The sequence below is a fragment of the Epinephelus fuscoguttatus genome, linkage group LG20 (genome assembly GCF_011397635.1).
Source record: "Epinephelus fuscoguttatus linkage group LG20, E.fuscoguttatus.final_Chr_v1".
Taxonomy (NCBI): domain Eukaryota; kingdom Metazoa; phylum Chordata; class Actinopteri; order Perciformes; family Serranidae; genus Epinephelus; species Epinephelus fuscoguttatus.
In genome coordinates, this window is record NC_064771.1 from 19,336,876 (window position 1) to 19,568,364 (window position 231,489).

General features: G+C 40.7%; 8 protein-coding genes across 10 annotated transcripts; 5 read left to right on the forward strand and 3 right to left on the reverse strand.

Annotated features, from left to right (window-relative positions):
- Positions 1-26,340: 26,340 nt before the first annotated feature.
- Positions 26,341-67,513, reverse strand: ngfrb (nerve growth factor receptor b). Its single transcript, XM_049563708.1, has 6 exons — positions 67,141-67,513; positions 62,061-62,202; positions 53,073-53,429; positions 34,758-34,998; positions 33,594-33,754; positions 26,341-31,715 (listed from the first exon to the last, which is right to left on the reverse strand). Exons 1-6 carry the CDS (start codon positions 67,192-67,194, stop codon positions 31,372-31,374), a joined length of 1,299 nt encoding a protein of 432 aa, XP_049419665.1. The 5' UTR covers positions 67,195-67,513; the 3' UTR covers positions 26,341-31,371.
- A 17,115-nt stretch (positions 67,514-84,628) lies between these two features.
- slc4a1b (solute carrier family 4 member 1b (Diego blood group)) lies at positions 84,629-100,753 on the forward strand. Its single transcript, XM_049563121.1, has 18 exons — positions 84,629-84,670; positions 86,308-86,338; positions 88,405-88,585; positions 88,997-89,132; positions 90,652-90,724; positions 90,978-91,020; positions 91,149-91,333; positions 92,764-92,974; positions 93,105-93,308; positions 93,404-93,552; positions 93,720-93,914; positions 94,547-94,795; positions 96,588-96,677; positions 96,960-97,126; positions 97,236-97,477; positions 97,585-97,754; positions 99,622-99,795; positions 99,987-100,753. The coding sequence occupies exons 3-18, from the start codon at positions 88,429-88,431 to the stop codon at positions 100,065-100,067; spliced, it is 2,526 nt and encodes an 841-aa protein (XP_049419078.1). The 5' UTR covers positions 84,629-84,670; positions 86,308-86,338; positions 88,405-88,428; the 3' UTR covers positions 100,068-100,753.
- Positions 100,754-101,724: 971 nt separating this feature from the next.
- LOC125880826 (upstream-binding factor 1-like protein 1) lies at positions 101,725-113,206 on the forward strand. 2 transcript variants are annotated; one of them, XM_049563583.1, is made up of 16 exons: positions 101,725-102,082; positions 102,238-102,413; positions 103,941-104,018; positions 104,311-104,466; positions 104,552-104,616; positions 104,713-104,791; positions 104,959-105,011; positions 108,091-108,232; positions 108,345-108,386; positions 108,469-108,537; positions 108,757-108,809; positions 108,905-109,094; positions 109,189-109,236; positions 109,342-109,422; positions 110,867-110,941; positions 111,025-113,206. In XM_049563583.1, the coding sequence occupies exons 1-16, from the start codon at positions 102,049-102,051 to the stop codon at positions 111,076-111,078; spliced, it is 1,395 nt and encodes a 464-aa protein (XP_049419540.1). In that variant the 5' UTR covers positions 101,725-102,048; the 3' UTR covers positions 111,079-113,206. The 2 variants fall into 2 exon arrangements, with proteins under 2 accessions (XP_049419540.1, XP_049419541.1); XM_049563584.1 differs by having other exon boundaries at positions 104,962-105,011.
- A 148-nt stretch (positions 113,207-113,354) lies between these two features.
- Positions 113,355-118,830, forward strand: atxn7l3b (ataxin 7 like 3b). Its single transcript, XM_049563585.1, has 9 exons — positions 113,355-113,495; positions 113,978-114,026; positions 114,148-114,272; positions 114,348-114,480; positions 114,926-115,097; positions 115,562-115,662; positions 115,778-115,800; positions 115,978-116,023; positions 117,808-118,830. The coding sequence occupies exons 3-9, from the start codon at positions 114,222-114,224 to the stop codon at positions 117,885-117,887; spliced, it is 606 nt and encodes a 201-aa protein (XP_049419542.1). The 5' UTR covers positions 113,355-113,495; positions 113,978-114,026; positions 114,148-114,221; the 3' UTR covers positions 117,888-118,830.
- A 4,018-nt stretch (positions 118,831-122,848) lies between these two features.
- Positions 122,849-136,790, forward strand: smarcd2 (SWI/SNF related, matrix associated, actin dependent regulator of chromatin, subfamily d, member 2). Its single transcript, XM_049562702.1, has 13 exons — positions 122,849-123,458; positions 125,686-125,882; positions 127,798-127,840; positions 128,164-128,286; positions 129,544-129,663; positions 130,336-130,431; positions 133,176-133,277; positions 133,372-133,533; positions 133,848-133,945; positions 134,183-134,318; positions 134,406-134,528; positions 135,275-135,376; positions 135,492-136,790. The coding sequence occupies exons 1-13, from the start codon at positions 123,312-123,314 to the stop codon at positions 135,543-135,545; spliced, it is 1,503 nt and encodes a 500-aa protein (XP_049418659.1). The 5' UTR covers positions 122,849-123,311; the 3' UTR covers positions 135,546-136,790.
- Positions 136,791-138,535: 1,745 nt separating this feature from the next.
- On the forward strand, positions 138,536-144,232 carry psmc5 (proteasome 26S subunit, ATPase 5). Its single transcript, XM_049562703.1, has 12 exons — positions 138,536-138,633; positions 139,627-139,698; positions 139,807-139,876; positions 139,994-140,091; positions 140,179-140,235; positions 140,498-140,728; positions 141,762-141,888; positions 142,009-142,199; positions 142,352-142,450; positions 142,536-142,646; positions 142,729-142,815; positions 144,072-144,232. Exons 1-12 carry the CDS (start codon positions 138,610-138,612, stop codon positions 144,123-144,125), a joined length of 1,221 nt encoding a protein of 406 aa, XP_049418660.1. The 5' UTR covers positions 138,536-138,609; the 3' UTR covers positions 144,126-144,232.
- A 9-nt stretch (positions 144,233-144,241) lies between these two features.
- Positions 144,242-178,591, reverse strand: LOC125880352 (MAGUK p55 subfamily member 3-like). Of its 2 annotated transcripts, XM_049562700.1 has the most exons (20): positions 178,351-178,591; positions 165,166-165,328; positions 163,570-163,688; positions 162,623-162,700; positions 162,351-162,431; positions 161,755-161,892; positions 159,257-159,338; positions 158,739-158,824; positions 158,548-158,622; positions 156,148-156,344; positions 155,946-156,010; positions 152,539-152,556; positions 152,200-152,241; positions 150,774-150,839; positions 150,395-150,553; positions 150,080-150,160; positions 148,045-148,138; positions 147,841-147,949; positions 145,142-145,261; positions 144,242-144,962 (listed from the first exon to the last, which is right to left on the reverse strand). In XM_049562700.1, exons 2-20 carry the CDS (start codon positions 165,200-165,202, stop codon positions 144,783-144,785), a joined length of 1,827 nt encoding a protein of 608 aa, XP_049418657.1. In that variant the 5' UTR covers positions 165,203-165,328; positions 178,351-178,591; the 3' UTR covers positions 144,242-144,782. The 2 variants fall into 2 exon arrangements, with proteins under 2 accessions (XP_049418657.1, XP_049418658.1); XM_049562701.1 differs by lacking the exon at positions 150,774-150,839 and having other exon boundaries at positions 178,351-178,590.
- A 3,610-nt stretch (positions 178,592-182,201) lies between these two features.
- lrp2b (low density lipoprotein receptor-related protein 2b) lies at positions 182,202-230,033 on the reverse strand. The gene is made up of 77 exons (XM_049563839.1): positions 229,925-230,033; positions 228,980-229,096; positions 228,236-228,352; positions 227,775-227,918; positions 227,183-227,299; positions 225,921-226,049; positions 225,657-225,826; positions 225,206-225,429; positions 224,682-224,888; positions 224,364-224,566; positions 223,944-224,084; positions 223,372-223,581; positions 222,978-223,170; positions 222,170-222,295; positions 221,910-222,040; positions 220,894-221,031; positions 220,395-220,670; positions 220,048-220,287; positions 219,841-219,963; positions 219,555-219,671; positions 219,094-219,471; positions 218,617-218,865; positions 218,237-218,445; positions 217,881-218,065; positions 217,568-217,796; positions 217,013-217,190; positions 216,547-216,675; positions 216,054-216,220; positions 215,599-215,742; positions 215,027-215,136; positions 214,339-214,516; positions 213,366-213,579; positions 212,280-212,516; positions 211,963-212,154; positions 211,281-211,753; positions 210,193-210,640; positions 209,235-209,400; positions 208,966-209,124; positions 208,579-208,868; positions 206,903-207,106; positions 206,303-206,545; positions 204,038-204,163; positions 203,752-203,871; positions 203,356-203,487; positions 202,759-202,960; positions 202,391-202,686; positions 201,710-202,226; positions 201,387-201,542; positions 200,218-200,388; positions 199,875-200,098; positions 199,609-199,786; positions 198,915-199,111; positions 198,390-198,635; positions 197,761-197,889; positions 196,043-196,162; positions 195,663-195,779; positions 195,461-195,577; positions 195,053-195,190; positions 194,514-194,636; positions 193,449-193,577; positions 192,507-192,638; positions 192,013-192,138; positions 191,682-191,825; positions 191,394-191,559; positions 191,130-191,258; positions 190,604-190,824; positions 190,293-190,475; positions 189,845-189,964; positions 188,839-188,926; positions 188,624-188,691; positions 188,333-188,513; positions 186,908-186,971; positions 185,814-185,945; positions 184,940-185,029; positions 183,100-183,183; positions 182,876-182,932; positions 182,202-182,555 (listed from the first exon to the last, which is right to left on the reverse strand). The coding sequence occupies exons 2-77, from the start codon at positions 229,077-229,079 to the stop codon at positions 182,529-182,531; spliced, it is 13,338 nt and encodes a 4,445-aa protein (XP_049419796.1). The 5' UTR covers positions 229,080-229,096; positions 229,925-230,033; the 3' UTR covers positions 182,202-182,528.
- Between the last annotated feature and the right edge of the window lie 1,456 nt (positions 230,034-231,489).

Here is a 231,489-nt window from a genome sequence, read left to right on the forward strand (position 1 = left end):
ACAGAGTTTTTGTGAATCTGATAGTACGATTGCTTTATTGAAAGTACAGTAGTACCATTGCCAATAGTGGGATAGTTAGTGGGCTAAAACTGTACATTAGTAGTTGAGGTAGCACGCTGAAAGGCAGATAGTTAAAGTCATTGCCTTAGAGAAGCTCTGTTTTAGTGAGTTTTCCAACTTTTGCCAAGAGGGAACTTTAGATATTGGTCCCTAGATTATGTTCACTGAGTTTCATGCAGATCGGTCAAACTTCCTAGGAAGAGACTGATTTTAAGTTTTTTTCAAAAAAAATTCAAAATGGCGGAAAATCTATATAAGTGGAAGTTATGGGTTCTTGAGGCAAATTTGTTCCTCGTGAGGAGAGGCATCTCTGTGCAAAGTTTCATGTCTCTACGACATACGGGGCATGAGATATGCCCATTCAAAGTTTGCAATTTCAATCGGTTGCTATAGCGCCCCCCTTTGGCCAATTGATGTAATATTGCTTCATTTGCATCCTCCCATGACCCTCTACCACTGTGCCAAATTTCACATGGATTGACCAAGTCAGTGAGGAGAAAAACACACATACACACACACACACACACACACACACACACACACACACACAGAGTTTTTGTCCTTATATAGTAAGATAGGGGCTGTCCACATATGGTTTTCAGCTCATGCAAAGGTGGTAGTAGAGAACTTTCAGTAAAAGTAGTTATAACTTTGCATGGTCATCTGTTGATGAGCTGCAGCATGACGCGTCTAGTGTGTGCTAGGGGCGGCATGTGACATGCATCACATGATGTGTGTTTTCAGCTTAACTGGTATACAGATGGTCATTTGGGGGGTGAAGTATTCCTGTAAGAAGATACTGATGATGGCATCAAAGTAAAATTCAATAGTAAAAGCCCTGGGCTGGACCACTGTGCTGTGTACAAGTGAGACTGACAGTAAAGACAAGATGGTCAGTTGCTGTGATTTTGTGGTCACCTGCACGTCGACATGTACTCAGCATTGTTGGGGGAAATAAGGAGGATGCTACTGTGATGATAATGATAAAAGGCTTGTGGGCTAGTCAGCTACTGAAACCACTTCACTCAACATGGTAAACATTCAGCTGTCACCTCTCACACCTCCACAGCTCCACCCTCTTGACCATATTCCAAAAATCCAAGATGGCGGCGACCAAAATGTTAAAGTAGAGGCTATAAAATGGGAGTCCACAAACCAGTGGGTGACATCATGTTAGCTATGTCTAGTACTGAGGGGGAAACATGAGTTTGTGTATACAGTTATTGAAACATTCCACTCAAAACCAAAAATGCTAACCATGTGGTGGCTCTAGATAACATTCCTTCATATCACCAAAGTCATAGCTGTCAAAATATATTTTAGTCTGGACCAACATGATGGACTGATTGACCAACCCGCAGACTGACATTGCCCTACCTGCTGCTGCAGAGAATGGTAAACTGACACTAACCCTGATTAGTGTTGTGAAATCTCTCCCCTCAAAATCAAAGGTATAATGTGTCCTCCCAAAGTGCAGTCCCATTTATTCGGTCCTTTTCTTTAACTCTTCTATCCTGCATCTAATTAGATTAACTAAATGCAGTTCCTGAAGCTTCACAGATTTTGTCCCACCTTTTTTTAACCCACCCACATATGTCAAACTTAACAGCATCCATATGTGGCGAGTCATACCTTATCTTTCACTTGTACACTGCATAGACATTAGATGGCTTGAAGGGAAAAGAACAATCTGATAAATTGTGGCAAACTTTCATGAATTTCTTTGCAATGACTTAAATATAGTGTACATGTGTTTCTGAGTTTAAGTAGTGCTATTGATATATCTCAGAAGACATCATTAAAAGCTCATTGAATGTCTACAAGTGGACGCTGCTCTCTGAGATTTTGTTTGTCTTGGTCTGATTTTCTGTCAAAAAAATGTCTACCTAGCAGTTTCCAGCTCAGAGCCATGAAACCAAGTTGAATACTCATCCCTCCACTTTAGACCTGAGCTGTTTTTAGAAGCAGGCCTGGGAGTTGGTAGCCTCAGGAGGGCGGTAAGGAGAGAGGCAGAATGAAGAGGAAGATGGTGAAAGAGGAGGAGAAGGTGGCGGACGGGGAAAAGAGAGAAATATGAGTGATAGGTTGTTGACTTTTACAAGATGCTGAGGGCTTAGAGGGCCTAATTGGATTTGCTTGTGAAGTCCCTAGTGTGGTGTGTTGGAGGGGTCAGGAACGGTCCCATCTGATGTCTGACCTCTCCTCTTCCCCTCATGTCAACACCACTGACCACTCTGCAGCCCACAGCATGATCGCATCTGAACTTGAGTCTGTTTATGCCAGATTTTCTGGGATTCTTTATACAGATAGGATCTGTATTAAACAACTTTGTGGTTTTGAAAAAAAGGGCATATTAACCACTGATATAGTTCCCACCAAGATTTCTCCCAACATCCCAACTGCACTTCAGTGTGTCACATGCTGCCAGTTTGAGGATGAATGTGGGATTGGGCTGCTACTTCTAAAGTATTGCTGTTACAATACAACCCAAATTTTAGTATTGTATGTTTCTACAAACCACAACAAACCACAGACATGTTACATTTGCACATTGCACATGCGTACATTAAAACTTTACATTTCAACAAAGCTGTGGTTAATGTGTGGGGGATTTGGGCACAAAAAAGACTCATGATTTGGTTTAAAATACCCAGTTTTGGGGGCAGAATCCCAACAGGAACAGCAGCAATGTCTCGGTAAAAAACAATGGCTTTCTGTGGCACTATATCTGCCGATAACATCCACGACTGGAGCCTAAAGCTGATGAAAACACAGTAATAAGTTGCTAAAACACACCCCGTGTTGTTGTTTGTTGGACTCAAACAGTCGTCTGCAGCTTGGTCAACCATCCCCTCCATCCCACAATATTAAAGTAAGCTCACATACTGTATCGCTGAAAAATGTTGATATAATGCGTATGAAACATTACAAATGTAATGTATTCATAGTTTGCAGTAATTGTAAATGTATAATGCCAAATTGCAAGAAAGTTAAATATTTAATTAACACATTTTTATCCCTCACTGTATCTCTTTTCTAATTTAAAGGTGTGGTTTAAACCGCCATAAAAACAAGGTATCTAATGTTTTATGGGAAAATGAGTTTGAATGTATTGTATATATATGAGGCCAAAAAGTCGTCTACACTCTATGGGTTTGTGTTCTACAAATCTTACATCAATCAAGTTTTAATAGCACTGAAGTGATATATTATTATGGAAATGACACCTTTATTTACAGAGGTAATGGAGATCTATAGATTACATTTAGAGATATGGACACAAGGTGTTTTTTTTTTTTCTTCAAATTAAAAGGTTTGTATTTGGCTTGAATGAATTTCCTAACTTTTTTGTTGTTATCTCACTGTAGCAAGTGTTGCTATGTTACCTTTCATTAGCCTGTAACATTGAGCTGTTGCTAATTTTAATACTTTATTTTGCAGTTTCCAGGATACTTCAAACTTTAGATACAGTTCAATTTTTATCACTTTGTTCCATTTTGAGTGCAATTTTTTCATTACTGTTTTGTTTTGGGTGAAGCATAATTGGGAAATAGACATAATCTTGGTATTTGGATAGTTAAAGTGAACCCAAAGGAGCAGTGTGCAGGATTTAGTGGTATCTAGGGGTGAAGAATAGCAGATCCCAACCAAACCTCTCCCATGTGCCAAGCATGAACTCCCGAATTCCTTCAGTGTTCATTGTTCAGGAGGTTTATAGCTGGAGCTGAATTATCCACAGAGGTCTCTGCCTCTCCAAAACAAATGGACGAAGTGATTTAAACTGTTAAAAACAGTGTGTGTGTGTGTGTGTGTGTGTGTGTGTGTGTGTGTGTGCGAGTGTGTGTGTGTTTCTCCTATGCTGTTGCTAGCCCAGCACCTATTGTGTGCTCACCTTTTTCTCTGACAATTCAGGAGACTTCCATCAGGCTTCTTATACCAGTTTAAATCAATAAAAACACAAATGAGCTGCTAACTATGGTGACTGATGCGAAACACGAAAAACATGAATGGTTCTATCTTGAGCCAGTATTTGGTTTGTCGGTTCTGGACTACAGTAGAAACATGGCGCAACATGGTGGACACTGTGGATGAGGACACACTTCCTATGTAGATATAAATGGCTCATTCTAAGGTAATAAAACCATTACAATTATTTTTTTTCTGGTGATTATACACTAAAGAAAACATACTTATTACAATATATTCAGTTTCTTCCAGTGTACTCCCCTAAATCCTACACACTGGAGCTTTAAATCTTTAAATTACAGTTTTACAGAGAATGGGAACAAACATAAAAAGTTTATGGTGGTGAAATAAAAACACTAAAACAATTAAATCTAGTAATTTAATAGCCATTATAGAAAAAAAGAGGTTCTAATAGTGACTGCATTAAATTCCTGTGAGCTGTAGGTAACCTTTGCCACACCTGTCGACTCTATCCTGTATGAACAGAAAAGATTTTTCTTTTTCGTCGTTTGTTTTTCTCATTGTTCACAAGGCCTTTTGTTTTGATCAGCCCTCTCTTGATGAGGACATATCCGTCCATCTACTGTTTCTGTTGAGAGTAATTAGATTTCTCTGGTGAATTCTATACTCCTGAGAAGGCTGGACGGTCAGGGGAGTGTAGCTGCAATCCTAGAAGTCATGAAATTGACTTAGCAAACCATGTGTGAAAAATCAGCACTTTGTAAAGTGAAATATATGCACCGTGACTTTAATCCATGCTGTGTTCTTCATGGATTTACAGTGACATCTTTACTGTCCTGAAAATTACAGTTCACGAGAGCAAAGTACACGTTTTTTTCCTTTAAAAAAACAAAACCCCAAATGTTTATCTATAGTCTTAATGTGTTTCAACCAGTGAAATAAAAAAAATATGATTACATCTTATGTGCCCCCCTTCCCACTAACTATTATGTTGTGTGTGGTCATGCTTATTCATGAATTAATTCCACAAAAATCCATTATAATAAAAATGCCATAATTATGAATTATGTTGTCTGTGACATTTCCATCAGCTTTCCATCTGATATATTAGATCAGACTTTACCAGAGGGCTTCCTCTTGCCATCTGGTTCTACTGTCACCCCATGACTGCATCCTTTAGTCCTCAGACCTACAGTACAGTCTACAGTCTGGCTGCTTTAAAAGCATCTGGGCATTTTGCTTTTTTGGGTCTTTTATTTATTTCCACCAAATGGCAGTAAGTGATACATGAAATTTACTCCTCATCCTTTTAAAGCCCCCCGGCTGCTCCCACGTGTTCTATTTGTTCTACTTCATGCTTCATCGTGCAACTTCAAGATTAAATATCCCAAGCACATTTAAGATGCAGGCCTCAGTTGTATAGTGTGCCTCTGGCTGCAGGAACTTGTATGCTTACAAAATGTTGACTTCATTATTGTTGAAAACAACAAGTTCCAGGCTGTTAGTATGCATCCCTCTGAAAAGTGATACACTAAAATTCTATTATTGGGGCATAACTAGTTACATGTAATTAAATTACAAAATAAATGTAATTGTGATTGAGTTACAGTTACTGAGAATAAAAATGTAATTTAGTTACAGTTACTAATTAAAATGTTGGTGATTACAAACGGATTACATCTAAATCTATTATTTTTAGTAAAAAAAAAAAACTCAAAAAGTTATACAATTTAATATGTGATATTACTTTAATGAAGTAATCAAAATGGTTACATTACTTGTTATATTTTAAACAGGGTAACAACAAGTAATTTGTAACCTATGACATTTCAAAAGTGATAATACTTAATCCAGTTATTTGGACATAATCACCTATTTGGGAAGACTGCGATTACATGACCACTGTGCTGACCGGAATAAAGAAGAAAGTAGTACAAAGACCAAAACTCTGCGTAAGAAGGCAGGTTGAGGTGATGGATGTCAAACAAACACAGGACTTTCCCCCAGGAGACTGGTGATTGCAAAACCAAGTGAACTTTGAGCTATTTTAAGGTACCATGTTTGTTTTCCGAAACCTAATCTACATGTCTTTACTTTCCATACCTAGCCTATTTAACTTTACATGCCTAAACCTAACTTACATAACTTAACTTTCCAAACCTAACCACGTACCTTTACATTGCCTAAAGATAACCCACATAACTTTATATTGCCTAAATCTAACCTATGTAACTTAACGTTGCCTAAGAATAACCTATGTTACTTTACTTTCCAAACTTCCCCTACGTAACTTTAACTTTAGGTTGCCAAAGCCTAACTTACATGACTTTACGTTGCAGAAACCTAACTACGCAACTTTACTGTCGAAACCTACCTTACATAACTTTACGTTGCCTGAACCTTCCCTACTGAACTCTACGTGACCTAAACCTCACCTATGTAACTTTATGTTACCTAAACCTAAAATACGTAACTTTACTTTCCAAACCTAACCTACATAACTTTACATTGCCTAAACCTAACCTACATAACTTTACCTTGCCAAAACCTGTGCTACACAACTTAACTGTCCAAACCTAACCTACATAACTTTATGTTGCTTAAACCTAATCAACGTAACTTTACTTTCCAGACCTACCCTACATAACTCTACATTGCCTAAACTTAACCTACATGACTTTGTTGCCTAAACCTAACCTGTGTCACTTTACGTTGCCAAAACCTAACCTATTTGACTTTACGTTGCCTAAACCTAACCTATGGAACTTTACGTTGCCTCAACCTAACCTACATGACTTTGCATTAAATTTGTAACTTTATGTTCAGTACGAAATGGGACAACGCCAAACCTAAGCTACGTAACTCTACATTGCCTAAACCTAACCTAAATAACTTTATGTTGTCTAAACCTAACCTACATAACTTTGCATCAAGTTTGTAACTTTATTCAGTATGAAACATGACGACGCCATTTGTGAGGCGCTAATTCGTCAGCTATCATACACCTGTTGTATGTGCATTTCCATGACATATCATATGAGCCCTTCTATGAGGATAAGGGTCAAGTTTGTACTTCTTTGGGGTTCCTTTTAAAGTAATTGCTTGATATTTTTGGAATTATGCTTTTTTGTTTACTTGCAGAGAGCTAGGTGAGAAGATCAATGACACTCGTATCTGTTCGGTAAATATATAGCTACTGTCAGAAGCTAGTTAGCTTAGCTTGGTACAAAGACTAGAAACAGAGGGAAACAGCTCCAAATGCAGCGAAACTGGGAAACTATAAAACTCACAAATTAACATGTTGTATCTTATTTGTTTGATCTGTACAAAAATTAAAGTGTAAAAACAACAAATGTAAAAACATTTGGACAGAATTGGGCTAGCTGTTTCCAGTCTCTGAGCTAAGCTAAGCTAACATTCTGCTGTAGTTAACTCCATATTTTAGCAAGTTTACATGTGTAGTCTAGTGTGAAAAATTAAAATTTCATTCCCAGCTTTCAAGTCATTTGGTCTGACCAGATAACACAGTTTTCTGAGTCATTTCAATTTACTTAAAATGCTTTTAGCTAATTTGCCTACATACTCTAATTAAGTTTGTCCCAGGAATTAGAAGGCCAGAGGTTGATGGAGTGAGTGATGGACTGGACAGAAGATAATGACAACCCTCCTGCTTTCCTTTTCCACTGTGTCACCATATTCTCTTTCCTCCGCCCCAACACCACTTCACCCCCTCCAACTGTGACCATGGGCTGTTTATCGACTGGCTTCTTCTTCCTGTTTGTGGTACTAAGAGGCTGAAATTAGATCTGCATCGCCGAGGATTTGAGATAAATTGGGCAACGGATCAGTCCTAACTCGATTTTCTTTTGGTAGTGGAGGGGGGAGAAGAGGATAGTTTGGCATGATGCAGCAGACAGGATAACACCAGATTAACACGGACGAAGATGGGGTGAACATGGATCTGTTGAGTGTGGCGTGTGCTGCAGTTAGTGAGTTTTACAAACAACAGGATGTGAATTGTGCACAAGAGTGGAAATTGTGGACACACATAGGTCCGGGATTGTCTAGCTTTAGTCCATGCTATGCAGAGCCTCATCATTGGCTGCATGCTTTCCTCCGCTGTGGCTCCCTCGGGTTGGCCCAAATGGCTGTAGCACACAGGGGTAATCGGCCGCTCCCATTACAACTCCCAGGGGAGGGGGGTTTGCTCCTTCGCTTCTTTGTACGGTTAGGAGTTGGGGTGTTGATCTCACTCTTTTCACTATCCCACTTTGATCTGACTCCAGTCCCTGACAGCTGATACTGTAGCCGAACCTGACACTCGGCGCAGCCTCTGAACAAATCTGGAATGGGAAGAGGAGAATGGGATTGAGACGAGCAGGGCTGAATGCTAGAGTATCTGTTGTTTTGTGTGCCAGACAGACATGATGACCCTCTTGCTTAAACTCAGCCCAAGAGGTCACAGCCTGTACTGGAGAGGAGGGAATGCCCTGAGGGTAAACAAGTATCTCTTGATGTTGTTGTCACTTTCATCTGTTCATATGGATGAATAAAAAGTAACTTGGACATGATGTTAAGATGGGATTCTGTATCAGCATCTGTATAACCAAGGGATTCTGTTCTTTGAGGTGTGTCGATGTTGTGGATAATGTACAGACAAAATCTTGCCCTGGAGATTTTTCAAAATTCAATGGAGGACCATAGGCAGGATAAGGCTTTGGCTGAATCCAAATGTCCATCCTCTGGACTTAGGGACTGATCCCTCACAGACTTCAGTCATACGTACTGTGACAAGTTCACCATCACTACGTAAAGTCTGCAAGGGCAGAGACCACAATCCACTGATAGACAGCCCTTGAGACTGTTTCACTCGTTGCTATGGAAATGTTCGAGTGACGATGCGAACTGCTGTCATATTCTTTTTTCTCATCTGTGCCTGTAAATAATGATGTTTGTAAATAAGGACCGATCCTATGTTTCTATGTATTTCTGGATCACAATGTTTTTGATTATTTTTTTCTGGCCTTCAAAATTTAAGTGTTGTTTTAATAGGCTACAGTAATGGTTTTGCATACATATTAAGTTTTGTTTTTTAGTAATCTGTATTGCAATGAATTGTGGGAAATTAAATCAGTGAAGTCTGATAAAGTCTGCACCCCAAGTGGACTCTGTGGAAGTCTGCAGAAAGTCTGTTTTAGGCCCCTTGTTGACTGGAGAAATTGTAGATTGTATATTCAGCCCTAAGCACTCCCAGAGTAACACGGAACACACCTGTAAAGTCCACGAGTCTGCAAGTACGGTGAAGTCCAGACATTTGGATTCAGCCTTAGTCTTGAGATAACAAATCCAATCGATTGATCAGAAAATAGTAGGTAGGAGGTTGAGTGAGGCCCTGAGCTTGTAATGGTCTTCAAAATAAGTGAAACATTTTGCTCGCTACTTTTCTATTGCTGAGCGCTTCGTGTTTTATGCACTATGAGCCTCACATTTTTGCAGAACCACCTTGAGCGCCTCAAGTTCAAACCTTCAATTCAGAGCGGAAAAAGTGCTCAGCGTCATTGGCTTTTTTCCCTATTGTCCAATCAGATGACTTGAGAGGTGGGCCTTTGCTGGTGGCGACAACAACACATAGTAGGGTACATGGTTGGTGTCAAGCTAACCTTAGCTCACTTTCATCGTCGCCCTGCTATGCAATCTGCAAGACATGTCTGAACATTTTTTTAACATTATTATTTTTTGGCTTTTACCTTTATTTGACAGGACGGATTAAGTGTGAAAGGGGGAGCAAGAGAGGGGATGACATGTAGCAAAGGGTCGCAGGTTGGAATCTAATCTGCAGCCACTGTGGCAAGGATATTGCCTTTGTACATGGCACGCCCGCCCTACTCAGTTGTCACCTCAACTACTTTCTAACATTTTACCAACTATAATAAGACCCAACGATTGACAGCAGACTTTCAAACTATCCCTGACTCATCCTAAAATAAGCCTTGAACCGACCATCAAGCTCCTAGACCTGGTGGTGGTACTTCCTGTGATTTTTTCTCTTTCTGAGGGTCTCATGTACCCACATGGATCTTCTTTTCCTTGTGACCAAGACACTATTTGGGAACAGCCCTTCACCCTTAATCAAAGCCAGAGCAAGTTTCCTCCACCTGTTGATATGTTCTATAGATTTTAAGGTACAGATCTGTGACTTTACCTCACAGCAAAATGTTAATATAAGGACAACAGATTCAGTGGTCTTCTAGAAATAATTTTAAAACATTTTGGAGGATGCAAAATGCTAATTAGGGTCTAAGTCTAGTCTGGGTCTGGTGAAATCTTAGTCTCAGTCTATGCCAGGATGTACAGTATCAGCATGGGGAGAGTGTGGACCCAGTCTGGCAACAGAAAAAACAGCAGTAATAAAAAAAACTTGATTTATTCAGACATAAAAGTGTCACCATCATTAAGGTCAACACAAATCATGTCAACTCAAAGATGGCACAGAACTGCTTCCTAGTTCGGTGACTTTGTATTTTCAACATTCTTCTTGTAACACAATTTTATGAGTGTATCTGAGACAGAAAAATCCAAGTTCTGGGTGATGGGGAGCCAAGTATGTGATTGTCAACAACAGCCAAGAATTCACAATATAAAGGAGCCTTCAGTTTGCCCTTGGGTTAAGACTACCATATTTGCTGCTGAGTCTGTGAACCAAAAAAGTTCAGAACTTGTCACACAACATTTTAACAACAAAGAGAGCTTAACTTTCTCATAACTTTGTCTCTGATCTTATTTCTACAGTTCTGACAGTTGTATTTTTCCTGAAGGGACATTTCAGACTGAGACTGAAAGCTGTAAGGCCAACCCTCCACAGGTGCTACAGATGGGCCCCACCAGCATTAACTGCAAAGCTCTATTGGCTGAATGGTATAGAGCCATCAGCAATCTGAGCCTTCCTGAATTAAACTGAGAGAAAAGCCTTTTAAACAGTGGCTACCCAGAGATCCCTTGGGTTACGCGGGGGCGTTCAAAGACTTCCCTGTGTGATGACTCAGTTGTCTTTCAACCATGCACGCAACAAGGCGTGCGTTCCTCTGTATATATGCTTAACCAAGCTTAACAAGCGTCACTTAGGTGTTCTTGGTTTCACCGTTTAAGGCACGCCTCCTCCTCTTGATTCTAAAGATCACAAATGCAGTTTGCATACATCACAACCAGACAAGCTGCAACTCATTCTGCCTCAGGTCAGCACTAAAACTGATGTTGACCGATTGGGCCTCTTGTCTGTCATCACAGACCGTGAACATACCTGAACAATACAGTGGAAAGAAACGAGAAATGTTCATTAGTGGGATTCTCCACTATGTTAAGTCATGTTCAGGTAGTAGAGTATTTTCACATTTTTTTGGAAGTATTGTCAACTGAAGGGTTATATTTTCCTCAGAGAAGCCTATTCAAAGCCTGTTTGGTAACAACAAATCGCTTTATCATTTTTGCATAGTTAGCATATAAGCAGTAGGCCAGACGGGTCATTTTTAACCCTCCACAAGGGATTTTGGCATCTCAAGCACAATGGTTTCTTTATACACATGATGCTATTGGAAAAACTCTTGCTTAACACGGTATCAGTATCTTCGTTACATAGTAAACACAAGGATGAAGTACCAGAACCCACAGGCTCTTTCTCTTTCTTGTATGTCTAGATAGATGTGGGAAAGGTCCATGTCATACAAGAGAGCTGTATTATCTTTTGGAGTACAATAATCTGCTACCGTGTCCTCTTCCACATCCACAGTGCAACATTACATCACTCCTTTATTTAGAGGCCATATCAATGTGACATCATGAGCATCACTCTATACCTGCATTCACCACAGAGACGAGTGGCTGGGACTGAAACTCAAGCCTGTGTATTATATGAGATGCAGAACATCAACGCTTGTCCTTGGCTTTTCTGATGGCTAATCAGATTTCATGAGGCAGAATATGGGGACAGAGTTCCAGTTTCCCGTACGCTCTGTCCAGATAACAGAGTGGACGTCTCACAAATAACATATATCTTGAGGAGATCATCTTGTTGGTTAGCATATTTTGGCCAAGACTGGATTACCAACAGGGCCCAGAGCACACCAGTTTAAAGAAACAGCAACATTTTACAGTATGCACTGATTTGCTTGCATGCTGACAGTTTCAGAGAGAAGACTGATGCCACTCTTATAACTGCACGGCAAATATGAACTTATTGCCAGCACCTGATTACCTGAGCTTAGCACAAACACTGAAAAGAGGGGGAAACAGCTAGCATGAGAAGTGGTAGGAGGGATTTATACTTCTGTGCTGTACCCATGGCATACCGTATGTATAAGACATTTTTTTGTTGGTGAACCTTGTGAGCTATAATGGAGGCAAATTCTGTAACATTACCTTTGTTAAATGTTGCTGTTGTCCCTGGCTTCATATGAAAAGTCTGCTAGCTACTTGGCTAATTTATACAATGTAAAATGCCAAAAGACAAGTGCTTTGTCTGTGAATGCGACGAGTTATAATGAAGCTGATTTGTGTGCTTGTGTTTGAAATTGTCGCTATAAAGCCATGTTTAATGTGTGTTTAATGTGTTTTGAATGAACTGAACTTTACAACTCTTCACAGAAACCCCACTGCCAACTAGTGTTTTGGAAGTGTAACTGCAGAGTGCCACAGACACACCACCGCACAAGTATAAATTGTCACAGTGGTGTAGGTGAAGTGCGTAGGCTACCATGTTGGCTCTGCATAGAGTATAAAATGTAAATCCATTACTCGCCACGCCAAGCTCAGGGGGGAGAAAAATAGTTACTGCAAGGTCATGAGTGGTGTTTTGCTGCCACAGAAGAGAAATAAAAGTCCTCTTCAGGCAATGTTACACCCATATGTTTTTCCCATTTTTGACCCCAGAGGTGACACAGACTGTAAAAAAAACTGGTCACCAACTATGAGCCAGAACCAGAGGTCCCCCAACTACAGTTTGAAGCCATGGGACCCCCTAAAAACATTTCACCTGGATGCGTGTGGCTTTGCAGAACATAGCAGTGCATGCTTCAGCAAGCTCGGTGACCGTCTCAGCCCGTGCTCTCAGTGCACGTTCATGAGTTTTCCACTTTATACGATAATTATGTGCACCCTTGCAAAAATGCGGAACAAAAATGTATTGGTTTGATGGCAATGAGAAGCTGGGCTGAGTGGCAAAATGTGGGTTTGGAAAATTTGGCAAATTAGACTGAAATATTACACACATACAAAATAAGATCAGTTTATCTGATGCGTGTCAAGTTTGAAGGCAAGCAGAATACAGTATTCATGTGTTCCGATAATTTGCATATTCGATGGACTGGCTTGTAAGCCTGTTTAACATAACCTCTGAGCATCTAAATTTGTAAGATGATAATCCCAGAAGAGTAAAAAATCCTTTCTATTTGAAGTTACAGTTGGGTGTATGCTCTCCTGTAGGTTTAATCTTAATCTTAATAAACAACTTTTTAGGTTTTGGTTTTGCTAGCTTATCCAAAATTTGACGAGATGACCCAATGTGAGCCGGAAAGGCCATGCACCAGGCTCACAACACTGTGTGACGTGGGATGTAAGACACCGCCCTCTGGTGAAATACCAGGCTTTAAGGGAGTCCCTCAAAGCCACCGATCTGGAAAGATAATACATGCAAGAATGTAGTATAACAATAGCACCAGTAGAGATGAGTCATACAGTCAATAATTTTACTCAGCAATGTCAGTTACACACCAGTATCAACCTAATGTTTGCTAACATTTAGCCACACGAGCTACTGGTCATACTGGACCAAATACTGTAGGGCTACAGTGATGAAACTCCTAAGGGTCGTTAGAGAGTAAGGATGCATTTTATTGCTTATAAATTACTTCCTCTTTTATTTGCTAGAAAAAAAATGTTTTCACATACTCAAAAAAGTTGCATTTTTATTTGTTCTGTCAAAGTTATTATCACGTGATAAAGTAGTTCTCAGCAAGGGCTAATTTGCAAGCCCTTAGTCTTGGTGCCTTCACTAATTTAGACTCAGATGTTTTCATTCTAACGGACACATTTGGATACTGCTTTTACTTTCTAGTTGAGCCCTCACATGTGATTCATTTCTGCAGTACTTGTTGTTATTCTCAGCATGTGCTGAGAACTACCCCTCCGTGATATAAGGGGATTTTCTAATGACATCCCTGGAACAAAAACAATGCTCAGATATAAAGTGTTTCATATTAAGTGCTTACAAGGTTTCAAAGCTGCTTTGACAGGCATTTGAAATGTACAGCTGGCTCAGAGTATTAGTGTCATTCAAGCAGTGTGTTTATACTTCTAGGTGCGGATTGGGCTCTGGAGGTATCTTAGTCGTATCTTGTGGTTGTTATCATCTTATAGATCTTTTTCTGTTATGACACGAAGGCTCTGTTGGCTCAGTGACTCACCTGTCAGGACGGGCAAACAAAAGAATCAAAAGGAGGAAGCATGTACAAAATCTTCACTTGAATGCGCGATGAAGCAAGTCAACATTTTGAACAATGGCTTATGTCTGTGGTTGACATTTTGTTGTTGTAGAGATGACTAGATAGATATTCGCTTTCAAAACAGTTTCCTGGGTAACTTTCTCATATTAATTTCTGTTATAAACACAAGAAGCCATGTGCCTGTCCTTAACAGTGCCTGGATACTTTCTGATGGCACGTCTGATGTGTGTGTGCCAGACACCTGGTACGCAGACGGGACACATAAATAGAAACAGGCAACATGTGTGGTTTTACATAAAATGCAGTTAAACCAGTAATGTTTTAATGGCGTTCCCCCCTTGAATGAATCCATGACAAACAATTAAATCCTTTCCCGTCCGCCGCAAAGCCACTGGTTGGAATGCTTCACCAATTATTAAGGACGCTGCATGAATTGTGTCGAATGTTCCTTATTTTGTCACTTCCTACCAAACACATTAAAGTGCCATTGTCGCTGACAATGGAATGACTGTGGTCAATAAAAGTCGTGACTCTCCAAAGCTCGTTAAGCTTTAATCACCTGCTTTAGGGCTGCAGACATTTTATAACCCCTCAGCCAACAAGGATGTTGTTTCCTAGGAATGCGTTAACTGTTGGATCAATTTGATTCATCAAATAGTTAACTGGGTTTGAATGTACTTGAAATTTTATGACTCTTTACCTCATTTTCGAGGTCACAGTAAAGGCCTTTAAACAGCCGGGGCGTGACGAATAAACAACATGAATATTTACATGAATATTTTGCTTTAAACTACCAGAGGTTGTGTAGACTAAACTATGCAGTTGTTGGCCTGTGCATATCAATTAGCTAATGTCTATCTTGTCTTTGATCTCAGGTACATGACCTTGTTGTCTAGCTGGCTAAACTGAAACCAACCAGTAAAATATGATAAACTCAAATCCAAAATCCAAACAGAACACCAGGCAGGAAACAGAGCAGGGAATGACACCAGGGGCCTGTATCACAAAGCAGGATTAATGTCTTAGCGAGGTAACTTCAGGGTTAACTCTGGGTTTTCGGTCTCAGGAAGCCGGTTCAGTTCTTATCGGGGTAGATCACCATGGTAATTTACTCTGAACGGCTATCCTGCTCCGGAGCAGGGTAAGTTCAGGGTTGAATCTGATCCTATAAAAAGCACCACCCACTGGCCAATCAGCTGTTCGGAAAAATTCATTTGATTGATTTTGATTTGAAAGTTTATTTTGAACATTAAAAAAGAAAAGAAAGCAACAACAACAGACAATGAAAAGATTGTTCAAAAAGGAGTGGAAAGAAGTCGAAATTTCATCCCACCCTTCATAAGAAAGACACTGATCATTTGCGAACACTTAATAGCACCATTAATTAGTGCCAACATTTTGTTTTGTTGGAAGAAATGATCCCTGTTAAAGATAATGGGCCTAATTGACAGCTTTGCTGCTGGAAATGTGGAAAATAGCCTATCATGTCTACACTTCATGGTGTTTCAGGGATTTTTCTTTTTGTTTTTTAAAGAGGGAGACTAGGTATATTTTTGCACAGCTGTTAATTTCTAACACAGCTCAATATCAGGATGATTGTATTCAGACTATCAATTTGGTGTTGATATGATTTAATTGTGGTGTCAGCTTTAAGCTTTATTGTAGCATATATAACGTTATGACAAAGAAGACCAATTTATCAGACGCAATGATGTTAGACGATAATTGTAATACACACAATTCATCTGCGCAGCATTGATTTCATGGGATTCAAGGGTGTGATCAGCGTCAGATGTACAGGTACAGGTACTGTAGCTACTTGAACCAGTGATGAGTAATTTAACCTACACATCATTTTATTTGCTACCTTGTTTTGTCTTGATTTTTCCCTCTCTCCTCCTCTATTTCTTCTTTCCTCATCCATTTTTTTCCCTTCTCTATTATGTGATTTCATTGATGTTTTGACAGGGGAATTTCTTTGATAAGCTTTTAGTGGCTTCTAACCTCTCCGCCACTTTTCTTTTTTTAATCTTGTAAATTTTATACTGTCTGTTTATAACATTATGTGCAAATAAACTAATCTAAACTAAAACTAAACATTATTCATCCCGTTATGCGTTGCCACGCATGTTTCCTCCTCCTGCAGCTGCCAGTGTTGGCCTTTTCTGTAATGTTGCTTTTGTCCTCCTCATATTTTAGTAGAATTAATCTCTGATCCTCACGAAAAATACTTTTTTTTCCCTCACATACGGCGCTCTGTGAGGACGCTCATTGACGCTCAGTGACGCTGCGTTTCTCTCATGATTGTGATTGGTCCGCTGCGTGCATGTTCACAGCTCTTGATAAAGCAACCCTGGGTTGCGTTACCAAGTTGATATCCAGCGTCGTGATACCAATTATCCTGATTGCCATTGTTAGGGTTAGTCAACCCAGGATAGGTCTGGGTAACCCAGGAAAGGTTGATCTCGCATCGTGATACAGGCCCCAGGAACACAGGGATGAACACAGGAATCAATGCTGTGATGAATGCAGGGATGAACACAGTCAAACTGACAAAGAACAAAGGGAAACACACAGGTATACACAGAAAACTAATCACAAAAATGAGACACAGCTGGAGTAGGAAGACATGGACAAAAGGAGGGAAATGGAGATTGGCTGAATACAAGGGTGGAGCAAACAAGACTAATACAGAACAGGTGTGAAGGGAAGAATCTGGGAACAGGGAGGGACTACCGAGACAGGTGTGAGAGAAAACAGGCAGGAAAACACACAAAGACAGGAAGTAAACCAGACACGACACATTAGGAGAGAATCTACAAAATAAAACAGGAAGCAGATTAAACAAGGAACACAAACAGAAAACTCCAAGAACATAGGATAGCAGAGTATAAACAAACCAAGGATCAAGTCTGTAAAAAGACTAACCCTAACCCTACCCCTTATTTTTAAGTACAGTGAATTTCCTGCACAGAGCTTTTATTTTGAAGTGCTGTTGCCAGCTGTAGAGTAAATGACTGATGGACAGCTACTTGTCAGAGACAGCCAACTAGCTTAACGATATGGCCAAATGAAAGTATGACGCTGACTGTTTTAAACTGTTGGACCTCGAACTAATGGCTGGACCAGCTGGGAACCACTGCTTTAGGTAAAGTTAGCCGTGTGTTGCTAACAGTTAGCCCTGTCACCGCATGTGTGTGGGCAGACTCTCACAAACTGTTTGTGGTGCGGAGCTCACACACCTGCAGCAGCAGAGAGCGGGGCAAGAACGGGCTGAGCAAATCAATAAGCTGCACGCAGCTCTACAATAAAACAAGATTTAACCTAATTTAAATAGTAAAAAATTAGAGTCATCTCAGCAACACCTCCAAGGTCAAATCTTCAAACATTTGCTGTTGAATACTAACATTACCAAAGCTCCAGAGCCCAACGAATAGAAAAGAAAGGTATTGGTACGGTGAAGGATGAAGGACAAGCTGGTAGTATTGATAACATTAAGTAGCCTGCGGCAGCCAAAATTACAGTAAGTTGATGTATAATAACAGATTGTGATGGAATTTTATGAGCCTGTCTGTCAAAATGAAACAAAGTCTAAATCCAACCTCTGATTTCTATCAACATTGTGATGTGTGTTCCACATGGTGTGATAGCTTAATGCCTTTATTCATGGAGAATACAAATAAATAACACAAAGAAAAAATATCCATGGTGTGTAAGGCCTGAAGGCGTGTCCTGTTTTATTTACACCATATGGCAGTGGAATAAAGACGGAGGACTGTAACTGAGAGGAGACAGATATGGTACAATGAAGAAAAACAGGAGTTCAGAGAAAGGAGAAGGGTTTTCCGGAGAGAAATAAGAGAGAGGACTCTCAATCAGGATGCACCATCTTTAAAGAGGAGAGAGGAGGGAGGAAAGGACGGGAGGAGGAATTGTATAACAGGCTGATGTGGAAGGAGGTGAAAAATGGCTCTATTATAGGCCTAATAGAATTTCCCTTGGTCCCACAGGGACACAGAATGGACTCTCCCTCCTTCCCACTTTGCCTCTCTAGCCCCTCATCCCTCCATTTGCCCGGTCTGGAGATATAATTTCATCACTCTTCACTTAATTGTGTGTGTTGCTGGCAGAGACTCCCTCTCTGTTCCAGCAAACAGAGGCAGGTGGGTGAGGAGGAAGAAGAGCAGAATAATAGAACAGAGTGGGAAACCACATCACTTCATTTTTATAGATGGACAGCTTGTAAAAGCGATGGGTTACGTGGTCCCCTCTGAGTATCCAAGTGTAAACACAGACATAACAGAGTGGAATGTGTGTCATGCAGGATACAGTACAGGATGGATTTACAGCAACATAAACAATAACACAATCCAGACATTGGATAAGTATTGCCTTTTTTAACATGTGGTTGATTCATCCAGTCAAGAGAAAATATAAAAAAAGAGTATCTTTTACAGTGTATTGATAAAGTGTGGTTAAAAAGATGATCTGAAAGTTCATAAATCTATGTTTTGCATCATGTCAGGCTGTTCTCATACACAGTTCATACAAAAAGTCAGGCCACAATCTAACACACCTAATCATGAACCAGTAATTCATGTGTAACCCACATGTTTGTAAAGGCTGAGATCATGTGACTAATGCACTGAAGGGAGAATGAAGGAACTACTCCAGGTAAGGCTGCAGGTTAGGGCCATAGATGGGTCAAAAAATACAGGACTATCCCCCGAGAGAGGGGTTCAGAACTGTGTGAAACTGAGTGAACTTAAAGTCATTTTTAGGTATGTCGTCACTATGTTTTTTACCCTAAACCTAACCCAACTTTACCCTGCGAACTTTGCTACCTACAGTAAAGCTTCAGTTAAAAGCCTAGACCCAATTAATGGCCCAGTCTCTTTTACTAGCCTGGTGTAGCTACACATTTTGACAATTAAAGGCCTGTCTCAATTAGAAGCCTGGTCTGGTTGCCAAGCAGATCAGTTTTACAAAAGTTCTTTGGATGTATAAAACCAGATTGTTGACTACCCACTTGAGCTTATGTCACAATGAAGTGACACTTTAAAGTCAGATCCCCGGGGCACACCAACACAGATACAAGGAGGCAGTATTGATACAAAGGTAAGTGGTTTATTTACTGATATAATGAATATGGAGCAAATGGATTTATAGACTAAAATCAAGCAATGGATTAAAATGTAACAGATCAGTGGTCATTCATAATATACACAAAAAGAACAGCAGAAGTAAGATATGTCCAGTGTCTCTGAACCCCAAAACCCAGTTCCGGAAGTCAGCGCAAAAGCGCTGATATGGATACTCAGTCTGTCTCGAGGAAACGGTGGCGGCGTCCGCTTAGCATCTCCAACAGTCCTTGGTTGCAGCCTCTTCTCTGCGTAGCGCAGCCCCAGTCCACTGCCACTTGCCGGCTCCTCCTCCTCCAGGGAAACGCCGTCTCAGCTGGAAGAACGACACAAGAAATCACAGTCGATTCGGAGCCAACGATAGCCGCACCCACACACAAACCAGAGACACAGTTCTGTACATTCCTTTCACTTATCGTTATTTAGGCTCATCAAAAGACATCTTCCTCCCGACGCCATCTCACGGCCGAGGAGTCGATCGCCCACTCACGTCTGTCGCCGGAGCCTTCAGCTGCGTCCGCCGTCTCTGTCCGAGAGGCGCTCCAGCAGGGGAAGAAAGACAAAAAACCCCGCACCAGGTGTGCACCATCTTCTAAATGATCTCCTCAGCTGACCGTGGGCCAATGATTTGTTAATTGTGCAAAAGGGGAGGGGAACAGAGGGAAACAAGGACGCCATGTGCAAAAGTCCACAATACACCATGGCTTCTGCTCAGTCCGTGTGCCAATAAATCACAGCAAGTCACAATACACAGCAAACAATAATAAACAAGCACACCTTAAGGCATAACCATGAAGAATGTTATATTCAACGCCCCCTGTCATCCTGTGACACCTAGGTGAGTTAGCTGTTTTGATCACACATACAAATATAGTTTCAGCTTGTGTCATTATGGAGTTCCTACACGTCGTTCGCTTGGTTCGGTTCATTTTACTGAAACCATGGGCACCAGAGAAGACCACAAGTCATTCAGATTTACCAGCATGATGACAAAAAAAGGTGACTCCCTTCTTCTGTAGCTGCCATGAAGTCAGGATATGTGTCCATTCCTTGATTACCCTGTAAATTATTCGTCGGTAAGGGTCCACCAGTCAGATGAATCAAAGGCATTATCCTCTATGAATTTTCAGAATTACGCTAATAAACAAAAACATTTCAGGTACATGACACATGCCTTTGTTTGAAAAGGAAAGAGTCTGATTAATTGGTGATGGACATGTTGCCATAAAGCCTTGTTTTTGAAAGTTTTACAACCTTGTTAACGTAGACATGAAGCTGTGGGATACTTAAGATACGTAAGTGTTTAGTGAATGTTACTGTTTGGTTAGAGAATAGGAATAAAGTGGTATGAGGTAGATGCCATTTCAAACCCATTGGGTAAAACTTTCAATGTATGCACAAACAGGTTACAAGTTTAAACTGACCCACTAAGAAAGAAAAGAAAGCTGCTCCACCTGTATTACCTCGTCAGACACCGACCTCTGACTTCAGTGGAGATCAGTCACTTCTTCCCTACTGTCCTGCCCTCTAATACCATTTAGCTACCTTCAACAGTTGTACCATGTGTTTGATCTCCTGTTAAAGTCCTCCGTGACCAAAGAAAACACGTGTGACACCGTCTGGAGTGATGTACAGACTTGCTACAGTCAGTCATACATCATCATGAGCGTCTGCTGAGCTCCTCAGAGAAATGCTCTTCACTCAGTTGTAAAGATGAAGATGCTTCTGACCTTTCACCTCATCTCATGATTCTCTTCATAAAGAACATTGTGCTAACTTGTATGGTATGAAGCACAAAAAGGCATGGAGGTTAGAAAGCTTGGGTCAAATATTTTAATGTACCAGATATGACTTATAATAACTTATAGGAAGTTCTCAAGGGAGCTCTGTGCAACATCCAGAGCATTAATACAGCAGCAAACAACAACTTGCTTTGTAAAGGTACAGTGGAGTAAGAGCAGAGAATGAAGTCACTGTACCTCTGTGAGAGTCGTAGTCCGAGTTTCTCTGTTTTGTTATAGTAGCTGGTCTGGCTGTGTGTGCATGTTAGTGCATGTGACTCCCTGTGTGTTTATCCCATGGATGTATTAAGAGAACTGGATACAGTGTTACATTACTGGGATGATTGGCGCTGCTTCGGCATCATTGGGCCCATAGAGCAAGTACACTGGCTGAGCTGGCTACTTCAAGTTTAGCACTCCGAATAAAAGGATGTAATCTTGCGGCTCCTCATGACTTTCCAAATGATATCAGACCTTATGGATCAACTCTGAATTATGAAACAAGTCATTTCAGGGGGGCTGTGACACTCAAAAAATGTATCCGCTGATCTACAGACGTCTCTTTCACAATGTAAATCAATAGGAAAAAGTATTTTTGGCCCAAAGGCATAACGTGATGGGCTCGGGAGATGTAATTACACTATTTGTCCACTACGAAAATTGTCTTTAAAGCCCAGCGCACTTCCTGGGGGCCTGGTTTATTGTGCTGGCTAGCTAATCACTGCTACTCTGCTCTGCGATTATACAGTGGCTACCTCCTGGTTAACATCATTAGCTCTGTCAGCACTGTCGCTGCTGTTAGCACTGAATGTGCTTTTAGCACTGTAAGCTGCTAGCTGTCAGCTCAGCCACCTCCATGTTGAGAGCTGTTTGCAGACAATCCCAGCTAAGACTCTGAATCAAAGATATGTGCTGCATGTCGCATATAGCTTCTTTAAATCCACTTAATGGGTGAATGTGGTGCTTCTGAATCTTCAGGTTGGCTAGTTTTTTAAATTCAAATTAAGGAAAGAGGCAGCATTTCTAACCATTTTTGGATCTGCAGAAATACTTAGTTTAAAAGGTCTGCTGATGAAGGATACCAATAAGAGGGTTGTAGCATATCGATGATCTGTCCATTTGATTCCTGGTATCCAAATTAAATGAAAAAGTGGGTTTGTTTGTCTTTGTATGTGTTCTGGTTCAGGAGTAATGAAAATCACACTTTTTCACCATTAGCCTGGAATTCAAGATGGCCGCCAAACAAACCCCTTGGGCCATGAGTTGACCTTGGCAACAAGAAAAATTCGTAACTAGACATAATTATGGTCCTTAAAAAACAGGTTACAAAAAGATGTGATGTGAGTCCATGGGATCCTACTGATCCTCCTGCTAGACATTTTTGGGTAAATACTTTGGGTGGAGAGTTAGATGAGAAGATCAAAGCTGCTATCATATCTGTCTCTTAAATGATAGAAGCAGAAGCCAGGTAGATTTGCGTATAGCACAAAGATCTGAGACAGTCAAGGATTTGCTATAGATTAAACAACTGAAATAGACCTAGTTAATGTTTCTCCTGCTTCTAGTCTTTGTGATAAACTAAGCTAACTAGCTGCTGTCTGGTTTCATATTTACCATACAGCCAGGAGAGTTGTATCAATCTTTTCTTTTAACTTGTTTAAATAAGCATGTTTCCCAAAAATTCAAATGATTCAAACTATACCTGCTGTAAGGCTGAATCTCAATATTTTTACTTTTAGTTTCTTCTCAAACTACAGCTACAAGCAAACAAAAACCAGGGCTTTGAATTGTATTTAATCTCGATTTTATCTAAATTCCTCTGAAATGTGAAGGATGAACCCTCAGACATTATTATGCGCTGTTTGTCCAAGACCTGTGGAGAGGTCTTTTCATGGCAAAGGTTTCACAGCCTCAAATTTCTGGTCAGTCTTGAGGGAGTCGTCTTTCCATGTTCTCACTTTATCCCAGTGGTGATTTGTAGAGTAAATAAACTCTGCGTTATTCAGAAACCACACCGAGACTGAGTCATAAAACTGAGCATAACATGTTGTAAATTAGTCATATTAACTGTGCAGCAGGGAGGGATATTACATAGAAATCATCACCTACTGATTTTCCCACTCATATAATTCAATTGTATAATTGCGACCTCTTTCTGTTTTCGCAGCTTTGTCTGCATGAGCTATAAAAATCATGTATTTTTGTTTAGATTTTTTATTTTTTCTTGCTGTCAATGTCTTCTATGTGATGTTACATCCAAAATAAAACTTTCTTATGTTCTTTGATCAACCCAGTTCTTTAAGGTACTCTATGATAGTTTCCTTTTCTCCATTATTTTCCTGTTTTTCACATTGCTTTTCTCATTACTCTGTCCTCAGTCTCAACAGAATAAATGGCAACATTAAAGCTGTTTTCCTTAAATGGCAGCTAAATGCTTTTAACAGTAAATGTAAGCTCTTTGCAAAATCTAGATGGCCTTCATATCCATCTTTTCAGCGTGAGCCACATTAGGAAGTAATCACTTACAGTAAGAGGAACTTCAGCAGGGTTTCATCAAACTCTGATTATAAGACTTGGTGAAGACAACTTTTCCTCACCCAATCAACATGAAGCCAAAACTCAACCGGTCACCTAAACTCAACATGGCCTATCCTCTTTCACCACCACATGTCACTCCTGCACACATGGTTCCTTTCACACATTAAACATGCCTCACTAACGACTCACTGGAGGTTCGCAGCAGTTAGCTGGGGAATGTGTTTTCCATTTGAACCACGGTTCACTTGGAAACTGATCTTGGGTGCTGGGACTGAGTCAGAACCTGTTGATGCCATTTCTGATCTGAGTAAGCTGAAACAGGTCAGGGGAAAGTGAACGAGAACACAGGGGAAAGATTGCTGCTAACTCAAATCAAGTTTAATTGGATTGGGGAAATTGTGAAGCAGGAAGTTTGTCTTTCTCATTAGAGAGTGATTTCGGATGGTTTGGATGTTTTTTTTTAATGGCATATATGTGATGTTTAATATTACTGTTATTATTTTTGTTGTATTTTTTTAAACATTTTTTAAAATCTGTTTTCTACCTCTTCAGTTTCTTGTCCTGCCGTAACATGTCAGTTTCCCCTCTGCTGATCAGTAAACTCTTGTCTTATTTTATGTTCAAATTTGTAGACATCCATTCGTTTTTTTCCCAGCACACATGTGAATTCCAATACACACAAAATTTACATTTCAACCATAAAGCATACTAACCCTTCACAATATTTTACTTAAGCCCGCAGTGACATAAAAATATGAAACCAGTGGGAACCAGTGTGCCAGCATGTGTCATTTCATGGACCATTACCTTGCTGTATCACTCACCAGAGATCGTCCAATTGTGTTGACAGGCTGTTAGTTTCTATTATTATAGTATTGTGTTGCCGTTGTGACACTGACCACACGCAGTGCTATAATTCATGCAGTCAGTTTGATGAAGCTTGAGAGGAACTAGTCCATCCTACTTTGCCCCCCTTTTCAGTCGCCCCTTCCTCTTCCATCCCTCCTTGGGCTGCAACTGTTGGAGCTCCCAGTAATCAGTCTGTCCCATTTGGCTTGGGTTACATGTCAGAGGGACTTTGGTGGCTCTGGAGGAAAATGCACAGACCTTCTCCATCCTGAGGGCAAAATACAAAAAGAAACCAGGACATCTATAGAGCCCCAAAGTGTACAACATTGAATAAATAATCCAGTGAATAAACTGTGTGACATGAACCAATACATTATAAATAATTAAATAAATTATTAAAACTGAAATTTTATCTTATCCTTGTTATTTTCATATTAACAGTTTTATTGTAGGCTAGTTCTTTTTTTATTGCCACTTAAAATGTTTATATTTCATAAGAGCATCATAATGGCAAAGCTGTTCCACTGGTTAATGCAAACACATTACCTGGGTTATAGTTCATCTTCATTTTGAATATGTGCTGTAGAGGCTCTGTGAAGCATGGCCTTTAGAATCTGTCTTCACCTGTTCCTGTAAAGCCTTGAAGGAGGATTGTTTGTGAGTTCAACTAATCATTTCTACCAGGAAACAGTATTTATACATATTCACTGTCAAAAAAAAGTCTATACTTAGAAAAGCATGGTGTGTCAAGGCATGTAGGGCTAACTTTGCCTGACTCATTACTCAAGCCACTCAGGCATAATATTTAGCTGTCTGTCCGTGTGTGCACATCAGACACACATGCAGGGGATAGAGTAGGAACCTAAAATTGTTAGCTATTGAGTCTGCCAGTTCAAGAGAGGCAGTGAGCATGTGACTGGCTGACAAGTGACATCGCTATCATGCAAAACAATACATAAAACTGGAATAACCACTTCACTGGTTGTATGGCGCCGCAAACCAGTCAAGTTGCACTTACAGGTTACAACCATGTAAAAAACATGGATGCTTCACACACATCTTCCCCTCGGCAGCACAGTGCCCAAGATTGGAGTCATCAATTCAGTATCTGACCAAATGTCTCCTCTTCTGTTCCTGTGACATGATGTTGAGTAGTGGCTAGGAAAGTGTTTTTGCATAACATCATGATGTCACAGTGAAGTTGACCTTTGACCCTTTGGATATAGAATGTCATCACATCATCATCATATCCTGTTAGATATTTGTGTGAAATCTAGTCATAATTAGTGTATGAATTCCTGAGTTATGGCCAAAAAACATGTTTTGTGAGGTCACAGTGACCTTGACCTTTGACCTTCAACCACCAAATTCTAATCAGTTCATTGCTTAGTCCAAGTGGACATTTTTGCTAAATTTGAAAAAGGTCCCTCAAGGTATTCTTGAAATATGGCATTCACAACAATCAGACAGATGCAAGGTCACAGTGACCTTGACCTTTGACCACCAAATTCAAGTCCAAGTAGATGTTTGGATTGGATTTAAGAGCTTTATTATTGGTTTTACTGCTTGTCTGATGTAGGAATTTTGCAAATTCACATTAAGTATAGTACAGTATATGTATTAGTATACAAGGAACATTCAGTATTTCTCAGATCTGTACAATTCAGTCCTGGTGCACTGTCGGTCTTGTCACCATGAGCTACATTACCAGGGCTTTTTTAATACCATACCCACATTCAATTAGTTCCCCCCATCCACCCTCAAACCCCCATCTGCATGACTACTTTATTACTCTCAAGTGCAATATCATGACATGTTTACCTTCAGTTAGGTTTACTGTACACACAATTCAATGTCTGGTCATCTAAACAAATACTGTCCAAAGAAAAAAAGCCTCCATCTTCAGTCACAGTTCACAACTCTGAAGATAGTGTCGACTAAGGTATAGTACAATGAACAAAGGGCTTTTAGGGAAGGTCATTCTGTGGTGATGGCTAATATTGAACAGCCTCTCAAGTTTCCTGAATCCTGCTAACTGCTGATTTACCAGAGTCATATTTAATTTTGTGTGACAGCTGACCTGGCTCTGCCAAACAAAAATCTGCCTACCAGCACAGGACTATTCATGCTACTGGACAGAGCAAGTCTATCATTAATAGTCTGGTACAGAACTTCCTCATAACACCACAACTTGAACTTCCTTATAACACCACAACTTGGTGTTCTTAAACTTTTGGATTAAACAAGATGCTAATTATTTATCTGGCAAACTAAAGAAATACTAGTATGAAGATTTTGTTATCTTTCTACAGAGCCAGTCCTTCCTCTTTCCAGTCTTTTTGCTAAGCCAATGACTGCAGCCTATATAAAGATAGACAAGGCCTCCTCCTCCCACTGTACAAAAGTGAAGCCAAAATATCCCAGATACCGGCGCTGCCATCTTGCCCTAGTGACATCATTTGGAGCCAGGGTCTGCACATTAGCAATCTCTGCTCTATCAAGTTCCCGCCTTCCAACCTAATTGTCAGCAGCTCCATAGATTGGAATGACATCAACCCCCCATTTTAAGGCATCAAATAAATTATTAACACCAAACTTAGCATAAAGACACTTGAACATACAGCAGCATGATAAGAACTACCTAAAATTACAGAAACCATCATCCTTGGGAAAAATGTATTGGATGTTTATTATAATTTTTTAGTCTGGCCCATGTCCCATTTGCAAACATGACAGGGGGCGGGGTTTATGACCTATACTGCAGCCAGCCACCAGGGGGCGATCGAGATGTTTTGGCTTCACTTTCAGGGGGTTGTCATGTCATTATATAGTCTATGTACTAAGCTAAGACAACCAGCTGCTGACTGTAGCCTTATATTGAAGGTACATGAGAGTGTTATCTATCGTCTCATCTAACTCTCAGCAAGAAAGTTAATGGGCATATTATCCAAAACTTCATAGTTCAAAATGACTGACTTACTGTAGTTGGTGCTCAAATCTCAGTGTATTACAGTGTTGTACAGTTTGGTGGCAGGTTGTGCTTTCCAAGTGTGAGAGCCTTTTCAGTTCTGATTAGCCTTTAGCATATTTTAAATGTATGTTCGCTATCCATGTCCAGTCTAAGAGGGAAACGTGTTTTCAACCTGGTTTTCAGCAAAGGCCGCAATGTGATCTTCATGACAGTAGCATGCCATCAATTTATGTCCTCTGAAGTGCTTGTTTTTGCCACTGATATGCTCAGATTATTATATGTATCTCTGTATGTGTCTAACAGCATTATGTAGTATGTATAACTGTATAACTGCATGTATACAGTACAACCTATAGAAAAATGAAGCGTTTATCTTTACCATCCACTTGATCCACTCTGTCTGTATTGTCTTCCTGAAACAATTGAGCCAGCCTGAAATCAGTAGGAGAAAATGTTTAATCTATCGGAGGGTCTGGTCTATAATGTTATCATAGGCACATAGTAAAAATCTGAGTGTCAGTAACAAAAACAAGCACTTTTAATGGACGCACATTGATGGTGCACCGAAGATTACATTGCTGCCAGTTTTATGGCTACTGGTCGCAACAATCTCTCTCAATACTGAACCAATTTCAAAAACTGTTGCTTCCATTTGTCAGTTAGCCATAAAAACATGGGAAAATAGGGTCCAGGTTAAAAAAGTACGTAAGTGTCCCTTGAATGACACACTGCATGAATACTCCTGATGGTGAGTAATTTGTTGAAAGTACCTCACAATGGAATCGACCTTCCTTTTGCCCTTCTTACCCTTTTAAACTAGCATAGCATTGATATCGTAACAACACCCCATTCACATAGATATTGTACCATAGAGTCTTGGCTTTAACTAAAATAAAAACTAGAAAAAGACAAATTATTTACAGGCTAAAAAAGGACAACTAATGGAAATATACTTACAAAAAACAGCTAAAAACAACAAATGTACAACATCAGACACCTGAAATAGTTCCCAGGCACTTGTGATGCAAATCAGACATAATGACACATTTAAGAATATAGGACAATAACATAATACCATTTACAGTTGTTATGTGGGCATTAAAATACAACTTTTAGTGAGAATACCTTCATTTAAAGTAATACTACAGCATGAAGCTCAGTATGCTAGTGGTTAGTAACAATGTACAATCTGTACCTGAATGTAACAGATGAAGTTGGTGATATACATACGTTAGCACAGTAAACTTTTTGCTCCTTCAAATACTTTCTCCAGAAAGAAAGAAAACAAATCGGTGTTAGGGTTCCTCAGTTGGCAGCAGAGTACATAAAGTATGCTTTGACAAATTCAGACCAAATCGGTGCAGCACAGCACGATGTTCAATGAGCAGAGTAATGCATGCTTATACTTAAACAAGCTGATTAATGCAAACGCTGAATCCTGGGTTTCACCTTTACATTGAAGTAATCCGAAACTTTTCCGCTTTCCCTCTGTCTGATCATCCCACATCCTTTGACTTATGTCTCCACTGACTTGCCTTTTATCCAGGGGTCATTGTTGCAAACAATGAGGAAACAAGACACCCTTTTTCTTTCCTCTCTGGCAGGTTTCCCCTCGCTTATTCACCTGTTTGAAGGATTGTCAGTCGCAAGAATCACTGCCGTGGATAAACACAGTGTCTATCGAGGGTGCAAAAAGTGTAATATCGATGTAGTAACACAATCTTTGAAGATACCCTGAGAAATAAAGCAAACAAGATAGAAAACCCTGGGTTTTTGTTTTGCATCCTGATTGTTCTGTGTGTTTTTTTTGGGTTGGAATTTGTGCGCTGGCTGACAGTGAGTTGCTAGTTCCTGCATGCTTTTTACGGTTAAGGTAGCATTTCACCATCTATAGCACACACGGCAAATTATATAGATTTTAGACACAGTTTCTAAAGTCACAGAGTTACCTTAAATTGGCTACTAATAATGAGATTAAACAATACAGATGCAGCCACCTAGAATTTCCCATTACTCAGTGATACGGCCCAGGCAGGTCCGTCGTGGATCCCCGCTGGGACCTTTCCAGGTCCTTGGCTGGAATGAAATTCCCTTCAATGCTGTAGTGAACATGAGGCCAACTCGTAACACCCCTAAGCAAGACCAGTTGTATATTTACCAGACAGATTATGATAGTGATTATGGAAGCTGAAGCGATCTACTGTGCCTGAAATTAGCTGTTCTTATTATATTTGATGTATATGAGAGAGTTTTCCCCCCAGACAGAGTATGTATGATGATTATATGGCTGGGAGTTGACTGGTAACTGACTAGCAGCCGAAAGTCCATCGGATGTGAGAGGAAATTCTAGGTGGCTGCATCCGTACATGGTCCGCTCATGAGAGTGTTTCACACAGTATATGGCAGGATCTGAAGTTCTCCGTCCTCTACAATGAGTAAGAATGTAAATGTATACATGATCTGTGTGCGTGTGTGTTTGTATTGTACATGCATGCATGGTTACATACTGTATGACTGCGTGTGTGTATGTATGCATGGTATGTGCATGGTGTCTGCCTATGTACACACAGTATACACGTGGTGACTCAAGGTTTGAATTCCATGTCCTTCCCTTTTCTGGGTCAGTATGAAGGAGTCTGTGTGGGGGCTCCTGTGTTATGCAGATAGGCCCGAGGACATAGAGCAGTGTCTCATGTTGCCTCGGTCAACGACCTGCCCCGCAGACCACCTAGTTGACAAAGTTCAGCCAGTGGCTCTGATAGCACTTGTCGGAAAAAGGAAGAGTCTGCAAGAGCCGCTGATTACTTCCATGTGTGCTGCAGCGCAATGTCTTGAAAGTAATACAAGTATTTAAAATAAGAGTAAATAGCTGGACTTTTCTTTTTGCTGAAGGAGAACAGGTTCATTTGAAAAGCATCCAAGCATCCTTCCTCAGGTTGTCATATTTTGCAAAGGTCCGGATCCTCTGTGGTATGCAGGCCACATCAAGCCATTTGACAACTTAAATTCAAAAAATCTAGCATGGCATGTAAATAATGTTGCTTGTCAGGTATGGTCTCCAGACGTTTACTTCTCTTTGGTAGCGTAGATTTGTAAAGTAACATTTAAAGATACAACACTGGCTTTTGAATGTTAAAAGTAAGGGACAAACTGACAATGAGTGAAGACGCAGAGGATCGGAGTTGTAGGAATGAAAGAGCCAGGTATCCACACTGAATTAAGTCTAAAAAGCGCACTGCTGCTCCGTGGTGGTGTGGAAAAGCAGGGGGATATCCAGGCACACATATGGAATGTTTATAGACAATTTCCTTCCACATAGGCCTTATACTGTGTTGATTTTAAAATGCGAGAATGAACTATTATGAGGACATCCTGATGGCTATGTGAAGGATTTTGGCTTGATTAGGTATGGTGATAATTCAGTTTTTGTCTAATTACTGGAATCTCCCTGTCTCATCCTTTCACTGAACATAAAACAATTGTTGAGATTTGACTGCTGGCTTCATGAGGGAATAGCTTACAGCGGTTGTGGCATGAATTATGGTGAGAGGGAGGCCATGGAGGAATATTAAGATTAAGGTTCAGGTGGTTTGCTCACTGTTAAGCTTAAATCACACTACAGAAGTGGCGGTGGGCTTTACAGCACTCGGGCTCAGCACCAGACTCTGGGCGATGTCGTCACGGTTGATCTTGCGCAGTGCCGTGCACAGCGTGTCGATGCTGGCGCAGTCCTTGCTCGCCCAGTCAGACAGGAGCGCGCGGACAGGATGCTCTTCCTGTCGGAAGGTGGCGATTCGCTCCTCCTCGTATCCCAGAAGGCCCGCCAGGTTGCACCAGTCACTGTCTTCCATGTGGTTGCAGTCGTCTCCTTCGCTGCCCATGTACAGCAGCTTCTCTACTTTCTCTCTGGTGTGGAGAGGAAGGAGCAAACAAGGCTCTTCATCCATGGTGACGACTGTGGAGGGAAAGAACAAGTTCATTTGGTTATTTGAATATTCATTACTTAAGTTTATTCAGGTCCATGTGATTTTAAAAGAATGCTAATTTTTAGGAGCAACAGCTAAGAATGCTATACTGTTAAAATATTTTAAAAATGAATCATTCAAGTAAAGGAATATTCTGATAGTACCTAAAAGTTTAAAGTGTCTCTAAATACTCCCTAAAAAGGAAGTGATGGAGGGTTCATTTCCTGCAGCAGCAGCAGCAGCAGCAGCAGTGGTCTATACAAGCAGCTTATAACGACCAATATTTACCAGGCCAGATGTACCAGAAATGTGCTGACCTTTGATGCCAGTTTTAACATAGTGACCGTGTAACTACAACCTCTGGGTCTGTCATGTGATGCCACTGTAATTCAATTCACTTCAATACTATTTTATTTATTTAGCCCAGTATCACAAATCACAATTTGCCTCAAAGGACTTTACAGCATACAACATCCCTCTGTCCTTGGACCCTCACAGTGGATGAGAAAACACCAAAAGAAACCTTTAAAGGAGAAAAAACTGCAACCTCTGGGTCCCTCCCATGATGCCATTGGGCCCTTTCACTTGTGTTTGGAAAGAGATGACTTAAAATCAAGGCAAATCTTTTTTTTAAAGTGTCACAACACCTGTAAAATGACTCGTTTCTCTATCAGGGTTTAATCCATTTTGTCCAATAACACTGGAAAGTCTAGAAAAGATGCGCAATTAAATAACTTTTTCCATGATATTTACATTTATTGTTGGGCTGTGACCTCTAGTGGCTGTGTTATTTATGACGGTAGCAAAGGAGGAAGTCTGGTGACGTAAAAATAAAGAGCATCAAATCTGTGTAGGGATGTGGTAGTCAGGATGGTTGCTGGGTCAAACAAACACAGGACTTTCACCCACGAGACCACTGTTCATGTTCTGGGTGACACCAAACGATGGTGACAGCCGACATGCTAAACTCAAGGCTTCAAAATGGGAGTCAACAAACCAATAGGAAACATTAGGATAGCTATGTCCATTATTTTATACAGTCTATGGTTACAATGTTAAGCATGTGTTTAGACCTTAAACCATTCCTTTTGCTGGTACTCTCCAACAGTCAACGACTTTTTCTGTCATTGAGGTTGTGTTGAAAAAAGCTCTATGGGTAGCTGCATTGCATGAACAGGGATAGCCTCTCTGTCCGTGAAAACATTACAGAAAATCCATGTAAAAGATGCTTCTTCAGCCACACTGTCTGATTGTCAACAGGAGTGCTTGTTTAGCACCCAAAACGCCGCCACACATCCCACCTATTACCTGTTTATTACCACTATGCAAACCTAGACACACTGTTGCTGAATGTTAATTTCTCCTGCTTGCAACACTTTGTTTTCCTCCTACTACCATAACCTGGACAAGCATGTGCTTTTAAAGTCCTGACTTCTCTCAAACTGGTTTGTCAGGACAGGACTGGAAACTGCCAAGAGCACATGCTGCCAAAAGAACAAACACTGTAGCTCTGTCAGTGCTGTAATCCCTGTTTGCTGATTTGCTACAGTAAGTTTGAAAGGTCGTATTCCAGGTGGAGCTGATGAAGCCACCAAACGTTTCATTCCTGAGGGGAAATTCTTTTCTTTCGACTGACATGGTGGGACAGTTCACAGGGTGCAGTATGTATACACTCACATTAACACAACAGACTTATTTATGGATTCGAAGAAACTCATTATCAGGGGAATATGGCCCCAAATAAACACTGGCTTTTGTGTGTAAATGTGCTTACGCCCAATTTAAGTGCGATAGTTTGATAAATGAGGGCTATTGTATTTCTTGTTAAGAAGGGAGTGGCTTTTGTTTAGGTGCAGGTAGCGTGTTACCTGTCTGTGCCTGAGTCTGGCCCTGCTGCTCCTGCAGACTTTGGCTGTCCACAGAAATGCCGCTGTCACTGTGCAGCTTCTCGCCCTCAGGTGACGGCGTCTGGTTCTGGTTGGCTGTGCAGTTGTTGGCACCTTGCTTGTTCTGCTTGCAGCTGTTCCACCTGAGTGAAAGGGAGTCGGAAGAGAGGATAATCTCAACTCAACTAAAACATGATAAATAAACAATACTGCTGAAACAAGCTGTGAACACGAAATTGACATTCTGTCATCTAGTTGATGTGGCAAATCCGTCAGCAAACAGTTGACTACATCCAGCAGACACAGAGCAACATTAGTATTTATTTTAAGTCATGTTTCTGGCAACCTGACGAATGTAACTCCAATATTCACTCCCTTTATAGCTCTGTTTTTGGGCTCCACCAATTCCTGGGGGAAATATCTGGCTCTTATTTGTGATGACGGTCAACGTCCCCAACAACCTCTGTAGTCTCGTTTAGCAACTTGTTAGCAACCAGCCTTTTTTACAATGTTTTAATGTTTCAAAATTCATGAATGAGATAAACTAAGCACAAAAAGTAAGGAAATTTGTGTTTGGTAGATTATTTCTTTGTTGTAACATTCTTGGAGCAGACACCAACTGACCGCTGTAACAGGGCCCATGCTCGCAGGTGCTGTCAATGAGGTGCTAAGCAGGTACCTGATTGACAGCACCTGGGAGTACCAGAAGCTCAAAACAAGAGGCAATAGCAACAGCAAAAAAACTGTTGTTGGTGGCATTGGCAGAGAAGATTTGGCAAGTTTTGGGCGCAACCCACATACTCAGCTCTGCTGCTCATCCCACAAATGCATGTTCCTTCCAAATGTGGCACCATTTTAAAGGTAAATAAACAGGCTTTCCAACAGTATAAGATTTATTGCCAAGAAGAAAAACAAAGAAATAATCTACCAAACCTTTACCTACCTCTGTGATTGAACAATAAATCTGAAGGGTCACAAGATGATTAGGAAAATAATTTATATTCCATTTACTGAAATTTGTTAGGATACTTTAATCAAAAATCCTTCATATTTAACAATCTAAGATCTGTCATGCTTGTTCTTCTGGAAACTCCGTGCTCTGTGCTTTAAATTTATTTTTGTTGTTCACCTCTACTCTGTCCTCACCTCTTGAAGATGATGAAGGCCACTAGGCCGACCACAACAGCAGCCAGGATGGAGCAGTAAATGGGGATGAGTTTGTCATTCAGATGGTGGATCGGCTCTTTGGAATCACCATTAGTGACGGTGGTGGTGGTGTCTGGAGTACTTGGTGGGAGGTCGTCTGTTTCATCATATTCTCCATACACGGGCGTGAAGTTGCTTGTATAGTTTGTGGGAGACACTGAATCATCGTAAACTGTGGGAGCTGTGAGAATGAACCAAACAAAGTAGTTAATAGGTGTTAAAACATCTTTAATCAAATCAAAGCACTTATTTCTTTAGAGACTTTAAAATGGCAGCGCAAAGAAAACTCCACCATCAGTAGCAGCAGGTGGAGAAAACAGGCTGTAGACTCTTTGATACCCGCTGATCAGGATATTTTTAGCTTGAGGATCAAATTGAACAGTTGTATCCAAGATTTAAGTATGGTTAGAAGTTTATCTTCAAGCTAGTGTCACTTTTATATATCTCTATCCTCCATAACTGTTCTAACCATAAACGTCTCTCACATACAACACGTACAACCAGCACACCCACACATTACATCCCACATCACTTGGGTCATTTCCCCACCTCCCCAGGGAGCCATTAACATAGGGAAGAGCAAGTATGTCCATCCAGTCCTGCCCACTTTCCTCCGACCATTAACGCTAAGCAGACATGTTCGCTCCACACTGCGGATGTTGAAACCTATCCTCGCCTGTCACTTACTTACAGTTACTCACATCATCAACAGGAAATCATCCCGTTGCCTTCTAAGGGCTCTAAAAACCTCAGGAGAGCTGCTGGATGCAAGGCGGCCATTTTTTTCACTAATGAGGTGATAACATTTTTAATGAGAGCTAATTTAGATGGATGTACGAGCGGCTGTGGGGCTTTTAGCCAAAGGAATTTTAAGGATGTGATAAGTACTTTATGGCAACACCAATACACTGAACATCCCATTAACTTATTATGCTGGAGGTCCATCATTCTTAATCCTTAACCTTTTTAAGCCATTGATTTTTATTTCACTAAAAATAAAGTCTTATGATGATGTTGGTGTCATTTTACTCTGAGGCTTACCAAGAAAAGATGTAACCCTGCAGGAATATCCACTTCACTGTGCAAGTTTCATTTGACATGTGATACTTGGCGAGGACATTTGAGTGCTGTGTTTAAGAGTGTCAAGTATTCAAATGGTCATAAAGTTCAGTCAGGAAGACAATACTTTTCATGCTCAGGCTATAAGATTTCTTTCTCACCCTGCCATTCACTACTAGCACATATGCTCACTCACTATCTCTAGGTGTCATTGTGTGGGTCTGTCAATGGAGTCATCAGCCAATTCACAATCAACCAATAGCACGGTGACACACCTTCTCTGTCAGCCTATCATCTTACTGCTCCTCATTTGAGTAGTAGCAGCAGATCTTTCTTGCTGCAGTCGTGCAAGCCCTCCACCTCCCCATCACCACCCAGTCTTTACAAATTCATCAGCCTCAGCAGCCATCAGCCTCAGAGTCATCAGCCGCCACCACCACTAGTGTCTGGACTCCATGGGAGATTTATCCCGCTGCCGCCCAGATCAAAATAGTCACAAAATATCTCCCTCTGGTGTTAATCAGTACAAATCATCTGTTAATCTGGACACTCATATTCTGTATTAAATATTATCTTTACTTAATTTTTCTGTCTCTCCTGATTGAACTGCCTGTTTGTCTTGCTTGTTTGCATCAGTCTTGATCCATCTTTATACTTAGACCAATCAGTGAAGCCTCCTCCTGCTGGGCTCAATGAGCTGTGACTATCAGGTGCTTTCAGCTCACTCAGCACGTTACTTATAATGGGCTAGCTAAGGCCAGTGATGTCACATAAGCCAGTATGGTTTGTGCTTGATGACTACAAGTTTAAATCCCTAACTGCTCAAGGTGCCTGTCCAAGGCAGCCCCCTCACTCTGACATCTCTCAGTTTAATGCATGTATAGATCCTGTTTGCCAAATCAGGTATTTGAAGCCTAAACATGATGTTTTCCTAACCTTAACCAAGTGTTTTTTGTGCCTAAACATAACCACACACAACATAACACTACAGTGTTATCACAACCTAAAATTGAAAATTGAAATGTAAAGAAAAGTTTCAACACGTCTGTGGTTTGTAGAAATGTACAAGCCAACATTTATTCTGGCGACTGGCTTAACAGACCTCAGCAGCCCACTCCTCATCTCTTCTTGAGGCTAGCAGCTTGAAGCTACATTAGCTGCTACCAGCATAACACATCACGGTCTCCAATTGGATTGTTGCCAGTTGATTTGCACTGTAGGAAATGTAAGTGCCACGTTCTGCCACATCACTTTTGATCAGTTTTCCTAAACTGTCTGTTACAAATCTGACAATGTTATAGAAGCGCAATACTAAATGGGTCGAGTACTCTTCCTTAAATTACCAATATATTGGGCTGCACTTGAATACAGTGTCTCAGAAACACGAAACACATACAAACAGGCTTCTGATGATGCACTGCAGCAAATCAATTTTCTTCCCGTCTTCTTCAATATCCCCCAACAGAGAAGCACAGATACATACCTACACACCACACACCACCACCTACATACCATCGCCACCATGACTTGTCTTTCTCTACCCAACTGTTTTTGACCCCTATGAGCACACACACACACACACACACACACACACACATACACACACATGAAACCAGACACCATTCATTGACAGAAATCTTCTTTGTCCAGCACAAATGCCGCCTCCTCTTCTCTTCATCCTTCAATCATCTCTCTATTTTACCAAAGGCTACACTTCTGCTCACTCCAATCAGGCATTTCCTCTCCTGTCAATCAGCCATATGGTCATTTCGGCGCCACCTTTTTTTCATTGCATCTTTTTCACCTCCCCCTGAGCTCCTCCACTGATGGTAAAACACAACATCATTGTTGTCCAACCCTCCTGGTTATATCTTTTATTCCTTTTGTTCATTAACCATTCATCTCATCCATCATCCATCCTTTACTCTCTACATTACTGCGCTCTCCCTCCCTCTATCAACAGTTAAAACAGGGCCCTAAGTGCCTTTACAGAACCTCTCACATTGGATTGTCTGGCCTCAGAGGGGAGTGACCTTCTCCTGCTGAGCTCAGCTTGTTTCCACTATGCAGAGATCCCAGTGGTTACTGGACCGCTGCTCTGAGTCAGGGTTGAGACATGTTTTAATGATCGGTACAACAGCAACTCCCCTTTACTGTACCCTTAAGTCACCAGCTACTTGTATTTAGTCATCTGCATCCCCGTATCAGAAATTAAATAACTGTTAGAAATAAATATATGTGTTCATTTTCAGGAAACAGTGCTGAGAAATCAATGTTGAGAAAAAACTAGAGAGCTCATCACATAAAATTGCTGCTTGCATTATGTGCATGCAGGGTACAGACGCACTGTTTCATCATACTGATTTAGCAAACTCAAATAAATTCAAACCATGGAATGCACATTTAGGATATAATATATTATATATTATAATTAATTATGTCACAAATCAACATATTCAATGTTAAAATGTGGGTTAGAATGCATCTCTGTCCTGTGAAAACCATGTAAATCCATATTTGGTGATTTTTAAAAGAAATTCCAGATTAAAGGTTCTTCTTTGGGTTCAGACATTTCTCTCTGTCTTAGGCTAAAAAAAACTAATTGAATGAGTTTAGAAAAATCACCATCACTAAACTTAATGTAAGGACTTGACATTTTTTTTTAGATATGTGATTTTCACTGGACAGCAACAATATGGATATTCCCTGCCCAAGGATGAGATATTGCTCTGTGACATCACTGACTATGTTTACATGCATAAAATGTTCTGTTTTTTGCTCTCATTCAAAAAACAAACAAACAAAATCCTACTGAGCTGTTTACATGGCTAACAACAATGACTATTCCACTAATATTCCTGTTTACATACAGCCGTGTTTTGCTGTGTGATGGCTGTGTTTGGCAGGGGTCAGAGCTCTATCACAGGGGTATTCAACTAAAATTCAGAGAGGTCCAGTTAGAGGTCCAGAACACCATAATGTCTAACTTGCGATATGATTTATTGTGATAAACACTGAAGTATCCTAATAGTTGTATCAACGTTTGCATGGAATCACCATCTGACAAATCAAATAAAGAAAGTATCAAAATGTGTCAAAACTTTTGGTTTTCAAAATAGAAGTTTTCCATCCGTGCATGGTGGACTTGTTCAACGGTGCAAATACAGATTCCCTCTTTTATTCCTTCGACAAACTTCTTGAAAAGGTCGGCGTTGTGATCAGGGTGTAGGGCTATTTGTTTAAGGACTAGAGTGCACCTATGTACTATGTATGTAACCACTGTTCGTACAGTGTAAAGTTTACATACATCAGTCAAGTACAACAACCTACAAAGTATGTTTTGCTGCTTTTTCATCTTTACTTGTGAATAAATAGCTAGCTATAAGCTACGAAAGAATAATTAGTTCACTGTGCAACCACCAAAGTCAAAGGCAACCACCAGCAGCTACCGGCAACTTTTAAAGTGGATTATTTTCTTGCATGTTACTAGTCAATGAGTTGACGTTGTGTGTATCCTATTTCCTCATTTACAGAAAAAAATTGTCAGAGAGTCTCCAACCCTGATTGTGATATTTGCGCATATCTAAAATCCTGTTGATACCAAAGTCTTTCTTAATGTTTAAAAGTAGGTGTGTTTCTCCTTTAGATCTGAATGCATGCATCGAGGCATACATCTCCCTCCCACACACATCCCTCTGCAAACTGTTGGCAAGTTAGTTTGTGCACAACCATGGATGTGTGCAACCAACAGAGCTGCCGTACACAGGCAAGAGGTTGTGTGCTGCAAACTGCCATAAAAACACCAATTAAACACATATTCGGAATGCTCCTAAAACCTGAATAACCCTGGCAAATCTCAGATGTCTTAATTGGAAAATGCCTCATTCGGAATAAGGGAGCAATCACACCGAGATGAAACACTAGAAACGTGACGCCAGTAAAACCATTGTTTTCCTATGATACGGCGCGGTTGACCGGCATTCAAGCGTCTTTTTAGACGGCTGTTTTTCCAGCGTCTTTTTAGACAGTCATTTTTGTAGACAAAAGTTAAAATATTTTCGACTGTTTGAGTGTCAGATGCCAGCAGCTAGCATGCATTGAATACGTCTCTAGCATCTCATTTCTGTGTGATCACCCCCTAAGGCCTAATTCAGAATATCCAAATGGAATATGCTGTTTACATGACCTGTATAAACTAATATATAAAACGAAATATTAGTGTGTATGTAAACATAGTCAGGGTTTGTTTTATTTTCTCCTCCACTGTTAATTTATATTACTGTACTTTATGACATTACTGTTAACACTATATGTCATACAGTATATATTTTATCAAGATGACAATATTAGGCCTACATTATGTTCAAGTCTGGAAAAAGTCCTCTATGATACTCTTTCCCTGATCCTTACACCCAAATAGGACACACACTTATACCTCACAGTGCTTCCATATACTGTAAAGCAAAATGTACCAGTAACCTGTCATTACCATCATAAAAACTGAAAGATGTGGAGCTGTTACACTGACAGGTTCAGCCAGCTGTAACTCTTGTAAACAAACTGCTTTTTGTTGTTATCGTTAAGCATTATTCGGATGTTAGTGAAATTACTGGAATTTTCCTCCCGGCTTTGTCTGTTAATGACTAACATGTGACTGGAAATCCGGGCACAGACGTGCTTGCCAGCACTGAATGAGTAATTATATAGAGCAAACCTGCTGATCTCACATATGCATGCAGTGAGAGTGAGTGTGTAATTTGTCTTCAAAGTGAGGGTTTATGTGTACAGTATGTGTGGGGTATTCTACAGCAGCAGCCACGCCTGAGTTAAGCTCCTCATTCCCACCTCTTACAAACAGGTGTTGCTGCTGTTTCCACACCATATACTTTACAAGCCGACTTTGGAGTTAAGCAGAGAGGAAAAGGAGGGGCTTCCAACACGAGTCACTTGTTTTATTTTATTATATATCATTATGTCTGAGCACAGCCGCGTCTGCTGCCACGACCTGCCCAACAAAACCTGAAAGGTCTCACCAGTGCTGGACATTTTTTAAGTGATGGCTCCCCCCATAATTAAAATTACATATTTTTACTCTGACCTGTAGTGCTATGTATGAGTCTAGATTGTTTTGGTGTGAGTTGATAAGTAATGGAGATATCAACACTCAGAAAATGTGCATCTACTCATGGACGAGAGGCTCGTGCTTGTGATAGAGCAAGATATAAACGCTGTAACCTTAGTTAGCTCAGTGATGCTAGGTGAGCTAGCAGTAGATGCACACTTCCTCCAGCATGATGAGTTGTATGGCAGGCGGTAGAGAGATAATAGTTCCTACATGAAACTGCTCACAACAAGGTCTGTGGATTATCTTGAGTAACCAGGTCATGATTTCGGGAAAGAGACATTGCTGTTGAGTTTTTTTTATTTATTTTTTGGCACTTTGAGCACCACAAGCTGAGTGCTGTTTAGATCTGTCCCTTTAAAGTATCAAAGCACACAGCTATACAAGCACAAGTGAAGGGTTAAATAAAGATTATTGAAGAATGCTGTTGCTTTCCCTCTTTTCTCACACCTTTCGCTTTTCTCCTTGAGGCCTCCAGTTGGTTCCTACCTTACATGACCCATCTCATTTTTCTGCCCTCCTGCTCCAGATTGAACACACCCCTGAATGTGTATGCATGTTTGTGAATTTGTACAGGGCGCATGTCTGTACACGCCTGTGCCTTTATGTATGTGTGTGTGTGTGTGTGTGTGTGTGTGTGTGTGTGTGTGCGTGTGCGTGTGTGTGCCTGTTCTGCGGCAGAATGTGATCAGCACTCGTAGAGGTCAACCAGAGAAACCCGAGAGTGCAGAGGAGTAACTCCATCGCTTTTATCGACCGGGCCACATTCTCAGCATCTGTTCGCTCTCCCTGCTCTCTCAAGCTTTCTCCATCTCTTTCTTTCTCTACTCTCTACTCTCCGTCCTGTGTGCTGCTCACATCGTCATTTATGTTCTACAGTTATTCAGTTTAGCTATGGGTTTGTCATCTTTTTGTGTAAATTTTGGGCACCACGATACAATAAAGGACGCCTTTAACAAGACTTTTTGAAAGGCTTTATTATGCTTTATAGATCAACTATAAAGATCATATTTTGGATTGCCAGGTTGTGAAGAATTAGTTTGACTGGTGTTTACACTTTCTGTTAAGATAATAATGCAGTTAACTACATGTTTTCTGACTATTATGAGTAATTAGTAGTCATTGATAAATGAGTAATAAGTCATAATTAAGATCCTCTGGAGCCATTTTTATAAATATATGTGGTCATGTCCAATCATTCTAAGAGATTTTTTTCACAATATGGCAACCTCAAAGTCTTATTAATGACTTAAAACTGATCTACAAAGCACTGATAAATTATTTATTACCAATAAATGAACCCTTAATAATGAATGCCTGATTAGAAAGTGGTACCACACATTAACATTAACATTAATCTGAATTGTGCTGCTGCTGTGTGCAAATGGTTGTATTTTTTCTTCTTGTGTCTTTATTTTAAGACCTAGGACTCTAGTTTCCTGGTGCAGCGCAGGGTGGCGCAGGGTGGCGAACCCCACGCAGAGCTAGTTTCGAGGAGCGCAACCCGAGGCGCACTCAGTTTGGTAGTTTGGCAGAACGAGGTGCGCTAAGATGGGTGTGGCGGCGCAGCAGGGGGAGGTGTCGACAGATCCAGCTTGGCGCAGTGACAGTTTTATGCCAAAAGGCTTCGCCGAAGGTCGTTAAAAGCTCGCCAGCTGAAACCACGTCTACTGTCAGCGCAGGGGGAGCGCAGCCGGTGTAAGCCGAAGTTTGGCTGACCGGCTGACAGTGCGCACACGTCACCAAAACCTCACAGGCAGGTTTCCAGAATGTCAGGCACATTAACGATGCAATAAATAGCCAAAAAAACCACTATGCAATGCAACTATCTGCAATCAGTACATAAATGTATCTCTATATCGACTGTCCCGTCACATCTGATGTCAGATCAAAGGGGATTGGCAACGTTTGGCACGTTTGGCACATTTGGCACGCGTAATGGAAACCCAACCTGATTCGATTAACACAGCTGCAAACTAATGAGTTCACATCCCTCTCAGCCAACCACAAACAGCCACAGCATCAGACAGGGAGTATATATTCAGCATCTGTCATCTTAGAAAAGTCAAAAGAAAAGAAACAGTGAGACTGCGAGAGAGAAAGAGAGCACGCGTGCACGAGAGAAACGCAACATTGATTTACAGTTGTGGTGACCTCCTCCCAGGGTACCTTTGCATCATCAGCCCGTGGAGGTCTGCTCGCAGTTCTGTATATTCAGACACTGCGAGCTTGGATCTCCCGGACCAAAACATCAGTTTCCTCCTGGGAGAAGTTTGGCCGTCTGGTGCACTGCGCCCCCGCCTCGCCCGGTCTGCGAAACTAGAGCCCATAGAACTGCAGATAAACGTACAAACTACAGCAAATGAATAGAAATACTTCAGCCAGATAGCTAGTTTAAACCAAACAGTCTAATATTATCATCATGAATAAGCATAAAATATAGAAAAAGGCAGCTCTTTGTGATGTATTGCAAACTGTTTGCCAGCCATGGGTGGATTATGAGACAATGGACCCCTGGGCACAGACATGCAAAGCGCCCCACTATTGCTCCTACATATAAATAAAACACACAGACATTGGGGTTGTTTTGTGTCTCTTTGTGATTTTTTTGCCCCTTTTTGTTGTTATTTTGTGTCTCTTGGTTCGGTCTCTTTGCATTTCTTTGTTTTTTTCTTGTCATTTTATTTAAGTGACATTTTGCAGGTGAAGGCCGGGAGAGCCCCTGACATTTTGAGCCCTGGGCCTGTGTCCGATAGACCTCTTCAGTAACCCATAAATAATGCCAGCCATAACCTAATCACTGGAATTTCAGTACAGAATTTTGACACACATGTTGCAGAAAACTGCAAAACCAACTTTCACTGTCAAAGAAATGATGCATCAAATGAGCCAACAACATTTCATGCATGCCACATCGAATTAAATCAGCTCTAGACCGCTATGTCAGATAGAAAGATAAATATCACTGAGAGAAGTTCTTGGCTTAGCAGAGGCACAGTCCCCCAACACATACTGTAAATCCTCAAGAGGACGGAACCTTGACTCCCGAAGCAGAACTTTTGGCAAAGAATGAATGACACGAGCGAAAGCGCAAGTGTTGTGTTCACCCTTGGACCAGAGCGCTCCACTCATGCCAAATCACTACCAAAAATGTCTCCTGGAATGTGAAAGGGGCAAATTCCTGGGGGACGGCGGGCGACTCCAGGAGATTGAGTCATTGCCACAAGGGGTCGATTCTTGTTTCGCAGCGGAGAAGGAGACACGGTCGACTTTAAAACTTCCTTCATTGTTACAATGCTTGTACTGTGTGGTGCAGGGAGAAAAAGGGTTAAAGAGAGAAGGTCAGCTGTGGCCATCGAGCCCAAGTCAGCAGAGATATAAGTCAGTAGATGTGTGGAGACGAAGCTATAGCCACACAATGAGTGACTGTGCAATACAAAGACTGGGAATTGTCTAGTCAGACTGGGGTTGGTCGATTCTTCACAGCTATTGATGTGGTAATGCTTTGGACGCAGGAAATCAGAAATGTCGATGGCATTTTTCCCTTTATCATTTTCTCCCATTTGTCTTTCTCTCTTTATCCGTCTGTCATGTGCTGGAACTGACCATTCATTCAGCACCTCCTACGCACACTGATTGTCCAATCATAGATTAGCAACCTTTGGAAATATGCACAAGCTGAAGTGGTGCACACAGGGCTCAAGACAAAGCAGCACAATATTTAGAGAGTTAAGAGAGTGCTGTCTTTTCTTAACCTTTGCAAAACCAAAATACAAGAGCAAAAGTTTAAGAGATGGTTTTATGTGTGTGTGTTTGCCTCCGCATAGGCTGCAAATGTTAGCATGTTTGGAAACTAGCTTGCTACCTACAGCAGTAAGGCAACAGTAGACAACGTGAAGTTAAAGGTTTTACTCAAGCCTCTAAGAACGGCACCAGGTTTTGAAGCCATTTTTACATAGTGGTCAAACGTGGCAAGGTATGACCCACCCTCCTCTGCTTTACTCTGCCTCTGATTGGCTAACCCTGGTATTCTTACCCTATCCCAAACCAACAGACATTTTTCACAGCAGACACTTTGAATTGTCATGGTGTGAAACGCACAGGTGAAACTGATGACATGAACTAATTAGCTAACTAGCTACAGCTGACTGAATCTGCCACAGACGGCTGTCATTTCAGCAGGCTTTTGTCGACCTCTGTCTGAATCCAAGTGTTTTGAAATTTGCCATGAATTTTAACTAGTCATTGTGCCACTCCTATCCTTGTGAGCTGCAAATGTTCTTTGACAGAATAAAAAGCTTAACACGTGTAGCAACAGGGCAGGGTCAGCTGCACATGCACCCGTCTGTTGACATAAATCAACATGAGAAATCTCCTCCTCATTCATTCCCAGCTCCCGTTTCCCTCCTTTTCTCCTTCAATCCCTCCACGTTCTCCCTTCCTCTGTCTTTCTGTCTTGATTTAGTTGAACCGCTCTGGCCCTGAGTGCTTTGCATGGGGCTAGTTAGCAGATTCCGCTTTCTGATTTCTGGAGGGCAGCCTGTCGATCGTTAAGGTCAACCAAACTCAGGAAGGAAACAATTCACTCCTCCTACTCATCTATCAATTCAATTCAATAACCAAATGCACTTGGTCCAGGCACCCTCCCCTGCACCCTCTTGCTTCCTCTTAAACCACACCCACTCGACCTTCATCCTTCCATATGCTGTCTCACATCTGTAATGTTCAATAAGTCATCTTATTGATTTCAATCCGAGCTTAGGAGCAGGAGTATCGGTGCCCGTCTGTATACGACTCTATGTGTGTTTTGTGACTCACATTTGAGTAATCCTGTAAACATCCTTTCTGTGCATGCATGTGCTTGAATAAAATGACTGCATGTGTGCTGCAAACCTCAACCTGTTGCCCTTGGTGCCACAGGACCAAAAACCAAGACTTTGGGTGATAGGTCAGCCCACATATGCGCAGCCAATGCTGGGTACAATCTCAAACAAGAACAGGGTCGAGGAGTGAAAACCTCTGTTTCCCACTAGCCTTGAGGGCTTGTAGCCAAAACCTCAGGCTGATAAGAACAGGCTGCCTCTACTCTGTCAAACTCAAGCACTGCTCACTCACTTTAACCAGGATATGAAAGGCCCATGTCACAGTGTGTTAGCATTGGCTGATCATTCCTACTGATAGTGCATTTCCAAATAATCTCTTGTAACCAATCCCACTGTATCATTAGCCATGTAGCAAGCAAGTTTCATAGTCAGCCCTCTGCAAAGCTGCTCCCTCTCTTAATTCCTGTTGCCTAGGGATTGCATCTATAAACTACTCAATTGTTTTCCCACCTACGTAACAAACATAATTACTGCCTGAATTATGTTATGTTGTTTCCAGAGTTAATGAAATGCTACAGTGCTTTTTTGAACTGCAAAGAGTGTAATGTTCAGGACTGTGATAAAAGTTCTGAGTCCTGCATATGTTTTGGCAAACAAAAGTACTTTGGTTAAGGTTCGTAAAAGATTGCAGTTTTGGAAAAATGTTAAAGGTATGCTACCTAGGATTGTCAGTTAGATACTCGCTAGCAAAGTGGAACTAAAAGCCAACACCAGATTCACTTTCATTTGAAGTTTCACCTTCTATATTTGCATTATTTCGGCTTTGTGCCAGTTGCTTACGGTCTTGCACTGGTCACTAGCTTTTAATAAAGCCGTGACCTCACCTGAGGGCTGTGGGGGTACACGCCCATAAACGTCCCCAACACAGAAAATAACAACAAAAGAAAATACAGGCAAAGATGCTTTCCTAATCTTATTTAAGTGCCGCAAGTGTGTAAACATAACGACAAAAAAGTTTAACATTGCTGTAGTTGCTATGCGAAGATATTGTACTGACAGATCGGATAATTTGTAGGCATAAAGTACATTCTCAGAGAACATTTTACTGATAAATTTTGCAACTTGCAAGATTCTTTAAAGTGGAAATAGACAAAGTCTTTGCTTTAAATTGAAGTACGTCAACTATTGCGCAGCCAAGACAGGAACAGGATAGCACATTTATTTTCCCTGATAGCTATCAGTAGTGCTGCCCATTTATCAAACAGTATCATTGTAAGTTCTTACTATCCCCAGTAGCAGAAATGGCAGACAGTGGAACAAGCAAAGTAACTGTGGAAGCCGTGGTAAATGGTCTGTACTTGTATGGTGCCTTTCTAGTCTTCCAACCACTCAGAGCGCTCTTACACTAGTATCTTGCTCAAGGATACTTGGGGATCAAATCGTTGATCCCCCAATTAGTGGATGACCTGCTCTACCTTTAAACCACAGCCGCCCTGAGTAACTAGGCTCTTAGGAAAACGGAAAGGTGTCTTTGTGACGCAGCCGCAACAAACTTTTTTTATTTGAAACAAAAACAAAAGATCGCAGTAGTTGCTTATATCAATAATTCGAGCAGACGAAGGTGATCCACAGTGTTGGTTTGTCTTAGCTGATTTATTTCACTTCTAAGGGTGGATAATAACAGCACTGATTAACTTCATTTGTCTCAGTGTTGTTGTGACCCCTGTCAGGATTGTTGGGATTATGCCATGTTGTTCAGCGCACATCCCCAAGGGAAACTCACACTGCCTGATCTTCCCACAAAGACCCCTCCTGTGACCTTCAACCTCTGACCCCGGCCTGCAGAGGAGTGGAAGTCATATAACACTTCTTTAGATAAGCATCTTGCCTTCAATCTCTTAACTCTGGGGGTCTAGCGTGACAAAGTTTGGTCGGTATAAGAATTTTGTACCATCAGAGAGATGAGGAGAGTAAAGTTTTTTTCCCCGCAAGACTCAAAACAAACCACTAATCCCTTTGAAGTGTGGGAGGAAATTGGATTTTCACCCTACATAACAGCTGAGCTTGTATACACATGGCCTAAACTCAAATATAATCCCAACAATAACAGAAGTAAATCCATCTTTCTCTCTAAGAATAACCTACAGTATCATCAAAGTGATGTTCCGGTCCCCCCACCTTCAGTTAAACTATGTCTCCAATGTCTCAAGTTACGACTTGTCTTTTCAGGGGCAATGGCCTTCTCCTCTGGCTCCCTCCACCCTCCTGACTGCGTTTAGCCTTCAAGCCTGTGTCGCCTGACTCCAAAACGCTAATGGATATGGACGTCTGGCAGCATTACAGATTTGTAAGTGCTGATAAAGCTTGTGCTTCAGTAAAAAGATTACATTAGAAATAAAGAGCACATGATTGGGTTAGAGCGAGGAGTAACATATGACGATGAAGGCCATACACCGTGAGCTGTGTGCCTGGAATTACGGCTAATTCACATTCATCATGACGTGTACTGCGTTAGTTATCTAAAGGATGTTTTAGTGTTGGAGCTCTGGCTTCTTATATCTCGATCTTGGATGAATCATCTCTTCATCCACCACTCTTCTCTTTCAAACCACAAGTTGAATCAAGCTGCATTAAAGCATCATCCTCAATGGAAGATGGGTTTTACAGCAGAGGGGCACTTGGTAAAAAACATCAATACATGTTGTGTCCACTTCTGCTTATCAAATAACCTTATCTGTTTGTGGTATTTTCCTGGGTTCTCATAAATCTGAGCAGACACATGCAATTTATTAATCTTTTATGTAACATTAACTCACACAGTATGTTGTAATCAGAGCGTTAAAGCCCAGACACACCAAATGACATAAAAAGAGCTTGTGGCGATGAAGGCTGACTGTTGCGTCGCCTCATGTCACCTTTGTCTCAGCCAAAAAGTTGTACTTGAACAAAGACTACAGCCAACTGCCAACTAGCACGTACAGTACGTTCTGCACCTGCGTGAGAGGAAATAACTGTCCATACTAGCAGGTGGTGGTCTGTATCCATCATTAAAAAGGGTAACCAGAAGACCGACAGGACGATTCAAGACGCCACTTCGCCAGCTAGCACATTAACAACACAACCCCATGTTGAGAGAACAAATGATATTTACTGCGCATTAGCAAACAATAACACAATCATTAACCATTTCTGCTAAAGCATTCAATAGCTAAAACTTATAACCTCACTTATAATCTAATATAACAAGTTTCCTTTGATCTCACACCCTCTTGAATTAAGTTGTTGTTTACTTTCCTCACTTTCGTTTCACCAATCATGCACTGAGCTGAACTGCCAATCAAAGTGATTTCACACAATGATGGGCTCTGCTGGCTTCAACGGCGATTCAACATGCTTAATCGGCCAAAAGACAGGCAACAAGGGCCAAGTAGTGCCAACCGTGTGGGACACACCGCAAAAACTAGGGTGACAGACGCTCACTGATGGCCCAACATCAATCAATGACCAGTAATCAGATTGGTGGGTAAGGGCCCTTACATGTTCACACTGCAGTTTCGATGGACCAGGCACGATTTTAAATTAAACATTTAATCTATTACTCATTACAAAATGAACACTTTACCAATTAGGCCACTGAACAGCCTGAGAAATTACAAGAAAACTCCAAGTCACTCTCTTTTAAACAGTTAAAATGCCCTTAAAGTAATGGCATGGTCATTATAGACTTAAATGATTCAGACACACTACATTAGAGGCTTCTTTATTGTTTTAAAGAGAGTGCCTCAGAGTTTCTACATATGCTTTTTCAAAGAGCACTTCTATCAAACTCTTTTTGAGTCTAGGAAGTGCTCCTACTTAAACATTCTTCAAAGCCCAAGTAATTAATTCTGATTGTTATGGCTGTGTGTGTTCTGTGCTGCCATCCCTTTTCCCTTCATTGTAGATCTGCCCAAGTGTGCTGCATTACTTAACGAGGTGCAGTGCACCTGGCATGGAGGGGGGGCTGAAGAGCAGCAAAGGAGACAGACTTCTGGTGTGGGGACTGCTGCTCCTGCTGCCTCTCAGCGTGGGATTTTTGTTGTCTTGTTTGCTTATTTATTTGTGATTTAAGTGTTTTAAAGATGTCATATGTGGTTATTCTGGGTCAGTGATGGAGTTTTGTTCGCCCCATAGGGCCACCCAAGGGTGGGGCATAACACTGATTCTCATTAACATTATTTTCATTACTCTACGCCTGGCTCCATCATTATACAGCTTCCCAAACTTCCCACTCACATGTCAAATTTTCTGTTCTGAACATGTGTAGATATATGAAATGAAACACTGTGGTTTATCATACAGTCAAACAGTCTACTGTTTGGATGCATTTATTGACCACCACCAGCTAGCTTAGCCCCGTGACTGCATGCAGCACAACTTCAGAAGCCTTCACAATGAAGCTATTAAACTCAGCTCAACTTTGAATGTAGTGAAAAATATTCGACAATTTCAACAATCAGGCTTCCACCTCACCATCTGCATCGCCAGTTTCCCGTCTCAAAAATCTTCATAAGCATGAGATAACAACCTTTGTGTGGGAAGTGGCGTACGTCTCTTTCAGGACACGTTTTGTGTGTACGCAGTGTTTATAAATGAGACCCCAGGCCATGCGGTCTCAGAAACAGTGCAGAAAAAAAACAAATATAGTGTGGTGACAAGTAAAGCAAAGCTTGTTCGAAAACGCTAGTGAGTCATAAGATGGCTTTCACTTTCACTCTCACTTTTGCTGGCAAAAACCAAAAGACAGGATGGGGAGCGACACAGAGTTGGCCTGTTTTCTGAAAATAGAGAAATTAAGAGAAATGAGAAATTTTCACAGAAGCCACGAGAGAAATCAGGTCGGGGAACTCCTTAAACTGTAAAACAGCTGACCAAAACTTCTGACATGGATCCACTCCAAAAGCCGTATTGTTGATGATTTAAGCAATTAATCTGGTGTCATGCTCATCCTAAAAATGAATTAAGCCTTATTCCAAAATCACATTTAAGCTGTACTGTGTCTGCCCCGCTCAAGGAGCCAACTTTCATTGATTCACACAAGATTATGAACTTATGAGCCTTTAGATAAAACAAATCCTCTAGTGTGAGTACAGTAAAGCTTAAATCAAAGCATACAAATCCCCCAAACAGGAAGATATAGTCACAAAAATATATGGAGGACAAATCTACATTAGTTTCACAGTCTGTTTTACTCATTACTAGCTCCTTCAAGAAGCCCCATGGGCTGAACTGAAAGCCCTCTCAGGCCAAACGGGATCATGGGAGAGGCACAAAGGACTCCCTTTAGCCTGAGACTCGCTCTGTCTTCACCACTGTGATAACAACATCCTTCAAACTGCTGCTCCAGCGGACTGCAAGGCTGATCAACAGGCTCCTTTTATTGTCATTTCACAAAAGCGTTGATTTAATCTGTGAGGCATCAGGTCATTGGAATGAGCGGTGACTTTAGTCATAAGGAATTCGTGATTTGGAGTGTGATACCCACAGGGTGCAATGATATAAAAGAAATTCAGAGCTCCGTTCAGAGATATGACCTCCTTCTAAACCCTCCACATAAGAAGAGAGTGGCCTTTGTATCTTTGGACGGGATGGGTCCATGAAGACAATGAGACAAGCTTTGGCGTGGCATTTAGGTCGGTGGGCCAACAATGTCTATAGTGTCGCACTGAGACGATCTGATTATGGGGCTGACAATGTGGATGCCCAGTGCGGCGTACTGTCCGTACAGTGCCGGACAGCGAATGTGCGCAGATTCTATTCAGGCCATAAGGACCCCGGGCGATGCACTCCACCATTCAGCTTTACTGGCTCTGCGCAAAAGTTCATGGTAAACTTGCCCAGTGTTTTGATAGGGTCATCCCACAGCCATTTACTAAATAACAGAAAAATAAATAACAAATCTGAACAAGTGAATTAAGTGTCTTGTTAAGAGAATAAATCATTTTTGGGGAATTTCACTTTTCCTCCTCACTCAGAGTAAAACAGTCTCATGAATGCCTCATTCATCGCTCTGCAGGAAGTTTAGTGTTGTAAGTGTCGAACATGTTGAACTTAATGGCCTGTTATTAAAGGGTCGGTTTGTCTAATTTGCAAAAGACATGGAAGTATTTAGGAGAGTGGGGATCCTAGATTCTGGGGGGCCCCAGGAAACAAAGCCCATCGAGGCCCTAACTGTCGTATGGACAGTAACAGATAGCTATCCTAAATAACAGTATACAGCTGTATTACGGTACCTAAATGGGGCCCTACTTATGGAATTTTGGGGCAGCGTCGGTGCACTGCGTAGTGCAACGAGTGCCTTTATGGGCAATTTAAGGGGCTTCGTAGTTGTCAGTCAGAATCATGATCAGAAATACTTTTTTGATCCCCGAGGGGAAACTGTGATTCGTTACAGTTGCTCTGATGTAAAGAATAGAGAATTATAAGAAGTAAGAATAAGAGTATGATAAAGAGGTAGGTAAATATAAAGCAATGAAATAAAATAAAGTAAAACAAAACAAAACAAAATAAAATGAAATAAAATAAAATGAAAATGTACATTTAAATAAAAAATAAAAATATACAAAAATATAAAAAATATATATTGTTACTGTGCTGTGGCTGTAAGTGTGAAATTTAACTACAATATATACATCAATAGACTAAACAAGAATAGAATAAAAGTAAATACAAGAAATATGTGTAGTCATGTGCATGATAAAGTCATTGCAAAATGTTCCAATAGTGGCCATCAGGGCCTCTTCCCCAATTTTTTCAAGATGGCCCCAAACATTTGGGGAAATATTTTGAAACTTATTTTAAAAAGTTTGCTCGTGCACTTATGCCCTTTTCGTCCCCAAATAGTGCAGTGTTAGTTTTTTGGTTTTTGATGAATAACTCTGTATTGGTTTTGAATTTACGAGCATCCTTTTGCAGTAAAAGGAGCCCCACAGGAGTTTTTATCTCATATATTTATCTAATTTTTGGCCCAAATGTCACCTCTGTCCCTCTGGTTCTCACCCCTCGATATTGTAAAGATATTGTAACACATGCATAGTGTCCATGCATAAATGCCAACTACATAAGTGCGAACATGTCCGCAGAGCAGACACCCAAGTTAGTATAACCAGGACCATGTAGATGTGCATTTTGGAGTACACCAGGGCCTTAATTTGGTTACACTGTGACTTGATACACACTTCACTATGAACCACTGAGAGCTAACAGCCTTACCTTGACAAACTGTATCAGAGATAGGTGTGCAGGGTGTTAACATTTCCCCATCATCACAGGTGGTGCAGGGGATGCAGGGCTCCCGAGAACTTTCCTGGTCCGAGTACGTGTCCACGGTGCACTCCTCACACATCGTGTCATGGTCAAACTCGCAGCTCAGCAGCATGCCCTGGCCCAAAGGACATTTGGTGCAGGGTTCACACCGCTGAGAGAGTTCATCCATGTAGTAGTTATAGTTGCACACACAGGTGGCGTCGTTAGAGTCTGTGCAGGGCGCCTTCATGCGGAGTAGACCTGTGCAGACTGTGCAGGGCTGACATTTCTCTGTGTGACTGAAGTTTTCTGAGAAGGTTTCACCTGAAAGGAGAGGAAAGAAAACAGCCGATGAATTTTTTATCTCACTGATAAACTCTGTTTCTTCAGCTGTCTCTTTAAAAGCATTTACAGCATATGTACAATCTTATTCCACCTGCAGGCTGCTTATGTCATCTGTCCAAATACTTGAAGCAGAAGTTACACATTTCCAGTCAGAATCAAAGACTGATTGTGTCCTTTGCATTGTTCCCTTGAGGAATACTGTAATTACATGATATTTCTTGGAAAGAGCTTGTTTCTGTGAACAAAGTTGGATTCAGCTTTCCAGAGTCACACTAACATGGGAACTCAGTTTTAGAGTCATCTCGCCTGGGTAATATGTAACTGCACAGAGATCACGTTGGACATGTGCGAGCAGCAACATCTTTTTTTAAAGGACTTTTAAATGATGAACATACATGCATCACTTATGTTTCATAAATGCTCTGTATACCTGACAGATATATCTGCAGAGGACACAATCAATATTGCATGTTTTATGGAATTGTATTTCGGCGGGATAGGGAACTGGGCAACACACTAAATTATGCAACAGACCTATCTCTAAGAGCAGCTCGAGTGTGTGTGCGTGTAAAGAGAGACACAGAAAGAGAGGTGGGGTGATAGACTGAAAATATGACTTCAAAATCTCTACATACACCACATCTGAGCCATTGACAACCATATTCTGTGCAGTCTTCTTTTTTTTAAATTTTGAGTTGAGTTGATGTGAAGTAGAGCTGAAACAACTGGTCGATTAATCAATTAGTTGATCAACAGGAATATCATCTGCAACATCTGGAACATTTTTGCAGCAAAAATACCAAATATTGTTTAAGTTTTAGCTTCTCACGTGAGGATTTTCTGCTTTTCTTTTATGTTAAATGTTGTGTGCTCAATGGCAGAATACATCCACGCAAGGAAACACTTCAGTTTCTGTTAAAGGAAAAGCTGCTTTAACTAGAAACATTACTTGCTGTACCTTGTGAAAGCTCTTACTATAACTTACTATATTTCCAGGTCCTTCCTCAGTTTTCTTGTCTGTTTGCAAACTAAAACAGTGCTGCAACGATTTTCATTGTTCATTAATCCGATGGTTATTTTCTAAACTAACAGTTTTGATTATAAATTGTCGTAAAGTTGTGAAAAATGCTGAAGCAGTCCCAAAGTAATGTCTTCAAATTGCTTATTTTGTCCAACCAACAGCCTACAATCTAAACATTTTCAATGTATTAACACAGAGGACAGTACAATATTTATATTTTATAATTGGTACCAGAGAATTTGGAGGATTTTGAAGTTTTCATTTCAGCTCAGACTAAACTGTGTGTGGCAGGAGACAGGGGGTTGTGTATGTCTCATAGCATATCAAGTTTTCAGTCTGTGTCACTGGCCCACCAACCATGGCGAATGCTCCAATGATGCAGAGATTCAAACAAAGATGAGGAAAGACAGACACCGAGACGGAGAGATGGAGAGATGACAAGGAATTTGAGATAGATCCGTCTGAATCATGGCGGTGTCCGATGTGGGTCCTTTACATTTCTGTTTAATTATGTCGTTCAGGAAGTGGACATATCGTCCAGTCACCAGTCCAGTCATACACTGTTACCTCCCCCACCCCCACACCCAATTATCTCCTGCATCACCCGTCCTCTCTTCAAACAGACATACACACTCAGAATACCCTCACCCCCCTCCCCATGAGTGCTCTCAGAGCCATTATCATAATGCCATGCATCAATAATGCAAGTCAATACATTAATAACGCTAGCCTGCAGCATGGGGTTGAAGGAGGTGGGGGGTACAGACGGTCTTTTCCTGGCTCAGCATATCATATCATAACAGTACTTTCCCCTCTGGTCCAACATTCAATCCTTTGTTTTCAACTCCCTTAAAAGGACTCCTGGCTTTATGCGCTCTGGCTACTGCACAGTGTGAGGTGTGTGTGTGTGTGTTGGGTGAATGAGTGGGAGTTTTGTGTTTGTGTGTGGTTAAATGTGTGTTTTCTTGGACATGTTTGTATGTATGTGTGTGTGTGTGTGTGTGTGTGTGTGTGTGTGTGTGTGTGTGTGTGAGCCATTAGCTGCTGGCTGAGAGACTGTCTCCATTCCAGCTGTACAGCTGTACTTGCTCTGTTTCATCTCCGCCCATGTGTTCATTCATCTAAACTCCTCCGTGTGTTTCAGCTGGCTGTCCTTTTTCACACATCAGCCAGGCCCCTGTTAACCATTTGTACCAAATGAAGCCGGAACGCTGTCTGGAAACCACAGCCTGTCTCTTATAAATGGATGCTTGTGCATATTAGATGCTATCAGCTGTGAGTGACTAAATAGGGCACGAAAAGACATATGGTGGGTGGGAGTAAACGTCTAGAGAAAATAAGGAAGAAAGATTGCTGGATTTATGATGTGAAAAGTTATGTTACATGAGTTCCTGCTCTCACCTCAAAAAATGATTACTACATAGGCCAAAGATGCAAAAAAAATGTTTCTGTGTTCACAATTCAGGAAATAGATGCTAAACCAACAACTATTATAAGTTTATTTTATCTTATCTAACTGACTGTTCACTGAGGCCTAAGCTCCTTAGCTACTGCTATGCCTGTCAAGCAAACAGCATGCAGTTTACATACAAAATAAACATACACAGGCTTCTCATTTGTAACTAATAGCTGACACGAGAACCGTCTCTCGCTGTTGGTGAGTTCCATTTGCCTGGTTCCCAGTTGGAAATTTCAAGTGAAAAGTTGGATTTTTAGAAAGTTGGAGGAACCTCACCCAAACCGACCTCAAAATCAAAGGCTGCTCTGTGCATCAACTGCATTGAAACCTGTAGTGAGATAATGTTTCCCAGTCAACATTTGTACATGGGGCCCTTGTGGGTAGTAAATAGGCTGAAAAATGGACCCTATATTGGATTGTCCATGTATTCCGGCTTTTTCTATTAACTCCAGAAATAATATAGTAAATGCCCTTGGCAGTAACACTGGGTTATGTTACTGCTGATCTCTATAAACAGATATCTGCATATCATTTGCATTGCCTTTGTTGTCTGTTTGTAGTCTGAGTCGCATTGCCCAATTGTGTTTGAGCGATAGGTTAACAGTCCGTGTCAAGAGGTAGAATGCATTGGCAAATTGTGATTTGTGATATTGGGTTTTATAAATAAAATTGAATTGAATTGAATTGAGTATTAAAATGTAAAATGCATTTATCTGCATTCATATAAACATATCTGGGATTAGCTGAAATGTTTAGTGCACAGAAGGAAAAGTGTTGGCCCAGATATCCACTTGCTGCACTCAAGCCCCCAGGAGCATCACCAAGCTCTGAGGCCTCATTTTACATAGTAGCCAGACTTGGGATTAGAGCGTCCTGGTCCATCACACGATGCCACTGGGCCCAAAAAGAGCTTTTTTTTGGCTTCATGTGCTATTGAGCAACTTCTATAGGAATGAACAGGGCCAACTCTGTATCCAGTTCTCTGTAAACATCCATGGCTACACCGGATCTGCCGCAATATTAGCCGCTGGAGACTAATCGTCCAGGTTCCATAATTGTTTTACTACTGTAGGTAGTAACCTAGTTAGTCAAACATGCTACTTTTGCTATTGATTTTTGGTGGAGGGTCAAAAAAGAAAGCATTATCCAAACTCTTAATTTATGGAGTATCACAAAGCTCAACAGACCTGCCATGCCTAGTCACGACTGCTTAGCTATGGTTGTTAGCAATTGCTTTTTCGGGGCGGGGTTTACTGAATGGTCAGTCATCAGGAAACAAAACAATCCACTGATGGCTGAGACTTCAAAACAAGTTGTTGTTGTTTCGCTTCTTGCACACGCACACTTCGGCTCTATCAGGCTGCATTACTGATCTAATCAATATGTTTGATGTGTTCTTAAAATATCACTGTGATGTTATCTGATGGAGAGCCATCCGCTTTGCATCTCTCTTTTTCCATGAGTCAGTGCAGAGCCTGTTTGGCCTCATGACACTTCTGAGAGCCTGTCACTGTCTGTGTCTGTTTACGTCTGAGCTAAACAAGGACTGTGAGAGTAAAAGTTATCACCCTGAGAGCTTTCCTGTTGTGCAACAGAAAGCATGCAACCTTAAAGACACAGCTAATGGCAATAATCAATTTAACTCTAAAATATATAGTTTTTTTTATACAAATGGAACATGAGATCATTTATGATAAGCAGACCAGTGCTTGTTTCTTCGATAAAAAGACAATATGTTATAAAGATGTCGCTCTTGATCTGAGACACACTTATAAAAGCCTAAATCATTCCAGAGAAGCCCCACGAAAATGAAAATAAATCATTTTCACTGTGTCCACATTCTCTGTGACTTCTCTCATGACCTTGAATCTGAATCATTTTCTGACTGTGGGGCTCCTTGGCTCAGGGTCTGCCATCCTTCACTGACCCAGGGAGGTTTACAACTACTTCCTAGCCTGAGTACAGGATAGTCGGGGAATTCATAAAAGGGAAAACTCTGGGAACAGTGTAGGAACTGGCTGTGGACCAACCCTGGCCTCTGCAGGCTCAAGCTGACCTTTAACCTCACATGATAGAGTTCCAAAAAAAACTCTGAGGCCTTAATGTTGATTTGTTATCCCTTCACTCGAGCAGAATTGAACCTCTTCCACAAGATCCTTAGATATCCCTTTGAGCTCCTCAGTCACCAGGCACGTTTACAAAATCAAAATCTACAATGCTTACCGTCTTAATCGCTGTGACATAACAACTCGTCTGATGCTCTAAATATCTTCCACTGCAACAACATTTTGGAAATGGTCCCATTCTTATATCCTCTCAATATCACTGTCCTCATAAAGTCTTACAGTCCAGCACGGCTCCTCTCCCTACATGGTAGGGGCCATGAGGAGGGCAGTCATGCTCAAACACAGTTGGGTCTGGCGTCTAGTTTACTCCCTAACATACAGCTCAATAAGTCTAAGGATTTACAGACTACAATCTGCTTCATCCAACTGATGCTGAGGTCAATAATGTTGGGTAATCTAAAAAACTGTGGTCTGTTTTTAGCCACACCAGAGGCAATGTAAGTCAGTTAGTCAGTCCAAACTGAAATATCTACTCAGAGCTGAGATGGATTGCATTGAAATTTGGCGCAGATATCCATGGCCCCTGGAGGATGAATTGTAATAGCTTCAATGATCCTCTGATTTTCCATCAAGCGCCACCAACACACACAACCTTTCACTGAATCCTATGAAGGAGCTCAACATCTTCTGGATGGATTAGTGTAAATTGTGCTACCGACAAACTGTATCATTCAAAAACGATGCTGTCTTCAAATGAACCCTGTGAGCTCATAGTTACAACACAATATGCTTGGCATTCTAGTGGTTAAGTTGTAAGAGTATCACTGCTAGGCAACATGGACACTACTGTGGGCGTCTGGAAGCCAATAAGGCTAACGATTTAGCAAGCTAGAGGGCAGGTCACAGAGTGCACAAAATGCAAAGTCATGATGACAGAGGAAAAAGATGAGGCCGTTAGAAATTTCAACATTTTCTTCAGAAATATGATAAAATCATGAAGAACAACTCTATAAAACTAAACTATATTGACTTACAGTACTATCCACCTAAAAATTAACGTCCATGGCCTGAGCCATTTTTGAAAAAGTCAGCAAACTTGGACATGGACAACATGGACTCTTCTCCTGCACTATGTAAACCTGACCTCATTTTCATTTAGCACCATCATCAAGTCAAACTTTCAACGTGTTCAATAATTTGGTTTGTGATCAAACATTGTTTTGCTCTAATGCTAACATGCTAACATGTCTAAAATAAAACCGGGACCATGCTCAATGTGAACCCTGCTAAACGTCTGTATATTAGCACTGTCATTGTGACCATGTTAGCATGCTGATGTTAGCATTTAGCGCATCGCACCACTGTGTCTAAGTACAGCAACGCTAGCCTGGCTGTAGCTTAGTGTTGTTTATGGTCCTGAATTTGTCTGAGTTACTTCATTTAAAGGTATACTATGCAGGAGTTGTCGGCTACTGTTTGAAAACAGTAGTGCCGGTGAAAGTGAAAGTGAAAGCAACCCCAGCTTTGTCTGTTTGGCATTTCGACTTGCTATATTTGCATTTTTGCGCTGTCTCCAGGAATGTCCTGAGCTAGGCTGACCAAACATTCTCTTTTGCCCGGACATGTCCACTTTTCACGTCCCATCTGGGGCGTCCGGGGTTTTTTTATAAACTGATGATAATGTCCGGTTTTCCGTGTGTGTGTGTGTGTGTGTGTGTGTGTGTGTTGTGTGTTATGTTCAGGTGTTGTCACGTAAATAACAGTGCCCAAGCAATAAACAGGACAGACAATAGGATTTTATTTATTTTGACACTACATTTTCACTGAGAGCTGACCGAATCCGACTCGAGCCCAAATACAATTTATAGTTACATTTTTGACCAAACCCGGCCCGACCCGTCGGGTACCGTCGGCCTCGGATCGCCACACTCTAGTGTGTGTATGTGTCACCTATAGGGGCCTATCCGAATTTCTGTCTTTGAAAGATATTATTTTGTAATACAACTGAATTTTCTATCCATACATATAAATTTTAAATATATTAAAATTATAAGGCATCTTTGAGTAAACTGCGAGTATCATTTAAGTAGGCTATGTCATGTCTGGCCGAATATCCTCTTTTTTGGAAATCAAAATATGGTCACCCTGTCCCGAGCACTCTGACATAAGACATGAGAGACCCAGGCCCAGATCCTAGTACACTTGGGATGCTTTCACACTTGCCTTATTTGGTTTGGTTCAATTGAACTCAAGTTCGTTGCCCCCTAAGTGCAATTCATTTGGGCAGGAGCGATCACAGCAATCACACTCGGGGTGAGCACCATAACAACCGGACTTAAACCTTCTTGAAAAGGTGGTCTTGATCCAGTTACAAATGAACTCTGATACGGTTCGTTTGTGGTGAGAACGTGTTCTGACCTGGATCTGAACCAACTGCAGTCACATGACACATTGTTTGGGTTAAACATGAGCATGTTACAGTCCTGGAGGATTATTAATGTGCACCTCCTCCTGTACTGCCTTAATATGCACATTCAGCACATCCAATGCATCAAAACATTGTTTTCTAGTTGGAGCTGCGCCTCGTTTTCAAACTGTATGGTTTGACTAAAATAAACAATGACAGCAATATAGTCCACGATGACCAGCGCTAAAATTAACCTGTGTAGTTGTCCCTCCATTGTGACATTAGAAAGTGTCACATTTATCTTACAAGTGTACTCTTCTTCAACATTTGTTTACTTCCTGGATTTTTCCCTCATGGAAATTCTGACCAATCAAGAGCAGCTTTCCCGTGCTGGTCCGGTTGTAAATGCTGTCATGAGAACATGAACCAACTCTAGGCAGTTATGCAACTTTGTTGCAAATTTAGTCCCTGATTCAGACCAAAGCAAGACAACTCTAGGTCTGAAAGCACCCTTAACCTCAAACTTTAGTTTGTTTGATTAGTGTGAACACTGTGTAGTGTACCCAGGCACAGTACGCCGATTCATGCTGGAGTCCACTTGAAAAGGTGTTCTCAAGTACGGTTTATGTGGACTCTGGTTCAATACACATCAGGTGTGAACACCAACTGCACCAACACATGGAAATAGATTGCTATTTAATGCGACTACAAGCAGTTTTTAACCAGCTATAAAACAGTCTCAATTTAATACTGATGCCCCTCTATCAGACGGCAACCCAGCCCAGCACATTAAGACCCAGATCTGGCTTCCCTACCGCCTTCAACCTGCAGTTGGAGCTCTGGAAGGAGGCCGGAGGCAACCGTGTCCGTCTGTGGTGCCCTTTTCTACACTGTAGCACTACAAAAATGTCACGTAGATAATGACGCAAGCACTCAGGTATGGGACAACATTACTAATGTGAAATCTACAGTACAAATCAATCGTATCTAAATGTGAAAACACCCTAAAAAGAAAATAACAGGCAGCAGGCAGAGTCTCTGCAGATAAATGAGGCGCCGCACTGGTGGATCATAAGTGATGATTGAGAGGGATTACTTTTGTATGAGTCTATAAATATTTTTATGGGGAAAATCCTGCATAGTATATCTTTAATATTACATCCTGTCAAAAAGTGGGATCAATAAAATATCAACTACAACCAATATAAGTTCTACCACTGCACAAAAGAAAGATAAAACTACTGATGTCATAAAACAAGATCGTTTTGCCAAAAACTACAGAATCCATCATCGTCATGTCCAGATTTATTTACTGTTTTATGGGCCGGCAGCACAATTTTAGATCCCAATTCAAACTTTGCAGAAGCCTTTCTGAAATTTACGACCCTGCATACTTAAACCTGCTGTCTGAACTATGTGTCTTCTCCAGAGACAGTAAGTACAGTAGAGAGTTTTTATGAGGGGGACATAACTTACAGAGAGAATGTCACAGTGGCAGCCATTTAATGGCTTTTTTTGTGTCAGATGAAACACTAAATCACTGCCACTGTTCACTACATGACATGATGTATGTAAGTGTGTGGCACACTGAGGCATGTGACCGACACAGCCCCTCCATCAATGTGTGTGTGAGACAGCTGTTTTTTGTGTTACTCACTGTCAAGGCAGGGTGCACAGACAGTCTGTGTGTCTCCACATGGTTTGATGACGCCCTCACCGGGCTGGCACTGCTCGCAGCATTCACCACTGGTTGTATACTGGCCCGACAAACAATCCTCCTGATTGGCCAGAGCCCCAGCCTGTCAATCACCACAGAGATCAGTCAGAGTGGGACAAGCACATTCAGCCATGAGATTCATTGCACAAGATTAACAGTACATTAACACACAAAAAATGACTTAATGTATCGTCTACAAATAACTGAACCTTATTTACTGTCCTTATCAAAGCAATGTCTAGCATTGCGCAATGTGAGAACCATATTAATGTTTTTCCTATATTTTTTATTATTTCCAGAGGCCCGAAAGAGGTAATACATGCAGTATTTCACAAGAAAAAGCAACAGAAAGAAACACTTTGTCTTTAATCATCCCCTTAGATTTACTTTGGAACCACTAAACCAGCGGTTCTCACTGTGTAGGCGTCAAGACTAAGCAACAGGCTGCACATTAAATCTAAGGGGGTGTGAGATGATTAATGGCATAGAAAAGAAGGAAAAGCAGACTTCAGCAACACAAAATTGTCTATTGTTCTTGGTTCTTTCTCTATTGTCCGTGTTCTTGTGAAATACAAGAGAGCCTTTCCTCATTGAGCTATTAAATTAGTCAAAAGAAACAATTTAAGGTGGGAAATCATTCTTTGGTTCAGCTGCTGATAACTTGCAGACACATTTGAACCGTGGTGTAAGGTTAACAAAATTGCTTCATTTTAAAGCACACAGAAGGAAAAGTTTGGAAAATACCGATCTTATCCACAATTCTTATTTGACCCTACATGTATGTAAGGCTCACTTTAACCTGAAGCCATACTTTAAACTTACTTTCTGCCATATAAAGTGTCAGATGTTTATATTAAATGGAGCCAAAGTTTCAAATAATGAGGTAAATGTATGAAAAAGTGATCCCAGTGAGCAAAAACCTCAGGCTTCAGGCCGTTCTGAATACTCTGTTTCCAACATTTTTTTCTACTTTCAACATGGATTTCTTTATATTGTCTTTATATTGTCATGTCCAGGCATGCTACATATACTGCTACATGTAGCTACATGCTAACACCAGGGACACATGTAATCTTGGTTGGTGACGTTGTTAATTTCTACCTGATTTTAAATCATATTCCTGCTGGAACATGTCCAACATTTCAGTTTAGAAGCTTTTATTGGAGATTACAGTCATTCCCGGGCTGTGAAGACGGTGAAATGATGACAGGTCAGAGAAGATTGGGCTTTTTTGGGAGCGAGGATTGAAGAGACAGCCGTCAAAACCGAGCTCTCTCACAATATGAGGAAAATAAAGTGTTTTAATGTCTCTGCGCTGACGATAGCCGTGGCCAGAGGCATTATGTTTATGGGTTGTACGTCTGTTCGTCTGTTCATCCTTCCGTCCCATTCTTGTGAACGTGATATCTCAGAAACAACCATCATGGAAACGTTCACTTGTTAGACTCAGCAATGAACAGATTGGATTTTGGCGGTCAAAGGTCAAGGTCACTGTGACCTTGCATCCGTCTCATTCTTGTGTAGGCAATATCTCAAGAAGGCCTGAAAGAGTTGCCTCAAATTTGGCACAAAAAGTCCACATGGATTCCAGAATGAATTAGAATTTGGTGGTCAAAGGTCAAAGGTCAAGGTCATTGTGACCCCAAAAAACATATTTTTGACCATAACTCAAGAATGCATATGTTAACTATGACAAAATTTCACACAAATGTCTAATTGGATATAACAATAAAATGATGACATTTTGAATCCAAAAGGTCAAAGGTCAGCTTCAACTGACACTAATCTTGGTTGCCCACCTTGAAACTGAGTTTATTGTTTCGATCTTCCGTGCTGTCAGGGGAAAAATGTTTGTGAGGCATCCCTGTTTGCACAGACATGAATGTTAACTTTAAGTGCAGCTTCACTGATTTGTGGAGGCATAAAATCACAAGGCGGTAATTCTACTTTGAGCTTTAAAGCATGTAAACATGTTCTAATAGAAACCGAAAACGCAAGTATGAACCTGAAAACAGGCGTCATAGGTCCCCTTTCATTCTAATGCTGCATCAAATATGTGCATTTTAAAAGTCACACCACAAGTCTGAGATACAGTAATAAAAGTGAACATAGTAACACACTCTGACCAGGTAACGCTGGATTATGTCTCCTCTGCATTCTTCAGACAGTGACCTGTTGAGTGCTTTATGTCGGCCGTTGACAGGTGGAGAAGTCTGTGCGTGCCTCAACATTTGCAAATGCATGAGAGTGAGTGCACACTTGCGCACTCACACCCAGCCTGGATGTTTCCAGGAGTCTGTGTTTATGTGACCTTTTGCATTATATCATACTAAATCTTTACTTTCCCACACTGGGCCTTTTTTTTTATCTTCTGAACACCTTAATCTCCAAAGCAAACCTCGATCAAAGCAGGGGTTGCCCTCTGACACCAAGCCAGAGGAGATGTCTGTCTTTCATTCACTCCAGATACATGAGGAGGGATTGTTTTTAGACCATTATTTTTGAGGTTAAGATGTTCTGCTGTTGGGCAGTGTATCACTCTCTGGTTGACAGACAAGCTGCAGATCAGAGGGTGAAAGAAAGCTTTATCTCAAACTTGCTTTGATCCCGTATCTGATAATAAACAGTAGCCAGCATGGGATTTTAAAGTAGTTTCCTTGTGAGTAATTTCATTCTTCACAGATTTGATATTGCTCCAGACTCATGTTTGCTTGCTTAGTAAGATTGTGGCACGCACTTATTAACATAGTTTAAGTGTTAGTGTTCACGCATGTGTGTAAGGACGTCCACTCGTCATAAATCGTCAGGCGTCAGGGTTCAGGTGTGTGTGTGGAATGCTGCTGACAAGAAAGAAAGGAGCTCTAAAAAAACATCAAGTGAAGTGTCCCCTCAGGCGCTTCTGAGTCAGCTGGCAGATAATGAGTGTGTGTCTCTATGTACACACACACAGACACACACACACACACACACACACACACACACACACCTCTCCCTCCTGCCCTTGATGATGTCACAGCCCATTCACCTTCAAGTCTGTGGCAGTCAGTTAAGCACACTGTCCACGTTCAAGAATGCATCTTTGGCTTTGTGTGGAAACTGAGTTGAAATGTTTCACAAGACATGCCTGATGATATCTGAACTTTTCCCAAGGGTTTCCTGCTTTTATAACAGGAAGAATTTTGGTGACGATGTTTATGTTTTAATTTCTGTTGAATTAATGAATCCTCCAAATTAGGATTTTCCTCTAAATATGCACAGAAATGGTTTTCATGAATTCATTTTTCCTGAAAAGTTGTAACGTGACACTCGTAAAGTTCAGCAATTAAACATTTCATTTATCCGTCTCTAAAGCTCTGCTGACCTTATCCTCTTCATTTCACCTCAGCACCTCACACACACACCTTACGCAACAAGCATTCATTTAGACATGAATCAAATCTGTCATCACATACACTTCCCCAGATCTGCCTTCTTATATATTGTACACACCCATCTGCACACATACGTTTTGCGCCAACACACAAACTGCCTCACATGTGAACAAACCTGCTCCAAAATGTCTGACTGACACTTCTGAAACACCTCCAAGTCCCAGCACTTAGCTTCTGCTTCGTTTTTCTGTGACCCTGCTCTAGCTCCGGGTGTGGGTGCAACACCAAAGCGCCTCAAAGAGCAAAAAACTCAGATTAAAGTGCATCACTAATGACGGCTAAGTTGTGCATACAGAGGAATTAGAGAGTAATGTGATTTGAGGAAATAGCTGCTGGAATGAAAGAAAAGGGATGCACTTAGCAAGTTGCAGCTCGACTTCCTGTAATTGGTCTTCGGATGGAAGTTTGAGGGTTCAACTTTTGAGAGCCGTTCGCCCTGAAGCTGTAGCAAGAAGCAGGTCGATCACACACTCAACATCGACGAGCGCACGCAAATGCATGTGCAGAAGCATCTGGACGCAAAACTTGAGAGCAACCAGTCTTACTAATGCTGCAGTCAATTTTCAGTTGGAGGCACTTAACCTCTGAACCTCAGCTGTCAGCGCTTGTTAAGCCATTATAGAGCTCCACTATACAAGCTATCCAATGAGCTGGGCCCTAATTTAAATGCAAGCGCTGATCATCAACTGCTGTGGCAACACTGCTGGCAATGACATTACAGCTAATGCCTTCACAAACTGAATTGTCATCTCTTATGAAGCAAGAGGAAGAGACACATAGACAGCGAAGAAGAGAGGGATGTGAGTGTGAGGTGAAAGGAGGAGAGGAAGAGTGTGTGTGTATGGGGGTGGGGGGTGCAGCCTGTATCAATATTGCATGCGCTGAGCCAGCAGAGGATGCATACCCATCAGTGGGAGCAGCTGTCATGTATCAGTGATGCAGCCTGTTCCTTTAACCAGGACCTTGACAAGCTGTGCAGCCCTGGCTGACCATGTCCTGTCAGATAGCAGACTCTGGGAAATATACTTCCTTCCTGGGGCCTGCACGGCCTCGAGGGAATTAGAGATAAATCAGGGAGATTGCAGAATGTATCCTCTCAAGATTTCTGTTGTTGATTTCTGCTAATGGAGGGGGAAAGAATCACCTCATCAGTGAACACAGAGGCCACTGCGACATTGTTATTGTCCTGCTGTCTGTAGGGCCACATGTAACTGAGAAGGGTGGAACTACAGATCCAGCAACCGGAGCTATAGAGTGTCAACCTGAATGGCTGCTGCAAACATCCACTGTGCTTTACACTGAAGACAGGACAGGTGCAAGGACATGGACTCTTATAGTTTCCACCCACTGAAAACATCTTTACAAGTAGACATCAAACTTAAATTCAAACTGTCATAAAATAAGTTAATTGATGCAGGGAAAAGTGTCCTGTCAAAATGTGACGTGTGCTGAAGGCTGCAGAGGAGAGTTAAGTTTCTCATATACTCCTTTGTTAATAAGAACCCCTGTAAAGAGCTGTGTGGATGCGCAATTGCGCAGGTGTTACCCAAGTTAAGTTTACGCAACACACTTGGCAAGAAGCTGCTTACCACAACAAGCAACACTGCAATGACAGCGGGATTCATCCTGGATCTCCTTTGCATCCTCACACAAGGCTCAGTCAGTCAGATCGGATGCGGCGCAGCGAGATGCGGCTCTCAGTCACTTCGAAGAAAAGCAAACTCGGCTGTCATCGCTGCGCGTCTTCACTTCACTTCTAGAAAAAGAAAAAAAAAAACTCTCCAGGTGACTCTGCGTTACCAAGTGTGTATCGCAGCGGGGCAATCACTCAGTCCAGAAGCTGCTGCCACACACACACATACACAGGATCCAGTCAGTAAACTCGCTGAGATTGATCCATTAGATGTTCGGCTCTGGTGCGTTTCTTTGCTACTGGGCTCATATGACACACGCGCTCAGCTCAACGGCTTCAGGGAAGGAGCCATCTCCCTCTCCACGCCCACTACACACACACACACACACACACACACACACACACACTCTTTCTCTCTCTTTAACAGCCTCAATCATGCTCTTGGATATTCCTGCTGAGTCGGACAAACCAACCACCTTTATCACCCGACAAATTAAGTCCTGCATAAATCGTCTATTTAGCCTGTGGTTTACAGACTGCACTGTGCCAACTGGATTAAAGTCTGGCTGCCAACTAATAGACTTAATTACATTTTTTTTTCTAACTTTCACTCTCTTCAACAACTTTTTAAGAGGTCCAGCAGACAGTGGCGTCCCCAAGGGGGAGCAGAGAGGGCCATGGCCACCCCAATACCCTCGCTGGCCCCCCAGCAAAAATAATTAGAGGCTGGCATTACTGTTAGTAATGCAGGATTTATACTTTATACTACGTCAAATGGACGCCGTACCCTACGCCGTGACCTGACATACACCTCCCCAGAAATGTAACTACACATCACATTGATGCAGACCTCCTGTCTATTTTTGTAAGCTGAAACCATTTCCCTCTGTTGAAATGAAGGTTTTATTTAGCCCACTTTAATTTCACAGATAAGAAACAATAAATTGTGAAGACAGTAAAGCCTCCACTTGTGTGTGATTTATCCTGGCTTCATATTAGCAGATGAAATATGCCATAGGCTTGTGCTAAAAACATTAGCCTGTTGTATTTGTGGGGAAAATGTGTCCAGAAAAAGACAAATACTTTGTTTGTGAATGCTGCGAGTTATAGTGAAGCCAATTTGTGTACTTGTGTTTCATATTGTCTCTATTAAGACATGTTTTATGTGTGTTTTGGGTGTGTTTTGAATCAACTAAACTTCACAGCACTTCACAGAAACCCCACCACCAACTAGTGTTTTGGAGGTGTAACTGCAGAGTGACACAGACACACGACTATGGCTATGGAGCAGGCTCTGCATAGAGCTGACACACAAGTATAAATCCCGCTTAAGAAACTGTGCTAGCTTGTGAATAGACAAGCTAAGGTTTCCATTTATACCAACCATGTTGGCCTAGCTTTTTGGGAAGCACGCTAAATAATGCTCCAAAGTTAGGCTAAATTTTGGCGAGAAAACAGCTGGCATGGCTAATTTCAAAGGGGTCTCTTGAACTCTCACCTCAAGATATCTGAATAAAAATGGGTTCTATGGGTCCCCACAAGTCTCTCTTTAACTTGAGAGGGGTTGTTCCCAGTACATGTTTTGTTCTTTACAATCAATATACTCTAAAATAAAGCTGCATATATGTGTTTTTAAGGGAAGGGACAAACAGCCTATTTGAAGGACCAACCAAGTCTCACTCCAAAGATGTTGAAATCTGGCTCTTGGGCAGTGACTTGTGGCATCAGACACCAAAGAAAAAAGCCATCTTTTAACGTCGGCATGATACAGTGGTGGCCATTATAGTTTAAAGGAGCTCAGCAGTGTCAGGGGGGGAAACGTGGTAGGACAAGAACGAAATTTAAGGCGGTAAAAGTTCAAGATGGGCAGTCGGGAGATGTTCTGGATGGGTCCAACAAACATTGACTTTCACCCAGGAGAGTAGTGTTTGCGTCTTATAAGATTATAAAGCCAAACCCTGTTCTTTTCTCCTAAACCTAACCATGTGTTTTTGTTGTTGAAGGAAAAAAAATGTCAATTTGTGAGGTTATACCGACATAGTGCGTTTATTTTGAAAGAGACTGTATGTAAACAGTAAATTTCCTGTGAAAACGGAAGTGTATTTTGAAAGAAGACAATGCATGCAACATGCAGAACCTGACACAGCGTCCCAGAATGTCAACAACAAACACACCCAGGGTACCTTTCACGTTGTTTCGGGACGTGGAAGGTCCATGACCAAACATCAATATGTGACAAGGTCACAATGAGAATGTGAGGGTTCAACAATGAATCACTTAACATGTACAAACAGCCTACATAACAAATTAAAACAGAATTGTTGTGTAACTCAAAATGCTAACTGTACCTGTATTCATCTATGCACATCAGATAATTAGTAACATTAATTGTAAAATAAAAAACCAAAGTATATCAGTATGCAATTCCTTACCTCTCCATATTAACATATTTTCATCTAGCCTATCTACTTCTGCAGCATAATTCCTGACATTCAGTTATGGTTTTGGTGTCCCACCCTCAGATTTTCAGTGGTCCCATCTGGCCCCCCCCCATGAAGAAACTGTGGGAGCGCCACTGCTGGCAGATTGCTGTCTATTCCTGCTTGGTCACTTTGTCTCCCTGAAGCGTTGAGCTGGCCTTGTTTTACTGCCTATCAGTGCCTGAAGACAGCAGCCACATCAACAGACCTCCATCTCAGTCAGGACAGACTGTGAACACACCTTCAACGCATAAACATGAGGTTCATAGAGGTGTGTATCCACTGAAAACTACAGCAGCATTTATGCAAGTTAAATCAGAGTATGATGTTGTTAATGCCAGTCACAGTCTTAAGTTAGAAACCTAAAAACATTATTGCACTGCTTTTTTAAACGTTACACTAAAAGGAATCACAGGATGGCTCTTATCACAAACACTGCTGCCTTTATGCATAAGAAGAGGCAACTACTGTTGGAGTAGCTGACACCTGGGGCCAAGTGTTGGCCTGATATAAACCGGAGGAGCACGTCATGTTCTACTTTGGCTCAGATCATGACCAAACATGCCGCCCTGCTCAATGTGAAGATTGATAAAGTTGTTTGGGAGGTTGACACATGATTGTGTTACAGTTTCTCTTGTTTGTGCACAGTCCTCACAAACTAGATGTCCGTGCAGCAAAATTAATGATCACGTATCTCTGTCTTTTAAAGTTGTGGTGCAGCCCAAACACTTGATTTGCTAAAGGGCACTGGACTAGTTGGTGCTCATACAAAAACAATTCCTGGCATGATAATAAGCCCCACTATGTTGTGTTATTGGGTTTTTCCCTCTCCATAACTTTTTAGCAGGTTTATTGCAGTGCGCTTTGGCTGAGTAGATTTTTCTCTCAGATATTGCTAAAACAGATAGGAGACATACAGTGGGAAAATCTTTGTGAGCTATGCATGTATGTGCATTTAAGCCAAGGCCTTATGTCAGATTCCCTAAGGAAACTATTTTTCTTTATACTCGCTGACAGTATGTAATGACAACTCAAACATGACAGGTGTTGTTTTCTCACTGTGATTTTAAGATTAAAGAATGATGCTGGTGCCTTGCATGCTTCATCTTATAGAGACAGTGATGTATATAGACCATGTAAGGGCTGCAGGCAGTAGGGGACATGGGGGGCAGAGGATGAGGAGAAAGAGGAAGCTGGGTTGCTATGGGTGGATAAATAATGCATGGCAGAGAGAAACAGACAGACAGAATGAAAGAAAATCAGTTTCAGAGTCACACTGGTCTGTGTTTACTGGAAGAATGAAAATGGAGGTGAGAGCGTGCATATGTTTTTATACATGTACAGTCTGTATGTGGAAACTGTGTCAATTTTGTCACATGGACACAAAGACACAGATCTAGACTCACACTCAGGCGCTCACACAGATGTACACACACACAAACACACACAGACCATCTGTCACCAGTGAGTGGACAGAGGATGGGTGGTCCAGGAGACGTTCACTGTCCCATCTCAGGTTCCGAGAAAAGGATTGTGTTCCAGGTGGCCGGTCCAGTGGAAAGAAGTGTGTGTGTGTGTGTGTGTGTGTGTGTGTGTGTGTGTGTGTGTGTGTGTGTGTGCGTGTGTGTATATCTGCCTCAGTTCTGGGAAGCTGTCCATACTTGTGTTTGTCCCATGTTATAATATATAGTTGCATCTCGCATGGATGTGTTTCCATCCCATCCCAGCTGACGCAACAAACCCCAGATATGTTAAATTTGTACATTTCATATGTTTCATATCAACATTTCTACAGTACTATATGTGTATGAGCCGTGTGTGTCTGTGGTGACAAAACCAGATATTCTTAATGAGACACTAAGGCATTTCTAGCTGCGTTTATGGTGACCAAATCAAGTAGTTTTAACAAGACATCGGGACATTTTCAGCCATGTTTGTCATGACAAAACCAGGTATTTCTTGATGGGATGTCGGGATATTTTAGTTGCATTTGTGGCGAGAAAACTGTTGGGACATTTTAAGCCATGTCTGTGGCAACATAACTGAGTATTTTTACCATGATGTTGGGATATTTCTAGGTATGTTTGTTGTGACAAAACCAGGTATTTTAACATGACTTCCAGACATTTCATTATATGTTTGTTACAACAAAACTGGGTATTTGAACGTGACGTTGGGACATTTCCAGTCATGTTTATTGCAACAAAACTGGGTATTTTTAACTTAATGTTGGGACATCTCTAGCTATATTTGTCGCAAGAAAACCAAGTATTTTAAGGTGATATTGGGACATTTTGAGCCACGTTTGGTGCAACAGAACTGGGTATTTTTTATGTGATGTCGGGACATTTTCAGCTATGTTTGTTGCGACAAAAACAAGTATTTAAACATGACATCGGGACAATTCCAGCCGTGTGTTGCGACAAAACCAAGTATTCTTAAAGTAATGTCAGGATGTTTCAAACTATTTTTGTGACAAAAACAGGTATTTAAACATGGCGTCAGGACATTTCCAACCATGTTTGTTGCAACAAAACTAGGTATCTTATCATGACACTGGGATATTTCCAGCCATGTTTGTTGCAACAACACTGGGGATTTTTAACAAGGTGTTGGGACATTTCTAGGTATGTTTGTTGCCACAAAACAGGGTATTTTAACGTCACTTTGGGACATCTCTAGCCATGTTTGTCTTAACAAAACCGGGTATTTTGAATGTGACGTTGGGACATTTCCAGCCATGTCTGTAGTGACAAAACCAGGTATTTTTTATATCACTCCAGAACATTTCCAGCCATATTTGTTGCAACCAAACAGGGTATTTTTAACGTGATGTCAGGACATTTCTAGTTGTGTTTGTTGTGACAAAAGCAAGTATTTTCAATGTGATGTTAAGACATTTCTAGTCTCGCTCACCAGACCTTTCTCAAGAAAAGAAAGGTCTGGCTGGGCCGACTCTCACTTTAAGATTGGAGGAAAAAAAACCCTGGCTGCTTGTATTTCTTTCAACCAATCACAATCGTTCTGGGTGGTGCCACAGCAACGGTGCGCTTGCAAAAATATTGCAGGGGGGAAACAGATTTTGGTGTAACACGCCCACAAATATATCGCCTACAGGACGCGTACCATGGCAGAAAAATGGCTACATCCCTGCAAGAACACTTCAGCGGGTGGCTCGTTCCGCCCAATGAGAGGCTGATCTATGCAGCGAACTTCAGCCCACTCAGACTAGGACATTTCTAGCTAAGTTTGTCGCAACAAAACTGGGTATTTTTAACATGATGTCAGGACATTTCTAGCCATGTCTGTGGTGACAAAACCAGGTATTTTTAACAGGATATCGGAAAATTTTCAGCCATGTTTGTTGCAACAAAACTAGGTGTTTAAAGACAAAACATGATGTTTTCCTAACCCTTGCAAAGTATTTTTTGTTCCTAAATCGAACTGAAAACTGAATGAAAACTTAACGAAACATAACGTTTCAACATATTCACTACACATGAAATGTACACATTTAAGATATGAAACAGGGATGCACGATATTGGAATTTTTGCTGATATCCAATATGCTGATATATAACAGCTCATTTGGCCGATAACTGATACTGATATTGATAAATCCACTTGTCCCCACCTAATTTTAGTGACCATCAAGTGTCTTCTGTAGTGGAATTAGCATCATATTATGCATGCGTACTCTTATCGTGATGGCCCACCAGCAGATGGAGACATGAAATACAATGCTTTAAATGTATGTAATATTCATTCATTGTGCAAATAAGAAAAAGCATGTTGGCTGATTCTAATAGTTCATTTGGAAGCCAAATTGGCCGCTACAGATGAGGTACCGTGCATCCCTAATATGAAATATACAAATGAAACATATCCATGCTTTAAAGAAACATACCAGTGCCAACATTTATTCAGATCACTGGGTTCATCCATCCATCAACATGTGAAAACAGTTTTTCTTTTTACCAGCACTAACCACCTGTCACTCATCCAACAGCAGCAACAGAGGAGAGCACAAACAGCCCTGGCAATGCGATCCACAGCCTCCTCCTTGCGAGCTTTCCTTCTAATGCACTGTAATAGACGGAGAGGCATCATATGACGAGCCAAGGAAGCCCTTAAATTACTCTGAGAGCACTCACACCAATAACTGGCATGAGAGTGATATCATGTTGTGTTTCAGAGAGCACTGCAGTGTCGGCAGTGCTCTCCTGTTATGTAGTGTTTTTGGTAAACAACTTCAAGCTCTACAAACCAGCATCATTATACGCAATAAAGCCTCAGGCTGCTGAGTCGGTGCAGATATCCTTAATTTCGTTGTGTGCCTGCTGTGGGAATAAAATGATTCGGCTCATTTTGTGCCAGAGTGAACCTCGGACAGGCCAGATGGCAAAGAACCCTGCGTCTTCCCGTGGGACTCCCTCATCTGTGCTTTATTGATCTGATCTGTCTATCCCCTTTTTCTCTCTTTTTACTGTACACACTCCCCGCCATCCTTCGTTCACCGACTGGCACTCTAAGATGTTTGATTTAACATAGAATCTGGTCATTTTCTTTACCTATTCATCATGTTTAAATCACAGGGTTGTTTCACTGCTATTTTATCTTGTAAGATTAAATGTTAAAGGGACAGTTCACCCTTAAATCAAAATTACATATTTTTCCTCTTTAGTGCTATTTATCAGTCTAGATAGTTTTGGTGTGAGTTGCCAAGTGTTGGAGATATCGGCCATAAAGATGTCTGCCTTCTTTCACATGTAACAGAACTAGATGGAACTCTGCTTGTGGTGCTCAAAGCACAAAAAAATACATGTTAAAAACTCAACAGCAATGTCTCTTTCCAGAAACCATGACCTGGTTACTCAAGATAATCCACAGACCTTGTTGTGAGCAGTTTCATGTAGGAACTATTTCTTTCTACTGAACTACACTTGCCAATCGTATCACCATGCAAAAGGAAGCGTGCATCTTGTGTTAGCTCACCTAGCACCACTGAGCTAGCTAACATTGCAGCTCAGCCAAGGAGGATGTTCACATCTCCCACTGTCACAAGCACCAGCTTCTTATTCAGGAGTAGATGCACACTTCCTTCTGCGCGGTGTTACAGTTGGCAGGTGTAGTTTGGTCGAAGGAAAGTCCAGCTGCTCAACAAGAAGCATTTACAGACCAAACAGTTCTGGTGACTCCCTGAGAGGAACTGGGGAGCTCCCCCAAGAACTTCATACCTTCAAGGGCTATTTTTCTGTTTGCATTCACGCCACCAATAGGAATGCAGAATTGATATACTGTAGGCCAGCTGGCAGTTGGTAAAACAACCTTGCTTTTGTTTTAACAAGTCAAAATGGCGTTGTATTTCTCATTGTCACATATATGTTCAGTAGAACCTGGACTTCACTGTCGGCCCATTTTCTGTGTTTTCTTCCATTCTTTTCGTCTCAAGCTGTTGTTTGTGTTTTGTGTTGTCTGTTGTTTACACAGCTAACAGGTTTTTAAAAATGGCAGTTATCAGTGTTGCATTGGCTGTGTTCAACCAATCAGCGTATACTTGTGTCACTCCTTGTTCTCCTTGTGCTAGGTGAGTATCTACTCTGAAAAAGGAGCTAAACACGTCCCTTGAAACAGATCTACAGTCATACTCGGTGTTGCCATGTGGACACAACAAAAACAGAGGTACCTAGAACAATGAAAAAGTTGCCTTTGGTCCCAGGTCAGTGGATTATCTTGAGTAACCAGGTCATTATTTCTGGAAAGATTCATTAATGTTGAGTTTTTTAAATGCATTATTTGGCACTTTGATCACCACATGCTGAGTGCCATCTAGTTCCATTATACCAAAGAGAAGGCAGACATCTCTATAGCTAATATTCCCCATATTCGCCAACTCACATCACAACATCTAGGCTAATAAAAGGCACTACAAGTAAAATGACAAAATATGTATTTTTGATTTAAGGGTGAATTGTCTCTTCAAGCTTTTCTTTGACATATGCCTAAGTCCACATCTACACCAAAAATGAGCTACACAGAAAATTAAACACACAAAAACAAATGTAATTACTCAAAACAAATATGTGTTTCTATTGCAAATAAAGATGCTCTGAGGTTTCTTCTCTTAATGCTTTTATTTCAAAATTTGACTGTTACCATGAGCTTTATTCAATGAATGAACGAATGAATGAATGAATGAGTGAATGTCTCCTCTGTTGAAGAATTTCTAACCTTTCAACTATGATCTGACCCAAGAAAATGTGAGTCCCAGTGTATACGTCACATTTAAGGTATGTGTGTGTTGTTTGCCATACGTTGGAATTTTCCATGTATATACAGCCACGTCTGCACTTCCATTCCGTATGATGTCATAAAACATGTTTACTTGTCCCTACTGGATCAATGATTGAAGTATTGATTTCAAAGTTTTTAGTTTCTCTGTTGCTGAAGGGAGCTGAGATTGAAGGGACTTTTTTGGGGGGTGAACAGGCCTTTGTATTGATCACATTTTGGCACACACAGTTGGGTTTAACACACACTGGGGTAAAATTGAGCCTCAGGCTGTTGACAGTCAATGCAGCCCATTATTCATTCATAGACACACAGATCTGGCTGATATGAAGCAAACATGTGTGCTCACAGACACAGTAGTAACCTGCTGGACACAGAAATCACAGAGGGACAGGATGGTTTCAGTTGGACTGCATCACTGTATCATAATCTGTAGGATCATCATATGTTTGTAGCGTGGCTGTCCTGTGAGAACCACAGATCTCTAAAATGTAAACTTTTCATGGTGTTAGAAAAACAGCCCTGTTTTCAGATTTGTGATGATGCAGCTGATCCAAGAGGTTTTTAAAGACTTTATCTAGAATAAGATGAAGGAGAATTTTCTCAACACATAAAGGATACTTCATCCTTTAGTTTATGACAATCGTTCAACATCAAAACATCTAGAGATACATGGTTTTCACTAGACAGGAAGGGAATTAACTATTGTGAACTGAAAAGTAACTAAAGCTGTTACATAAATTAAGAGATGTTGTGTAGTAGAAATATTAAGAAGCATAAAATGGAAATACTCAGGTAAAATATAAGTATCTCTTTGCCTCAGGCTTTCCTCGTTTGCACGTGGAAGGGTAGACAGGTGTGCTCTCTCTGCCTAATGGCTTAACGTAGGTGCATGGAAGAGGCTTATGCATAGGCCTGATGAAAGGCAGAGGCCCCAGAACAGAGCCACGCCACCAAATACATTACTGCAAATGGAAATAAAGTTTTCTTGGCTAAAGTGGTCCTGAGTGAACTGTACTTTATAAGTACATTCATTCATACATTCATTCTGTAACCACTCATCCTGTTGGGGCTTGCAGGGGACAGGAGCCTATTCCAGCTGACATTGGGCGAGAGGCAGGGTACACCCTGGACAGGTCACCAGACTATCACAGGGCTGACACATAGAGACAAACAACCATTCACACTCACATTCACACCTATGGTAAATTTAGAGTCACCAGTTAACCTGCATGTCTTTGGACTGTGGGAGGAAGCCGGAGTACCTGGAGAAAACCCACGCTGGTCAAAATTTAATATTTTCAGTTTGTTGTTGTGGCTCTTCTTACTGAAAGTGGCTGTTTTCCTTCAACAAACTGGTTGAAGATGTTTAGTAAAACAGTTTGAGGTTTCTCTTTTTATTATTACTTGTATCATTTTCTCATGTTTTACTTTCAGAACAGATCTTTGGTGAAGAAGTCTGAAATATGATGCAGTAAATATACAGCACCATATTTCAGACTTCAAATGTCAGGTGTAGTTTCCTTCTGTGTCCAGGATAGACTCTCCTAAAAAATGTGGCGACTTCTGTGTTTGAGGATGATGCCAAAGGGAATAAGAACGAACACCAAAGGACAATCACATCTCACATCTTTTGAAGGTGTGACATCATGGGCACTAGTCAAGGACCTCAACATATTATACTGTACAGTTTCAAAAATGTCTGTCACATGATGTCAGTGATATTTCTGTCCTTTTAGGATATTAGTTTGTTTATCAGCAATACTTTACAGCCTGGAAAATTACCAAAGAATCAATTACTTGCTTATGTATTTCAGCCACAGCTCTTACTGATGCTGCTGCCACCATGAATAAAGCAATGCTGCCCCCTGCTGAGCTAAAGACCTTCATCCTTTCAGAGATCACAGCTGCTCAGAGATGACACGTAAGGTAAAGGGACACATCAAATTCTGCTGATAACTACAAATTCTGGTGTTTGAAAACATGTTCACATGTTCAACAAATCAACACGTTTTCCCCTCAAGATAATAAAGCTCATGTTATGTGTATGTTTTTTAAAGTAGATGTATGTAGATTCAAATCTTTTGGAATCAGCTTTTAATAAGGTGGTTATGCAGTAGTTTGTCATTGATGGTTGATTAATAATTTACCCATGCTTTATATATCAATTAATATATCAAAAAGCACTCTCAGTAGGCTTCTCTCCTCCATCAATCACCTGACATGTCATCAGCGTCCTGTCTGCACAGCTGCTGCTCCTCGGCTCCTCACTAGAGGGCAGATTTCCAGAAGCTTTTTGACAGATCTTAGCCATACTCCTGCCTCCTACCTGTTTCCTCCTCTGACGTGTTGCTGACGTTCTACCTTCCTGCTGCTTTTTGGAGTTGTCTGCCTGATCCTGCCTGTGACCATCTGTAAGCCTTTGTGTTACATCAAGTATCCAGTTATATGATGCCTGCTGCCGACAGCTGCTGCATGACAGATGAAAATATGAGAAGGACACAGTCATTCAAAGGTCAGCTCTCTGTCTTGTATTTTTCTGTCAGGGCAGAGATAAATGACGTGCACAAGGAGCGACATGTGGACCCCGCTGATACTGTCTGACCTCTCTCCATTGACTGTGATAGTAGAATATTTTTAGTAGAAACAACAATTGTGGCCAGTGACGTAGAGAAGTTCTGATGGGCCCCCAGTGCACACTATCATGTCAGGCCCTAGTGCATGCTATTACGCATGTACTGTCATGTACAAAACCAAGACTTAGATATCAAAGAAAGTAAGAAATTAATAATTTAATTGAATAGTTTTTATAGTATATTCATAGATTTTATATAGAAAAAACATTTAATTTATTTTCTTTTAGATAGCTACTGACTATTTAAAAAATTAAAAAGAAAACTATGACACTGATGGGTTTGCCTTTTTGGGGACATATATAGCAAATGGCACCATTTTAAAATTAATAGTATTCTTTTTTTTTGTCTTTGAACACAGGTTTATTTCCAAGGTGGCAATCTGAATCACTTGCAAGGGCCCGCTCTCTCTCTCTCTACAGGTTCTTCCACCCCAGGGGCCCCTGTCATGATTCTGGGTTATCCTATGGACTTTATTTTGGAGTTTGCTGTTAGTGTTCCTTGTTTCATGTTATTCATTCAATTTCCTTCCTGTTTCTCCTCATGTGTCGTATCTGGTTCTACTTCCCGCCTGTTTTCTGTCACAACTGTCTCATTAGTCCTTCCCTGTTCCAACAGTCTTCCCTTCACACCTGTTCTGTATTAGTCTTGTTTGCTCCACCCTAGTGTTCCCCAACCACGCCCTTTTTGTTAGCCAATCTCCATTTCCCTCCTATTGCCCATGTCTTCCTACTCCAGCTGTGTCTCGTTCTTGTGATTAGTTTTCTGTGTATATATACCTGTGTGTTTCCTTTTGTTCTTTGTCAGTTTGTCTGTGCTCGTCACTGTGTTCTTGATGGCGTCCATGCGTCGTATCCTGTCTGATATCTTGTGTTTGGATTTTTTTTTTACCTGAGTTCATCATATTTTTTTAGTTTGCAGATGGTACTAGGGCTCACTCCAAATAATGCCGCAACTTGGTTTTGCAGAACACCAACTTGAAGTTGCCCTATTGCACAGGCCCTGTCCAGATCAGTCAAAAGTGGCATGCTGATTCTTGGAGCAGACACTAACTGACCACTGTAGCAGGGCCCATGCTCACAGGTGCTGATTATTAGGTACCAATAAGGGGTTTTGGGGTTTCTGGGGGTACCAGAAGCTCAAAACAAGAGTCAGTAGCGGCAGCATAAAAAAGCTGTTTGGCATTGGCAGAGAAGATTTGGCAAATTTTTCATGGGTGCAACCCACATACTCAGCCCTGCTGCTCATCCCACAAATGCAAATCCTTACAAATGTGGCAACATTTAAAAGGGAAATAAACAGGCTTTCCAATGGTATAAGATTTATTGCCAAGAATCATTGTTACAACAAAGAAATAATCTAGCAAACACAAATTTCCTTACTTTTTGTGCGTAGTCTATATGTGAAAATTAGCATTTTCTATGTGAACTGACACATTTCCCGTTTTTATTTCAATGTCATTTTTTTTGTTTATTATCTTATATCTGTTTTTCTGTTTTGAAGCAGTAAAACATACGAATGAAACTTGAAAGCAGGAATACAATTTAAACATACAATTTGAACATCTCATACAGGCATATTTAAGTTAATACTGTATACTGTTGTAACAGCAAATCATACTTTCTAAACAGTTTTTGTTTGTTTTGTTATGTTTTGTTTTTATTATCTTTATGTATATAGAAAGGAACCAAAGTTAATATTCCTACAGATTTATTTATTTATTCTCATTAAGGAAATATGCCATCCCCTGTATTGATACAAAATGCCCCCTTTATATTTTATTTTCCACTTGTCTCAACAGTTTACTGTCTGTATCTTCTTTCCTATACTTGCAGCTAATTTTGCCCTGATTTATTTTATTTTGTTTTGTTTTTTTCTTTTGGTCTATTATTTACTTTTCATTGTAAACTGTAGACTGTAGCAACAGGTTGTTTGTGTCCAAAAAAAAAAAATAATCAAATTTTAATTACAGACAAAAATAATAAACTGATATGTTTTTTTGTTAAGTGGTGAACTTGTAACAACTGCAAAAAACCCACACATTTTTACCTTACAAAGTGCCATAAAATTGAAATAATTTAAGAACAATTACCCCAAAATTATACTGAAGTAAATAATTCAGGTATAGTGTGATTGCCTGCTGCAGGGCTTATTTAAAATGATAGCTGCGTTTGTTCTGCCCATTCTGGCTTGTTGCCACACACTCAGCAGATGAAGACTCTTCCTCTGCTGTGTCATCACTATCTTCTCAAAATAACCCAGAGAGTTGTCATATCAGTGCTGTGCACACACAGCAGCTACAACAGAGCCAGTTACAGCTGCTTCTCATCAAACCTCAGAGTCAAATCTCTTCCACTTGACTTAAATTGTAGAATTAGTATTCAATTTGATTTAATTTGCGACAGTATTGAAATTGATCTTTTTTTCCATTCTGCAATTAATTTTACATCAAACTGAAAATGAGTCTTAGTGATTGCTGTGGCAGGCGGTTAAAAGTTTTTGACAGCTCTGGTTAACTGACCACTATTGTGTTACTAAAAAGGAATTTATGAGTAACCCTAAATGAAGTCACAATAAAAGCCAGACTGTCTCTACATGTACATGCTTGGGTGGCCAACAATAGCTTTCAGAGCTGAGTAAGACCATCTACCTGCGGCCCCTGGCTGGGTGTGGTGTGGTGGTCAGGGAGGGGTCTCCTTCAGCAGGATAGCCCCTTGTGTGAGCCAGATGTTGATGGCTGATAGCATCCCTGTGCCCCTGGACAGCTGTTATCTTGCTCCTGTCCAAGTGAGGGAGGGGTGGGTTGCTGTTGTTGGAGCCTCTGAGTGTTGGCCCCTTTAAAACAGAGTCTGTGGTCTGAGGGTTCTGAGGTCAGTTTATACTGAACAGCAAATGATGGATGACTCCTTAACATGCTGACCGCTAATCAGTGAGCCATATTAAGTTTACCTTTGGGTGTAACTTCAATGCAAACAGCACCAGAATAATTAGAGTTTTTATTATTTATTTATTTATATGATTGATAGGTTACTGTAATCAGCCGCTGCGTGAGTCAGGTTTTTGTGTCTCATATCACATATTGATCTGAGCATTTACACTACACAGTACAAAGCTTTGCATTTTAAAGTCCAACCCAGGAGGCATGGAAGCTTGCAGATTTCATTCCTTTATACTGTGGGACAACTGAGGAGGAAGTTTAAAGGGACAGTCCACCCCAAAATCAAAACTACATATTTCTTCTTTTAGGTTTCATTTATGCTCACCGTTCGATACATATAAGGGCACAGATGGAGTCTTCTGTCCATACATTTCATCTGTATTTGTGCATGTTTTCTTGAAGCTTATGGATATGCATAAAACAGAAATGCACCTCCAGGGATTGTGGGGGCAGTGAAGCATAGTTCAAGTGAGATACGACTGTAAAGGACATATAAAATGGCGGAAATGAAAAGAGTTCTCTGTCCACATGGCATGATGTATTCACTGGCCTCACAGACCACAGCCATCTACAACGCTGCTTCCGTTCAAAGATACGTTACTATGACATTACTCTACTATTGCCTCGTTTGTGTTTTCTAAAACTTCTGACCCCCTCTACTGCCATATATTAGCTGTGTTTATGCCAACATAAAGGACACATGGAAGCATGAGGGCAGCAGTGTTAACGATGTTTGACACAGACACATCTATTTTCATAGATAAAGGGAGTATAAATACGCTCTTACCTGTAGTGCTATTTATCAGTCTAGATTGTTTTGGTGTGAGTTATAGAGTGTTGGAGATACCTGCCGTACAGATGTCTGCCTTCTCTTGAATATAATGGAACTAGAACTTTCATGAGGTGACACACCAGCCACTGAGCCTGAGAGGCAGAACATCTTCAAGACTACACATAAGTCAAGTTTTTATGTGTCATATCACACAGTGATCCGAACATTTGGTCACATAGGCTACGCATTAATGAGGATGATTGTACAGACTATCCAGACTATCTAAAATCAGTGCCTCCCATGTCCTTCGTCGCAACTTACAATCTTGAGACTCAATGAAACAATCGTTTCTTATATGATTCTTCTCATGGTAATAATATATAATGTTGCATCACAAGCTGCTGCTGGTGTCCTCTATTTACTGTCTGTACAGTTTCAATATATGTATACTAAACACCTTGGTGGAAAAGCACTCAGACTGTAGACTGCTGCATTTGTTGAAAAACATAGCCCACTGTACATGGGCCAGTAAAGACTACAATTAAGTTAATTAAGGAGTAAGTTTTATAGTATGCATTTATCGGACAGCTTTAGTTACTTTACAAACTAAGATGTCATACACAAAATACATAATGATGTCATTAAATATGACACTGTGCTACAGATCGAACAGCATACAATAGTTAAACCTAGCTCCACCATGCATCAGTAACACCCATCCAATCTACTGTAATACATAACAGTATAACACTTGCCATTTTCCTGTACTTAGGATACTAAAATTACATTTTGCTAATACTTACGTGCTTTTACTTACTTACTTTAAATTGGACTTAAAAGGACAGTTTACCCAAAATTAACAATACATATTTTTCTTGCTCAGGAGGAGCAACCATACCGCCATCTTGTTGGGGTCAGGACATGTGGAGAGTTATATCTTTTCACCACCAGAAACTATGGATGACTAGAACCATTTGGAAACAGGGACAGTTATAAAGCAGCAGCTGACAATGTAAGAAGTTACCTGTCACAACACATAAAGCCTGTTGCAAGAAATCTTTGCGTCATGTCTGATAGTAATTTATGTTTTGGACAACATGCCACTAAGGTTGTCCAACCACGCTTTTATCACCTCAGAAATATTGCTAGAATGATAAGATCTATTTTAACTTTTAGAGATACAGAAAATGTTATACATGCTTTGATCAAAAAATCTTGCAACGACTTTAGACTGCTCAGAAAGCAGCCGCAAGGCTTTTATCCAAAACCAAGAAGTACGACCACCTTTGCGTCGTTTGAGATCCTCAGGCAGAGGTCTTCTGCTTGTCCCAGAGTCCAGTCTGGAGACCAAAGGGGACAGAGCTTTTGCAATCAGGGCCCTGACGCTCTGGAATGACCTGCCCGAGGATATAAGGCTGTCTGAGTCACTGGCTTTGGTTAAGTCTCTCCTAAAAACATGCTTCTATCGGACTGCAAATGGGTTTAAATACACTGTGTATGTATGCACGTGTGCAGCCATGCATGTGTAAATGTATACAGTAAGTATGTATGATATCTCAGGTAAAATCTCTACCAGAGATACAATTACAGTATGAAGGTTACTTCATCTATGGAATAACTCTTTAACGAAAAGAACATCCGAATGTCACTAAAGAATTTAAAAGACAGAGTTTCAGTATTTTCTGTGGGGTTTTTTTTTCATTTGAACAGAGTAAAAATGAAGCAGATGGCTTCTCCTGCATCCCTTTTTAAAGGGTAACTCCGCTTAAGTTTTTTGCCACCAAGTTCAGTGTCACGCTCTCATGTACAGGTTACAAATAATGTGTTGAAAAACTGCCATGACTTAGGCCTGGTCAGAAGATGCTGACCCTTGTAAACGGAGAGGAAGAGGAGCAGATGAAAGGCACCTGCATCAGAAGTTTCACTTTCCTCCCCGATGGTGTTGAAGGTGAATGTGCAGGCCCGCCACTGTAATCCAAGCCTTTGTTGTTCTCACAAACACAGACATTAAATACGATAAGATGCTGGTTGGATAAAGACACAGTGCGACTGGTTCCCTGCTCATACCAAGTCACTGTATTTACTATCAATATTATGGGTGAGACAGGACACATTGCTCTGATGGACATGTGGTTCACAGAAAAGGAGAATGTGCATGTCCAAGTGTGTGTGTGTGTGTGTGTGTGTGTGTGTGTGTGTGTGTGTGTGTGTGTGTGTGTGTGTGTGTGTGTGTGTGTTAGTCCCACCCATTATCAGGCAGCATGCACACACACGTACACACACAGGCAGCTTTAAAGAGGTGGTGTTTATAAAGTCACGCTTTTTTGGCACTCCGGGGTCAGTCACTTGTCACTGCTGAGTGCCTGCAGGAGGTAAGTGTTACCTTTTCTGCTAGAGCTATAAATGGTATCTGTGCAATAATACATGAACAATATGGAAACTGTTGATTGTCTTATGGTCAGAGCTGCAGGAAGGTGATTTGCAAAGAGTTAAGTTCAGGACTTTATGTTTAGTCTTACTGAATTTATGAACTGCAGAGCTTTGCATACACTTTCTAAGAAAGACAGAGCCAGGAGGGATGGACGCTGACAGATTTCATTCATTGATAATTTAACAGTCATTACAACATGCATAGCAATACTATGGAAGCTCTCAGTGATCCGAGTCATGAGGTGACACACGAGTCATTGAGCCTGAGGAGTGAAACATCTTCAAGACTACACAGCAGGTCCAGTTAGATATGTTACAGTACTATAAGTACATAAGTGTGTAAGAGTGATGCTCAAATTTAATGTGTCAACTTAGCGAGATTTAAAAAGACAAACATGCAATGTGGGGGAATTTGTCTGAATTTGCAGAGGAAATTTTACACGTGCACTTAAATTTTGCTAAGTTGTTAAAATGAATAGTTATATTCTCACACACAGATGCATATTTGCATGCAAAACCATGTTTTGGCTTAAAATATCCAGTTTTTGGGGCACAATACTGGCAGGAAATGCAGCAATGTCTCGTTAAATAGCAATTGCTTTTTATATCGCTGTCATCACTGGAAAAACAGCAACACATTGCACCAAAGACAACCATATTTGGTGCCTAAAAAACTATTAGATATAATTAACAGTGAGAAATATTTTGTCATCTCAATGTCATTTGAGCAGTGGCGGATATAACTAGGGTGCCGCCACCCCCCACCTCCTCAATTAGAAATTGATTTTTAATAAAAAAGAAAATTAGATTAGCTAATTAGCTCTCGTTCTAGTAATTAATACAAAACATATAACAGAAAATAACACCTTTAATATTTATTTGGGGATGTGAAGGAGTTGCCAGGGTCAGCTTGCCTCGGACACAAAATGTGTCAGGTCTGGCACTGCATTTGAGACACACACAAGTATATATTATATTTGACACATCTGCACCTGCACCAATGTAATAATTTATACCGATTCATTGCACATATAAAAACATGCAAATGTGTACTTGATGATTCACATATGCACACACACATGCACTCACACAGACACACACATCCACATACACTTGCATGCATGCAGTGCAGACAGAGTCTCGTCGGTCTGATCTGAATCTTCCACCCCTTTGCTCAGCTGTGTTTTGGAAATAAATTTTTCTGTTGTCACAGACAACTTCGGCGCTCCAGTCTCATCTGAGATAAAATGGACACTCTGGAGATATCTTACATAAGACTGACCCACCCCTTGGATCCATATTTCCCCACACAATTTATGTCCTTACTGCAAATTTAAGCATTCAGTCGCTCATGCATTTAGTTTATTCTTTAACTCTTTGCAGCAAAGCTTTTGACAAGAACATTTAAGATGAACCACATCATTTCTGGATTGCCCAAACACACACATTTTATTCAAATTTTACAAAATTAAAATGGGGTCATATGGGGAACACACTCTCAGTTACATGTTGTTGGAAAAAAGTCTAAGTGTTGAAAACCAAAGTGATTTTTTAACTGGGGCCATTGTCTCTGTTCCAGCTGCCTGGAACACCAACGTGCAGAGTGACAGGTAACACACACTCACACACACACACACACACACACACACACACACAAAGTGTATCCCCACTCCAGGCACACGACTCATATTGACAGTCCAAACACGTCCAGGGCAAGCCATCATTCATGTCCCCACCGGAAACGAGCAGTGGCCCAGAGAGCCTGGAGCCTGCTGGCTGATGAGGCGGGACACAGCCAACATGTTTACCTTATAGACACACACACAGAGAAGTGTCACCTGAACATCACTTTTCCACATGAGCCTGATCCATACCCACACTGATGCTGCCAAGATGGAATTACATTAGTTTCATGTGACACTTCAGTGGAAAACAACACCCAAAATATCATCAGTGTTTTCATGATGTGGTGAAGCGTGAGCGTGGTTTTATCTGATCCTGTTCTGTGGCGAGAAGGTGTCTCTGTGAGGGGCCATAAGGAACGCACAGTTATATCTCTGCAGCTCTCTTCATAATTCATAATGCATCATCTGCATTACAGCTACCAATACATCAAAATATTTGTAGTGGTAGAAATAATCATCACCGTATTTATAGGTGAAAGATATGGTCACAGTTTTTCAAGTCACTCTGAAAACAACCCTCATATATACCCTGAAAATGTAAATAAATGACTTCTAGAGTTCAACTGAAGCAAGCAGGAGTTAATCAGATCAAGAGAGTATCTTCTAAAAATACAGGCTTTTTAGCACCAAACTCCATCTATGTGTTTTCCTGGATAGTGGTACTTTGTTAAGCTGCCTCAGAGGGACACTAAGAAAAAGACCAAAATAATTTGGTACTAAAAATACTGTAACTGTAAGACAGGAGGAGCAACTACAGCAACCAACAACCCTTTCAATAGACATATGGGCATGTGCGTGCTGCTTTAAAGGAATACTTCACCCACAAAATGATTATATGTCCGTCAATTACTCACCCTGTGCTACGTTGAATTCGTAGAGAAAAGTTTTGTTTTTGATTTTGCATGCCACCACAATGAACGGAGAATCCAAAAACAAAAAGAAAAATCTTGATGGTATCTCACACGAGTTGTGTGAGAGTTTGTAAACAGAAGTTTTGATATAGTTTTGCTGTTGTTAAATGCCCCCATTTACTTAAATACATTAAAGCCCCATTTCCACCAAACACTTTCAGTATGGTACCTTTGGAACCAAAAGTAACCCTTCAGACTTGGTGACTAGACCCTAGTGTTTCCACCGCAAACAGTACTCTTAATGTGGGCGGGGTTGTTGTCACTCACTGCTCCGTCCAGCACTCATTGTATTTCCTCCTTTATCAGTCTGCACCTCATTTATCGTCCACAGAACGAGGCTGCCCGGCCCCCTTTTCAGAATTAAGTGTAATAGGCTGCAGTGAGAGTCTCTCTCCATGGGATATTTAAAAATAGCTGGTTTGTGCATTTTGTCCTTCTCAGGCAAGCTCAGGGGTTTAGTGTTGCCGGAGCCCATAGGAACAACGCTCCACAGCACTTCTTTTTTCTCTGGGTGAGGATTGGGATATAGGCCTTTATCTACATATAACTTTTCACAGTGGAAACGGAAAAAAAGTGTACTGTACCAAACTGAACTGTACTGCTTCGTGGAAATGGGACTTGAGTTTTCTCCATTTTTCAATTTTTCATTCACAGTTGTTTTTGTTTTTTTTTTTTACAAATTCAACATAACATGGGGTGTGTAACAAAGATAAAAAATCAAATCAAAAAGATCATTTTGTGGGTGAAGTATTCCTTTAAGACAGACTTGAAATAATGTGCACTTATACTTTCATCTAAAAATAACCCACATTTATTGATATTTGTCTTTAGACTTTCCATTTTCAGGTTAAACAGAGACAAAATATTCACTCACAGTGACACAGACAAGTAGGAAGTGACCACTGAAACCACAGTTATGAGACCACATGTTTAGGCTGTAATTGTGGGAGGTGCGAGTTTAATTCATCCACCTGACCCGTCCAGATCTTCACTCCGTCTCATAAGGATGTTTTGTGCCTGTGTCCCACATTCATGTCCATATCAGCCTGTGTTTACATCTGCTTCTCTCTGGGCCTTCAGAGGTGCGTGGAGCTGAAGGAGGTAATGAAGGACCAGAAGCAGCAGACCTACTGGCAGGAAACGGGCCGATGGGCGGGCTACGAGGAGAGCTTCGACCCTCAGTCTGGGGTGTGGGCATCCTCCAGCATCTCCTACCTCACCTTCAAGAGCCTCATCCAGCTCCGACGCACCATGAACACAGGTCAGAGGACAATCAATCAAAACAGGAGTTTTTTAAAATATAAATCAATCCGTCTACATATAATTATTTTCAGTGGTGCCAAATAAAGTACATATAATTAACTAATTCCACTTTATACTTCTACTTAAGTACTTTAAGAGGGAAATATACTTTTTTACTCCAACATACATGTCCCTGACAGCTTCAGTTACATTGTCCCAAAATATAATTAAAAATGTATTATTATAAATAAAACTACCCAGCTATGTTTTCTCTGAGAGTGTGTTTTACTATGAGAGTGCCAAACCCTTCACACCCAGCAGGTTCTGGGACTCTCAGCACGTCTTTACTGCTCTCAACCTCCCCTCAAACCACAAACACACCACACTCCTCCTCTTTATGATTACCTCTGAATATGTTCCTTTGTCAAAGGGGTGACAATTTTCGACTGCGTGGAGCGAACACTGGCCAGCATCGCAGAGAAGATGGTCACCGAGATGGTAAACAAGAAGGAGATCAGACCTGGGGACCGGGAGGGAGTGCTCAAAGCTCTGCTTCAGAACCGCAGGTATCCCTCCAAGACATCACCCAACAGTGACTCAAACATAAATGACCTACATTTAGGCTTTTAGCTGATGCTGTTATCTAAAGCCGCAGGTAATTTCAAGCATCTTGCTCAGACACGGCTGAACAAAACACGTAACTATTGTTGAGATCAAACCTGTAATTATGAAACAGCGTCTCTGACCACAAAACCATTGTGTCTGTAAGTCTTTATTAAAGGTGATCGACGTGTACTGTTGTTACCTGGGACTTTGCACTCTAAAAGGGGATATACTGTCATTGTGTTTTCAAGTTTTTGTCCAATAAGAAAAGGAATCTAAATTAAAACTTATGTGGAATTCAGATCAGAGATCACAGAAGTTTCAACCCAGTTGCCAGAATAAATGTTGGCGTTGTGCGTTTCTGCAAACCATGGATGTGTAGCATGAGGGTTTAATGTGTGGTGGTTGCATCACTCTTATTGAGAGTACACAGCAGGATGGGAATGGATATTCTCCACACTACGGCAGCTTCACAACAACATTTTCCTTGTTTAGTCAGTGATTTATTATGTATGCTTTTTTCTTTTTTTTTCACAAAAATCTATCAGAATTGAACAGCGCAGCATACACATATCTTAGCATGCTTTGCTCTTAGTGTTATTACCAAAGTGAGATTGGATCGTATTTAACAAATATGTTATAGGGTGATCCTATCATTCAGCCTTGCATTCAATTAAGAAAACAATAGCAAACCAAAAACCCATAGTTCCCTGAAAGCAGTTGGCTCAATCAACCCGGTTTTACTCTGAAGTCGTCAAATCCAGCGCTTGGGCAATGACTTGCAGCATCAGACACCGCCAAAAAAAGACATCGGCATTGCATGTGGGGAACACGCGGCGGGACAAGAGCAAAAGTTAAGGTGGAGAATGTCCGAATGGGTTGTGTGGGAGGGGTGGTGGATGGGTCCAACAAACACTGACTTTCACCTGGGAGAGTGGTGTTTGTGTCCCTTAAGATTGTAAAGCCAAAGCCTGTTCTTTTTTCCTAAACCCAACCACATGAGTTAGTTGTTGGAGAAAAAAAAGCATCAATTCACATTGTTGTACTGACGTAGTGCGTTTTTTTTGTTTTTTTTTTGAAAGAGACTATATGTAAATGTTAAATTTCCTGTGAAAACAGAAGTGTATTTTGAAAGAAGAGAACTTGACACGGTGTCCCAGAACATCAACAACCAATGCACTAAGGGTACTTTGCACATTGTATCTCGGCATGGAAAACGTTGATATGTGATGAGTTCGGAGTGAGAATGTGTTGGCTCAATAAGCTGACTCATTGGACACATCACTAACACTTGGCTTGTGTTTCATCCCTGCTCATCATCACATAATCACCTATTTTGCTGAATGAGTGTTTGGGCAGATTTATGTAGACACAATCAACTTTGTCCTGGACAGCAGATTACCAGAGAATAATTTAATTGCCCTCACAATCACTCAGTCTTCAGTCTGACACAGCCAAAGACGTGTTGTTTTTTCTCTTCAGCCAATCAGACGACCCAGAGAGACAAGCCCTAACTGACGGGGTGGACCTGCAGAAGTTTTCAGTCAAAGACAGGGTGAGTTCTTCTGCTGATGAGATTATCCATGTGTCATTGGTGATAACGTCTGATATCACGACACATGTCAAACAATGACAAAGATCAAAGTGACTTCTTGTGTCAGAACATTTAGAAAGTCCAAGCAGCACAGATTATCAAGCCAAGCTACACTTTGAAAATATAATTTTTGAGATATAGTGATGACGATGATGATGCAGATGGGAAAGTCTGATGTTTGCTAACTAGATCTGCTTATTCTGCGTTCCTTCAGAGAGATGACTCTGACAGCGTGGAGGCCACCATGGTGCTAGTGGGTAAGCCGGCATTTGTTTTCATACAAGATCTGGAGTACAAAATGTGTCTGTGTGTTGCTACACAAGTGTTTGTATGCATCCTTTACGTACATGTGTGGGTTCATCTATGAATACAATCTTTGAACCAGGAGCGTTGGAGTTTCTGGAAAGGCCCACAGTCGTGTTTGTGCGTCTGAAGGAAGCGGCGGTGCTCGACTCTGCCTTGGAGGCCCCGGTGCCCGTACGCTTTGTCTTTGCCCTGATTGGCCCCAACAAGACTGACATGAACTACTGCGAGACTGGCCGTGCTATGGCAGCACTAATGGCAGATAAAGTGAGTTAGCCACCAGGCAACAAGTCCTCAAAGTCAACGGTTCTCAACCAGGGGTGCAGGGACCACAGGGAACCTCGAGGGAAAAATGGGGAGTAGTTTACTTTTACTATTTAATTCACTATAGAAGTGAGATCAATGTGCGAATTGATGTTTTTTTTCCTTCAGCTAACACATATAGCTGGGTTTAGGCAACAAAATCTCATGGTAGGTTTTGAAAAGAACAACAGGGTTTGGCTTCACAAGCTTGCAGGACGTGAACACCACTGTCTCTGGTGAAGGTTGATGTTTGTTGGACCCATCCACCTCCACTTCCACCTACTCAACTCGGACTTTCACTGCCTTAACTTTCGTTTTTGTCCACCACGTTTCCACCTAACACCACCGAGCAGCATTAAACTATAACTACTAAGGACGGCTTTTTTGTCCATGTCTGACGACGTAAGTCACTGCCCAAGCGCCAGATTTCGACGACTTGGAAGTGAGACTGGGTTGCTTCCTACCCTCTGATACAACCCACAGGAGTGTTTGCTAAATTAGCTCCCAGACTGGCAGCAGGAGATCAACACAAAAACCACATATATGACCGTTAACAGTCAGAGCTTTAAACACATGGCAAATGTAAGGTTTAGAATCACATAGGAAAGAAGCAAGCACTCTCAAAAATAAATCCACTCAACAGGTGCACGGCCAAAAGCAGCAGAAAAAAGAAAAGAAGCCAGCACTCACAAATGTCCTTTTGGTAAATTTAATAAACCAAAAGGACATTTGTGAGTGCTGGCTTCTTTTCTTTTTTCTAAATGTAAGGTTTAGGCAATAAAACTACTTGGCTAGGTTGGGAAAAGGTCAAGATTTGGCTTAAAATAAATTAGTATTGTCTTTTGTTTTCACACAGGACACAAGCAGCGGTCTCCTGGGCCAAAGTCCTGTGTTTTTTAACCTGTCTATCCACCCCAACCTTCTCCCTACGCTGACTCTGTCGCTCTAAATATTTCATCATCTAACTTCCTCATTTGCTCCCATAATAATTACTAAAGCTACTGGGGGTGGCAGCCTAACAATAAATGTAAATGTGGGTCATAACAAGCAGCTCGTACAAAGGACCTATGGGGTCGTTTTATGGGGAAGGACAGCCTCATGGTCTAAATTGAACTTGCTGAACAAGTCTAAGTAAAGCCCTGATTTTAGTCATCATGATTTATGTCACGATTGAGTCCAAGTTCATGATTCAAGGATGACAACACTATGATAAACACACTTATCTTATAATTTAGATGGTTCAGATGCTGCCCAGAGAATATCTTTGGCCACGCAGGATTTATTGTGGCAAAACTAGCACAGACAAAAAAAGAGCCTCTCCACCAAAGACTTGTCAAACGCTCTCTGATCTTGCAATGTGCAGCCTAATATCCCCTCCACTCTCTCCATCCCAGGTGTTCAATCAGGCAGCATTAAAGGCAAAGAGCCCCCGCGAGCTGACAGATGCTGTTGCCGACTTCATGGACTGCAGTATCGTCATCCCGCCCACAGAGATCCAGGACGAAACGATGCTCAGCTCTATTATCAACTTTCAGAAGAAACTCCTGCAGGACAGGTGCCAGTCCTCTGAGCTCGCTGTCGCCACAGAGTTCAAACCTCGAAAAGGTGAAATATTACCAATACACACCCAGAACTACAGTATCAGTCAGAGAAATGATATGATATTTCCAGAAGCTGTTTCCTATTTTCAATTTATAGTATTCACATTAGATTAAAATCGTTCCCCCCCCTCCAGTTTCCATCTCTACTGGTCCTCCACCTGAAGACCCTCTGGCCCGTACGGGTCGCCCATTTGGCGGGATGATGAAAGACATAAGGAGACGCTACCAGCACTACAAGAGTGACATAACAGATGCGCTAAACGCCCAGGTCCTTGCTGCTATCATCTTCATCTACTTTGCCGCCCTGTCTCCTGCCATCACCTTTGGAGGACTGCTGGGTACATGAGCATTAGTTAGTTAGTTTGTTTGTATGCGACACAGCATTGCTGTCACATGCGATAATAATATTTTGCCATCATCTTTGCCATCATAGCTGATAAGGTGGACGACATGATGGGTGTTTCAGAGCTCCTCATTTCCACCAGCATTCAGGGTATCATCTTCTGCTTCGTTGCTGCCCAGCCCGTCCTGGTTATTGGTTTCTCTGGTCCGCTGCTCGTGTTTGAGGAAGCCTTCTTTGCCGTAAGTTACAATTATATCCATATGCAGGTGAACTGTAGAGTCTCTTATGAACCAAGTGAAGTGATCGCTTTGTGATACCTACTACATTTTCAAATACCAAAGTCCATTGTTTCTTTAATTCATTTGCTTGATCAGAGTTCAGCTCACCCCCAGTTTCCTCCATTCAGTTCTGCCAGTCCCAGGACATTGAGTACATTGTGGGGAGAGTGTGGGTAGGCGTGTGGCTGGTCATCATTGTGGTGGTCATTGTGGCCTTTGAGGGCAGCTTCCTGGTGCGTTTCATCTCCCGCTTCACCCAGGAAATCTTCTCCATCCTCATCTCCCTCATCTTCATCTATGAAACCTTTGCCAAGCTCGGGAGGGTAAACCATCATCATCCATTTCACACGTTTCACCTGTCCAAATGAGATCAGACACCTTTGAATGTATGTGAATACAGTAGAGGTGTAAACTTCAGTCAGACTCAGTAAAAATACAATGACTTTAGATGTGACTTGACAAGTTCAACAAAGACTTGCAATTTGACTTGGACTTTAAAAACAATGACTTGTGACTTCCCTTGGATGTGAGCCTTTTGACTTGAAAATACTAGACACTTTCCCTCAAACCCAAAGATGAAAAAGTATGTTATTTAGAAAGCATCTAATCAAGTTTTTCCAAAGATCATTTGTGCTTGTGGACAAAAACTATGTGGTGGTCAACAAAAACAGGTAGCAGGATGCAAGACATGCGGTTCGAAATTTACAGACAGAGAAGCAACAACTTCCAACAAATTTGGAATAAAAAGAGCTCAGGAGTTCTGTAAATGTATGGTCAAGAGGACATTCTAACTTGTTTAAGACTCCAAACTCAAAGTTCAGGACTTGGGACTTGAAACTTGAGACTTACTTGTGACTTGCAAAATAAGACTTTGCCCCACCTCTGAATTACAGCGCTGCCTCTCATGGCCAGATTCTCATCTTTCTCCGTCTGTTCTCTGCTGACCTCTCTGTAGATCTTTAAAGCTCATCCTCTGGTTCTGAATTACGATCATCTGAATGACACTCTGGAGAATCCCTGGCACTTCAGGGTGGAAGAGGTGACTGTCTATGACAATGCTACTGGCAACACGACTGTTTTCATCAACACCATCAAGCCAGCTTACCCCAACACAGCCCTGCTCTCCATGTGCCTCATGTTGGGCTGCTTCTTCATTGCTTACTTCCTGCGACAGTTCAAGAACGGCACTTTTCTTCCTGGAAAGGTGAGTTGGGTCCACGGGCCACTTTGTTTCAGTAAAGACTGAACAGGTTATCTATATAATCAAGTGTTAAAGGGTAAACTATCCAGGAATTATCACTAAGTGTTTGTGTACAACGCTCTTCCCTACACTGCTTGTATGTACATGGCAAGCAACTATTGTTAGAATGTTACATTTGTTGTATTGTAAACAAATGTTTGGTAAACTACTTAAGCTAATCGCAGGCGCACCCCTGACAGCAGACATGCCAACTCTGTGTTGCTTGTCATCCTCTCCTTCAGTGAATGTAAAAGTAAAAGCCAACTCCAAATTCACTCTCATACTTTATGAGCTTTGTCGGCTTGGCATTATGTCCAGTGGCCCCCCAGAAATTTTTCATAGGGTTGGCTGGATGGGGCCATTGAAAATCTTGGGGTGGCACACCAAAGTTAAAAGCCATAACTAAATTTCAGGAATTTGATTTTAAGAGTTAAGGATCTGCCCACTGATAAACTTGTGTATAGACTTTCCAATCGTAGACGTGTATAGACTAGTATCGGCACAGTTATATGTTATGTATGTTATATATGTTATAAGGCCCGTTTCCACTGCAGGAACTTCGGGGTAATTTTATGGGGCCGGGGCCGTTGGTGCGTGTCTCCACCGCAGGAACCAACCCCGAAGGACAGAGTTCTGGAACTTTTACAGGGGCTAAACAAGTCCCTGCCTCGGAGTAGGTACTCAGAACGGCCCCGAAAAACTCCTGGGTGGGGTTTGGGTTTACTTGGTGCTGATTGGATATACTCAAGGAGGGATATGACGGCAACAGAAAGCGACAAAAAAGCCGGCATTTTTAAAACTCAGCAGACGAGGAGTCGCATTTTAAAAGGAGTCGTAAGAAGAAAAGCAAGAAAAGGAAGACAAATCTTACGACAAATGGACCGACGAAGAGGTCCAGGCGTGGCTGGCATTTTATGGCAATGGCTTCTTCTTCTTTGTTGTTCTTTGTTTGTTTCTTTGCCGTGTCGCCCTGGTCAAAATGGTCGCGCAACAATTACGTCACATCCAGAGCCTAGTACAAGGAACTTCTTCAGTGGAAACGGGCCTATAGGCTACAATTCATTGTTCATCCAATAGGCTGACTGCCCTTTTCCCTAAAAAGACAAATTTACAGCTTTAGAATGAACTTTAGATCTGTAGAACTTTATTTTTATTTTTGTCCCCAATGGGGCAATTCATTTGCAGGAGTGTGGACATGACATATAACATATAACATATGACATGGCATCACTGGGCAGGATACTCAGCATCACAAAATCATTATTAAAGTCAGAATCATTAAAAATCATTAAAATCGTTAGGAGTGCATTGATTAAAAGAAAGAAAACATTTACAAAGAAGAAGCCTTGTCAAGTTTGGTGGAGACTTGTGGGTACTCATAGAACCCATGCTCATTCAGATATTTTGAGGTGAGAATTCAACAGACCCCTTTTAAAAATGACCATGCTCGTTGTTCCCTTGCCCAAGTTAGGCCAAATTTGGGACCCCAACAAGCTATGCTGACACAGTTGGTACCAATGGATGCATTAGGTTGTCTACTTTTCATACTGTAGTCACAACCACAACCCTCGCTAGCTTGAAAAATGAGCGCAATTATTTCTGCTTATGATGATGAATGTTTTTTGTAGCTTCGTCTTGAACGCATGCTGCCACTACCTGGTCACTACCTTAATATAAAGTCCAGACGTCACCCATTTTTGGTATCTTCAGTTAAAATTGTAACCTGTTAATCGTTGATCTTATCTGTGTTTACCAGATCAGACGTCTGCTTGGTGACTTCGGTGTGCCTATTGCCATTTTCCTCATGATTGTCGTGGACTACAACATTAATGATACCTACACTCAGGTTGGCTCATCAGTCTAAATTTCCAGTTTCTATGCTGAATACATGCATAATTCACATATGTTAAAGGACAGGTTCAACATTTTTTTTAATGTTTTAAAACAAGGCTCTGTTGTGCACAGCTTTTGAGGGCCAGTGTGAACATTTGGCAAAACCTGTTTTATTGCACATATGGGCTCTGTTGATTTAAGACAGAAGAGAGAGAAAAATTCTGAACCTATCCTTTAACACTTGTTAGATTTAATAGACTTAATCAGAAAGTACCTGGTGCCGTTTTCTCTGCAGAAACTAGTGGTTCCCAAAGGTCTGACGGTGTCTAACCCAGCCAAAAGAGGCTGGCTCATCAACCCCTTTGGAGAGCACAAGACTTTTCCTGTGTGGGTGATGTGCGCCTGCTGTGTCCCAGCCTTGCTCGTCTTCATTCTGATCTTCCTTGAGTCTCAGATCACAACGTGAGTTGATAACATCTCAACAATGTCACTCGCTGAGTTACCAACCTTAGAAAACATGACATGTCCTGTCTTTAACGAAACTTGATTCATGTGTTGCGTCTGTCAACAGTCTGATTGTGAGTAAACCTGAGAGAAAGATGGTCAAAGGCTCTGGGTTCCACTTTGACTTGCTGATTTTAGTCGGCATGGGAGGGCTCAGTGCAATATTTGGTGTGCCGTGGCTCAGTGCTGCCACGGTGCGATCTGTCACCCACGCCAACGCCCTCACTGTAATGAGCAAAGGAACAAAACCTGTGATTGAGAAGGTGATTGAGCAAAGGATCAGTGGCATCGTGGTGGCGTTGCTGGTTGGTAGGTGCTGTCTATTCATTCATTAACTTTTCTACAACTGTGCGTCTACAAATCTGTCCTTTAAGCACAGTACACTATCCTTTATCTGAATGCCTGTTTGTGTCGAGGTCTGTCCATCCTGATGGAGCCGATCCTGAAGCTGATTCCCATGTCAGCCTTGTTTGGGATCTTTCTCTACATGGGAGTTACATCACTCAATGGCATCCAGCTGTGGGATCGTATTCTGCTTCTGTTCATCCCTAAGAAATACCACCCTGATGAACCCTACGCCACCAAAGTAAGAGTCTCATGATTCCATGGTAACTAAAGTGCATGATGCTGTTGTTTAATTCTAACTCATACTGTACGAGTTAATTGTCTGCAAAATTAAACCAAAGCCTGTTCATTCCCATGAGTTGCTCAGTGGCACATGAAGCCAAAATGGTTTAGCTGCCACTTATAAAATTACACGGATTATCGGCACTACTTGCGCATTGTGCAGCCCATAGAGTAGGCACACTAGAGACTTATGATGGCTGAACAGCTAACTTCTTGCTTAGTGCTCAGCTAACTTGAACAGGGATAAAATGATTCAATTGCGCAGTTCTTCTAGACTTTCAAAATGTTATCAGAACGAATACATCAAATCTTGATAGTGGAACATTTCATGTTGGAGGGGTTGTGTTGCTCAACAAAATGTATCCACTGATTTAGAGACGTCTCTTTCGCCATGTAAATTAATGGGAAAAGTATTTTTGGGCATCACGAGACGCACCCTGGAAATTGCACTACAACTGTTTGGACACTACAAAAATTAGATTCAAAGCCCAGCACACTTCTTGGAGGCATGACCTGGCCTACATATTTTCCATCTTTCATTTTTATGATGTGTTAAACGCAGTTTGCCACTTTGTGCAGGTGCAGTGAGAAAAAAAGGCACTGACCTTGGGGATCTGACTTGTGGCTCTGCTTCAGTGTGTGAGAGCTTCTTAGAGACAGCCAACCAAAATTTCTGACAAGTCAGCAATGTCAAGAGCAGTAAATGGACAACATGGTCTCACTCCAAAACCATCGAAATCCAGCATTTGGGCAGTGACTTGCAGCATCAGACTCTGATGAAAAAAGACGTCTTTTAGCATCTGCATGACACTCGGCTAGACACCATTACAGTGCTCAGCAGTGTCAAGGGGAAAAGTACGAAAGTTAAGGTGGCTAAAGTACAACTAGGGTTGCATGGATAAGCACTAACTTTCACCCGGGAGAGTGGTGTTTGTGTCCTGTAAGATTATGAGGCCAATCCGTGTTCTTTTTTCCTAAACCCAAACATGCTTTTCTTGCCTAACCCCAACCATGTGCGTTAGTTGTTGAAGAAAAGTAAACCTCAATTTGCAGGGCTGAACCGCCATAGGGCTTTTATTTTGAAAGAGACTGTATGTTAACATTAAATTTCCTGTGAAAACAGAAGTTTATTTTTGAAAGAGGACAATCCATGTAACAGGCAGAACTTGACACATTGTCTGAGAACAGCCAACACACCCAGGGTATCTTGCACGTCGTATGTGGATGTGGCAAGTCCATGACCAATTGTCAATATGTGAAGAGGCCGGAGTGAGAATGTGTTGAAATGGAAATGCTCCTTATAAACAGTATTTGTGTAGGAAGTGTTTAAGGGGAACATTGCCTAAATTAGAATTTCAAAAATGGCCTAGGAAAGTACAGTCAATATTTGTGAACACGAGTAACTCTCTCTCAAAGCCAGAAACCAGAAAAGGACGTCTCAAACTTGTGATATCATAGGGTATAAGGTCTGGAGCTGCTCCATAGACAACTAATAAGAGACTGACTTTGTGGACCCACAAAATGCTTGTTTTCTTTTTAGTACCCAAATGAGCTTTAATTTGTAAATTTGAGTTTTAGCACTCTAGTTTTTGGATTTGAGAGACAGCTGTTTATGTTGGCAAGTTTTGGACTGTCTCAGACCAGTGGGTGTAGCTCCCTTTTAAGAGTAATATACTTAAGAGCAACAGCTCTCACACATGAACTCATATTGTATTATGTCACATGTGTTGGCCGCTATTAAAGCCTCTAAATCACATCAGAAGACAGAAAGTATCAGTGTGTGCTGTCATGTCTGTCTGACTAATGTTTTGACATGTTGGCTACAGGTGAGCACAGCACGAATGCACATATTCACCATCATCCAGGTGGTGTGCCTGGCAGTTTTGTGGATCGTTAAATCCAGCCCAGCATCCCTCGCACTGCCCTTCATACTCATCCTCACCATCCCTCTACGCATGTTGATGACCGGCCGTGTCTTCACTGAACTGGAAATGAAATGTGTAAGTGGTCACCCATGTATCCCCAGATTTTAGAGGTATACTTTTGGTCTTATCTTACAGGTTGATAATCTATTATTCCAAAGTTTTGTGACATATTGATTATGTTTTTACTGCCGTCAACAGTTCCACTTATGCAGTTTCTAGAGAGATGAGGTTTAAGGACTGTTTTTTTCTGTGTCTTGTGTTTGTAGTTGGATGCTGACGACGCCAAAGTGACATTTGAGGAGGAGCCGGGGCAGGATGTATACTGTGAAACTCAGATGCCATTGTAAATGACTTCCATGACAGCTATGACACCAGCAAGACTTTTATTGTGACAGAATATATTTATTTTATATGTGGCTCAAATGAATGTTTCATCCACCTGAGCACAAATATGTTTTTTAAAGATTGATCTTTATTGTCGTCTATCAGAGTATACTTAGAGTATAATATATAGATGGTAAAAAAAGAGGCCAGAAACAAAAAGGGAAATACAATAAAAGGTGAGCAGAGCCTAAGGGAGGAACAAGTCTACATGCCATTTAGACATTACTATTAATGCCTTTTTTTGATTTATACATTTATTATTTTTCCCAGCCCTTTTGAAAAATGATATTCATTTTAACCTATATGTGAGATTCTCCATTACTGGTCAGCCAATGTTTGTTATCCGCTGCATCAGTCTTAGTCACAGACTGTTTTCAGGCAGCAAAGTACGGGTCTCCCACATGCACAGATATAGAATAAAACAAGATCAGGGATTTTGTAACCCAGTACGTCACACAGAACAAAATGTATACCATCCCCAAAAATGTTGTTTTTTCACGCAACTCCAAAAAGTGTGTGTGTGGTTTGGTTCCATGTGGTGACATTTTCTCCAGCATGGTTATTGAATATGCATTTGTTTACTTTCAACTTTGAGTGTGATGAAGTAACGAATTTGATTCTTCCAAATAAAATTTCTCCATCTCTGTGACTGTGTGGTCTGGTGTATTTCCCACATATCATACCTCATCTTTTTAAAACATATTGAGGGCTTTTGTCATGAAAAATGCAGATATAGATTCTATGTTTATGGTGTTAATATGGATGAACATTAATCAGCGTTATACTGTTTTGTGTCTAATAGCTTGTGTTTTACAAACCAAACCCTGTAAATATTCATAAAACACTGACATGTTTTAACAAAAAATAAAGACAAGAACTTTTAAAAAGGGCACTCAAACATGAAATAAAAAAATCAATCACCACAAAAATATACAGATTAGAGTGAAAATATTGTAGTGTAAAAAGCCAAAATTATATGTTTTTTTAAGTTTATATTGTGTGTTATGTTGGGGTCTTCTTGTCATCCCTCTATAAATAATAATGAAAAAATAAAAAACTAAGTAAAGGTGGGACAAATTTCAGTTGATCCCACTGCTGACTTTTTCCTTAGACATTTTGATCATCAAATACTTTTCACTTTGGTAAAATAAATAAATCTTTAACACATTTATTTCATGCAAAGTTGCAGTACAATAAAATACTGTACAGACAAGTCTATCAGGGTGTATTAATATGTTGATTAGCTTTGTTGAGGGAGATATTTAGCTAGCATTAAAAGCCAAGGAAAGAATGAAGGTGCTATGGCTCAACACATTTTTATTTTTTATTTATTTATCAATTTTGTTATTATTATTTTATTTTATTCTGTTTTGTTTTGTTTTGTTTTGTTTTTGTTTGTTTGTTTTTTATTTATTTTATATTTTTTACAGTCTATGCTCAACAGCATTTCGGCTCAATGGGTGGCGCTTTGTAACCTCAGCGTTGCTAGAAGTATAACATCCGCCAAAACACACGAAGAAGAAAAAGAGGAAGCCTATTGGTTGTTTTCCGGCTGTTTTGTGTGACGTTTTTTTTTCTCATTCCTGATTGGTCACTTTATCAGCAAGGCTCCACCTAGCATATACAGTGAAGCACGCAGCATCTTGGCGGCTAAAAAACACAACCTGTGAAAGTGTTTCTCCGCAGCTCCTTGTGGTGTTTTTATTCAGCTAATAAGTGTAACGGCAATAACAACAGTTAATACATTTATCCGTGAGGGTAAAATAGTGAGTTTCTGGCTAATTTTTCTAACGAAACTAGGCTTCATAGGTTAGCTGACAAGCTAATTTGTAGAGTTTCCGGGAGTCACATGGAGTAGAGACATGTAGCAACATGTAGTTCTGCCCTGTTTGCATCCAGCTAACATATCAACAGACTGTTGTAGGAGACACGTTTATCGGAAAAATGAGTAGCAGTGGAGCTGAGTCTGAAGAGACTGGTGGGTATAATTAAATACATGCTTTCCATAATTAATTAAATTAAAAGATAACTAAAAAGTACCCGTGGTTTCTTTTGCAAGGTGACATGCTTATCAGTCTGTTTTGTTAATACTGGTGACTGACTGTATTTTCTGTCCCTGTGTTGTGACAACAGAATGGACCAAGGCAAACCTCCAGAAGCTTCTTGCTGCTATAAAAACCAACATCCCTGACCGTGAGAGAATGACTGCATACCCCAAAGGACTGAAGAGTGTCAACTGGGATAAGGTGGCTTTTCCTCCCTTCTCTCCTAAAGCATGTCAAGAAAAGTGGATGCAGATTTTCCAGAAGGTGAGTCACAGTTTACAAAAACAATTTCACTCATATCACATAATATACTTAAGCAGATGGAGGTGCCCAGTTCTCATAGACATGTAGATGATCAGATCTTAATGCCAACAGCTTGTCTTGATGTGTAGGTCTGAACCTTTTTGCCACATTACCTCCTTTGAGTTTCCTGTATCATCACAATAGTGAAGCCCCTTTCATTTGGTACCATACTAATATGTTATATATTACAGATTTGAGGGTCTGAGCTTGAAGTGAATATGAAGAACCAAATCATTATCTTGCCACAGAGTAAATTTCAGTTAAGGCTTGAAATGTAAATAAACGTATGACTGCACATTGGTAGTTGTGGATGAGGTGTTAGAAGGGTATTACTTTAAGGTTTGCATCAGCAGCGGATGCTTACATTTTGATAGGGCGGCACAGTTAATCGAAATATCATCAAACATTTGGCCAAGTGCAATATCCAAATGGCAGGAGCTGCAATTTTTTGATAAAAGGTAAAATGTCTCACAATATACCAGTACAAATGAAGCATTGTGGTGCTACACAGATGCCCCAGCCTACAAATTATATTACAAATGTAAAGAAACAGACTTGTTTGGTACAGATCCAGCAAAAATCACATCATCCTCATTTTTATATCTGTATCAGTGAAGACAAAATGCAAAACTCACCATCCCTAAAAAAAAATCGCAACTCATATGCCAATGGTAGCATCTGTCAAAATAATCACAATATGGTCATTACATATAATCTTTTTTTTTTTTTTTCGTGTCATGCAGCCATATATTTTGATACAATTTTTTTTTTAATATATATCCCTGAAGGGACATTTTCCTTTCCACTTGGTCTTGCTCACGGACACTTAAGAAGTGCAGGATCTTGAGTCTGGATCCTCAGATGAAGTGTTTGCAGGTTCGAAAAAAAATCTTAAAATGTCTTTAATTTAATTTCATTTGTCCTTTATAATAAATAATAAATAGTTTTAAATTTGACTTTGTGAGGTCTTCATTGCCACAAAAAAAGATCTAATTTCATTCTTATAATCTTATTATATTATCTTTTGGTCAAAATGAGTCAAGCTGCAATGTGTGAAAGGCCATATCTCTAATGTTACAAATCTTTAAACCTCCCACTGAACCTCATATTGCCTCTTTTTACTTAAACTTGCACTTAACTGTTGGCAAAATGTAGATTAACCTAACTCACTTTATTAACCATATTCCTACATAAAACCTACCTCTGCATGGGACCACATATTTGTTGCCTACCTTTATATATATACCTACGGTTATGGGAAGACTTACCTGCTCATTCTATCCGCATTCGGTTAGTTTCTGTCCTTTTTTTTCTTGTCATGCCACCAACAGTGCACACTGTTTTTTACTGGGAAGTTTGGCAGGTTTTCCAAATTAACAAGACAGCTAATTTAAAAGATTTCCTTCCATAGAATAATTTAGTAAATCAAAATATTCTTTGAAGACAGTTTTGTTAGTTGAGTGTAAAATCCTTGTTGTTCTTGCTCAGATGCGCAAAATTCGGACCCTCACAGAGCTCATCGATGAAGCTGAAGGTGTCGTTTCCAATCCTGTTCCGAACAGTAAGGTAAGCACAGCATTTATTAAATACAAAATTACTCAGTGCGTGTTATTCTGAAGAAACAATGTAGGTGACTGTGTTGTCTTACACAAATATCCTCCAGTACAATCATGACTCATCAGTCTTGGCACATGTCTGTTGCACAGTGTTATGAATATTGTTTTGTTGATTATGCATCCACTCTGTGGAGCGCTCACCTGCACCGCAGATAAAGACAGAAATCAGGATGTTTTGCACATTTAAAGTCCAAAAACACCAAATGTTTCATGCTGTGAGTTAACGGTAATCTTTCCTGCAGATCCACCCGGAGCTCCCGAAGAGACCTGGCCCTCCAAATTCTATCTTTTATGAGGAGAACTGGGCCAAGTTTCACGAGAAGCACCCAAACATGTCCCGCAAAAAGTTGTTCAAGCGCGTATTAAAAAAATACCAGGCACTCCCAGATGAAGAGAAGGTACAGTCAGTGAAATACTACTTCTTCTGATGTGATGTTGGATGTGGCCTCAGATTTTGAATGTTGAATATCTGTCATTTTTCAGGATCAATATGTGGAGAAATTTAAGGTTGCTAAAGAGGAATACAATAGAAGGATGTTGGAGTTCAGGTTGTTAATTAACACACATATTGCACCATATCAACACGTGATTCGGCCCAGACTGCTCGATTAACTTTAGTGTCAAACTAATTCTTTATCTTTCAGTAAACATTATACAGAAGATCCCAAGCATAAGTACAAGAAACATATGAAGAGGAAGAGAGTCACTGCAGACGCTCCAGATGTAAGTGTCTGTCCACCTATTATAAAATATTCATATCATTTATTGCAGTTCATATGATAGCCTCGTAGTTGTTTGGAAGAGCACACATTTGATTGCACTTATATAAAACTGCTGTTAAGGTTCTAATCAATTATCATCAAACTGATGTGTGGCCTCTCGTGTTATAGCAGGATAAACAGGAATCTAAAGCTGCAAGTGACCTGCCTCCCAAGCCTCCTTTGTAAGATACACAAACACCACAGTGACAGTAAATTCAATTGAAGTTGTTTTGCTTTGCTATATGTTCATACATGTTGCATCTTTTTAAACTGTTATCATATTTACTCTGTGTAGAGTGGAGGAAGATGGAATTTGAGCCCTCAGTTCAAAAAGTGCTGAAAGCAAAGAGCTTTTTTTTTAGAGGGTGACTTTGATGTTTTCAACCTGAACCCTAAATGCCCATGTTTTTGTGTCTCAGTGACAAATGGAGATAACATTTTTTGAAATTGGTCCTGTATTGAGTGAGAGGGCTTCAGCCAGCAGCAGTGAAAAAGGCTGCAGTGTAACCACTTGAGGCAATTTTTAGGGATGCACCGAAATGAAAATTTGTGGCCGAAGCCGAATATTATTAAATGCTTGGCCGAATACTGAGTACCGAATATCATTGTTTAGTTTTTCATTAGTTTTTGCAGATGAACCCCCTCCAGATTAGTGTTGTCAGGGTACCAAAATTGGGACCCATGGTACGATACCAGTGACAGTATCACAGTTCTGAATAGTATCACGATACCACAGCGAAAATGAGGCAGATGTGCCTTTTGTCATTTATGAAAAGATAAATCACTTTTCTATAATACATCAATGATATTTCAATGGAATAAATTACTTATTGACTTATTCACACTTCAAAAACAGCATCAATGAGTGATGAACATGGGGGGATCAAAATAAAATAAATAAATAAAATAAGAATCAACCAGCCACCCTCCTCCCCTGACAAGTCCCTACATAAGTAAAGAACAGTCCCTAAAGTGCGGTGAGGTTTGTGGGCCGTGAACGGCTCGTTTCTCCTCTGACACGTCACATACCTGTGTTCGGCTGGCTCGGCTGTTCAGGTACTTCTGGGCAGTCATGACACCAAGAAGAGGATATTATTGGAACCAACTTCTCCGATGGCCGCCGTATTTGACAGGAATACATCACTGTCTGTGTCTGTGACCCCCGTTCAACCCACAATTGGTGGGATTTGCCTTTCGTTTCTGCTGGTGGTTGAAATCTGTAGGCTGCTCGCACAGCGTGCTGAATGATTTAAGCCTATTTTGTTTGCTCAAAACTATTTTTAGTCGCAAGTGCTGTGACGGATGGATCGCCACACTACCGACATTTTATTCCGCCCGTCACAGCACACCATTTGATTGCGTTATCAAAACACCGCTATTATTCGGCCTTGCTTTTAACTTATTCCACCGAATAACAAATGTGTGTTTTTTTGCAATATTTGGCCGAATATATTCGGTTACCGAATATTCAGTGCATCCCTAGCAATTTTGCACTCTTAGTTTTCATTAAAAGTACTTTTTGCCACTGACAGGCTCAGATTGTTATTATAAGTGTCTCACAACTTTATGGAAAGGATCCCTACAGCGATAGACCTTCTTGTTAAAGAGTAAGATCCCCTTTTTTAAACCAGGAACAGCCTTAAAAGTGACATCACCAAACCCATCAGACTCCATTTAAATGAAGGTTTATTTCAACAAAGTAAAACAGTAAAAAGACGAACCAAGACAGTTTGTGTGAGCTTTATTTTGTTTCCATCAAATTTGAATGAAGGGTTTTTTACAGTGAGAAAAAATGACTGATATTTAACTGGTGTGATTGGCAGTACACATCTTGGGGCTGTTTCTGGTTAAACAAACATCAATTTAAATCAAGTTTTTCTATGTAAGAAATGTAAGTTGACCAAAGTGCTGTGAAAATAAAAATAATGACACACAAATATATAGCAATATAACATATACACAAATATAAAACAGAATGACACTGGTAAGAACTGCTGTCTCTTTTCCTGGCACCAGTGAGAAGTCTCACTGCAGCATCTTGCACCAGCTGCAGGCGAGACGATAATGAAAAGGATCCTACTCTTCAACAAAAAGGTCTATCTCTGTAGGGATCCTTTCCATAATGTTGTCAGACACTAGAATAACAATCTGAGCCTGTCAGTGACTAAAACAAGCCCTTTCAGGAGATGTAAAGTGAAGGTGCTATTGGTTACATTTAGGGTTGGGTCGGTTCTCGGTAATACCGATTCGGTTCGGTACTCCGTTTTGGACCGTTTTTCATTTTTCTTTTCTTTTTTTTTTTTTTTTTTTTTGAGACCGAGCATACGCGGAGGTCCGCCTGGACTAAAAGTGGACGTCTGCAAGCCCTGTGCGCGCAAAGCTCAGATTTTACGACCCGCAGACTCCGCTCCGCGCACCAGTGTCACACAAAAGATTGCTCGGCATGTATTTTACACACCGCAGGGATTTTTCACGGACATTTTTACAGGAAACTACAACATGGAAGTGCGCTCGACTATGGAAGCCCGAATGACGGCGGACATTCCTCGCAGAGTCCGCTCCGCTTATAGTACGCCCGAGTCTGTGAGCACCGTGTCTGCCTCTTCGCCAAGCGCACAGCAAGCAGGAGAGGTGGGGGTGGGGGTGTTGCGGGGCGGGGACTGCACGAACCCGTGTGTGCTCTGAATCAGCCACAAATCTTTTAATAGTACAATGATCACGCTTAAGTTTTCGTAAAATATCTAAGGTTTTCATACCTTGTCCAAGGCATTCAACTATTTCACGCTTTTCAGCAGCAGAGAGATCCCTTTTCTTTCCCATATTGCTTGAAAATGGTGGTCTGCTTAATAATGTGGAACATCCTTCTTCAGTAGTTTTTCCTTTAATTGGGCTCACCTGGCCAACTAATTATCACAGGTGTCTGAGATTGATTTCAGTGATCCAAAGAGCCCTGAGACACAATACCATCCATGAGTTTAATTGAAAAACAAAAAATTTAATCTTTATGACACTTAAATACAATTTGCATAATAATTTGGAACGCGGTGTAGATTGAAGAAGCCCTTTGAGGACACAGCAAAACTTACCGGACCATATTTAAACTCAGCTGAATCATATATACACTTAATTTGATCATAGTTTTTAACCACCTTTTTTGTCTTATTCTTCGGTAAATGGATGAAACCAACTTATACTAACAAGGATGCAAGCAGGTGATTCACTGGCAGCTAAGCCATGTTGGGTGTGTGTCTTTGTTTTTAGCAATGGCTATAATCTTTTCTGCAAAGAGCAACGTGCGTCCACGACGGGGTTCTCTGGAAATAACTATGTGAGCATGTGGGCCCAACGCTGGCGAGATTTGACTGAGCAACAGAAGGACGAGTACACGACACGCTGCAAAGAGGTATCGACACTCACAAACTGTTTCATAAAGACAGTGCTATTAAAGATTGGTGTGCTGGGTTACAGCAGAAGTCAGTGGAATCTGAAAAACACACTTTGCTTAAAACTTTCAGTTGCAGAGACAGTACTCAGCCCAGCTGTCGGATTATCTGAACGTAAGTCACTTACAAGACTACAGATGCAGTGTTGAGATGATGCTGTCAGACTCTGTGTGACAATGTTGTTTATGTTCCTCAGAAATTTGATGCGCAAAAGCAGCAGCAGATCTTAGATGAGAATGGCCTCAAAGCACCTAAAATGCGGAGGGTGAGAAGTCATTTTACAGCTGTGTTTAGCACTTGGTTGAATAGTTTGCCAACAGATTTGGAGAACTGTTTTTTTTAATTGATTGAACCTTTTTGTTCACTTTTCTAGCCATCAGTTGTTCATTCTCTTCTATGCCTCATAAATGGAACAGCTTATACTCAGTGGACTCACTTAAAAAAACGACATCTTCTACAAATACATTTTGTCATTTATACGCAGGGCACAAGAAAAAGGACAAAAGATCTTCCCGGCGAGCCCAGGAAACCCTCTCAGTGAGCATGACAGTCAAACATTTGTTTATTCCAGATAACTAGAATAATCAAAACCGATCACATCCTAAACTTGTGACTTTTTTCTTCACTTGCAGATGCGGTAATGCAGTTTTCTTTCAAACTCAGATGGAACGTCTGAAGGATAAAATCCCAAACTCGAGGGAGCGCTTCACCAAGGTCAGCCAATTGTGGCATGGCCTTTCCGATAAGGAGAAGGAGCACTACAAACAGGAAGTACAAAAAAACATTCAGAAATATAAGATGGAGCTCCGGAAGTGGTTTAAGGTATAAAGAATCCTCTCCTTTTTTAATTCTAAACATCTTTTATAACTTTAAAGTGGAAGGTCCTTTAAAATGTGTCCCCTTTTTCATTCTTCAGACACTGACGGCAACAGAGCAGGCAGCATATCGGAAGCATAACAGCAGTGTAAGCGCTTGCACAACTTCACAGACCCATTTGTTTCTTTCCCGACATACTTCAACGTTTTTGTTTTTTTTTTTTCAAAGATTTATAGTCTGTTTAACTTTGCAGAAATTGAAGTTCCTTGATGTCAAACCAACAGAAGATGATGATGACAGAGAAGGAGCACGTGTTGCTGTGCACAGACCATCAGTAAGTAGAAGTGTTGATACAACAAACATGAAGTAATAAATTGCTCTTCATGACTATAGTGCAAAACTCTCTGATAGTACAGGCTGTCTTAAGCCTGGTTCTACCAGGCACAACTGCAGCACGCTCTGGCTACGACTCTGTTTTTGTTCCGTCCTCTGCCATGTGTCACATCACACTAGGAGCAAAAACCGTACTAATGAACTTTTCTTAATATAGGCCCATATTTTATCTACAAGCGCACGTAAGCGAGCTGCCTGCTAAGCAACCTCAACAAGCGTTGTATAGCCTGTTTACCTGAGGTCCTGAGAGCACAGCTGATCATCTTCCAGGCGCTGTTTATAAGTGTGTAGGCCTATCGTCTGTGGGACAGATGTAAAGCTCTGGGTAGCCCTGTACTAACATGATCAACTTTTCTGTATTTATCAGACCGAATATTTACAGAAGAAAGGAAAGATCTGTCAGCTGTGATTGGTTTGTAACGTGACTCCTGTCTGACTGCTGAGCGTGGCCAGTAGAGTGCAAGCAAAAGAAAGAATAAAACAAAACCGTGCCACCAGAGCCTGTAAAGCCTACCGCCAGAAATCTGGGACTAATATTTGACTCTGTCCTAACCGTCCATCCACGTATCAATAAAGTTGTCCAATCCTGCTTCCTGCAAATGAGAACCATCTCCAGAGTCAAATTGTACACATCACACAAATTTTTTCCAGACTTGATTACGGTAACTCCCTCCTCTCTGGCATCAACCAAGTCACTGTCCCTCCTCCAGCTAGTTCAGAGTGTCGCAGCCGACAACAGACGACATCACATCATCCTTATCCTGGTTTCTCATCACTGGCTCCCCGTGTGTTTTAGAATTTGTTATATGATTTAACTGATCACTTAAAGTTCAGCTGGGTCTGGCCCCAGGTTACATGGCATAAATGCTGACCCTATACGAGCCAGTTCACAGCGTGACAGTGTGTATGAGTTTTGAAACCATAGAGTGTATAGAGTGGCTGAGATCAGCTCAGGCGCCCTCGTCACAGCCAGAACACGTCGCAGCCACGCTCGGTGGCATCCAGGGGTTATAGTAAAGTTTAAAGTAAATTTACTTCATCTGAAATTATTCATGAGGTTTACTTACGACTCATGCATAATTTCACTAGATTAATGCTGATTGGTGTGTTTGCTTTTCTGGATATTCTGGCCCACAGTCTTCAGTACAGCATAAGATTGGTCACATTGACTGAGTTGCACGCAGATGACATCTCATTGGCTGCGTTCTGAATTGCATACTTTTTCGATTCAGAACGCAGCAATAGTTTTGGTTAATTGTGTAATTTATGTCCAGAAAGAATAATAATTGGGAATAATATGATATAATTCATAGAATAAAAAAGTTTTATACACTGCACTCAGATTCAAAAAGCTCTATATTCAGAACACATTGTTTGTCCCGCAGGATTCAGAGGATGAAGACATTGAGTACATCAGCAGCAGCAGCAGTGATGAAGAGGAGGATTTTACCAAATTTGAGGTTTGAACTCTAAAATATATTTTGTAGTTTTGTATTTAATTTTGCAACTCTGGGTGTAATAAATATGAACTGTTGATCCACAGATCCAGGAGCTGGAGGAAGACGATGACGATGTCATCATGTTTAAGGTGTATTAGATGATGATGAGATGGACCACAGTTCACCACACATCAAATCCAGAGCTGGACTCTTCCAACTTCCTAATGCTCTGTACACTGGATCACATCTGAGATGATGGACAGTTGCTCTGGTGACTGACTTTAATGCCACATTGTTCGGTGGCCATGTTGCCTGGAAGGTTTCTATCACCAGTGCTGTTGCACATTGTGCCATCATCAAGATTACAAAGTGCCTGAGGACCCCAGTTTTAACACGTGTTATGTCATCTTCTGTTGTGTTTACATGCTGCATATCCTCTAATAAGTTTAAACTACCACAGAGTAAACTTAACCTACTTTTGAAAACTGTTTACGATTCACACAGATATGGTGGTAAAAGTGGGAGCGTATTAGGGGCCTAGCAGCCTAATTTTGCCCTCAAGTACTTTAAAGGTCCAGTGTGTAGGATTTAAGGGGATATATTTGCAGAAGTACAATATAAGTATGTTTTTGTTTGGGGTGTCGGTGGCTTAGTGGTAGAGCAGGCACCCCATGTATACAAGGCTGTTGCCACAGCGGACCGGGTTCAAGTCCAGCCTGTGGCCCTTTGTTGTTTTTGTTTACCCAAAAATAAGAATCGTCATGTTTGCATTACCACGGAATGAGCCATTTATATCTACATAGGGAGCAGGTCCTTGTCCACAGAGTCCGCCATGTTGTACCACCATGTTTCTACAGTAGCCAAGAATGGACAAACCAACACTGGCTCTAGAGAGGGCCATTAGCGTTTTCACACTGTAGTTAGCAGCCCCTCTGTGACAAGCCGAACAGCGTCGGAAATGGACCGATTTTCAATGTGAAACTTTTATTCAGTGTTTTTTGTGGTTTAAATCCCTGAGTCAGTTTGTTGTGGAAAGGAAGAGACCTCTGCGGATAGGTCGGTTTCCAGGTAAAACCTCCTGAATGTATGGATCTTAATTTATCAGTGATAAAAGGTGAGCACAGATTAGCAGGTGCTGGGCTAGTGGCATGTCTGCACTGAAGAAACACTGATTTGTAGCGTGAAACTGCTTTAGTGAGTGTTTTTACTCATTTAAATAACCAGGGGTCATTTATAAAAGTGCGAAGGATTTATACTAAAAATGTACGTACAGACAAGAGCCAAAAATGGCATGCGCCAAAAATTACTCAACAGTTTCTACAATCAGCCTTCCAACTCACCATCTACATTACTGATTTCCCATCTCCAAAATGTTCGTAAGCATGGGTTAAAGTTTCTCCCATCAAGTCTGTTATTATAGATCATAACTTTTGTGTGGGAAGCGGCAATGTTTATAAATGAGGCCCCTGATCCATTTGTTTAGAAGAGGAAGAGACCTCTGCAGATATTTAGGCTCCCAGTAAAAAAAACCCCAACCCTAGACAATGAACACTGAAGGAATTTTAACCAGGAGAAATTTCAGCTGGTTGCAATTCGCAATCCTCACCACTAGATGTCACTAAATCCTACACACTGCTCCTTTAATCTGACCCTCACCACAACAAAATTCAGCTACTGAAAAAAAGGTGAGCACACATAAGCAGGTGCTGGGCTAGCAGCGCATCTGCAACAAGCCGAACAGCTTAGAAGAAATGCTGATATGTGGCGTTAAACTGCTGTAGTCAGTGTTTTTACTAACTTAACTAACCTTGAGTGTTTGTTTTGAAGAGGAAGAGACCTCTGCGGATTTTTCAGCCTCCATAAAAACCTCTTGAAGAAGGAACACTGAACAAATTTTGAATTTCAGCTGGTTGCAATTTGCAATCCTCACCACTAGGTGCCACTAAATCCCACACACGGCTCCTTTAATCTGACCTTAACCACAACAAATAACATCTAATTAGTGTAGAAATTATGACACTGATTGTACTATTGCTGAGCTAATTTTACTTCTACCTCTACTTTTAAATAATGACAAGTATGGATATTATTTTAGAGAGAAAGCACGACCAGGGTTTACTTTCTGATTGTCTTATTTAAGTTCGATGTTGTCAGAATTAGTTGTTTTTGTTATAATTGTGTGGGGGGAAAAAAACAAAAGAATATACTGAGGCAAGCATTGTTCTTTTATGTTGTTGTTTGTGAATCCCAGAAAAGAGATATTTCCAATAAACATGCTGTGATTCATCCTGGATTCCCTGATGCTGTGAAGCTCAAATAACAAGGCACAAACCAGACTTAAAAAGTTTTAAAAAATGTGTGGTTTATAATGAGTACTAGAAAGCGGAACAAAAGGCCAATTTAACCCCTAAATGATCCGAGGTAACACGCAGTCACATGCTGGCCTGGATGAGGAGTAGACTGGGAAAAGCCCCGGCAGTGCTGCAAAGGAGCCGCTCGGTGGTGGAAACTCGTGTAGCGATCGATTGCTACTGTCTGATCTCTGTGATGTAAAGATGGATGCCTGCCGAAATAGGTAAATAAACACAATTAGGGAATTTGCGTGGCTGTGATTGCTGTATTTAACGTGGATAGGGTTTATTACGAGACAGAAGCGTCGTTTGGAGTCATTTTGTGTTTACACGGGGAGCTGAGAGGCGCAAACAGCCGCAGTGCAGCAGCGGTGCTGGGTCCGGGGACGAGCCTCGCTGTGGTCAAATGTAATTCCTCAGCAGCAAAACCATTCAGACAATGTGTTTGTGTGTTTCTGTTCGCTCTGCCTCGTGTGTTACATTTGACATGTTTAGCTGGTAGCTGCTGCTGACCTGGAGGATACCGCCTCAGCTGTAACCTCTTGGCATGTTCAGATCCTGCAGCCTATTCATAGCCACGCTCTTTGTTTTCCCTCACCAAGCTCTGGGCTAAGCTACCTTCATCACACAGGCTGTTGTGTTTGTCTATTTGTCTGCAGTGCTCACACCACCAACGCTGAGTTACCCTGTCTTGTGTTATTCGCAGGTTATAAACGTGGGAAGTGAAGTCCCCCGGCAGTGTTTAACGTGCAGTTGTAAGTAGCTGCATCACATCCAAACACGTCAAACGTTGCCCATGCACTGATTTACACTCAGGGGGTTTTAATGCCACTGTGCTGCTACTAACTGTGTCTTTGCCTCCTCCTGCTGCTGCAGCCCCTGTTTTGGCCAATGCTTGCTGCGCTACAGCATGACCACAGCAGTGTCGGCTCATCTGGTAGTTCTGGCAAATGAAAATGGAGGAGGTTTCAATGTCCAGCCTGGACAACAGCAAGCTGGAGGTACAGTAGAGCTGGGGGATGCACATCTACAGGATGCAAACACACAGTGGTCTGACTTGTGTGTGTGTTTCACAGGGCCTAGCTCAGGACATCCTGTCTGACCTGGTGGAGGATGCATGCCTGGGTCTTTGCTTCGAGGTCCACCGGGCCGTCAAGCAGGGCTATTTTTTCCTGGATGACACGGACCAAGAAAGCATGAGGGACTTTGGTGAGCACTAAGTCTCCTTAGTGACATAAATAAGGGTAGTGAGCAGTTCTGGTGCATATTAAACATCCAGTGTGAAGGATTTAGGGGCATCTATTGGCAGAAATTATATATAATATTCATAACTAAAACTTGTGTCAGCTATAATCACCTGAAGAAAAAAAAAAAATCAATGTGTTTTTGGTACCTTAAAATGAAGCATTTATATCTACATATGGAGCGGGTCCTCTTCCACAGAGTCTGCCATGTTATTCTACAGTAGCCCAGAACGGACAAATCAAACACTGGCTCTAGATGGGGCCATTTGTGTTTTCACGCCGGCCACCGTAGTTCTACACACTCCTACGTAGCACACCTTTAATGACACAAAAAAATTCTTATTCTTGTTTGAGTTCCATGTAACTTTATCACAAAGGAGAGCTGTTTATGTCTTGCCTTGAATTTCCAGAAATTGTGGACCAGCCAGGATTGGATGTGTTCGGCCAGGTGTACAACCAGTGGAAAAACAAAGAGTGTGTGTGTCCCAACTGCAGCCGAAGCATTGCCGCCTCACGCTTCGCCCCGCATCTGGAGAAATGCCTGGGGATGGGACGCAACAGCAGCCGCATCGCCAACCGCAGGTATGAGAGTAGAATCGAATCAAATCAAGTTTAGTGACATAGCACAAATATAGAAAACAAATGGAGTCAACCAAAGTGCTTTACAGTTAAAAGAAAGCAGGACACAAATTAAAATTGTAAAGAGGCACAATATCAGTAAATGACAGTGGTAAATACAGGACAATATCATAATACCTACACACCTCTTCCTTTGTCCTGTAGCCTCAGTGAAATTCAGCCTTCCCTTATGAGCATGAAACTTAAGATATGATAGTGCACATGTACCATATTCATGTCATCACACTTTCTATCTTCACACAGTGAAGGATTAATGCGCCCTCTCTGTATGTTTCAGCAAACAGAACGATGCGAAACATTATAAAATGGTTTCGGGTCAGACCGTATTTGTTTTATAATGGGACTGTTTGCAGTGAGTAATGCTGAGTCATTGTGTGTGTCATGCTTTATTCTTCTCTCTTTTACAGAATAGTCACCGGTAACAACACCAACAACAAGTCAGAGAGCGACCAAGAGGATAACGACGACGTCAACGATAATGACTGGTCTTACGGGGCAGAAAAGAAAGGTGATGCTGGTGCTACTTTTCACCTCTGTTTGTAGTTACACTGAGGGCTGATTGTCAATGTGATTGTCTAATGTTTTGATATTTAAATCTAAAATGTATTGTCTTTCTTTTACAGCCAAGAAAAGGAAATCTGATAAGGTGCTTTTATTTTCCCTTATTATTAATGCAACAATCTCATGGAGCATTACACTGTTTTATTATTCACAACATTAACTAATTTAGATAAACGCATGAATATTTACTTATTACTTATTTACTTACTTATTATTCTTGATTTGTCAGCTCAATCTTGATATTTTTCTTTTTCCGACTCAGAATCCAAACTCACCCAGAAGATCCAAATCATTCAAGCATAAGAGCAGTAAGTGGAAATCAAACCTTGAACTACTTCTCGATGTCTGCAGATTCTACACTGAGTACTCATGCACTCTTGCTAAATGCAGAATTATGCTTTAATTTTTTGAAGTTGGAGTAATCAAGTGAAACAGTAAATTAATGCCTTAATGAGGGACTTGGTTTATTCCTGTCAGTATTGTTTTGAATCTGTCTCTTGGCGATGCCTCCATCGTGTCAGCATTGTTCAGAGAAATAATGACATTAAACAAATACTTATTTAAAGGGACAGTTCACCCCCCAATCTAAAATACATAATCCTCCTCTTACCTGTAGTGCCGTTTATCAGTCAAGATTGTTTTGGTGTGAGTTGCAGAGTGTTGGAGATATCAGCTGTAGAGATGTCTGCCTTCTCTCCAATATAATGGAACTAGATGGCACTCAGCTTGTGGTGCTCGAAGTGCCCAAAAAATACATTTGAAAAACTCAACAGCAATGTCTCTTCCCAGAAATCATGACCTGGTTACTCAAGATAATCCACAGACCTTGTTGTGAGCAGTTTCATGTAGGAACTATTTTCTTTATACAGCACTATGCCAACCAATTGTATCACTGCAGAGAGGCACGCATCTACTGCTAGCTCACCTAGCCCCTCTGAGCTAGCTAACGTTACAGCTCAGCTGAGGAGGATGTCATTAATATTTACATCTCATGCTGTAATGAGCACGAGCCTCTCGTCAATGAATAGATGCACGCTTCCTTCTGCGCAGTGATATGTTTTTTGGGTACAGTTCGGTAGTAAGAAAATAGCATGAAACTGCTCACAACAAGGTCTGTGGATTATCTTAAAGAATTATTTCACTGCCGGAAACGTGTTATTTCATTATAAAAATGATTACACTGCACCACACTGGATCAATAAACGCTCCCGCTGGTGGATGATGTAATGCAAGTAACTTGTTGGAAAATCAATATGGTGGCCGGCTGGTAACAAACAATCTCATTATGCAGTTAAACATTTAACTAAAATATGTTTCTGAAAACATTATAGGTGAGAAATAAGCAATGCAGTAAAAGTATCTTGGTTCATATTTGATTAGCACTGCTTAGTTTTACTGTTGAAGAGTTGGAATGTTCAACCTCTATTTTTTCAATATGGCACTCACTTCCTGTTCACTAATTCTCCTATTACAGCCAAACAGTGCACTAAAATATGTTTCTGAAGACATTTTAGATGGAAAAACAGCCAATACAGGAACAGAATCTTGTTTTATATTTCATCAGCACTGCCTGGTTTTACAGTTTGATCTGAGTTTGAAAGAGAGACAGAGGGATCCACTTCTGTACTCTGTGTCTCCGTGGTGGCGGGCATACAAGTTTGAGGAAGTACGATTTGTGGTTCGAGCATCAGCCCCTGTAGCAAGTTGAGCAGGGAGATCTGGGTGCTGGCAAGTTGGAGGGAAGTTTAACACAGTTCATTTATACTTACTATCCATATTGTTATGATACAAAGCTGGTTGAAAATCAGCAACATATCTCTTTAAGTAACTTTTCAGGGGGGTTTTTGCACTTTGAGCACCACAAGCTGAGTGCCATCTAGTTCCATTATATTCAAGAGAAGGCAGACATCTCTACAGCTGATATCTCCAACACTCGGCAACTCACACCAAAACAATCTAGACTGATAAATAGCACTACTGGTAAGAAGAAAAATATACATTTTTGACTTTGGGGTGAACTGTCCCTTTAAATTACTGTCGGTATCTGGTATGAGTGAAGGAATGACCTGCAGCCTCCTGTTTTTTCCCACAGGCATGATGGGCCCTAGACGTCGCATGGACAACCAGGAGAGTCCGCGCATGCTGATGAAAGATGAGGCATTCCCTCAATGACACACTTGGCCACAAACACACATTCTCTTACCATGGTGTGTGCACACACACACAGACGAGCGCACACACACGGGAAGACCAATAACACTTCACCCTTGGTTCTTTATGTTGTGAAATCAATGGACGTCGATGTTATAGGTGACATTCATGGCGTTTGCTGCTCTGCAGAAGCAGTTCAGACCTCCCACTGTATACTTGACAGATTTTTTTTTTTTTTCGTTATCACAAAATCATCGTACTAACAGTCATTTAATTTTGTTTTTCGTTAATTTTGTATCAGAAGTTTTTTGCTGGAGTCCAAAATAATGAAGTTCACTGTAAAGGATTTCACTGCACAGAGGTAGAGTCTGGTGTCCCTCGCTCAGCGGCCGAGCAGAGGCGGCTATGTGAGGAGCGGACGCGTGCACATACAGTATGTCGTTTTGTTTTTAAATACAGAAATGATTAGGCATTAGGTGTACTTCTATTTCCTCACCTTTTGAAATCTCATTCTTTGAAAAATAATGTCAAAGACAATCATTACTAATGGTTCGTCTTTTATTTTCACATTCACCGTCAGGCTCATAGTTGAATCACGATACAGTGTTTGAGAGACACGTACCTCTCAGTTTGTCATTCACCTGTGGAGATTTGTTTTAAACATGTTCAGTAAATGAAGCCCTAATTGTACAAGCAGGTATTTGCTGCAGAAAGCAGGTTTGTTTTTGTTTCATTTTTTTGGTGGATAGGTCGGCTTGTTTTCTAGCGTTCAAAAATGTCTTTGTATAATGTGTTTACATTGTAAAGGGTTACATATATCTTTGGTGTGATGTGATAGTGTAAATATTCCAATAGTTGAATTGCTGCTATCATGGCTCAGTTTGTTTCATCTGTCTAGCATAATAAATGATTTGTTACCTGTCGTTACGTCTCGTGTTAACTGAGGACTGAAAGGGGTTTTCATAGTAACCATGCTCAAGACTGAATGGCCAACAGGGGATGCTGTCGATCAAATGAAGAAATATAAAGATGTTCCAGTTTTGATTATTTTAATACACCCATCATATGAGACATGACGTTTTGCTCTGTGAAAATTATTACTGTGATGTGACGTTATGGATCTTATTCATAGGAAACTGAGACACACTAAGCACAAAGTGTTCTGCACTGAGTTCCCACAACTGATAACTGCCAGGGGAGCCAAGTGTGCTGCCTTCAAGTGCTCCTCTTAAACACTGACATCTGGGCTCTGATACATATGTGTGTTAATGCAGGCCTCAGGAAAAAAAATGCATCTACATTTCATATGTACAGAAGCCCTGAAAGGCAAGGTAAAAAAAAAAAAAGGGCCATGACAGCCAAAATCTAAATGTACCTCCTACATAGGATATAAAATCTGGTACATACAAGATAAAATCTCCCACACAGGATGTCATGTGATGAACTTGGCCAACATGGCCTGGATTCTTTTATTTATTTATTTATTTATTTATTTATTTTACCCTGCCTTTCAGGGCTTTCATATGTATGATTTATACAGTAATATTGAATGATTTGAGATATGCTTGTAAATTTGACAACCGATCCTTGAACAGCTACATGTGATGAAATTAGTGGTCAGAGGTGAAAGTGAATCGTCCAAAATATGAGTTCAGACTTTTTTAATCTCTAGCTCCCACGCCCAAACCGAACAAAAAGCAGTTAAGGTCAGTAATGAAAGTACACAGATAGATACAAGATACTGTACTTTGACTCCATTACGTATATCTGACAGCTGTAGTTACTTTACAAATCATTGTCACAAAATACGATCAACAAGTCAGTTATGTGTTTTTATAGATTTAAGCTACAGTATCTTGTTCAGTTGCTTACAAAGAAGTTAAAATTAGCTCCACCTTTATGAGCTGCAACGTTAAAGTAAGACTTACACAATGATGCATGAGGCTAATTGTAATCTAATATGATTATTCTGAAATGGGGCATTCAGGGTACTTTTCCAATTGGTACCTTAAGTAGGCCTATATTTTTGATGCCAACACTTGAATGTGATAAAAGATCTGCCACTGTTGATTAAAACTAGCTCCACCTCAACCAGCTACGACAGTAAAATACTGCATCACTATAAACAACCAGAAAGTAGTATCCATCCATCCATTTTCATCCGCTTATTCGAGGCCAGGTCGCAGGGGCAGCAGGCCAAGCAAAGCATCCCAGACATCCCTCTTCCCAGCAGAGCTTTCCAGCTCCTCCTGGGGGACCCCAGGGACAAAGATATGTAGTCCCCCCAGCTTGTTCTGGGTTTGCCCCGGGGCCTCCTGCCAGTGGGATTTGCCTGGAACACCTCTAACAGGGGGAGGCATCCTGATCAGATGCCCGAACCACCTCAACTTACCCCATTCGACGCAAAGGTGCAGTGGCTCTACTCTGAGCTCCCTTCGGATGTCTGAGCTTCTTACCCTATCTCTAAGGCTGAGCCCAGCCACCCCACAGAGGACACTCATTTTGGCCACTTGTGTCCATAAAATCCATTAGTTTAAGTTACAGTATAATAATCAATACAGGCGTCAGTTTATGCAAAAGCATGCTGGAAATCAACCCATTTGTTGTCACAACTGAAATGTCTGATTCTCTGTGTTCTCTGGGCTTGCTTATGAGCACAAATCTTAAGAAATCTCCAAACTTGATCCAGCAGTTTGGCTGAAAAGTGAGTTTTTCTTATCACATTTTAATTAGTTCTTGGATGCATCGGACTACTGTTTTAATACTTCATCATATTTAAGGAACAAACTGTGGTCCTATGTGCCTTAAGACTATAAAAAGTCTAAGAAAATGCCTGTATCTCAGAAACTTCAAGGAGCACAATCATGTATTTAATATCTATGACCTCATAACAGGTTTAATAAGATGCACATGTTCAGTGTAAAAAAATTCACAAAAATTTAATGAAAACAATGTTAGAGATTTTCCACATTTTTAAAAAATCCTGACTTTGACTTTTGATAAAAGTGGGATTTTTCAAGTGATCTAAAAATGCCAAAGTTGTACTTTGCCCAAAGTGAGCCTGAGTCTACCAGATTTCAAGATTTCAGACCAGTCAGAACAAATGTGGCATTGTTCCTTCTCATACTATCTTTAGTCTTTGGGCACAAATAGTGGATCCAGCACTGTGCCTGTGAGGCCACCTCTGCTGTCCACAAACCTGCTCTTCTGGATTAACAATCAAGCGAAGAAGTTAACCGTCCCAACCCTCAGGGCGCCCAAAGTCCTGGGTTCACTACATTTAAAATTTGCATCCCAAGATGATAACATCAGCTAAGGCAGTTTCTGTATTGTTATTTCATTTTGTGGCCACGTCTTAATAGAGGCCCTAGTTGTAAGTGTTTTGTCTTGTATTTGGCTCACATGGTGCATGTAAAGGTTCTTGTGTTCTATCAAAAAAACTTGAGCCAGAGAGGATTATTCTACATAAGAATACCAGTTTCACAATAACAAATGGCAAAATGAGAAGGATGAATGTGCATAGATACCCATAAATGTTACATTTTAGGGCATAGTCAATGCAAAGTCAGATTTTAAAGGAATGCTTCACCCACAAAATGACCATTTGTAAATCAGTTAGGTGTGCTGTGCTACCTTGGTTTTGTGACTTTTTTTCTTGTATGTCTCCACAGAAAATGGCAAACATATTGATTTATTGATTGACTGGGGACCACGTTTAGCAGCAGCAAAACTGTATCAAAAAAGCTGTTTGTGAACTCTCACACAACTCATGCAGTATAATTCAAGTCTCATTTATCCAGTCATATGCTCAGTACTTCCTCAACACATGCATTTTTGCTGGGGGGGGGGGGAGGAGTATGAGAGTCTGGCTTTGAAGAAAGCATAGAAAAATTCTACTTTCAGTTCAGTTTTTAATTGTAGCCAAAGGTTTTAATGAAAATACATGTGTTCAGGAAGTACTGACTGATGTACAAGTGGATAAATGAGACTTGAATTATACTACATGAGTTATGAGTTTGCAAAGAGATGTTTTGATATAGTTTTACTGTTGTTAGACATGGTTACATATCAATCAGTAAATCAATATTTTTGCTGTGTTTTGTGGATGCATGCAAGAAAAGCAGTTTTCTTCATAAATTCAAGGAAACACGACACAACTAATCGATACACAAAAGGTCATTTTGTGTTAAAGTATTCCTTTAATGAAATAAAAAAGTAAAAACTTAATTTCCAGCTAAGCATCCTTTTTAATTTGTTATCACATAAGGGATAAATGTTAGATTAGTTTGTCTGTCAAATGAGTTTAATTTGAGCATGTTGACATATGACCACATAAATGAGCAAGTACTGTATCTACACATACATGCAGTTCGAACGTAATATGCTCTTTTTCCTTTTTTCTCAACATATACTGAACAGTAATAACTGAGAAAACAGAGTATTCATGCGTACATATACACAATACAATAAGATGAAAATAAAAAACAATTTTAAAAAATTATATAATAATAATAATAGAATAGAAAAAACTTTATTCAACACCCAAAGGCAACAACCACACCTCCCCTCCTTAACAATAATACAGTGGTATTAAAATAGACATAAAATAAAATAAGTTTAAATAAGTGCACAAATAGAAATCAAAAAATTAAATTAAAATCATAATATCAGTAAATAAATAAATAATAAAGAGGAAAAAAGGGACAATCCTCACCACACCAGCCCTACCCTTTCCTCACAATGCCAATTTTCGTTCACAGATGATGAGTGAGAGGTGACCAAACCTTGTCAAAATATGGAATTTTGTCCACGACAGTGCATTTTATTCTTTCAAGGTGATGTGTGTTCGTAAGGTCATGAAGCCATGACCTTTGCTGTGGGGATTTATTTATTTTTCCAGTGCATAGGGAGCAGTTTCTGTTAGATTAGCTGAAGGTTTAGTCGTTTTTGAGCGCTGAAATTTTGAACCTTAAAATTTCCGACAGTCTTGAAGGCATCATTTGGCACCGTGAGTGTAGGCAGTTAGAAGAATACTTGGTAAAGCTTTAGACACTCAATTATCATAAGTCGCGCGTTAGTATGTCTTCCCACGGCCACGTAGCGCAAATAGTTGATAGTTAGCGATGTTAAGACTCCAGCACAAGAGGAGGAGAGACGAACAACACAACAACCGCCACTTGCTGCCCAGAAAACAAGCAGTTGTAGGCAGAAGCAGATCCCGGAACTTGAAACGGTCGGAAGCGAGCTAACGTTAGCTAGCTTTTTGTTGACAGTGCGCGTGCTGTCAAACCTGAACACGACCTCGTTAAAAGTAACTGTACTCAGTTAGCGTCACACTTTGGGACTCGTACCGGCGACGGGCAGTTAGCAGCTTCCCAAAGTCGTTTTTGGGGCGAAATTTGGTAGAAGTTTCCGCCACTTTTAAACCACTTGTGGATCTGGAAGATGGCATCAAGAGGAGGATTCACACCGATGAATATGAATGTGAGCCCCATGAATGTTGGGCACGCTGCGGGCATGAGGATGCCAGGTATGCCGCAGGCTCCGGCGGGATACTCCCGGAGCATGACCACCGCTCCCCAGTACCCCCAGGTCGGTTTAATTAATCTTTATTAAATAGAAAAGCTGTGTGTTGAGCTAAAGGTGGGGGTAACGTTTTCTGATAAGTTAATTCCACTATGTCTCCTTAAAGTTTACATAACTTTGGCTGCTTTTCAAAGAACATTCAGTCCTAAATTTAAGTTGAAACAAAAGCACCATAATAAGAATAACATTAAAGCTTTTAATTTCCAAAATATCAAGGTGTGGACACCACTTCCGCATTTCTAAAGGTAATTACTCCGTGCCACCCATAAATTGAATGCAGCATTTTTAATATGGTGTTCACAGTGATGGATCATTGTATACCCTTATATTTGATTATAATTAGTATCACAGGACAGTGTTTTGTGCATGTGTGAAAGAGACTATCACGTGGCTGCCCTCTGCCTCCTGTCAGTTAGCTTGAAAACAAAAGTAAGTGTATCATCACCACCATCTGTCAGAGCTAAGCCTGCATATATTGTGCCAGTTTTACCACCACCTGCAGCTCCGTGTGGTTTTAAGTTATTATGCACCATTGCAGCTGTCTCATGTTTGTTTGTTGGAGCCATATGGGTTCAGATATTTGTTTGTTTTCTGTTAAAGGAGGGATCAGACAAAGTAAGCAGCTGTTTAAGCCATATACTTTGATGATAAAGCAATTAAATTTGGTGTATTTCAGACTATACTATGCTTTATACTTTACGTTAGACTACTACACATATATACAAGACATCACAGAAAAAGCACATGCATACACGTCACCAAAGGCGTAGGTTTCACTTCAGCATTGATTGGTCCTCTGCCAGAAAATTTTGAGCATCAAGCACTTAATTTCCTGCATCCTGGTGCCTTTGTATGCACCAATTTGTGCCTTTTCTGCATCAATTAACTGTGTAAGTGTCTCAAACTTTGTCAAAGTAAAAGTCCTGTGCTACTTTTATGTTTTTATTGGGGTGAGACAAATGCACATGTTCGAAACATTTGAAGGATGACGTGTCCCATGTGTCCCCACGGAAATGTACACTCATGCACGTCACTATGAAACATCACAACTAAAATAGGACTTAGCAAATTGCTGTTCTCTACGTTATCCAGTCTACACATACTCTACAACAGGGCAGGACGATATGGAGAAAATCAAAAATGACGATATTTTTTTACCACATATCTTAATATCAATATTGCAGCGATGTTGTAGGGTTGAATGTCGGTGCTTTTACAAAACATTTACACAGTCACAATATCTACAGATATAGACAAATTAGATTTAAGAGTTTTAAAGCTTTAAACATTTATAATATCACTTTAAGTGAAATTTGGGAGCAAACTCTTGATAGAAATATACACTAATAGTGAAAATATGTTCTTTCCAAGTAAACACATTGAAGTTCGGTCAAAAACCAGAAATGGCCAGCAAAGCCTTATTGTAACGATGCATATTCTTTGTGTGATCTAAATGTGTAGAGTGGATGAACTTAAGGGCACTGTGTGCATATTGTGTCAAAGTCTTTACCCTCGTCAAACAGTCTTTCCCGCCTTTTAAAATTATGTTTCCCATAGCGCCAACACATGAAAGTTTTGCGGTGACATGACTAAAAAACATTTATGACCCATCCAATGTTAATTTAAGACAATTTAATACTTTTTAAAGGCCGTTTATTTTTATTTTTAAAAGTGAATTTAAGACTATTTAAGGACCTGTGGCCACCCTGACAATGAGATTTTCATAAATAATCATCAGTAATGTGGATATGATGACTAAGTAGGTAAAGGCAAATAATAGAGCAGTCTGGCAAGTTCAGAATATTACATCACTTTACTGTAAAGCAGCCTTTAAAACCAGGAATCGACACTTACAATATTCCAGTATCCAAACTCTAAGACGATATCTAGCCTCACATCACAGTATTGATGTAATATCACTGTATTGTCCAAACCTACTGTGTATTTATACAAGCATTTTTTTCGCTGCCTGAGTTGTTTTTATTTACTATGAGTAGTACGTCTGTCCTCCATCTAATTATCCCTAATCTGATATCAAAAACATCACACTTGGAGCGTAAACCCACCTTTTATAAACCAGTACTGCAGGACGAAAAGGTAAGCACAATATAAAGCATGCTTATAACAACTCAAACTTTCTTTAAAACAAAAGTAGTGAGCACTGGAGAGGTTCAGAGAAAGACACTTGTTTTCTTCACTACTTGAAAATTCTTCTGAACCTTCTTTTCTTCAGCGCCCAGGGATGCCGTCCAACAGAGTGGGAGGCCCCATGGGATCAATGGGGGGTCAGCTGCCTGGTCCTTCTTACGGTGGTGGGAACATGTCCATGCGGCAAGGCATGGGGCCTCCGAGCATGGACGCCTCGAGGAAACGGTTCCTTCATATGCATCAGCAGCAGCAGCAAGAGGCACTGGGAGGCCTAAGACGAGGGTAAATCGTGGAGATGTGAGAGTGTTTGTGTGAGAGGAGGAGAAGAGAGGGAGAGGAATAATGGCAAGGTTGATTGATCAAGACAGCCCAGGGGCCAAACCAGGGAGGTGTAGACTCATATAAAGAGAGATGCTACTTGTTTTCACTGTTGATTAATCTGAGGATTCTTTTCTCGATAAATTCTACAGAATCAGGAAAACATTACAGAAAGGTGACAAGCATTGTTACCAAATAATTGATCTACTCAACAATAAAAAAAAATTGCCAAGCCCCTTTTTACTGTAGCTACAGTAACACAATGAATGAACCATTAATTATCTCCCTGTAATACAGGTGAAATATTGCAAATTGTTTTATTCACGTCACATTTCTTGCAACATTAACTCAAGGGTGCATATTTCTTTTTAACATTTTAACATGAAACAGAGGTTTGGGGTCCTCAGACAAAAAATTATGAGCATCAAACGCTTAATTTCCTTCATTTTCTTGAATTTTTTTGCACTAATTTGTGAATTTTCTGCATCAAATTGAGGTGTTAATGTCTTCAGTTTTGCCAAAATTAAAGTCATCTGCTAGATTAATGGTTTTAGATATTGTGGTGGATGTGTTCCCTGCGTCTCCTCTGAAATCTTCACTTTTGTCTTTCTCCAATTGTAGTGATACAAAACCTCATTTTCTGATGTTGACTGACTAAAACAAACAACGGGTGTGAAGCCATAGCCAGTTAGGTTTCATCACAGTATTGTTATTTTGTTTTTTAAGATGTAATGATCCCAGAAAAGTGTTCATGAGGATCATGAATTTTTAAAGAGGAGCACCTCATTATGAAAATGTGTTTTCTTCCTTTTCTACAAAGCAGGTTTATAGCAAACATGATTACTTTAAGGACCTTACAAGAAATGTTTTCCTCAGCCACGACAAAGTGCAGCAGTACGTTGTGTACTTAAATGAACATAATTACATCCAGCAGGGAATGTTTTTCAAGTAAACCAAGAATTGCATCTTGTTATTGAATTATAAAAATATATTTTCATACACAACCCTGTTGTAGTCAGAAAGAGTCAGTGGCTAATTTTGCCTGTTGTGGCTCGTTAACGATGTAACAATACCGCTTTTCATCTGTGTTTTTCTCTCTGCGATCTGTTTGTGAAGTCACTGCGCCATTAAAAACACAGCTCAGATCACACAGACACGAGGATAGAGTATCTCATGACTGGTCTCTGCGTTCAAAGCAGCACACACGACTCGTGGGTATTTTTGACTTCAAACGGCTCAGTGATGCCACGTTCGTAAATGTGGTGATCCGTGATGTGAGGCAGCTTTACAGCCTCGTCCACAATGAACCTCTTGTCTTCTCGAGCGTCATCTCATAACAAAATCCTCAGTAAAGGCAGATTGATGTTCCACAGCGCTTGAAGCAACAATCTAAATTGTCATTAAAGAGCTCGGGAATTAGATTTAGTCACTCTGAGGGGGAACTGTGTAATTTAATTAGAAAAAACAAAATGGCTTGTATGAAGTCAGCTCAGTGATGATGAGTCAGAGCTTAAGGTGCTCATTAGGGTTGACTGAATGAAGATTCTGTTATCGCACTGTAAAGATTTAACAAATAATTAATAACAGGATGAAGTGAATGAGGTCTTTCTGTTAATCCTGTGTGTGGTCAGGTTCTTATAAATTAGTTAATGGAGGTCACACTTTTGAAAGGGTAGCTGCTAAATGGTGACACAACACTTATGTCCTTGTTTGACCTAGAAATATTTTCAGCCTTTGGATTTTGGATGTATTTCAGAGAAAGCACATGGTTTATGTTTCGGTCAATTCATGTATGAGTGGGTTTTTTTGTTTTGGCAAAATAAACATATTTAATACTTTGGAAATCATCTTGTTTATTATCTTTACTGTGTGATTTCAGGGCAAAGAGACGCAAGATGGCGGACAAGGTTCTTCCTCAGCGGGTAAGAAAATTTTGACCCTCTGAATCATACTTTAGGTGGATTTAGTGTTGCATCGGTTTGAGATTGTCATGGTATATCTCTCACAAAACGTTATAGTTTATTATAGTTGAAACTTGAAATCTTTTTTTCTTAATGAAAGCCTCTTTAAAAAGTAAAATAAAATAGAATAAAGGTAAGATTCTCGGTTGCTTTTCCCTTTTCAATACTCTACATAAGCAAATGTATACGTTATCCAAAGTGTCAGTTGCAGCCTTAGATGGACTCAGTTCATTTGCAGTTGGCTGTATTGCCGATATATTCATGTCCTGCTGTTTGCTCTCTAGATCCGAGACCTGGTCCCAGAGTCCCAGGCCTACATGGATCTCTTGGCATTTGAAAGGAAACTGGATCAGACCATCGCCCGAAAGCGTATGGAGATTCAAGAAGCCATCAAGAAACCTATTATGGTACCTCTTCATAATGAGTACATTGTCAGACTCTAAAGTGATGAAAAGGACATTTTGAGACGACTTTACGGCTTAATGAAGTGCTTCCTAGTCACAAGTTTAACGATTTTAAGGCTGTATTACATGCATGCATCATTTCCTTTGAGTCCCTCTTTCTCAGGGAGGTAGTTTATCTGAATCCAGTATAGAGAGAGAGATTAAACATTCTGTATACGACATTCAGAGCATTAATATAAAAGCAAACTACTATTTGCAAGGCAAAGATATAGTAGAGTGTTGGCGCCCTGAGCAGAGAATAAAGTCACGCTCTCTTTGTGTGTGTACAGTAATCCGAGCTGCTCTGTGGTTCATTGTCGTAAACCGATCCAGCCGTACTCGCATGTCAGTGTATGTGTGTAACCCACTGGCTAGCTCATCACCACAGCTGTGCACAGCATTCATACAGTGGTTACTGCCGATTCTGCAAAGGCATCATCATGTAATCATCAGCACTGTTGCCATTATTTAGCGCTGTTTTTTGTAGTTAGCACCATTAGCTGCTAACCACCGGCTCAGCCACCTCCATGTTGAGAACAGTTTCCAGACAACTCATACACTAAATTCTGCCTTAAAGGTCCAGAGTGTAGGATCTAGTGCCATCTAGTGGTGAGGTTGCAGAACTGAACTTTCTCCCATGTGTCAAGCATGTAGGAGAATTTCGGTAGCCGATGCGAAAACACTAACAGCCCTATGTAGAGTCAGTGTTTGGTTTGTCTGTTATGTGCTACTGTAGAACAACATGGCAGACTCTAGAAGAGGACCTGCTCTGTTTGTAGAAATAAACAGCTCAATCTAAGCTAACGAAACACAACGATTGTTAGTTTCAGGTGATTATAGACGAAGGAAAACATGGTTATGAATATTGTGTACCACTTCTGACAGTAGATGCCACTAAATCCTACACACAGGACCTTTAAATACATTGACTAGCCTTTGGAGAACAAATGAAGGAATGCCGCCTATAAATAGTTAAAAAAAAAAAAAAAAAAAAAAGAGTTTGATTTCATAAGTATCTCAAGGATCATGACTCAGACTGTCTTGATTGACCAATGTATGACTTCCATGTTTAGTGAAGATCTGTCTTCTCCATTCAACAGGAGCAGTTTTAAAAGAGTCTTATTCCCAGATGAATCTATAGGAATTTGTACAATTTTTTGTTTGATAAACAGTTCTGACTGAAGCTCCTGATATATCTGCTTGTTCATCTCCATGACGCAGCAAAAACGCAAGCTCAGGATCTACATTTCGAACACATACACTCCCAGCAAGCCGGAGGGCGAGGAGGCCGAGAAGGTGTCCTCCTGGGAACTGAGAGTGGAGGGAAAACTTCTGGAGGAAGTACGTGAGAAACTCTTTTCATTTGGATCTCCTCGCTCTGTTTCGCCATTGTCCCAGTGTGGTCTGATTCCAAGTATTTCAGTCCGTGTTATTGTGTTTCTGAAAACTTCAGTCACTCAGTTCTGGTTGGCCTCTGTCTTTGGCTCAGACCACGCAACCAGATGTGTGTTTACAACTCTCCCCACTCCACCCCACAACTCCTCACACACACACACTAGCTCATGTTCTTTTTCTGAAACAGGGAATTGAAACCACTGGCCGTTACATACCATGAGCTGACAAGCCTCCCCTCCCTCCATCAATTCCAGCTCAACTCGTGTCATCTGAGGCCACATGAAGGAGTTTTTTTTTTTTTTTTTTTTCAGTTAATTTTTCTTCTCTGGCTCATTTGGTTTAGGCATGCGTAGGAGTCGTGCATGGAGTAATAGAAGAAGAAAAGGGATGTGAGGGAAGGAGTGAAAGGGGTCATGTTGTGCAAACAGACTTAAACAGGCCGTTGGAGAGGGTGGGGGCGTAACAGCTTTTTCTACTCGTCTAGTTTTGTGCTTCGCCACCCCCAAAGTGGTCAGAGCTAAACAATGCAGCTGCACAGAATGACACAGCACAGTGAGAAGACAAAGATAGATACCAATCTTGTTGCTTTGTCTTTTAACACTTTCTCTTTGTCCATAGCCTGGCAAGCAGAAGAGGAAGTTCTCGTCTTTCTTCAAAAGCCTGGTGATTGAGCTCGATAAGGAGCTCTATGGACCTGACAACCACTTAGTAGAGGTATGACGTCATTTTGAAGGCATGTGATGCAACCAACCTCAGAACATTTTAAGAGCACGAACACCAAAATGTTCTGCTATTGGTTCAACAGCCCCAGTACACTTCTTTTTTTAGCTCTGGTCAGTAAGTGGAGTTCAGCTGGAAACATTTAAACTTTTTGAAGCAATCATTTCTTTGATTAAGAGCTCTCGAATCTGGAAGATGTCCCACCATGTTCAGTCCAACCTCTTGTGAGTTAAGTTTGAATTAATCCACAGACAGGATTAAACCAGCCCTTTATATCAGTATAGCAGTTTGTTTTATTACAATGTTCTTTCATATCTTTTTTATTTCTGTACAAAAACATATTTTGGCATGGTCAAGAGTCCAGTTTACATAATCTGGCTCAGAGCTCTGAGGGGTCTGGTTTTCGACACCCATTCCTGAACTTCAGCTGGACACGCAATACCGCACCCACTCCACCACCCACACTTATGACCAGTTAGTTGTGCAACGCGACCCAATCTGCTGCCTGACCTGAAACCACAAACTCTATAATAACCATGCGGCGTTTAAATAATTCAGTCAAGCAGCATGTTTTTTTTCCTAGCAATATCTTTATTAAATGTCAAATACTTTGTAAGAACAGCGAAGCAACTGTTCTCGTCTAAAAGAATATCAAAAGCACAGAGATTATTGTTCAACAACCTTCCGTTGTTCCGTTACATTTCAGACATTTTTAAAACAACAAAATTCAAACAACAATAATTAAAAAAAAATTAATTAAACATAATAAAATCAAAGAAACCAATAAAAGAAGAGGGTTCCAATATTGTTATATTCATGTAGTTCTTTTATTGTTTGTACCTTGCATCAAACTCACAGACATAGTTCACATGGAACATACCAGTACAATTAAGTATTAAACAGGGTTCAATACTTAAATCAACATTTTCCATATATTGTAGAAAATGACTCCAAATGATTTTAAAGAGTGATTGTTTCCCTTTAATGAAGTATGTAATCTTTTTCAGAGGTAGACTTATGGATAACTCTTTAATCCAATGAATTAACTTTGGCTTACTGGTCTTTTTCCAAGAGAGTGAGAACTCTTTTTGCAAGCTGCAGACAGAGACTCAGGCAGCATGTTTAATGTGATCATTTTGGGGCATTTCATACAAATGAAACTGAGATATTAGTATTTAAACAGTGTTCCCACAGTCATGGAAAAGGTTGTGGAATTTCATTGCCACATTTTCCAGGCCTGGAAAAGTTATGGAATTAGTAAAAATCATTGAAAGTTTTAGAATTTTTTTTAATGTGTAATAAAATCACTGCATGAAATCCTCCATGTATAACCTTCCACCTAATGTAATATAATGGCAAATGTATTTTTTGTAACTGTCAAGATAGCGTAGCTCTAATATGTGTCAATGTGTGACATTTTGTTCACCATCACTTAAGTTTCTTCATTTTCTCCTGGCGTTGCCTCTTTCTCTTCATGTTTTCCAGCTGGCTGAAATGATTTTTTAACAGAGTTTAAATCTGATATGTTTGGAGTAACGCCTGGCAAGTGGGGCAAGAGAAAAAATCGTTATGACCCCATAATGATTTTTTCTTAAAAATCACGTAAAAGTTCTGCAGTTTTGTCAGTGAAAATTTGTGGGCACCCTTTTTAAAACGAAGGTAATTCAGGAAATAAAATTTAAATGAATGTTTTTTGCTTATTCTAATAATATTGAGCAACACATCTCCACAGTCAACATGCCTGTCAGTGTCCCACCTGATTATTCCAGGTGGCGTAGAAGACAGAGCTGACATACAAAGTCAGAGGATTCAAACAGTAAAATATTAAAGTAGATTATTATTATTCGCATTTTATTGTAATATATTTATCATTATCCAACATCCGCGATCAGACCCACAAGGCCTTTTTCCACCCAGGTCTGAGCCAGGAAAAAAAAACAAAAAAAAAACCATCTGCAAATCACCTTTTTCGCAGGTCCCCCAACCTGATGCAGGATTCTGGTTTGGCTTGTCACTGGTTGCCTATTGTTTTAAATATCCCTGTCGCTACTTGAAACTAGTCGCCCATAGCCGGACCTTTCTTCGTACTTTGTTTTAGTGCTATGTATGAAACAACAACCTCCCAGCTAGCAACCTACACGCTAAAATGTCCTTTAATGTATTATTTGGTGTTTTCTTTTGAGGGGAATTTGGCCATTTTTATGTCAGTCCTCGTCTCCCAAACAATATCCTTCTCAACACAGCTTGGCACTGCCCCAGATGATTGGTTTAGGTTTCAAGTTTATTTCATTTATATAGCTCTTTAAAAATCAAAACAGGTTTTGCACCAGAGTGCCCAACAAAGACAGACATGTATGTATACACATACAAGCTTATAGACATAACAGTGTATTTAAAGAAACACAAACAACCCAGTGTTTTGTCCTTAGTGTGAAATTATGATGTGTTCAGCCAGACTTGTCTCCAGAGCTGGCACAGCACGAGATAGGTCAGGCTTTGCAAGGCTGAATTTACATAACTGAGTTTCTCTTAGACAAAAACAACAGTGGTGAAAGAAAGAATGTATGGTCATAGATACCTAATGATTGCACCATTTATTAAAACTGGGACCTAACCAGTATCTGTGGAAGAGTAAGCAGAGGGCTTTAATGAATGTAACATTTTATTGTATTAATGTATTTTCATTTGGATTGATTATACCAAATGAATAAATCTGATCTCTTCCCTTCATCTTTCAGTGGCACAGAATGCCCACCACTCAGGAGACCGACGGTTTCCAGGTCAAAAGGCCTGGCGACGTGAATGTTAAATGCACCCTCCTGCTCATGCTTGACCACCAGGTACCACCACTTTGCTGTCATCATCTCTCCAACAGTCTTATGCCTTGCTTACCTTTTTTGTGTCTAACCACTGCTGTCTTTGTCTTCTCTTCAGCCCCCTCAGTACAAACTGGACCCGCGGTTGGCTCGCCTGCTGGGTGTGCACACTCAGACGCGGGCCAGCATCATGCAAGCTCTCTGGCTCTACATCAAGAACAACAAGCTGCAGGACTGTCATGAGAAGGAGTACATCAACTGCAACCGCTACTTCAGACAGGTAAAGGAAGGGTTTGGAGGCTACCACTTATCCCAGTTTGCTTTGACATTTGAAAATGCTGTCAAAATCATTTTGTATGTGTATTATATCAACAATCAATGTATGCATACAAACACCTAACTTGTTTCCTAAATAAGTAAATGTATACAGTCAACCATTTGTAGCTTCACACTGCACTCCACGACTTCTGTAGCTCATATACAGATATTATACTGGGCTTTAAATGTTTTAATGCTTGTAGGGAGACTAAGGGATAACAAGCGTTACCTTCAGCCTGTCAAACGTGCTCTGTGTTCTATCTAAATGCTGTCCAGATCTTTGGCTGTCCTCGCATGAGGTTCTCAGAGATTCCCATGAAACTGGCCGGCCTGCTGCAGCACCCTGACCCCATCATCATCAATCACATGATTAGGTATGGGAGTGTGGATCGTTATCCCTCTGTGTGTGTGTGTGTGTGCTCTGTCAGGATCTCATTTATTATTAGAAAAACTTGGAAGTGTTTTTCTAAAAATGTAGAATTTCTCAAAGTATCTCCAAAGACTTGAAATTTATTCCTGGTCTGCACTACAAGTCTGCATCAACATCACTCCTCCTCCCTTATCTCATTCCAACTTGAATTCTGTTGTGCCGTCTGTGCGTCTCTGAGCAGTGTGGACCCCACAGATCAGAAGAAGACAGCGTGCTATGACATTGATGTGGAGGTGGATGACCCACTGAAGGGCCAAATGACCAGTTTCCTGTCCTCTACAACCAACCAGCAGGAAATTGCTGCACTGGAGATGAAGGTATGTCCTGTCTGTCAGTCACAGCTGCCTGCACCTCACTGGCCTTTCAGGATAAATATACATTTGTGCTGGTTGTGTTCACCGCAGATCCATGAGACGATTGAGTACATCAACCAGCTGAAGACTGAGAGGGACTTCATGCTGAGCTTCAGTAACAATCCACAGGACTTCATCCAGGACTGGCTCAAGTCTCAGTGCAGAGATCTGAAGGTAAACATTTACTCACACGACTAATCTACTGTGTATGTTTCTCCACAGGATGTCTCACGCTGCTGTTTATTTTACACACAGTATTGCTCAAATACATTATGTTTTCAAGTATACCAACCACAGTTTGAGCTGTTTTTGTTTTTTAGGAAAATATTTGTCAGAGTAGTTCAGTAAGGTTGCACTGTAGGTATCAGAAGCCCTGTTTCCACCGAGCAGTACGGTACAGTTCCAGTATCATCACGAGTATCTTCATGACAACCTCAACACGTTTGTCTTTGTTTACATATTTTGTGCAGTCAGTTGTTTGCTTTCCCAAATGTAGAGTTATTTCAAAATGCTTTTGAAAGCATTTTGCAGGGGAGGAAAAAAGCATTTCCTGGCATAAGTTTCCCAATATTTAATAAAACATGCTCCAAAATGAAAAACTAGCTGTTATGCAAGGGTAATTTGTGACCGATTCACTGAGGCAAATTAACAGCGGACAGATGCTATAATTACACACACCTGTGCTGAATCAAACTGAACAAAAGGACATATTTAAACAGAGCTTCAATGGTCAGATGGAAGCAGACGGGAGCTAAATTAAAATCATTTGCTCAGATTAAATGGAGAGACCTCAATGCCTTGTCTGCCAAAATAAATTGACCACTTAATACATTATTTTGGTGTTCGGAATTTAAACCATGTTCTGTATTCATGATATTGTGGTTCCTCGTGTTCAGTGATAATTTTTTTTTTGCCATCAGTTGATGACAGACGTGACAGGAAACCCAGAGGAGGAGAGGAGGTCTGAGTTCTACCAGGCGCCCTGGGTACCAGAGGCAGTGGGCAGATACGTATACTCCAAAGTAAGAAGTTAAAAAGCTTATTGCTCTGCTGAACAGAGCACATGTTTCATATGTGTTGTATTGTAAGGTGTAGTTGTTATTAGTTTTAATATGCACTCACATTTTTTTGTTCCAGGTGCAGCAGAGGAGGCAGGAGCTGGAGCAGGTGTTGGGCATCCGACTCACCTAAAGACATACTCCAGAGACGTAGTTTATTCGCCAAACGTTAACGTCTGCACAATCGAAATTGGAATTTGCTTAAAGAGAAATAAGCTAATGCTGCAGCTTAAATGTTCACAAAGCCATCCTCACTGACATGGTATCATAACCCAGCTTCTAAGTGGGATACATAGAAGATAATAGTTCTAAAATCAAAGTATACAGGACCAAAGTGATGATTAACACGTCCCTTATCATATGTTTGCCTTGCATTGTCTTGTCATGTTGAGCCTGTTCAAATAACCGCTGCCTTGTTTTGCAATATGTTTTGTTTATGGTACAATATGCTTAAGATATTTTAAGCATCGGTGCTGTCGAGGTGTTATTCACCAACACATTGTGTGCTGTTTTGAAAAGGTCTGTTTACCGTCATATGTGAAAGCCATAACCTTTAGAAAGGAACAATGCCTAGTGAGAAATATATATGTTGGTTTTTTTTTATTTCAAAAACAAATTTAGAAAATATGGATTATTTTCTGGAAAAACAGGAACAAGAATGATGTCTGATGACTTGGATAGGAACACATAAGAAGCCTTTTACGCCAACAATATTTTTTTTGCTGTTTTTATATATATATATATATATATATATATATATATATATATATATATATTGGTGGATATATAATTTGAAATTTGAAAGCAGGATTTTCAGGACAGCTCTCCTTTGGGAAAAGCTTGAGCTCCTTATTTGAGTCCACTCTGTCCAGCTGTAACTCAGCAGTTTTTTTTGTACTTCTTGGATGTTTACATGCTGTTTTTATTTGTTATTGGGGGTCTTTAATGCCAGGAAGAGGAACAGTGGCTGGCTCTTTGGATTGAAGGGAAGATCCAAACCTTGGAAGAAGGTTACCTGGTGTTAATGAAAAAGGCAGTTGTAGCGTGTCACTTAAAATGCACCGAATTGTTTTGTACAGTTTATATTTTCCCGAGCTAACTTTTCATTGAAATGCTGTTTTGTTAAGGTTTTTGTATGAGAGGGTTTTCTGGATCTCTTTAAACATTCCGTGTTAACAGATTTCGCTGTGCCAAAATTTGTTTTGTGAAGCAGGCACTTATAATTTGAGAATTGTTGTGTACAAATATGTTGTTGTACAGCCTCTTTTTAAAATGTTTGCATGTTGTGTATCAATCAAATGCCTTTATCTTTTATACATTTGGAGTTGTTTTTTTTTTTTTGTTTTTTTACAATAAATATACTTACAAATGTCTGTTATTTCATGATATCCCAAAAAGGAACCTGTGTCATATAAAATGGTTTTTTTTTTTCCATGGCAGTGTTAAAATTGATAGCGTAGGCTTATATTCATATCTTTGACTGTGCAGCCTCAGCTGTATGATAAAAGCTGGGCTGGTTCCAGGAGTGTGCATGTTAGGGCTGGTCGAAGAGCTCAGGGGCCTCAGAGCAGCAGTTTCAACAGGTATGGCTCGTCTTACCTGTCTCGTGTTTCCCAACCCGTAAATAACGGTCAAACACTCTTAACAGATTTGCATCTCAGCTTGTAAGGTCAAAATGGTTCAAAGCAAAGTATGACGGCAGCTATTAAATTTGTTGATAGATTGTACATGTGTTTGTAGGAGTAAATTAAGCTTTTTAATTAGAGGAAGTAAAGTGATTCAAAATTATTTTAAGTTGTTAGGATGATGACATAGGAGCGAAAGTCAGAGGAAACCTCAGTTTACAGTTGGGACTGGAAAAGATTTTTTTTTAAATTCCCATCACAGAGTCCTCGTGCCTGGAGTGATGTTTTTTGTGACCTACTGTAGGAAGTTAACTGAAGAGACCAACCATCCAAAGAAACAGTGACATCTAGTAATTATTTTTGCACAACATACCTAAACCCGAATGGTAAAGATAGCTCAATCAGGTTGAGTTGAGTTTTTGACATGTTATATTTTCAGAGAACGTACTTAACAACTTTATGTAAGTTTATACAAAAAATAAAAGACTACTAAGGGTCAAATATAAAAGGTGGTGAAGCTGAGTTAATATAATTAAAATTGACAATTTTCTACAAAATAAATGATCATTCATTCCATTCATTGTTGTTAAGTGATACATTTAATGTCATCCATCATATATATATATATGCTGAAATCATTTTGTTAGTATATAGGTAGTGATGCTAAGATAATAAATTCACAATTATTATGAGATTAAAAAAGGATGATATTTCTCTTCTGCTCCTACCATATATTCAATGATATTCCATTATATGTTTGATGAAAAAAATGTAAGTATTAGTATAAGAGTTTTCACTATTTCTGAGATGTTTTCAAAATACTGTAAAGGTAAATATCTAGAATAAACTCGTGGAAATAATACTTATATTGATACTACGAATAATTCCATGGTTTAGTTTAGTTTAGTTTATTAAGAAGGGACAGTGCAAATGAATAAATACCCATGGTATAAAAATGCCAGAATTTTTCATCTGTAGTCCCTTGGCCAAGATGTTACACAAGGCTACCTAATGTCCAACAAAGCACAGAAAACAAACAAAAAATGAACAAAACGATACAAAACAAAAAAGAGAGAAAAAAATCAGGGTAACACAGCATACAGTTTAAAAGACCTCATTGCACACATCAACAATAAATGATTTTAACATGAATTTTTAATCATAAAAATGTAATGATCATCAAATGTCTGATTCAGAGCTAAAACCTGAGGCAAAATTGATTCAATATGAAAGGACATACAATTTTTAAATTGAAATAAATTTACGTATGTTAGGCTACTAACATATTAGCATTATAAAGGTACATGGTTTGTAATTTTGATTTATTTTTTTCTTTCTGTTTCACAAAGACCTCAAAGTGACTTTTTCACTGTTCAGCAAAGGCCTAAAAACAAGGGGAAAAATGCAAAGAAAAACAAATGTCCATTGCTTTTTTGTTAGTGAGGACATTAAGGGCTGAAAAGGTCTGTAGGTGTACACGAGCACATTTAAAAAAAAAAAAAAAAAAAAGACGCCGAAGAAGAAGTCTTCCGGAAATACGTCGCTCCTCAAGCGGATGCAGAAATTTCCAAGATGGAGGTGGACGGTGTCGATCATGTAGGTGTATTTTTTCAGCCGTTTTGTTGGTTTTATTGTTATATTATCAAAGAAGCGTCCTCATTATGCTTTAACTCAAATAATTTCCTTTAACCGGTTGTGAGAATGAATGGCTGTGCGACTCTGCTGTAACTTAAATTGTGAAATGTCACTTCATTCAAAACACTTGAAGTGTTGTCTGCTGCTGCCGGTTTGCTGTCTCATTGTTGCTAACCTAGCTAAGAACCGGGTAGCTAAACCTTACTGTGTACGGTCTGAATGACTAGTAGCAAAAGTCTTTTCATGTGTTACGTTTAGAATATGCAAAGGCTGTTAGATACTAAATATATAAATGAAAACTAATAGTTTTAGGATCACTGAACAGCCCCATCTAACGCTATGTCAGATTTAGCCAGTGCTAGCTAGGCTAATGTTAGTCAGCAGATAAACTAGCTAGGTAATTATTAAGAGGTAGGTAACACTGACTTTTAACCCACTTTATTATTGTATTGTTGCACAAACCGGCTCTGTATAACTGGGTTTTGCTGTCTTCAAAAACCTAAATTAATTCAACACTGTCGCACGACTAACTAGGCTTAATGAGTTTCCATTTAGTGTTGACATGTGTTGATTACATTTGCGTGTGATTTGGCATTATTTAACAAATTTAGTCTCTCGTACAATTTGGTAAGTAGTCGACCAACTGAAAGTGAACAGCAATTGATCAGTTGTTTGAATTGTCATGTATCCAGCATAAAAAGCTGTATTTTCTCTGGTTGTAGCTTCTTAAATGTGAAAGTTTGCTGCTTCTCGCTGTTTCATATTATTGTGAATTGGATATTTTTAAGACTTCTGCTGTCTGCTGTGGATAAAACAGTCTTTCAACACAAAATTGGGACTCTGGGAACTAATGATGGACATTTGTTCATTTTACAGACCAAACAATTAAGTAAAACTAGCATTAAACAGATTAATCAATATTGATTAAAGTTTGATGATTACTTTTGTCGGCAGATGGAGATGGGGGAGAGTAAAGGTGGCTCAGGTCTGCGGCAGTACTACTTGTCCAAGATAGAAGAGTTGCAGGTAAGAAAATCTTTCATCTGCAAACTTTCAGCCATTAATATGTCTTAGATTAGATTGCACAATAACCTCTGCTTGCCTCTCAATCCCGAACCCCTGTTTTCTCAACAGTTGACAGTAAATGACAAGAGCCAGAATCTCAGACGTCTGCAGGCACAGAGAAATGAGCTCAATGCCAAAGGTACACTGTTCTTCATCAGTCCAGCATCTGTGTATTTTAAAATAAGATTTAATTTTTCAAAGCTGTAAAATAACTACCATGGGTGAAAATACTAAAGTTGTACTTTTTGTCTCTCAGTGCGTCTCCTTCGTGAGGAGCTCCAGTTACTACAGGAGCAGGGCTCCTACGTAGGAGAAGTGGTTAGGGTCATGGACAAAAAGAAAGTGCTGGTCAAGGTATGCTGTGTACTTGTACTTTGTACAATACTTTGTTTTGAGTAGCAGTTGACAGTTTAAATTAATATGTCTCCTCTTTATTTTCAGGTGCATCCGGAGGGAAAATTTGTCGTGGATGTGGACAAAAACATTGACATCAATGATGTTAGTATTGTAGTCATTGTCCTCTAAATAACGGTTGCCAATAGGTGCACTTGAATAGTTTTCTCTTTTGTTTTTTTTACAATACAATACAAAACAGACATGATGCTTTTCACTTGTAGCCACCATAGCACAAGACTGAATAGCAGATAGAGCAAGCCATATTTGCCCCCTGTACAGTCAGTCACTATAAGTGGGATTTCATGTCAGGAAACATTTAACCTTAAGTATTTTTTTTTTTTACCTTTTGTCATTTCTCCATTAGGTGACGCCCAATTGCCGCGTCGCTCTGCGTAACGACAGCTACACCCTGCACAAGATCCTGCCCAACAAGGTGGACCCTCTGGTATCGCTCATGATGGTGGAGAAAGTGCCCGACTCTACCTATGAAATGATTGGTGGCCTGGACAAGCAGATCAAGGAGATCAAGGAAGTGATTGAGCTGCCTGTCAAGCATCCAGAGCTGTTTGAGGCTTTGGGCATCGCACAGCCCAAGGTGGGTGGCTGACAAGAGCACTGATAGCTGTACAATTACTTTTTGTACTGATTTTTAAAGGGGACATTCCTCTTTCAGAGATAAGTTCAGGTCTAAAAACAAAAGTGTGCTCCTGAAGTTGATAGAGACATTTTAGCAAAGTGTATATGATTAAGAAAACAAACCATAGCCTATAGTTGGTTTGTATGCACCCTTTTGTTTAATGACATTTTAAGATTAGTTGAAGGTTGCAGGTGTCTCTAAGAGCTGAGAATATTTTCCTGCAAAACCATTCAGAAAATGTCCAAACTATGTAAGCCAGCTAACATTAAAAGATTATACACCAAGTCATGGTGTTTGTTCACAGAAACTTACAGGTAGAAAACCCCTGTGTCGCATACATAAAATCAAACAGCATTTAAACTGATAATGATTATTTTTTTTCTGTGTTTAAAATACATTTTGCTGCAGCCCCTGTCCACAGCAGTAGTAGCCTTCATGCAGCTAGATTTGGTTTAACAAAGATGGTAGCAAAGTAACACAGTGCATAGAAGGGCACATAAGCACAGAGCAAGCATATAACCATAGATAAAAGCAATCAATTATTGGATGGACTGAAAATCAGTCCGCAACTGCTTTGATAATTACACGTTTAAAATGTTTTTTGGGGCGTCGTGGCTTAGTGGATAGAGCAGGCGCCCCATGTACAAGGCTGTTGCCACAGCGGCCCGGGTTCGACTCCAGCCTGTGGCCCTTTGCTACATGTCATTCTCCCCTTCACACTTATCTGTCCTATCGATTAAAGGCAAAAACACCCCAAAAAATATCTTTTAAAAAAACATTTTTTTTAAAAATGTTTTTCAAGCAAAAATGTTACATTTACAGGTTTCAAATGTGAGAATTTTTTGCTTTCCTTGGTCGTAGATTATAGTCAATTTAATATTTTTGCTTCAGAAATGTCAAATTAAGTCACTTGAAGTCCAGTGTTTTTAGACCAAAGATTAATCGAGAAATAATCCATAGATTAATCTAAGTATTTGTTTTTTGTGTGCAGGGCGTGCTGCTTTACGGACCCCCAGGTACAGGGAAGACCCTGCTGGCCAGAGCTGTGGCTCACCACACTGACTGTACCTTCATCAGGGTGTCCGGCTCTGAGCTGGTCCAGAAGTTCATTGGAGAGGGTGAGCTCTTTTGTCTCATCTAAATGCTTTAATCAAATTAATTTCCACTCATGACTCATCTGAAAAACCATTAAAAACCCTCTGGTTGTATAACCTTGATTTCTCCCTCTCTTGTGGCAGGTGCCCGTATGGTGCGTGAGCTTTTCGTCATGGCCAGAGAACACGCTCCCTCCATCATCTTCATGGACGAGATCGACTCCATCGGGTCGTCTCGCCTGGAGGGCGGCTCAGGTGGCGACAGTGAGGTGCAGAGGACAATGCTGGAGCTGCTCAATCAGCTGGATGGCTTCGAGGCCACCAAAAACATCAAGGTAACACACACACACACACACACACACACACAAGTGTAAAAAATCCCTTTATTTTTTGTTTGATCAAGAGATGTGATGTAAGATGTTTAGTATTTCATTTCATAGTTACTTGAAGTCTTATTAATTTGATTAAAATTGTCTCTCTGTCTCAGGTCATTATGGCCACCAACCGTATTGACATCCTGGACTCAGCTCTGCTCAGGCCAGGCAGGATCGACAGGAAGATTGAGTTCCCACCTCCAAATGAAGAGGTAGTCACTTGAGCAGTATAAACACACACGTATACATGCTTTGGAGGTGTTTGTTTTTAAGCATATGGTACGTCTGCACCGTTAGGCCCGTCTGGACATCCTGAAGATCCACTCCAGGAAGATGAACCTGACACGTGGCATTAATCTGAGGAAGATTGCAGAGCTGATGCCTGGAGCCTCTGGTGCTGAGGTCAAGGTGAGGATCAGCTCACTGAATGGTAGCAGCTGGGTGGTGAATGAAGGCGTTTTATTTAATTTTCTCGTCTGTGTATTTATAGGGTGTTTGCACAGAGGCAGGGATGTACGCTCTGAGGGAGAGGAGAGTTCACGTCACCCAGGAGGACTTTGAGATGGCTGTTGCAAAGGTTTGTGCGACTGTTCTCTTTTACAGTGTATCTTGGCTCAAATGTTTGTCCTATTTTCATAGCCTTGTCTTACACCACTGGCCCCGTATCTACCTTCAAGCTACAGTTGGTAACTTTCATAAAAATGTAGTATTTACTTAAATTGTCACTATATTCACACAGCACTAAATGAAACTGATTATCTGTGAAAAAACTTTCCTGTGCCTATTCTTTTGCCTTGTATTGCTTCTAATGGTCTTACCACACGTATAAAAACAACCAATCAGAGCTGAGGAGCCTCTAACGCAGCTGTCAATCATGTCAATCACTGCTCCTGAACTGCGGTCAAACTAAGCAGTGCTGATCAAATATGAATCAAGATTTTATGACTGCAAACATGTTTCAGTGTACTGTTTAGCTGTAAATGGGAGTTGAATGACCCGGCTGCCATGGTGGATACAGTTTAATGGAGTACAAAGCACCGCCCACAAGCCAAACCAACTGTCTCATTTTACAGCTAAACAGTACACTAAAATATGTTTGATAACATCTGAGGTGAGAAATAGACAGTGCAGTAACAGAATCCTGATTCATATTTGATCATCGCTGCCTAATTGATAGTTTGACTACAGTGCATGAGCTGTGATTGACATGATTGACAGCTGCATTAGAGACTCCTCAGCTCTGATTGGTTGTTGTTGACCATGCCGCGTTAGATTTTAGCAAATGGCATCAGAGACAGTAAGAAGAACATGTTTTTTTTCCACAAACTATTTCATGTACTTCTTCCAGAATACAGTGAAAGTTTCAGCAAATACGATTATAAGTTTTCTTGAGTTACCAACTGTAGCTTTAAAGGAAAACTTCTCCCCACAAATAACCAGTTGTGTATCAGATTCTCGCCCTGTGTTACATTGAATTCATGAGGAAAACTCTTTTCTTGGATGCCTCTGGTGAACAAAGATACCTTGATAAATTATTATAGTTATAGGGGGCCGCATTAACAGCAAAAACATATCAAAAATACTTTCCAGACCTACATCTCGTGCAGTATAATCAGTCTTATTTATCACGTCGTCTGCTCAGTACTTCCCAAACACTACAACCTTACTATTTAAAACTGAACTGAGGTATTTTAAATTCTCAGGTATATAAACATGGAGCTGAGGCTTATCCTCTACCTCTCACTTTTAATGTCAAGTTAAATTTTCATACTTGTATAATAAATGTTTCTACTAGTAGCCGCATATTAACTGTTTTCCTGTTGTCTTCACCAGGTGATGCAGAAAGACAGCGAGAAGAACATGTCCATCAAGAAGCTGTGGAAGTAACAGGCCTTGTGTACTGCTGCACACAATGCAAACACATATGTATATTTTCCTTTTGTTTATGGTTTGGTTTATAAATGTCATTCTAGAGTAAATGGTTTCCCCAAATACTGGATGGTGTATGCGTTTTATTTCTCAGTCATTTATTCTCTTCAAACAACAGTGCCAAAGATTGAGTCAACACAATTCTCTTGTTTAATACAGACTTTTGTCAAAGCCAAGTCAGGTAACAGTAACATGAGTACAGTCTCCAGCGTGAGATGTCTACAGATTATTCTTTCATAATGCTCGATATGGCACTTCACATTATAGCTGCTATTACAGTAGATGTCTTACATAGTCATAGTGAGTGCAGCTCTGTGACTACAGCTTGCTTTAGGAACGTACTTCCTACATGCATGTATTACATGTCTGTTATAGCCATTTTTCACTGAGGAATCTAAAACAGAGAGGCTTGCTTGATGTTCAGACTGATGAAATAGCAGCTACTGACGTGACTCAGCCTACTATCACAAATCTGTACATGTGGAATGGTTAGTATGGCAGTAAACACTGGATGACTCCAACACACTGAGAACCTCCAGAGGTCTCCTGCAGTTTAATCTGTCCTCCACATGCTGTGGTCCACTGATCCAACATGGAACAGTCGAGCTCATTGGGCTAGCTCCTCACCCAGGACACAGGCACCCACTGACGCTCCATCTGCACCCTCTCCAGTAGGACCTGGAGCTCAGCTAAGGCACTGACTGGGTCCTCCTTCACCAGGATATAGTCCACCCAAGGGCCATAGCACTCGTCCATCCGCTCAGCTGACTGTTTAATTTCCTGTAGGTCATCCTCCTAGTGAGCACAAGGACAGAGGTGTTGAGTAATAAAATGCAGTCCTTCAAATTACAGTAATTTGTGCACAGCCTGCAGTAATTTAATCACCACCAGGGGGTGATAAGAAAAGGCTGCATTTAAACTTTCATGATAAGTTGGTCATTTTTTTCAAGGTGTTTAAGTTTCAAGCAACTTACTGTGATCCCTGAGCTGAGTGAGGAAGAAGAGCCGAGTAGTTTCCTTTGACTGTCATAGATGCGAGGCCTTACGAAGACGACATATGGTTTGAACTCAGCAGTACGCAGAGTCTTCAGTGCCTGGATGTGAGGGGAAAACAACGCATATATATCAGCCATGAAATGTGTGTGTGCCTATCAATAGTTTTCCCTGCTCCACCTCTCATTAAAGCTGTCAGTGTGATGAAAGAAGTGCAATTTCACTGTGTCTGTGTCACAACAGTAAGGTTCTCTAGCAGCACCAGCACAGCTGTCAGTATGAGACTGTGTGAGACTTTATGACATACTGTACAATAAAATCTTTATGCCACACTATATTCTGATGTTTTATAATTACATGTTGATGGAACATTATACTATGACATTTGGATCACATTTTTGATGCCATACTATACTATACTATACTATACTATACTGAGATGTTTTTATCAAAATTTTAACATTAATGACGTTTATCACATTTTTGACGACAAATATACATGACGTCTTTAATCAAAATTTTACCGACATACTATACTATGACGTTTTTAATCACAATTTTAACATTATACTATACTGTGACGTACTATTCTATGACGCTTTTATCACAATTTTTATGCCACGCTATACTGATGTTTTTAATTACAATTTTAACATTATACCATACTGTGACGTTTTTAATAAAAATTTTAACGACATACTATAGTATGACCTTTTTATCACATTTTTGATGACATACTATACTACAATGGTTTTTTTAAAGATATTTTTTGGGGGCATTTTTTGCCTTTAATTGATAGGACAGTGAAGCATGAAGGGGGGAGTGACATGCAGCAAAGGGCCACAGGCGGGTCAGGAACCTGGGACGCTGCGGCAACAGCCTTGTACATGGGGCGTCTGCTCTACCACTAAGCCACCGATGCACCATACTATGATGTTTTTATCAAAATTACCGACATACTATACTATGACATTTTTCTTAAAAATTTTAACGACGTACTATTCTGACGTTTTTAATCACATTTTTGATGTTATACTATACTACAACGTTTTGATCACGTTTTTGATGACATACTATACCATGACGCTTTCATCAAAATTTTCCCGACATACTATACTATGATGTTTTGATCACTTTTTTGACGACATACTATACTACGACGTTTTGATCACGTCTTTGATGACATACTATACTATGACGTTTGGATCACATTTTTGATGACATACTATACTATGACGTTTTTAATCAAAATTTTTGACGACATACTATACTATGACGTTTTGATCACATTTTTGACGACATACTATACTATGACGTTTTTATCAAAATTTTTGACGACATACTATACTATGACGTTTTGATCACATTTTTGACAACATACTATACTATGACATTTGGATCACATTTTTGATGACATACTATACTATGACGTTTTAATCAAAATTTTTAACAACATACTATACTATGACATTTGGATCATATTTTTGATGACATACTATACTATGATGTTTTGATCACATTTTTGATGACACGCTATACTATGACGTTTTGATCACATTTTTGACGACATACTATACTATGACATTTTGATGACATTTTTTATGACATACTATGACGTTTGGATCACATTTTTGACGACATACTATACTATGACGTTTTGATCACATTTTTGATGACATACTATATTATGACATTTTGATGACATTTTTTGATAACATACTGTACTATGACGTTTTGATGACATTTTTGACGACATACTATACTACGACATTTTGATGACATTTTTTATGACATGCTATACTATGACATTTTGATGACATTTTTGACGACACACTATACTATGACGCATACTACACTAAAACATTTTTCTGTGAAATGATTGACATGATTTTTTTTTTTTTTTACACACTTAAGTATGACTTTGTTATGACATAATATATTATGATTTTTTGGTGACTTTAATTTGACACTTTGATTTTCTAAGGCATCATTTTCATGACATATTATACTTGGACTTTTACATCATGTACTGTGGCAATTCACAGCCTAGGGTGTCTTGTTAAACACAGTTAATGAAATCTGAAAGCCTTTCAGTTTTTTCACTTTGTCAGTCCATGATAAAACAAGGGGACGTAAAAGCCAGTAAAGTGTTACTTGAGTCTAAAAGCATCCTTCAGTGCAGTGAACTCAATGCCCTGCGTTACAGTCTGAATCCAGACTTAATCATGCTTTAAATGTGACAAGTAAAAGGCTACCTCTAATTTTATGGCATACTACACTGACATTTTTATGACATTTTAATGGTATACTGTATTGTGTAATTTAACTATCAGATTAATGATTCTACAGCTTCTATTATGCGGCTTCTGTTCTGCAATAATTAATATCCTCTCTGCCACACTGTGTGAACTGTTTGGGATGTTACTGAGGCAGATAAAATGAGCTACAATAATTTCATCATTATAAAATAATGATCATCACAAATATTTTATGTCACTGGCTTTAAATCGCTGTCCTCTACATCAAATATATTATATCTGACCCTATGTCTGCACAAGCCTGAACAAGCCACCAAAACAAGTCTTTGTACATTTATTTATTTAAAAGTACAGGTAGTGAATTTATAATCAGAAATGTATTCATTGTATTTGCAGTGCTACATAGCAGTTTGGGTACTAACCTCTGGTTGCACATCCACTAGACAGACCTTGTTTTGATCCAGAACTCTGTTAATGGACTCCAAACTGGTGCCGTACAGATTATCTTTGTACTCCCCATATTCAATAAATCTGCAGAAACACAGCACCACCATGAATTAATTATATAAACCATTTGTTGCACTTGAGTGGTTAACAAGATACAGTATCCAATGTCCAATACTCACTTGCCATTCTGGATGTCAGCCTCAAAAGCTGCTTTGGTGATGAAGTGGTACTCCACTCCCTCTCTCTCATTACACTTCCTGGCTCGAGTGGTGTCTTCATGTCACATATTCAAACACAGCCAAGAGGAAGACAAGGTGGAAAAAAAAGATAATAATTTAAACTTTGTATGTTTTGGGGTAGACGATTTATAATTGATGGCATATATATGAATGTATGAAGTAACTATTAGTCAATAATTAATTTATGATTCATAAAGGGTTAACTTTGCCGATTTTCAACCAGCTCTGTGTCAGTGCAGTGTGGGCATGCGCAAGGATCATCAGGCGTTCGTGGCACAGGGGGAAGCCAAACACTTTATTTGCACACACTGTGATCACACAGAGCTGGTTGAAAATCATCAGTTTCCTATTTTAACAGGTCACATAGTCTCATTGTAACGTGATCATGTTTTCTACGGAGAAACAGGAATTCATGATACATCTTGCATCAGATCATCAAGACTTATGTATTAATTATTGTATTAATTTGTGGGGGTTTTTTTTACAAAATGCTTCCATTTTGTTTTTTATTTGTCAGCAAGAGCCTCTACACGATGTACAATCATATGCATGAAACACAACAAATGAAAATGTTTGTCAAGAGAAACAGCACATTTATCACCAGTATTACATTGGTTACTCCTAAACTGTTTGCACTAGGGATGAACAAAACAGTTAATCCCACTCTCACCGTAGCTAATTTATTTTGGTGTAGTTTTGCATGAGAGCATCCAGGAGGCGACAGTGGATTAATCCTATTTAAATCCTAGATTACAGCTACTAACTAGCCTGGAAATCCAGACCCAAATCTAGAAAGATTTAGGGTCTGGCCATGAGTAATGAAAATGGCCCAACTCGAGGGGCAGCACCAAGCATGCATTTGTAAATATCACTGCACGCAATTGGATAACACTACGACCAATCAGAACAATACACGGGGTGTATACGCTTAGCTAACTGGTAGATTAGACTCTTGCCGTATCTGGTCGGCAAAACAGTTAAAATGTCCTTCTTGCAAAGGAAAGACTCGAGCGCCGTCTTCTGTTCCTCTTTTAGAGAAAAAGCCAAGTCTAACTCGTTCATTGTAGCGGCCAAAGCCATTTCAAACAACTGGTGTTCATCCGTAGCCATCCTGCAATGTTTACTGACTGATTCCAGACTTTGTCGTCACAGCGCTGTCGTCGTCTGTTTAGCTCGCCTCTGGCCCGCCTATATCAGATACACTGATGTGATTGGTGCAGATCGGCTCCAACGGCATGGGTAATGAGCATCATTACTGATTGCCAGAGTGACTCGCTGAGCAAATTCAAATTGTGCTCTTGCGAGGGTAGCTACAAACAGGTACTCAGGGGAAAACCACAGCATCATAAACACAGACACAGGAAAAAACTAGAATTAAAGCCTTGCAGTTCTATGCCACTGCCCAAGTGGCATAGAACCAGACTCATATAGCCATGAGATTTGACAATGTTTTTAACATGGATGTTGCTGCAAAGAAGTTACATATTTTAAAACATGGATGCTTCACACACATCTTTAGCCCAGCAACACAAAAGATCTATATAATCACCAGTTTTGAGATGGACATCCAAGATTAATGTCACCAATTCAGTATCTGACTAAATGTCTCTCCTTCTGTTCCCGAGTTATGACGCTGAATAATGGCCAGAAAAGTGTTTTTAGACAACATTATGATGTCACAGTAAAGTTGGCCTTTGACCTTTTGGATATAAAATGTCATCATTTCATTTTAGCCTATTAGACATTGTGCAAAATGTCATAATTTGTGAACAAATTCTTGAGTTATCACATTCAAGAGAATGGGACGAACAAAGACACGAACAATGGACAGACAATTGGAAGACATAATGCCTCCAGTCACTGCTGTTGTCCACACGGAGGCATAAAAAAAACCACACATCCCAGGCACAAATGCATGTTACACATGACTGTAAGGTTTAAATAAAGATAATATTTAAAATTCAAAAAAACTTACGAGGCACTGCCAAACCATAACGTCGAGGATTCTCAGCGATCACCTTCTGTTTGAGCTCAGTGATCCGAGCTCCAAGGGAACCTGTGACCATCATATAACAGAATAAATAAGCAAATAGATAAGGTATACAAAACAATCATGTGCTCAGGTGCAAGCAGAAGGACCTCTCTCAGAAAACACCTGAGTCTGCTCTATACAGTGTTTTCACGTGTGGCAGAACCAGACTCAAAGGTCTTCAGAGAAATACTCTTAGATTTAGATCTGAAATAACCACCATGGTTTCTTCAATGTCACCAAACCCCACAAAGAACCTACCTATCAGTACTATAAGACGAGGCCTTTCACCCGGGCGGGGCAGATATTGTGTTACTTCTTCATAAATGAGGAACTCTGTGTGGTTGGCGTCTGGAGTTTGAGGTTCTGCTGGTGAAGCCTGCCGATCTTTCCTGAGGCGGAAACTCCTGCGCAGTCCAGCTGTGGCCGAGGAAAAGCAAATGTAAGAAGGACAAATATCCATACACTAAAGTCTACTGTAGATAACACCAACACTTTGAAGTAACTACTTTGATAAACAGCAAACTGAAAATTCCATCAACTTCAAGTACTTCTCACTCTGATTGAAAATAAAATCCTGTGCCATACATCACACAACACAGACACGCTGAACAACACTGTTAGAAATCAGTAAGAGTACCTGAGTAAAAATCCCATGAGAGAGCATGGCCACAGAAGGCAGGGGCCGCCTTACTCTTGGGAGAAACTACAGCTCATATTAGACCATTTTTTCAACCAGCTTAAATCTCATCAACACATAAGAAGCTTGGAAGCCATGCATGCTGCGTCTACCTCTCCACCAAACACAGACTTTAGCATGTGCCATGAGGAGAGGTTGTTTGCGAAGCACGGTGAGATAAATGAGCTGCCATGAGGTGCCACACAGACACTGTGAGAAGCTTAGTGGCTGGAGCGTTCTGCACAAAAAGCCCGCCAGAGCAACAAGTCCACACTCCAAGTGCTGAGCTTTTTCATACAGAGCGAAGGCATGACGCTACACCCACAACACACTGTTACTATCAATCCTGACATGTTTGAGAATAAAGACAAATCTGTCCGTTTAAACAGAAGTAAACAGAACCTTCAGAGCTGATTCACTGTAGAGATACTTGCTTTTTGGCACTGCTTACTAGGTAATACTTATGTTTACCTATGTTATCACCAAAGTCATTACAGTTCATCCTAGAGGAATCATTTAAGTGTGCTTTACACTAATCCATCCGATAGTCGTTAAGAAATTTTACTCAAAGAACAAATATGGTTCCAATCACGTCACCAAACTCAAAGCCTTGTTTCTGGTTGTGACGATGCATTTAATTTATTTACTATTTACTTACTTAAATCTAATATACCAATAAGAAATCAACACTCTAAGTCTGGAGTAAAGCTGTGTGTAAGACGATTCATCATACAGGTGATGGAATACACTGTGAAAACAAGCTCCAGGTCAAAATGGCTGTGGTGATGCTTTCAGGCACATCCGACCCACAGAGGCACATTAGGCTAATAAGAGCAGACAGGAAGCCTGATGAACAAAGTGGTGAGATGCTAACTGAGCTGTGAAGACATCAGTACATCGGGTCAGGGGCGGGGGAACAAAAAAATCCTTTCAGTGAATGGCTTTCTGAATTTAAAGTGCTAAAGAGTGCCAGGTTACATCTGCTGCTGAGTTAAAAGAATAAAGCAGTGGATGGAGATTTTAAGTTTACACATGTTCAAACCATTCAGTCAAAACTAGAGCACCTCAAAAACAGTCTGCAGTTTCTGAAGTAAAGCCAGCCGGCTTCGTTTTGTGCGGCCCCTGAATGTGACACAAAATGCATGCATTATAATTTTAATACTTTCACTTTCACACAAGCCTCTGTCAAATCTGTCAGGTCAGGAATCACAACGTGTAAAAAAGCCATCGGTTGCATGGTAATTATAAGCTGACTCCCTACACTGTCACTCAGTTATTAAAACTTTAACAACCCCTGTTCTACGGGAAGGGATGGATTTGCACACAGATTGAGCAGAAATGTGATGTTGCAGTGATCAGTAGAAACTCATTAATCGTGCCTCCTCACCTATGTCCTTTCCATTCAGAGCACCCTCACTGTCACAGTCTTCTGCAGGATGGCATGCAGGAAGAGAAGACGGGGTAAGAGGAGGGAGGAGAGGTCGATGTTGAGGGTACTTTAATGTCAGAACAAAGCAGGTTAAAGTGCAGTAACAACTACAGTTTGAAGGTATAAAGGAAACTGAACAGGTACAAAAAAGGGGTAAATGTTGGAGGAAAATGTACAACATAATTTGTGTTTTAGGTTTTAGGGTGGTGACAGAATTTCATGGAGAAATTCTGACCATAACATGTGTTCAATGCAGGGATGAGTGCTGTTGTCCAACATGAAGGTTTGGTCACGTACCTCTCTCAGCACGATCATCTGAGGTTAGCAATGCAAGGAACAACACACAGTATCACTACAGACAGTGACAGAATATTCCAACTGCTATACTGTGATATTACCTCATGCAAATGTCATATCTAAACTGTATCTGCGCTTCAATATCCTTCTCTCATGTCATTACATTCAGTTCAAAACAAACACACACAGTATTATACTGCAACATTTCTACTACATCCTATTTTTTTTAAAGGGGACCTGTTATGCTCATCTTCAGGTTGATATTTGTATTTTGGGTTTCTACTGGAACATGTTTACATGCTTTAATGTTCAATAAACACTTAATTGTCCTCATACTGTCTGTGCTGTAACACCTGTATTCACCATATGTCTGAGACACTTCGTTTTAGCCCCTATTTCTTCAACAGGCGAAGGACAATTATAGGAAGACGAAGAAGTAGGAGAAAAAGAAGAAGGAGAAGTAGTGGTAACAGTAGCAGGCGGAGGAGGAGAAGACACCAAAAACTGCACCGTGGTTATGAGGCAAAGGGCCACATGGTGACGTTGTTCCCACATTCAATTATGGTCCATTCAGATGCTTTCCTACAAACCAGGAAATATTTACCATTTTATTGCTCTGAAAAAAAAAAAGCAAATACATGCATCTGTTTTTAAATATGATGACATTTTATCAATAATGTATTTGGTTGTGAATTGGTTTTGATCAGACATTTACAATGGGACGTCCACCCCAAAAATTAGTATTACTTTCCTCTGCTTTTTTTAAGTATGAAAAAGACTTTTATGCCATTTATGTACATCTACATGTAAATTATATTCCTGTTGCATCGTTTTAAGCCTGTGGTGTTTATAAGAGTCAAAAGTCTTTATTCAAGCTGTCTTTGATTATACTTTCTGCAAGAAAGTCAGGTGATGTAGTATAAACAGTGACAAAGTCTATGTAAAGCTGTGGTGGATTAATAGATAAAGCACAGGACTTTCACCCAGGAGTCTTCTGTGGGTCAACATTAGTTTATTATTTGGTGATGTTAACGTTGTATTTCAGCATTATTAGGATGCTCAGGGAGTACGTCCAGCTGACAGCCAGATAATGTTGTAGACATCAGCACAACTTTCATTCAGGAACTATTTTTGAACCATATCGGGACATCTTGATTGGACGTTCAAACAACAATCATTCAACGTCTCAATGTTTGCTGGGACTTTGTCAGTATTTTTGGGTCTTCCTTTCTCGGCATCTCTGCACTGTCATTGCATCCTGGGAATGACTGTAACAGAGAATAGCGGTACTTTCTACCATAAAAAAAAAACACCAATAAAAGTTTCTACACAATTACTTTTACATACAGTGGTGGAAAAAAGTTTTCGGACACCCCATGCATTTGTGAAATATTGCATTAAGAATCACTCTTAGGTCTTCAAGTGCAATTTCTTTTATTACAGTCACAGCCAAAATACTAAATAAATCCTAAAAAAGCCATTAAAAACTTAAAATTGATTGGTTCCATAAAAATACATAAGAAATTTTGAGTATTGGGTCATTTTGGTACCAGTGATGAAGGTCGTTCTTTTTATTAAAAGACACATTTTTTGTTGCCAAGCTTCGTGTCTACATAAAGCCAGTACATTTGAAAGTTCTTCAGACACAAAAATGGCTAAAACAAGGAACCTAACGCTGGAAACACGCCTGAACATAAAGATTCTCAGCCAGGAAGGGTACAGCTGCCGCCAGATAGCCAGGAAGTGCAGATGCAGTCCTTCAGCAGTTGGAGACACTCTGCAGAAATACAGACGAACCAACAGCTTGGAAGACAAACCAAGATCTGGGCGTCCAAGGGTTTCTCCAGCAAGAAATGACCGCATCCTGATCCGCATGTGCAGGCAAAACCGCCAAATGACATCACAGGAGCTTCAGCAGCAGTGGTCAAACCAAACTGGTGTCCAGTGTTCCACCCGCACTGTACGTGGCCAATGTACAGTCTGCCATGACGTACATGGCTTAAGGTCCTACAAGGCTATCAAGAAGCCCCTGATCAATGAGAGACAGAGGTTAGCCCGGCGTCGTTGGGCCCAGGCACACAAGAGCTGGACAGCCAGGAAATGGAAGAAGATTTTGTGGTCAGATGAGTCCAGTTTCCAGCTTTATCTTCCTCCTACTAATGTGAGGGTACGCAGAAGGCCAGGCGAAGAATTATCTCCAGCATGTACAGTACCTACTGTCAAGCATGGTGGAGGCAGTATCATGGTTTGGGGATGCATGAGTGCTGCTGGTGTTGGTCATCTCACTGTCTGTGATGGCACATTGAACTCTGCCATGTATTGTACCATTCTCGAAACCCACATGCTCCCTTCTGCGCGTGCACTGTTCCGTCAAGGTAAAAACTGGATGTTTCAACAAGATAATGCCCCTTGCCACACATCCAAGGCCAGTAGAACTTGGCTGCAGGAGCACAGTATCCAGGTCTTAGGCCAGCTCAATCCCCGGACATGAGCCCCATTGAAAATCTGTGGTGGATTATCAAAAGGTCTGTTTCAAAGCATAAACCAAAGAATTTAGAAGAATTAAAAGCAGTAATTCAAGAAGAATGGGACAAGATTACCCCTCAACAGTGTGAAAGGCTCGTGGGGAACATGCCAGCCAGGATTAGAGCTCTACTACGTGCCAATGGCAGGACTACTAAATATTAATTTGATGATGTGATGATTTATTTATTTTTTGTTCAGTTTTGAACACATTCTCTGTTATTTGTTGACTTTGATACCGACAATGTTGAGAACTGACATATTGAAACTGTCAAGAATTTAGTTTTGTTTTGTTTTTCTTGTAAACAATAAACAAAAAAATATAATTTGTATTTGTTTGTATCTGTCTAATGCAGCCACACCTTTTGAAACACAAAAAAGATTTTTCCACAAATATTTCATGACAATATTTGAGATTGTGTAAAATTTTAAGGGTGTCTGAAAACTTTTTTCCACCACTGTAGGTGTACCTTATTATTTGAAACTTTGGCCGTGTTTAACATCAACATCCAACATTCTAACATTATAATATATGACAGAAAATATGGAAAAGCATAACAGGTCCCCTTTAAGCTCAGTGAATGTTAGGGAGTTTAGCCTTTATGCAGATAAACAAACAAGAACACAAGTGACCTAACCACCAGCCGCTGTTTTTCAAACCTCTTTGTTTCCTTTTACTTTTAAATTGGATTAGCAAATGAAACAATGGATTATGTTTTTTAGAGAGAGACTAACCTCAGATCCCCTGTTCTCTTTTCCTAATCTCTGTAACTCCTTGGCTAGATTAGATTTGACTGCACTACAAGCTGTATCTGTAGATGCAGGCCTCTTATGTATTTATGTAGTGAGATAATGTTTGATGTGCAGAAGTGAAACAGTCTTACATGCAGGAGCTTTCGGTGACATGGGGGCAGGAGAAGAGCCCATTTTCAGCCGGTATCTCAGGCGCCTGGGAAGAAAAAAAAACAATAAAAGAGGTGGTTTATTTTGATCTGTAAAAGGCAGCTTGGTCAGATATTTTCAAATCCCACACATGTTGGCTTTAAACAGCTTTATTTATTTGGCAGTAGAATTGATGCTGACTACCTTTCCTGAAACTGTGTAGAGGGGATGAGGGCAGCGCGCAGGTTACAGTCGCCAACCCTCTTGGCCTGCCACCAGGTGGCGTCCTCTTGGCTTACAACCTGAAGAATGTCCCCCCTCTTAAAAGGAAGTCCAGCCTCTTGGCACGGTGTGGCCTTGTCCTCATAGGGCGTGTAGTCAAACAAAGCCCGCAGATAGACCTTTCAGGAGCAGGTATATTCAGTTAGCAGTGGTACTAGTTTGATATTCTTGGAAATATGCAAATATTTTAGGCCTGAATGATACTGGAAAAAATATTATTTCAAGTTCTTTGTTGTTTGCAATATATATTGCAAGTTAAGGGTTTCATAGCAGAAAACACAAACACAACAATAACTTAGGTGTAACCAGGAAATCAATAAATGAGACTTAAAGGGAAATTTTGGTTTATTTCAACCTGTCTCCTATCGTCCTAGATTTGTTTCAAGTGACTATTGACGTAAAAATAATAGTTAGCATGTTAGCCGTTAGCCTAGATACAGCCGGGGCGCATAGTAACGTCAGACCTGTTAAAACGTAAGTAAACGGGCAACCTTCAAGTGCAAAGTTAGTCCACTAAACAAGCTTTTTTTCCACAAAGACCGCCTCATATCGTTAGGCATGGTATGAGATCGCTGCTTGTTCTTGCGATATTTCGGCCCGCTTTGGAAAGCAGAGCTAAATGGTAAACAAACATGGCACCACGCCGGTAGGGTAAGACAACACGTTCACGTCGTTTTCTATATGTTCTCTGACATTTATCCTAACGATATGAGGCGGTCTTTGTGGAAAAAAAGCTTATTTAGTGGACTAACTTTGCACTTTAAGTATGCCTGTTCACTTACATTTTAAACAGGTCTGACGCTACGACTGTATCTAGGCTAACAGCTAACATGCTAACTATTATTTTTATGTCACTAGTCACTTGAAACAAATTTAGGACGACAGGAGACAGGTTGAAATAAACCGAAATTTCCATTTAATATTGTCCATTTTTTAGACCAGGTAAGGAGTAGATGTGGTGACTGCAAACCTTGCAAGCTCTTGTTACTAAGCAGCATGACCTGAATGATTAATCAGACCATAACTCTCATTGTTGAGATGTCACTATTGCATGTGCTCACATTGCAATGGTAATTTTAATACTATGTATCATTCAGGCCTATATTTGCTTTATTTTCCTGAGTTAGATGAGAAGATCAATACCACTGTCACATCTGCTGTACGTTAAATACAAAGCTAAAACCAGAGGCCAGTTAGCTTAGCTCAGCATAAAGACTGGAAACAGGGGAAACAGCTAGCTTGGCTCCTCAGGAAGTCTTCATTTGACAGGGTTTAATGCTCAACTCCAACTTTTCCCCCAGATCTGATCTTTCTGCCTAGACTGTCCATGTTCATGTTTGAAGTGACCCCTATCTAACATCAGTTTGAACACATCTCTGCCCTGAAACATCTCACATGCAACTAATAATGTTTCACACATGCACGCTGGAACAACAGGAGAGACAGGCATTTGGGAAAAAAATGAATACATAACAGTGCAAGCTTCATCTCCCTCAAATTATTTGCTGCTGATGACAATGTGTCATATGATGAGGATGAGAAGTCAGAGAGACACAAAAGCCTCATCTATAGCTCTATTAGCAGCTACTGCTGGTGGTGCTGTAGAGAGAGGTGTGGGCGCGGGAGAGGAGTCAGGAGTGATGGAGCTGGGAATGTGGAAGGTCTCACAGAGTAACAGTTCCTCCAGAACTTTAGGATGTCAAGGGCTGCATTCCATTATCTCTGTCATCACCTCACGACAAGGCTGTCACGGCAGGACTCAAAATATAGGCAAGCTGTCCCCGTCAGAAAATGAGTGGCAGTCAGACTCTGTTGGCTGGCGACTGGGGCAGCCTATTGCAGCGGCAGTATGGCTACAGCAGCCTTCTATAATTTCAATGGATCGCACTGACATTGTTTCTCTGTATTGTGAGTACTCTGTGCCTGCGCAGAGAAGTCTGACTTGGAAAAACCATGTATGTGTGGGGAAAAAACACACAGAAACTCCGATAATGACAGTTTCTTACAGTGGTTGCTTGGCTTGTGATCGGATACGTATGGTATTTAGGAACATGTATGAAAGTGGCCCAGATGTGATTAGAAAATACACAATACACACGCACACATACACGCACAATGCAGCATCACCCAGATGTGCCAATCACTGGCGCCCTTCTCTAATGTAGGCCTATAATGACATGACAAGACACAAAAACCTTTGGGGGATATTTTTTTTCTGGTGGCGTAATGTGGATCAATGAAAAATGAAAACAATAAACACTTAATTTCAGGAGTAAACAGTTGTATATTGAGGGCAAATGTTGCTGACAGAGGAGTGCTCACCCTGCTCTCCTTCAGTCTGTCTTCTTCTACAACAGCTGGAATGATTTTCAGTGTGATGGAGCCTTGTGACTGGGACTGATGAGAAACATCAGAGCAGCATCATCATGTATCTGCAGTAATCACCAGTGAATCATCAAACAGTGTCTGAACGAGTGTGATGCCATATGACAAAAAGCTTTTTTTTCCTTTACCAGAATCTGACTAATCTCATCTGGCCTTTTGTGGGTTATCAGGTTTCCGTTGACCTCTCGAAGTTCATCACCAACATGCACCAGACCTGGAAACACACACACGCAAAACAAGTCTGCTGAAAACACACCTTGTCGCCAAGTAAAATAAAGCACAGAAAATCCCAGTGTGTGTGTGTAGTGCCACTAAGAGTATATTTAGAGTGTGAGGCTCAGATATGAACAAAAAAACAGACAATTTTCCGCTGGCATGAGTTTGATAACATCTCCATGGCAACAGCCAGGAGCAACCCTTGTTTGTAATCTCAAAATATGCAATCTTGGGCCACTAATCTCAAGGATTTGCTCTGTGTTGACAGTTGATGGTGTTACACAACATAATCTTCTCACTTCTCCGTCAGTGTATCAGCGGAGAACAGAAGTCCTGTTGGGGAGGACGGCGTTTTGTTTTATCACAGGAAATAAAAGAACTCTGCTGCATTATGATATACAGTCTGCTGTGTGAACACTGTCTGTCTCACCACTGCGGTCAGCGGCCCCTCCCCTCATGATTCTGGCCACGATTACAGCTCCCGTTGCCTCGTCTCTCCGGATGGTTGCTCCCTGGTGGAAGAGACGCAACAATGAATCAGAAAACACATACTGAATCTCATCTGCAGTTTACTGAGCCGATATAATCCTCTGGTAGACCCGTAAAAGACCCGTTAGTTGCTTTCGCTGGAGAGATCAGTAAACTCTGTGTAACTGCAGATTTTGATACCTGATCATCATGATCACCTCCCTGTTTGTGCTTTAGCTCTGCTGGCTACACTCACAAAAGATGGCGTCCCTGAAACTTCTAAGTTCCATTCCTTCATGCTCCTGATGTACTACTAGTAAACAGGTGTTGTATTTCTTATAAATGTATCACAGAAAAAGGTTTTGCACTCCAGTTCCTTATGTTTTATCCAAGGGTTCTTACACTGAGTTACAGCTCCATCAGATTCATCCAAGATTTTTCCATGGTATACTTTAAGGTGATCATTTAGAGCTGACAGGAACAGTACAAAATTTTGGATTGTGCTGTTCAGTTGCGTTTCCCATCATGCCCTGGTCCTGCAGCTGGTGGACAGCAATTGCAGCGCCTGGCTCTAAAAACTGCGACCGCCTTGATCTCGTGAGAATATCGTTGTCCACTTCTGCATGACGAGATAGCAAGTCAGGATGAAGTCGGACACAAATCTAACCAGCATGCATTGCGCAGTGGACACCAGTGACTCTGTGCAGGCCTGGCTCATCTCCAACAAGCCTATTGTCTATGTAGCAGCTCCAGACTTTATACTGATGACATCACAAGTCTGAGACTTACTTGTCTGGTTTCTGGTGTTCAGAGAGCGTAGCTCATTTTCACAAGTACTGACGAACTTTCCTTGGTCATGGAAATAACATACTGGAATTCTTTATCGAGGTCGTGTTCCCCTTAGATTGATGTTCTGTTATAGTTTTCTGAAAGAATAGGCTAAAACGGAGTTCTCAAATTAGTGAGTGTGAACACTTTATGGCTCCACTGACTTGGGTTTTACCATAACAATAATAATTGTTGTAATTAACTATCACTATTTTTTTGTACACGTCAAATGAGCATGACAGACAGTTCTATGTCTAATAAATCTATGTCTATGGTGTAAGCTGTTCACAGACACAAACCCAGAGGCTTGCCTGGTGTTTAGCAGAGGCATCCCAGATATCTGGACCTGTCAGGCACCTGTTGGTGAGCTGAAGTCAATGACAATGCAAGACACAGGTTGAGGGAAAACCTGGGGGCAAAGTTGTGTTTACTAGGATAGTGAAGGGATGGCCTGCCTTACTCTGACTGGCTTACCCTTACGTTCTCACTTTTACTAATCCCACTCCTCTTGCCTAAACCAAACCAACCCAACCAACAAAGGCAATGAGTACTAGCCAATCATAGGGAGAGTAGGGTGCTCATTCCCTCACTATCCCAGGATTTGCAAATTTGCAACCTGGGGGAGGGGTCTGTAACAAGAGGAACTTTACATGTGTGTTGCATTTACAACACGGACCAATTTGTTGTTACACCTCAAGGAAACCAGCTATAACAAGTCAAGATGTGTGTGGGTATTTCATGAACACGTGCCAACGACAACAAAAAAAATCCTGTTTAGCGCATGGTACTACATCATTCAAGGTCAAGATGATGTGTAAACATGATTGACCCAACATGATGTCATATTTTTATTTAAAAATGTACCATTTCGGGGGCGTCAGTAGCGTAGTGGATAGTGCCGGCGCCCAATGTCCAGAGGCATTGCCTCGCTGCAGCGGCTGTGGGTTCGGTTCCGGCTAGTGGCCCTTTGCTGCATGTCAGTCCCCACCCTCTCTCTGTCTCCCCATTTCACTCACTGTCCTGTCCATTAAAGGCAAAAAAGCCCATAAAAATAATCTTTAAAAAAAGAAAAATGTACCATTTCAGGCAAAAAATACGGATTTGGTTTATAAAGGCCGTAAGAGTGGATGTAACTATCATCTAACCCTGAGCAAGAAAAACCCCATCTCATATACTGTGTGGGTTGGTACTGTACTGTACTGTACTGTATCTCTCCATAATTTAACATATCAAACAGATGAGCAGCTCCACATGTGAGAAGAAACAAGTCAAACACAGTTTGTTGAATCACTGCCAGTAAACATAACTGGGTTTAATAAGCAGATACTCAGCTGTGTAATTATGTGTGCTTGTTGCTGCAGAACTGGTGTCACTTCAGCTGCCTCTTCTGACAAGTTAACACCAAATCTATTTTTTGTCCTTTCCTTGAAGGATTTCCTTGAGAATGGGTTTTTTTTATAGCCTCACACAGAGACACACATTCACACCCCGGGGCTCTCTAAAGCCTCGAAGCTGCTCCATTAAAGTAAATGGAGTTTTTAAAGCTTCACTTGAGGGCACAGAGAATAATGGCTGTTGAGGGAAGGAAGAGCTCTTATTTTGTCGTGTCCTCAGGTGTGAAGCGGCTCTCACCAGGGGTTCTTTGTTCTTCACCAGACGGACGATCTTGACCGACTCTTCCTCCAGGTCGTCGTCCAGATCCTCCGGCAGTGGCGGCAGAACCGGGTCAAAGTTCTTTTGGGCCACTGTGTCGTGGGCTGACAGCACCGCCTTTATGAAATGATACACAGGCAAATGCACATTTAGGCACGACTTAACAGCCTCAACAACAAGAAAAAGAAAGCAAGAGAAAGCAAATACAGCATGACAGAAAAGAAGTCAGGCAGAAAAGAAACAAAAGGAGGAATGACATCTCCTTCACTGGCTGCTTTTGCATAAGTGCATTTCATTTTCATGGCCGTCATCTTCTCGCGCTTCCCAGAAAGCCAATAAATTCAACATAATCACTTGATAAGAGTAATTAGGCTGTCTTGTCATGTCTACCGGTACAAACCACTCTGACACTGGTGTTATGCAACAGATGATCAACTTAGAGGAACATCAGAGCAGCTCAGGGTAAAAGCACAAAGAAGCAGCGGCATTAAAGAGCTCAAGGAATAAGAGGAAAGAGAGCATTTATTAGTCTGTGCATGTGTGGGGAAGGACACAAAACATGTGTGAGTGTGTACCTTGAGGTGAGGAGTGCTCAGCAGCAGCAGCAGCTCTCTCTCATCGTCCTCCAGCGGCCCGTTTTGAAGCTCCTCTGCCAGCTGATGATTCGAAACAGAAAATCATAGCTTAAAACAATAAAATCTCCTCATGAAACACATGTGGTTTAAAAAACTGCCTTTGCTGCATTACAAGAAATCTTTACTTATACTTAACATTCAGTTATGTTAGGATTATTATTGACATTGAGCTTCAGGTCGGCTTTGAAATATTGAGGAAAGAGTGCACCTACATCCTCTGCCAAACAGGTGGCGCTGTGTAGAACTGGAGTTGGGCTGTGTTTCTCATACTGCTTCAGTTTGTCATGAATCTGGGATGTACAACACACAAAAAGACACACACAAACACACACAAAGAAGGACTTATTTACATGACATTTGGTGGGCCGTTTCAAAGAATCAGCTGATTTAATTTTATTTAAGTTATTTTTTTATTATTACAATTTTAATTTAGGTGAAACTTTAATGTTGCAGCTGGTAAAGGTGGGGATAATTTCAAATACTTTAGTTAGCCTTAAAGGTATACTGTGCAGGACTGTCAGTGACTGTCTGTGAAAACGCTCGCCAGCAAAAGGGAGAATAAAAGCCAACAGATTCCCTCTCATTTGGCGTTTCGCCTTGCTATATTTGTGGGGGGGTTTGGCACTGTGTTCGTTGGATGCTTGTGGTCTGGCACCTTGTCTGTACCTTTTTATAAAGCTCCGACCTCACCTGATAATGTTGGGGGGTGCAGGCCCATAAATGTGACAAACACAGAAAATAAGAACACAATAACAAACAACAGGCAGAGGACAGAGTCCCTGCAGGAAACATACACCACCATGCACTTATAGTGGGTCATAAGTGATAACTGAGAGGCATTACATCTGTTACATAGTAATTTGCATAGTATATCTTTAATCTATAAAGTAACTTGTAACTAAAGCTACCAGATACATGTAGTGGAGTGAAAAGTACAATTTTTGCCTCCGAACTGTGGTGGAGTAGAAGTATAAAGTAGCATAATATGGGAATACTTAAGTACAAGTACGTTACAATTGCGCACAAGGAATTTACTGATTATATTTATGTGTTACTGAGCTGGTTTCTTCAAAGAGTTGTTTCAAGGCAAAGTAACACTGTTCATGACTGAGTAATCCAGAAATCACAAATATCAAGAGACATCGAGTATGTGCTGTACCTTCATCAGATAACCGAGGCTTTTCTCACTGAAGACATCTTTGAGGAAGACCAGGTCCTCTTTATGGTTGGCATCAGGGTGGAGCTGAGAGGTGAGCAGGGCCAGAGTCTCATGCAGCCCTATGAAATGAAGAGTAGAAGCTTCTCTGTCATCGCTACAGCAATAAAATAAAAGCATTGTGTCATTACAATGTCTCAGAGGTGGGACCAAGTCATTGTTTTGCAAGTCACAAGTAAGTCTCAAGTCTTCACACCTAAGTCCCAAGTTAAGTCTCAAGTTAAGACTGACAGGTCCCAAGTTAAATCCCAAGTCCTGAACTTTGAGTTTTGAGCCCTAACAAAGTCAAAATGTGCTCTTCACCAAATGTTATGCCATTTCAACAACAGAGTAGTACTAAATTAAAGTTAAGAAAATGTATGACTGCTTTTTAACATTTGTGTTTATTAGTTAAAAACAAGTGTTTTTACAGTATTTAGCTATCGAGCTAACATTAGCCTGCTAACCATGTTGATATTAGCCTTGAGTTACTGTTCTTTGTGCGACTTTAAATGTCGAACGCAGCTTGAAGTTGTTGGGTTTCCGTCTGTTGGTTTTGAGCCGCATGGATGCTGTCAGATTGATTTGAACAAAGTAAATCTAGAGAATTAGTTGTCGACTTGCTGGGAATGAATACCATTAACTTTAGCTGATTCAGGAAGTGAAGGGAAATTAACTGATTGAGACACTTTAAAAAAACTTTTTAATCTTCAGGTTTGGGGGGCAGGTATCAAGTATTTTCAAGTCAAAGGCTCAAGTCCAAGTGAAGTCATGAGTCATTGGTGTTAAAGTCCAAGTCAAGTTGCAAGTCTTTTTGATTTTGTCGAGTCTAAAGTCATCAAATTTGTGACTCACGCTTGACCTGAGTGCAAAATATGTGACTTGAGTCTTCACCTCTGCAATGTCCCAAATCTATTTAAACATACTGGATGCGTTTATCTCTTTTTGGGATCATAATGTAAGCCCTTCTGTGCATGTGTTTACATGTTCTCCCCATGTCATTGTGGGTTTTCTCTGGGTACTCTGGCTTCCTCCCACACTCCAAAGACATGCAGGTTAACTGGTGACTCTAAATTGGCCGTAGGTGTGAATTTGAATGTGAATGGTTGTCTGTCTCTATGTGTCAGCCCTGTGATAGTCTGGCGACCTGTCCAGGGTGTACCCTGCCTCGCACCCAGTGTCAGCTGGGATAGGCTCCAGCACCCCCACGGGATCCCTCCAGTATCTACCTCTGTAAATGTGTAACCCTCCTTCCTCCACAGATTTCAGTGACTATCCATTTATCCCTTATCAAAGATTGTTTGGTGTCAGTTTGCTGTTTGGGTAAATACAGATAAGACTGGTATGCATACCTTTAGACATGTAAGCAGAAGTGATAACCTCACAGAAAAAAATCTTTAGGCTTCTTTTTTGGTTTATTTACAATAGGAGCATATATATATTCTCACAGTTCAAGCTCCAGTAATGTAAGCTTGACATATTAGCACACGCATTATTTAGCAGCACATATAAAGCATCAGAGAGAATAAACAAGTAGCCAGAGCATATGTCTGGCTGTACCTGTGCTGGCAGACACGATGGGCATGGCTTCAATCATTCAGAGGAGGCAGGAGGGTGCAGAGAGGGGGAGAACAGGGAGGGAGGGGAAACAAAGTCGGTGAACTCTCTCCACTGGCTCCTTCTGTTCCTCACGTACGGCCAAGGTGAAAAATCACAGACACAGCTGGGGGTGAAAACAAAACACAGTGTGAGTCTTGGATCTGCATTTTTAAAAAGGGGATTAAACCCTCAGTATCTAGGGTTTTCCTTACATTTATGATTTTAATTGAAACAGTGACTCTTAAAGATGCAGATATTTTAAAAGAAGAAATGATTTAATGCTGGTAGCTGCAACACAAAGTTAAAGGTTGCTGTTACAGACAGACTATAAACACACTTCTTGTGACGCTAATGCACAGTGAGGTTAGACAAAGAAGTTTCAGTACCTTGATGCTCACTTAATAAAGCATATATTTTTTCTCATTTAAAATTACTTCTAGATGTAACCACATTTTGAAAGGGCAACTGGCCAACTGAGCTTCGACAGTGATGAATCAACCCATTACTGCGCTGAGGTTTCAATATAAATAATGGCTGCTTTCATTACTGAGGCATAAAGCATTCATTTCAAACCCTGTGTCTGTCAAACAGGAGGAAAGTGAAGTCACATTACACACAACACTTCGGTCCAATAGGAGGCTTCACCTCGTTTGTTGCCATGGCAACCCTACGGTACCGATGACTTTCCCTGTGTTTACATTTCAATCGCGTCACAGATTAGATTAATTAAATGGTGTTTGGGTTGTGTCACATTATTCCCTTCACTAGTTTGGTGCAGTGTGCAGTGAAGCCTGTCGCTGCAATCTGGCATCAATAAAAGATTTTAATTTGCATCTTTTGTTCAGGTTTTTGTCATTAGGTTCGGAGAGGAGTCCAAATAATCAACAGATAACCAATTAATTACTGCAGATAAGACAGGATCAAACTATATTGACCTCAGGAGGGAAACAGATGCTAATGTTACCACTTTGCATAAATGTATGTGCAAAAATCAATACAGCAATTACAGTATGTATAGATTATTCAATTAATTCAATGCCATTCAGCTTTATTGTCATTTCACCATATAGCTGTTGAGGAGAGCAAAATGAGGGGGCATTTTTTTCAGAGATCTCAGGAGCAAAATACAGAAATAAATATCAAAAAAAAAAAAAATCATATTAGCATTTTTGCTTGATATCTCTAAAATATACACTATAGCTCACCGTTATCACTGTAAATTAAATATATTTGGGTTTCACACTGTTGGTCGGACAAAACAAATAATGTGAAGGTGTCAACTTGGCCATTTTTCACTACTTTTAATATATTATATAACAAAAAAAACCCTAATAACCCCATTACCCAAAGCTTTATCAAGAGCCGGCCTTTAAGGTAAGTGCTGATCTGAGTTGGTAGATACAAATATCTGATTAAAGACTTTGCTATCCTTTTAAAAAATATCTCCAATCAACAAATGAACAATCTTGTATGGACTGTCCTTGATTTAAATCACAATCATTACTTTACAAGGGACAGTTCACCCCAAAATCAATAACATATTTTCCTCTTACCTGTGTTGCTGTTTATCAGATAGATTGTTTTGGTGTGAATTCCTGAGTGTTGGAGATATCAGCGGAAGAGATGTCTGCCTTCTCTCCAAAATAATAGTACTATTAAGGTGGAACGTGTACTTGTAGTGTTACTCAGTGCATAAGTTGATGACATGAATCCATCAACAAACCTTAAAGTTCAATGTGACCACTTTGACCATTATTTTAGTTTCTTTTTTTTGTCTCTCTTGGATGACATACACTTTTAGTAATGAGTGGATCTTCAAACACTGAAAAATATACATATTAATTTGGACTGGCTATGTGAACTGCATATATTCTAACCCTCACTTTAAAAAAAAGGCATCATGGAGCATCGTTGCTGTGGGCTCCGGCCAGCTCCACTAGCCTTAGAAGGACTAAATGCACAAACCCACTATTTTTAAAATATCCTATGGAGAGAGACTCTCACTGCAGCCTGTTCTATTTTGTTCTGAAAATGTCATTCTGTAGACGACAAACGCGGTGCAGACATCCCTCTGTGTCACCGGTAATGAGGAAATACACTGAGTGCAGGACGGGGCAGTAAGTGACAACAACCCCGCCCACATTTAAGAGTACTGTTTGCAGTGGCAACCCTAGGGTCTAGGTACCATGTCTGAAGGGTTACTGCTGGTTCCAAAGGTACCATACTGAAAGTGTTTGATGGAAACAGGACTTATGTGGCACTCTGCTTGCGGGGCTCAAAGCGCCCAAAAACATACATTTGAAAAACTCAACAATAGTTGGGTTTCCATCCAACTGGCACTAGTACGAGCCATTTTTCCAGTCAAGTATGACTGCAAGAAGAAAAATGCACACAAGATGATATAATTAAAAGAGAGCCAGTCAAATCCCAAATGAAGGAAAACAATGAATATATAACAGAAATAAAAAGAAACAGAGTGTTGAACAACTAATATTACAGCCCTGTGCCCTTGAGCACCACAAGCTGAGTGCCATCTAGTTCCAATATATTGGAGAGAAGGCAGACATCTCTACGGCTGATATCTCCAACACTCTGCAACTCACACCAAAACAATTTGGATAACAAAAACAGCTCAACAGGTAAGAGGAAAAATATGAGTACTTGACTGAGGGGTGAACTGTCCCTTTAAAGCATCATTTCCCAAGAGGAAACACATGTTGGCAGATTTTGTTATTATGTTATTATGTCTTATAGATTAGTCACCTGATGCACACTTTCCTCCTCAGACTCAGCACGGCTTTGGTTGCCTGATCGTCAGTGATCCAGACTGTTAATTAACAGTCCCTGACTGTCTGCAGCAAGTCATGTGAAACAGCAGTATAATCTCCACCTGCTGTACCTGCTCTAACCTTAGAACTGCCCCTGGAGCTGCTGGCTGTGTAGGTGGGAGGTTCGCAGTAATAACATGTCAGGTGAACATAGTGTTTTAGAGTACGCTCAGCCTTCATCCTACACATCATCCCTTTACTGTCTGCAGGGGGATTTTCTGCTGTACTGGTGTTTTTCCATTACCACTGATGTGACATCTATGTCTCGACATTTCTTGCACAGAAGAAAAGCTTCGAACTCTGCAAAGGTAAACGTTTTGTATTGGAAAGTTTGTTTACCATCAACAACAGACCAGAATTCACTGCAGTCACTTGTTGCACCTATTTAGTCAAATATAAGGCATTCAATGGCAACACAAGCATGGCACAACACTGATTCTTCTTGGAAGGGCTACTACTCCATTAATTAGAGACACAAACAAATTAATTACAACACTTGACTGGACGCTGGCCCACGAGACATCTGCGCCACACAGACATGGTAGTCTATAAAAAAACAAACTGAATGCAAAAGTCTGCAACATTTCCTTTGAGATTTCAAATACAAAACAATCCTGCAGCGTTTCTGGCTCATTATTAGAAATCCACAATCAACACAAACACTCGCTCGAGGTCTGTAAAGAAAATCAAACAGAACCTGATCAGCATGGTGGCGATGTAGCACGCTGTCAAGTCAAGACCTCGTCAAATTTATTTACCCTTTAAGACAGGTGGAGACAACTTTTAGCCTCATTAATGTTGCTGATTATATCTACAGAAATCACTTAAAGCCACAAGTGTTAGTCCATCAACACAACACACGAGTTCTTTAAAAACAATTAAATTTCATGTTTTTCTGTCAACCTGTGTCAAACAATTTACTCAAAACAGTGATTAACAATCGTCTTATGGTAATTCTTTGTCATGTTCTGTCATGTCATCGTCACATTTTCCTCTGGTGGGCTGGTGAGAAACAACAAAAACCAGCTGCCAAGGAAATTTGTAGTTTGGGAAAAATAAACAGATTGAAGGGGCAGGGTGGCAGCGTGCCGAAGTGGCAATTAGAATAAACAGCGACAGCACAAACAGACCCTCATTTAGCTGGTGACAAGTGGTCATGAAGCCCAGGTTGGAGCCATGTTTAAAATGGTTGTAATGCATTCAGTCGTGCACTAGACTGACGAGGGGTGATGAAAAGCAAGATTTTTAAGCTGCTTTGAGCTGTTAGACGTTATTACCGGCTGTTTGGTTGTTATGTGTTGCTGTTGCAGTCCATCCATCAGCATCTGGATACTGATGGCAACATAACAAACGTGAGATATAAATTATGACACAACTTACTGGGGGACCATAAATCATCTATTTGCATCGCATTGCTTAAAAGGAAAGGTTTGACATTTTAGGAAATGCTAGTCAGCTTAGCTATGAAGAGAGAGACAAGAAAATGATGAAACATACCTGATGGTTAACGAAATATCATCACACACTGAGCTACGTTATGTTGGCAGCTACAGAACATTAATTTGCTGTTAACATTTATTGCGTTAAAGGTTATCCACTAAGGATTATTGTAACAATCAGGGCTGCACAATTAACTGAAAATTAATCAAAACTGTCAGAACCTCTAACTGACTTAATCTTGCCCACGTTGGTAATTCCACCCCCCCGACATTCTGGTAAAACCTTCCCCACTGTGTGTGTTCATGTAGTGTCCCCTTAAAAACGTACTACAGCATGTGTGGTCACATGACTCCGCCCCGTCCAGTCTGTGACCTAAAAGCAACATGTTGCAGAACTCAAACACCAAGAGCAACTTGAGCAGCTTGTACCAAAGAAGAATGCCGTGTCTGTCATTTCGACACATTTTGACTTTCGTGAAGACAACACCAAACAGAAAGAAAGAAATCAAATGTAAACACTGTGCAAAAAACGTTTCAGCGACCAAAGGTAATACCACCAATCTGTTTCTGCACTTGGAGCATAACACATAGATAACACAAGCATTTACAAAGGCTACACAATATTCAAAATACCGAAATTTTCGATAAATAACCATAAACAGTTCACCACAAAGATAAGATATGCACACTTTCATTAGAAAAAATATCCCAGATTCAATATTTGAGCATCTTTACAATACAAACCTTGTCAGTGAACTATGAGGGCAAAAAACAAAAACAATTTTTTTTTTTTCAGTAATCATAATTGAGGTAAAATGTTCAAATAATCGTGATGTTGATTTGAGGTTGTATCAATTTTTTTATACGCGAAAAAATCCATGACTTTTCCAAAACTTTCAATGATTTTGACTAATTCCACAACTTTTCCAGGCCTTGAAAATGTGATGTGAAATTCCGACCGTGGGAACCCTGCTAAATATAATAAACAGGGGGGCATCGGTGGCTTAGTGGTAGAGCAGGCGCCCCATGTATAAGGCTGTTGCCGCAGCGGCCCGGGTTTGACTCCATACATACACACATACATATATAATAAAAAAGGGACACAGCTAGCCTGGCTCTGTCCAAACGTAACAAAATCCACCTACCAGCACCTCTGAAGCTCACTAAATAATCCCTATCTCCTTTACTTAATTCATACAAATACCTAAAAGTAAAAACAACTCTTTGTGGTTTAATGGTTGCCCTGGCAAATGATTGCCTGGCAACTTTATTATCTCTAGCAAGTGTCCAGCCAAACAATAGTCTGGCTCAAGAACACAAGTGAGCATACTTCCCAAAAATTCGGACTATCCCGTAAACATACCGTAATTTGACTTCTCCTTTTACTGCTGCGCCTCAGTAAACAAACACATATTAACACACAGACCTCCATCACCAGTGTCTTGTAATTACATCCATGTAGGATCACTGCTGGAGTATGACATGACCCTTGACCTCCCCTCATGAGTGAGCCTCAATCAGGAATCAATAATAATACCCCTAGATGGATTCAGTCTAATGCTGCACCACCATCAGCATGTCTGTCCCTTCATTAACTCACTCTGTGGAGTATCGACAAAACAGCACTTTCAAAAATCCATTCTGCACATTATCAGGAGAGAAATACATTCTGGCAGGACTGCCCAGCACAAACTAACCAAATAAACTATATATGAAATATTTACTCAAAAATCTGTACTAACAGAACAAAAGTTAACAGGTAAACAGTGTAATCCACAATTTTGCCACGACTGTTTACTTCTATTGTGCTCAGTGCGACGTCTTCCATTGATTACAATGGTTCCACTCAAAATTGGTGGAAACAGACTGGTTCGCCAGGTAGCACCAACTAGGTTCCCAGAATCCTGAACATAACCAGTTCAAGAACCAGAGCCAATCTGGTGGAAATGGGGCATGTGCGCAAAGAGATGTGCTACAAACACACTGGAGAATAAAATCCATTAATTAATTAGAAGATTAATGGTTTTCTCACAAGTCGTCATCTGCTGAATGAGCCCCTTACAGAGCAAACAATCATAAGAGAGAAATAATGGGGGTATCTAATAGTTCAGAAAACATTTACATGACCTGTCTAGAACAGGTCCAACTATAATGTAGTGTCAACATTTTGTACAATATATTTTATAGGTCAGTAGAATCATTTTATTGTTCCAGACTTTGGATTTTTAAACAGTTTCTAACAAATGGAGAGATCAACATAATGATTTATAGCTGCATTTTAATGTAAATCCTCTCTGCTTTTATTCAGCCTCCTCCCATACACACTTGGCCCATGCTCCTGACCTTCTTTCTCTCCATCTCTTCCTCCCTCCATCCACCCCGCTCTCTCTCTAATTACAAGAGGCTGAGAAGAGCTTAAAGCCAACATCTTTCTCTCTTTTTCTTTTTTTCCCCCCTCCTCTCGCTCACTGAGTCTATCGTCTAAATACTTAAGGTTACCACCGGCCATATGGTGGTATTATCTAGCCTCCTTGATTTAAGACAGCAGCGCTCGTGGCTGTGTGCATCGCCGAGGATTTCAATGAATACAATGAAGCAGATTAGAAAAGACTGGGAGATTAGAAGAGGAACTGAATAGCAGTAAGGATGCAGCTGAGGCTATACTGGAAAGCATTTAGTTACCTTTTCTGATCAAAAAGACGTGGATTACATACACTTGTATTTATAGTAAGAAGGCTCAAATGAAAATGAAACAATTATTAAAATAATTATCAAGCCTTCTTGTGATCAAAAGAAAATCAATATCTAACTATTTTAATAACTGATCGTACAGTTTAATAACTGAACATACAGGTGTCTGCTTTTCCAGTGTGGGCAGTTGCAGCTTTTCTCAATCTCATATCATTACATGAGTTTCTTTTTTTGTTGCATTATGAAGTAAATGAATCCGATTTACTGGTCCATCTACAAAACCCAAAACCAGTGAAGTTGGCACGTTGTGTAAACTGTAAATAAAAACAGAATACAATGATTTGCAAATCCTTTTCAACCTATATTCAATTGAATACACTGCAAAGACAAGTTGCTTAATGTTCGAACAGGTAAACTTTGTAATTTTTTGCAAATATTAGCTCATTTGGAATTTGATGCCTGCAACATGTTTCAAAAAAGCTGGCACAAGTGGCAAAAAAGACTGAGAAAGTTGAGGAATGCTCATCAAACACTTATTTGGAACATCCCACAGGTGAACAGGCTAATTGGGAACAGGTGGGTGCCATGATTGGGTATAAAAGCAGCTTCCCTGAAATGCTCAGTCATTCACAAACAAGGATGGGGCGAGGGTCACCACTTAGTGAACAAATGCGTGAGCTGATTGTCGAACAGTTTAAGAACAACATTCCTCAACGAGCTATTGCAAGAAATTTAGGGATTTCATCATCTACGGTCCGTAATATCGTCAAAAGGTTCAGAGAATCTGGAGAAATCACTGCACGTAAGCGACAAGGCCGAAAACCAACACTGAATGCCCGTGACCTTCGATCCTCAGGCGGTACTGCATCAAAACCAACATCAGTGTGTAAAGGACATCACCACATGGGCTCAGGAACACTTCAGAAAACCACTGTCAGTAACTACAGTTCGTCGCTACATCTGCAAGTGCAAGTTAAAACTCTACAATGCAAAGCGAAGCCATTTATCAACAGCACCCAGAAACGCCCGCCCGGCCGCTGGGCCAGCTCATCTAAGATGGACTGATGCAAAGTGGAAAAGTGTTCTGTGGTCTGACGAGTCCACATTTCAAATTGTTTTTGGAAACTGTGGACGTCGTGTCCTCCGGACCAAAGAGGAAAAGAACCATCCGAACTGTTATAGGCGCAAAGTTCAAAAGCCAGCATCTGTGATGGTATGGGGGTGTATTAGTGCCCAAGGCATGGGCAACTTACACATATGTGAAGCCTGCTTATTTCAGCAAGACAATGCCAAGCCACATTCTGCACGTGTTACAACAGCATGGCTCCATAGTAAAAGAGTGCGGGTACTAGACTGGCCTGCCTGTAGTCCAGACCTGTCTCCCATTGAAAATGTGTGGCGCATTATGAAGTGTAAAATACGACAACGGAGACCCCGGACTGTTGAACAACTTAAGCTGTACATCAAGCAAGAATGGGAAAGAGTTCCACCTGAAAAGCTTCAAAAATTAGTCTCCTCAGTTCCCAAACGTTTACTGAGTGTCATTAAAAGGAAAGGCGATGTAACACAGTGGTAAAAAGGCCCCTGTGCCAACTTTTTTGCAATGTGTTGCTGCCTTTAAATTCTAAGTTAATGATTATTTGCAAAAAAAAAAATAAAGTTTCTCAGTTTGAACATTAAACATCTTGTCTTTGCAGTGTATTCAACTGAATATAAGTTGAAAAGGATTTGCAAATCATTGTATTCTGTTTTTATCTACGATTTACATAACGTGCCAACTTCACTGGTTTTGGGTTTTGTATATCCCAACCCTCACCTACGGTCATGAGCCCTGGGTAGTGACTGAAAGAATGAGATCGCGGATACAAGCTGCCGAAATGAGTTCCCCTGTGGGGTGGCTGGGCTCAGCCTTAGAGATAGGGTAAAGAGCTCAGAGCTCAGAGTAGAGCCGCTGCTTCTTTGCATCAAAAAGGGTCAGTTGAGGTGGTTCGGGATCAGGATGCCTCCTGGGCACCTTCTGTTAGAGGTGTTCCGGGCACGTCCCACTGATAGGAGGCCCTGGGGCAGACGCAGAACACGCTGGAGGGTTTACATATCTCATCTGGCCTGGGAAGGCCTTGGGGTCCCCCAGGAGGAGCTGGAAAATGTTTTGGTGCTTTGCTTGGCCTGCTGCCCCCGCAACCGGGCATCGGATAAGTGGATGAAAATGCATGGTTGGTTGGATGGATGAAGTAAATGTTGATGCACAATATAGTGAGTATAGAGTGACACCATCAGCGTTTAGATTGGTTCCCATTAAGGCTTGCTTTCTCTGTGCAAGTGTCCGCCACCAGGTACGATCTCTCTGGATAATGAGGGCTGGATTTACAGCACAAAGGAAGTGCCTCAACAAAATAGGATCGAAAAAGATAGCGCTTTTGTTTTCAATGGTAGCTAACGGTCCCCAGTTGCCGATGAGTATCAATGTAAGTTCTTGGCCATATCCCTAGTAGTGGAAATGGCGGACAGTGGAACAACCAAAGTAACTGTGGTAGTTGCTTGCCCGTGAGAAAATGTTAAGTGATCCGGTTATTTTTGTGCCACCGGTGCCAACAATGTACCATGTAAAGGTTTCTGCTTTTCCAGTGTGAGGGTTTGAAGCTTTTCTCCATCTCATATAATTAAAAATGAAATCTTCTCCAAGTTTTTAGCCACGCTAGCAGCGGTGCAGACACCCATGTCTCCGTCAGGATAGATTGTAATTATTTTGGTGACCCCATGACTGTTCATCTTTTCCCAACTCTTTGGTTTATGACTGGATACCTGCAAATCTCATGACATTGCCTTCTGTTGTACCTTGTTTTGAGTTCTAATTAGCAAATGCTAGTATGCTAACACTAAGCTAACATGGTAAAACATACCTGCTAAACATCAGCATTGTCACTGCGACCATGTTGTAGAATAAGCAGTTTAGGAACTTGAGACATTTTCTGTTCCAATGTTCCAATTCTTCTATAGACTGAAATCTACCTGCTCCCTTAAGGAATTAATTCTCTATACTACTGGTTTTCTTTCAAGGACATTTGATCATGACTGATTATGATTGATTACTATTCCCTTACTGCAATGGAACACTGTGTAAAATCAACAGAGACACGTCAGTATTGTCCTTGCTGTAAGACTCTGCTGTCAGCTTGTCTTTAACTCACAGTATGAGCAGCATTAGTCGTTCGGCTTACTTAGGGTCAGGTTCATTAATTATTATTTTAGAGTCTGCCCTTTACAGCATTTGCATACAGACTTTATACAAAATGAATTATTCATGATTTGTTGACCCCAATCAGGAAGTTTTCTTTTTAATCATCTCAGTAACGTAGGAAGTTGAGGGAGTTGCTCAAGGAGACTTCAGTGTGTCTGCTTCCATACTAATAAAAACATTTTGATATTATACTGAGAAACAATTTGTTAGTTTGAGCTCTGACCTTCTGGTAATCACCAGGGGTGGGGGGGTGGGGGGGACAATTCTTAGATGCATCAGGCATGAAGAAAAATCAATAATCTGAAACTTAAAATTTACTTCGCAACAGGGGTGGGCGATATGGCCCTAAAATAATATCACGATATTTCAAGGTATTTTATATATTCATTTTATTTATATATTATATATGTAGTTTTTTTTTTACGTAGGTTTACATTACCAAAGGTTTATGACACTTGACGACACCAACTCCCATGTGCACACAGTGAGAGAGGACAGGAGAGACGCAGTGCTGCTGCCAGAGGAGCTGCTGACTGAGTTCCTCCTAGTGGTAACTCGCTATAAAAGCCTGAGAAGTCCGGGGCTGTTCATAAAACATTCAGGACGCCACAGTTTATTCCACACTACTGAAGCTGCTCCTCTTTTTAGAACCACCGCGGAGTCGATAATCATTTCGCTTTCAGCCATGCTTGTTGTTGCCGTAGGTAACAGTATGACATCAACATGTCAACAAGACGAAATATCTTGATACTTTGAAATATCTAAGCTGTGTGTTTACTATTGTTTTGGTATTGATTTTTAATATCATTTCTCACTGTTTTCCACTGGCTGCTGGTGCTCACATCTGTGTGCTGGATCACGACAGCATTTCATATTCACATTCCTCTTCTTACCGTCTAATGACTGACAGTAAAACCCTCACTGATTGTCCCTTCAGTGCTTCGGCTGATTGAGTTTCCCACTCCTTCACTCTGTCCCCTGGCGTCTCTCCGTCTCTGCCTCGATGTCATTTATCTTCACCAAACTTGAGGATTGTGACAAGATAATTCATCCTACTAGTAAACTAGGCATCGGCACAATCTACAGTTGAGTCGGAGTCGTACTTTATTATACTGACATTGTGTTTGGAGAGCTTAACCCTTATGTCACTGTCCTCTCTGCTCACATACACAAACATGCACGCCACCTGTTTGCCAGACTCATTTGCTGTTGGACGGGTCCCGAGAGAAGACAGAGAGGGGAGAGGTCGTCAACATACTGCTGATGCCATCTGCCCACCACTCTGTGTGTATGTGTGTGTGTGTGTAGTCCATCCACCACCTATGATGCCACCCACATGGCTGGGCTGACATATTTGGAACATGACAGATTTCATTCCAATTTCCGTTTGGAAAAAAAGTTGCCCGCTGTACATTTTGCGAGGGTATTAAGATAATCTATAGCAACAGCACAAAAGATTCATAGTGTTCCTTTGTTCATGAAAATGAATGTGTTCTAGTCATTTTAAGAAGTGGAAAAACAAAAGCATTATACGTCTGCAACCCAGACAGGATAACTTAATCTATGAAACGTCAAAAAAAATACTGCCCAGAGCCCTAGCTGACATCTTCAAATGTCTTGTTTTTGTTCAATCAGAAGTTCAAAACCTAGATATTGAATTTAAAGTAATATACGGCAGAGAAAAGCAGCATATCCTCTCAATTTAGAAGCTTGAACTAGAAAGTTTTGGGCATTTTTTGGCCTATTATTTTTCTGGAAATCAACTGATTATTTCAGCTCTGCAGGATCTATAATAAAAAAGAAGGATGATTTTTATTTTATGCTACCTTGAGAGGGATTTACTTCAGATTTTAATTGCTGTGGAACAAAAATGCTGGATATAAAACATAACGCAGTGCAGAGGAGGTCAGGAGCCAGACGGCTTTTAAGAGGCTTATAAGAAGAACATCACTTCAGAACACCTTCCACTCGCTCGCCCACTCCGAGACACAGCTGGGTGGAAAAATTACTTCTAGTGTTGAGAGAGATTGAATTTGGCCATGGGACGGAAAACACCGACATTTGTGTGTGTCTCGTTTCAGGATTTTCGACAGCCAAATGGGTTTTTAGGGGCGGAGGAGGACCTTGACATGATGGCTGACAGAGTGCCAATCTGGCTGGTGGGGAGCCAAACTTTAGAGGCTTTGTGACTGATGGCTGATGTTAAACTCCCACTGCACTCATTATGATATGTGTAAATGCACCAAGAGAACGGGACTGTAAACAATGTCCTGTCCATTCAATAAATCTGCTTTAGTTGCACCATATTTCACCCAAAACATCACATATAATTATCATAAAAGGAAGGTAAGTGTCTGGACTCAAGATGCCTCTTAACCTCTGACTTGGTTTAAGCACATTTTTCCTTGAGTCCTTGTTTACTAAACCCTCTGTGCATAAAACCTGACCTTCACTGAATCTCTCTGGCTCTCCTGCACACCAAACAAGCCATAAAACCCTGTCCTGCCCTGCAGCAAAGCGTGACCTACTCATTGCTCCAGGCCTGTCCTGTCAACCATCATTAATTGGTCCTCCCTTTATAATTCATCAGAAGGAGAATTTTTAATCATTTAATTAGCTTATTTAGCAGTCTATGGTGGTGCATGCCCATGTGCAATAATCTTTCACGCCAGTTTAATCTAATATTGGGGTTGGCAATTAATCACAGGTGATGCACACCCTCATTAACATGCAGCACAGGCAGCATGCACATGGTTTCACTCAGACATGTGTTTGGGAATCTAAATTAAATGACGCAAAAACAGAGTGAGGTTTTGTCCTTGCTGTATCTACATGTGTGCAGATGAACACTACCTGTCAGTGGCCCTGGAGCTGTTATTTTCTCTTTGTCACACACAGAGGTAAAAAGCAGCACAGAGTTGAGTCAGTGCACGTTAGAAAGCATCCTTACCTTGTTGAGGCTCCTCTCAGCAGCGCTCCTGTTTGCACCGACACCGCCTCTGTTTCTAACACCACTGTGGTTCTATCTTTCTTCTGTCTGTCTTCCTCTCTGCGTTTCTCCCTCTCCACTCCGTCTTCAGCGGACTGGTTTTATGTCTCTGCTTGCTCCATCCAGTGTGTGTCTCAATGAGCCGCCCCTTCCCCCTCTGTCAGTCACTGTGCTTCGCCCTCACTCCCTTTCTTTTGTGCTGCCTTCAGGGGCTCCTCGTAATCTACAACATCCAAGATTCACGGATGGAAATAAGATAATGCTGCTGTTTGCTGGTTGGAAAATGAGGAGAAAATGGGAAATAGTAAATAGTAAAGAAAGACATTTGAGTATGGAAGCCGGGAACAGCCATGCGCACAATTATTTTTTTAATACTTTTGTCTCTCAAGTTTAGAGTTCTTCAATCTCAACCTGCACCGACTGCCGGAAATGCGCGCTGATTGGCCGGTTGGGTCAGGCTGGGTTGTGGGAAAGACAAAAATAACATAAATTTGAAAAAAAAAAAAAAAAAAGTTTTAAATAGATAAATAGTAAAAAGTGAACACTATTATTAATTTATTGATTGATTAATTGATATAATCTCCCTTTATTTATTTATTTATTTATTTATTTTGCGGTAGCCTGGTGGCTTTTGACCAATGACTGGCCGAGGAATACAGAGAGGGTGGGGTTAAGGAGCTGTCAGTGTCAGTGTCTGGAGGTCAGAGAGTAGACAATGTGGGAAGATGGAGGTGGTGATAACTAAGTCTAAGCTAGCCAAAGGTGAATATAAGGTCGCCCTGCAGGCTGGGAGAGAAGGTGGGGAGCAACTAGGCTCCGTGCTGGGCTCTCTGTCCCTCTTCTCGGCCAGAGCAGGGAGCTTTTTTTGTTGGGGAAATACAGTGTAGAGAGAGTCAGTGATAATTTTCTGCAGGAGATGTGCGTGGCTTGCACCACCACATAGCTGGTGTGTCCCAGGTGTCAGAAGCCACCTAGTGCTTTTTGGGAGGTGGGGCTTGGTTGGGCTCAGGCTCAGTATTTTGTATGATGATCTCAGTCAGGCCAGGTTTGGGCTTCATCTCACACAGGCCGGTTTGAATTGGGCAGTAATTTGTTCGGCCCATTGAGAACTCTACTTGAGATCACGAAATGTTTCCTCTTATTACCTGTAATGTTTATCAGAGATCAGGAGTGCAGTGCGAACATGCATAGACGGCATCTTGACAACTGATTTCAGATAAAAATGTCAGATCAAGGAGTGCTCATTACTGATCAATACATCAGACTGTACTGCAATCAAGATCCAGTTATGAATCCTCTGTCAGCCATGACAGTAATCTTGATGGATAAAATCAGGTCATCAAATGAACCAGACCCTCATTCTCGAGTTCTCCATAATTATTCTGTGGATCTGGGGGAAAAAAAGCAATTTTCTCCTGCTAAAATTGTCTTTTTATTTTGAGAAATCTGCCTTTTGTTTTTACCACAAGAAAACAAGCTTTGTCATCTCAAGATAACAAAAATAATTAGGCTACCTTGTGATCTCGAGATGACTGCATTAAAAAGTAATTACAAGCACAGCCATTCTCGGCTTCTTTGGTACAATATCAAATGTGTCCTGAAATATTACATAACCTTGTGTCACCTGTCTGGTGTCATTATTTCAGTTTTCTTTCATAATTTAGCTAAGTTAAAAAAAAGTTGTGTCCAAACAGGGTAACTGGGTCAGTAGTTGCCCAAGAGCAATCTTTTTCTCCCAGTGGTTCCCTGAAAGTAAAATCCATCCATGGCATCTGATCATTGTTGAGTGATCGTGTAAAGTGGTTTTAAACTGTGCAGTAAATGATTTCACTACAACTGAGAACTGAACTGAACACCAAAAGCAAAACATGTATGGAAGCCTATTTCTGCCAGGAAAAGACCAAAAGTGATGTTAGGGATGACAATTAATACTCATAGTAGGTGTGTAACAATATATGGGTACTGACAATAACTGTGATATTTACAAAAGAAATATTGATATCATGTTAATAATACACATGACCATATTGTGTGAATAATCCTCTTAAAATCTTTTCTGCGTCTCCCTCCTCCCTCCTGGTTGCCTTTTACCTATCCATGAAGTGTAAGTACTCTTTTTATACTCTTTTATACAGTTATGGTTAAAGACTCTCTCCACCTCCCTATACTCATATTTTGAGTGTAATTCATTTAGCTTTTTTTTCCCACTATGGCTACTGCGATAATATCGTTATTGTGAACTCTTTTGGCCACAGTTATTGTACCATGACAATCTGATATTGTGCCAGCCCCAAAGCTGACTAATAAGATAATGACTTTTGCTCACATGATCGGTAGATTTTCTCAGACATCATAAATGTCATAATTCTCATCATACCATCACATAATACAGATACTGAATTTGAGCGTAATTTATTTGCCAAAAAGACATTATAATAATACATGATATTGTCATCATGAACTCTTCTGGCCATGATAATGCAATAATGTGGTATTACCTGCCCTAACTCATGGTAAGTCAAATTGTGCGCGCAATCGCATCTCATAATTTTGACATTTTATTTGACTCATTATTTTTTGTCATAATCTTTCATCGGATTTTTCTTTTCCTGGTAGAAGTGGGCCTCCATATCAACTACATAACCATGGGCAAGTTTAAATTCAAAACATTGTTTCACTAAAAGTGCCATGTATATAAATACATGCCTACTAGATCTTTACTTATTGTGCTTACAATTTTTTGTTTATATTTCACACTTGCTTTAGCAAAGTAAATGTATTTTGCGGGCCAATAAAGCTCCTCTGACCTGAATCAGATTAGACTCAACACAACAGGACGTTCAACACATTCCTGTTTTTGTTTGAATAAACATTTTGCTACGTTTTGTGGCAGCTGACCGCAGCTTTGATGTTGAACCAATCACCTTACCTCTTTTGGGCTGCTGAAATGGGTTCACATATTCAGGTATGTATCTGACATATAGAATAAATTAAGTTGTTGATTCATTTAAAAAAAAAAAAGCTCCTTCTTCCTTCAACTAGTAATAAAAAATAAAATTCTATTTAACAGGTAAACAAAACCCAATGTCGGATCATTCACACGAACTGAATGTTTGTTATTACTCTTTCCGACAGCTCCTGAAGGCAGCACAGTGTGCACACATGCTGCAAGCTGCACGCCTCTCTGGTCCGCCCCTCTCAAATCCATCCATTGCTATTCATCCCCTCCCTCCATGTCTGTGTCTCTCAGTGAGCGGTACAGTACATGTTTTGGCTGACAGTCAGTGACGCCTTGTGGGGGACCGGCGCTACGAAAACATGGACTGCGAATCATCCTGGACCTGTTACAAACACGTAAACACACCCGTCCCAGCTCCCTTTGTATTCCTCCCTATTGTGTTTGCACTCTTCTTCAGCCCCTCTATCTGTCTGTCTCACTTCCCCTTTGTCCCTTTGCTCATCTGGTTGGCCTAGTTGTTGCGAGCTCACAGAGACCTTTATGAGTTCAGACGTTTGTGACAGTGGGAGAAAAGAGGAGCAGTCACAGCGGTTGCCCTGTGATCACGCTCTGAAACTGTGGCTCTCTGTGTTATTAAACGGATGATGAGAAAGCATTTCATCTGAGCTCAGTGGGTCAGATACAGTAGCTGGGGATCAGAGTCCTATCGCTGATGAGCCAGTGGATAACGCCAGTGACAGATCCTCCTGTGATATGTGCGCTGTCGCACAAAGAAAGACACAAGTAACAGGGAGACTGTGATATGATCAGTATCAGGAGCTTCATCTAAAGGCCTTAAAAAACAGATGTCGAGTAATTACAACAGCAGCTTTAATATTTTACTTTCTCACAATCATATTGTACATAAAGATATAAAACAAACCAATTATGAACACATCATTTACAAGTTATATTCACTTTGTTCACTTATTGAACAATGAAATTAAAGTTAATTAAAGCATGTCGGTGACACAAAATATGTCTTCTTTTACAAACTGATTTGTTCAGAGTCTGTCAGTGCTCAAGATGGTCTGCTTGTTCAGTTGTGCTGTTACTCCAGCAACGCCACGTTCTCCATGATAATGAATGAGGTTTCAGTCCTGAAACGTGGTCCAGTCTAATCTCTGATGTTGAGATCACATCAAATGTCAGAGTCTGGAGTCTTCTCCTGTTGGGAGATCACACTTACTAACAATGCCAGCAATGATACGTACTGCTTTCTGTCATATATGTACATGTCATATTTTGCATTTTCAACAATTTTGTGAATAGCCAGGTTAAGTCTGAGATTAAAATCACATTGGATAATTTAGAAAAAAAGACTGTCACTACAAAACTGTCAAATTAAAGTAAAAGTCTACATAAATTTCAAACTTCGCAGTAATCATGTGCAGAACTTTTACAGCTCTGCATGTCAAAATGAAATCTAACCAGTACTATCAAATCCAAAGCGACAATTCAACTTGTTTATTGTCATTCTGGACTCACCGTGTACGCTGGGTTTTTGAAAGACACAAAAGCGTTGTCCTCGATGGGTTCAAACAGCTGGAGAAAAAGGAGAAATTAAATGCTTCAAATGTGGATACATATACACGCAAACATCCACAGAGAGAGATTTCACTGCCTTCACATCTTCTATTGACAAAACAGTCCACTTCTACTACTGAGCAGTAAACACTGTGTAACATTTGGACATGTGTCTCCATGGCTACCTGCGTGCTGGAAGCAGCTGGTTGTTTAGACGTGACATCAACATCTTCTGCATCTGAGCCGAATAATGGGTTCACAAAAGGCTCCTGAAACAACCACAAAGGTTTAAAGAAATATTAAAGGGCGGATCCATTATTTTATTTCATTCTTTTAAATTTATTGAGGTTTTTATATGATTCAGTAGCTTCCCAGTAGATTTTATCTATGTATTCAAATCTACACATTCAAATTTTGGCCAAAGTACGTTATGTTTTAGCGCCAAAATGTAATTTCCAAAGTCCTTCTGAAAAGGTTGTCCCACGAGACCAGGCGTAAGTTTCTGCATGATGACAGTGCTGCATATAAACCGCCTAATTTTCCTATCTGTGACTGAGGCAGACCTTTGAGAATTTTGTGTTATCAATATTCTAAATTAGCTATATTCCTTAAACTAATAACTTGCACTGAAGCTTAGCACTGTACCGCTGTTGGCACGACATTAGTTTGGATCCCAGAGTTACACAATAACACAAACTAACAGATCAAGGCGGGGTAGACCAGCAACTCCCATGTTCTGAGAGGTAAAATTAATGTAGACTCATTGTATTTCCACATAAAATATTTAAATAAACACTTCCAGGTCATGAATCAAATATACATCTGTCATCATTTTCCGTCCTTTTTATCTTTCGACCATCCAAGAAGCATCTAAGTCCTTCACTTGAGAGAAAACAGGGTGAGTTTCCATTTGCACCTGGGGCTACACGAACATGGTGAGTGGGAAGGGTTTTGTGGGGAGAGGAGAGCCTGTTATAGAGTTATTTTAACAATTAAGTTCAATAAATAAATAAAAAAAATCGTAAACAGTCATACACTGTTTAAGTCTCAACTTTTATTAAGTTATTCCACCTTAAAGTATAAACCTTACAAGTTCAGGAGTAACATTACTCTGCCAGGCACAAGAGATCACTGTCAGAAAATGGAGAATAACTACATGTAAGTGTTTTGAATGAACAATTATACTGTATTCAATGACATATGATTAAAAAATATATGCAACGCTTTTAGAGCATTAGAAGTGCCTGCTGCCCAGAATACCCTGACAATCCAGAACACATAGTTCACTGCAGTCTGAACACCGTGTCTCTTGGTAGCAGTTTTTAATTTCTCTTGAATGATGGTTCCACAAGGCGTCAATCAAACTTGTTTTGACCCATAACACCCTTCCCCTGAGACGAGGCGAGCAATCAAGCCTGTGTGTGCATGTATTAAGGTAATGAAGCAAATTCACTGCAGCAAGTGTTCAAAATACAGCGAGTCAACATTACTGTTTTTGTCAAAGGAGTCTGGCGGGTTTGAAGAAAGTGATATAACACTTTGATTCCCCGTCAGAAAGGGCTGTCTGATGGCAGAGTAAGATGTTGAAAATATGACATTGACTTTGTAGAAGTACCTCATACAACCCTAGTTAAAAAAATCCAAACTAACCTTTTAAGTTAACATTATTATCAGCACTCACTGTTCTAACCTGCATCACTGCTTTTGGCTAACCGCTGAGTGGGTGTTTCCATTTGAACAACCCTGAAGAGAACGCAGATGGATCTGCCCTCTACACTAGTTAGAGATCATCACACAACACAATAAATGAAACTCTCTGGGGTTTGGTCAGTGAGAGCTGAAGAGCTGCATGTGAGTAATCTAACACCTACTCTCAGAAAATGATTAATGACAAAAAAAAAAAATTATCTGTTATATAAAATCTTTTCTCTTTCTCTGCATCATCTTCCTTATTGTGGTATCATACTTTGGTTATTAGATATGAAAAACATTTGGTTTGACACAAAGGATGAATGTGAAACTGACCTTGTTGGCAGCAGCAGGTTTGTTTGCGCTTCCTGTGGGCTTGTCCACGACTTCAACTTCTTCCGTATACAGGGGATTATTAATGTTTTCCTGAGGGAAGAAACATAGAGTCACAACATTGCATCGTTTACATAAAATGTCACAGCAGTACATCGTTTAGCTTCTGTGTTGGTAGACAGCAGAAACATCAGATAGGTTGGACCACCATGTTTAACTACATTTCTTTAAACATTAAAGTTACGGCTGAAAATGGCAACAAACATAAAGAAGTTTGCCAGTTTCACATTATCTCTGCAACTGAAATCCATCGCCAGTCGTCTACCTGGAAGTGATTGTTGTTGTTAGTGTGACGTCATGGTGATTCAGTCAACATAAGCAACATAAACATTCTCAGTAAGTCCAAGTGTATTTCCTGTCGGAGTGTTTGTTAATGCAGTGACCGAAAGGATGTAAACACGGCCCAAAGCTGTTGCCGTAGCAACAGAACAGCAATGAAAAGGTGTTAAAGTGACGTGCTGCATTGTATCACAGTGTCATGTTTATGCAGTATGTTTTTACACGTCTCGGTTATGTGTACCCAGCCTCATTTGACATGAGAGTGCACAGGAGATACTCGACAGCAGTGACGAGCGAGGTGTTTTTCCATTACAGCAAGTTTATATCAAACATAGTGAAATTAAATGGGACACTGCAGTAGGGGGAACATCCATAAGGGAAAAGTGTGTCCTCGACAATACTGGCAAATAATCTAAAATTGTTGCCATGTAGCATGCCACATATCATATGTCATATATCTGTATACAGACACCAAGCAGGACGAGTTTGAGCAGAACCAATGAACTCTACAGGCGAGCAGTGACTTCTGTTTATCAACCTTGTTTGTTCCATCAGGAGCGGAGGTGGCTGTCATAATGCTTCTGGTAGCAGGTTGTTGTCCAGCTTCATATGCTGGGTTCTCAAAACTCTTTCTGTCTGTCTCCACCATGGACACAGACATACAGGGAACCTGACATCAGACAACAAGCAGACACAACAAGTCAATGACTGCAACAGCTCTTGGCTTCTCTAAAGACTGAATCAATGGTATTGAATGATATGTCTGACATGAAACATTTGCTTCTGTCTGAGAGATGTTCTTCATTCTTTTAAAACTTAAAACTCTCAGTGTGCAGCTACAGTTGGTAACTTTTATGAAAAATAACTTTTGCCATATTTGCTGAAACTGTCACTGTATCCACAGAGAATTAAATGAGACAGATAGTCTGTGAAAAAAGAATCATGTCCTTCTCATCTTCCTACGGCTTCTGATGGCATTTGCCAAAGAAGAAAGTTGCCAAAGAAAGTTGGTGACCCGGCTGCCATGTTGGAAACAGTCGAGCCGAAAACTCAGCACCGCCTACCTGCCAGACCAACTTTCTCATTTTATAGCCAAACAGTAAAGTAAGATATGTTTCTGAAACATTTGAGATGAGAAATAGGCAATGCGGTAACAGAACTTTGATTTATATTCGATCAGATCTGCCTAGTTTGAAAATTTGACAGCAGTTTGCGTTAGAGACTCCTCAGCTCTGATTGATGGTTTTGGCTCACATACCGTAAGGCCATTATCTGTCTCATTTAGTGCTGTGGGAATATAACAAATAGGGCGAAAATTATTTTTATAAAAAGTTACTTTTTACAGCTTTAAATGTCAAAAATATTATTTTTTTTATTTAGATTTCAGACTTGTTTCCAGGAGGATATTATAGTGTCGAAATTGTTGCTGCTGCTCCTCTATCATCACTATTTATGATATTTAAAATACAGATAAATCCTAATCTTGTTCAGAATGTATTTATTTCTTCGATGAAATGTTTTTTAGCAAAGAAAGAGTCCCAATCATTGATAAAGAACAAGACTGATAAGTAGAATCAATAATGGTAGTAGTTTCAATAAAATCATCAATTGTTGTTTTACGTTGCTACTGACCTGTTCACAATTCAGCCGTGTGTCACTGTCCTCTGTGTTCAGTGCAATTGTAGAAGAACCATTTCTGAAAAACCATCAAGACACAGAAATGATTCAGCTGTAACATGATACTGCTCATACCATACTAACATGTCACAGTAAAACAGAAAACATATAAGTGAGTCTTAAACTCCACACTGAAAGCACATTAAATTCTAATTTCCATTGAAATAAAACAATTTTAGTGCTTTGATGTTGGTCTTGTTTTGTAGTCGACAGGGCTCCCACACATTAGCACTGAAATTTCAGAACTTTTTGGTGACTTTTCAAGGACCCATAATAAAATTTCCATGACCATTCACAATGTGCAACACATACATCACTCCATCTCAAAAATGCAGTACCATTACAAGCGGTAGTGGGGTATGTTATAAGTATGGAATCTTTGAGATTCATGACCTTACATAAACAATACTTAATTTACTGCCTGCAGCCCAAATCTGAGCGTGTTAATCAAAAAAAAAAGAAAAGAAAAAAGTGCCAGAGGAGGATCCCTTGACAGAGGTCTGGGCTAAGCCCCAAGTGTCCTCAAATCCTAGAAACACCCCTGTGTAATGTCCAGGTCACATTGCTTATGTGAGCAGCGCATATGCGTCAGGAAATATCTTGCTTTGTATTTTGGCACCCATGTTGACAGGTTAGAGCAGCCACACTGCCAGCATACTCGGCTTTTCTGTGAGACGTGCGCTTTCAGCAAAAACAGACGATGTTGTGATGATCATACTGACATTACATCACCTTTCACTACAGATTCAATGTCTTAATCTGTCACAGACATGAAAAATAAAAATTGACTCAACATGTTCTGTTTGTTTCAAAATAAAAGCCATCTGACAATATGTCTGTCGTCAGAATTTCTTCGTTTGTTAACACAAGGCTTTCATTGTGAAATACTGCCATGACCGTGTTGTTGATGATGCAGTGGTCTGCACTGCTCTGTAACTTAGTGGAGTACTGGTACTGGCACATGCTTAATCACATTGTCACAACATTATTTTTCTCTTATTCAGATGTAACAGATTCAAACATAACGCCTGCAGGCTGGTGTGCATGGAGGGAAAGACGGAACGTGGGGAAAATTAAAAAACTATGTAATGGTAACAGCACATTACCTCAACAGCGACAGAAAATATATTTGCTGGTATGTTACTTTATGTGGAGTGTTATCCACAGATAGAATTCTATGATTATCTTAATTCCATGACTGTTCCATGCCTGGAAAATTAGACTGTGAAATTCCGTGACATTTCCCAGTTCTCCATGACCGTGGGAACCCTGAATACAAATTGTAGGCTTGGAGATTTGTGAAAATAAAACAGTTCAGATTTTACATTTCTGACAGCAATAACCATCTGTTCGATCTTTCCCCTTCTGGCTCCGTCTCACCTGAAGCTTGGCAGGTTGGGCATGGCCGGCATCGAGGGCATGGATGGCATACTGGGCATGCTGGGCATACTGGGCAGCTTGCTCCGTATTACCCCCAGCACCTCGGGCTTCTTCCTGGCAACATAGACCAGAGCAACCAACAGAGCCACTATCACCACTGTCACCCCGATCGCTATTCCAACTGAGACGGAGGGAAACGGACACAGCAGAGGGCAAAAGGTAGATTATTAAAACTGACATCTAAGCGTCAACGTTTTAATGATATATTTTCAACTATAAAATCAACTATACTTGAAGATGGGATTGTGGGATTGTGTTCGTTTGTCTGGCAGTATTCTCCCGTCCAGCCTGGAGGACATCTGTCAGACAAAATACAACATTAGGGCCGTGACATTTCAAAACTCTGCACTCATTTACAGTACCTGTTGACTGAGTTATGCATTTCTCTGTGCATCTTTTTCTCTTTCAGTCTCTTTTATTTGGTTATAAAAACAAACATGTCTCACTTGCAGAGAGCCTTGTTGTCGTCAAAGTAGCAGGTGCCTCCATTTTGACACTGACATGGTGGGGGCATGGTGGGCGGTGGATCAATCCCTGAGGTAATTTATATGAAAAACAATCATAACATTACTGTCCCATGGCAGAAACATTATATCACTGGGACATCAAAAGTTAGATTTATGACTCTACACTTCCTCTTCCCCTGTGTCAAATGCAATTAAAAAACTACCCACACATTCCCAGCTGAGAGAAAGGAATATGTTGTCCTTGCTTTACATTATACACTATACTTTACCTCCTAAAGAAGTTTAGCAGAAGTTCAGTCAGGAAGACTGTCTTTACACTGTCATTCATTCACAGATCTCTCTGCCTAACTCTCTGGTTTCTACTCTATCAGCTATGTGTGTCACTCTAAATTAATCCAGCCAGATTTTGTCACAATCTCCCGAAAACAATCACATCATTGCTGTCAAATTGTAAACCTGTTCTCTCTGATGATGTCAGCTGTAATTTCAGGATCGACAGATGCCTCCTCCACTCCATTCGCTGCCAATCAGTCCTGCTCCTCTTCCCATCATCCTCATCTTCAGCCAACTCTCTCTTCACCTCAACCCCCAGTGTCTAAACTCCATTGGGGGAATATTCCTAAACTAACTATGGTATCTCTGCCCTCTAAATATACATGTCACGATGGGGTCTAATCGCCAGAGAACTTCTCACTATTCAACTATATTGTGCACTGTGTAATAAATTATTGTTCACTCTAAATAAAGTCTTTCCTGATTGAACTAGACATTTCATGACTCTCTTGAATCTCAGCCCTCATCAGCCTCACTGACACCTAATTTATTGTTGTGTTGCAGGCTGAGATCATTTAAAGAAAGAAGGAAATGATGTAAATTGTATCAATAATGCTGCAATACAGGCCACAGATGAATTTCTGCAACTTCAGTACATGAAGCCCCATGTTTGTGTGACACATGAGGAAAATAAACAGGTATTTTTTCTTACCGGCGTCACATCTAGTGTTACTGCCGGGGATGAAGCCAGTACCCTCAGGGCAGGCACAGGTGTAACCTCCAGGCCGGAGCAAGCACAGGTGGCTGCAGGTTCCCTTACATGGATTCTTCACTGCAGAGACATTTCATTTCAACAAGTTAAAGGGCATGACTTGCACGTAGTAGTTTTGAGTTTGGTGTCACTGCTGCAAGCAGGACTTTGCCATTACTTCCTGTAGTGACATTTTTTCTTTCTTGCAGATTATGGCTGATAAAAAGTGTAATGTTTTCTGTGCATCAAATCACTGAACATTTATAATGTGTATATATGTCAACCGACTACTAACATAATACATCAGTCAACAATAAAAGGGTGATTAAAAAAAAAAGTGCATTAATCTACATACTTAAAACAGTGCAGTATGTGCCGCTGTGTTTGGATATGTGAGTGTGCATCTTACTCGCTATGGAGTTGTATCTCTGCTGCTGGTACACAGAGACCTGGGTCAGCCACGGCCCGGCAGTGAGCAGCTTGGTCTTGACTCCGCGGCCAAACTTGTCCTGCCGGAACACCTCGCCTTTCTCCTGAGTGCTCCAATACACGTGGTCCTCGAACACGTTCACGCTGAAGGGGTTTCTCACATCTGGACACAGTGCAACAAAATGTGAATGGATGATGATATTCTCCTTTAGATAATTATGTACCAAATAATTTAATTTACAGTCGCATTTATCATCTCATCTCTTTGATGACTGTACTTCTTGTCCTCACCTATGAAAACGGCAGTTCGACGGCCGCCTCCTGAAGGCAGAACAGACTCTATGCGGCTTTCCTTGGAGTCAGACCAGTAGATTCTGTCATCGTTGGTGAAGTCAATCGACAGACCAGTGGGCCAACCCAGGCCATCGGCAACCAGGACTTTCCTTTCCTGACCATCCAGCCAGGAGCACTCAATCTTGGCTGCCATCCCGCGGTCTGCCCAGTATAACATCCTGCAGGAACGTGGCAGAGATTAGAGTTCTGGGCTCTGAGAAATGGTGCGTTAAAGGGCCTTAATTTTTAGTTGTCCATGACAGATAAATATACCATAACGAGAATTTCCATGAGAGGAGAAAACTGTCTGGCTGCCATATGTTACCACTTTTAGTTGAGACACTTTCAACAAATGTTTTAAGTGAAACAAATTAAACCATGTGTAAAATGTATGAATTAGGAAACACAAAGTGACACAAAACTATATTGGTGAATTCTACACACTGGTTCTTAAGAGCCAGTGTGTAGAACCTGTCTGTCTCACCCCAGTCGTGGGTTGACAGCCACAGCAGACGGGTGGCCCAGCTCAGTCTTGACTAGGTGCTTCCTGTAGCGTCCGTCCAACAGGGCCACCTCTAATCTCTTTACCCTGGAGTCTGCCCAGTAAAGGTTCCTACAGACACAAGAATTACAAAACTTTCATATAAATTAAATGACTTTTTATTGATAAAGAAATGATCAAGCTCAAGGCACCAGAGTACTGAAGAGATTGTATCAGGTGAGCTCAGAAATGTCAGCTCAAACACACCTGCCCACCCAGTCCACAGCGATGCCATCTGGTCTGGTGATGTATTTAATGCCAAGGTCAACGGCAAGTCCGATGTTGTTACTGCCGTCATCCACTGAGGGTATGTGTGCTCTCTTAATGGCACCTGGTACAGAGTCTTTACCGGCTACAGTGAAGTACACCATACCTGTCAAAACGCAAAGACATCATGACACAAGCTCCTTTGGTTTAATATGTGTCATCACTGTATTCCGTGTAGACCCAGCTGTCTTTCATGCAGAGTCTGGTAATAATCTGTGTGTGACATACTGAATCCGGTGTTGTTGTGGTCCCAGTCGTAGTCCAGAGCCATAATGTGCTCCTCTTCTTCGAGGTAGTCGTGGTAAGTCTCGCTCTGCAGGTTGAACCTCCGGATACGAATGTTCTCTGGTAGAAGCAGCAGGGGAGTCGCTCCTGAGGGAGACAGACGTTTACACTTTGCCTGTTTCTTAATAATTTTAATTAAAAAGAGGGAGCAGGTACATCTTAATTTATTTTATGACTCTTGTCAAATCTAAGTGAAGACAAAAAAAATCTCATCTGTATTGTTTAAAATGTCTGTCGTCTAATCCTAGGCTCACACAGAAAAGTCTGTTCTCACCTTCAGCCTCGCACATCTTGCCATCGCCCACCTTCCGGTAGCCGGGGGCACACTCACAGTCATAGCTGCCCTTGGTGTTCCTACAGACCTGAGGACAGGTGCCGTACACCTCACACTCATTGATGTCTGCAGGAGGGAAAAGAAATTTTGAGGAAGTGTTAAAGGTTTTCATCATATGATCCACTAGATTCTTTTTTTTAACACTGTTAGTAGAATTTTGATCAAGTGTTTATCCATGTGCTGACATTTTGTGCATGAGTTATATAGGCCCCAAAAGAGTGTCTGTGTGTGTCCATGTTAATTTCGGTAACAAAAATTATGGCGTACTGTGCTCGGGTATTTTACAAAGTATTCACACTAGTCAAACGAACTGAACTTTAAGGTCAAGTGCTCTCCGATCCAGGCCCAGGTCCTAAGACTAGATAAAAAATTAGCTGACAAAGTTAACACTAGTGCGTGTGTGTGTGTGTGTGTGTGTGTGTGTGTGTGTGTACCAAGGCAGGTGAAGGTGTTGTTGGGGTCCACTCTGTATCCAGGCCTGCAGGAGCAGATGAAGCCGGTGCCGTTCAGGTTGGTGCACTCGTGGTGGCACTTCTTCTCCGCACAGTTGCGATCATGGCCAAAATCTGGAGCCAGACAACACAGAGCACTTTATCTGACACACATAAAACAGTGAGCAGCTCTCTGATGTATGAGCTGCTGACCATAATCCAGGTCACAATGCTTCTCTGCACCTTAATGACTTCATGTATCCATAAGTAAGTACTATGCCCACAGACAGAGCAGGTCTATGTCTCATTATCAGCATTTGGCCTTAACTGAGATATTCTGTTCTGCAATTATGTTTATGTCTTTAAAAAAAAAAAAGCCAGTCTGTGTTAGAGAAAAGAGAAAATTACCCCATAATTATCTTATCTGATCTTTTTTTAGATAAATAATAAGAACGCTTTCTGGTAACTACAAGATTCTTATCTCAGTATTGTGAAATCTGTACCTTACAATTACAAGATCTATTTTTATAATTATGAGACACTAAATGGATGGGCTGATCAGCCAATTTACACAATATAGAAGCAGTTATCATGAGTAAACATCTAACTTGGAGAATACAATGTGCCTCCATACAAGAATTGTTTTTTTTTACAAAATTATGTGATCATTTTCTTGTACTTATAAAAAATCTTTTCTTTTTCCTTCTGGTGAATGCACTGCTATTATCTGTGTAGATAATGTAGCTGTAATAATGTTTAAAACTGAAGCAAAACATCTTAAATCTCGCCATAAAAACTCTGACAATGCAGTTGTCTGTAGTTTTCGGACATTAAAGGGAAAACTGTATGGTCACATTTAATACCAACATGTAATAACTGACTTCAGACTAGCATAGAAAGAGGACACCTCCAGTGAGTGAATGAGTGATTTGTCGTGCTACTCACTGCAGCCTAACTCATCAGTGCGGTCCCCACAGTTGTCATTGTGGTCACACACGTATGGCAGGGCCACGCAGTGTCCGTTGGTGCACTTGAACTCTTCCAGTGTGCAGGGCGGCAGCGTGGGCTCGCGGCCTGAGAAGGACACAGTTAGAATGAGTCATCAGCACAAGTGCACAGGGAAGGTTGAGTGGGTATACAACCCGTCTGTGGAAACATGTCCACCTCCGCTAGTCTGACATTGAATTCAGAGCTTTCTCTACAGTGTCGCTCTTCAGTCCCCGACTGTCTACATACCGAAAAAGACGAGGAAGACAAGTGTTTAAATTAGTGGACTACCCACACTTGTAGATGTGCACATAGACAGGCATACTCCCACACAGTCAGGCACTCAAATGTAGGCATATACTCAAACATGGCAAGATACTACATTCACTGAATCACATGTTAAATCGGAGGATTCTTCCCAGCTTCGCCTCTGTTTGTCTTCACCGTCTCCTCCCTAACAACAAATGGCTTTGGCTGAGCTCGCCGACGTCCACCTCCTCTCTGAATCTGTTTAATCTCCTCTCAAAATAATTTGCTCTGATTGATGTTTAAGCTGATTGTGTAACAATTCCATAAAACAGACTATTTCCTTATCCCTTGTATGTTTCAGGCTTTGTGTCCTGCGCAGAAACACAGATATCGTTTTGGGATTTCCCATTTCGCTGGCCTCAGGGAGGAAGGTTCAGGAGGCATTAGTGATGTTCCGACTAATCCTTGAGGGTCCCAGAAACTGATGATTAGTGGTGCATTTGCTGAATCTGAACTTATTACAAATCTGTTCATGACTATGTTTAAAAAGAAGGGGAAAAAAATCATTTTTTTAATTTTACAAAGAAACTGTTGTGTATGCAGTACCTTAACTTTAACTCTTACTCCTAACTATTTTTTGATATCATAGAAACAATCTGACCTGATATTAACATTTATTTGTTTAGCTGTCTCTCAGTATCTGTATATTTAAGGAGCAATGTTTCTATTCACAATAACCCCGATGAACTAAACAGATTGTGGTGTGTGTCATACAGAGTTCTTCCTTCTCATCACTGCCATCCCCACAGTCGTCCTTCTGGTTGCACAGCAGGCCGGAATAGATGCAGTAGCCGTTTTCACAGCGGAACCTGGACGGCATCTCACAGGTGATGTTGACTGGTGAAACACACACAAATCTGATTTTAGAGCAACCTTTGCAAGTATGAAGTACTAAAAACACACTGCTACTTTTAATCACCGTAGCTTGTAAGGTCTTTGTTGACTTAATTATGAGGCAGATTTGGAAGCAGTTGCAGAGCTCCAGATTCTTTAGTGACTTTATAATACGGACTGAATCACAATGTTTCCAATAATCCCCAGGTATAAAACCTAGATCTGTCTGCATCTACCTGTCTTTGTATGAGACAAATTCCTAACATAAAAATCAAATATGTTTTCAACCCTTAGATTAAACTCATTAGTTCACATCAGGATTAGAGTTGTGATGTGCTTTACAAAATAAATGATTATGTCGACCACACAGGGAGAAATACAAGCAACTACTAACAAGGCAAAAACAGAAAGTTTCTCACAGCATAAACTGAGCTGTTCGTCAGAGCGATCCCCACAGTCATCGATGCCATCACACACCCAGCCCTGGCTCACACACAGACGGTTTGCACACTGGAACTGGTTGTGAGGGCACCAGCGGCCTCCTGGGTAACGAGTAGCTGTTGGGATAAGGGGAAACAGTTAAATAGCTAATAACTGATGTCAACTGTTGGCAGATCTTTACTTTAAGAAGATCTGTTGATTATTTCTTGATAATTATTATTTCTATGATTTCTGATTTTTTTTAGCTCAGCCACTCTTCACTCTTGCACATAATACAGAGACTATTATGCCATGAATTACACACATATGATATTGGTAAATATAAAACATAATTTTGAGTATTTAGTTTTGTGTGAAACCATGCCGTCTTAATGCTGTTAACTTACGACAGCTGGTCTCATCTGACAGGTCCTGACAATCAGGTCGGCCATCACACTGCAGAGCATCGGGGATGCAGTGACCGGAGTCACACTGGAAGAAACCTGGACGACATGTCTGCAACTCTGGAAGAGAGCCAGGATGGTATCGTTTGTTGTTTATGACAGTGAATACTTCAAGGAAGTGAGTTTGTGTGCAGCGGCTGCTCACCACAGTCCCGTTCATCCGAGTTGTCCCCGCAGTCGTTGTCATGGTCACACACCCAGGTCCCAGGGATGCACTGTGCATCGTCACATCGAAACTCACTCTCAGAACAAGGCCTTGGCTCTAAAGACCACAATTACCACAATACAGAGACAAACATATCTTTAGTATGATATCAGAATGAGGTCTTTCTTTGCCTACATACCCTACACAGGCTCAAACTATACAAACAGGTTTTACGATGATTTCAATTTATTTGTTTCAGTATTCAATGTAAGTCTGAGTGAAACAGGAAAAAAAAAATCTAATTTTGTAACCCTGAAGAACACACGACTCTTGCTGGTTTGTGATGGATTGAACTGAAAAATATGGAGTGTGACACTCACGGCAGTCCCTTTCATCTGAGCCGTCACCGCAGTCGTTGGTGCCATCACACCGCCAGCGGATAGGGACACAGCGGTGGTTATCACATCGGAAATCTCCCAGAGGATCACAGGTCACTAACTCTATTGGAAGTCAGAAATGGGCAGATGAAAAGATGATTCAATATGTGGTCAATGAGAAAAACAAAAGAGTTCAGTGATCCATGGTTAAAGAGTAACTAAACCCTAGAGGTTTGGCTGAAGTGACTCCACCCTGGAAGTCCAAAAATGCCTCTAGAATTCAAATATCTTGGACTAAAATGTCAAGATTTGGATCTGAATCCATCAACAACACGACTCAATACCCATATATTTTGGTATTTAGCTTAAAAAATGCTCATACAACAAACATACATACGAGTTGCTGTGCCTGGTGCAAAGCATCATGTTTAGATCCAACATAATCTACATAATGTTCTTGTCTCCATCATGCTCCTGTTTTCTCTTGAACTTGTTCTGGTGTAGGCCACTATCACATGTTGACTGAACTGTTTTCTGTCTGTTCAAGACATGTCAATAAGACTGTGTTACGGTTGCAGAACCCCTCTCCTCCGCTCATATTTTAAGTATAAGTTATTTGACAAAAAATAGACAAAACGTACAATAAACAAAGCTAAAGATGAATTTGACTGATAGCTTTTTTTTTCTATCAATATCGCAATAATATTGTTATTGTGACTTCTTTTTGCCCCAATTATTGTATCATGAAAATCTGATATTGTGCCAGCTTTAAAGCCAACCAATAAGATAACAACATTTGCTCACACGATCAGTAGATGTTCTCTGACGTCATCAGTGTCATAATTCTCGTCATAACCTCACACAATACAGATGCTGAATTCGCAAAATAGTGTCTTGTTGACAAATAAAATAAAAGATTATAAAGGCAACAAATACAAGGAGAACATCTGGGGAGGTGCAGCAGCTGAACTTGCTTGTGATGGTGATGACTAGCTGACAAAAGATGAAAAAATATATGTCATTAAGTTAACGTAGGCTAGAACCTACATTTCCAAGTGCATACTTGACGTAATGCTGTGGACATTAAACGTGTTAGAAATTACGTGTAGTGGTTGTGAAATGTAAACAACAAACCCGTCCATATAGGATACAACAGAGATACCATTACGTCAGTTATTTCTATTATTATTTTAATTGTTATAACCAGCAATGGAAGCATATGAGCTCACTCTCTTTCCTCAAGAAATCCACCTAAGAGCCCTGGTAGTATAAACTGACCATGATAAACTGTATTAATGGCCATGTATTACAAATACATAAACATGATAAACACATTTGGACTGTGTTCAGTCCAGTCATGAATGATGAAAGCCAGTGAAATGAAGCTTAGCATTTACACTGGTTACAATAACATGGCGCCACCCACAGGAATTTTCTGTACAGTACTGCACACTTGAAATAACGTGCCCGTCTCGTGTGTATAGTTGGGTAAAAACAGTAACAGTAAACAGTAAAAACAACTATGAACTGATGATTGTGTGACGGTGAAAACATTTCATTTTCAGTGGGACACACGGGATGCAAATACTTGTCGGCCTTGGTGTAAAAAAACATTTAACGTGAAACTTTTTACGTGTGAAAAATATTCTGTTGCTAAACTGGGTCTTCCTCAACATGTGCAGTCCGTGTTACAACCCTGGCTTCGATACACAAAAACTCACCGCAGTCTTTCTCGTCGGTTTTATCATAGCAGTCCTCGGTGCCATCACAGCGGACCCACTTTGGAACACACTGGTAGTTTGTCTTGCAGGAGAATTCAGTGACGTTATTACACTTATTGTCTGGACCATCTGGACAGAGAAAGAGAAAGAGACAAAGAGAAAGAGAATAATGAGTGAGAGTGAGACACAAAAAAATTATGTTACGAGGTGACAAGAATAATGAAATGATGAGGAAGACAAAAATGAGACGGTAAGTGAGGACAGAAGGAGGATGAGAGCCTAAACCTATTAAATTTAGAAAAAAGACACAACAAAATGAATTTAATCAGATTCTTCTGGAGACATGGGTGAGTCTACACTGATTATTCATAAAACATTAAACCTTAATCTATGTTTGTTAAACTGTCAGTTCTGTTTTGCCACAGTGCACCACTGTTATCACTTAGAGCAGTGCCTTTCTTTGCGTTCTCATTACAGAGAAAGAGAGAAATCTTGAGTGTCACAGGTTTAATTCCTGCCACAGCCACTGAAAAAGATTTCTTATCAATTTCCTGGCTCTGCAATGTTAACAGGATCATCAGTTTTGGCTCTGACTCACTAAAACTGCCATCAAATAATGTGCCACTTACTGCAGAACTCAAATGGCTCATCAGATTTATCCCCACAGTCATCGTGGGTGTCACACACGTAGCTTTGTGGCACACAGCGCCCGTTGGCACACTGGAACTGTCCTGGTCTGCAGGTCTTCTGGGAACACGTCTCTGCATCCTCGTCGCTGCCATCTGAGCAGTCTTCCACTCCGTCGCAGTGCCAGGACACAGGAATGCACTTCTTGTTTTTACACTGGAACTGGTTCTCCTGGCATCGGTGGTCACCTACGGGGACAGACTGCAGCTTGACTAGTGCTGGAAAATTTGAGCAAAGTCCAAAATGAACCATCTGCCTGAACTTAGTCTTAAGTGTGAAAGCTTCTCCTGAGATAAATCCTGGCCAGAGCTTGAATTTCTACCAGAACTTAACGAGCAAAATCCAAACGCAAGTGAAATTGTAAAAAACAACCTGGCCTTAAATAACCACAGTTAAAACTTAAGTATAGAAAAACTTTAATTAAAGCTTCCCATCTGACTTTCTACAAGGTGTGTTAATATTCATACTGCAGAGAGCTGCGTCCTCGTCTGAACTGTCAGGGCAGTCTGAGTGGCCATCGCAGAGGAAGCCAGGGTAGGTGCAGTTGCGATCTTGACACTGGAACTGGCCAATGGGGCAATAGCGGGGCGGGCAGGTCTGAGGTTCATCCGAGCCATCGCCGCAGTCTGACTGGCCATCACACTTCCACCATATAGGAACACACCTGAGAGAGAGTACCGACAGGTTAGCTCAATTCAGTTTTTAAGTTCTTCAGCTCTTGTTTTCTAACATCTCTTCGTGACAGGGAAGCAAATGCCTGTCTCCTTCTTTTATGGACAGTATAAACACTCTGGAAAACTAAGGAAATAAGTCCAGGACTTTGGTGTACCATCATTATTACGTACTTCTGGCTTCTTATATTATTGCCTGTTTGTCATGTTTTTGAACTAGTATCAGTGAGGTTGAACCCTCAAGTGTTTTATACACTGCTGTTGCTCTCTCTGCCTTAGGCATCCCGTGTAGGCACACGGCAGGGCATGTGTAAGGGCGCAGGCGGCTTTTATGGACAGTCCCTTAATATATAAAATTCTGGAAATCATCTAATTCATTTCCGTCATTTTTCAAAGGTTTGTTTAAAGTTTACAGTGAAAAAAAGTGTTCGAGAAGATTGGCTAGATGAATGGAGTTGTGGGAACACAAGTGATTTTATATCTGACTGACTTCTCATTGTCCCCACAGCGGAACTGAGTGCTGGAGCAGTCGGCAACACACTGGATCTTGAAGCCCACAGAGAGGGCGATGAAGTGATCTGGACACTGACAGGTAGCTTGCTGCCCACCAGGGGCGATCAGACACAGGTGACTGCAGGTCAGGTGATGGGAGGAGCAAGGGTTTTCACCTGAGAAATAAGTTAAAATACCATATTGGTCAACTCTGGGCCACAGTTAATGCAGACAATAACAATTTAAGCATCTGAATGTACGTACTGCGAAGCTGCCTGTAGGGGTGGTAGACGTGAATGTCATATGGCCGATGCGTGTTGTTGCCCATGATCGTGCGCTGCTCGCCAGTGTACTTGTGGGCCTTCTCCACTGTGTGTGTGTTCCAGTCCGTCCAGTAAACCATGTCCTCAAACAGGGTCACAGCAAAAACATGGGGAAGTGTACCAGCAATGGCCCGATGTCGGTTCTGGCCGTTCATGTCTGCAAAGCTGAAGGGGAGGGTAAATACACGTTGTAAGTGCTACTGGTACTATTACACAAAAAGAACCTTTTGAAGAGCACTTGATGGCAGCTCAATCTGGACTCATGTCTGAATCTGTAAACTCACTCCAGAAAGTTAAGGTGGGAATCAGCAAAGAAGATCTTGTTGGTGGTGTAGTCTATGGTCAGAGCACTGGGCCAAACCAGCTTGGTTTTGATAACGGCACTGACGTTGATACCGTCCATGCCAACTCTGCCGATATATGCTGTTTCACCCCAGTCAGTCCAATAAAGCCATCTGGGGAAAAAAGGAGGAAAAGAAGGAAGGAAAAAGAGTCAAAGGCAGTGAATATTTACTATAATAAACCTTGTCAGCAAAGAGCAAACAGCTAGTAATCCCTAATATTGTATTTCATATTTTATTACCCTTCCTACTCCTGTGGCTAACTGGATCAGTGGATAGCACAAGACTGCATAGCCTATATCAGGGTTCAGCAACCTTAACTTGTCAAAAAGGCCATTTTTGACCAAAAATAATTTTAAAAAATCTGCCTGGGGCCACAAAACATATTTGAGCCTTATAGTAACACTGCATATCAAGTCTAAATTAGCCTATCAACATTAAAAATAGGTCTTAATGAGCATTAAAAAATATGTTTTACCACAAAATGGCTCCTCTGCAATAGGCTATAAATGATTATTTGGTACCTTAATTTTGCAGCATTGGCGGTAAAAGCAAACAAATCTGTCCATTCACTAATAAATGCTGTATTTTACTCTGAGACTTTTACTTTTATGGATTTGGAATCCACAGCTAGCCTAGGTAGGGAGGCTCAAGACTAGCTGCCACTGTTGAGGTTCGGCAAAATTTAGAGGAACAGATGCCACGCTGTAGACATATGACGCACATTTTAGTTGACAAAATGTTAAATTCAGTGCATAGGATACACATTTTACAACTGGAGAATGTATGAATATGTTTAGGTAGACAACAATGATGAAAATGTTAAAAAAATAAATGAAGTGGCATTCATTTTCATTCTTTTTTTTTTTTTTTTTTTTTTTTGTCAAAGCCACAGAGAGCCAATGGAGAGGGGCTAAAATAGCTCCAGAGCTGCAGGTTGCCTACCGTTGGCCTATATAAATACCTATTATAAGGGATTTCCATTAGAGCTACGATAAACTCTGACAGGAGAATTTTTTTTCCATGTGGTTTTGATGTCAGCCATAGATCAAAGGCTTCTCTACGTGTGTGTGTGTGTGTGTGTGTGTGTGTGTGTGTGTGTGTGTGAGTACCCATATTTAGGGTTCACAGCCACAGCACGAGGTCGGCTGATAAGATAAGTGGTGTTTCCATCTGTGAAGTGTTCTGACAACAGTCTCTTCTTGTAACGCCCATCCAGCTCCATCACATGAACTGAGCTGTAAAAACTGTCCACCCAGTACAACTTCCTGCAGCAGACACAAAATATTCTCACTGACATTACTGTAGCCATGGTTTGGTCAGTCACACTGATTCAATACTCATAACAACAATGTTTGCGCAAATTTGGATTGGCTATTGTCTCATAAACTATTAAAGACAGCTTTAATAATAAAGTTCCTCCCACTTCACACACCTGCCCACCCAGTCCAGTGCCAGGCCTTCAGCTCCACCGATATTTTCATCTGCCAGTGTCTCCCTCTCAGTTCCATCCAAACGCATCCTCTCAATCTTTCCTGCCCCTGCATCCAGCCAATAGAGCCTCTTCTCAGTGTCGTCAAAATCTAACGCCACCACATCGGACAGCCCCTGCAAGACTATACTCAGTTGTGACCCGTCAGTGGTCAATCTGCGGATGTAGTAGCGATTAGTGTACAACAGGTATGGGGAAATGCCACTGTTCTGACGGCAGGTGCGTCCATCCGGCTCACGGATATACCCCGGGGCGCATTTACAGTGGAATGAGCCGACGGTGTTCTCGCAGATCTGGCTGCAGACGGCGGGTGTGCTGGAACATTCGTCAAGGTCCTCGCAGGCTTTGCCATCTGGCATGAGGCGGTAGCCAGGGTGACAGGAGCAGTAGTAACCGGTGAGGGTGTCAGTGCAGAGCTGGGCGCACTTGTGGACAGACGGGTTGCGGCACTCATTGACTCCTTAACAGAACGAGGGAAGAAGACAAAGTTAAAACTGTATGTTAGTGATGGCTTTTGACCCCAAATATCCTGTCTGGTCATTTGAGAGCGATGCTGTTTTCCTCTACACTCACATAAATTCACATCAATATTGTCACATAATGTCATATCACAATATCTCTCACCGCAGCCTTTTTCGTCACTGTTGTCCTGGCAGTCCTTCTGTCCGTTGCACACCTTACTGAGCTCAATACACTCGCCTGACTTGCACATGTAATGCTGAGGCGAACAGGTGGGCTGGGGCGTGATGCACAAGCTGTCCTCCTCATCTGTGCCGTCCATACAGTCACTCATCCCGTCACAGGTGAAGGAGGAGGGGATGCAGGCTCCGTTGCCACAGGTGAACTGGCTGCTGCTGCACGTGTCATATGTACAGCCCACCTCATCACTGCCGTCCCCGCAATCGTTCACCCGGTCACAGCTGGGGAGGAAGAGTAATTCATTAGACTCTAATCAGACTGGTAAACAAATTTCACACATGCTTCCAACTTACTTGAGGTGGAGGAGGATGCAGAGCCCGTTGGAACAGGCAAACTCGTTCATATGGCAGGTGCGGTTGGGGCAGTTCTGTAGCTCATCAGCTGCGTTGGCGCAGTCTTTCTCCCCATCACACACAAAGTTTAACGGTACACACTGCGGGTGGCCAGGGTACCAGGTTGGACAGGTGAACTGGTCGGAACTGCAGGTACGTTGGCCTGAAGGAGACAGAGATATGATACCATTAACATGTGCAAAGTAACATATTTAGCTGTAAAGATTTCCAAAGCACACATGATAAAAGTGGACAAGGAGGCAAATTGAGATGAAGCATGGGACAGAGCTGAGAAATGAACAAATTAAGTGTAACTGTATGTTTCTGGTACACTTGTGCTGTGCTGTGTGGATGAAATGGAATGAATCTTATAGCGATGACTGAAGAGGAAGAAGACTGAAGAGATTTAAGAAAAATCCTGCCTTGAGAAATTCATGAGACTGAGGGGGGCGCAAGGTCACAGTGACCTTGACCTTTGCCGGCGCGGAAAAATAATTACTAGATTACCTGAATTACCCTCACATAGTGTGATAATTAAATATCTAAGTGCTATCTCACCACACTGTAGTTCAGGAGCCTCGTCACTGTTGTCCCAGCAGTCATTGTTGCCGTCGCAGACCAGTGCGTGGGGGACGCAGTTTCCATTGGTACAAGTGAAGAAGTTGGGGCCGCATGTTCTGATTATGTCCTCTGCACAGGGACAAAGACAGGGAAATAAGTTTCAAGATACATTAAGAGATCTACTTTAATCATAGACAACCAATCAGCCAGAAAATATTTGATTTGAAAGGCAAAAACATTTAGGACGTGGTGATCTCTGATTCACTGTATAAATAACACGTCATTGATAACTATCATTAAAAAAATGTGGCATGTATTCTAATTAATTGACTATGGGTTTAAAGTAAACTGTTTAAAAGCCCCAAATGTCAAATGTAAATGCAGAGCACTCACCACAGGTGGGAGGTTCATCTGTCCCATCAAGGCAGTCTCGGATGGAGTCACACACCCAGTAGTCAGGGATACACTTCCCACTGTCACATCGGAACTGATCCGGAGAGCATGTGCGACCCGCTGTAGCAAATAAATTAAAGTCAGACATAAACCCATGTAGAGCTCTACTGAATCACCTCAGCAGGTAAAACATAAACTCTGTGGATGATACAGTTTTTACCAGCATGTCTCCCTTTCTTACACTCTCTTACACAGCAGCAGGACAAATGCTGAGTGCTCAACTTACCGCAGAAGAGAGGATTCTCATCGCTGTTGTCTCCACAGTTGTTGAAGCCGTCGCACAAGTTTTCAGGGTAGATGCAGATGTTGTTGCGCTCACATTTGATCTGGCCCGTAGGACACGTCCTGTCAGCTGGAGAGGGTCGCAGGAGATCAAAACATCAACCACAGCAGCAAAAACACAGGACACAAATCATCAAGTTACCTGAAAGGTGGATAAACAATTGTGATTTTCTTTTCAATGGGCATCTTAGTCAAACTTTGCTCAAGGGAACTTAAACTAGGAGGAGAGAACTGGTGGTTATTTATTAAGTCTAACAAATGACATTAGAAGAACAATTCTGGAGCTTAAAGAAATTTGGAGATTTTACAGGGGACTTTAGGACCTTAAAATATCAAGTACTACCTACATAAAACAACTAAACTAATGCCTTGTGGTTGTATGCCTCCACAAACTAGTCCAGTTGCAGTTTCAGTTTACATCCATGTCTGTCCAGACTCGTACGTAGCCATGACAGTAGATGCTTAAAATATGGATGTTGCTGCAAAGAAGCTAATTCTGAAGCTATTCTAAAACACGGATGCTCCACACACATCTTAAGCTTGGCAACGGATTTATACAACTGGCACAATTTAAGATGGACCCAAAAGATTAGTATCAACAATTCAGTATTTGACTAATTGTCTCCCCCTTGTTTTTCTACGTTACGGTATTTTGGATATTAAAAATCATCACTTCATTTTTTTATCCTATTAGACATTTGTGTTAAATTTTTGTCATAGCTAGCACAGGAATTCTTGAGTTATGGCCAAAAACATGTTTTGTGAGGTCACAGTGACCTTTGCCACTGACCACTAGAATAATCCTTGATTCCAAGCACACGTTTGTGCCAAATTTGAGGAAATTCCCTACTTGAGATATAACATTCAGGGGAATGAAATGGAGCAGGTCACAGTGACCTTTGCTTTTGACCTTTGACCACGAAAACCTAATCAATTAATTATTGTGTCCAAGTGGACGCTTGTGCCAAATTGGAAAAAAAAAAAATCCCTCAAGGTTTTCTATGGGACGGATGTACAGACGGAAAACCCAAAAACATAAGGCCTATAGCGCAGGCATAAAAATGGAAGAGGGAAACTAACAGTTGCATTTGAGAAACAGTCTGGATGTTTTGTCCAGACTGCTTCTCAATTTTCAATTTTCAGTTAAGGATGTTGCGATATAAGTATTGACGATAACCATGATCTATAAAAACGAAATACTGATATCATGTTACTAATACACCAAAGATAATATCGTGTAAATTATCCAGTGCCTCTTAAATCTCTCTTAATCATTTCAGTTTCTTTCCATTCTCACTTTGTCTCCCTCCCTCAAAGCCATCTGGTCCCTTTTTCACTATTCATTTAGTGTAACTGCTCTTTTTGTACTATTTTGTACAGTTGTGGTTACAGACTCTCTCTACACCTCTCTACACTCATATTTTGAGTGTAATTCATTTTACAAAAAGGAGATAAAATGATCAATAAATAAAGTTAAAGATTTTGAAAGAAAGAAAGAAAGAAAGAAAGAAAGAATTTGACCAATTGCTTTTTTTTCTTTTTTTTTCCAAATTTTTTTATAGCTATTAGGATAATAAAAAACTCTTTTGGCCATGATAATCATGTAGTAAAAAATCTGATATTGTGCTAGCTCTCATTTTCTAAGGATATCAAGCTTGACTTCATGGAGAATGTTTGGCTTCTTGGGACCCAGTGGCTCCCAAGAAGTCAATTACTACCACTTGTTTTGGGCCTGTCCAAAAGTAAATACATTTTGACATGGGATTTATACAGAGTTTGTGACTGTATTTGGGATAAAATTACTTTTAAATGGGGCAAACTCCATTTTGGGCTTCTACATTTCACAGCTACAAATGTTAAAACAAAATACTTCTTTTGAATACTGAGTGAAGCTGCTAGAAAGCAATTACAAAGAAATGGCTGAAGCCAGACACCCCATCTATACAAGACTAGTATGATTTAATTTATGAATTTTTTGTAATGGAGAGGATAACCTTCTGCATTTGAATCCGGGAAATTAAATTTGAAGTGAATTTGAAGAAGCTTAAAAGATGGATCGCTCTCTAAAGATGACTGTGTGAGCGGCTTTATAAAAAATTAACAATTTCCAAACCATTTTCCAGTTTTGCAACACGTGTATCTCATATCCCAGCCTAATCACTCCATCAGTTCATAAATTAAATCCTTGATCGGCCTGATCGTTACTCACGGCAGTTGATTTCGTCAGAGGTGGAGTTGTCTCGGCAGTCGTTGTGGCCATCACAGACGAAGTCCGCACTGATGCACCGTCCATTGGTGCAGGTGAACTCCGTAGCAGGGTTACATGTGGGGAAGGGGCAGCCTCGCTCGTCACTGTTGTCACCACAGTCGTCTGTGTAGTCACAGGTGTAGCTGAGCGGTACGCAGCGCCCATTGTCACAGGTAAAGTCCAAGGCTGAGCAGGTGTGGAAGGCTGGGCAGGAAGAACAACACAGTGCTGGTTTACTTTTCTTGCCATAATGTTTATGTTTTAGGCTTTCTGCTCATTCTTTTCTTCAAGAGCAAGAAGGAGGTGCAACCCAAAGTTTAACGATCATTATTATTTTAGCAATATTACAAACTAGCGGTCAAAGCTGATATCAAAATGTGTGTGTCCTTTTCCTGGGTTAGCATTGTGGAGCACATTTAATAACTTATGGGAGGTTAAACTGCAAAAACATTTTCAGTGTGTATGTACAACATTTTTAAATCTGCTTGTTTACTTGGTTTACTTCTCTCTGTCCACTCAACATTGTAGTTGTTTTAAGACAGACGAAACCTCATCTCTCACCACACACTCTCTCCAGCTCATCTGAGTTATCCTGGCAGTCGTTGAGACCGTCACACTTCCAGCGTGCTGAGATACAGTTACCATTAAGGCAGGTGAACTGCTCTGGCTGGCAGCGTTTCCCTTTGTCTTCGATACAGTCTTTGCCGTTGTTGGCCAGGTACCACTTCCCCTGATGAGGACACTGGCACTCTGGGCCCAGCGGACCTGCAGGGGAGATAATGGGAGGTGAGGGAATTTAAGAATAGAGAGGAACTGAAGGGATCACAGAGGCAATCTGTCTTTTTTAATTAGCAGCACCGTGTCTCTTTGTGTTGTTTGGGATGTTCTGAACTTTCTCTACTTGCTCTGATGTCTTAATGAGCAAAGTTCTAACTTCCAATTAAAAACTCACTTGAAAAATAAAACACTATCCCATATTGTGTCTACCATTGTTAACAGTTCAGGAGGTTTTATGGAACATTTTATAGTTAAAAAGAACTGCTTCTTATAAACCTAAATGTCAGGCACCAAAAATGATGAGTCAAATGCATAAAATAACTGTCCCTTGGGCAGCAAATAAAGCAACATATCCAGAGGAAGCTTTATTCACAATTTTAGATATCTGAGGCAGGTCACCTGCATAATCAGTCTTTTCCTGTTGGTTGATGTGTAACCAGGGTATCTGTACATCTTTTAAGTATGAATTTAAGAACTTTCAAGACCTTTTTATACTGCCAAAAGAAAAAAAATATTGTGTGACCAAATAAATCTGCCTACACAGACATTTAGTCTTTTTAGTTGAGAATTTTCTCAACGCATAAAGGAACACTTCATCCTTCAGTTTACTGCAAACTACTCGATGGGCATGAATACTTTTTCGAGTGCTTGCATGAAGCTTGACATTGTGCCTCAAACAAATTGCTGGATAGTTTCAGCCATCACTGAATCTGCTTTACCCATGGCCTTGCCTGCATTACTTGCTCACAGTGTCGTGCTCTTGTTTTATTTTCCTCTCTTACTGCTGCATCTCTAAAATTGGAAGCTGGATAAACACGCTCTTCTTCAGGGTTAAAATGTGGATCACAGCCACACATAGTGCGACGTGCCTGCGGTAATGTACAAACAAATAGGTATTGGATGTTGCTGAAACGGTAATTATTGTGGGATATTACATATCGCTAAAATAAAACAAAAAGCTGAAGAAAAAATAGATGCTTAATTTTTCCAATCTAACAGCCACGAAGTCCTAATGTTTTTTTTCCCATTTTTCATCTTTCAGCTATAGCGACTATAATAAAAGCAGTGGTGGAGCCTCTATAAGCTCCCTTGGAAGCATAAGAAATGTATTTGTTTATTTATTTTGAACAATTGCATGATTTGGTTCAGGCAGGCTAAATAAAATTTCCATGCATCTACAGTATACCTTTACTGCACCTCGTTTTGCATAATATAATACATTGTTTAAGTGGTGAATCATATACATATACTAGTACTATGAAGTAATTAATTTAGTTTGGCAAGTGGGCAGTAAAAATATAAGAAATTACCATTAACGAGTTAATTTTTGAAACTCAAAACGTTCAAAATTCCACTGATGAACGATGAATATGAATTTGTTTATTTTAATCTGTGTGGAACGAAATTTCGGCAAGGTCTTGTAAAGTGTGAACTGTCCACAAGGAGAAGTCTGCTCTTACCGGGCACACAGACATGACTGCAGCCTCCGTTGAACTGCTGACAGGGGCTGGAGCAGCTCTCCTGCTTCGCTGCGGCATAAACATGGATGTCATTTGGTCGGTACTGAAGGTCCTGGACCAGCACAGCGAAGCCAGAGCCATCATCCTTCCCAGCCCTAAAGACGGCTCTCTCAGTCCAGTCGGTCCAGAAGATGTCCTGTTGGAAGACAGTCATGGCGTACGGGTACATGACCCCCTGCAAGATCACCTGTCGGTTCTCACCAGTCAGAGTGGCCCTCTCGATTTTATCTCTGTGGGAAGCAGCGAGGGAGAAGAGGAGTTGTCAGACAAATGTGAGCAGTATGGGATCTGCCACAGCATAGTATATATTTAAAAAACTGAACATACAATGAGGCATCAGCCCAGTAGAGCATCCTTTCCTCGTAATCCAGAGACAGACCATTGGGCGTTGTCAGGCTGGTGCTGATGATGGCAGTCCGGAAGTTTCCACCCAGTGTGGCCCTCTCAATCTTAGCTGGAAAGCCCCAGTCAGTCCAGTACAGGTAACTGGGCACAGAGAGCAGAGTGAGAAGGGGGCCGATGAACTCTAGAGTACAGAAATTATCTACGTCCATCTGTAGACACTGGGTAGTGAAGTATTGGTCTGTTGCTTTTACCCATAGCAGGGGTCAACGATGATGCCTCTGGGACGGTTTGCATGGGCGATGATTGAGCGGTTCATCCCATCCGCCCCCATGGACTGGACATTGCGGCTGTAGTAGTCAGTAAAGTACAGACGCTTGTTGACCCAATCATACGCCAATCCCTCTGGGTCATCCAAATCTGAGTGGTGTAACAGAGAGGAGAGGATATTAAGAAAAGAAACAACGATAAGATCATAAAGGAAATTAGAAGATGAACAGGATGAGAGAAGAGAGTAAAAGATAAAACAGTAAGAAAAAAGTATTATAAGATTGAGTCCCAACGAAGGGAGCACTGCAACAATCTGAAAGGCACTTTGAGAGCACAGACGTCCACCAGGGCCAAATATCATATCTCGCAATAATGAAGGCGCAATATACAACATTCAGAATATCAATTTAGCAGCGAACTACTATTATGTCCCCACTTGCGAGCCAATGGCCACCATTTGCAGTGCACACTACTCAAACAGGGCGTTAATGGGAAAACGGGACAATACGAAAGTACAGTACTGCGGTATGAGCACACGGTTACCTCTGTCAGCACCTCCATGACTGCACATCAGAGCCAGGTACAAACACATCCCAGACTATGAATGTCATACACAGCAAAGTGAAAACTAACTTGTGTGTCTGCCCTGTGATTTGGATCCACTCCAGAATTTAGGCAGAGGCAAGCAACAAGGTGTTCATAGCCAACGATGCTATCTAACCATGACCTTTTTTGCCTTAATCCTAACTGCTTCTGGCCTCTACCCATCAATATGACAAGTACTAGCCTATCACAGATCACAGCACAAAGTGGGATCCATAATATCACATCGTAGGGATGGGTGTAAATGGCCCTCCTTGGCCCAAACTAATGGCACAAACCAAGCCAAATATATGACCTCCTTGGTGAAAGTAATTACGTCGTGATTAATGCTAAACTCACTTGAAGCTATGATGACAGGCGGGCTGGTGATGGATGTCGTGGTGATGTAGCCAATCTTGCTCCGACCAATTCCACTATACTGGGTGAAGAAAATGCGCTTCTCCTTGAAGTCATAATCCAAAGCCATCAAGTTGTAGCCCAAGTTCACCGTTGGATAGGGGGTGCTGTGATCCATAGGATCTAACCTCAAGCTATTCAGCGTGTAGTCTGTGGTGAAAACCAGAAACTCATCCAGTCCGTAACCACATGTCACTCCATTACTAAGGAGTGACCCGTGAGCACAACCACATTTTGGTTTCTCCTGGCCTGCAATGGCAAAGCAGAGCTGCTGGCAACGTCCGTTATCTTCTTGACATGGGTTAAAGCCCACCTGGTTAGCAGATGTGGGCTGGACATGAGCATCAAAGACAGCGACATCAATGAGCCCATCAAGACTGTCTCGGATTACCTGGTGGCATTGAAAAAAATGTTTTGTTATTTAGTGGAATGGGCATAGTACATTCACAGCAGGATCACTAATTGCTCTCAACATAGTCTGTCTGTGTCTGTCGTTAGACATTACTTAAGAAATTTTTCTAAATAAATCATTTTCAGGACACAATGAAACCAAAGCTGCAACTAAAGATTATTATTTGTTTGTTTCAGCTTCTCAAATTTAAGGATCTTGAACTTTTCTCTGTTGGTCAGACAAAACAAGGCATTTGTAGTTATATCCGTGGACTGCAGAAAATTGCAACAGCAGTCTCTACAATTTTTTGGACCAAAGAATGAATCAATTAATAGAGAAAATAATCTGCAGACGTGTTCATAATGAAAATAATCATCAGTAGCAGCCCTTATAATGTCTGGAAAACTAGGACAACATTGTGTACAACTAACTGAACAATGTTTACATGCAAGTGGTTCTAACATCAGGAAATTTTAACATAAATGGACTGTAGTAACATTAATATTTGAGCCCACACATTGTGTTTACCCACCAAAGTGTGTAAACTACACAACTTATTCAGTTAATTCATTGTAAGATCACAAAACAGTATCATCACCAAAGATAAAACTGTGTTAAATCAGGCGGATTTATCTCTCACCTCTGGCTGGTCGGTGTTGGCTGGGTCCTTACTGGCCTGTAAGAGCTTTCCAAGCTTTTTATCCACCCACAGCATGTAGTTTCCAAATATAGCCATCCCTCCTGGGGATGGATAGCGGCTCCCGTAGCGGATAATCTGCCTCTGTGTGCCGTCTGTGGCCATTCGGGAGATCATATCAAGAACGTCATCTGTCCAGTAGAGGAAATCATTGGTGTAATCAATGGTGAGGCCGTGAGGTGATGCTAGGCTCCCTGATGCCAGCACAGTGCGGTTGGTGCCGTCTAGCAGGGCTCGCTCAATTTTGGGTGTTTGGCCACCATCGGTCCAGAAGAGGTAGCGAAGCTTGGGGCTGACAGCCACGTCACGGGGCCGGTCCTGGGTGGACTTGAGGAGGATCATTCGGTAGGTGGTGTTGATGGCGAGGACCTCCAGGAAGGTTTCAGTCTCAAAGGCATTGGTGAAGTATAAGTTACCTGAGAGAGTTAATGGAGAGATGGGAAAGATTAGATTATTGAAAGCAGAGAGATGCACACCTTAAGTGCTTGATATGGTAATATAGTTCAGTGTTGCATAAAATTAATACACTTCAGCAATTTAGTGATGTATATTTTTAATTTTTATTTTTATGTAAGTAATTGGTAATATAATGAATAAATGAATTAATGGTTGAGTGGCTTTATACCTGCAATCCAGTCAACAGCAAAGCCAAGGATGCCGCCTCTTCCAACACCTGTGTTGAGGACAGTGCTGTAACGCCCTCCATCTGTTCTGGCCCTGAAGATCCCCCTGTATGAGGTGGAGGTGCTGTTGTCAATCCAGTATACAAAGCCAGACTTGATATGGAGGTCCAACTTGCCTTTAATAAAGTAGGAAGCTGAAAAAGACAGACATGAGCTTTCATCAACTGGTTATTTACAGCCAACAATTTACAGAAGAAGCAGTACAATGTGCGTAACAGGCTGGAACACTATAATACAGAACAGTATCAAGCCAACATACGTCCACCGACAGGCACCATGGCTTCAGAGTGGTCGGAGCTGTTTATGTGGAAGCCACGGATGTATTTGGGCGTGGAGACAATCGCGAAAGACTCAAACTGTTCACAGCGGGATCCATCTTGAGAGAGGTGAAAGCCGGTGGTGCAGGCACAGGTCTTTTGATTGCCTGGTTTGGGTAGACAGAGGTGGGGGCAGCCCCCGTTGTTGGAGCTGCAGGCGTTGGTGGTCCCTGCTGAGTCTGAGGTGGCAGAGAGGAAGATAGTGGTGGAGGTGAGCATGACAGGATTACATGAGTCCATACTACTGTAGTGTAATGGATGATAAAATGACACCTGAAGAAGAAAGGAAGCTGTAGTTTTTCACCTGATGTAAAAATGTCTGACACCTTCCTACAACATTCAATCTTTTATCTAAACTAAAGTTTGGATTGAGGGAGAGCGATATGCAACAGAGACCTTGAGGTATATAGTTGGCACCTTAATCCCTTAGGCATGGGTCAACCTGTTTAAATCACTTTTAAAAACACACCTTTTTTTAGATAATTTTTATTTATCTAATTCGTCTGTACATTATAACTGTGTTTTAGGAAAAAGTTTGTCATTATTATTATCAGCATTTATTATATAACTATTTATCAATTGATATATATCTATGAATCATTGAATTACAACTGTGCACATTAGTTCAAATGATATGAATCCCTCCATTGCCCACTACATTATCAACTTGTTTTTTACTTATCATTGATGACTAATACACACACAGAGATGAAAAGAGACAGACAAAAGACTTATTCCAATCTTTACAAAATTCTAATTATGTAGTTATCTTGATTTAAAAAGAAGGAACTATGACGACTGTAATGGTAAAAGGTCTTATCATCACAAAAGCTACATTCAAAAGATGAAATACAAGTGGTGCTCGATCCCGCTGTGTTCTGTCCTTGAGGAGGATACTACACTCTTACTCGCTCACTCACTGGCAGTAATTATCTGTTGCATAATATAACAGTCCACATGAAAACACCACAAAAAGCTCAAGGACGGACACTGCAGAATTAAAATTAAAAAGCAGCTATTTCACTTACTGTCTCTGGCATGCATTTTGAGGGCTCGCAGGCCAGACATGCCGCTCCTCATCACCACCATGTTGGCACCGGTGCCCTTGTCCACCCTCTCAATGACCTCGTAGTCCAGGTCGGTGTAGTACAGGTAGTTCTGGTAGATCGTCAGCCCCCAAGGATGGGACAGGCCACTCACTACTGTCATACGGCTAACTCCATCCATGGTGCCACTCTCGATCTGAGCAAACAATGAAGGAGTGAGACCAAGTAGTTTAATCAGAACCAGGATGAAGATGACAACTACGAGGGATACTTCCCACATATCTTTCCACTGGCAGCACAGAAAATCTATGCAATTAGCGTGTTTTAAAATGGACACCCAAGATCTCTGACCTTCAACATCCAAATTCTAATCAGTTCATTCTCAAGTCCAAATGGACGTTTGTGCCAAATTTGAGGATATCCCCCCAAGGTCTTCTTGCTATATCATGTTCAAGAGAATGAGATAAATGCAAGGTCACAGTGACCTTGACCTTTGACCACCAAAATCTAATCAGTTCATCATCAAGTTTAAGTGAACGTTTGTGCCAAATTTGAAAAGATTCCCTCAAGGCTTTCTTGAGATACCGCGTTAAAGAGAATGGGGCGTACATACAGACGGACAGATGGAGGGATGTTGCTACGGATGGATGGAAGGACACCTGAAAACATAATGCCTCCTCCCCAGTTATCGCCAGCAAGGCAGAAAAATATAAGCTTTGTCTCAACACGTCACACTATTGGGGTGGAAATTACTTGTTGTATAGTGTGAAGGTGTTAAGTATCAAACGGGCTAAACATGTCTATGAAATTTACAAAAAAGTTTGGTAAACTACACAGAAAAGAAAACATGGGTAAACTTCTTCAAAAAAATAAAAAGGTGAGTAAACTCACTTTAGGAGAATTTATTCCCATCGACATCCCTAAAATGCAGCCATGTTGCGTATACTGTACGTACCACGCCTGAGCCTGCCACACCCCAGTACAGTTTCATGGTAGAGATGTCAGCAGTGATGAGTCCTATATTTGCCAGGCCACTAGTGTAGAGATTCCTGAGGTTTCCTCCGTCCATGTCAGCGCTGCTGACCTTTGGTGGAACTCCACTGTCTGACCCTTTGTCTGTCCAAAACAATTTCCTGTAAGGAAAAAGTGTAAATGTGAGAAACAACTCAAGAGAGTCAGTCATTGTGCAGTTTGTATCAACAGGTTTTGACTGATTGTTTTTACCTTTTGTACAATAATGTTAAGATACAAGTGCAAACACTTATGTTACCTATTACTGCTTATGGTTCTGGGTAGGTTATTTATATCACAAGAAACATCACTGAGATTGAGATGCTGTTGCCAGATAAATAAATCCTCTTAATTTCCAATTACGTAATGGTCTTCCATACAATGAGATCACTTTGTCCTTGTCAGCCTGCTTTTGTCTGCGCAATTAATGCTGTCCAATCAATCACGTTCTGCTCTACTGGCTCTGTCTTTCAAGTGCCAGCAACTACCTACATTAAAATCAATAAGTATCGTTCATTAACCATTCTATCCACAGAATCGACACTTGATGATTTGCTCCTTCCATTATTTATCCCATGTCACTGAATTCAAGTAATAGAGCAAATACTCAATAGGTTGAAGAGAGGCTTTACCCTCGGGCTGGATCCAGGGCTATTCCAAAGGGCTCTCCTGCTCCCTCCGGTTTACCATTGGAAGTGATGAGGGTTTTCCTATAGTGCTGGTCTCCATCCACACGGATAACCTAAGTTATCAAACAGAAATTCAATGGTAAAACACTGATATATGGCACAAAAATCCACACATGGTAAACTAGTAGGGCACTCCAGTTCCATCCCAGGTCACCCCAGTGAGTATGAGCTAAACCCCATTAATACTGTTAGTTCTGTCAGAACTAATGCTAGTCACCTTTTCCTCCAAGACTGCTTGAGAGAAAAATCATTTGTGTATCTATCCTACGATTTTGATCCACTCTACAATTATATATATGTTCTTAGACCACGCTACACTCTTCCACCAACTTTAATGAAAATTAGGCAGTTTGTTTTTCTGTAACCTTGCTGACTTACAGACCATCTTGGCAGAGGTAAATATGAACTCTAAATTAAAATCAATAAAAATAATTATATACTTACTAAATAAAATAAAGAAATTAAATCAGACCAAGAAGATATCCAATATACATCTGTAAAGAAAAGGTGCTTACCTCTATGGCTTTAGCAGTAGGATTGGTGTAATACATTATTCGGCTTATCCAATCAAAAGCCAGACCAGAAGGTGAGCCCAGGAAAGCTGCTGGAGCAAACTCAGACCTGTTGGTACCGCTGGTTTTTACTTGCCATATAGAGCCCTGACATTAGAGTAAAATCACAGACCACGCTTAAGAACAAGATCTTTAGAATCTGTACTGATACAAAAAAAGAACCAAAACACAGCAGGAAATATGCATAAGTAAATATCGTTAGTTAACCATAAAATTCCATTAGATGTTATGGAAATAATGAACTCAACAGAGATACTACTCAAGTATAATAAGGGATATGATTTACACAAGTACCTGTAATAACACACTGTAATCAAAAATGATCCTCGCATCAAACTGAATTCATTCTACATATTCTAAAACATTTCTCCAAGGTTCATTTAAAGACCTCCACTCACAGTGCTCTGCACCCAATAGATTAACTGCTGTTGGTCATCGAAGTCAATGTCCCTCCCCTGGCTGATGCCAGACACAGGGGGCAATGCATTGTTGGAGGGGTCAGCAGGGTCCAGGGGAATGCCAAAAATCACTGAATCTCTCACCACCATCAAAAAGGGGGTCTCATCTAGAAGAGAACAGAAGATGGGAACTCAAACTAAGGGGTGGTAAGCTGTAGAGAGAGTATACATTTTAGCAGAAACACTAATAAACTCATATAAAAATGAACTAGACACTTACAAATAGATAAAGACAAGTGTTACATGTTCATTGCACAGTGTAATGACTATAGAATAAAGACACCATCAGCATGAAGATTGGTTAGCTTCACTATGCCCTATGCAATTCTGTCTGACAGCTAGTACAATCTCCCAGGAAAATTAGCTTTGATTTTTATCACATGTAATGTAAAACACAACAGCTACTATGAAAAAAACAAATACACAACCTTACCTTTGACACAGGTACGTTTGTCAGAAGCCAGCTTCCAGCCCGACTGACAGTGGCAGGAGTAGTACCTGGGTCTGATGCCTGACAGCAGGCACAGCTGAGTGCACAGGTGTTCTCTGCATGGGTTGATGGCTGAAAACAAAATCTCAGCGTCACCTTCAATCAGACTTAAAATGATATTCAATATACCATTTCAAAAAACTACCCAATTTGTCACACTAAAATTAGCTGCAGTGGAGTTTTTACATGCATTACTTTTTTTAAGACACTAACATGTCTGCAAAACTTTAGGGGCATGCATTCAAGAAGATACACAGTCAGCCCTCAACTCTACAAGGCTCAGTTTATACTCACTGATAACGGACAGGAAATGCTTTCACCTGCCTACACTGCATCAAAACACAGCATTTCAATACACTTCTACAATCTCCAAGTATACAAAAAGATTTGTTGTTTAATTGGAAGTTACCTGTAGGCTGTTTAACGGGATGGTCCATAACGATGCCCATGGGCTGGTAGACATTGTTCATCAGAGTAGTTATGTTGCCACCATGGAACTTGTTCGTCTTCATCACCTTGCTGGTGTAGCGCTCCGACCAGTAGATGCTGTCCTCGAAAATGGTCATACCGTGTGGGTGCTGGAGAACCTGGTGTGAGATGGGCATGTACAAGAACATTATTTTTTTTTAACTTTATTCACCCAAAGTTTTATTTTAAGCTCAAATGCAACAGATTCATCACCACCCTGATTTATGTTGGTACGTTTGCACCATAGACTTTATGTAAAGGTGGATGACACATCTCTAATTCCCCCCACTGTACATTAGTCCATGTCAGTAATAATGATACTTGTATGTAGGAACCAAACTTATTTAAGGGATAATAAAATTGTAACAGTTGTTGGTCTATTACAATCCTAATACAGCCCCATCTTTTGTTGTTTTCTTGTTCCTGGTTTGATTAATGATTTGGCACCATGGGAAAAAAATGTTTCCTCTAAACAACCAAATCAGACTATACCTACCATGTCACTTGCTATGACCTGATGCCGGTTATTGCCATCATAGTCACAGTAGTCGATATATTTGAGGTAGGCGTCAGCAAAGTACACCCTACGTGTGGTGTAGTCCAGGGCCAGGCCGTTTGGCCAGTACAGCTTAGTGCTGACGATGACTCGTCTCATGGCTCCGTCCATGTCTGCCCGCTCGATCCTGGGGTTCTGACCCCAGTCTGACCAGAACATCAGGTTAGTGCTGGGAGGAATGACAGTTTAATAAATATAGCGATGCAATATAAATTTAAAAACCATCTAAACGTCCGTCTCAGTTTCTACTTACTAGTTACGGGGGTCTAAAACCAGTCCGCGGGGGCTGGTAACATTCTTGGTGAGGAGAACTTTTCGAAAGCGACCATCCAGAGTGGAGACCTCGATGTTCTCCATGAGAGAGTCGGTCCAATAAAGGTTACGACCCACCCAGTCCACAGCTATAGTCTCTGGTACCAACAGACCGCTGGAGAACACCTAGAACAGAGACACATTCAACACTGAGAATACTGCCCAGTTCGATTTAGTTTATGTTGGTCCTTGTGTTCCTATACAGCAGCTATGTTCAAATTCTACCCTTCAGAGAAACTTTGTGACCAGCAGTCACAACGTCTTGTGACTATGCATCTGTGATATCATTTCTCTTACTTCCCGTCTGTCCGTGCCATTCTGGTAGGCACTCCATATCTTCTTCTGCGAGGCATCGGCCCAGTAGATTCTGGAAGTTACTCGATCAAAGTCTACGGTCACGATGCTTGAACCGCTCACCACTGGACGCATTTGAGGTGGTCTCATGTTGACTCGATTGGCGATAATCTGGCTTCGCTTGGCAACCAGAAGAACAGCTGCTAGTTGGTCTAGGGGCAGAAAAATATCTCATTACTAAAGTGTTTCTCTGTGTAGACAGGTCCATACTCCACATAGAGGATAATTAAATCGTTGACTTCACTTCCGATTTTTCTTGGTATTACATTAATTGAGCATTGTTTAATCGCAGCTTTACCTGTTATGTGATGTCTGTTGCTTACCTGTAGCTTTGCAGGTGCGACCATCCGGCTCCAGGAGGTAACCATGTGAGCAGTGACACCTGAAGCTTCCTCTCTCGTTGTAGCATTGCTGACTGCAGAAACCTGGGATCAGGCACTCGTCGATGTCGTCGCAGGTCTTGGAGTCGTTGAGGAGCTGAAATCCTGGTGGACACGTGCACTGAGCCCCAAATGGTCCTTGGACACAGCCGTTACTGCAGCCCCCATTGTCTAGTGCACAGTCCTCTTGGTCTTCATGAAATAAGACAATGAGTTAGTATTGGCCATTGTGCTGTATTTGTTGTTTCTGAATTTTAGTGCTGTATGGCGCTGTTGCACCTGTTCAGGTTAGCCTGCTGCAAGTGGATCTCCTGCTAGCATAACTTGGCTTGTTTTTAGCAGGGGAGCTAACTCAGCCAATGAATACTCTTGACTGAGGCATGAATATGACATATAATGCATGACATTTCAAAAACTCACTGCAGATAGGTGACTCATCTGCTCCATTGGGGCAGTCCCTCTGGCCATTGCACACCTTGTCCAGGGCTATGCACACCTGGTCGGTGGGGCACAGCCACTGTCCGGCGGGGCACCTAAATGGCGGGGTGGGGCAGTTCTGTTCATCACTCATGTCCCTGCAGTCATTGTCGCCGTCGCATAACCAGCTCATTGGGATGCACAACTTGTTGGTACATTGGAAATAGTTGGATCTGCAGGTGATGGGCGGGCAGGAGTTGTGTTCGTCGGATCCATCCTCACAGTCCGGATGGCCGTCACACTCCCACTCATCTGGTATGCAGAAACCATCGGTCTGGCACTGGAACTCGTCATCGTGGCAGAGGCCTGGAATCTGAGTGGCTGGATGGGCAAGACATATCTAATCAAAGGCTGTGAGAAATTAGAGTAACTATTTATTTCTATATATAATGTTGCAAACTTACGACAGTCTTGTTCATCAGAGTGGTCCCTGCAGTCGAACACTCCATCACATCGATATCTCGAACTGACACACTGGTCCCCACTGGCACAGGCAAACTCATAGCTGTTACAGTTAAACTCTTAAGGTGGAAAGGAGAGATATGTGAAGGTAAGATAAGTAAACTGAAAAATTTAACTCATCTCCATGCTACCTCTAAAAAATGTTAACAAACCCAAAAATATCTTAGATAAATGATCAACATGGATGAAACAGAACACAACAAACAGTGAAGTTATAGTGAGTCCTACCACAGTTTTTCTCATCAGAGCCATCCAGGCAGTCCTGGTCTCCATCACACACATACGAGTTGTGGATGCAGCGGTGGTCAGGACACAAGAAGTAGGAAGGAGGGCAGGTGGTGATGGTTGAATCTGTCAATCACAGATGTATGTTTGTAGTAAAACAGCACTGAGCAAGGTGGCTGAGCTGAAATTAGACTGTCCCTTCATACTTACTGCAGTTGTGTTCATCAGAGCCATCGCCGCAGTCATTGTCACCGTCACACACCCACATCTTAGAGATACACCTGTTGTTGTCGCAGGTGAAGTAGCTGGCGGAACAAGTGGTAGGGACACGAGTGGGACAGTTTACTTCATCAGAACCGTCGCCGCAGTCGTCCATGCCGTCACAGCGCCAACTGGAATAGATGCAGTGCTTGTTGTTGCAGGTGAATGCATTTGGAGAGCAGGTTGCTCCTGGTGAAGATATATGAAGCAGGCATACGGATTAATACAATGGTTTGCTCAATAATTTCCTTTAACTTCTCTTCAAACACACATTTTTTTGTGTGTTTTACATTCACCTGTATTAGTGCAGTTGGCCTCATCAGTCTTATCGACACAATCAACAATTCCATCACAGCGGAAGGAGTTGGGCCGACAGCGCCCTTCGTCACACTCAAAGGCGTAGTCACCACAGTTGTTGTCAGGTGGGGGAACAGAATCGTCCTTGATGCATTCCCTCTGATTGGGCTTAAGTTTCATGCCGTACGGACAGCCACACACTCGACCGTTGGAGGGAGTCGGGAAACAGAAGTGGCTGCAGAGCCCGTTGGAGTCACTGCACTGGCTGGGGTATTCTGTCAGCAGAGTGATGAAGAAGTAGTCAGTGGGTTTCTGGGTAATTACACCTGGCTAACACACAGCACAACTATCACCCTGGCCCTGCAGTCAATGACTATTCTGTTTCAAGAATGCAATATTAATATCTCATCTCGAATTGTGAGGTGCCTAGAGATCCCCACCCCTACTCTGCATTAGTTTCTGTAGAACAGTGTGTAGCCCCCCTGCGTGTAAACTTACTGCTGTAGAGGTCAGCTGTGTAGGCCTTGACATTCATGATGCCAGTGACTCCTTGTCTGATCATAATGTTTCCTCCTCCATCCCTCTTCCTCATCTCAAACACAGCTCTGGTCCTTGTATCCGACACATACAGGTAGTCTGCAAGACAGAAATATATGATTCAGCATTTTTTTTTTAAATAGCACAGGTACTCAAAATAATTCCACATTCACAAAATATAACAACTGAGTCTTGAGTAACTTTAGAACAGGCACAATAAAGGAGGAGTGTGTAGGATGTAGTGGCATTTAACAGTGAGGACTGTAGACCTCAACCAGCTGGAACTTCTGCCATGTGCCAAGCATGAACTCCCAGTTCGGATTCCTTCAATGGTTATTGTTCAGGAGGTTTTTACTGAGACAAAAATGATCCACAGAAGTCTCTTTGTCTCCAAAACAAATGAATCAGGTGATTAAAACCAGTAAAAATACTGAATAAAGCAGTTTCATGTTAAAATATCAATGTTTTTCAAGGCTAGTCTTTGTGAAGGGGCTGCCAACTGCGGTGCCAATCATGAACAGTGTTTGGTTTGTCCACTCTGGGCTACTGTAGAAACATGGCAATGAAAAATGGCAGACTCTGTGTACAAGGATCGGCTCCCTATGCAGATATAAACATCTCATTCTTAGTAAACGAAAACCCAACAATTCCTATTTTTAGGTGATTATACACTAAAGAAAACATACTTATTATTTTATATTCAGTTTTTACCAGGAAAGAAAGTTTGGTAAAAGCTATTTAATTAACATAAAGTCCAGTCAGAATAGAAACAGATATTATGCACAACACTCCCATATGGCTGAAAGGAACCATTCAGATTTTACACTTGTTTAAAGCATTAGTATTAAGTATAATAAAGCTAGGTACTATTGCTGAAGATAAACCTGAATTACATCATACAATTTGAATTATATTGTGCATGTGTAATATAGGTGCACTAGAATAAGTAGCGGTCATGAGAAGAGACCGAGACTCACCTGAATAAACTGTTAGAGAGTAGGGTTGAGTGATCTGGCCAATGTTGGTAAATGTCTGCCTGTTATATCCTTCAATGCCAATGTGACCAATCTGGTCCAACTGGGAATCCACCCAGTACAGCCTGTTGGTTCTGTTAACAACCAATCACAGGGAATCAACCAGTGAACATAAAGGCATACTGTAGTTCACACAACACACATTATTTTATTCCTTGAAACAAGATGGAGAATTGTTCACTTAGGGTCATCACTGTGCTTACTCATAGTCGACAGAAAGTCCATACGGCCATCCCAGTGTTGTGTTGACCAGAGGAACAGCGTTGCTGCCATCAGTGTAGCCTCTCATTATGACCGCTGGACGGTACCAGTCAGACCAAAACAAGTAGCTGTGGATCAACGTTTGATTAGACAATAGGAAAAAAGGATGCAATATGTCAAACCTCTGAGACCTGACTTTGTTAAGGTAATGAATTGAAGAAACATCCTTTTTTTTCTTTTTTACTATTTTTATTCTTTTCCAATTGTTTTCACTTCTATGTCCACTGTCCAAATATCTCAATGTAACATGTGCAATTATGCAAAGGCAACCTGTTACAAGTATTTTTGTTTTGTTTTATTTATACTGACCCTTATCTCTAACTCTCTGGATGTGTAAAGTTATATTACGGCTCTTATTTCATAGCCATCCCTTGAAAATGTAAAGAAATAGATTCTGAGTCAGTCGAAATAAAAACAAGGCAGAGAGATTATATTTGTGATGAAAGATTCTTTCTTTATTCTTTATTTTATTTTCTCCTGGCTCTGAAAAACATTTTCACACTGCTTGTATATTGATCTGTTTTGCACTTCAAAAGAGTTAGTTAGTTTAAAAACTGATACTGAAAATACTGCATGCACATGATATCAATGACAGATATTTCTGCACTGCCCTCACTAGACTGTGATGTTTAAGCGCCAAGGTTGTAAACCAGTGATTGTGCTGTAATGTGTATGTATTTAATTCCCCTGCTGCAATCTAAAATCTCCTCAGAGCCAACCAATCACCAATCAATAAATATGAGCACTCACCCAGCCGTGGGATGCACTGCAATTCCTTTGGGGTTCCTCAGTCCCGTCACGATGTCTCGTCTCGACTTGTCTGTGACTCTGAAGGCCACCACTGACTTGTAGCTGCTTGCGGTCCAAAACAAGACTTTGGAGGTCCAGTCGTAAGCCATGGCATCAATCATTCCCACTCTGGAGCCTGTCAGAATCTCTTGGACTGAGAATGCACACAGAAAAACAGAAAGGATTGTGAATAGAGCATTGAAAGACAAAATGTAATACTATAACTATATCTATATCATATGGACAACAAATTATTGTACACAATCATTTTGCAAAACAGAACATTTCTTTTACATGTGAACTCACTTAGTACCCTTGTAATGGTGCTTTATAACACAAATACAAAAAAACTAACCAGTGCCATCGAGGTTCGACTTATAGACGAGGCCTCTGGACCTGTCGTTGTAGAAAAGGGCTTCATCCTTGCTGTCAAACTCCACAGCAGAGCCAGAGAAAGATGTCCCGAGCCCAGTGAGGGGCAGGGTGATGTCCTCCTGGAGGGATAAGTTCAGTGGGATTCCCCGCACTCCCAGAGACGTGGCCAACAGCAAGTACTCCTTCACCTCTGTTCAGAGAGTGAGTGGGGATGATTACTAGCAGGTAAGTACACTGTCTAAAGAATTTAATTCAGATTTAATTCAGACAAAGTATATGCTGTATATGATTTTAAGAATAATGTTGGTAACTATGGATAACTTTATTTCATAGGCCAAAGTCATCATAGTATTCCCTTGATTAGCAAACCTTTTGAAAACACTACCTTTGATGAAATAAAATAAAATCAATTTAGAAAATGTGTGTATTATAATGTAACTTTCATTGACTGTTTTATGACTAATTAAAAAGACAACAATCATCTGACAGCAGGACACAGAAACTAATATGAAGTGAGTAATAGTTCAGCTTTAAAGAGCAGGTCAAACTCACTAAAGCAGGTCCGCAGGTCAGAGTGCAGGTCGTAACCATGGCGGCACTTGCAGCGGTAGCCCAGACCGTCATTGTCGAAGCGATGACTCAACACACAAATCTGCTGGCAACCACCGTTGTGTCGGCCGCAAGGGTTCATCACTGAAAGGCATGACAGATGTGGTCATTTTATGAGCACTGTTGTTTTTCGTGTGGGTGCAGTATGAATTCATAAACATGACAAATGAAAAAGGAAAGAGTGGGTTGCACTTTTTGGTCCATGATCAGTAATAATAATTTGCTGAGTAATGACAGTGAAACCAAATAGGAAATGCTTACAAAAGCTCAGCAGGAATTAATTCTAAGTGAGCAGCAGAAAACTGGGGCATCTGACCACTGAATTCAATCTACTTTTTACAGTGTGGAAGTGCATCTTTTTACCGGCAGGTTGCAGGACCGAGTGTGAGACTACAACATGGCCCGGTCGCTTTGAAGTACGATAGAGGAGTGCTGGGTTGCTGTCTCTGAAGCGGTTAGCTCTAATCACACCCATCTTGGTCCAGTCAGTGAAAAATATGTGGTTTTCAAACAAAGCAATTCCAAAAGGATGTGGCGCCTGGGTTCCCCCGTTGAGGACGATTTTCCTGAGAAACAACACCATCAAGGAGAGACACCATTGTTTCCCTTGTTAGCTTAAAGCTACTCTACAGCTAGGAATAAATCTTCAATAACTGAAAACATCTTCAGTGCAACCTTTACCTGTCCAAACCATGATAGGTGACAGTCTCCACTGTGTCGAAGTGGCTGTCAGACCAGTAGATCCTCTGGGTGACAATGTCTAGAGTAATTCCCATGGGAATGCCGAGTCTGCGCTTCACCAGCTCTACACGGTTAGTGCCATCCATGAAGGCACGTTCAAGCTTCACTTGCTCACCAGCATAACCCATGTCTGTGAAGAACATGTAGCTGCAAACAAACAAAAAATTAAGATGTAAAGGGGTGCTTTATAAGTTATACAGGATTCAATTGAAATCCTTTCCACTTGGGGGACTAAAGCTGTTCTATCCATCAACACTCTCCACCAGACTCCTTTGACATAAACATTAATTGTACCTCACAGAATACAGGAGTTGCTGGTCTACTGTTGCCAAGATTGTTTACTCTGTTTGTGTTATTGTGTGACTTTGGTGAATCCATAACCCTTAAGAATGCCAAAGTCACACAATAACACAAACAAACCAACCGATCAAAACCGATTAAAAGAATAAAGCATTTAAACTCACCCCACTGTTGGGTCCAGGACGAGACCATGAGGACTCTGAAGGTTCTCTGCCACCAGTGTGACCCGATTCCCACCATCAAAGTCGCACATGTCGATACGCTCCATCATTGCCTCTAAGACATAGAGCTTGAAGTTGAGCCAGTCCACAGCAAGGTTCTGGACATTGTGGACCGCAGCAGTCAGAATCTCCTTAATGTTATCCCCATTGTAGTTGGCAGAGTACACCTGGAAAAAGAATGACAAGGCTTAGGATGAGTATGTTTTTCTTCCCAACTTAACCACTGCCTTAGTGCCCTTAACAAAAGCATATAAGCCACAGCTGCTCTGACACAGCTTTCCAGTGGCCAACAGAAAGCTGGAGTTTTGGCAGTCATATAAAATAAGCTTTGAAAAAGGTGAGGGGAAAGAATACTGTCATCACTAAAAGTCATCAGACGATGATTCAGACTGACCTTTTTGGTGTATGTATCACTCCAGAAGACTGTTTCGCTGTGCCAGTGAACTGCCACCCCTACAGCATAACCTCTGCCCTGGGCCGGCACCAGAGTTCTGACTACACGTCCATGTATATCAGCCATCTTCACATCACCCCCGTCAGTGTAAATGAGCTGTGGCATTCCAACTGGAAACAAAAAGCACCTCAGCTGTTGTATTATTTCCAAAAGTTAAAGTTACATATTGTACGAATCTACTGTGTGATGTGTGACTTCCTGTACCTGATATATTGGCTTTGCAGATATGACCCTGCTCCAGGAAGTATCCATCTGCACAGCTGCAGTGGTGTGTCCCAGGACGGTCTTCACACAGCTGGTCACAGATCCCCCAGATCTGGCAGTCATTATAGTCTGGACGATAGAACCAACAGCCATGTTTTTATGTTTGAGCCATTAGGATGAGGATCTATACCAGTAATTTGCAACCATAGTACCGTGAAATTAAACCAGTAATTCCAACTCTTGTAGGCTGACTCATGTTAAGAGATAATTTGACCCAGACATCTGTGCTCCCTTTATCACAACAAGCTGAAATTAAAAACTGAAGGTCTGGGTTACTTACTGTAAGGTATTATAAAAATTAGGGATGTCCTGATCAAGTTTTTTTTTAATCACACAGCTGCACAGTGCACTTCAAGTACTTTAAAGTTATTAAAATCAATCCAGTGTAAACACTTCACAACTTAATAGCTCTGCAACGCATTAAGAAAAAAAGATTCTCTGCATCCGAGCTGTGCTTCAATATTTTTTCATTTTTTTACAAAAAAAAAAAACCAAAGTATGAAATCACAAACTCTCTTTAACTTTGTTGGCTGTCACTGTCTCAAGGGGGTTTCTCTATTCCCTTAAGAGAATATTCTCCAGTGTTTATTGCTTCAGCGCATCCTGTGTCTGTACTACCTGAATGAGCTGTGTTCTGCTGAGTGTCTAGTTTTGATTACATTAATAAATACTCTTACTGGCTTTTTGCTCGTGGGGCTTTTCTTATACTTGCAGTGGTGATTGTGGTTGTCCCCGTGGAAAAACACAATGCGGCATAGATGACAGCAAAAACAAAGACTCGCATTCTCGCACTGAGCTGAAATAAAGCGAGTGCTCATAACTTTGGTAGATAACGTAACTAAACAGTGTCATACTGTCTTTTGGTGTCATTTATGGTGTGATGTGTTTTGAGGTGAGCGGGGCTAAAGGTGGCCCTACACGTTAACAATCACAGGAGCTAAACAGAGGGGAGGAAAGACAGACAGTGGAGAGCTGACGACAGGTGCACTTGTTGACTGGGTTGGAACATCTAAATAAAAAAAGTAAGCCACAGATCTTGCAACAATGTCAGGAAAATTCAGATATTAACCTCTCCAGATCCAGCGTCATTTATCACCTCATTCTTACTAAGTGCTGTTTTGATGAATAGTACCACTTTGTCCTGTTGCTTAACTACATTACACGTTTCATATTTAAAATATAGATGTATACGCGGCACTTACCTACACAGGTTCGACTGTCATTGGCTACAGTAAAACCATCAGGGCAGTAGCAAGAACCTCCCTGAGGAGATGGGTGACAGAGGTACTCGCAACTCAAAGTGGAGCACCGATCCAGGCCTGTGAGTAAAAATCACACGGTATCGTGACCAGCATTACTGCTATCATCAACTGAGTCTGGAGGCCGTTAGTGTTCACAATTACCAGAAAAAGTTAATCTTAAACCAGGTGTGTGTGAAGGCAGTGATAAGGGAGGTAAAAGCAATCATTGCATCACACTTTCAGCTGCTGACGTCTGAGAAACATTTATGAGTACAATGCACTATAATGTCTCAAACTCGTGCACTTACATTTATAGCTCTGTGTAAGTGCTGTAAATGTGGGATGTTTAACTTTAACGTGACCAGGTCTCTCTCACTTGGGCAACATATAATTCAGTTAGTTTCGTCTGATTAGCTATTTTCTCTGCAGGCATAAATACAAATGTAATATGAATACACTGCAGCATTCTTCAAAGTTTTCTGTAGTTTAATGTGGGACTCATATTTGCAGATTTTTCAAACCCACATGAAACATTTACATCTGTGTGACTTACTGCAGGTTTGCTGAGCGGTGGAGTTGGTCTCATCTGTTGCTCCAGGACAGTCAGGTTTGGTGTCACACACTTTTCCCACTGGTATACATACAGACGAGCCTGGGCATCCCCACTCACCAGGATAACAGTCTCGAGAGTTACTGTCTAAAAACCACAGAAACACCTCCGATTATATCATGAACAAGAAATATTTCCACATGGCATTCTTTAAATGATGCTAAAAAGCAGTTTTCTATTTTAAAGATGTGTCAAAATTTGAAAATAACTACACTGTTTACATTTCTTAAAAGTTTTCTGCTACCATGTTTCTAATAAGGAGTTATTCCATTACTTTAAGCAATCATTTGTCATTGTGTTAATCACTTTTGAACTCCTCAACTATACCAACATGATTCACTCTTGTTTGTACTAAATTTCCAGTTCAAACTATTAGTCCAAACCATAAGAACAAGATTTCTCACCACATCCTTTCTCGTCACTGTAATCCCCACAGTCGTTGAAATGGTCACACACCCAGTTCTGAGGAATGCAGCGGCCACTGGAACACGTGAACTGACTGCCACCACAGCTCGGGTACGCTTAAAAATAAAGTGATGGGGCTTTAATGTTTGCAAGTATTATTATTATTTAACTTCTGGGCATATAAGCAGTATGTCAATCAAATTGGCTTTGAATTACTCTTTTCTAAACAATAAATACAAAGGAGGTGCACAACAATTGCACTTGAAAATTTTCCAACCAAAATTTGTGAAATGTTTTTTGGATTTCTGCCTAACTTTTGAGAAGGATGTCAATCTACTTGTAAATATATCTACAAAAAAAAATGTTGACCATCTTTATACACCCACAGTACCTAAAATCATGGGCCTATCTTACTTAAAATTTGCAATTATTGCATATGTTTGAAGATTTTTTATAGCATTAAAATGCAATGTTTCGATACTGTATACCGTTGGACCTAGTATCACACTGCTGAGCAACCTGAACATACAAAAACAGTGAATTTAGATAAGTGGGAATGCAGTCAACCCTTAATGTTTGAAAACAGGTTAGTCTTGTAACAAGGTAACACTGTCAACCTAACTATTGTCCTCTGTGATTAAACACAATCTCTCATGACTTACTGAAATGATGACACAAATCAACATGATGGTCCTTAGAGTTGCTCTCCTGTTAAAACCCTGTTGAATCACTCTCATCCTTACCACAGTGTTGCTCATCGCTGTTGTCCCCACAGTCGTTCCAGTGGTCACACACAAAAGAATTAGGGATACAGACGCCATTTGCACACTCAAACTGATGCATGGGACAGTGCTGTGTGGCTGAAAAGAATTTAGAAGTGGTTAATTATTTCAGGAATAACTGAGGCACACTTGAAGTCAAAACCTCTAACTGAACTAAGCACAACCTAATGTAAAGCAACAGCTGAATTTAAATTTCTGGGTCACCGAAATCATGACGAAGCAAAATTAAAAAAGAATCAAAAGTACAAAGGTTGAGCTTTAACGTTAGAAACTACCTGTAATGTTACAATATCCCTGTTACCATGAAATGATGCATAGCCAAAGGTGGAAGAAATACCCAGGTTCTTTACTTAGCTAAAAGTACAAATACCACCAAATACCTACCTACCTACAAGTAAAAGTACTGATTTCAAAATGATACTCAAGTGAAAGTATGACAAGCAAATTGCATTTATATACTCACTGAGCAGAGTGGCTCATCTCACAATGTAAAAATCTATTATGTTATCTGTTGTTATCACCAATAAATACATGTAAGAGCATTTTAATGCTGTGGCTTGTGAATGTGGAGACAATTTTAGACATTATTTGGGCGTTAGTAGTATAATACTGCTGCTGCGTAATAGCATATGTTTTAACATGTGAAAAGTAACTAGCTCCTATTAGTGTCAAATAAATGTAGTGGATTATTTCTCTATACTGTTAAGTGGAATAGAAGTATAAAGTAACATTAGCATGAAATGGAAATACTTAAGTAAAGTATAAGTAGCATTAATGTTATGTCAAAATTGTAACTTACAGTGACGTGAGTCAACATTTACATTACAGCACCGTCCAGTGAGAGGAAAGGAAACATAACAATAGCTTAAAGATAAAATGAAGGGAAAGCAGTGAATAAATACATACATATGCTTTAGCGATTTCCAACACCAGTTAACACGCCTCATGGACACTGAGGATTACCGTTAGCTAAAGTTAGCTAACGAATACGTTCAAGTTACCATTACTCGTTTAACAACACTCACGGCTGTTTCAAGTATATTCACAGATTATTGGACCACTCTTCTATCCAGCTGGACTGAAAAATTCTCACTCTGCTGCTCATTAATGAAGGTTTCTTTACCCTTCCCATAGCTGCAATTTAGCTCATTAGCTAGCTAGCTTAAACCGTTAACCAAACGAAGATGGCGGCCGGAAGTGATACACTACTTCCTACATTGTACAACACTGAAAATATGAGTGTCTTGTCATAGCAAATATTAAAGCAGATGTTAAACCAGATGATAGGACTTGAGAGAGACGTTGAACTATTATATCAAACAGAAGCTGAATTTCAGTCGGTATTAATATATTTTTAATGTCTAACAATGTTAGAATTGAACATAATGTGGACTTTATGTAGACGTCGGGTTTGGTCTAAATGTTGTTATTCTATACCAAGATGATGTTGGCTTACGACATTTGGAAGATGTTAGATTTTGGTTACTTATCAACACAACTTAGAAACAACAAAATATCAATGTCATCAGTATTCTCCATCAATTGACATTGGCATATTGTCCTGACATTGAATTTTTGTCACCCTACGTCATAACCTAAATTCAACCAAATATCAATGTTGAAAGACATAGGTGGCCAAGTGGGAAAGTAAATAAGATGGTTATACTTGATAATCTATATTTTCATTGTTTGAATGATGTTGTTGGTATGAGAAAGTCACATACAACAAATAATGTTTGGCTGTGGCCTAAATAAATACACATGGTAGTTTGTTTTGCAGCAGACAGAATTTTTCATCCCAGTAAACATTACTCTTCTATCACTGCTCTATACCTACCATGTCATATTAAGCAAGTATTTTTTCACAGAATTTAATCTTATTTTTTAAACATAACCAAATGATGTATACTGATTACATTTTTTGTCAAGTGTTACAAAACAGAACATATTTATTTGTAAGTATCTGCAAAACCATCACTGCCATTTGAACATTGGGGTTTGCTGTGAGTCTCATCTACTCACTGCAGTTAAATTCATCAGATCCATCTCTGCAGTCCTGCAGGCCATTGCAGTGCTGAGAGTTGTTGTAACAGGCCCCATTAGCGCATGTCTTCTGAGTGCAACTTGGATAGTCTGCAGAAAAACAAAAGCTTAGTCAAGGGTACACAAAAATATCTGACATTTTGGACTGGTAGCCTATCAAAGTACTGTGTAGTTAGTTTACTGTAGATGCAAGGGTCTTACTGCAGTTTTTCTCATCAGAGTTGTCCACACAGTCCTTTACATGATCACATTTGTATGTGATGGGGATACACTGGTCGTCCTCGCAGGTGAACTGGTCTGGGCGGCAGGTCCGTCCACCTGAACCATGAGCATGTGAGTAGCTTTTGTTATGAAGTGCTATGTAGCAGACTTTTAATTTAGGAATGTGAAATGACACCATGCTTAAAAGGGCAGATTGTCAACTTCAG

Excerpts from the sequence above, each read along its gene's own strand:
- smarcd2 (XM_049562702.1), top strand. The coding sequence starts at position 123,312 with ATGGCATCAAGAGGAGGATTCACACCGATGAATATGAATGTGAGCCCC. Across the intron at positions 125,883-127,797 it reads CTGGGAGGCCTAAGACGAGG|GGCAAAGAGACGCAAGATGG; the intron begins GTAAATCGTGGA and ends GTGTGATTTCAG. Across the intron at positions 130,432-133,175 it reads CTGACAACCACTTAGTAGAG|TGGCACAGAATGCCCACCAC; the intron begins GTATGACGTCAT and ends TTCATCTTTCAG.
- LOC125880826 (XM_049563583.1), top strand. The coding sequence starts at position 102,049 with ATGAGTAGCAGTGGAGCTGAGTCTGAAGAGACTG. Across the intron at positions 109,095-109,188 it reads AGCTCCGGAAGTGGTTTAAG|ACACTGACGGCAACAGAGCA; the intron begins GTATAAAGAATC and ends TTCATTCTTCAG. Across the intron at positions 109,423-110,866 it reads TTGCTGTGCACAGACCATCA|GATTCAGAGGATGAAGACAT; the intron begins GTAAGTAGAAGT and ends TTTGTCCCGCAG.
- LOC125880352 (XM_049562700.1), bottom strand. The coding sequence starts at position 165,202 with ATGATTGAAGCCATGCCCATCGTGTCTGCCAGCACAG. Across the intron at positions 158,623-158,738 it reads ATGAGATTAGTCAGATTCTG|TCCCAGTCACAAGGCTCCAT; the intron begins GTAAAGGAAAAA and ends GTTTCTCATCAG. Across the intron at positions 156,345-158,547 it reads ACAGACTGAAGGAGAGCAGG|GTCTATCTGCGGGCTTTGTT; the intron begins GTGAGCACTCCT and ends TGCTCCTGAAAG.
- atxn7l3b (XM_049563585.1), top strand. The coding sequence starts at position 114,222 with ATGAAAATGGAGGAGGTTTCAATGTCCAGCCTGGACAACAGCAAGCTG. Across the intron at positions 115,098-115,561 it reads AGCCGCATCGCCAACCGCAG|AATAGTCACCGGTAACAACA; the intron begins GTATGAGAGTAG and ends TCTCTTTTACAG. Across the intron at positions 115,801-115,977 it reads AGAAAAGGAAATCTGATAAG|AATCCAAACTCACCCAGAAG; the intron begins GTGCTTTTATTT and ends TTTCCGACTCAG.
- lrp2b (XM_049563839.1), bottom strand. The coding sequence starts at position 229,079 with ATGCATCAGTTTGAGTGTGCAAATGGCGTCTGTATCCCTAATTCTTTT. Across the intron at positions 224,889-225,205 it reads GTCCTGGACCCAACAGTGGG|CTACATGTTCTTCACAGACA; the intron begins GTGAGTTTAAAT and ends GTTTGTTTGCAG. Across the intron at positions 209,125-209,234 it reads ATCGTTGACCCCTGCTATGG|TTACCTGTACTGGACTGACT; the intron begins GTAAAAGCAACA and ends CTCTGTGCCCAG.
- ngfrb (XM_049563708.1), bottom strand. The coding sequence starts at position 67,194 with ATGCAAAGGAGATCCAGGATGAATCCCGCTGTCATTGCAGTGTTGCTT. Across the intron at positions 34,999-53,072 it reads CTCTGATACAGTTTGTCAAG|CTCCCACAGTTTACGATGAT; the intron begins GTAAGGCTGTTA and ends TCATTCTCACAG. Across the intron at positions 31,716-33,593 it reads CCAGACTCAGGCACAGACAG|TCGTCACCATGGATGAAGAG; the intron begins GTAACACGCTAC and ends TTCCCTCCACAG.
- psmc5 (XM_049562703.1), top strand. The coding sequence starts at position 138,610 with ATGGAGGTGGACGGTGTCGATCAT. Across the intron at positions 139,699-139,806 it reads CCAAGATAGAAGAGTTGCAG|TTGACAGTAAATGACAAGAG; the intron begins GTAAGAAAATCT and ends TTTTCTCAACAG. Across the intron at positions 142,816-144,071 it reads TTGAGATGGCTGTTGCAAAG|GTGATGCAGAAAGACAGCGA; the intron begins GTTTGTGCGACT and ends TGTCTTCACCAG.
- slc4a1b (XM_049563121.1), top strand. The coding sequence starts at position 88,429 with ATGAAGGACCAGAAGCAGCAGACCTACTGGCAGGAAACGGGCCGATGG. Across the intron at positions 91,334-92,763 it reads CAGCACTAATGGCAGATAAA|GTGTTCAATCAGGCAGCATT; the intron begins GTGAGTTAGCCA and ends TCTCCATCCCAG. Across the intron at positions 96,678-96,959 it reads TTAATGATACCTACACTCAG|AAACTAGTGGTTCCCAAAGG; the intron begins GTTGGCTCATCA and ends TTTTCTCTGCAG.